This window comes from Macaca mulatta, chromosome 8 (assembly GCF_049350105.2).
Source record: "Macaca mulatta isolate MMU2019108-1 chromosome 8, T2T-MMU8v2.0, whole genome shotgun sequence".
In the NCBI taxonomy this organism is placed as follows: Eukaryota; Metazoa; Chordata; class Mammalia; order Primates; family Cercopithecidae; genus Macaca; species Macaca mulatta.
The window spans coordinates 38,185,318-38,473,675 of NC_133413.1; the positions used below are offsets into that span (position 1 = coordinate 38,185,318).

Here is a 288,358-nt window from a genome sequence, read left to right on the forward strand (position 1 = left end):
TTGGTATGGTAAGCATTTGGAGTTTTCTTATTGATTTTTGCCTTGGGTGAAGAGGTTAATTAAATGTGAATTTTAAGCCTACAACATGATTAGGAGAGTGAAACAACCAGAATTCATGAATACTTCCAAGGCCATTAAAACTATTTTAAATGAACAATGACTGAAGGTAGGGAAAAGGAGGTGAGGTAGGGGAGATAGACTAGCCCACTGTTATTTGTGACTGGATTAATGAAATTCTGAAGAATAACAGAATCTTTCTAAAACATTCAAGTCCAGCTGGGCTTTTATTTTGCATTTATATTGACATTACCATGGAATATAATACATTCCTAATAAACCATTCTTCCATATTCTTTTTGTTTCTTCTATTTCAAAATGAAGCAGAGCCCTGAGCTTATCCAAATCAACAAACCAGACTAGAGGATGAAGGGATTCATATGCTATCGACCCTTAAAAAGTCAGCAGGACAACTTTCTTAAACTTGAGAAGGATTTACAGACTCAGCATTTTCATGCTCCCTATGTTTTAGGAAGATCTTTTGGAGGTCATACTTGAAAACACAAATCAGGGTGGCTTTTACCTCAAAAGGTGCTGAAAAATCATTACATGCAAATGATTTATGGTACTTTTGTTCTATTGCAAAAATATATCCCAAACACAAGGAACACAGTAATAATAATTATTGCATTTTAATTTATAATGGGCATAGTCCTATTCACCATGTAATGAGGTGAATAGATTGATAAGTATAATGCAGGCTGTAGAAATGACACAACATGCTAAATGGAGCAGTAACACTTCAGAATCAATCTTAGAACACTAAAGAAATCTATTACCATTATGATTCCATCCAGGCAAATATCTATTGTGCAGAGATAACAGAAAATATATAGACATATCAACTGACTTAGAATCAAGGACTCAGCAAAATGGAAGTTAAAAATCGGTCTAGAATCAGATATTTCAGATGAAAAGGATTAAAAACCCTGACAAATGCTAAACCGATAGTGAGATAAGGCTGAGGAAAGGAAGACTGAAAGATTTTCCTGTTAAGAGACTGTGAAACCATCCACCAAAGCAAGAGGACAATTCCTGCATTTCACACATTCAGGACAATGACAGCACCTAGGCTCTGGGCAATGTGGCACTGACTTTTGTCTTAAAAGCTTCAGCAGATCAAGGCCAAAGGCAGTAACATCCAAGTCAAGACTGGATTGCTTGGAGTAAAATAGGATTCATTTGGGAATAGTTCTACCATCTGTAGAAGCTAACTGGTGGAACCTGAAGTTTCCTAGTGTCACCAGAATGATGATAGAACCTCAATTTCCTTTTCAAGTTTTCCTCTTCACTCCAGGCGACTCCACTGTGTCCATAGTGAGTCACACATGTGTTTCTGATACGATCCTGGTCACTGCCTCTGCCACTCACTTAACTTGGCTACAGATGACCAGTCTTGCCTGCACACATTAACTTCAGTCTGCACTGGTCTGCGGCAGCAAGTACTACCTTAGAGTGGATCTGTCAGTCTTGGCACTAACGACATTTTGGGCCAGACAACTCTTTGATTTAGAGGGCTGTCCCGTGCACTGCAGGGTGTTTAGCATAATCCCATGGCCTCTACTCATCAGATCTCAGAGGCATCCTCATTTTTATGACAATAAAAAATATCCTTACACATTGTCAAGTGTCCCCTGGAGAGGCAAAACTGTACGTGTTTGAGAACCATTGCTTTAGAAGTTGCTATCTTTAATATAATGGCTTTAGGGCCAAGGTCAGTTTAGCTAAACACAGATTGTATATTTATCAAGAGAGTAAGATCAATTTATCAAGTAAGAGATTGTATATTTATCAAGAACATTTGAAGATTAAAGAAGAATCTAATGCAGAAGAAACTTACAACTCACTACTAGACAACGTTGTTCTCAGGACCTGGAAGCCTATCCCCATTGAATGTCAAATAGGGATCTCCCTAGATGTCTACAAAGCAACCTCCTTGACTCACTAGAGGAATGTTCTGTTGTAGAGCTTCCCACCACCCAGAGCTACACTTAAGTGTCCGTATTGCGAGCACACTAAGCTCAATGGAGTCAGGGTTAGAGAAAATGGTTTCCTCCTCATCTACTCTGTCATAAATCTTTTTCCAGGTTCTGAATCATTTCAGACAAGTTCACAGATTGAATATCCACTCCCTTTCAGGGAAACGCTACCTTCTACTCATGTGTGTGCCCTTGCTATGTGTTCTTAACAGAAAATTACTTTAGAACTTAGTAGCACAAGAAGTACACATAGAGCAGCAACTGGGTAACTTTTTCATATTTCCTTCTTTGGAATTACATAAATAAATGATAACTTTTTTATTTGTAATATTTATCAACATTTTATTTCTGTAATCTTAAACATCAGTATAAGTAGAATTTCAGCAGTTGTGTTTAGCATTTTTTTGCCCAGTTCCCAGAATAGTGTGTGCCACATAAAATATACTAAATAAATAATTGAATTATTGAATACATGAAAGCAGTGTAATTTCCTTTTATGCTCTTTCTTACTGAATAGAGGTAAGATCTTAATGCTATATATGTTCTTTTTTAAGAATTCAGCTTCAAGTCTCCCATTCAAAAACAAACAAAATTGTGTAGTTACTGGACCCAAGTTATTATTCCCATTTTACAGATGAGGAAACTAAGACATGGTAATACTAAACAACATGTCAATTAATAAGTTAGTAAGTGTCAGACCTGACACTTCAAATCCAGGTCTGCCAGATTCCGAAGTCCATGTTCTGATGACCACAGCAAAACACACATCTAAATTTCTCCTCCCCATCTAGAGCCTGTTACCTCCTCTCCAGGCAAGTTCACATCACATCCCAGAGGTTGGTGCCCTGCGCAACTTTGTACAAGAGATGAATTTTACCTTCTATTGTTTCACCAACTGCAGAATTCTTCTTGGGGGTCCTTTCAGAGGTCGCCCGCTCTCTGACTTAAAAAGGCACATTTAGAGGGGAGCCTTTTAAATCTTGCTTTCTGGACATTAAGTTAGAGGGACTACTTGCAAGTTTAATGAAGGTGTAAGCCAAAGAAGAAGCACCAAGATGGTGAAGATGATAGATGCAGGAGGCAGGTAACGGGGAGGGTCCCTGGAGAATCTCCGACATACCTGTGCGTTGAGAGGGTGGGGTGGAGCCACAGGAAGTTCATGTCATTTTCAGTGCAGAGGAGCTTGATCTCTTCAGTTCCTGAGTATGTGGCCTGGAATCAATCTGGGAGGTGGGGTGCCTGTTAGCAGGACTCCGTCTCACTTTGCTGAGGGATTTTTTTTTTCTTTTTTTTCCTTTTCATCCAATAAAATCCTGGTCTATTCACCCTTCAATCTGTCTGTATGCCTAAATTTTCCTGGTCATGTGACCAGAACCTGGTTTTAGCCAAACTAAGGAGCAAAATTCTACAACAAAGAAACTTGAAATAATCAGGATGTATGGACTGGGTGCGGTAGCTCATGCCTGTAATCCCAGCACTTTGTGAGGCTGAGGCGGATGGATCACCTGAGGTCAGGAATTCAAGACCAGCCTGGCCAACATGGTGAAATCCCACCTCTACGAAAAATACGAAAATTAGCCAGGCCTGGTGGCGAGTGCCTGTAATCCCAGCTACTCGGGAGGCTGAGGCAGGAGAATCGCTTGAACCTGTGAGGCAGAGGTTACAGTGAGCCGAGATTGTGTCACTTCACTACAGCCTGGGGGAAAGAGCAAAAACTCCATCCAAAAAAAAGAGGCTGTGCGCGGTGGCTCACGCCTGTAATCCCAGCACTTTGGGAGGCCGAGGCGGGCGGGAGATCGAGACCATCCTGGCTAACACAGTGAAACCCCGTCTCTACTAAAAATACAAAAGACTGGCCGGGCGTGGTAGCGGGCGCCTGTAGTCCCAGCTACTTGGGAGGCTGAGGCAGGAGAATGGCGTGAACCCGGGAGGCGGAGCTTGCAGTTAGCTGAGAGAGCGCCACTGTACTCCAGCCTGGGCGGCAGAGAGAGACTCCGTCTCAAAAAAAAAAAAAAAAAAAAAAAAAAAAAAAAAAATGGCGGGTGCGGTTGCTCACGCCTGTAATCCCAGCTCTTTGGGAGGCCAAGGTGGGTGGATCACGAGGTCAAGAGATGGAGACCATCCTGGCCAACATGGTGAACCCTCGTCTCTGCTAAAAATACAAAAATTAGCTGGGAGTGGTGGCATGTGCCTGTACTCCGGGCTACTTGGGAGGTTGAGGCAGGAGAATCACTTGAACCCGGGAGGCAGAGGCTCATGTGAGCCAAGCTCGCCCCACTGCACTCCAGCCTGGGTGACAAGAATGAAACTCCATCTCGGAAAAATGAAAAAGAAAAAGAAAAAAAGAATCAGGATGTATGAGGAACGGACTTGGAGGAGTGAATTGAGCGTTAAGGTGTGTGTGCTCAAAGATTGCCTTCTGTAGGGGAGTTAAACTATGCAACAACAAGGCATAACACAGGACCAAAGGATGGAACTTACAGGAGACAGATTTCAGGTCAGTAGAAGGAAAGATTCTAATATCTGGAGCAACATTCAATAATGGGAGGCAGTGAGTTTCAAATCCCTTTGGATACTTTAACCAGAAGCTGGAATATATCATAAAGGAAAACCCATGCATCAGATCAGTGGTTGTTCAAGATGATCCTTTGATTGGATAACTCTGAACACTTGGAAAGATGCTAGAAAATAAGAACATCATACAATCCCATGAACCAAAAATTCAAGAAGATCTTGCCATTGGGAAAATGGCTTACTTTTTTGATTTCTCTGAACAGGACGTGCTACTTGAACAATATTCAGTTTCATTAACAAAAATCAGAAGAACAATTCCTTTGCCTTACAATGGGGTGTGTGTGTGTGTGTGTGTGTGTGTGTGTGTGTGTCTGCACACATATGAATTCAGTTCATAAGGCACAGTTAACAACTTTGAAATGATGATTACTTTTAAACTAAATTTATTTTTAATTATTATGAGTATGTAATAGTTGTATATATTTCTGGGGTACATGTAATGTTTTGACACAGGCATACAACATATAATGACCAAAGCAGGGTAATTGGGGTATCCATCACCTTAAGCATTTATGTTTCCTTGAGTTAGGAACATTGCACTTAAAACTTTTACTGTAATAATCATAGTGAGATTGTAAAAATAATAAAATTACTACAAATCCATGGCTATATAAAAATCAGAATGTGTCTTCGTTTGCAGTCTAATGAGGTGCAGAGTTCTCATAGTTTCTCCTCTAGCCTGGGAATGGCCTCCCTTGCCAGTGAGGCCTAGGATAGTAGCAGCTCCTCCCTCTGCCAACAGAATGTCCAGAGAGCAGAGGGGCAGCCTAGGCAGCCTGCTCAGTGTCCACACCTGAAGTTTCTAGGTCCATAAAGAGGCTGTGAGCATGAAGGATTTGGCTAAAGGAGAAAAGAGAAAGGGAGGAAGTATGTTAGAAGCTTAATTATGAAGGAGGAATAATTACAGAAGGTATGAAAAGACACAGAGGAGGTATTTAATTCATATTTGGCTTCGTTCTTGTCTGAGTTCATGACGAGAGATATGGAAATATCTAATACATTTTTTTTCCAACTATTCCTCTCAGCCCACCACTGGTTACCTTTTCTTCAACTGTAATTCGAACAATCTACTTGGCTTTCTTGAATTGTATCTGCCAATCTTCACAACAAATGCATCATGGAAATCAGCAATAAATGTTCCTTTCTCTCACCCTGGGCACAGTGTGTGTGGATGTCTTCACAGCACAGAGAGCAGGCCTGAGTCATTTGTGTCCTTTAATACGCTATTGATACTTCTTTCCTGGTGACTAGAGGGGAAAAACAAGTTTTTGGTTTTGTTTATTTCCCGTCCCCTAGAATAGTTATTTATCTATTAAAAGGTTAGATTTAGAAAGAAGGAGCCTCCCAGAACACCTGCTCATAAGATAACCAGAAATAAACACAGATAGAAACTTCCCACAACAGATTAATAATCAGAAATTCTAAAGCTTTGAGAGGGAAAAATGCCGTAACAAAATTGCTTTTTGTGTTCTTCTTTTTATCTATACTACACCTAGGAACACTTTTCAATTTGTCCCTGATTTACAGTGGTAAACAAAGAGAAAATCGTGTGTTTAGTCATAATTCATGATAGCTCAATTGAACAGCTCAGGCCAAAATATCCACTTCAGTGCCTGAATTATTGAATTATTTACAGGGGATTTCTGCATCAGACAGCAAGTCAGATAATTACTAAATGTCCCTATTTTCTTTGTCCGTAAGCATAGATGCTTTTGTTGATAGAGTTACTAAAATGAGAAGAAATATTTAACAAACCATTGAAAGGCACAGTAGACGATAGAAATGGCTGATTTTGAAAGATTTCTGAACTAAAGAAGTTTTCCTCATTCTGTGCTCATTAAAAAAGTGAGTAAAGTGCTGAAGGAAGATAATTTTGCTTGATGGAAATAATAAAATCTTATTTGTTTAGCTTCCCATGACTGGAGGATTTGGGTGACCTTTCAAGGTAAGGATTATGTGTTAGTCCATTTTGTGTTGCTACAAAGGAATACCTGAGGCTGGGTATTTTATAAAGAAAAAAGGTTTATTTGCCTCATGACTCTAAAGACTCCAAGATGCACGGTGCCAGCATCTGATTCTGGTGAGGGACTCAGAAAGTTTCCACTCATGGCCGAAAGCAAAGAGGAGCCAAAGAGTGCAGAGATCATAGGGTGAGAAGAAGTGAGAGAGAGGGAGGTTAAGGGAGGTCTCAGATTCTCTCTAACAACCAGATCTCATGCCAACTAATATAGTGAGGGCTCACTCATTACCACAGGGAGGAAATAAAATCATTTATGAAAGATCCAACCCCATGACCCAAACACCTCCCTCAAAACCTCATCTCCAACATTGATAATCAGATTATAACATGAGATTTGACGGGAACAAATATACAGACTATCCAAACTATATCAGACTATATTACATGTGAGATGTGACTGCAAAATGTGACTGACAAAGGCAAGTTGTCCCCTTTAGAGGGATCACCCAGGAAGTGTGGTCATTCATTTAAAATGGGTTTTTATTGACATTCATAAATTTCAACTTCTTTTTTTCAAGTTGTCCTCAGAGCTTGTAACTGAGTTTTGATTATTCTCAATTATGATAGCTGTGAACAATTTTGCTTATTTCTAAAAAATGAAATGTATTCTTTAAATATAGAATCTAAATTTGTTAACTAAGGTGGAAGTCCAATCCACCTTTGGCCAGATTCACCTTAAAATAATAAGACCCATTATTTTAGCCAGGATATAGATAAAATTTAAGATGATGCCCTTATCATAAAATAATAAGATGTTACTGTAGAATTTATCCTTTCACTTTTCAACTCGTAGACAATGTTTGTTCACTGTTGGATTGAAAGAAAAGATAAACTTTTCTCGAACTCCCCTGTTTATAGATTGGTAACTATTCATCCAGATTCAATGATATGGTTTGGCTGTGTTTCAACCCAAATCTCGGCCGGGCGCGGTGGCTCAAGCCTGTAATCCCAGCACTTTGGGAGGCCAAGACGGGTGGATCACGAGGTCAGGAGATCGAGACCATCCTGGCTAACACGGTGAAACCCCGTCTCTACTAAAAAAATACAAAAAAACTAGCCGGGCGAGGTGGTGGGCGCCTGTAGTCCCAGCTACTCGGGAGGCTGAGGCAGGAGAATGGCGTGAACCCGGGAGGCGGAGCTTGCAGTGAGCAGAGATCCATCCAGCCACTGCACTCCAGCCTGGGCGACAGAGCCAGACTCCACCTCAAAAAAAAAAAAAACGAAAAAAAACCAAAAACAAATCTCATGTTGAATTGTAGTTCCCATAATCCTCACATATTGTGGGAGGGACCCAGTCGGAGGTAATTGAATCATGAGAGCAGTTATCCTCATGTTGTTCTCATGATAGTGAGTGAGTTATCATAAGGCCTGATGATTTTATAAGGGGCTTTTCTCCCTTTGCTCAGCACTTCTCCTTCCTGCCACCATGTGAAGAAAGACATGGTTGCTCCTGCTTCCACCATGATTACAAGTTTCCTAAGGCTTTCCCAGCGCTGTGGAACTGAGTCTGTTAAGCTCTTTCCTTTATAAATTTCCCAGTCTGGGGTAGTTTTTTATAGCAGCATGAGAACAGACTAACACAGTAAACTGGCACCACAGAGAGTGGGGTGCTGCTATAAAGATACTCCAAAATGTGGAAGCAACTATGGAATTGGTTAACAGGCAAAGGTTGGAATAGTTTGGAGGGCTCGGAAGAAAACAGAAAGATGTGGGAAAGTCTGGAACTTCCTAGAGACTTGTTGAATGTCTTTGGCCAAAATGCTGATAGTGATATGGATAACAAAGTACAGGTTGAGGTGGTCTCAGATGAAGAAGAGGACCTTTTGGGGACTGGAGCAAAGATGACTCTTGCTATGCTTTAGCAAAGAGACTGATGGCATTTTGCCCCTGCCCTAGAGACCTGTGGAACTTTGAACTTGAGAGAGATGATTTAGGGTATCTGGCAGAAGAAATTCCTAAGTGGCAAAGCATTCAAGAGAAAGCAGAGCATAAAAGTTTGGAAAATTTGCAGCCTGTTAATGCAATAGAAAAGAAAAACCCATTTTCTGAGGAGAAATTCAAGCCCACTTCAGAAATTTGCGTAAGTAACCAGGGGTCAAATATTAATCACCAAATCAATAGGGTAAATGTCTGCAGGGCATGTCAAAGACTTTATGACAGTGCCTCCTGTTACAGATCTAGAGGCCTAAGAGGGAAAAATGGTTTCCTGGGCTAGGCCAAGGGCCCTCCTGCTCTGTGCAGCCTTGGGACATGGTACCCTATGTCCCAGCTGCCTCATCTCCATCTGTGTCTAATAGGGGCCAAGGTACAGCTTAAGCCATTGTTTCAGAGGGTGCAAGCCCCAAGCTTTGGAGGCTTCCATGTGGTGTTCAATCTGTGGGTGCAGAGAAGTCAAGAATTGAGGTTTAGGAGCCTCCACCTAGATTTCAGAGGATGTATGGAAATACCTGGATGTCCAGGCAGAAGTTTGCTTCAGAGGCAGAGTCCTCATGAAGAACCTCTGCTAGGGCAGTGGGGAAGGAAAATGTGGGGTTGGAACCCCCACAGCATCCCCACTGGGACACTGCCTAGTGGAGCTGTGAGAAGAGAGCCACCATCCTCCAGACCCCAGAATGGTATATCTACCAACAGCTTGCACCATGCACCTGGAAAAGCCACTGACACTCAATGCCAGCCCATGAAAACAGCCAGAGTGGGGCTGTACCCTGCAAAGCAATGGGGTTGGAGCTACCCAAGACCATGGGAGCCCACCTTTTGCATCAACATGACCTGGATATTTTAGTTTTAAAACAAAACTAAAATTATTCAGTAGGCCAAATGTAATTACAGAATAGCTGTTGATGTACAATATGCAGAAAATTGCCCCTCTCAGGACGTGTGAGCTGCAAGCTGTCTTGCACTGAAGTATTTGTGAAAATATCCCATTCTCCCAAATATATTTCAAATGACTAGAGAGAAGTAATTGCATCACTATATTTATTTATATATGTTTATTTCCCTCCCAACTTAGTGACTGTGACTTAAAAGGTACTTGCATTAGTCTGTTCTCATACTGCCATAAAGAAATACCCAATACTGGGTAATTTATGTAGAATCAAGGTTTAATTGGCTCACAGTCCTGCAGGCTCTACAGGAGGCATGGCAGTATCTGTTTCTCAGAAGACCTCAGAGAGCTTTTACTCATGACAGAAGGCAAATCATTAGCAAGTGTCTTACATGGTTGGATCAGGAACAGGAGAGAAAGGTGGGAGGTGCTACACACTTTTAAAACAAGATCTCATGATATCAGATCTCATGATAACTCACTCACTATCACAAGAACAGCACTGAGGGGATGGTGCTAAACCATTCATGAGAATTCCGCTCCCATGGTCCAGTTACCTCCCACTAGGCCCTACCTCAGGCATTGGGGATTACATTTCAACAGGAGATTTAGGTGGGGACACAGATCCAAACCATATCAGTGCTCAACTAATATGTCATGAATATTGTTTCATGTATGACATACACTGGTTCTCAAGGTATTTCTTTTTTTAATTTTTATTTTTTTAAACTTTTATTTTAGATTCAGGGGTACATGTGCAGGTTTGTTAATAGGTAAATTGTGTGTCATGGAGGTTTGGTATAGAGATTATTTTGTCACTTAGGTAATAAGCATATACCCAATAAGCAGTTTTTTGATCCTCAACCTCCTCCCACTTTTCACCCTCAAGTGGGCCCTGGTGTCTATTGTTCCCTTCTTTGTGTCCATGTGTATTTAATGTTTGGCTCCTACTTCTAGGCAAGAACTTGTGGTATTGGGTTTTCTCTTTCTGTGTTAGTTTGCTTAGGATAATGGCCTTCAGCTGAATCCATGTTGTCGCATTCTTTTTAATGGTTGCATAATGTTCCATGATATATGTGTACCACATTTTCTTTATACAGTCTACCATTGATGGGCATTCATGTTAATTCCACATCTTTGCAATTGTAAATAATGCTGCTATGAACATATGTGTGCATGTGTCTTTATGGTAGAACAATTTATATTCCTTTGGGTATATACCCAATCATGGGATTGCTGGGTCAAATGGTAGTTCTGTTTTAAGTTCTTTGAGAAACTACCAAACTGCTTTCCACAATGGCTGATCTAACTCATTCCCACCAGCAGTGCGTGAGCGTTCCTTTTTCTCCACAACCTCACCAGCATCAACAATAACCAAAACAGCATGGTACTGGTACAAAAGCAGATAGACCAATGGAACAGAATATAGAGTCCAGAAATAATCCCACACAACTGAAAGTATCTGATCTTTGACAAAAATCAACAAAAACAAGCAATGGAGAAAGGACTCCCAATTCAATAAATGGTGCTGGGATAACTGGCCAGCCATATGCAGAAGATTGAAACTAAACCCCTTCCTTATACCATATTAAAAAATTAACTCAAGATAGATTAAAGACCTAAATCTTAAACCAAAAATTATAAAAACCCTGGAATATAACCTAGGAGATGCCATTCTGGACATAGGACCTGGCAAAGACTTCATGACACAGACACCAAAAGCAATTGCAACAAAACCAAAAATTGACAAATGGGCCTAATTAAACTAAAGAGCTTCTGCACAGCAAAAGAAACTATCAACAGAGTAAACACACAACCTCCAGAATGGAAGAAAATATTTGCAAACCATGCATTTGACAAAGTTCTAATATTCAGAATTCATAAGGAACTTAAACAAATTTCTTAAGATATTTCAAATAAGAATTCTAAAATTATTTTTAAGATTTCTAAGGATTGGAGCATTACTAGAATAAGCTTATGACTTTCCAAATTTGCTTCGGTATAACATTTATATACATTATCCGTACATGTAAATTGAACTATGTAATTTCACTTGTCAGCTAAGCCAGTCTTAATTTTTGGTCAGATTTCCTATAATTTTTTTTTTGTTGTTTTTTTTGTTTTTTTGTTTTTTTTGAGATGGAATTTCACTCTTGTTGCCCAGGCTAGAGTGCAATGACACAATCTCAGCTCATTGCAACCTCCACCTCCCAGGCTCAAATGATTCTCCTGCCTCAGCCTCCTGAGTAGCTTACAGGCATTCACCACCAAGTCCAGCTAATTTTGTATGTTTAGTAGAGATGGGGTTTCACCATGTTGGTCAGGCTGGTCTCAAACTCCTGACCTCACGTGATCAATGTATTTTAATAATAGAAATAAATGAGCTCTTGGGCACATTTACTCTATACCGCAGGAACCAGCAGCCCAAAGGGCACTGAGTTGAAATTTGAGCTCTATCATTTACTAGTTAAATACACTTGGACGTTTTACTTATCCTCCCCAAACTTTACTTTTCTCATCTGTAAGGAGATACTAAATACCTTTTAGAATTTAAATGAAGTGAGATAACATAGGCAAATTATCTTACACAGGTCTCGGCATTTCAGCATTTAGTAATAACCTGATAAATGTTAGCACGTTATTTTACTGAAGATCAAAAGGCATTTTTAAAAACATGCCATTGTATTTCTATGAAAATCTAAGGTTATTGGAACAAATTTATTTTTTCTGTTCATTAGAGCAGAGCCAGTTGTCTGTCTAGCTAAAAACACTCTATTTCAAAGTTACTATGTGCAGCTGAAAGTAATAAAACTGTATTTGCTTTTTAAACATCCATAATTTTGGCTTACTTTTTGTTTGCATTTTATTTTGACCTCTACATGTCTAATATTTTCTATGTAATTTCATGTGGTTTGTTGCTGCTGTATTTTACTGTGTACTTTCCCGAGTATTTATTGTTCAGAATTGACGAAGTTTTCTGGAATTAGAATGGAATCTCTCTGAGGTCTTCTGTTCACTTGGTTGGTATCTTATTCATGAGTCACTGGATGAATCGAGGCAGGGTAATAATTCTGGCAGTGGCTGTCAATGTTGAAATAGAATGCTGAGCTGAACTTTACGGTTTAAAACATGTATCCTGAGTTGTCAAGGTTGCTAGATTTAAAGTGTTTGACTTTGGAAAGAATTTGGACAGAATTTGATAGACAACTACTAACCCAGGCTTGGAACCCAATTCACCTCTGAAATGAGACAGGACCCATCTCTCTTTTTTTTTTCCCCCTACTCTATTCCCTTTTTGTCAACCTTATTTCTCCACACAGTCCAAGGACCAATCACCAAGTAGACAGATCCTGCATTAAGAATGTACACAGTGTGAGCTGAGTCAGGAGAAACGGCCCCCTCTCCAGTAGAGGGGCAGTTTCCATTCCATTTTAAGCTGGACTTGAAATCAATATGTCATTATAAACACATATGGTGCAGGCAGAGACAGGAAGTGGATACGTACACAGGATAAAGTAATTTGGAAGCATTAGTTACTTTGAAATGTGCTGCACACCAAGGAGACATGAGCATTTCACAGTGGATTTCTTTGCCTCAATCAATGTCCTTTTTTTGCTCATTTGAAGTAGTTTTATAGACCAGCAGGGTCACATGCTTGGGAAATTTCAAATTTCAGGAACATTTTCTTACTGCTTGTTCAGCTCCCAAACTCTAAATTGTTTACTGTTAACTGCAACCCACATCATTTGCCTTAGGGAGAAAATCTCTGACAAGTTATCTATCTATCTATCTATCTATCTATCTATCTATCTATCTATCTATCTATCTACCTATCTATCTATCATCTGTCATCTATTCATCCATCTATCTATTGGGATATGTGCATTAATTCATCCTACAAGTAATGGTGTTTTGTGCTCAATTGTTCTTTAGTAGCATAATTATCTTGAGAGTAAACTCATTGATAATGATCCCATTCCTATTACTCCCTCAAAAAATGCAGTAAGCTAGTATGACAAGCATGCGGTGATATATACAATTGAGAAAGGGGCCAGAGTGTCAGAAGTGTTCGAACCAGAGCTACTCCATTTTGAATAGGAGGTGAGTAAAATGAGGCGGAGACCTGCTTGACTGCATTTCAAGGAGGTTAGGCACTCTTAGTCATAGGATGAGACAGGAGGTCAGCAAGACTGGTATCAGGTCACAAAGACCCCACTGGTAAGATAGGATGCCATAAAGAAGCCAGCCAAAAACCACCAAAACCAAGATGACAGAAAGTGACCTCTGGTCATCTTCACTGCTCATTATATGCTAATTATAATGTGTTAACATGTTAAAAGACACTCCCCGCCATGTCATGACAGTTTACGAATGCCATGGCAACGTCCAGAAGTTGCCTTATATGGTCTAAAAATGGAAGGAACTCTCAGGTCCAGGAACTCCCTACCTCTTTCCTGAAAAACTCATGAATAATCCACCCCTTGTTTAGCATATAACTGAAAATAACCTTAAGTACACTCAGTCAAGTAGCACGTGCCACTGCTCTACGGAGTAGTCATTCTTTTATTCCTACACTTCTTAATAAACTTGTTTTCACTGTGTTCTGAGGACTCACCCTGAACTCTTTCTTGCACAAGATCCAAGAACGCTTTCTTGGATTCTGGATCAGGATCCTTTTCTGGTAACAAGAGTAGGATTTACAAAATTCTTCCCTAGATTTTCATGACATTCAGGCTTCCATCAATCTCTTTAAGAATATTTTTCTATTTCTCCTAAATGACTTTAAACCATCTTACCCCCAAGTCTTCAACTTCCAAACTTCCGTTTGGGACCACAGCAATCTTGCTCCCTGCTCACTGGAGAAGAGTCCTTTTTTTCTCCAGATTTCTTGACTCCTCTATCTTCAAACCCGTCCCCAATTTAATGAGCTGCATCTTTTACAAGTTGATGGCTATTCTGACCTTCTTTACGTAAGGGAAGTATTTTGCTTTATTTTCCAAAATGGCGATACATTTATGCCAATCCAGCTTCATTCTCTCATTTGATCAGGGACGGAAGTTTAGGCTTTGGAAATTGAATGGAGTCCAGCTAACTGGTCAATGTGGGGATTGAATGTATAACCCTGACCTCATTAAAAATCCTGTTCCAACTAATTGATTGGCCCGATCCTTATCTAGACTGACTCCATTCTACTCTCTACTCCCAGTCTCACTTCTAATATATTTTTTAAGGGCTAGGTGGGTGAAAAGTTTAGGTCTTTTATGGCTAAATATTTTAAGGAGGAAAGGCAACTAATTGTTGACAGTGCTTTTAAAAGATTTGCATTAAAAATGCTTGTTGGAACACTGCTAAAATAAGATTGTTAATTTGTTTGGTCTGCATATACAAATCAGCATTTAAAACATAAATTTGTATAGTGAAGATTAGCTTGACCACAAACAAATGTTCTAGTCCTCTATCCTTGTTAGTGGGAACAGTCACTTGCTATATCAATTCAGTCCAAATGAGGAGAAGACTTTGGCTATTGAAATGGATCTAATATTAACTGTAAAATTTAAGACATACCATGTTCCTTTGTTTGCCTAATTTAGCCAATTTATAAGTCCACATATTTTAAATAAATTGCTTAGCAAATCCCCACAGATTGGTTTTTAATCTTGCATTTTAATCTCTTGTATCTTTCTTCTCACCTATTCATCCATGCATTCATGCATTCATTTGGTTTTTATTGAGTAATTGCTATGTGGATGGCACTAGGCTAAAAACTATGTGAAGATCCAGGAGAAGAAATAAGATACATACAAACAGCTATAACATAAGGGGGAATATGATACATCTCGCCAGAAAGGTACAAAGGGCTGTGAACATTTACAGATGAGGAAAGTAAATTATAGATGGGGAAGACTAAGAATGACTCCACAGAGTGCAATTCCTTGCCCACAAAATGAAGAAAAGAACAGTTAGATACACTCCAAAGAGAGGAAAAGGAGTGAGAACTGTGTGAATAAGTTAGAGAAAAAGACTCTGGTAAGAATGGAACTGATGGATTTGGTTGGGGGTAGGCTACATACAGAAGTAACTGGAGATACAATTGAAAATGAATGACAGATTAGTGAATGTTGATAATCAGTTTAAGATTTTTGGATGGTAATAGGGAACAACTTAAAGAAATTTTTAAAAATGTCTTTCATTTGATTTTTAGCAAGAAAATTACCTATAAAGGAATTCAAAAATAAAAAATAATCAAGACATTGTTAGCTTCAAAAAGGCTGTTAAATCAATCCAGGTGAAAAGTAATAAGGTTTAGCACAGTACAAACAAAAAGGGAAAAACAATTGAGACATGGTATAATTGAAACTGTGAAGCAACATAGATCAGCTTTTAGAGGGATGATGGTCAAAAATGAGACAAGGGCTACACTGCCTATAGAGTATCACAAAGGAAAAGCATAAAAATGGAGAAGATAACTAAAACGCTCTTTCATTCACATAATTCTCCAACAGAGGTTATGCAATCTCGACTTAGATTATTCAAGTGTATCAAATTGCTTTCAAGCAAAAGGGCATTGATGTTGAAGTCTGATGGCTTCAGTGTAAAAATGGACCACCCTTTGGAGCAAAGGAGATCTACCTGGTTCCCATGGCAAGCTTTGATACATGTCAGTCAAAGGTACTCATATTGTCATTTTCATGACAATGATCAGGTCTTGGCTTTCAGGCTGTACAGAGCTGGATATTTTATAAATCTTACTTATCAAAGAAATCTCTGCACAAATGCTGTACTAGATGCTAGTCTCTGCCTCCAGGAAACTCACTGACCAGTGGGGAAGGAGAGCATGTTTCCTCCGCTCTGTGTCACTTCCTCACTACCTACTCAGTCCCTAACGCTTTGTAATCTGATTTCCCCCAACTTCTCAGCAGAAACACCTACTTCAAGTTAAGTCAATCTAGACACCATATTGAATAGCTTCTACTTGGTTCTCATTTACTTTGCTCTATTCTGCAATATTTGAAATTATTGGACATCTTTTTGGTCATATATCTATTTTCTTTCTTAATCACTACCCTTTCCTCAGCACTTTCAGTGCAGGCTGACACAAGACACACATACACACACAAACATACACACAAACTCACTCACATACATCTTTTTATTTTTCTCTTCCATTGATTGCTGTAACACTTTTCTCTATTAGTTTTTTTGACAAGTTTCTTTTACTTTCCCACTCTTTATCTGGCTTTCTTCCTTTCTTTAATCCTTAGTATGGTTATGCAATGCATAACAATGTTTCAATCAGTGACTGAGTAACCACATATACAAGGGCAGTCCCATAAGATTATAATACTATGTTTTTACTGCACCTTTTCTATGTTTAGATATATTTACATACACAAATACTTACCATTGTGTTACTGTTGCCTACAGTATTCAGTAGAGTAACATGCTGTAAAGGTTTGTGGCCCAGGAATAATAGGCTATACCATATAGCATAGGTGTGTAGTAGGCTACACCATCTAGCTTTGTGTAAGTTCATGCCATGATGTTCACATAACGACAAAATTGTTTAATGAAACATTTCTCACAACATAGCCTGTTCTTAAGTGATGCATGATGGCATAGATTTCTGCTAAGGTTCTTCCTAGGATCTTTTGTCTCCTATTTAAATGCTCATTTTGTTGTTGACCTCATTGACTCTCATAGATAGAACCTTACACATCTTATGGAAACAAAAGAGCACATGCAGTCTCTGGTAATAGTAAGTAGTTTGTGAAAGCCACAGCTTAGACCTGGAAAGCCTGAGAGTGCTGGAGGGAAGACTGCTGAGACAGGCAAGACCAGGTCCTGGGGAACTTCCGGGTCAGAATAAAGTCAGACCGAATCCTGTAGGCAAAAGAGAACAACTGAAGCATTGTCAGCCGTGGCATCACGATCACAATGTATTGTTTGTTTTAGAAGGACCACAGTGCAGCGGAGTAGAGGATATTCAAAGCAAGAATGACAATTAGTTTCAACTAGTGTTCAAACTACATGAACTGGCACTGTGTTAAAGAGGATTCTGAGGCTATGTTCAGGCTAATGTAGAAAAAAAAAACCTTAATTATGTATCCAGGTATGACTGTTATCCTAGGAAGAACTTCCAAAAACCTGTGTGCTGTCATTGTATCACTTCCAAAAAGAATGCATTTGACTTCACCGTGCAGTGTCTAGAAAATGTGAGGTGTATTGAGGAATTGATGGAAATACAAGTCAAGGAAAGATTCAGCTTCTAAGAGAAATAAGATTTTTCCCTATTGTTAAGAATAACTGGTTTTCAAGGGTACAGTAGTAGAGACATGCAGATCATGTGACAGGTATTTGCCATCAAAGGGCTGGTAAGTGAAGCAAGACCAGGAGAACGATGGGAGGAGCAGTTAGGAAGCTGTTGATGAATCCAAAATAGAAATGATGAAGTTCTAAATTAAGTTAATATCCATGGTACTGGAGAGAAGAGGATGGATTTGAATGATATTAAAGATGTAATTGAAATCATTGACAGAACCATGGGATCATGATAATTTAATTGGAAGGTTGAAGATGAAGTGCTTATAAAGAAAACAGAATAAATGGCTAGAGACATGGAGAAAACCCAGAGACAGTGGTGTCACAAAAAGCCAATTCTAGTTAAGGAAGAATGAAGAGTGTTGCAGAGAGGTGAAGTAGGAGGTGACTGAAAGGTGTCTATTGAATTTCTGCTGCTAGGATAATTGACCCCAGCCAGAACAATTTCAGTGCACTAGTGGGAAGGGAAGCTAAGTTAACTAGCTTCATTTTCTCACCTCTCATTCACCCCTTTCAAGAAAGCTAGGCTATAAAAACAAGGAAGGTGAAGCTATGACAAACTTAAGGTCATTTCACTTTTTGCTGTTGTTTTTCAGATGGTGAATGTATAAGCATGTTTACAGGTAAAAGAGCTCTACTTGGGAGGGGGAATACAGAAAATACAGGAGAGAGGTCCCTGCATTCTGCTGCTGGTAGCAAAAATGGGACAATTAGACTAGGAACAAGAAAGAAGGAAACAGGAAAGTGGGTGTGGATGCCAATCAATTTGTAAGTGTGGGAAAGGAAGCGGAGGGAAATGAAATATGATAGACTTGTTTTGTTTAGTCAACCAGGCCTATTTCCTGAGAGAGGTGGGATAGAAGACTTCAGAATAATCATGACATTCATACCATTATTATGGGAAAAATTATGTTTTGGTATAATTTACAAAGACATTCATTATTATTCATAATGAATAAAGGTGAATAGCAACAAGTAAAGGATTATTTTGAGCAGCTCTGAAGACCTACCTATGGTTTTCAAATGGAGTCAGTAGTTCTTATCCTTGCTAGTTCTCTCACTGTGATAAAATCTGCGCTTGGCTATTTGGGAAAATACTAGAATGAGAGGCCTGCTTCTCCCCGTTTCTTGGGTTTGGTGCCCCTGAGTGAGTGGGTGGAGGAAACACGCAGATCATCGAAGGAAGCTAATTATTTCTCAGTGAGTTCCTGAAGGAAGCCTTGGGAACTTTATCCACAAGGATGCCTCTTCTAACTTCATGTTCTTTTCATACAATTATCCTATCAGATCCCTGTAGAGACTACTTATGAGGTGCTATCCACTGGCTGCCTAGCACCAAAACTGTATAATCAGCATCGGTCTTCCACCCCATGCTATGAAGCTATGTTTTCTTTAGATGCCTCTAGAGTAAAAGCTTCAGTCTTTGGTTTGGTCCTGTTCTAATTGACGATCCATATCTTTCCCCAGTAAAAATCCATGAGTTTCCTCCTCATCTGATTAATACCAGTGAGCAACTCCACCAGAGGACAGAAAGTCAATAGGCTGTTTCCAATAACTGACTCAGCGTGCTCTATTTTGGATGTGATATGACTGGCTTCTAGAGCCATGAGCTGTTGAACCACAACTGTGGTTTATAGATACTAAATAATGGGTTATTACTGATGACTGTAAATTTTCTATTTGACAGCCTTAAGGGGTACAGACCATGATGATTATTTATTTTTATGGATTGTGGCTGCTTAATTTTCTGAAGGCATAGGTCCCAATGGGTTGGCATTTTAATTATACACATACATGCATGTGTGTGTATGATATATGTATGTATGTGTGTATGAACACACACACACACACATACACAAAATTCAGCCATTAGAAAACTTGTTAGCTCCTGTATAAGAATGGCAGTGGGTTCATGTACCCTTCGATCAGAATGATGAGCAGCATGCCAGAACTGCCCACTCGGCCCTGCTTTTGTGACATAGATTTTGATACTGAAACAGAACAAGTTAAAGGCTTGTTCTAAATGGACAAAGCTCTCACAGAATCGGATGCAGGCTCCTAAAACAGACTAATCCTTGCCTTTTTAGTGCAGTTGGAGAAGAAGCTAAATTTGAAAGATGTGTGTTATGCAGTGTTGAAGACAAGGCGAAATAGGCCAAAGATTTCTTCTTCCTTCAAGATGAATTCTGTTCTCGATGGAGTATAGTGTTCAGCAAAAGGACCTCCACCAAGTCTAGAAACTAATTTATGTCTGTTTCTGTAGAGTTTACATTATTTCTATTGCTTACACGTTAGAATGTTTATTTTTTGGGGACTAAGGGATTAAAAGAGTGTAAACTAAAATGGTTAAAAAAAAAAAAGAATTGTTCCTACAGATGAGGAATCGAGACAGTGATGAAAAGGTGGTAAGATTCCCTCTGTCTCATCACTGTCAGCCCTGTAGGGGCTGCTGCAGTGAATGGAGTCTTGCTGTACCTTCTGATTTGGATTAATGATGGTTTGACTTAGTTTATAGGTCCACATGCCTTCATCCACAATAACAAAATCCTAAAAGCTCTGTGAGCAACAGTGGTTTTACAAACCTATGAAAAAATATATTTGGTGTCAAAATCTGATATCAGTTGAGGTGAGATGATCTACAGTTTCAATTATCTCACTTAGTGTGAATTATTTCCTCCAGAAATATTAGTGCTTGATGGTTACAGAGTGCTCCATCTCCACAATTTGGTTTGTTCTGGTCTATGTAATGTCTAAAATATGAAAAGAATCTGAATATATTACAGAATAACATCCTTTGCTTGTAAGTAGCTAAAACACTAATTGGGGAAATTTCTAAAAAATGTGATGCTTTCACAACAACGGTTTAATTTGGAGGAGAAAAATCAATTGTTACATAATTAAAAATCGGTTGTTGAAAGATTATTTTGGAGGCTGCAAGTTAACTAAATTTAACCTTTACACTACTTTCCCAAAATGGTGACATTGTGACTGTAGTTACAAAAAAAGCCACATAATAAAACATATCCATCCCCAAAGATTTCAAAATAAAAAATGGGAAACTGTACTTGTATCCATCCTGTCAAAATATGAATGTTGTTCTCAACATTGAATGACATTTGGATGATCGTTTAACCTTTATTTTTCTATAATACTGTAGCTCCTAAACTTTACTGCACATCAGAATCACTTGAGCATCTTTATTTTTTTATTTTTTAAAAAATTATATGGGCCGGGCGTGGTGGCTCACGCTTGTAATTCCAGCACTTTGGGAGGCCGAGGTGGGCGGATCACGAGGTCAGGAGATGGAGACCACAGTGAAACCCCGTCTCTACTGAAAAAAAATAAATAAATAAATTAGCCGGGCGTGGCGGGAGCCTGTAGTCCCAGCTACTCGGAGAGGCTGAGGCAGGAGAATGGCGTGAACCCGGGAGGCGGAGCTTGCAGTGAGCTGAGATGGCGCCACTGCACTGCAGCCTGGGGGACAGAGGGAGACTCGGTCTCAAAATAAATAAATAAATAAATAAATAAATAAATAAAAATAAAAATAAATTATGTGGAAGGCTTGCATGTCATCCTTGAGCAGCGGTCATGCTAATCTTCTCTGTATTGTTCCAGTTTTAGTGTATGCTCTGCCGAAGCCAGCACATCTTTAAAAATAATACTCTGCCTCGGCCTCCCAAAATGCTGGGATTACAGGCGTGAGCCTTCAAGACCAGCCTGGCCAACATGGCGAAATCCATCTCTACTAAAAATACAAAATTAGCTGGGCGTGGTGGCTCGCGCCTGTAATCCCAGCTACTCCGGAGGCTGAGGCAGGAGAATCGCTTGAACCCCGGAGATGGAGGTTGTAGTGAGCCAAGATCAAGACTGCACCACTGCACTTCAGCCTAGGCAACAGGAGTGAAACTCCGTCTCAATTAAAAAACAAAACAAAACAAAGCAAAAACTAAAGTCTGGGGTACCTTCCCCAAACATTGTGATTTAATTAAGATGGGATGTGACTGGGCATCAGGGTTAAAACGTCTTCAGGGGATTCAGTGTATAGCAAAGTTTGGGGATTCCTGTTTTAACCTGTAGCAGAGTTACTTCTGGTGACATGTACCTCAAAAGAGCAAGTCTAGACACTCTGAGGAATGTTTTCTGACACTTGAATTAAATTATATTGCACAGATACCATGCTTGTGTGAGAGCACCACAAGCTGCTGTGCTTTGTAATGGGTTTTCCATTTGTTGCTTGTTTTTCACATGGGGCTTTCTTTGTAACTACAGTCATGGTGTCACCATTTTATATCATGACAGCATAAAGACCTTTAATTTTCCACCCTAATTATACACTTGATATTTGTGTAATTTGGGGAAAGTAGTGTAATGCTTAAATGTAGTTACTTATAGCCTCCAAAATAATCTTTCAACAACCAACTGATATTTATTTATATAACAACTAATTTTTCTCCTTTAAATTAAATGATTGTTTTGAAAGCATCACACTTCTTTAAGAAATTTGCCCAAATAGTGTTTTAGCTATTTACAAACAAAGGATGTTATTTTGTAATATATTCTCAGCTGAACTGTCTCCAGTTTAGGTTGTGAGCACTTACAAATAAGAAAAGGAAAATGAATAAATAAAAGCAAAAGTTTCCAGGAAGACTGGAGGTAAGTTTGATTTCTATTTGGTTTCAGATTCTATATCCTATTTATTCACTTGTACAAACTTAATAATTTCAGAATTAGTGCCTTCCCAGATGCATGTAATTTATGCCAACTTTATGAAGACACAGGAGAGGTTTGATTAAGTGTCTAGAACATGCTGGATTTCAACAATGAGATAAATAGCTTTTTCAGGGTTAAAAATGGGAATATAAAAGCACATAGATTCTTAATGTTGCAAAGAAATTGAGAAAAATTTAAATATTTTTCAACTGATGCAGAAGGAAACGTCTCCTAGTTGGTGATTGAGTTATAATGTAGCAAATTCACTTCAGTTTATGGAAAATGTTTTTTTATTGTTAAAGAAGGCGAATGAATTAGTGATAAGCTTTGTCAGCAGGGAGCCTGCGGCAGTCATTTTCCCAAGGGAAAAATGACTAAAAAGTATGCATTTAGTATTTGTCACAACTTAAAAGAAAATAACTTGCATTCACCACTGTCTATGTGGCTAGTTCTGTTACTGGAGCTTCAAAATGAGAATTTGTTTTCATAAACAGATGCTGTTTTTCTCAGCACCTTGCATTGCTAGCATCCAAACAATTAAGGTACAGCCAGCTCCAGAATTTGTGAAGCAATATAGTGAGAAGCACACCTTTATTAAGCATTATTTAAAAGATGGTTTTGTTTGTTTGTTTGTTTGTTTTACCTGTTTTGCTCATCTAGAAACTGGAATCTCGACTGCAGTTGTCTGTCAATAGGAGGCTACTGAGAAGAGAGAGAAAATTCTGATAATTGGGGCATATCTTTTATTTGAGAGATCATAATAAGCAAATAAGGATTATCTGAGATGACCAGGTCCATACTGTGGAGTGAACTATTAAGTTAACTCTACGTATGCTAAAGAATAAATATATATTTAGAATTGCAAGTGGTATGCTTGTGGTACCATTTAGCATCAGTGTTAGCGTCACGTCTTGACTCACTAGGGAGCTGTTAAACCACCACTGGAGTATGAGAGAGAAATATTATTTATGCTCTAAACCAATGGAAATCTTCTTTTGTTGTAATGGTCTTAGTATGGGACTCTTTGTCTTGGACTCTGCTGATCCTTCTCTGTGCCCTAAGCTTGCCTTCCCTGGAATAATTGCTTCCTTGTATTTGGGCTTATGAACCATTTGCAGAGAATTCTGTCTCTGTCTGCAGTTGCTCATAATTCACACTTCATCAGCTTTTTGAATCTACAGCTGCTGCTATTTCTAATGGGTATTACACAGATCCAGGCAAAGCAGAGAGTTAAAGTTTGAAATTTTTCTCTATGTCACAGTCTGCTATGCCGGGAAGAATTTCTTTCTATCCATAGTGTGCTCTTGTTCTCAGGGCTTGGTCTATCACTCTCCCTACCCCATCCCACCCTGAGCTGTACTTACGGCGTAAGAGCCCTTTGCCTTCAGCTTCAGGAGAAATGTGTAGGCAGTCATGGTGGAATGGAAAACTGCCAGTCTTCGTAGATTTTTTTTTTCTAGAAATACTCCCCTACAGGGCATAGTAACTCTAGAGCAGTCTCAAATATACCATGCACACCTCCTGCTCAACCCATGACAAACAAACAGAATCAATTCAAGATTTGTGGTTTGTTAATTGATCAATTTCACTCTGACTTCTGAGTGAGAAAGAGTAGTAGAGATGATAAGATTCTGAGGGTGAAGAACTCAATATCCAAATGAGTTCAATGTTTATCTTTACTTTGATTTATTGTATTTTATTTTTTTTTATCTACCTCAAGTCCAGTCACTAGCAATCTTGTTATTTTATTCATTCAGGACACATCGATGAGGTTTCATATGGGGCAGACATCATGTCAGTTGCTGGGAATAAAACATGACCAGGATGCTCTTCTGCCCCCAGGTGTCTTCACTCATGGTCTACATGCATCTTTTTATTGCAGCTCAGTTTCTAGCTGTGCGCCTTCGGGTGTAGTCGCACAAGGCCATCTTCTTTGGAGAACATCCTAGTCAAGGGCATCTATCACTTGGTCCTGGTCAGCTCCCCAAACCCCAAAGATCCCTTATATTAAGAGTGGTTCTCAGTTCCAAATGTCTATGCCCTGTATCTCCCCAAAGAAGACATCAGTACATTCATAAAAGACAATTTTGGTTTCTTCCATTACTTTTAAAGTTTTTTTTTTGTTTTTTTTTTTTAATATGCAAGAGATCCAATGGGGAGATAATCTGGCAGTACTTTTTTCTTGAAAGCAAGCAAAGAAAAAACAGTGGAAAAAAGAAAAGAAAAACAGAAACATTGTGTAAACATCAATGCAGCATTGGATGCATGGGGGTGGGGCCCCTTAATAGATATTGAGTTAAATTGGGCTGAATTAAAACCTGAGTAGAGCTGTGTGTATTGTGAAGTCTCCCTGCCTTGTGAGTAGAGCTATTTAATTGAGAATAGCTATTTCTTTCTAGATGTCCTGGAACATATTGTGTTGTTTACTCACACACCTTTTAACACTTCCACCTTTCCAGATTATGTAGTTATAAAACTAGATCCGCAAGTAGTCAGTGTCTGCATTAGTTTGTTCTCACACTGCTTTAAATAACTACCTGAGACTGGGTACTTTATAAAGAAAAGAGGTTTAATTGACTCGCAGTTCCACAGGCTGAACAGGAGGCATGGCTGGGAGGCTTCCAGAAACTTACAATCATGGCGGACGTGAAGGGGAAGCAGGCGCATCTTACCGTGGCGGAGCAAGAGAAGGAGTGAGTGAAAAAGCAAGTGCTACACAGTAGAACTCCATCACAAGAGCAGCAAGGGAGAAGTCCACTCTCGTGATTCAATCACCTCCCACCAGGCCCTCCTGCAACACGTGGGGATTTCAATGCAACATGATATTTGGGTGGGGACACAGAGCCAAACCATATCAGTATCATTACTCTGTGTTTATACCAATATTTGACTCCATACCTTACCAGAATGAAAATGTGGATGGGAGGACAGGAAGGCATCCAAGGTAGATCTTGGCAGTAGGACTCAACACCCCAGTAATGGCAGATGGGAATGCTAGTGTCCGGGCTCTCCTTCTAACCCTGAGATCACACCAGGCGTGCTTCAGAGCTGAGGGAAGTGTGATGGGTCTGACAGAACTTCACAATAATGTCTCCTTCATTCGAATTCTCCTCAGCTGCTTAATAATGCTCCCGTATCTAAACATTACGCTACCTAAAATGCATGACAAAAATTGACATTAGAGGTTGTTATTTTATCTTGAATTTTTGTGGAATTTTTTGCTTAACATAGCAATGGTAGCTATAACCCAAGCATTTCTTTGGGACTTAATGACTAGATGGGGTAATTGAGAATGAGTAGTTGAACAAGTGACATATCATAAGCCACCATCATGATGGCTTAAATGGCTTTTTTTGGAGGGGTCAGGGTCTCACTCTCTTACCCACGCTGGAGTGCAGTGATGCCCTCATGGCTCACTGCACCCTCAACTTCCCCAGGCTCAGATGATTATCTCGCCTCAGTTTTCATATTTTTAGTAGAGATGGGGTTTCACCATGTTGTCCAAGCTGGTCTCAAAGTCCTAGCCTCAAGAAATCCTCCTGCTTCCGCCTCCCAAAGTGCTGGGATTACAGGCATGAGCCACCATGCCCAGCCTCATGACCTCATTTTAACTTGCATACCTCTGTAACAACACTGTTTCTAAATAGGGTCATATTCTGGGATGCCAGATTTAAGATTTCAACATATCTTTTTTTGGGTAGGGGGATACAATTCAGCCCGCAACATCACATCTCCACCATTCTAGGTCCCCATCCTCAGTGTGATCTACCCGATTAGGTCATAGGCACAATCTTAAAGTGCAAGACGAGGTTATTCAGTTCTGTGGGTCTCTGTGGAAAGGGACATTAGCAAGTCAGTGGGCCGGCAATGCGTTCTCCTTCCCTCTCATCTGGTAAGGCCCTCCCTAGAAGATGGAGCACCCAGGACAAAGCAGTATTTGATCTTATTCCTAGATCATGTTTATCCATGTGAACACGTGCAACTCCCTCTACAGACACACACACACACACACACACACACACGTTTGAGAAAACTGTGTTAAAATAAGTATCCAGGGAAGTCCCTGAAAAGAAATAGCAAGAAATAATACCAGTGTGCATGCTCTATATGAATAAGAAGTGCCTTTTCAGGAGCGCCTAGTAGTTATACAAGTTCTGTAGTTGAAAACTGTGTCTTTTTGTACACAAGCTGGCAGATTCTCCTCTTCCTCTTTCACTGACTACACAGCTCTCTAATGACCTAGGCCTCACTCCATGTTGGGAAGCCTCTCAGTTAGTTGGGCTCACAGAGGAGCTATTGGTGATAATAACAGCCCTTCTTAAGGATGACAGTTTAAAACATTTTTCTGAGTACATAGTAGGTGTGCATATTTATCAGGTACATGAGATATTTTGATATGGACATAAAATGCATAATAATCACATCAGGGGAAATGAAGTACAGGGATGACAGTTTTGGCAAGGCTAATATAAGCTTACAACTCTGAGTGCAGCAACTGGAAAGCTGGAAAGAACAACAGAGTAAATCCTGGGCTATTATTGCTGATTTGGTTTTCTTTCAAATGCAAAAGTTCCAATAAATGGGTAATGAAGAATACCAAAATCGGCTAATAAGCCACCTATATACCAAAGGTAATACATGTAATATGCATAGAAATCAAGGTTTTCCCTCAGGTAGAAATTAAATTTTAAAAGAAGAGCTGGAAATTTTTGATAAATAATGATCCATGAACATACCTTTCAAAAGGTATGTTCTTTTAAATATTTGTGTGCCCACGTTGCACGCAGGGAAGGTAATGTTTGAAGTTGTAACTCTGTCTGCCTTACTCTGGTATGTAACAGACCCAGCAGTCCTTTACAGGAGGTGGGTTTCCTCTGTTTTGTGCTTGTTAGACCTAGCCACAAGCTGATCTTTTACAGGGATGCAGAAAATGGCTGAACCTGAGGAGACACCTGGTGGAGAATGGAAGCATTCTTCTCTCTGGGTAAGGTACACTTACTTCTTTGTATCCGTAATATTTCAGATGACAAGAGATCAAGACAATGTCACAGGATCTTTGTATTTGCTTCTGAGCAGTCTAGAGATGTGAAGCAATTATACAAGAAGTAAAAAAGATGTTGTACTAATTTAGCCTTCCTACTAGTGCAGCTCATACTCAATGAGTTTAATTATTTCCAACATTTATTTATTTATTCACTCATCTGTGCATATAGATGCACCAAGGGAAGAGAGGTCTTGGTTCCTGTGTGCAGTTCATGCTGAGCTATGGAGGCAAGTGTGGGATACAGTCCTCAAGAGTGGGGATTAAGGGTGTAATTGAGTGGGATTAGACCACATCAGAATGCTAAGTTCCAGGTAAGCAGAGAATTGATGAATTAGGGGAGCTCTCAAAATCGGGGATTAGAAGAGGGTGCTCAATCAGTAGAAGATTCGGTTGAGCTGAGAGGGAGAAACAGGCACTACATCAGAGTACATGGAGAAAGAAAATCAAGTGTAGGAACGGTTGGTAGACAGACGCTGGACTATGTTTGGGAATCATGAGAGATATATTGGACTAGATAAGGTACGGCTTACTAAAAGAAAGTTTCTTGGCTGAGTGCAGTGGCTCACTCCTATAATCCCACCGCTTTGGGAGGCCAAGGCAGGTGGATCATTTGAGGTCAGGAGTTTGAGACCAGTCTGGCCAACATGGTGAAATCCTGTCTCTACTAAAAATACAAAAAATTAGCCTGCAGTGGTGGTGCGCACATATAATCCCAGCTACTCAGGGGGGTGACGCAGGAGAATTGCTTGAACCCAGGAGGCAAAGGTTGCAGTGAGCCGAGATCACGCCACTGCACTCCAGCTTGTGCAACATAGCGAGAGTCCATCTCAAAAAAAAAAAAAAAAAAAAGAAAGTTTAAAAGCTGTCTACCCATAAATATGTTTAGGAGGAGATCTGGCTGGCATTATAGAATGTCAACGATTTTTAAGGCAAGAGGAATGACTGCTTCTCTGTCTCAGTTCCTAACTATCTGTGTAGTTTTTGGCAATGTGTTAGTTAGTCCTGCAAAACTAAGCCAAAACTCAGTGGCTGCAATGACCAACCAATTCTTACTCCTCACAGGTCTGGTCAGCTGATTGCAGTTGGGTTTAGCCAGGGTGGTTGTGCTCCATGTCCTTCTCATCCTTCTCCTGGGACCCATGGATCAGCTTGGGCATGTCCTCATGGTGGGAGTGGAGGGTCAAGAGCGTAAACGGAAACATGCAAGTTGCTTTGAGGCTGGAACTCAGAATCATTGCTTCCCTCTTGTTCTGATGGCCAATGCAAATGATAAATCCAGCGTCCCAGTCAAGGAGTCGGGCAATATTCCCCACTCCTTATGTGACAAATGACAGTCCCATGGTAAAGAGGATGGATAGAAAAGAGTGAGAAACTTAGCCAGGCATGCCATCTACCACAGGCAATTCTCTTATATTCCCAGACATATTTTCCTCATTTCTAAAACAGGATAATAATCCATTTTTCAAAAGAAGACATGCAAATAGCCAACAGGCATGTAAAAAAATTTTCAACACCACTAGTCATCAGCAAAATACAAATTAAAACCACAATGAGATATCTCACACCAGTCAGAGTGGTTATTATTAAGGTAAAAATATAACAGATGTTGGCAAGGATGTGGAGAAAAGGGAATGTTTATAAACTGTTGGTGGGAATAAAAATTAGTACCACCTCTATGGAAAACAGTATGAAGACTTCTCAAAGTACTGAAAATAGAACCACCATTTGATCCAGCAATCCCACTTTTGGGCATCTACCCAAAAGAAAAATAATTATATAAAAAGATACCTACATTCTTATGTTTCTCTCAGCACTGTTCACGACAGCAAAAACATGGAATCAACCTAAGTGCTCATCAACAAAGGATAGAATAAAGAAAATGTGGCATGTATACACCATGATATGCTACTCAGCCATGAAAAATGAAATTATGTTTTTTTACAGCAACCCGCAAGAAACTGCAGGCCATTATCTTGAGTGAAATAACTCAGAAACAGAAAGTCATATATCACATGTAGATGACTCACTTATAAGTGGGAGCTAAGTAATGTGTTCACATGGACATAGAGAATAGAATAATAGGCACTGGAGAACTGAAAAGGTAGGAGGGTCGGAGAGGAGGTGAATGATAAGAAATTACTTAACGGGAGGGGGGCGGAGCAAGATGGCCGAATAGGAACAGCTCCAGTCTCCAACTCCCAGCGCCAGCGACACAGAAGACAGGTGATTTCTGCATTTTCAACTGAGGTACTGGGTTCATCTCACTGGGGAGTGCCAGACGATCGGTGCTGGTCAGCTGCTGCAGCCCGACCAGCGAGAGCTGAAGCAGGGCGAGGCATTGCCTCACCTGGGAAGCGCAAGGGGGAAGGGAATCCCTTTTCCTAGCCAGGGGAACTGAGACATACAACACCTGGAAAATCGGGTAACTCCCACCCCAATACTGCGCTTTAAGCAAACAGGCACACCAGGAGATCATATCCCACACCTGGCCGGGAGGGTCCCATACCCACGGAGCCTCCCTCATTGCTAGCACAGCAGTCTGTGATCTACCGGCAAGGCAGCAGCGAGGCTGGGGGAGGGGCGCCCGCCATTGCTAAGGCTTAAGTAGGTAAACAAAGCTGCTGGGAAGCTCGAACTGGGTGGAGCTCACAGCAGCTCAAGGAAACCTGCCTGTCTCTGTAGACTCCACCTCTGGGGACAGGGCAATAACAAACGCAGCCGAAACCTCTGAAGACGCAAACGACTCTGTCTGACAGCTTTGAAGAGAGCAGTGGATCTCCCAACACGGAGGTTGAGATCTGGGAAGGGACAGACTCCCTGCTCAAGTGGGTCCCTGACCCCTGAGTAGCCTAACTGGGAGACATCCCCCACTAGGGGCAGTCTGACACCCCACACCTCACAGGGTGGAGTACACCCCTGAGAGGAAGCTTCCAAAGCAAGAATCAGACAGGTACACTCGCTGTTCAGAAATATTCTATCTTCTGCAGCCTCTGCTGCTGATACCCAGGCAAACAGGGTCTGGAGTGGACCCCAAGCAATCTCCAACAGACCTACAGCTGAGGGTCCTGACTGTTAGAAGGAAAACTATCAAACAGGAAGGACACCTACACCAAAACCCCATCAGTACATCACCATCATCAAGACCAGAGGCAGATAAAACCACAAAGATGGGGAAAAAGCAGGGCAGAAAAGCTGGAAATTCAAAACATAAGAGCGCATCTCCCCCGGCAAAGGAGCGCAGCTCATCGCCAGCAACGGATCAAAGCTGGACAGAGAATGACTTTGACGAGATGAGAGAAGAAGGCTTCAGTCCATCAAATTTCTCAGAGCTAAAGGAGGAATTACGTACCCAGCGCAAAGAAACTAAAAATCTTGAAAAAAAAGTGGAAGAATTGATGGCTAGAGTAATTAATGCAGAGAAGGTCATAAACGAAATGAAAGAGATGAAAACCATGACACGAGAAATACTTGACAAATGCACAAGCTTCAGTAACTGACTCGATCAACTGGAAGAAAGAGTATCTGCGATTGAGGATCAAATGAATGAAATGAAGCGAGAAGAGAAACCAAAAGAACAAAGAAGAAAAAGAAATGAACAAAGCCTGCAAGAAGTATGGGATTATGTAAAAAGACCAAATCTACGTCTGATTGGGGTGCCTGAAAGTGAGGGGGAAAATGGAACCAAGTTGGAAAACACTCTTCAGGATATCATCCAGGAGAACTTCCCCAACCTAGTAGGGCAGGCCAACATTCAAATCCAGGAAATACAGAGAACGCCACAAAGATACTCCTCGAGAAGAGCAACTCCAAGACACATAATTGCCAGATTCACCAAAGTTGAAATGAAGGAAAAAATCTTAAGGGCAGCCAGAGAGAAAGGTCGGGTTACCCACAAAGGGAAGCCCATCAGACTAACAGCAGATCTCTCGGCAGAAACTCTACAAGCCAGAAGAGAGTGGGGGCCAATATTCAACATTCTTAAAGAAAAGAATTTTCAACCCAGAATTTCATATCCAGCCAAACTAAGTTTCATAAGTGAAGGAGAAATAAAATCCTTTACAGATAAGCAAATGCTTAGAGATTTTGTCACCACTAGGCCTGCCTTACAAGAGACCCTGAAGGAAGCACTAAACATGGAAAGGAACAACCGGTACCAGCCATTGCAAAAACATGCCAAAATGTAAAGACCATCGAGGCTAGGAAGAAACTGCATCAACTAACGAGCAAAATAACCAGTTAATATCATAATGGCAGGATCAAGTTCACACATAACAATCTTAACCTTAAATGTAAATGGACTAAATGATCCAATTAAAAGACACAGACTGGCAAACTGGATAAAGAGTCAAGACCCATCAGTCTGCTGTATTCAGGAGACCCATCTCACACGCAGAGACATACATAGGCTCAAAATAAAGGGATGGAGGAAGATTTACCAAGCAAATGGAGAACAAAACAAAGCGGGGGTTGCAATACTAGTCTCTGATAAAACAGACTTTAAACCATCAAAGATCAAAAGAGACAAAGAAGGCCATTACATAATGGTAAAGGAATCAATTCATCAGGAAGAGCTAACTATCCTAAATATATATGCACCCAATACAGGAGCACCCAGATTCATAAAGCAAGTCCTTAGAGACTTACAAAGAGACTTAGACTCCCATACAATAATAATGGGAGACTTCAACACTCCACTGTCAACATTAGACAGATCAACGAGACAGAAAGTTAACAAGGATATCCAGGAATTGAACTCATCTCTGCAGCAAGCAGACCTAATAGACATCTATAGAACTCTCCACCCCAAATCAACAGAATATACATTCTTCTCAGCACCACATCGTACTTACTCCAAAATCGACCACGTAATTGGAAGTAAAGCACTCCTCAGCAAATGTACAAGAACAGAAATTATAACAAACTGTCTCTCAGACCACAGTGCAATCAAACTAGAACTCAGGACTAAGAAACTCAATCAAAACCGCTCAACTACATGGAAACTGAACAACCTGCTCCTGAATGACTACTGGGTACATAATGAAATGAAGGCAGAAATAAAGATGTTCTTTGAAACCAATGAGAACAAAGATACAACACACCAGAATCTCTGGGACACATTTAAAGCAGTGTGTAGAGGGAAATTTATAGCACTAAATGCCCACAAGAGAAAGCAGGAAAGATCTAAGATTGACACTCTAACATCGCAATTAAAAGAACTAGAGAAGCAAGAGCAAACACATTCGAAAGCTAGCAGAAGGCAAGAAATAACTAAGATCAGAGCAGAACTGAAGGAGATAGAGACACAAAAAACCCTCCAAAAAATCAATGAATCCAGGAGTTGGTTTTTTGAAAAGATCAACAAAATTGACAGACCACTAGCAAGACTAATAAAGAAGAAAAGAGAGAAGAATCAAATTGACGCAATAAAAAATGATAAAGGGGATATCACCACCGACCCCACAGAAATACAAACTACCATCAGAGAATACTATAAACACCTCTACGCAAATAAACTGGAAAACCTAGAAGAAATGGATAATTTCCTGGACACTTACACTCTTCCAAGACTAAACCAGGAAGAAGTTGAATCCCTGAATAGACCAATAGTAGGCTCTGAAATTGAGGCAATAATTAATAGCCTACCAACCAAAAAAAGTCCAGGACCAGATGGATTCACAGCTGAATTCTACCAGAGGTACAACGAGGAGTTGGTACCATTCCTTCTGAAACTATTCCAATCAATAGAAAAAGAGGGAATCCTCCCTAACTCATTTTATGAGGCCAACATCATCCTGATACCAAAGCCTGGCAGAGACACAACAAAAAAAGAGAATTTTAGACCAATATCCCTGATGAACATCGATGCAAAAATCCTCAATAAAATACTGGCAAACCGGATTCAGCAGCACATCAAAAAGCTTATCCACCATGATCAAGTGGGCTTCATCCCTGGGATGCAAGGCTGGTTCAACATTCGCAAATCAATAAACATAATCCAGCATATAAACAGAACCAAAGACAAGAACCACATGATTATCTCAATAGATGCAGAAAAGGCTTTTGACAAAATTCAACAGCCCTTCATGCTAAAAACGCTCAATAAATTCGGTATTGATGGAACGTACATCAAAATAATAAGAGCTATTTATGACAAACCCACAGCCAATATCATACTGAATGGGCAAAAACTGGAAAAATTCCCTTTGAAAACTGGTACAAGACAGGGATGCCCTCTCTCACCACTCCTATTCAACATAGTGCTGGAAGTTCTGGCTAGGGTAATTAGGCAAGAGAAAGAAATCAAGGGTATTCAGTTAGGAAAAGAAGGAGTCAAACTGTCCCTGTTTGCAGATGACATGATTGTATATGTAGAAAACCCCATTGTCTCAGCCCAAAATCTCCTTAAGCTGATAAGCAACTTCAGCAAAGTCTCAGGATACAAAATTAATGTGCAAAAATCACAAGCATTCTTATACACCAGTAACAGACAAACAGAGAGCCAAATCAGGAATGAACTTCCATTCACAATTGCTTCAAAGAGAATAAAATACCTAGGAATCCAACTTACAAGGGATGTAAAGGACCTCGTCAAGGAGAACTACAAACCACTGCTCAGTGAAATAAAAGAGGACACAAACAAATGGAAGAACATACCATGCTCATGGATAGGAAGAATCAATATCGTGAAAATGGCCATACTGCCCAAGGTAATTTATAGATTCAATGCCATCCCCATCAAGCTACCAATGAGTTTCTTCACAGAATTGGAAAAAACTGCTTTAAAGTTCATATGGAACCAAAAAAGAGCCCGCATCTCCAAGACAATCCTAAGTCAAAAGAACAAAGCTGGAGGCATCACGCTACCTGACTTCAAACTATACTACAAGGCTACAGTAACCAAAACAGCATGGTACTGGTACCAAAACAGAGATATAGACCAATGGAACAGAACAGAGTCCTCAGAAATAATACCACACATCTACAGCCATCTGATCTTTGACAAACCTGAGAGAAACAAGAAATGGGGAAAGGATTCCCTATTTAATAAATGGTGCTGGGAAAATTGGCTAGCCATAAGTAGAAAGCTGAAACTGGATCCTTTCCTTACGCCTTATACGAAAATTAATTCAAGATGGATTAGAGACTTAAATGTTAGACCTAATACCATAAAAATCCTAGAGGAAAACCTAGGTAGTACCATTCAGGACATAGGCATGGGCAAAGACTTCATGTCTAAAACACCAAAAGCAACGGCAGCAAAAGCCAAAATTGACAAATGGGATCTCATTAAACTAAAGAGCTTCTGCACAGCAAAAGAAACTACCATCAGAGTGAACAGGCAACCTACAGAATGGGAGAAAGTTTTTGCAATCTACTCATCTGACAAAGGGCTAATATCCAGAACCTACAAAGCACTCAAACAAATTTACAAGAAAAAAACAAACAACCCCATCAAAAACTGGGCAAAGGATATGAACAGACATTTCTCAAAAGAAGACATTCATACAGCCAACAGACACATGAAAAAATGCTCATCATCACTGGCCATCAGAGAAATGCAAATCAAAACCACAATGAGATACCATCTCACACCAGTTAGAATGGCGATCATTAAAAAGTCAGGAAACAACAGGTGCTGGAGAGGATGTGGAGAAATAGGAACACTTTTACACTGTTGGTGGGATTGTAAACTAGTTCAACCATTATGGAAAACAGTATGGCGATTCCTCAAGGATCTAGAACTAGATGTACCATATGACCCAGCCATCCCATTACTGGGTATATACCCAAAGGATTATAAATTATGCTGCTATAAAGACACATGCACACGTATGTTTATTGCAGCACTATTCACAATAGCAAAGACTTGGAATCAACCCAAATATCCATCAGTGACAGATTGGATTAAGAAAATGTGGCACATATACACCATGGAATACTATGCAGCCATCAAAAAGGATGAGTTTGTGTCCTTTGTAGGGACATGGATGCAGCTGGAAACCATCATTCTTAGCAAACTATCACAAGAACAGAAAACCAAACACCGCATGTTCTCACTTATAGGTGGGAACTGAACAATGAGATCACTTGGACTCAGGAAGGGGAACATCACACACAGGGGCCTATCATGGGGAGGGGGGAGGGGGGAGGGATTGCATTGGGAGTTATACCTGATGTAAATGACGAGTTGATGGGTGCAGCACACCAACATGGCACAAGTATACATATGTAACAAACCTGCACGTTATGCACATGTACCCTACAACTTAAAGTATAATAATAATAAATAAATTAAAAAAAAAAAAAAAAAAAAGAAATTACTTAACGGGTACCAAGGGCACTGTTTGGATGATGGTTACACTACAATCCCAGACTTCTCCACTACACAATATATCCATGTAACAAAACTGCACTTATAACCCCTAAATCTATCAAAATAAAAAATATGTAAAAATAAATAAAATAAAAGACATTCATAGTATCTGTCCCTTCACCTCAGTCATAATGAAGGTAAATATAATACTTAGTGTATGTGGATGTTTTTGCTCAGTAGTAAAGCATAAGGCAACGTAAGGAGTAATTTTTTTTGCATGTGCTTATATTCTCTCCCGATAGCAGAAATGAAATTCCTGTAATGGCCTCCTTTCCCTAAGCCTCCAATGCCATCCCCTAACCTCTCGCATGAGATTCTGCATAGATTGTCCTCCCTGATAAATGCTTCCTGAAGAAGTGTAGGATGGAAGTTTCTCCAGTGACCTTGAATGGATCCAGATAAACAATTTAGAAAAATAAAACCCTTGCATGTTGCTGATGTGTTCTGATAAGGGTGAAGACAATGGGGGAGAGGCCCCATTGATCAGCGAAGTATTCTGCGAGCTCCTCTTTCCCCACAGCGTGTTTCTGCTCTGCTCATTTCACACACTCCTGTCACTTGTAAGCCCAAAGCATCAGTGGCTAAGAGAGTTAGCCTGGGTTCCAGAAGTGGACAAATGAAAGGATGCTACCTAAAACTGATGTAGAATCTTTATCTTTTTAGCATTAGACTTCAGCTAAAAGTGAGTTAATCTGCCATAAGTGTTCAGAATATTGTTCTGAGTTGAGAATATTGTTCTAAACATGTTCACATACTTGTTCAGAGTTACCAGTTTGTTAAACAAACAAACAAACAAACAAACTATTGACTCCCTGGGGTAAATAATATAGAACTCAGCAGTCAATGGGATATATTGGCGATTCCAATGGGGACAGTGGTGGAAGAGACAGAGTTTTGCCTATCCGTACTATGATTTTTAAAAACACTTTAAATCTTTAATATATTAAGTAGCAAGGAAAAATATTTTATTTATGATAACTAAATAATATTAACAACAACTTTATGGGGACATATATCTACATTTGTATATCAAAGTATTTTTAAAAAAGAAAATCATTTGTATCATTAAAATAATGTATAGAAACATAATCAAAGACCAAATACATCTTGGGCCATAATTTTACCACTTCTAAATTCTTATTTTCAAAAAAACATTAAGGGTAATTTAACTCACTACTGCTTTCCAAAATGTTATAATCAATTTGTCACATAGTAAAACTAAGTTGCCACCATACTAATTTAGGCTTAGAGATTTGTAAGGGTAACAAATATTTTAGAAACTTAAAACATAACCTTTTTGTTGAAATTTTATTTTTGCTTAGAACACAAAAGAAGAAAACAAGGAGTTTCATTTTTTTTTTTTTTTTTTTTTTGCCTGCTAAAAGTATTTGGGTAAATACTTTTTAGGTTTAAGATGGATCTTCTTTTAAAGATTTTAAATACATTTCTGAAAAGGCACTGATATGAGTTCCAGTTCTGAATGCCATGGTTATTTTCCCAGATTGTAGTGTTTTTTGCTGTTGTTGATTTTGTTTTGTTTTTTTCTTGAGACAGGGTTTCCTTCTGCCACTCTGCAGTCCAGGCTAAAGTGCAGTGGTGAGATCATAGCTCACTGCAGCCTTAGCCTCCTGGGTAGCTGGGACTACCAGTGAGCACCACCATGCCCGACTAATTCTTTAAAAAAAAAAAAAATTGTACAGATGAGGTCTCAGTATGTTATTCAGGCTGGTCTTGAACTTCTGGCCTCAAAGAATTCTCCTCCCTTGGTCTCTCATAGCACTACATTACTGGTATGAGCCATCATGCCTGGCCTCCCTAGATTGTTTTTAGGCAGATATGCAAAGCAGGAGATCAGTGGATATGAATATACTCTGAAATTTGAAAGATGAAAGAAGTGACCAAGCTGATTCAGAATTAAAGTCTGTATGAAGACCAAGCCATGCAGAGTAAAAGAGGTAAAAGTGGTAAAAGAGGAAACAGTCAGGAGAAAGAGGCACATCATGATCCTTTCCCACTGTTAGCGACTGAATCTAAAGGCATGCTAATGTTAAGCTTCAAAATGATGTGCTTCTGCTGTGAAATTGCAGCTAAGTCTTTTCAAGGTAGCAATACCATTCAGGTTGCTCAAATGTTTTGATTGGATTAAAATAAAAACTTTTGGAAACAAATCTATTTACAAAGTCCATGCAATCCTTCAGATATGTGTGTTTTTTCTCTCCCTAGCTTTCTTTTTCTTTGAAAAGCAGTGCCTTGCAGCTCCTTTTTCTGAGACAGAAAAAAAAAAAATCAATGATCAACAACAGTCTAGTACTCAAGAACAACCTAGAAATAACAAATCAGTCTGTGTGTGTGACAGAAAAGGCGAGTGTTTGTGGTAAGGAAAGTTGCTACCGTTTCAGACTTCCACAGGGCAATTATAACAAACAGTGGGCAGCCGGGCAGAGGCCCTCCTCAGTTCCCAGATGGTGCGGGGACCAGGCCGAGACGCTCCTCAGGTCTCAATCTCTTGACCTCGTGATCCACCTGCCTCGGCCTCCCAAAGTGCTGGGATTACAGGTGTGAGCCACCGTGCCCGCCCTGCCATGTCTTCTTTCTCCTCCCAAGCGGCTGTTTTCGTCTCCTGGATTTTGATGTTCTACTTAATACCCCCATGTTCTTAACTATGTTGCCCTGCTGGAGCCGTCGTTCCCTTTGGGAAGCCTGACGCAGCTCCAACATTGCCTCAGGAGATAGGCAGGGAAGCTTAGCAGGTGGGGACAGGCCGTCTCTATCCCACCTCAATTGCAGGGGAGGGGTCGGTGGCAGCGGCAGCGGTGGCCCTGACAGTTTTCTTTTGCGGGACCTGTGGCTGACAGCTCTGGGTGGAGAAGAGCCACTTGATGCAAGAGCTGCAGGATCCTTGCGCTGTAACTCCTTCCCCACCATCAGCAAGCCTGGAGAGCTGGGCAGGTGGTCTTTACCCAGCACCTTCAAGGCCGCCTTCTCTGGACACAGGAAGCAGCGCGGAACTGGGGCAGGGAGCACTGTTGGAACTGGGTCCGGCTTCCCAAAGGCAAGGACGCCTCCAGCAGGGCTGTGTGAGCTGAAGACTCCACGCCCTTGGAGTAGAAACTCACTGCATGCACCTGGACCTTGTCAGTCTGGTTCTTTTCTGTCAAGCCCTTGAGATGGACATTTCCCTCCAAGGGCCTGGGACTGCACCAGAAGGAAGTGAGGTTTCCTTGAGTCTCTAGGGGCCTGAAGGTGGAGGCTGCATCCCCATTGCTACAGGGGTGCCTTTTATTGTCCTCCTGCCCCTGGGTCTCTACCTGATCCACCTCCAGGGGTTCTTGGGGCTCTTCTTCTGCCCTCACCTCTGTCTTTGGAAGCGTGGCTGGGATCCGGGTCAGATTCCAAGACCTGATCATCTGCTCATCTAGCGAAGGCAGTCGGAGGTTAAGCTTGCGTCTGAGACTAGGGATCCTCACGCGGCTGAGGTGTCCGAACATCATGGAGTTGCGAGCAGACAGCATGGGTTTCTTCCTTGAGGGGAGCTTCCAGACCATAGAAGGCAGGACCTCCAGTGCCCGTGTTCCGAAGGAGAAGACACAGCCTTGTAGGGGCGCCGTCGCACCTGGCTGGAAAAGAAGGCCCAGGACCTCTCAGAGGGTAGAAGAGGAATTGGGAAGAGTACAGGGCTCCCGGGACAGGCACAGGCGCAGGAGCGGAGCGGGGAGCCCCGCCAGCTGGGAAGGCCTCACCGACAAGACAAGCAGATTGCCAATGGCGTTGCCGGGACCTGTGGAGGAACCAGGAACAAAATATGCTTAGACAAGCACGTTGCCTATGGCGTGGCCGAGACCTGCGGTGGAACCTTGGGAGGTCGAGGCGGGTGGATCACGAGGTCAGGAGATCAAGACCATCCTGGCTAACATGGTGAAACCCCGTCTCTACTAAAAAAAAAAAAAAAAAAAAAAATTAGCCGGGCGTGGTGGCAGGCGCCTGTAGTCCCAGCTACTCAGGAGGCTGAGGAAGGAGAATGCCATTAACCCAGTAGGCGGAGCTTGCAGTGAGCAGAAAGCATGCCAGTGCCCTCCAGCCTGGGCGACAGAGCGAGATTCCGTGTCAAAAAAAAAAAAAAAAAAAAAAGAAAGAAAAAAAGAAAAAAAAAAAGGTTCGAAGAGCAAGTTGCCTATGACGTGGCCGGGACCTGCAGTGGAACGAGGAACAAAATATGCTTAGTGAATTGCCCATTTTGAGCGAATTGTGCGCAGACGAAAGTGAGGGTCAGAAGCGGAGAGGATACTCCTTAGTCACCCACTTCTCTGTGGCCTGCGCGCACTGGGCACCTGGGACATCACAACTGGGCTGGTGGTAGAGCCAGGGTGTGGAGGAGTGCGCAGGTGAGGGCGCCTACGAGAGGAGTCAAAGGGCAAAGGGCTAGGCCCCTCCACTGGGCCAGCTGGACTCTAGCCTCAGGGACGTCCTGCTCCTGGGGTTAGGTGTGTGGCCCTGGATGGGCCCCGCTGTGGGGCTATGGGGGGTGCAGGGCTGATCCACCAGAGCCCTTCCTGCCTGGCGCCTGGCCTAGGAGCTGGCTAGCACGCAGTGGACCTGTCTTGGCCAGCCCTTTCCCCTGGGTTACAGGGTCAGAACCTGCTGGAAGCACAGCACAGGACCAGCCAGATCCCACCAGGCTCCCCCGGCGCCTCTCCAGTGCCTCTGTGCCACCTGGAGCCAGGTCTGCCTTCTCCATGGCCGCTCTGGCCTCGGGAGCTGCCACCCTCACTGTGCAGTTTTCCAAGTAGAGGACGTGGTGCCCTGACCTGACTGGATGCTGTCCTTTACCACATCCCTTCCTGGCAGGCAGGGTCTCCACTTCTTTTTACAAATTTGCCTGAGACCGTTCCTCAGGTCATTCAGGTGGTCATGGCCCAGCCATTCTGTGATTCCACAGCTGGCACTCTGTCCTGTGTGCTTCCTGATCATGGATACAGGATGTATTCTTATTTTTTCCTGCAGTCCTGGGGTACTTAGCACTGTGGCATATCTGTAATAAGCACATGCACACCTAGAAGGAGGTCTTCAACATGTAAGTTGACCGTGGTCCACTCTGGGCTCCAGTCCTCTACAAAGATGTAGGGCAGGGACTACCAGTTGTCAGCACGGCACCATCCCACACTGCTCTTCCAATGGAGCCTTTCAGCCCGGATATTCTTCTTTGTCTGGTGGGAAGGATCCAAGTATGTAAAGATTATGTTCTAAATCAGCTTTGGTCTATCCTAAAAGAAATTCACCAGTGGATTATTCCATATAGATAAAATTCAGTTTCTCTGGTCTTCCTAGAATGTGTCTAGAAAGCAAGTATATTATTTATTTACAAGTTAATAGTGGGTTAATGTTTTGGACTAAAATATGACCAACATAATTTGGTCATTGTGAGCATGCCAGCTCGGTCCACTCTTCACCACACATTATGATACCCTAAATATAACTCTAGATTTTCTTATCCCCAAGAGAAGGACATACTCTTGGGTGTCTGGACTAGTGAAACATGTATGAAAAAATATTCGGCCACTTTACATCTTTTTATTGGAGAATTGGAACCATCTATATTCAAAGATATTATTGAAAGGCAAGAAGTTAAAAAAAAAAGAGAAAGAAACAGTGCAGAAAACATGATTGGGGAAAGGTGAGGGAAAGCACCAATTCCACCTAAAATTATGAAAACCCTAGAGTTTGTATTTAGCTGGCTTCCTCCCAGCTTCTTTGTGTGGCCAGCTCTGCTGTCTTCCTCACCTTGCTGACACTGAGCAGATCTGTGTGTCTCTTTGCTGCTGCAGAGGGACACAGGATCAGTCAGTAACAAGATCAGAGGCAGCAACAGTGGATGCCTAACTTGGGGTTCGTTGAGTATGAGTGACTAAAAGCTAGAGCTTTACAGCAAGCAGCAAAACAACTCAAACTTCTCGCAGGTAACAAAAGATGATAGATTTGGAAGTCAAATAGCTGTGATTTCTAATCCAGACTTCCTAGCATGGCCTTAGAGAAGTGTCTAACTCTTCGTATCCATTTTTCTCATCTAGGGGAGCACAAGAAATGAACACTTAGCACAAACATATTATTGTGACAATTACATCAGGTAAGCCATAGAAATGACCTAACACGATGGCTTAAACATGGTAGGCACTTATACACCTGATCTAAGAGGTATTAGGAAAACGGGGTGCTCTTTGCTCTACTAATTATTCATATGAGGATTTAGAGCCTGCTAAAAGCAATGGTAGCATGTGGATTTGTGTGTAACTCTGAGTGATTGACAACATCTGCTTGGAGAAATGGGATGAGAATGATTTTGAGAAAGGCTCAGCAAGAAATAATGTGGTGTTTTGAGTGAGAAAAGAGAGAATGGGGCCAAATATGCCAAATACGCTATTTCACAGTTAGCACCAATAGACAAATACAAATAAATAAAACTAATACACAATAATATACATATCTGATTTTCAAGCACCACATGACCTAGCAGGCAATAAACACCAATAAACTGTCTGGGTGCAGTGGACAGGAGCTCAAGAGTAGCCAGGGCAACATAGTGAGACTCCATCTCCACAAAACAATGTGTGTGTGTGTGTGTGTGTGTGTGTGTGTGTGTGTTAGCTAGGCATGGTGGTGCACACCTGTAGTCCCAGCTACTTGGGAGGCAGAGGTGGGAGATCACTTGAGCCTGGGGAGTGGTCCAGGCTCCAGTGAGCTATGATCATACCACTACACTCCAACCTGGGTGACTAAGCAAGACGTTATTTCCAGACAAATGAACAAACAGCCAACTAAGTATTATAAAAGCTATCATACTTTCTAGTACCTGAATAATCTGGGCAAATACTGTTGGCATGCTAATCACACAAGGGAGTGTCACTGAAAGCTTCCTAAAGGGACAATGACAAATAGCCATGTGGAAGGCAGAGGGAAAGTAGCAGGTACTCCTCTAAGACAGAACAACACCGCCAAAGGCAGAGTCAGGTAAAACTTCACTATGGAGGTCAAGAGCATGTAAATTTGGATAAGAATATTTTTATAGGGAATTGGCTGGAGAGGAAATGGTTGAGGTAGGGAGGTCTGTGTACCACATTAAGCTCTACTAAGGTACTTCATTGACTTGACTTGGGCTACACGGGAAGGAGCGATCCAGTTCATAGCTCCCAGAAATCCCCATTCACGTGTGTTGAAAACAATTTGCTTGACAAGTTGAAACTTACAAACTGATGAGATGCCATTCATTTTTATATGCAGCTTCATTCTACTGACATGATCTGTGCCACTTCAGTAATGAAGTAGAACCTAAAGATGGATTAAAATTGTGTGTACCTATAGTTTATTTTTCTGATTGATTACCATTGTTTCATCATAAATATAGGCAAAAACAATAATGGAAAGCATGGATTTCTAGTGGACAGCTTTTATTCATTTGGTTTGCTAGGACTGTTGTGTCCTTTCTTCATTACTAATTATTTTCTCATGCCCCTGGGAAGCCTGTAAAAATTTCCCCTGAAATAATTAACCATCCTGCCTCTGTGTATCCAGAGCACATTGCTTATATCTTTGTCATGGTCTTTGTTCTATTAAGCCAGAATCTTGTTAGTGTTTTCATTTGTAAGCTGATGGAAGATGTCAGCTCCGTTCTGTAAACTTCTGAAAGACAAGGACCAGAGCTTATTTGTCATTGTACCTCTCACAATACTCAGTCCTGTGCTTTGCAAACAGCAGATGCCCAATAAGTGTGTGCCTGCATGAACTGACTGATGAATATTATTTGATGTTTGAATTTTAGTCATCATTATAATGGCATTGGTCATCTATCAAGTTTATACTATAGTTCATAAAGCTGTGTTTCTAAATACTTGCCATGTTATCAAGTTATTTTTATTCCAAAAATAGATTAATGGATGAAGGCTGCAATGAGCTTAAATCAAATATTTGTGGCTTATGAAAATAAAGCACAAAGCAACTACAACTATGACTTTGGTTATAACTGTAGGATAGTAATACATTAAACCAACTGAACCCTCAGTAGACACATTAAGGTTTTCAGTTTTTAGGGTAAAATTCCACTGGTTTTATAACACACAAGTATCTTCTGAATTTACATCAAAGAATTACAATGTCTTATTTTAAGCACACAGTAGTGTGTAGTTAAATGTGGGGCATGTTCTAGGTCTAGCGGAGATTAGAGGACTAACTGAGGAAATGATGACTAATGAAAATTATTTGTTAAGCCCAGAAAGAACTGCAGGAGGAGTGAACTATGATAATTATGGGCAGAAGAGAGGAGAGGTGACGTTTCAAAAAGAGAAGCAACTATAACTTTTTCTGTTTCTTTAATAAAGGGCTATGAGGAAGGCATGGAAGACAAGGATAACTCAGGGAACAGAGAATATGGCAGCACAGATAGTGTCACTTGGGGTTTTGGGAAGGGATGTAGATATTGGCTGTCACTCAGATCATGTGGGATAATGACCCCAGAACAGGTTTCCACCTTCATTAATACGCAGGAGGTACCATTCAAATATTTGATTTCAATCAGTGACACATTTTGGCATTCTATGAAATGCAATGTGATTTTAATTACATGTTATTTCATCATGTTACAAGTGTATACTGAAATAACAATACATTTGGATTTTCTGCGATGGAGTTTAGATAGTTTCAGGAATGTTGCTGAGTGGGTTGCTTAGGCAAAGGAGATAAGCAAGCAAGGTGACATTCACGGAAAATAATTCTCATGGAACTGATTTTCACAGGCATTGACTCGAATGTGCCAGCTCCATAAGATGCCATGGATACATAGAGGAAACCATCTCAGTTTTAAAGAGGACTGACTTTGTTTCAATGCTCCTTAATTTCCAAACTTGTTTTAACTCTTCTACCAGAGACTGACTCTTTTAGATCTCAGTCCAATAGTCCCAGTGATTGCTGTGCTCACACCTTTACATCATCAACAATTCCATATCACTGTGGACATACCTTCCATTAACTATTGAAGTATTTCCTAAGTAGAGTAGTAAGACAAAGCCCAGGGTCATGAATTGCTGAAACTCTAAAGCCATTGCAGTTTATCCTGGATACCTTTTGTTCTAGTTCATTCTTTCTTGGCTTTTAGGTATAACTTTTTTCTTCCATAAAATTTTACACTCAGGGTAGAAAGCCATTGCAGTTTATCCTGGATACTTTTTGCTCTAGTTCATTCTTTCTTGGCTTTTAGGTGTAACTTTTTTCTCCCATGAAATTTTACACTCAGGGTAGAATCTAGAATTAGTTAATTAGACTTTGATATGAGTTAGACACCATGTTCACAGATATCATTGACTTTTAGATATGAAAATGATTGTAAATATATCCTAGTCCAATCTCCATATGTTGTATGTAAGAAAACTGTGTCTCAGAGATAAGCTTTGGATTCCACAGCATGTTAGTGGCAGATCAGGGAGCCTGGAGCTTAGGTTAGAGAGTACGATAATTGCTTTTGATTGCCAACAATGCAAGGCCCAATATAAATAGCCTTAAGAAAAAGGCAGGTTTGGAAGATAAGAAATATGCTGGCTCATGTAATTGGCCATTCTAGGGGATGATCTAAACATGGCATGCTTTTCCTTCTGCCAGTTTTCAAATGTTCTCCTCTGGAGTCACTTTCATTGCCACTCTGCTGCTCTTTGGTGCTTCTATGATGTCTACCAGCAGCTCTAGGTTGGATACCTCATTTACATTCTGGAGAAAAAGAAAGCCTTTTTATCTCAGCATTCTCAGCAAAATTCCAAGGTTCACACTAACTTGTCCAGCTGAGATTCCATGACTTCTGCTGAACCAACTGTGTGGACACTGAGAAGAAGATTTCTGACATTCTGCAGTTTCGGTTCCCCAGAACAGTGTATCAAAACTAAACAAGTAAAGAAACTGCTTCTTTCACCAATATAGTCCTGGGTATCCTGTGAAGCTGGCCTCCACTGGTTACAGAGGAGTGTTGGGCAGGTGGCTGGATGCTCATTGCAACTAGGATGAGCAGGAATTGACACTCAAATCATACCTTTTGTTCAGCCCTGTCGCCCACTCTGTCAGTAACCATGACTGCCAAGGACTTGAAGCCTGCATGCTTCTCTGGGTTGCATGGTGCACTCAATATTTTTTTCTCCCACTGCCCCCTCTCTATGATGTTTTATATGTTATGAGTCATGGAACTGTGTTATATATCTCAGGTTGGCCCACAGGTAATGTTTCTACAGTGGTATCCCATTCTCTTTCCAAATACCTGCTGCTGTCCAGTCTGTAGACAAAGGCCGGGGAGTAACATCAAAAGTAGTAAAGTTCTTCCTTTGAATTGCCTCTGAGTCTCTGGCTTTTCCTGGATTTTTCACAACTGCTTGGACCCTGCCTTCGTGTTTCCTTAGGATTTTGCTCACAGAGTTACTGTGCACTTGGACCTCACAAATTAGAGCTCGTGGGGTTTGATACCACATCCAATAGGATAGATAGTCAAAGTCCTTACTCCTTCTGTCCCTTCCAAAAGCTGCTTGATTTCTGCTCACCTCCATCTCAAATTTTCTTACAGTTTTCCCTACTACTTCACCATCTATAGCTCCAAACCTCCTCCAGGGAGTTCATATGAGGATGATGATGTCCAGGAAGGTCAAGTGACTTTTCTAAGGCCACAGTATTAGTAAATAGCAGAGTATGACTAAGTCTCTTAATGATAATTGTCAACTTAATAGAAAAAAGCGGAGACAATTATCAAATTACTGAAATCACTTTCATTCCAGCACATGCTGAATACTTTGGCTATAGCAATGCTCAAAATAACTTCCAAATTTACAATTTAGGGCAACGGGTGTGAGAAGGTAGACATTAGTCACAATGAGACAAAACAAGAGAGAACTGATCGTCTATTACCTTAAGCATTCACCTTTCTAGGAAACTATCAGGAAGTCAGAAAATTGCATAAATATAATGATAGTATGACTCAAAGTATTTTTCCTTAAACTTAATAGTAAAAATATATAATCTCTAAATTATTACTTGTTTTCTTGCTTCAAGGTCAAAGTGAATAGCACATCTTTGGAATGCTCTCCATTAGGAGTGATTGACAAGAATTTCTTGTAAATTAACTACTCCCAATGTAAACATATTCTTGAATAAAGGAATGAATGTATGTCCGTTAAAAGCACGTTACCATTTAATAAATCAAGGAAACCATTGCCTATTAACTAGATGACACACTTGAAAAAATACATATTTTTTTCTGACTCTGAATTCAGTATTTGGAAGTTCAAACTCTTCTAGTTTTGATTTCAAGGCAGATAGTCTCATGTAGACCTGTAAAATATCTTATTGAAGAAATCAGAAAGTGACCTCTTCAAACTGAATTAATTTTATTCAAGTTCAATAGCAGAAAAAAATGGTTTAGATTAAAAAATAGCTCTAGTTAATTATGACATTCCATTCTACTCTGATTCTATCAAATTTTCAGATAAGGACTGATCTTTGGGAGCTTATCAGAGCTGCTAGAATATTTCTTCTCTTCATTTGGGCTTTAAATCTTTCTTAGCAAATTGCACAATGCTGCTGATTAGCTGATATCTAGTGATTCTTAAAGTTTTGACTTGAAAGATGGTAATTGCTAACATAGTACTGCCATGAGTTTAACAGAAGAAAAATAAAGTCAAAAACGCTTTACTTTGACTTTTTCTAGAATACTATTATTTTTTCTCTTTGGCAATGCTTTCCAAATCCTTTGCTTCAAGCTGATCTTGGTAATTAAAAGAATGATTTTTAAAACTCTCCAAAAGGATTCTGCATATTAAAATGCATTAAAATGCAATGTTCATAACACAGGATATTTTACTGTAACTACCTATGGAGGGTAAAATGGGAAGGAAATTAGGTGCTTCCTCTATATTCATTGCTCTTGCGTGTTTATTAAAATTTAGTTATATAAATGAGAACTTGACACATTAACAAGCAGTTACATGACTGTTAACTCAATTTCTTTTTAAAGACTTGAGAAAATAAGGGAAAAATGAAAGTTAAAAAGAAGACCCTGTTTGTTGAACTGTAGCCATTTCATTCTCATGAAAATGGCATGTTCATGGCCAGTGCAGTTAATTTACTGGTGAACAAAACTAGTCCAAACTAGTTCATTGAAATAATATAGTGCAAACTCATTGACCGCAGAAATAACCTCAGAAACTTATATCTAAGCTCAAAAGGGGTCATTGTCCGGGTGCGGTGGCTCATGCCTGTAAGCCCAGCACTTTGGGAGGCCGAGGCGGGTGGATCGCCTGAGGTCAGGAGTTCGAGACCAGCCTGGTCAACATAGTGAAACCCTGTCTCTACTAAAAATACAAAGAAATTTGCTGGGCATAGTGGTGGGCACCTATAACCCCGGCTACTCGGGAGGCTGAGGCAGGAGAATCGCCGGGAGGTGGAGATTGCAGTGAGCCAAGATTGTACCATTCCACTCCAGCCTGGGCAACAAGAGTGAAACTCCATCTCAAAAAAAAAAAAAAAAAAAAAAAAAAATGGCTGGGGGGCATTGTACCCAAACAGGTAGGGGGATCATTCACATAAGTTACTGGACATTATGGAAACATAGCAACTAGATAGAGCATGTAATTTCCCCTAGACTGAAGTGTTATCGTGGAGACACAACCAAAGTGAGCCATGTAGTAGAAGCCTGGTGGGGAACATCCATGCCAAAGTGTTAGTGACACCTGGCTGTAGCCAGCCCTGGAGATGGACTGACAAGTAAGAAGTCCTCACCTGGACTTCTTATACTCATAAATACTCTGGATAGCAATCATTGTGAGTGAAAGGAAGATTTAGGAAGAGTTGTTACAGGCATTCCAAGAGGTCTGACTTTTTAAAAATGCTACAAAATACATGGTGAGTTGCCCAGTAACATAAGCCCAAATCATAGATAGATTGATCAACCAAATCCCATCAAATCAGCAAATATTTACTTAAAGGCTGTGTAGAAGGAGTAATAGAAAGAATAGGGGTAAAGGAAGAATCATACATACCATTTATCCTCTAGATGATATTAGTCAACTTAGAAAGAATAAAATTTTCCCTCTTGAAAACTCTGGTTTGAGCCAGCACAACTGTTCTCAATCTACATGAAATGCTGCTCTTGACAATAGAGTAACATTTAAAAGCAGATTTTAAAATGTGCCATGCTTAAAAAAATAATTAACCACTTGTCTCAAGGCATGTGACAAAAATCCATCCTCTATAAATGTCATTGATAAGAAATTTTCATATAAAATTTTTCCACATTAGAATGTGTGTGTGTGTGTGTGTGTGTGTGTGTGTGTGTATGCGTAGGGAGCTTCTGAAGATATGAACAAATTATTGAGTTAGATCATTGTGACATCTGATGAAGGCATCAAATAAACACAAAAATAAACATTCGCTGTATTTGCCTTTTATTTTTGATAAATGCCTACACATTTCACTTAAAGTGTACAAAGAACTGGATCAGGGGACATACACATTTTGGCAGAGCTGAGGAGGTAAGGAAAGATCTATACCACAGTTAGCAGTGTGGTATTCTCACTTTGAGCAGATGGCATAAAAGGCCAGATTCTGGCGAGAGCTTGGTGCTACATTGGGAGAAGCACACCAACGTTAAAATGCTCAAAGCACAACTTTTGTAAACTTCACAATTTAGTTCAGAGGCTTTCATGAGTAGTGAGTTAGAATTTTTGCTGCCTATTCCAATAATTAGATCTTCTCAAAATGACTCTTCTTCCCTTTACCATGGTAAGCCCTTTTAGAATGGCTCATGAACTAGGTTAGAGTCATTGAAGTCAATTTCAAGATCTGGAAATACCAGAAATAAAATTAGAAAACAAGAAAAATATTTACCTTTGAATCTTCATAGACCGAGAACCTAATAGACATTTACCAAATAATAACCAAGAAATTATTTAGGAAATACTGAAGGAATAACAAGTGTCTACTATTTTAGGAAACCTTGAACGGAAACATAAATGGAGGAAAGATTTACAGGTAATTTTATTTTTCTTCTTTGTGGCTTTTTATCCTTTATCACAGTATACAATGATCATTCTTATTATAACTTATAAAATTTTACATTTTTATAATTGTTTGAAATATGCTGTTCTGTCAGACTGAAAGTTTCATTAACAGATGGTTCTGACTATTGTGTTTATTACAATATCCACAGTCCCTAGGATAAGATCTAGCAAATGCGTGGTAAATATTTCTTATTCGATTAATTGATAAATGATGACTGAATGAAGAGTAAATGAATAAAAAATAAACCATAACCTCTGTTTCCATTCCCACATGTAGGGAGGTTGACAGCCACCAATCTGTCCGAACAGGTAAAAAGTTAAACAAATTGAAAAATCAACCACTCTCCTTAGATTAATAAGGACAGACCCAGGTCAAACTTGTGTGTCTTACCTCCAGAACTTTGACCAGGTTCTCACAGTAAATATAGAAGAAAAATCTCCCCTAGCTTCTAGCAGGGGAAGAGAAAAGGAGATCACTTAGAAATATGCCAGAACACTTTGTTCTTCTTAACAAGGTCTATTCTCAGCAGAAACTAGTTAACCAGAGCCTAACTTATGGGGATTTTATTAGAGCTGATCTAACCTGCGGTAGGGAAATACCCAACTCCAGTCCACTCTAGCCTTCCATGTGCGGAGAAAAAATGACCAAATCCCGGCCCACTGTAGCCATGCTGTTCTACCTAAGAGACAGGGGAGAAAAAACACTGAGAAACAGTTATGAAACTCACAGTTCAGAGGCATAGGCTCAATAAAAGACTGAGACTTAATCATAGCACTATAGAATGCTCTGACCACCTCATTACTAACAGACTATTTACAGCAATATCTCCTAATTAGTACGTCCTGTTCAGTTAACAAGAAAAATTTACAACACATAGTAAAAGGAAAACATACAGTTTGAAGAGACAGAGCATACATCAGGATGAGGCATGTCGGGGTGTTGGAAATATCATACAAGAAATTTAAAACAACTATGATTAGTATGCTAGGGCCTCTAAAGTGGAAAGTAGACAATATGCAAGAACAAATGGGCAATGTATGCAGAGACATGGAAATCCTAAGAAAGAACCAAAGGGAAGTGCTAGAGACCAAAAATACCATAAAAGAAATGAAGAATGCTTTCATAGGGCTTATTAGGAGAGTGGACTTGGCTGAAGAAAAAGCCTCTGAACTTGAGGATATATCAATAGAAATCTCCAACATTGGAAAACAAAGGGAAGAAATAGTTCAGAAAAGAACAGAATATTCAAGAACTGTGGGAAAACTACCAAAGTTAGAGAGATGTGTAGTGGGAATATTAGAAGAAGAAACAAAGGAAGAGAAGCAATATTTAAAATATAAAGACTAAGAGTTCTCTCAAATTATTGTCAGACTCCAAATCACAGATCCAGAAAGCGCAGAGAACACAAGCAGAATAAGTGCTAAAAGCATTACAACTAGGTGCATATCATTTTCAACCTACAGAAAATCAAAGGAAAAAAATTCTGAAAGAAACCAGAGGGGAAAACACAGCTTACCTATAGAGGAGGAAAGATGAGAATTAAATATGACTTCTTGGAAACCATGCAAAGAAGAAGAGAGTGGAGTGAAATATTTAAAGTGTTGAGAGATTTTTAAAAAGCACACCAATCTCACCAATCTAGAAGTCTGTATTCTACAAAGTTATTTTTGATAACTGAAGAAAAAATAAAGGTTTTCTCAGACAAATAGAAACTTGAGGGAATTTGTTGCCAGTAGACCTGTCTTGTTAGAAATGTTTAAAAACATTCTTTAAAGAGAAAAAAACAATACAGGTCAGAAACTTGCAACTACATACAGAAAGGAAGGGCATAGAAAAGAAGTAAGTGAAGGTAAAATAAAAGCTTACTTTCTTATTCTTCCCCCGCCCCCGCAAGACCTGTCTCTCTCTGTTGCCCAGGATGGAGTGGAATAATGCCATCACAGCCCGCTGCAGTCTACATCTCCTAGACTCAAGTGATCCTCCCACCTCAGCCTCCCTAGTAGCTGGGACTACGTGCATGCACCATCATGCCCAGCTAATCTTTTTGTAGAGATGAGGTTTCACCATATTGCCTAGGCTGGCCTCAAACTCTTGGGCTCAAGCAATCTCCCTGCTTCGGCCTCCCAAATTGCTGGATTTACGGTAGTGAGTCACCATGCCTAGCCTATTTTTTAACTCTTGTTTGATCTAACAGATACAAGTTTGTTTGCAATAATAATGGCAGCAATATATTTAATTAGTTATTAAATTTTTATTTAATAACTCAAATTGCTGGATTTACAGTAGTGAGTCACCATGCTTAGCCTATTTTTTAACTCTTATTTGATCTAACAGATATAAGTTTCTTTGCAACAATAATGGCAGCAATATATTTAATTAGTTATGCTTATATATACATTTTATGTATGTATATGCTCATGTATAAGTGAAATGAATGCAACAATGATACAAAAGATGGGAGAGAAGAATTCGAATTATTTTGTTATTATAAGGTACTTACAGTACCTGTGAGCAGTATCATGTTATTTGAAAGTTACCTTGAATGGCAGGTGGAGGGGCCCATCCTGAGTGCATGTTGCATCATTGCTGTCTTTTAAAAAAAGTAAGTAAGTAATCCTGAATTAGTTATAAATATTTATTGCAAACTCTAGTTTTAAAAAAAGTATAACTGATATGCTAAGAATGGAGGAAACAAGGCAGTCTTACAAAATGCTCAATTAAAACAACAGTAGGCAGAAAAAGAGTGGAAGCCAAAAACAGAAACAAAAAAGAAGGGTAACAAGTGGAAAACAATAGCAAATGTGGTAGATATTAATCTAACATATCAATAATTACTTTGAGCATCAATAATTAAATGCATCAATTAAAAGATAGAGATTGGTGGCATGGATCAAAACACAAGGCCTGACATACGTTATCTATAAGAAATCCACTTTAAATATAAAGATATGTATAGCTTACAAGTAAAGGAATGGAGACAGTTATACCATGCTAACACTGATAAAAGAAATGTGAGAGTATCTATATAATTTTAGATAAAGGAGACTTCAAAGCAAGAAATTTATCAGGAATAAACAGGGGCATTAAATACTGATAAAGGGGTCAATTGTCCAAGAAAACATAACAATTCTTAACATGTATGTCCTTAACAGCAGAGCATCAAAATACTGGAGATAAAACTGATATAACTGCAAAAAGAAATAGATATAACTGATATAACTGCAAGGAGAAACTATTATAGTTTGCAGACTTCAACAAGTCTCTATCAAAAATAGACAGATACAGCATGTAGATAATCAGCAAGGACATAGGTGAGCTCAACAACAGCACCAATTAACTGAATATAATTGACATCTTTAGACTATTTTATCCAACAACAGTAGAGCACATTCTTCTCAAGTTCACACGAAACATTCACAAAGACTGCCTATGTAGTAAATCCAAACCAATTAACAAGCAAACTCTTGGAACCTGTAAGAGATGATAGCAAAAATGCAAGATGCAAGGTTAATATATAAAAGTCAATTACTTTCCTACATATCATCAATAAAAAAATGAAATTTGACTTTTAAAACAAAATATCATTTACATTAGCACCACCCAAAATGAAATATGTGGCACAAATTTAACAAAATATGTAAAAGATGGAGATGAGAAAAACGATAAAACTCATCAAAAAGGAATTAATGAAGAGATTGCATGGTTATTGATAGGAAGACTTAAATTATCAAGATGTCAATTCTTCTCACCTTGATCTAGGAAACTCAATGCAATCCCAGTGAAAATCTCAGCAAGTTATTTTGTGGATATCAACAAACAAATTCTAAAGTATACATGCAGAGGCAAAATATCCAGAACAGTCAACACAATATTGAAGAGGAACAAAATTGGAGGGCTAAAGTATTTAAATTTAAAAAAAAATAACAAAAGTACAGTAATCAAGACAACGTAGTTTGGCAAAAGAATAAATGAATAGATTAATGAAAAGTAGTAAAGAACCCAGATATAGACCCACATACATATAGTCAAGTGATCTTCGACAAAGAAGCAGAGACAATACAATGGAGAAAAGATAGTCTTTTTAACAAATTATTCTGGAACAACTGGACATCCACATTTAAAAAAAGAATCTAAACACAGATTTATACTCTTTACAAAAATAAGGTCAAAACTGATCACAGGCCTAATGTAATATGAATTTTATAAAACTGTAGAATATAACAGGAGAAAATCTAAATGGCCTTGGGTATGATAATGGCTTTTTTATATTTAGTTTTAGAAGCAGGGTCTGTCTCTCTGTGTCACCCAGGGTGGAGTGCAGTGGCATGATCATAGCTGACTGGAGGTTCGAACTCCTGAGCTCAAGTGATCCTCCTGCCTCATCCTCCTGAGTAGCTAGGACAACAGGTGCATGCCACCATGCCCAGCTTATTTTTTTAATGTTTTGTAGAGATGTAGTCTTGTTATGTTGCCCAGGCTGGTCTTGAACTCTTGGGCTCAAGCAATCCTCCTACCTCAACCTCTCAAAATGCTGGGTATGAGTCACTATGCTCAGCCAATTATGACTTTTTAGATACAACACCAATGGCATGATTTATAAAAGAATTGATAAGCATGACTTCATTAAAATTAAAAATTTATGTGCTGTGAAGGACACTATCAAGAGAATGAAAAGCAAAGCCACAGTCTGGAAGAAAATATTTTCGAAAAACACATCTAATAAAGGACTTTTTTCCAAAATATGCAAACGCCTATTAAAAATTAACACTAAGAGAACAAACAACCTGATTATGAAAATGAGTCAAAGACTTTAACAGTCATTTCATCAAACAGAATATATACCAAATTAACATATGAAAAATGATCCACATCATGTGTCATTAGGCAAATGCAAATCAAACAATAAGATACCACCACACATCTGTTAGAATGGCCAAAATCCAGAACACTGACAGCACCAAATGTTAGTTAGGATGTGGAGAAACAGGAACTTTCATTCATTGCTGCCAGAAATGCAGCAATGAATTTCCCTCTGCGTATATACATTAGAATTTGTTTGCCAGAAATGCAAAGTGTTATAGCTGCATTGGAAGACAGTTTGGTTCTTTCTTACCACACTGAACTACTCTTACCATACAATGTAGCATCGAAGCTTCTCAGTATTTAGGCAATGGAGTTGAAACATACCCATACAAAAACCTGCACATTGATCTTTACAACAGCTTTGATTATAATTGCCAAAACTTGGATGCAACTAAAATGTCCTTCGGTAAGTCAATGAATCAATAAACTGTGGTACATTCAGGCAGTGGAATATTATGCAGTGCTAAGAAGGAATAAGTCATAAAGCAATGAAAAGATGTGGAGGAAATTTAAGTTTACATTAGTAAGTGAAGGAAGCCAATCTGAAAAGGCTCATTGCATTGACCTTCTAAAAAAGGCAAAACTATGGAGACAGTAAAATATCAGTAATTGCTAGTGGTTGGGGGGACAGAGGGATGAATAGAACACATAGGATGTTTAGGGCAGTGAAAATACTTGGTGTGATATGATAATGGTGGATACATATTATATATACATAATATATACATATTATACTTTTGTTCAAACCTATAGAATGTGTAACACCAAGGGCAAACTCTAATTTAAACTATGAACTTTGGGTGATAATGATGTGCTAATGTCAATGCAGATTCATCAGTGGTAGTAAATGTACCACTCTGATCAGGGATGTTGATAGTGGGAGATGCTATGCATGTGTGCAGGCAGAATATATTTGGGATACATCCATACTTTTCTCTTAGTTTTTCTGTTAATGTAGAGCTGCTCTAAAAACAGGAAGCCTTTTAAAAATAAAAATAATAATTAAAAAATCATAAAGGAGCCAAAATTTGAATTAAAATTTATCACTAGGAGTATGGCCCAAGAAAGTATTATACAGGAAGGAGTGACCAAGCAAATAAAGAGCTAGAACACACTAAAAAATTAAAAATAAATAATTATCACTCATTTTTTTCATAGTCTAGTTCTAAACTTCTTGATCATTTTTCACTCTAAATCTTATTTTGCTTCATATCCTCTGAGCTTCTGACATCATTATTTGGTTTCCTGTATATGACTTCCAAGTAACCCAGATCAATCTTATTATGCACCATCTGGAATTTCTCACTGCCTTGGCATGCCCTCCATATTGCAATCCCTGGGACCCAAATTTGAATGAATCATATACGAGGTTAGTATGATCTTTGACACAGTGCTGTGTGGGCTGCTGAATTTACTGCTTTTGCCTGACTGGGGCTCTGTGGCTAGATGTCCCAACTACATACAAGGTTTCAGCATACGCTGGGGGCCTACGATCCCTGTGTTGGCCATACTCCACTTAGCTCAGTCCTGACCATTTTCTGTGGTGACACAGGTTAAAGGTAGGTTTTCAAATGAAATTCAGAAAATCACTCACCTTTTGAAGAAATGTGTCTCAAGGCAGAAAGAAAAGGTTGACATCAGCAAAAATGGCGAATTAGAGAATTCCAAAAGTTTATTCTTACACAAAAGCAACAAATAAACTGGCAAACTGTCAGAATTGACTTTCACAGAACTCTGGAAACTAACCAAATATAACCAAATGCTTGCAAAAAACAGAGAAATGCTTAATAAAGAAAAACCAACCGAACGTCAATAAGAGAGCTTTGTGGCATTTTAACTTACCCTAATCCCACCCCCCAAAATTCTACCTATATCTGGTAAAACTATCCTTCAAAACTGAATAAAAATTAAAACATTTCCATTCAAACAAAAATTGGGAGTTTGTTACTAATAGATCTGCCCTACAATAAATGTTAACAATAATTGTTCAGGCTGAAATGAATATACTTTTGGTTTTTAACTCTTTTTCTTATATAATGAAGAAAACTGCATAATTCAATAATTATAAATTGATGGTGATGGTAGCACAGTATAAAAAGACACAATCTGTGACAATAATAACATAAACAGAAGACAGCAATATCATGTATATACTAACAAAAACAAATTGGTATTAATCTGAACTAAATCATCATAAATTAAGATGTAAATTGTAATCAGCAGAACAACCACTAAGAAACCACTAAGAAAATTACTAAAACATATTTAGTAAGAGAAAAAAAGGAAATTGTGATTCACTAGAAAATATTTAACACAAAAGAAGACAGTAATGTAGAAATTGAAGAACAAAAAAGATATAACAAATCAATGAAAAATGGCAGAAATAAATACTTTTTTATCAGTAATTACATTAAATGTAAATTTAATAAACTTTCTAATTAAATGGTAGAGACTTGCAGATTGGATCAAAAATGATCCAAGTACAGACTTTCTACCAAACACTCATTTTAGATGTCAAGACACACATAAGTTGAAGGTAAAAGTATGGAAAAAGATATTTCAGGCAAATAGTAATCAAAAGAGAGCTGGAGTAGCTATACTAATACCAAACAAAATAGACTCAGATACAAAAATTTTTTTAAAGAGACAAGGATATTATATAATGATAAAAGTGTCAGTCACCTAAAATGTTGTAACAATTAGTTGATTTATGCCCCCTAATAACAGAGCATCAAAATATATGAATTGAATAACAAAAGAATTGATGGGAGAAATAGGTAGAGACTTTAATACTCCTGTTTCAATAATGAAAAGAACAACCAAATATATGATCATCAAGAAAAAAGAAGATTAGAGTAACACATAAATTAGCTAGACCTGACAAACATGCACAGAACAATCCACTCAACAATAGAATACACATTCTTCTCAAGTGAAAATGAAACATTACTCAGCATGGACCATGTATGTGGCCACTAAACCAACCTCAATAAATCAAAAAAGATGGAAATCATACAAGGTATCATCCCTGATCATAGTGGAATAAAATTAGAAGTCAGTAGTAAAAGAAAATCTGGAAAATGTACAAATATGTGAAAACTAATCAACTCAAATAAACAATCTATCAAAGAAGAAATCACATAAAAATTAGAAAATTCTTTGAGATAAATAAAAATGAAAACATAACATACCAAAATGTATGGGATGCAGAAAAATCAGTGCTCAGAGGGAATTTATGGCTATGAATGTCTACATTAAAAAGAAATATAGATTACAAACATATAGTTCAATTTCTACTGTAAGAAATTAGAAAAAGAAGAACTAAACTCAATGTAAAAGAAAGAGAGGAAATAATAAAGATTTAGAATGGAAATAATAAAAAAAAGAATAGAAAAATCAGGTGACTCAACAAAACCAAAATTGGTTCTTTGAGATAATCAATAAAACTGACACATTTTAAGCTAGAATGACCAAAAGAAAAGGAAGACCATTGAATTAATGACACATTTGAAGTTGGAGTGGTAGTACCAACAATTACTCAAACTACTAAAATAAGGATGAAAAGTAGAACTATTGCTATTAACCCTTAAAAAAATGATTTAAAAAAAATTATGATAACTTGTGTTCCAACAAATTAGACAACCTAGATATAGCAGGCTATATCAAAATTGCAAAAAGTGGTGGCTCAATCCATTCTTCTGGGCCTTTATGATCTAGACTCAAATTATTTTGGAAGTATCTGTAACTCGTACTTATGGCAATTAAAGTTTAGACAAAAGCCCACGAGTGCTGTCCAACAGTGACCACTGGGATTTTGGAGTAATATTTTCACACACGGTGGTATGGTACATATCATCTGAAAAATAATTATTGGCTTATTATTGGGCCTTAATTTAAACTTCCCATATGACTGAAGGCCATATAATATTCTTGAAACCTAAAATACTCATAATGTCAGAGAAACACTCTAACAAGGAGAACAGTGCCAAGAAGAGTTCCATAATAAAATGAAAATGGTTTATACAGGAAGACGGTACTGGAAGAATGCAAGATAATATTCATAGTATACATGATGAATACCTTTTCCTTTTGGACTGACTTTGTAACCACTTGAGGAGCTTCCAGATTTTATGATCACATGGGCAGTATCCTATTAATAACTCTTCATTGACCAACAAGAAGTTGTTTGGTTTATGAATTGCATTTCCAAGGTGGATGGACAGCATCCTGTTTGGAAGACCATCACATTACAACTAACTGATGGAAAACTCTGATTGAAGAAGGTAAGAACAAGCCATCTCTGGCTAAATTGCATGCTGTTTTCCTTGCAGTGATGGCGGAATTTAACAACACTGAAAGTTCTAACGTTTGGGTGTATATTGATTCATGAGTGATGGCCAATGACCTGGCCATATGGGCAGGCAAAAGCAAAATGGAAAACTGAGTTATTAAAGGGACACCTGAATAGAGCACGGTCCTGATATAAATCACTCTATGGGAATTTAAGGGATACATTAAAGTAGAACATATAGATACTCATCAAAATAATCTTTCCTTAAGTCTGTCTCTACTCCAAACTTACTCCTTCAAATGTTAGACATATTCATGCTGATGCAATTGCTAATCAGGCATATAAATGCTCTATCAAATGCTCTATCAAAATAATCTTCTTAATTGAAAAGGCACTAGAACCAGTTAGAACCAGGATATCCTGGTGCATTCCCTTTAGGTGGCCACCTAGATCCGGAAATGAGTGTACATGAGGTTTCTGCAGTAATGCTGAGATGAGTGATTATCGATATATTCCTCTCATGTCTTCTAAAAGCAAAGTACCATCCTAAGAGATAGAAATTGTAGATGGCTATGAGACAGACCTCCAGGGGAAAGGCCCTGCATATATTCAGCACATAGAAATCACTGGATCACTACCAGTAACCCTGGGAAACTATAGATGGGTCCTGACAGTGGATAGACATTTGATCTCGACTGGGCTTTGCATACTTAGTAATAGATGCGAATTGTATTAGTCTGTTTGGGCGACCATATCAACATACACAGACTGGATGGCTAAAACTACAGATGTTTATTTTATCACAGTCTGGAGGCTGAAACTCCAAGATCAAGGTGCTAGCAGTATTGGTTTCCGGTAAGGCCTTTCTCCTTGGCTTGCAGATGATCATTTTCTCACCATAGTCTCAAAGGGTCTTTTCTCTATGTGAGTGTAGAGAAAAAAGAGAGAGAGAGAGAGAGAGAGGGAGAGAGAGAGAGAGAGAGAGAGAGAGAGACTGATACTAATAAGGAAGACCCAACTTTTTTTGGTCCAGAACATGTATTCTAACTGTATTGAGACCACTAGTACACAATGTCAACAACATTCATAATGGATTAATTAACAGAAAAGGGGCTTTAGGAGAGCTAAGTGGCAGACTAAGCATCATGGGATAAGCTGAATTTGCTTTTTTTTTTTTTTTTTTGAGACAGTCTCACTCTGTTGCCCAGGCTGGAGTGCAGTGGTGCGATCTCGGCTCACTGCTGCAACCTCTGGCTCCTAGGTTCAAACAATTCTCATGCCTCAGCCCCCCGAGTAGCTGGGACTACAGGCATGTGCCACCATGCCTGGCTAATTTTTTGGTATTTTTAGCAGAGCTGGGGTTTCACCATGTTGGTCAGGCCGGTCTTGAACTCCTGACCTCAAGTAATCTGCCTGCCTCGGCCTCCCAAAGTGCTGCGATTACAGGCATGAGCCACTGCACCCCACCAAGCTGAATTTGCTTTTAATGAGGAGTGGCATTTAGAGGAAGAGTTCTTAACTAGATTAGGCTGATTAAAAGCAAAGGATTGGAATAAGCAAAGGATTGGGATAAGCATGAAAAGAAGATGGGGATTTAGTGAAGTGGGTCATGCAGGCTCCACAGATAATGGTGGATAAAGTTAGGACCCAGTGTTGGGAAAGGGATAGTACGCTGACCCAGCAGGACCTCTTGACTATGTTAATAAAGGTGGAAGACAAAATAGTCATAGTGCAACGGCTCCCCTTTCTGGCTACAAAGGGCACATCTATGGGAATCTCATGGACCTCTGTATTCATGGGAAACCTCTAAGGGCACTTGCAATTTGCACTGATGCACTCTGATTGTACTCACTCCAATAATACATCAGAATAAAATATATTCTGTAGTACAGTTACCAAGAAAAATAACAATTCTTAATAACACTATTTTCCTCCTCATAGGAGGCAAGTGGGCCCCATTACACAATAGCGTACAATTGATACCAGTCGTGGCACAACTCTGTTAACTGAGACAAAGTGATTGGCTTTATCCCTAACTGTCTTGGAACCCAGAAATAATTGAATTGTGGGCTAATTGCAGTAACAATTATCCATCATGATATCTGGCATATGACCAAGGTCTGATTCTGTTAAGGGAAATATCTCTGTAATTTTTACTGACTTATTCTGTGTTAAAACTGTACTGATCTGTTCTGTATTAAAACTGAATTGTGCTGTAACTATATTGTGATATCGTGCAACACTGGCATTTTGGGTTAGATTCACCTACCATGTGTACATAAGTCATACGATAATACCAGATAATCAAATACGTGGAGAGACTGAAGTAAAGCCTCCTCAGGATGTAATACAATGGAAAGTGAATGACCCAAGAAAGAATGGGATTTAACTACCATCAACTAATTTGTATTCTATTACAAATAGAAGTTGGTGCAAAAGTAATTTATTTAATAAATCGTTCTGCACAAGCTTATCACAGGGCACAATAATGGTATATCAAGAGAACAGTGCATAATCAAATTAGTATGAAAATAAGAAAACGTATGTAATCCTTTAGAGAACGGATTTTTCCTTAAGTCTGTCTCTACTCCAAACTGACTCCTTCAAATGTTAGGCATATTCATGCTGATGCAATTGCTATATCAGGCATACAAATGCTCTATCAAATGCAGATGCTCCCCAAATCTGATCATTTTACTGTAAGAGAACCCATGCCAAGAGCCAGAGTGAGAGGGACTGTGTGGGAAATGATAAACTTAGCCAAATACTGCACATTCCCAAGAAGAAGCTGTCTTCAGGACTGGCCCTTGGCTAACAAATGTGCTTCATATTGAACACCTGTTTCTGTATGTCTGTGGCCTTGGGCCATGCAGTACCAGTTTGATGAGATAGTTTATGTTAACAAATGTGATTTACGGCAAATTTCTCTTCTTCTTTGAGGGGCTGGAACTTGAGTAGCTGAGATTTTGTTGTGCAGTTGCTACATGCCAACAAGAGTGACACTTCATTAGAAATCTTAGGCAGCAAGGCTTGGTTGAGCTTCCCTTGTTGGTGACACTCTGCACATGCTGGCATAAATTATTGCTGGGAGAATTAAACATGTTCATATGATACTACTAGGAAAAGACAACTGGAAGCTTGCATCTGGTTTCTTCTGGACGTTTCCCATGCATTTTTTCTTTAATTAGTTTTAATCTGCATCCTTTGGCTTTAATAAATCATAGCTCTGAATGTAACAGCTTATGAGTCTTTGAGTCCTTCTCACTGAGCCTGCCAGTGGTCTTGGCAATCCCCGACACAGAAAATTTCCCAGTACAATAAAGGGCATCTGTAAAAAATCCAGAGATTTAAAATCATACTTAATGGTGAAAGACTGAAAACATTCTTCCTGGATCAGAAATAAAACAAGGATGCTCACTCTTGCCATCACCTATCTACATTGTACTAGAAGTTCTAGCCGGGATAATTAGACAAGAAGAAATAAATGTATGCAGATTTGAAAGGAAGAAGTAAATGACTTATATTTGTAGATGGCATCATCTTATATGTAGAAAATCTTAAGGAAACCCTTCCACTCACAAAATTATTAGAGCTAATAAATGGGTTTAGCAGAGTTGTAGGATACAAGATTAATATGCCAAAATAAGCTGTATTTCTATCCAATAGGAATGACCCATCTGGAAGAAAATTAAGAAAAAAATTCCATTTACCAAAATAAAGCAAAAATTCCACTCCACAAAAAATAAAGCACTTAGGAATAAATGTATCCAAAGAAGGGTAAGACTTGTGTACCACAAGTCATTTTTGAAACACACAAAACACTGTTGAAAGAAATTAAAGAACTAAGTAAATGGAAAGAGATCCTGTATTCAAGGGTAGGAAAACAATACTGATAAGATAGCAATACTCCCTCAAATTAATCTACAGATTCAATGTAATCTCTATCAAAATTTCAACAGATCTTTTTTTGCATAAATTAGGACAATGATCCTAAAATTCATATGGAATTTCAAGGGACCCGAAATAGTCAAAACATTCTTAAAAAATAAGAAAGTTGGAGAACTCATATTTCCTGATTACAAAACTTACTGAAAGCTACAATTATCAAAACATTGTAGTTCTAGCATAAGGAGACACATTTTGATCAGTGAATAATAATTGAGAGTCCAGAAATAAACAAATATGGCTATAGTAAATTAATTTTTGCTAAAGATGTCATGACCATTAGATGTGGTAAGAATGATGTCTTCAACAAGTGTTTCTGAGGCAACTGGATATTCACAGGCAAACAATGAAATTGAACTCTATCTTACAACATATACAAAATTGAACTAAAAATGATTCAAACTCCTAGATGTAAGAGCCATGTATTAGTCCATTCTTATGCTGCTATCAAGAAATACCTGAGCCTGGGTAATTTATAAAGAAAAAAGGTTTAATTGACTCACAGTTCTCCAGAGCTGGGGAGACCTCAGGAAACTTACAATCATGGCAGAAGGGGAAGCAGACACGTTCTCCTTCACATGGCGGCATGAAGGAGAAGTGCCAAGCAAAGTGTGAGAAGCCCCTTATAAAACCATTAGATCTCATGAGAACTAACTCACTATCATGAGAACAGCATGGAGGTAATTGCTCCCAATGGGGGTAATCACTCCCATGATTCAATTACCTCTCATGGGGTCTCTCCCATGACATGTGGGGATTATGGGATTACAATTCAAGGTAAGATTTGGGTGGGGAAACAGAGCCAAACCATATCAAGCCAAAACTATACAACTCTTAGGAGGAAATGGATAAATTCTCATGATCTTAGATTAAGCAATATGACAACAAAAACACATGATAAAAAAAAAAAGTGGGCTTCATTAAAATGAAAACATTTTGTGCATTAAAAGGCATTATCAAGAAAATGAAATAACAACCCATAGAAATGGAAAATAGATTTGCAAATCATACATTTAATAAGGGTTTATTATGCAGAATATTAAGGAATTTTTAAAACTCTTACAACAAAAAGACAACCCAGTTAAAAAATACACAAAGAACTTGAATAGACATCTCTCTAAAGAAGATGTACAAATGGTCAATAAACACATGAAAGGATATTCAGCATCACTAATCATTAGGAAAATTCAAACCATAATGAAATACAAGTTCACATCCATTAGAATAGCAATAATAATGTTAATAATAATACATGTTGGAAATATTGTGACAAAATTAGAATCTCTGCACATTGCTGGTAGGAATGTAAAATGGTACAGCTGTAGAAAGCAGTTTGTTGGTCTCCCAAAATGTTAAACATAGAATTATCATATGATCCAGCAATTCCACTCTCAGGTATATATCCAAAAGAATTTAAAACAGGGATTCAGACAGATACTGTATATTAATATTCATAACAGCAATATTCAGAATAGTCCCCAAAATAGAAGTGACCCATGTCCATGAAGAGAATGAATAAACAATATGTAATATGTACCTATATTGACCTATAATGAACTATTAAGATAATGAAGTACTGATATATGCTCCAACATGCATGAACCTTGAAACATTGAGAGAAACCAGACATAAAATGTCACATACTATATAATCCCATTCATATAAAACATTCAGAATAGGAAAATCAATAGACACAGAAAGTAGATATATGGTTGCCAGGGCTTGGAGGGAGAGATAATGGGGAGTGCCCATTAATAGGTAGAGTTTCTTTTGGGAGGTGATTGGAATGTTCTGGAATGAGGTAGTCATGATGGCTTCACAATCCTGTGAATGTACTAAAAGCCACTGAATTATCGTGATGGTTAATTTTAGAAGTCAACTTGACTGGATTAAGGGTTACCTGGAGAGCTCTGGAGAGCTGGTGAGGCATTACTTCTACATGTGTCTGTGAGGGTGTTTCCAGAGGAGATTGGTGTGAGAGTCTGTGGACTGAGTGAAGATCCACCCTCACTGTGGGCAGGCACTGTCCAATTGAGTAGGGGCCTGAACAGAACAAAACGGCAGAAGAAACATGAATTCACTCTCCTGTAGTTGGAACATCTTTCTTCTCCTGCCCCTGGATGTTAGAACTCCAGGTTCTCTGGCCTTCAGACTCCAGAATGCATCAGTGGCTCCCTGAATTCTCAGGCCATCTGCATTGGATTGAGAGTTATTAATACATCATCAGCTTCCTTGATCCTAAGACTTTCAGACTTGGACAGAGTGAGCATTCCTGGGTTTCCAGCTTGCAGACTGTCTGTCATGGGACCGCTCTGTTTCCGTAATCACCTGAGGCAATTCCCCTCATAAATCCCCTCTCATCTCTCTCTCTCTCTCTCTCTCTCTCTCTCTCTCTCTCTATCTATCTACCTATCTATCTTATTGGGTCTGTCGTTCTGGAGAAACCCAACTAATACAATTATATACTTTAAAATGGCTAAAGTGGTATGTTTTATATTATGGAAATGTTATTTCTATTAAAAAAAAGCAGAAGAAAAAACAAAACTCTGGCCTCCTCTGAGTGTTTTGGTTAAGGAGAAATAAGAATCTTGGAGGGTCATGTAGTGTTTTCGATGCTGTTACAAAGACTAAAATTAAGTTACTTGGAAGATAATTGCTGAAGTTTTAGGGCACCATCTTTTAGCGCATGCCTGCCTCCACACACGTGGTTTTACTTTTTCTCAGATTTTATTTTTTCTACCACATAGATATTTGCCCTAAGACTTAGCTCAAAATTCTCCTCTGTGAAGCCTTAGAAACTCAAATCAAGTCAGTCAAATAGAGAGCCAGACACGTGTGCTCTTATCCTAGCTTGGATACTAACTGTGTCCAAGGCAGGCCACCTAATCTCATGCCATCTGAGCTTCTCAATAAAATGATTGTTCAGATCAATCTGAGGACAGTCACAGTGGGTAGAAACTAAGATGACCAAGAGCTCAGAAAGACCTCAGAGGCTACAATTTATTGATGATAGATTGTAGGTCTGTATTAGTCTGTTTGTATTACTATAAAGAAATATCAGAGACCGGTTAATGTATAAAGAAAAGAGATTTCATTGGCTCGTGGAAGTGTAGTGCAAGAATCTGCTTTTGTTGTGGGCCTTAGGAAGCTCACAATTATGGTGGAAGGTGAAGCAGGAGTAGACACATCACACAGTGAAAGTGGGAGGAAGAGGGTGAGGGAATGAGGTTCTAGACTTTTAAACAACCAGATCCCAGGTGAACTAACTGAAAACTCACTTATCACCAAGGGGATCGTGCTAAACCATTCATGAGGGATCCAACCCCATAATCTGATCACCTCCCACCAGGTCCCACCTCCAACACTGGGAACCACATTTCAACATAAAATTTGAAGGAGACAAACATCCAAACCATATCAAGGTTTTACTGAAGATCTTTCATCTTTGCACTTAGAACCATTGACTAGCATATGCATTTGTAGACATTGAGATGCATTTCATTTCTTGAGCCATGGGGAATTAGTCCCATAGTATCCTCCCCTCTGGAAAATGAACATTCACAAAGCTAGGATGAGCATAGCAGCTCAGAAACTGGAAAATAAACTTATTGTTTTATGTTCCTGGCCAGGGAGAATAGGAATCTGGCGAGAAGAGAATGGAAAGATGACAGATTTGGAAGCTGTGTGCAGGAGCGTTAAGTGCCTATGGAGAATACACCGGAGCATATTGCCTGTGTACACTTTCTGGAGCAGTTGCTGCCAGCACAGACAGACAAAGCCTATTTATCGAAGAGCACTGTTTCAGCTTCCCCGCAGCTGCGTCAGAGAGTACAGCGAGGCTTCTGAGTCCATACAAAGCTGCCGGCTCAGGGAGAATGGTCGACAACCTTCAACATACACTCTTTTCAGAATGTGGGAAGACAAAACACAAAAGAGCCTTGCAGAATAACCTCTGGTAAAATGTGTCTGAATTCTTTATTAAGTAATTGAATGTAGCCTTTCTTGCTGCAAGTTGGATAGGCGCTGGGTATCTGTGAAGGGAGGGTGTGGAGAAGAAATGAGAGGTAAATTTTTTTGTGATTAGGCAAACCTTTACATTCAGTTTTGCAGTGAGTATTACTCAAATGGTTTGTGAATTCTACAAAGCATGCTGGAATATTTTTCATTAACATTCCTTGAGCTTTAATGGTAGGTAGTATCTGCTGACAGATAACAGCCATTGCAGTTACCTGATGATACAGTTTATTCCATGGAAGGCAGCGTAGATGTGAGAATCCACTCCACTAAAAGTGGATACCCAAGGAGTATCAATTAGGTGGGGAAAACATGAGCTCTAGGAGTGGGGTAATTCAGTGCTCCTTTATGTTTTGTTTTCAAGACCTTTGGTTTTATTTTTTATTTCTTCTTCTTCTTCTTATTTTTTGAGATGGAGTTTTGCTCTTGTCTCCCAGGCTGGAGTGCAATGGCTTCATCCTGGCTCACTGCAACCTCCGCCTCCCTGGTTCAAGCGATTCTCCTGCCTCAGCCTCCCAAGTAGATGAGATTACAGGCACCCATCACCACTCCTGGCTACTTCTTGTATTTTTAGTAGAGATAGGGTTTCACCACGTTGGCCAAGCTGGTCTTGAACTTCTCACCTCAAGTGATCTGCCGCCTTGGCCTCCCAAAGTGCTGGGATTACAGGCATGAACAACTGTGCCTGGCCAAGACCTTTGGTTTTAATAATTAGATGAAACCTGTTTCTGGGCCCGAGGTCCCTTCAGTAGTTGTGACATTCATGTGATCTGTATGGGGGAAAAGTGAAGCAGAGACTCTCTGTCTTTCAGCATCTTCTAAAGCTTATGGCATTGTGATGTATCCTGGCACCTTGAGAGTAGGAAAGCTGATTGCTCAAGTCCATGTCCCATGAATATGTTCACAAAAATTAGTATAACCCATAACCCCTTCCATCTTACAACATCATGGCTCTCCCAGGTCACGTCCCTTTTCTGTCACCATAATAACCAATAGTCACTGGAATGTAAGAACCAAGAGAGCAGAAAACTTGACTGCCTTGTTTTCTCTTTACCAAGTGGCTCCCAGAGTCTCTGGCACGTTAGAGGCATCAGTAAATACAGCTGGATAGAATAATACCCCATCACGACAACGCAGCACTGAGAAATAGACAAGGGAAAGCAAGTCTGTAAAGATGAGCTCTCCCCCAATTTGAAGGTGCGCATTTGACTTCATCACCCCATCCAGGGATGAAGTCTTTCTTCCTTCTGGACTCTAGGTTGTTAGGTCCATATTTTCAGTGGAGATAATGTTCAAATTCTATGTGTCCTCCACAGCATCTCGATTTAATATATCATATTAAATAAACTTAAATGAATAAACTTGACCATAAACTTGAAAATTTCTGTATTCATTAATTAGGTTTTATTTCCATTTGGGAAGAAGGTTTTCAGATGTCTACTTAAGAAACGTGTGCTCTTGACCTAGTTTTTCAGCACTCCGTTCCTTTATATATTATTTGAATACAACAGCTTTTAACTCTGAGAAAAATAAACAGATAAACAATAAAAATAAAAGAAAGAAAAACACCACCACCAGTAAAACTCCTTTAAATTTAACATTAAAAATGAGAAAGAATGTAATAACGTCTTTTGCACATTATTACATTCTTTGGATGTAATAATATCTGAAGAACTGGAGGCCATTATTCAAAGGGAAGTAACTCAGGAATGAAAAACAAACTACTGCATGTTCTCACTTACAAGTGGGAACTAAGCTGTGGGTACACAGAGCCATAGGGACTGGCATAATGGACCCTGGAGATTCAGAAGTGGGGAGGGGTAATGTACAGTATTTGGGTGACAGGTACACTAAAAGCCTGGACTTCACTATGCAATTCATCTGTGTAACCAAAAGTCACTTGTACTCCTACAGCTATTTAAGCTATTGAAATAAAAGTGAATAAATAATAAAAAAGAGAAGGTTTATTTTACAAAAAAAAAAAACACCATAATTTAAATAAAAATGTGTATCAGGCAAGAAGAAGTTATTGGAATAATGAAATATTTAGAAATCAAGTAAAATTTGGACATTCCAAAAGACTTAGTAGGCAGATATTGGTTAGTTTGGGTGGGAATAGGTAGGTTGTCAATCTTTAAAACCATTGCAGCATTCTGAGCTTCAGCAATCAGATCATGAATTAGTTCCAAACCTTATGTGTGATCAGAGCAAGAACAATTGACACATTGTCAGTTCAGCCTCCAGGTTCCAGGCCAACGGTCTTTGCTCCTTTACATCTTTGTAGGAGCCTGGACTAATTACCATCTACTACTGCTAGCCTGGATCTCCTAGTGAGAGATATCACTTTGCACATCCTTAAGCCATACTGGTTTCATTGTGAACATTTTACAACAGACTGAGTGTACTACAGCCCTGAGACAAATGAAGAAAAATCATGTCTCTCTACCTGGTAGATGACATTAACAACAGACTGCAAAATAACTCAATTTGTAGCTCTCCTCAGCCTCCTCATAATTTGTCATAATGGTGTGTGCATTTTGGGGCAGCTCTTCAAATCCAAAAAAAGGTGGGGGCGGGGGAGGAAATAATCTACTGAGTATGCCTTTTTTTTCTTTCATTCTGTCCTTTTGTAGCTAAGCTTACTTTTGTTTTTATTAATGATAATATTGGAAAAGGACAAAATAACATCTTGGACTTTTAAAAAAAAAAAGTGAAGAATAAACTGCAGCCCCAAACTTTGTGATTTCTCACTTTATTAGCCAGATTTCTAGAAAATGATCCTGGTGAGGGCTGGGCACAGTGACTCATCCCTGTAATCCCAGCACTTTGGGAGGCTGAGGTGGGTGGATCACTTGAGGTCAGGAGTTCACCAACATGGTGAAACCCTGTCTCTACTGAAAATACAAAAATTAGCTGGGTGTGGGGGTGCACGCCTGTAGTCCCAGCCACTCCAGAGGCTGAGGCAGGAGAATCGCTTGAACCCGGGAGGCAGAGGTTGCAGTGACCTGAGATCATGCCACTACACTACAGCCTGAGTAACAGAGTGGAAAAAAAAAAAAAATCCTGGCGAGATACTTTGAGGGACAAGGAGGCTGCTAGTGACAAAAAATACTAAAGCTTCCATAACACTGTAACACAGACCATCTAGTGCTCTGTAAACCTTGCTGTGCAAAATATTACCTGGGGCCTTGTTACAATACAGAGTCTGATTCGGCAGCTTAGGCTAAGGGCCCAAGAGTCTGCATTTCTTCCAGTTCCCAGCTGATAATGATGCTGCTGGTTTACAGACATCCTTTAGTTAGCAAGTTCTAGAGATGTACCTCCATGATATACTAATTTGTAACTGAAGCAAATCACTTACCCTGTTGGAACAGCAGATTTAATTATTAATTGGGATTAGTAATATAATATATATTAATAATATAAGTGCCTATCTCACAAAGATGTTGTGAGACATAGGTGAATAATTATGTTTATTTTACATATTGATGTCCATGTTTACAGCATGTGCTGGAAGGCTTCATGAAAATATTATTGATGAGGCCGGGTATGGTGGCTCATGCCTGTAATCCCAGCACTTTGGGAGGCCGAGGTTGGTGGATCACCAGAGATCAGGAGTTCGAGACCAGCCTGACCAATATGGTGAAACCCCATCACTACTAAAAATACAAAAAAATTAGCTGAGGGTGGTGGGGCATACCTGTAATCCCAGCTACTGGGGAGGCTGAGGCAGGAGAATTGCTTGAACCCAGGAGGTGGAGGTTGCAGTGAGCCAAGATCATGCCATTGCACTCCAGCCTGAGTGACAGAGTGAGACACTGCCTCAAAAAAAAAAAAAAAGAAAGAAAAAGAAAAGAAAATATTATTGATTAATCATTAGCTCACATCTACTGTTTTATTGTTGCCATTGTTACGACAAAGGGCATATCGAAACCTGTTAAAAGTCACCATTGGCCTTTGATTTCTCTTTCAAAAACCATCTTCTGTTCACATTAACAGGACTTCGACTGACTAAAAATCTAGTAGGTGGGCTGGTGGACACACAAGGACTTGTCCTAGCCACAAAGGCCATTGCCCTTCGCAAGGAAAACTGTCCAATGCAAGATGCTTGGGAAATCTTAACCTTGGTGCCATGCGGATTGCCATTTGATTATTACTATGAAAGAATGACTAGATAAGAAAGGCTGCAGATTTAAAACCAGGTTGGAAGCAAATAAGTGTAAAACAAAGCTGCATTCCCTTGGGAAAGGATGTAATGAACTGAACAAGAACTGCTGGTTTGTTCAACTGAGCTCTGTGCTTCCATTTAGGGCCTCTCTCTCTTTCTTCCTTGCTCCCTCTCTTTCTCTTTCTCTCTCTCACATGCAGAGCCAGGAAGATAAAAATTAAACTTCAGAAAGGAGCTGTTTCTGGACTGCCAACTTTAAGCCAAAATTGATAGCAAGACACTGCTATCAGACCATCGCTATCTGAAATGGTCTCATCACAGACTTGGCTTATCAGATCAGTGGAGGAGGTAGTTGTCTCTTAGCTCCGAAGCGAGCCAGATTCGGTATACAATTTTAGAGAAAATATTTTTTCTGTAAGAATGTCCTTTGCTATACAGCTTGTTTTGGGAGCTGACTGTGACCGACAGGATATGTGTTTTCTAGTACAATTAGGCAGAACAGGGCATGGGCTAGCCTGGCCGTCATTAAGAAGTCAACCTCAACTGGCTGCACCAAAACACAGCTTTGTAACACACAGCCTCTTGAAAGCAACGAAAGATGGGATGGTACCTTACTTGCGGGCAATAGAGACAGGCTCTGGCTAAGATAAACAAACAAACAAACAAACAAAAAAGGGAATCTATAGGAAAGACATGGGAAATTCATGAGGTTGAAAGGGGGTGGCAGAATCAAGCCTGAGTCACAGAAACAAGGCAACTCTAGATGGTGCTCGTAGCAGGAACGGCTCCATAATTTCCCCTACTAGCTGAAACAAGCTCTGCAGCTTGTGTCTTGCTGCTGAGAAATCACAGTCCCAAATAAAAGTCCAGTGAGCCATGTCTTAGGTAAGGGGGCATTGAGAGAGAGCATCTGGCTATCGAACCTGCAATTACTGCCTTAGCTTCTATAGTGAAAGGGCAGGTGCCAGAACTTAGCACCCCAGGAAATGATAGGAGGTGCTGAGTGAGTCTGCCTAAAAAATGTTCACTGAAGGAGAAAGGTTTAGGTGAGAAACTTAAAACTCAGATTGTAATCTCTTCTCTTCAGACTTCCATGTTAACTAGGTCTACGTAGACCTACTTGGTGGATTTTGGATTTCTCGCCATGAAGCTGGGTAATTTAAGCCTGTAAGGGTGGAAGCTGAAACACTCGGGCATGATGTAGACACAGGCAATCTTCTTTCCATCATTATGGGACACAGATCTTTGGGACAGTTGCTAGAAGTGATTTCTGTACATGTACCAGGTCATTGCTATTGTTGGCATTGTGAAATCTGAAAGAAAAGAAGGAAGGCAGGAAGGCAGAAAGGCAGGAAGGCAGTTAGGAAGAGAAAGAAAGAAGGAGAAGGATAAAGGAAAGGAAAGGAAGGGAAGGGAAGGGAAGGGGAAGAAAAGAGAGAGAGAAAGAGAGAAAAAAGGGAAGGAGGAAGGGAAGGAAGGAAGAAAGAAAAGAAAAAAAGAAAAAAGAAAGAAAGAAGAAGGAAGGAAGGAGACAAAGGAAGCAAGCAAGGAAGGAAGGAAGAAAGCAAGCAAGCAAGGAAGAACAAAGAAAGAAAGAAAGAGAGAAAGAAAGAGAAAGGAGAGGAAAGGAAAGGAAAGGGAGAGGAGGGGAGGGGGAAGGAGAAAAGAGAGAGAGAAAGAAGGGAAGGAGGGAGGGAAGGGAGGGAGGGAGGAAAGAAGGAAGGAAGGAAGGAAGGAAGGAAGGAAGGAAGGAAGGAAGGAAGGAAGGAAGGAAGGAAGGAAGGAATAGGGGTCACAAACCTAAACAGATTCATCAAAGATTAGAATCAAGATAGGAAGCTGAATGAGTTGGAGAATAAGGTTCAAATAGATTGGGGGAATGGAAAGCAGCAGGGTAGCTCTCCGGTCAGCTTCTCATTCCGTTCAGATGGAATGATTTGACTTCAAACATTAAGACAGTCTCAGGTCAATGCACAGGTAGGACGTGGGGACATGGCAGTCTTCCTCACAGCTTGGGGAAGGTCATTATAGCCCTGCCCCAATTATTATGGACCCAGGCCCAAGAGCCACCGTAGGACTTCACTGTAGGCTGATGAAGTAAAGAAAATAATTTAGGATCTATGGCAGCATGTAAAGAACAACAACAAAAATCAGTGGTCTCCAGCAGCATGGGTTAAAGACAGAGTACCATCCATTTCTAATGACGGGACAGGTTAATCATGGCAAACTCAGGCCTGATTTTGACTGTTACTGATATCAAGAAGTCTAATTTTATGGCCAGAAGTTTCTGGGGAGTGGCAGCATAATCATTCTGGTCTGGTTAAGGGTTTTGTTTCTAAATGGACTCGATAATGTATAAAGTTCAATCCCTGCATTGCAGAGATGAGTCAGTTCTTACAGGGGGCAAGACAAAGTCACATGAAACATCTGGCCTCCATGAGCAGTAACAAGTTTCAAAACATGCTCAACTGCTCATGTAGCTGATTTGTTCTCCCATTTTTAAAACTGGGTACCTATTGGAGAGGTTGCATAAAGGAAGCAGCCTGATAGGAATGACTTTGCCAGCTTTTACTTCCCCGTTCTCCCTCAAATCCAGGGTGCTTAGTATCCAACTACAAATCTTTCATGGAAGAAAGCAGGGTGCAGCGTTAAAATAAATCCTGAGTTCTTATTTCCAGTTCCTAAGAAACAAAGTATTTTTACTTCAATTGTCAACTCTTAAGAGAACTTCAGATCTGTTGAAGGCTGAACAAGAGCAAAAAGTAAAATAACTTAAGTATACGCCTGAATGTGACCAGACAAGAGTAGGGGCTGACAATGTTTCCAAAGTAATGGCAAGTTTTAAACATTTTCATTAAGGAGAATATATTTGGAGATGAACAAGTTTGAACTCTCAAGAGTGGAGGAACAGGAATGACCTTATCCTGTGTCTATGTCTTGCTTTATGGTAAAACCTTTGAGAATGGAGACCCCTCTGAATCCACATAACTACAAAACTAAACAGAAACCATCAGTGTCAAACTGATTTCACTCTTGTCCAGAAAGATCAGGCTGTAAACCAACAAACAATTTCATTGTTTGCTTCATGAAGTTTTTGCAAATTAATATATGGGAACAGTTTCCTCAATCTAGGTAAATAGCTCTCCTATCTGGAGAAATAAATTGTTCCCCTGGGCAAACAACTCATTTATCAAACAAAAAATTTCCATATCAAGATTGGCTTTAAGACTATCCCCTCACCCATCTTTAAGTATTACATAAAAATAATTCATCCAAATCTACTCAGCTCCTAGCCTTGAAATACCTGCCTTATACTCCTTGAGTCCAGTCTTCAAAATCCTCTAAATATCTTCCCCTGACATCCTCCTTCTGAGCTACTACTAAGGCCCTGCCAGCATTGTATCTTTCTCTACTGTGATGTGCCCAGCAAACCTAGACTTGCTTCATCAGAGTGATTTCTGGTGTCCTTTGGGGAGCCCAGAGTTGACTCTTTCCTGATCATCCTCTTCACTTCCATATGCTGCTTACTGACACTGTTTAGGGAGACTTTGCTCTGCGGAGAATCTTCAAGACAGGCAGGAGAAATGAAAGACCAAAGAAAATGAACTGATGTCAGCATGAGAGGTGGTATGGTCAAATCTCTTTCATCTCTTTTTATGAGGAACAAAGTCTGTCTCAACCCAGAGAGCGTGATAATCCCTCCAGTTTATTTTCATGACAGCTCAGTGAAGTACTAATTTAAATAATGTAAAGTTATTTTTTAAATAGACATTTTTATCTCAACTTTTCTATAACAGGCAGGAGAAAAAAGTCCAATTCCCTAGTCATGCTTAGTTATGCTTACTGGGAATTCAGAGAGGCCAAGTAAGTGCATCCCTCCCAATGAGCTGGCATCAGTGAAGGCTGCCAGTGGCCCCCTGGGCCAGAGAGCGCTGTGCTATGTGAGCCCGACATGGAGCCTGGAGGAACAGGCATTCATATCAGGTATAAAGCAGTGAAAGTCAAGCTGCAGAATAACTAAATCAGCTCATTCTGACATTATTGTTTTCAAGAGCTGTGACCATCATTGACATTTCCATGGCATTTTAAGGCATTCCATAAATATCTCATAAACATTGCCTAATCCAAAGCCTGACCTTCCACTTAAAATACAGCTACTTATGAGATTTATTTTTTTCTGCTCCACATTTTCTCTTTCTTTTGTGCTGTCCACGTATGCTTATTTATTTATACCACATCTACTTCCATCGAAGTGATTTGAGGCAGCTTACAATAGAAGTGAAAATAAAATGAGGCCAAAATGTGCCTTCCAGTAGGAGTAAAACACAGGCTGCCTACACTTTTCATAAAAATTTCAGCAATATTACTGCTCCTTATTCCTCCAGTCCAATGTCCTTAGCATCCAACTGCAACTCTTTCTTCATATACATCCTGCAGAGTTGAAGGAAATCCTGAATCCAAATTCCCAAATCCAGAAAACCAAAGCATTTTTCCTTCATTTGTCAAGTTGACAAATGAAGGACAGAACTGGCCAGGCGTGGTGGCTGAAGCTTGTAATCCCAGCACTTTGGGAGGCTGAGGCAGGCGGATCACGAGGTCAAGAGTTCCAGACCAGCCTGGCCAACACAGTGGAACCCTGTCTCTACTAAAAATACAAAAATTAGCTGGGTATGGTGGCGGGTGCCTGTAATCCCAGCTGCTCAGGAGACTGAGACAGGAGAATCGCTTGAACCCAGGAGGCGGAGGTTGTAGTGAGCCGAGATTGCGCCACTGCACTCCAGCCTGGGAGACAGAGCGAGACTCCATCTCAAAAAAAAAAAAAAAAAAAAAAAAAAAAGAACTGAGAGTTCCACTGAAAGTGGTGATTTTGATTCAAAATATGCATCACACCTACCCACACAGAGGCGCAATAAATTAATCCATCAAATTTACTTCCTCCTTATATCCATGTGGAGTCAATAATCTAATTCAAGGTGTGGCAAACGTTTCTGCAAAGGAGCAGATACTTTGGGCTTTGTAGGTCATACCCTGTTTTTGTTGCAACTACTGAACTCTGCTGTGGAAGCACAAAAATAGCCATAAAAATATGTAAATATGTAAAGAATGAGCATGGCTGTGTCCCAATAAAACTTTATTTATAAATAGAGGTGGGAAGCTGGGTTTTGGCCACAGGCCATAGTTGGCTGACTCCTCACTGAATGTTCTTCCTTCCTCCAATCTAGGCTCAGAGTTGTATTCAAAGGGAACAGAAAATTGGCCATATTGCTCTTATTACCCCCTTTTTCTGTTGGGTTTTTAGTTTGTTTTGGTTATTGTTATTATTTTGATAGGTTGTGTTTCTGTTATTCCTGTTATTGTGGGACAAAGATATATCCATGTACTAGTCCCTAGGACCTGTAAATAATATTTTATTTGGAAAAGGGTCTTTGAAGATGTGATTAAGTAAAGGATCTTAGAGATAAGGATGAGGATCTTGAGACCCTGAATAATTTGGATAGACCCTAAATTCCCCCACAAGCCTGCTTGTGAATTAGACAGACACACACAGAAGAGAAAGTGATGTGACAATGGAGTCAGAAATTGGAAAGATGCTGCTGCAAACCAAGGGATGCTGGCTGGCAGTCACCAGAGCCTGAAGAGGCCGGCAGTCACCAGAGCCGGAAGAGACAAGGAGCAGATTCTCCCCTGGAGCCAGCAGAGGAAGTGTGGTCTGTGAAACTGACTCAGCCCAGGGAAGCATGCAGAGCATCTGTCTCCAGGACTGTTAGAGAATACATTTCTGTTGTTTTCAGCCATCCAGTTTGTAGTAGTTGCAGCATCCATGGAAAAGTAATACCACCTCATTTCTCACTTATAAGTGGGAGCTGAGCAATATGAACACATGGACACAGGGAGGGGAACAACACACACTGAGGCCTGTCCAGGGGGTAAGGTGGGGGAGGGAGAGCATTAGGAAAAATAGCTAAGGCATGCGGGGATTAATACCTAGGTGATGGGTTGATAGGTGCAGCAAACCACCATGGCACATGTTTATCTATGTAACAAACCTGCACATCCTGCACATGTACCCTGGAACATTAAATTAAAATTAAAATTTAAAAAAGTGAAATAAAGAAAAGTAATAAACCTGTATTTCCTTCCTCTGCATTGGAAATAATTTCCTTTCTGTTCTTTTACCTTTAACATGTATATTTGACTTAGCAGTATGTAAATCCAATCAACATCTCTATATTTTTACCAGAACCACTGAGGAAAATCAGAAAAAAATTTTAACCCTGCCATGTCAAATTACATGCCATTATTATTCAGCATTTTGAATTTCCTTATAGTTAACTTTCCACATTCATTGTTAAAATTTAAATATTATTTTATCTTTTCTTTACAATTAACAATTGTTTACCTATATCCTTACATTTACCAGTTTTACCAGTTTATTTACTTATTATTGCTTTTATCTAATTTTCTTACTGAAGTACATTCTTTTTTTTTTTTTTTTGAGATGGAGTCTCACTCTGTGGCCCAGGCTGGAGTGCAGTGGCACGATCTCAGTTCACTGAAAGCTCCGCCTCCCGGGTTCATGCCATTCTCCTGCCTCAGCCTCCTGAGTAGCTGGGACTACAGGCTCCTACCACGCCTGGTTAATTTTTTTTGTACTTTTAGTAGAGACGAAGTCTCACCATGTTAGCCAGGATGGCCTCGATCTCCTGACCTTGTGATCCACCCGCAGGAGATCATTCAGAGAGAATCTACAGAGAACAATTCTCTTACGCCTTCTTTTATTGGGAAAAAAAAAGTTTCGAATTTTGCCTTTAAATGATACTTGAGCTAGATGAAAAAGTCTAGGTGGACAATTATTTCTTTTTTTTTTTTTTTTTTTTTTTTTGAGACGGAGTCTCGCTCTGTCGCCCAGGCTGGAGTGCAGTGGCGCGATCTCGGCTCACTGCAAGCTCCGCCTCCCGGGTTCACGCCATTCTCCTGCCTCAGCCTCCCGAGTAGCTGGGACTACAGGCGCCCACAACCGCGCCCGGCTAATTTTTTGTATTTTTAGTAGAGACGGGGTTTCACTGTGGTCTCGATCTCCTGACCTTGTGATCCGCCCGCCTCGGCCTCCCAAAGTGCTGGGATTACAGGCGTGAGCCACCGCGCCCGGCCCAATTATTTCATTCGACATAGTGAAGTGATTGTTTTGTTATCTTCTCCTCTCTATTGTGCTGCAGAGAGGTCTTCTTACAGTCTAACTTGTGTTTATTTTGTGATAATCAGCCCTTCCCTTATGGATGCTTGTATGACTTTGTCTTTTTCTTTGTTGTTCTACAGCGTTTTTGTCTAGGAGCTCAGAGCTTGGTGGGCTTCATCAATCTGAGAATCCATGCATCTTCCATTCTGGAAAAATAATTCAGCTTTTATCTCTTTAAATATTGCACTTCTCTCATTTCCATTTTTCTTTATTTCTAAACTTAATAAGGCATATGTTCAACCTTCTCATACTACCTTTTAGGTCTCTTAACCTCATTTTTATAGTGTTCACTTATTTTTGCCTCTGGGCTGAACACTCAGTAATTTCAACCTTTTTTCTTCTAAGTTTTTGTCTTTCTAAGTCTTTGTTAAATCTTTTTAACCAATTAATTGAGTTATTACTATTATCATTATTTTTGTCATTAGTTTGATTTGTTTCTTTTAAATGTCTTCCTATTTTTCATGGTATCTTTTTTATTGTGATTTTATTTATTTATTTATTTGTTTGTTTGTTTATTGAGACGGAGTCTCGCTCTTGTCGCCAGGCTGGAGTGCAATGGTGCGATCTCGGCTCACTATAACCTCCGCCGCCCGGGTTCAAGCGATTCTGCTGCCTCAGCCTCCCGAGTAACTGGGACCACAGGCACACACCACCATGCCACATTATTTTTGTAGAGGTAGGGTTTCGCTATGTTGCCCAGGCTGGTCTTGAAGTCCAAGTCATATACAAGGGAAAGTGCTTATAAATTTAAAAGCCTAAACATCTTACAATGAGCTCATATTCAGTGGAATATGATTTTTCTGTGGGAGATCTGTGGACCTTGGGTTTTGGAAATTTCCAAATTGAATGTTATGGCATCAACTGCTACTGCGGATCATTGGAGAAATTGCTACTCAGTTCCTATGTTCATTCACCGTAAGTCTCACATTAGTCTTGAGATTTGGAATGTCTTATTATGAGCTCATCTTCAGTACAAGCTCTTTTGTTGGTCTGTTTCTTTGCGCATGTATGTGCACACACAGGGGATACTTGTGCCCTGTGGATTTTGAGAGTTTCAAAATAGAGTGTCAAGGCATGCATGAGTTTCTACTTAGGGTCCTGGGAGATTACTACCCTGAGTTCAGTTTATATGCCAATTTACCGTCTTGGGATACTTATAGCACACGTGAGCTGAATTCAAGAATCACAGCTGTTCATGGTGAAGTTGTGAGATTTGCAAAGCCTTATCATGAGCTTATCTCATAATGAGTCGGAGTTTGTGGATGTGAGTGTGTGTATGTGTGGTGGAGATTGGGGGAGATTTGTGCAAGATGTCCTCTGGAAATTTACAAATAGAGCAGTACAGCATGTGCTTCTAATGAGGGCCTTGGATAATTTACTGTTTAAAATTCAGTTTATATGCTAATTTATCAAATTGGGATACCTAGAGCATGTGTTGATATGAATAAAGGTTTCACATCTGTCTAGGATAAAGTTTTGGGATTTGATTTGAATAAAATATTTTTCTCTGTGAAAGATCCTGGAAGATGTTATATTTTCTTGTTGCTGTTCATGGCAGTGAGTGGAGATTTCAAACTCATTTTTTTTTTCCTGAAAAAGAGAGTCCTTCAGAGACTTTACTTGGTGCATAGCTCTTAGTTGCGGCTTTCCATATCATACGGTCTTCAAGGATACAGCTACAGTTCCTGGATGGATGTTAAATCACAACCTCTCAAAGGGCTCAGGCCTACATGCTGCTTTTGCCCTCTGGACTGCTACTGAGTCAGCTTTTACGATAACTGCCTTGTTTATGAATTTTCTCTTTTTTTGTGTAAAAGAAAGTTAGATTACCATCTTTCAAACTTGACTGTATATATTTCTGATGCTTTTCAAAAAAAAAATCCAGGATTACTATGTGTTTCAAGATAAAAGAGTGTCCGTGTTCGTTTTACTATTTTTTATTTAGTTTATTTAGTCCATGTTAGTTTTATTATTCAGCCATGCTGCTGAAGATATTTCTTAGCAACTCTAAATTGAAAAGCCAAGAGCGAGGCCAAGGCATGGTGGCTTACTCCTGTAACCCCAGCATGTTGGGAGGCCAAGGCTGGAGGATTGCTTGAAGCTGTGAGTTTGAGACCAGCCTCGGCAAGCTAGTGAGATCACATCTCTACAAAAAAAAAAAAAAAAAAAGAAAGAAATAAAAAAATCAGCCAGGGATCATGGTGGACACCTGGAGTCCCAGCTGGTCTGGAAGCTAAGGTGGGAAGAGTTGGAGGCTGCAGTGAGCTGTGATTGCACTACTGCACTCCAGCCTGGATGACAGTGAGACGTGAAGATATGAAAAAAAAAAAAACAAAAAAACGCCAAAAGCTAAAGAAGATCTATCAGTTAATGTTTCCAATGGCACTGTGAGTCCCAGACAAAGAAAGCACTGATGTCAAGGCAGGGTAAGGAATGAGAAAGTGGGCAGTGGGGTCAAGAGGCAGGAAGCACCAAAACAAGACTGGTCAAAAAGAGAGGGCGATGGTGAGGAGGAGAAGGGAAGAGACTGCGGCCAAGACCACTGCCATCGAGGAAAGGAACTCTCTCGTGTGCTTGCTGCTGAGCCGGAGCCAATCCAAACACTGAGTCCAGCAGAATCCATAGATTGGAGCAGCAGAGGCACATCTAAACAACTGCATCTCCTCAGCGGGTGGTCTACACAGCAACAGCATCCTCTCAGTGTGAATTAGGAATGTAGAATCTCTGGCCTCAGCTTAGAGCTACCAAAATCAGAATCTGCATTTTAACAAGATCCCCAGTCATTTGCTACATTCACATTAAGTTGCAAAAAGCCCTTGTGGAGCATTCTGATTAAAGTACAGCCTTGGGATCAGAGAGAACTGAGTTTGAATACCCAATCCGCCACTTATTAGCTATGTAAATTTAGGGAAGTTGCTAACATTCTTGAAAGTCTCGATTTCTTCATTTGTAAAATGGGACTAATAATATCCGTCTCACAGGATTTTTGTGAAAATTAAGTGAAACCATGTAAATAGTGTAAAACATTTAGCCCAGAGTCTGGTATGTAGTGATAGTTACTTTGAAAATAAAAAAGTTACTTTTTTCTTTTTTAAAGATTAACCTGTTTAAAATTAATTTTTCATAGGCCCCAAAAATTAATAAGGCCTTGTTCTTTAAAAAAGCAAAGAAGGAGGAGATATAATGAAATAATTATGTTTATTCACAGCCCTTATTTTCATGGTTCAATAACTCATTATCATTCAACAAACATGTAGTAATCACCTATAGGAGGCCAGATATTATATTATATATTAGGAAAGTCAAATGTGAATAGAATGCCATCTTTGCCCTTGAGAAGCTTGCTGTTTCAGGGAAGAAGACATTTAACCAGAAATGTGGGATGCTTGAGTTGAATCAGAAAGTATTCATAAGACTTTACCAAGAAGAAAAGGGGGCATCCATTCCAGGAAGAGGGAAATCTATGTTATTCTCAGATTTAGAAAGTGAATCTAAGAACCTGTTAGGATTCTCAGAACAACATAGAATATGAATGTAGTCAACTTACCCAATGCCACTACTAGGTAGGAATACAAATAGCAGATATTTATAGAGTAGCAATTATTCTGATTTTCTGAAACTTTGATGAGATACACGTGCCAGCAATTGTAAGTCTCTATATAGGGATTTACATGCACGTTTCATCCTTACAATCATCGCATGGAGGTGATACTTTCAAGGTTTCTTACAGATGAGGATACTGATTTATGGCAAGACCAAGTGACAAGCAGAGCTAGGCTTTGACCCTATGCCACCTGGCTATGGAATGCACTGTTAACCACATGCTACATTCTCATTAGATAATATGGCTCTTAAAAACAGAATATGAAATCTTTAATTGATATGTGTAGGCATTCTTAATGAGGATGTTCATCAGAAAAGTGGAACATCTGAGGGGCTCCATCTTCCTTCCTTAGCTGTTCCACTGGGCTCGCCTGTGCAGCAGAAGCACATCTGCAAGTAGCAGTACCAAATGTTAGATTCCACTAAAATTCCTGTGGTCACAGCATCGATAGCAGTGACAGTCTTATGATAAAACTGTTGGTAAACACCATACAGGGATCCCTGCCTTTAGTCATCATCTGGGGATTAAGTTAAGACGGGAATTTTAAACAATGTCTAATTGGAAAAAAGAAGGAAGAAGCTGGAGATGTGAGGAGTATGATCACTATTCTTAGAAACCAAATGCTGTCCTAGTGAAGAAGAAATTGATATTTTTGATGATGCTCATTAATTAGATCCAGGAACAATGAGTATAAATCCATTCTTTCCTTTAATAAAAACTTCCTGCCAGCATTTATGGGGTGAACAATGGATATAAAGTTCCAATAAGACTTTCAAATACCTCTTATAGATCATTTTTAAGATCAATTTTTATCATTTTGAACTGTAATGTATTGTACTATATATAATAAAACATTGATTTAATATAATAGAAGTTTATTTCTCTTTCATTTAAACAAGTCTTATAGATAAGTATCCAGCTTGGGTGTGTATGGCAGCTTTAGTCATTAGAAACCAACACTCCTTCTCTCTTTCTAATCCACAATCTTCAAGTTACCTCATAGCCCATTATGATTGCTGGAGCTCCTGCCCTTGCATGGCAAAAAGGAGAAAGGAGAAAAGACCAAAAAAAAAAAAAAAAAAGTGTACTCCTGTAAGAATCAGTGCTCTTTAAGGATCCTTTTTGGAAGTCATAATCAACATTTCTGTCATTTGCTGTCATTTGTTATTACCCTAGGTGCAAAGATCTCAGAAGTAGACTCATTAATAGCTCAAAATGAATAGATATTGAGTAAGCAACTAGCAGCCTCTATCACACCTCCAATCTGAGATTATCTTATTCAGCTTTCTTTCTTTCCCCCTTCTTTTTTCTGTACTTTCTTCCATTAACTCAAAAAATATTAAGCATTGTCCAGGCATAGTGGCTCACACCTGTAATCCCAGTACTTTGGGAGGCTGAGGTGGGCAGATCAAGAGGTCAGGAGATCGAGACCATCCTGGCCAACATGGTAAAATGCCACCTCTATTAAAAATGCAAAAATTAGCTAGGCATGGCGACGCAAGCCTGTAATCCCAGCTACTCTGGAGGTTGAGGTAGGAGATTTGCTTGAACCTAGGAGGAGGAGGTTGCAGTGAGCCGAGATCGCATCACTGTACTCCAGTCTGGCGGCAGAGCTAGACTTCATCTCCAAAAAAAAAAAAAAAAAAAAAAAAACCATTTCTTTTCCTACACACAGAGAAAGGGGTGGAAACACACACACACACACACACACACACACACATACACACACACACATACAGATACAAGTCAGTGGGGAACTCATGAGGAAGACTATTTCCTCTCCTGGATTTTTGAGTAATTTCACATATTCTCTAAAATATTAACTACTACAAATGTATTAGGAGTTTCACAAAAATATTTAAGGCCACCTATTAGCACCTAGGGCTGGGGCATGAGGGAAAGCCAGGGATTCTCAGAACCTTCCAGCACTGGGGGAGAAGCCTTGCAGAGCTAGACCTCAGGTTTTTTGAAGAGGAGACACTGCTGACTTATCACAATGCCTCAGCATCCCAGAGCGGGTCTAGCAGAGCTAGGATTCTGTGAGGAGGCAGGAAGTGCTGTCTAAGTGGTGTTCTTATCTTTCAGGAGGTAAAAATGAGGCTGCTTCTGGATGCACCTTAAAACAAAACAAAGCAAAATAAAAAACACTAGGCTGGGTATGGTGGCTCACACCTGTAATCCCAGTACTTTGGAAGGCCCAGGTGCAAGAATTGCTTGAGCCCAGGAGTTTGAGACCAGCCCGGGCACCATGATGAGACTCTTATCTCTACAAAATTTTTTAAAAATTAGCCAGGTGTAGTTACGCACCTGTGGTTCCAGCTACTTGGGAGACTGAGGCGGGAAGATTGCTTGAGCCTAGGAAGTTGAGGCTGCAGTGAGCCATGTTAACGCCACTGCACTCCAGTTTGGGTGACAGAGCATGACCCTATCTCAAAAACAAACAAACACACACACAAAAACTGGAGATTGGAGCCAATGCTACTGCCAGGAAAAGAGCTAATTGCTGAAGTTTCTCTTACAGGAACGACAAGCAATTCAGGAAGGGACAGGGCTCTTATCCCTCTCTACCTGCCATTTATTTCACTCTGGTCCTGCTTAAAGGGAGGCAACTGACAAAGCAGAAAAACTGACACAGCAGAAAGATTGCTTGCAGAGTTCCAGCCCCAGCTCCATGAAGCAGAGCAGAGGAGGATGTCTTTAGAGCCCAGAGACAGTGGCTTCTACCAGTATAGTCTGCTTGATTGGCCACTCAGCATTTACACATACTTCTCTACACATACTTGAACTTCCAGATGATAGCAATCATACATTTTCACTTTTTCCTAATAGGTTGTAGCTACCCTTTGTAAAACGAAGACTTGCTTACTCTCTTTCCAAAAATGGGAAACAAAATCTGTTCATGAACTAATTAAAGTCATTTTAATTTCCTCTTAACCTTTTACCCTTCTGTCCCAATTAATCCCTAAATCTCACTTTTTAGTACCATTTCCCCTCCACTCTGTCTCGACCATGATTGCCTTTTGGGTTTGTACCAGCTTTTACATGGGCTATCGCAAGGGTTTTCAAACGCTCCTCCTGCCTTTTTTCTTCTTTCTTTTGTAGGATCTCTATACTATGTGCAGAATAATCCACGTACACCATGTATATTTTTTCTCTGCCACCCTACATCCTTCAAAATAAAAGTGAGAGCCTTAGCTTGGCCTTCAAGATCTTCAATCAGAGGGCCTGGAAGAGGCTTTTCATCTCCATTGCAATGACTTCAAGCCTTCGACTTGAGATATGAGTCTTTGAAAACTTTCAATATTCTTACCCTCCATCATATGTCACCTCTATGTCTGTGCTTATGTCCTCTGCATAGAGTGGCCTTTCTACCTTTCCTCACCTGGCTTTCAAGACTCAGCTCAGACAGCATCCCCTTCAAGAGCCCTCCCGCCCCCCACCGCCCAAATCCTAAGCCATCATGTGCACTTCTTTTATGCTCTGCTCGCATCTCTAGGTCTTATTTTCCTTATTATACAGCGATATAGTTTTAGGTGTCTTTTATTCCCATTAGACTATAAGTCCTTCAAAGCAGAGTTGGTATTTTTTTTTCCCTTTATATCTCTGCAGGTAGCACAGGAGCTGGCACCAAACATCTGCTTGAAACAAGTTTGTCTCTGTGTGTGAAATTCAGTTCAACAGATCCCAAATTCAGGCGACCGTCTCCCTTAAGGGAACCTTACATTGTTCTCTCATTAACTCATTTTCAAAAGTCTAATGGTTTGTTCCCTTTTCACCTATGAATCAGAGGGCACACCTTTTCTTTCCCTGAAGTACAGCACCTTGGGGTTTGACGTAGAAGTGATATATGAAGTTCAAACATTTAACCTTTAATTTGTGCAGGAAGCAGCATGTTAATTTGTAAAGACGCCCCCCTGGGGCTCTGGCTGAATGTTCTTTAGAGAATGCTGGAGGTGCCCTCTGGAATCGATTCTAACGGAGTCAAAACCACTCACTGTTTCTCTGTTTTTGCTTCTCAGCCACAGTTTGGTCCACTGTGCCTTTTTCAGCTATGGAATTTAAAGGAAGGGCATTTTACAGACAAAACAGGAGGACACATTTCACAATGTATCATACAGTGGAGTAATGGGCTCTGGGAGGACCTCTGGACTGGGCACCAATTCACATGGATTTTTTTTTTTTCCAGGTCTGATCTAAAACTAGCATTGACCAATTGCTGTACCTCTCCAGACCCACCTTTCCCCGCTTTTTGGTAAGAGAAATGGGTAGTCTCTTAGGTTGATCCCTGAGCTTACATTCTTTGCTGAATGTGTGTAGTTTCTAACACGTACTTAATGTAAAGGTCCAGAAAGCCAAAAACTGCAAAAGTAAATTCCAGTGACTGAGTTTTCATGTTAAACAAAGAGCGATTGGGAATAAAAGTCATTGAATTGGAATTCAGGGTTTATGAGATTGCACCATATAGCATTGTGTTTTGTCCAACAATGAAATTCCTGCTGGGCTTGATGATAACATCCTGATAATTCTCTACAGTTGTAGCTTACAATTCTCTTTCTCCCCTGCCTCTGAAGTAATGAGAACCTGACACTGTTAACTAACCTGTCATAAACTTTATTGAAGAATAAACTATATTCTCAAATTTGCAATTTTACTCATTTGCAGATCTATTTACAGATATGCTCAAAGACAATTATTTGTCACATGCTAAGAGTTCTTAAAAGCAGAAGCCTGCCTCCACTCCTGAACTTTCTTCTAAATAGTAGTTTGTGGGCTCCTTAAAGGTGTGCTGGTTTGCTTTGGTTAGTTAGCCACAAATCTTGAGATTCACAGAGAGATTAGTCACAGTTTTATGTCTCTTTACAAATCTACAAAAGACTTAATACAACAAAACCCCAGCCTAGATTAATATTCATGAAACTCTACAGATCATAGGGGAAAAAATAGCTCTATTTAATTAGTGTAAGGGAAAAAAAGCAGACAAATTTTCAAGAAAATTCCACAGGCATGATAAATACTATCATATTAGGAATGTGAATCAAGGTTACTTCTATCACCTTTGAAAGGAAATAAGGAAAGGGAATAAGCTGAACTGAAGCATGGAAGAAAACTGAGGATCAAATGCTAAGCTGTACTGGGGTGGAGGGGCCAGCAGCATTGGCTGGGGTGGTATTTGATAGTTTCAAGGTAGAGATACTAACCAATGGAACCATTGGTTCAGTATATAGATACTTATATAGAGAGATATTTCATAGCTTATATTCATTTTGGAATGAAAAGGAATAGGAGTAATTTACAAATTATTCATGTGTATAAATATGCTTAATATTGGTAAGATATTCCATATCTTAATATATAATACTGAGAACAGTGTATACTCATTAGGGAAAATCTCATGTGTCCCTCTATTGGTCAGGGTTCTCCAGAGAAACAGAACCAAGAGGAAAGATAAGGTTACAGATACAGATACAGATATAGATACAGATACAGATACATAGATAGATATAGAGAGACATCATCATATGTATCTATACATCTTATATATCATATATAAATGTTACATATAGATCTTATGTATAGATGTCTTATAGTTTTATATATATAATAGATAATCATATACATAGATCTCTGTATATATAATATACATATACACACATACATACATACACACACACACACACACGCACAAAGGAATTTGTTATAAGGAATTGGTTCACACAATAAGAGAGACCAAGAAGTCGAAGTTGTCTGAAGCCCTGAGAACTAGGAGAGCTGACAATGTAAGTTACAGTGCAAGTCTAAAGGCAGAAGAAGACCAATGGCCTCACTTAAAGACAGCCAGGCAGAGAGAGTGAGTTATTTCTTGCTTAGCCTTTTCTTCTATTCAGACCTTCAACATATGAGGTTCAACATACGAGGTCCCACCATACTGGGGAGGGCCATCTGCTTTACTCAGTCTAACAACTGAAATGCTAATCTCACCCAGAAACTCCTTCACATACATACCCAGAATAATGTTTAACCAAATATCTGGACACCCTGTGGCCCAGTCAAGTTGACATATAAAATTAATGGCTAGGATTCCTTTCCTAAGGAAAAGTGCCATAGTTATAACTGATTATAACAGAGTGATATTCAGGCAACACAGATGTTTGATGTTTGGGAGGAACCTGGAAGTAGTAGATAAGAGCGCAGCCTCCTAAGCTAAACTGCCTGAGTTCAAAGCCTGTCCCCACTGTTACTATCAATGGGCCCTTGAGCTGACTTACTTCAATTCTCCATTACTTTATCTGTAAAGTTGGTATAATAATAATGACAAATTCATAGAGTTATTGTGAGGATTAAATTAGTTAATCCATATTAAGTTCTTTAATCAATGCCTGACATGTTCTAAATGTTTGATAAATCTTAATTACTTTAAATATTTATCCAAATTTCAAAAAATTAGGAAATACATTTTTTCCCTAGCCAGACACACTAATGGTAACATCTAGAAGCATATTTTGGAAGAATAGGGCTAAAAAATAAGGGTTGGCAATAAGTGGTGTCATTATTTACTTCCATGAGATGTAAACATGTGTAGATGAGAGAGAGAAAGTAAAAAGAGAAGAAGAAAATGGAATTTTTAAAAGTAAATATATTAAGAACCTAGAGGATATTAAAAACCATTTGTAATAATCTGTGTCTCTATCCCATTCCTTTAAAGAGTCTTTTAAAAAATATTCACGATTTTAGAGGCCTCTTGCTCCACTGCCCAGACTAGAGTGCAGTGGTACAATCGTAGCTCACTGCAGTCTCGAACTCAGGCTGAAGCATTCCTCCCACTCCAACCTCCCAAAGTGCTCTGATTACAGGCATGAGCCACCATGCCCAGCTTCCTTTAAAGGGTCTTAGAAAAATCAGCACCGCGTATTGCAATTTTCAGCAAATCACTTATTTAACTTCGGACTGTGTCATAGAGTGTTTATGTGTACTGCAAGATGGTATAAAACCAGATTTACTCTAAAAGCCAATTTGAACTAACACGGCAGTTTGATTTAAATTAGTGAAAAATCTAAACTATAGAATACCTTTTAGCAACACTCATTTACATTAGATTTATTTAACTTACTTCACATACTTGAAAGTGATGAAGTTGTAGCTTGATAAATAGCCATTGGGGACCAGTTTTAAAGACTAGATAAGAACATTTTATTTTTACATGTCATTTGATGTATATTTTAAGTGCAATTAATGTACACATGGAAATAGTGTTTGATTTGTTAACTACATTAAAAATTCTCTCTAAAATTTTCCCCACATTGTTAATCTTTGAAGTAGGTTTAGCTGAGCAAAGGTAAGTAACAGAGGGCTTATCTTTATCCAGTTTTCACAAATACTGAATCAAGCTTGCATTAATGAGATAAAATCTACTGTGCAATTATTTTTCTTAGGCTCCACTAGGTCCTGAACATTTGAAACCTGAGATGAAATGTAGGGTCTATATAGCTGCTTAAATTCAAAGAGTTTCTGGGTTACTATGTCTACTAAATATTTTGGTGGAAAATTTTCTAGAATTTGTATAGAAGAGATAATTCATTCTCATTATCACAGGAATGTCAAGAAGGAGAGACCTGCTAACTGAGAGTGTGGAAAGGAGTTTCCAGTTTTTATACCTTCGGAAATTCCCAGAGTAATGCCAATTAATGGCTAGGAAAGGAACTTACTTTAGTTCACTAAGCATTGTGTACCAGAGAGCATACTATGTTTCACATATGTCATTTTATAATTATCACAACATCCCTCTGATACTGTCATTATTACCAGCTCCATTTCATTGTGTAAGAAATTGAGGCCCTGAGTTGGTTATACTAAAAGCTGTTAAGTCTTGAATGTAGAATTTGAATTCAGATCTGCATGACACCAGAGCTCTTTCAACAGCATTATGACATTTTCATACTACATCAGTTTCTATCAATTGCTGCATCCTCCACAACCTTATCTTGCAAGCCTTGTCTCATAACCCCCAACCCCATTGATATGGCTGAATGTTTGTGTCTCTCTGCCCTCCTCAAATCCATATGCTGACTCCCTAATCCCCGATGTGGTGGCATTTGGAGCTGGGGCCTTTGGGAGGGAATTAGATAAGGTAATGAGGATGAAGCCCTCATGGTGAGATCTGTGTCCTTCTAAGAAGAGGAAGAGAGATCAGAGCTCACTCTCTCTTGGCCATGTGAAGACACAGTGAGAAAGCAGTTGTCTACAAGTCAGGAGAGGGCCCTCACCAGGAACCAAATCTGCTAACATCTTGACCTTGGACTTTCCAGGCTCCAAAACTGTGCAAAATAAATGTGTGTTATTTAAGCCTCCCAGTCTACGGTACTTCGTATAACAGCCCAAGCTGACTGATGTGCCCATTCTCCCAGAAATTGTTCCTATTGCTGTCATATAATTAGTTTTAAAAATATTTAAAACATGACTCTCATATGAATAAAGACTAAACATGTATAAAATATTTTATTCAGTTTCTTCATTAACATGTACGCTGATAGATTGGTAAAGCTAGTTCAAAGAACATTTTGAGGAATAGGGTATTTATAGTCCACCAGGTTAGGTGTTTTAAAATAAGTTTGCTGAGCTAGAGACAAAACTGGTTAAAGTTCTACAGGGTAATGACACTGTAAACTTTAGGGTTAACTTCTCTTCCAGACAGAAATCTACAAGTTAACATGTAAATTTATGGAGTCTGAGCCCTCAGTAGTAAACAGCAAAGTCAAACACTGGTACCGTTCCATAAATAATTACATAATCCTTGTTGAACTGACATGTTACCCCTTACTTTGTCTCAGTGTCAAGTTTTTAATAATTTTTCTTAACATTGTATTGCTCTTTGCTTTCCTAGCACTTGCTTGACTTAACTTAAAATTCATGACAGTTTGTATTCCTAATTTTGTCATCTTACCCTCTTTTAATTTCAAGCTATTTTAAGGCAGAAACAATATCTATCTCCTCTTCCCAGTAGGTTAAGCTCCTAGCTAGCACAGTGCCTAACATATAAAGAATGCTTGATATTTGCAATTGAATAAATAAATGCATTTGAATTATATTTAATGCATTCATCAGTGGGTTGCTCAAAGCTTTCTCTAATGGGTAGAAATTCCAGTAATAGTAGAAACCTCAGCTTTTTCTGTCAGCAGCAGTGACAGATCCCCACAAGGCAATGACACCCAACATTGCTAAACTTTCATAGGTAGTTCTCATGGGGTCACCTAATTTCTCAGATATCAGTCTCCTTACGTATAAGAAAAAATCACCAGGCCCTTCAGCAGCAAAGCAGCCTGATTTGATTATCTCGTTATCATTTCCTTAAAACTTTTCACAGTAGAACTCCTTAGACCGTAGAATGCTACCTAGCTTTCTCAGGAAATACATTCAATAACTTTTAGGAGAGAAAGAAAATAACAAGTCTTAATGTATAAAATTCTAGTTTCCTCCTGATATTTCCTTTTCCTGTCACCCAAGAGTCTGACCAATGGTGAGATATCCTACTTGTTAGGTTACAAATGCTCAACTTTTCTTGCCCTATCCATCATGAAAAATATAGGCCAGGCGCAGTGGCTCCTGCCTGTAATCCCAGCACTTTGGGAGGCCGAGGCAAGCAAATCACGAGGTCAGGAGACCAAGACCATCCTGGCTAACACAATGAAACCCTGTCTCTAATAAAAATACAAAAAAAAAAAAAAAAGAAAAAAAGAAAAAAACATTAGCAGGGCATGGTGGCAGGCGCCTGTAATCCCAGCTACTCAGGAGGCTGAGGCAGGAGAATGGCATGAACCTGGGAGGCGGAGCTTGCAGTGAGCCGAGATCGCACCACTGCACTCCAGCCTGGGTGACAGAGCGAGACTCTGTCTAAAAAAAAAAAAAAAAAAAAATATATATATATATATATATATATATATATGATTGGCTATTGCTTGCTCCTGCCCTGATCCTCATAGGGCATATGAACATCAAGATGTTCACGTCAGAATCACGAGGGGGGATCAATGACACTTGCAACTTTCTAGGCAAGTGCACAGCTTCTTGCAGTGCAGAACTGACGACCCTGCTGTGCTCTAGCAACTTGGGTATCTTGCAACAACCCCATGTTACTTTTGCTGTAAACTCCAAAGGCCTCAGAATTGCTTATACAGAGAAAATCTCAGGAAGATTTTGGGGCATCCCTGAATACTCTCTTTTAAAACTCTGCTCCATTTTGCATTTGTTTCTTTGATGCACATTATTTTAGTTATTTTTCTGGATCTGCCTCCTATAAGCTGTATAACCTCAGAGCCTTAATTTTCTAACCCATAGATGAAACTTATGCCTTTGTTACAAGATTGTGATGAATGTCAAATGAAATGTGAATAAATCTACTTTGTGCAGTACCAAGAACATAGTACAAATAACGTAAGTTAAATTACCTAGCATAGTACCAAGCATATAGTGTGATATTATAAGCCTCCCTACTCATCTCCTTTACTTTTTCTATGATAAAATTCATATTTATATTTTTCCTTCGCAGTTGTGCATTCCTGAACTCCAGGTCTGTTCAAACAGACATTATGTCCCTTATATATGACATATCTCCTTCTCTGGAGATGAGCTTGGCCAGCCCCGCCTGGAGAGCTCACTTGCAATCTAGAACACAGAGGAAGGTCTGCCACAGTGGAAGAAAAAACTGTTACCATTGGCAGCAGCAACCAGTGGACATCCATGAAGGGACAGCTGAGGACTAGTCACAGACAAAACTGTGAATTACTCATTATGGCACATCAAGTGCTTGTCACATGACATATGCTATGCTAAGTACTTACTTAATATTTTGTTTATTTTTACAATGATCTTGAGAGGAAAATATTAATGCACTCATGTTAGGGTCAGAACGTTGAGGTTAAAGGAGTTTTAATTAAATGAGTGGGTATAAAAAGTAGGATGTGAGCCCAGGCTAACTGCCTTTAAAACCTATAGTCTTAATGGTGAAGCTATACTCAGCATTGTCTGCCACTCTTAGATTCCCTTTCTCCAGGTTAAGTGCTAACCTGAACTTCTTAGTGTCTTTATAACATCCATTTCTATCCAGAAACACACATGTTTAAAGCACTGTCTGTATCCACTCTTTCTGGCTGGTTCTTCTGCCACTAGATTTTCTCTTCCTCCTGCTCCCATCAGAGTGGCTTCTGCCATGGCTTCCATTGTTCTTTGGGGCTTAATATGACCATGTGTGGAAATTCCAAAATAACATATTTGTATTGCATTTATTTATTTTTTGAAATAGAGTCTTGCTCTGTTGCCCAGGCCAGAGCGTAGTGGCACTATTTTGGCTCACTGCAACCTCTGCCTGCCGGGTTCAAGCAATTCTCCTCCCAAGTAGCTGGGACCACAGGTGTGTGCCATGATGCCTGGCTAATTTTTTTTTAGTAGAAAGGGGGTTTTGCCATGTTGGCCAGGCTGGTCTCAAACTCCCGACCTCAAGTGATCCACCTGCCTCAGCCTCCCAAAATACTGGAATTACAGGCATGAGCCACAATGCTCGGCCCCCAACACAATTGTATTTTAATAAGAGTTACTATTTATCTGCTAAAGCTTAGCCCAAGTGATCACTTAAGTGGTGTGAATTTTAGGAACAGAGCCATCTCATGGTGTTAGAACCTTATTCTCATCCACAGACTTGTACTCTTCCTATAAGTAGTTTCACTTTTCTGCAAAAACCATGTTTATGTTTTAATACTCAGCACTACTCCGGGTTTAATGCTTTCAATGTCATTTAAAAAATTGCTATATTTGGGACAAACTCTGCTATGCTATCACTCTTTTTCTTTTTTTTAAGTTTTGTTGTAGGAGTGGGATCTGACTTATCCTGCCCAGGCTAACCTCAAGCTCCCGACCTCAAACCAATCCTCCCACCTTGGCCAACCAAAGTGCTGGGATTATAGGTGTGAACCACCTGGCCTTTAGGCCATCACTCTTCTAGAGAAGATGATTCCTTAGAAGTGAATGTGGTAAACAACCCATTCTTTCCTTATTTGCAAAGCAGTATTTTGGATAATATATTTTTTTGAGGGCTAAGCTTGGTACATTGTTTTGGACATAGTTTTGAGGATTTCATGCCCTTTTTGGTTTCTTGAAAAATATACCAATGGTCTTTGTTGCCTCCTTTGCAATCTATCAGGTATTTTCTAGGTTCCTCCCACGTTTCACCTTAGCAGTTGAAAATTTTGAAAACTGGTTGTTGTTTAGGTAGGCCTGGTCTATTGCAAAATTACAGTAAATATCCTTTGTAATGCAACACTCATTGAATGGTCTAAAATATACTGTTATCTTCAGCATCAGTATTTTTCCATTACTTCTTCATGAATTAATTTTCCATGAACAACTAAATGGATCAACATTCTATAAGGCACAAGACATGATACAATATTAATACGAATTGCTCAAGGTATTTTTATGCCTTTGAGAAATAGATCTTTTTTAAAAGATAAGAAAGAAAGTAGCCTGTTTGTTGTTAAATATTAAAGAATTTTGAAATGTTTGTTATACCTGTGTCTGTGACTGTGTTGGTAATCTTTATTTTGATTTGTAAAGTACAGATCATGTTGAAGCTAAGTTTCATCTTGTGCTCATTAACATTAACTTCCTCAGAAGAACTGCAAAAGGAAAAACTGGATCCTGGCCTTGGAGTCAAACAGAAAACTGTTTATTTACATGAAATAAAAGTCTCTGTAGTTAGTGCCTTGGCCAGATACACCTGAATCATTTCACTTGCTCTGAGGACCCAATCTCCCGGGTTCTGTCCATGGTGCTGATAGCTGGTTCCACTGAGAAGCAGGACACAGTGCATGAATGCACCCAGGGAAGAAACTGTGAGGGTATGTTCCTTCCCTTCTTCCAGTAGAAAGATGGAAAACACCTTTCTATGGAACATAGGAGACCCAGCCCTCACAAACAAACAAAATATAGATGTATTAATGGCCCTCATAGTTTTGGAACAAAGAAAGGCACATATTTAGAGTAAACAGAAGAAAGACATGAACAAGCCATTTTATTTTATTTTATTTTATTTTATTTTATTTTATTTTATTTTATTTATTTTTTGATGCAGAACCTCGCTCTGTCCCCCAAGCCGGAGTACAGTGGCTCAATCTTGGCTCACTGCAACCTCCGCCTCCAGGGTTCAAGCAATTCTCCAGCCTCAGCCTCCCAAGTAGCTGAGATTACAGGCATGCACCAACATGCCCAGCTAATTTTTGTATTTTTAGTAGAGATGGGGTTTCATCATGTTGGCTAGGCTGCTCTTGAACTCCTGACCTCAGGTGATCCGCCTGCCTCAGCCTCCCAAAGTTCTGGGATTATAGGCGTGAGCCACCGTACCCAGCCAAACAAACCATTTTCAATACATCAAGTGGCTAAGATTTAATAATAAAAAGAGCTCTTTATAAATTTATCAGAGAAAGGCAAGCAACCACAGAAAAGTAGAAGAAGCACAAAAGTAAGCAATTCAAGAAACCAAATGGTGAATAAATGTGTGAAAATACATTCAGCCTCACTGATAGGGAAAGAAATGCACAATAAAGAACCCAATGAAATCTCACATTGTTTCAATCACCATATTTGCAACTGTTAAGCCGAGATCTAATATCTAACTCTCACAAGGACGCAGGGTAAAGCGCTTTGAGAATGGATATTGGAATCATTCTAAATTTTATTAAATAAATCCTACAATAGCTATTTAAATGAAATGATAAAAGCAAGGTGCTTCACTAAACATGAATAGCTATTCAACTTCTTTGTAACTAGACAAGGCAAATGAATATAATTAGTATAATTTTATGTCCAGCAAACAGAAATAAAATAAGTATGACAATAACAAAATTTGACAAGAATGAGAAAACTGATGCTCTGCTATTTAGAAAAAAAAAGAAACTGTTTATAAGGTTATTTTTGTGTCATCTAGTAAAATAATAGGTATCTATATCTTATGCCCCAGTGATTTTACCTCTAGAAACATATTCTATAAAATATTTGCATATATACACAGAAAGGCAGGTACAAAAATGTACATTGCTGCTTTGTGGATAGTAGTGAAATCCTCTGCCAAACTAAACTTCCATCAATAAATGAATGAATACATTTTGGCACATTCGTATAACCTATGAATGCTACCTAGAGCTATTCAAGTAAGTTAAAGTAAGTGTGTATGTGGATAGATCTCAAAAATAAAATGTTGAGTAAAAATACAATTTAGTACATAATGTGTTTAGGAAAAGCACAAAACAATCCAAAACATTTTTACAAATCTATCTATCTATGATATGTGTATATGTGTGTTTAAATTAGGTCTTCACATGGATGTATAAGTTTTAGAACTTAATCAGGAAACATTCATGCCAGGTCTGTGACAGCAGCTGTCTAGGTAATAGAACTGGGTTAGATACCAACTGTATCTTTAACATGGTTTCTTTAAAACATGAGAAAATATGGCAAACTCTTAAAGTTTTTAAATCACTGAAGGTGCTGCTTACTTGATGTTTATTTTACTACTCTGGACTCCTGAATGCTTGAAATTTTTCATAATTAAAAATAAAACAAATTGCATAATCATGTGCATAGTAGAAACCCATTTTGGGAAGAACAAACATCCTTATGCAAATGCTATGTGCATGTCAGCACGGAGGAGGCTGTAGAAGGGAGAACATCAGATCACTAATCCCCTGGGTTGGGAAAGGAGTGTGCAGATGAGAGGAGAACATTTTTTATAACTTATATATATTTGCATATACATTGTTTCATTAGTGGCAAGGAGGGCAGCTAGGTTTAGTAATTAAAAAATTTAATAAAGAAAATTTGATAAAAAAATGAGCAAATAGCATGAAGAAATAATTCACAGTAGAATAAATATAGATGACTTATAAATATTTGAAAAGAATGTTAATCCTCATAGTTATAAAAATTCAAATTGAAACAGGAATGAACTGCCTTTCTTCCACCTGTAACTGATTGGAGAAATCAAAAAAGGTATGGAGAAAAAGGCGCTATAGATAAGTATGTAAATTGGTCTAACCTTTCCAGAGGGCAATCTGGCAATATATAAAAAGATTTTTAGGGAGAGTATTTGGAAAGCCCTGAAAAATTATTTATGAGTATATTCATCATCACATGTTGATGATAAAGAAAAAATGATAACAGTCTTCATACCTATTAATAGGAAATGAAAAATAAATTATGGTGTATCTAAGCAAAGATAGGATATATAGCTATTAAAAATTGCAATGTAAATAACAATGTGTTTATGAGAATGAATGACAATATTACATTGTTAAGTGAAAAAAAGGTTAAAAAGACTAGTTTGCATGATTCTGTTTTGTAAAAAAATTAGTAAATAAAATGCATGAGTGCTTAAAGTAATACAAATTGTTATCAAAATGTTAACTCTAGAATGTGAGTTACAGATTATTGGCTCCAGAATGTGATTATAGATTTAATACATCCAGTTTTTAGTATGTTCTCTGATTTCTTCACAATGGAAACATATTTCTTTAAATATCAAAAGAATTTAATATAGGTACAAAAGTCCAATGAGAAATACAAACATCAGTCCATGAAAAATGGGTATAATTAAATATCAAGGTAATAATATGAAAGATGAATTCAGGGAAATCTTTTGAAGTTAAGGAAAAAAATAGAAAATATGAGAGAAGTGTAAACAAAATATGCAAGATACTGTGTAACTAGGATGCTAAACATTCATAGAATGAGGTAACTACAGGAGAGGGGAGACACAATGGGAATGGAAATAAGACAAAACAAAACCAAAAAATCAAAGCAATGAAAATGCAAGTCATTTTATTTCAAGCTGATGAATAAAAAGAAAGTCCAGGCCAGAAGCAGTGACTCACGCTGTAATACCAACACTTTGGAAGGCTGAGGTGGGAAGGTCACCTGAGGTCAAGAGTTCTAGACCAGCCTGCCCAACATGTTGAAACACAGTCTCTGCTTTAAAAAAATACAAAATGAGCCTGGTGTAGTGGTGCAGGCCTGTAATCCCGGCTACTCGGGAGGCCGTGGCATGGTGATCGCTTGAACTCGGGAGCGGAGGTTGTAGTAAACCAAGATGGAGCCCCTGTACTCCAACCTGGGCCACAGAGTGAGACTTCATCTCAAAAAAAAAAAAAAAAAAAAAATTAGCCGGCGATGGGGCACGCACCTGTAATCACAGCTACTCAGGAGGCTGAGGTGAGAGGATCACGTGAGCCTGGAAGGTGGAGGTTGAAGGGAGCTGAGACCGTGCCACTGCACTCCAGCCTGGGTGACCAGAGTGAAATCCTGTCTCAACACACAGACACACACACCCCAAAAGTCCCTTCCTGTCCACCCATCCCCACCAAGTGTAGTGGAACTTACTTATGCATAGACACATATATACTGGTAAAATGTTATAAAAATCTCAGGAGTAAAATTACAAGGTGTCATGGGTTCTGTCTTTAAGTTAAAAACTGAAAACATGTTATCTCTACTTCCTCCTGGAACCCTCTAGCATAACAATAAATGGTTAAAGAACTCAACACAATGCTGAATAAAAAACAGGACAAGCAGAGGATGAGTGTAACTGACACAGAAGGCAGGATGGAGCTGAGACTTTGTCTGGCAGTGGGGGGGCTGAGCAGGATAAAACGGTGTTACTATTAGTGCTATCAGTAGAAGCAATAGCAATCAATATAGGTACTAACCATTAATATTTTGTGAAAAATTTGAAAAGAAAACGCATTCATGAAACAAAAATAGCACATGTCAAAGAGGACATAAGGACAAAACTTCTTGAAATTAGAAGTTTAGTAGCAGAAATGAAAAGTGCAATAGGAACACTGAAAACTAAAGCCATTGAAATCTCCCAAACATACAAAATAAAACACACAAAGAAAATTAGAGTTTCAATCCAGGAAGTCCACAGTCAAATGGTAAGCGTTCCAGATAGAAAGAAGAGAAAAAAGAGAGGAAATTATTAAAGAAAAAATTCCAACAGTATATCTCAAAATGAAAAGACACACAAAATGGAAACTTCCAAACACACCGGCGCGCGCACACACACACATTTACACACACACACACTCAGAATAAACAGCTCTATTTTTTTTGAAGTCAGAATCCAAATGGTATTAAACTTCTCCCCAGCAATATTAGAAGCGGAAAGACAGTAAAGAATTATGTTCAGGGCTGGGCGCGGTGGCTCACACCTGTAATCTCAGCACTTTGGGAGGCCGAGGTGGGCGGATCACAAGGTCAGAGATCGAGATCATCCTGGCTAACACTGTGAAACCCTGTCTCTACTAAAAATCCAACAAAACAAAACAAAACAAAACAAAACAAAACAAAACTAGCTGGGCGTGGTGGCGGCGCCTGTAGTCCCAGCTACTCAGGAGGCTGAGGCAGGAGAATGGCGCGAACCCGGGAGGCGGAGCTTGCAGTGAGCGGAGATCGCGCCACTGCACTCCAGCCTGGGCAACAGAGCGAGAATCCGTTTCAAAAAAAAAAAAAAATTATGTTCACAATTCTGAGGGAAATGATACCCAGTAAGTGAAAGCGAAAATAAATATTTTAAGCCTTTAAAAAATCTACCTCTCTTGTTCCCTTTCTTAGGAATGACTAGATACTGTCCTGCACTAAAACACAAAAGCAAACCAAGAAACAAAGACATGGAATCTAGGAAACAGAAATGCTAGTAAAGGACAGAGAGAAGATTTTCTAGAAAAAGGGTAAGAGGAGATCTTGGGAGGACAGGTCTGCAGTCACCTGTATGCATATCTTCGTTTGACCAGGCAGTCCGGGATAAACCTATGGGAGGTGAGGGAGTGAATGGGTAGAGGATATAACAAAGTTTCTGGATATTATGATGTGTTTCCTTAAATTGCCAGAAGATTTACAATTCCTCCAAGGGGTTTGAGCCTGAATTGGTGGTAGGTATGTACATAAGCCAAAAGATGAGGGAAGAATGAGAGGAGGGAAGGGAGTTAAACAATAAAGGAAATATAATCATAGAACATGGCACAGCTTAGCTGTTGATATTAAATTGTTTGTATAAATAAAAATACTAAATTTAGAGTTAGTAATTGGTGATGTCTCTACATAGGAAGCATGAAAGCATTCTGTCTATATATTTGTACTGTGTGGGGAAATCGTAAGAGCAACATTCTGTATTTTTCATACGAGGAACTCTGGATAATATATAGACTCAAACACCACTATTAAATGACTGCATAAACAAAATACTTAGGAATACGGACACTAAATGTAAAAAAAATTCAAGAAAGAAGATGACATAGGACGCAAGAAGCTGTGATAAATGACAAGAAGCTGTGATAATCAGAAGCAGTGATTAATCATGACAGCAAACATCTAATTTAAAAATAAATCAACAAGATAGGTACCGATATTTTCCCTATGTAAGGTGCAGAAAGCTTACAAGTCCCCACCACATTCTCTGAGCTGCTGTTGGAGCCAGGGTCTGGCCAGCTCCAGAGCTGTACACTCTTAACCACTCTGCAGCCCTGCCTCTTCCAGTATAAATGAATGAACTTCAGCAGAAATTCAAAGAGGATCCATTTGGTCTTTAACCCTTAAAAGATTTTCTTCTTAATGAATGGTAAAATTTAATGGCCCAGGATTACATGTAATTTTCTATTAGTTCAATCACACCACTTGATTAATAGTATATGTTTATGCATACAGGTATTATACTTACTGAATAGATTGCACATTTTAAAAGCAAATAACCATACAACTAATGAAATTTATAGATCAGATAGTACTAAAAATAGTTAAAAGAGAAATTATTGGCATTCATAGCTTTGAGGGAGTGGAATTGTGTTTTAAAAAGTCTAACTGTGTGTATGTGTATCTGAGTGTATGTCTGCTATTAAGGGCTATGATGCTCATTAACTCTGTAATGTTGGGAGGAAAGTGGAGTGAAGTTAATCAGCATGGGAGAGTGAAGAAGCAGGCAGACAATAGGATTTTTAAAGTTCACTATCTCACTCCACTTTTCACTCTGGCTTTTTATACAGTAAGAAATTATTGCTCCCAACAGAACGATAGATTCATACTTTTCCCCCAATGCTTCACCAAATACTTAATCTTTACTTCAGCTCTGCTCGGCTAGCTTTGATCTTTGGGGAAATAGAAAAGCCCATAATGTACATAAATTAGTTCTAGACTTCCCTCCCAGGGAATTTTGGAGCCCAGTTAAGAAGGAAATTCCTTAAAATTATAGAGTCGAATCAGCTGGTCAGGTTGTTATGTTTGTTTCCATGGGAACTAGTGCGCCCCTCCTCAGGCCACTTTTCCTCCATCCTTCTCCCCAGACACACAGGCTACTAATGAATGTCACCCTGGGTACTTTTCCTGAACAAGGTAATATATCTCCACAGAAAGAACTACTGGAGCTTCCCTACTTTTCTCGAATGCAGGGATATTACCGAGTCACAGATCACCTGAGCCAATTAAACTGGGGAATATAGCTACAATTTCCTCTAGCATTTTGATGCATTCGTTTGTTAATGAGGAGAGCTTGGGCGAGAGCTGGCAGTTGCTACACACACAACAGCTCAACCCTCCCTAAACAGCTCAGGAAGGAGCCCAGTCTGCACATCCTTAGTCAAGGCTGACGACACTCAAGACAGTCAGAATTCATGGTAGTTAGTAATTAGAGATTTTCTATGGCCAAAGCAAAGGCTATTAATGCTACTAAAAATGCACGTTCTCAAGGCTCAGGCAGAATTCAGTAGGTACAGGTCCACCCCTAGGAGGAGGAGAGGCGTGAGCAGTGGTGCAGCTGGAGTTGATTGGACATGCTCTGTGAGTCAGAAACTCTTCTGAGAGGAGACACACATGTAAATCTCACCCCAGCCTCTGAGGTAGGAGCCATGATGATTCCCTTTTGTAGATGAGAACACTTAGGGATCGAATTTCTTTTTCTAAATCCATTCTTCTCTTCTTCTGCAATGATAATTTCAGTCTCTTCATTTTTATGACACTATTCCCTGAACCTTGAGTCAGAGCTACCGGCTCTCAATCCTAACACATCTGTGTGGCTGTTGAGTTTTTATTTGGTATAATTATACAGAAGAAGTTGAAAGGATCGGTTTTAAAGCTGTTATCAATACTGAATTTAGATTTGCAAACCTTACATGGATTCATGTATAGTATGATTTCCAGAAAACTGAAATTCATGCAATATATGTGTGTGTGCACGTGTTATACACATAAACATACTCACACATACATAGTTCGCTAAAATGCAAAATTCATCAGCAGCACATTGCACCTCATCTCTTTACTATTTTCTCTGTTAATATAACTAACCCTCCCTCCACCTCACTTCACTTCTTTTATTGTTTGTTTGTTTTCTGAGACAGAGTCTCACTCTGTCACCCAGGCTGGAGTGCAGTGGCACAATCTCGGCTCACCACAACCTCTGTCTCCTGGGTTCAAGTGATTCTTCTGCCTCGGTCTCTCAAGTAGCTAGGATTACAGGCACCCACCACTGTGCCAGCTAATTTTTGTATTTTTAGCAGAGACAAGGTTTCACCATGTTGGTCAGGCTAGTCTCGAACTGCTGACCTCAGGTGATCCACCCACCTCGGCCTCCCAAAGTGCTAAGAGGTAGGGTTTTGCTCTGTTGCCCAATCTAGAGAGTAGATGTGTGATCATAGCTCACTGCAGCCTCAAATTCCTGGACTCAAATGATCCTTCTGTCTCAGCCTCCCTAGTAGCTAGCACTACAGGTGTACACAATCATGCCTGGCTAATTAAAAAAAAAAAAAATAGGGATGGTGTCTCACTATAATGCCCAGGCTGGTTCAAGTTCCTGAGCTCAAGTGAGACTCCCACCTCGATCTCTCAAAGCATTGAGATCACATGCATGAGGCACTGTGCCTAGCCTCACCTCACTTCTGACTTGATTTTAGATCTAGACTTTACTTCTCTCACTTTAATGTCTTAGCCACGACTTTGATAATAGGAGAGGGGTGCTGCCCAGAGAATTTCAAGGAGGTGGTAAAATCTATTAAGAGGGCAACTTTAGCAAAGATTTGACCACTTAAGCAAAACTCTTGAATTCCTGTATTGTGGGACATAAAGGGAGGATGGAACATTGCCATGGAGGTGTCATTGAAAGAGAAGCTTTGTTGTAAATGTTTCAGGAAAAGATTTGCTATGTTTTTCTATCATTGCAGGAGGGTGATGATAAGGATGGCTGCCTGGAATGTCAGTCCAGGAAAACTGGTGCATTCATTCATTCATTATATTATTCATCAACACTCCAAACATGTGTGAAACTTCTATATGTCTAGATGTCCAGGGCACATAAAGCTGAATGCACAACCCAGAACCCATGTAAAGATTTAAAGTCTATTTATACTTTGCAAGGTAAAGAATTCTTAGTATATCTTAGAATAGAGTGGATAAACTTTTTCTCTAAAGTGTCAGATAATAAATATTAGTAAATATTTTAGGATGTGTGGGCTACATATTCTATGACTTTTCTTCCTTTCTTCTCCTTCTTCTTCCCATTTGCCCCTCCTCCTCTTCCTCCTCCTCTTCCCCCTCCCACTTGCCCCTCCTCCTCTTCCTCTTCCCCCTCCTCTTCCTCTTCCCCTTCCTCCTCCTGCTTTCTCTTCTCCTCCTTCTCCTTCTGCTTCTCCTCCCCCTTCCTCCTCCTGCTTTCTCTTCTCCTCCTTCTCCTTCTTCTCCTTCTGCTTCTCCTCCCCGTCCTCTGCCTCTATCCTCCTTCCTCCTCCCTCCCCCCTTCCTCCTCCCTCCTCCTCCTCTTCCTCTTCCTCCTCTCCCCCCTCCTCCTCCTCCTCCTCCTTCTTCTTCTTCTTCCTTCTTCCTTCTTCTTCCTTCTTTCTGAATATAAAAACTATTCTTACTTAAATCACTGGTCATACAAAAACAGGCTGTAGACTGAATTTGGTGCATAGGCTACACGGTTTTCCACTTCCTGTCCCGGAGCCTTGCTACTCAGTGTGGTCCATGAATCAGCAGCATCAGTAACATCTTGGGTCTTGTTTGAAATGTAGGATATCAAACCCTAATCTAGACCTACTATATCAGTAAAGTATCACTGTGCAGTAAAGTACCACAAAACACAGTGGCTCAAAACAACAGTCATTTATAATTGTTCATGAGCATATGGATGGGCTGGGAGGTTCTTCTCGTCCTGGCTTGGTTCCCTCATGCATCTACTACAATAACCTGCAGGTGAGCCAGATGACTGTACTTCTAGATTTTTGACTATCATCTGGGGTAGCTGGGTTCTCCTTCATGTGGCCTCTCATTCTCCAGCAGGTTAGTTTGGGCTTATTCTATAGTAGTTGTAACATTCTAAGAAAGGAAATGGCCTAGAGGTAGCATAATGTAACTTTTGTCATATTCTGTTGGTTAAAGCAAGCCACAGGCCAAAGTAGATTCAGATAGAAGGCAAAGAGCTTCTATCCCTTGTTGGGAGGGGCTGCAGAGTCATGTTGTGAAGGACATGGGCATAAGGAGAGACGGAGAACTATGGCCATGTTTATAATCGGCCACACCTACTAAATCAGAATCTCTGCATAGTAGCAAGATTCCCATGTTGTTCATAGGCACATTGAAGGAGATTTGTTCTAAGTATTTTCACAGTTATCTGCAGATGCCAGTTTTCCATTCTTTCCTCCCGAAACAGTTCCGTATTCATGTTCAATATCCAACGTATTTATGTTAGAATATTTATTATTCTCAAAGATAACCAGAAGTCAGACAGGGCTCAGAATAGGTACTCAGATACCTAGCATCAACCAGGAAAGAGAGTGAATTAAAACTATTGCAGCTCCAACTGTAAGAGAGTGTATTCTGTCAAGAGGCATAGCACTACGCAGCTTAATTTCCTCTGCACTCACCACCTGAATTCCTCAGTGCTTCAGACAGCCTTGTTTCCGAACCCAAGGTGTATTTTTCTGTGACCTTCAGCTTGTGAAGGAGGTGTTTCTATTGACAAATTGACGTTTACCTTGTAGTTACATAAGGCCAAATTCTATGTATGAGCCATTCGTGTGTCATAAACATGAACTGGGAAGCCCTCTGAAGCAATAGAGGAATAACGATGAAGACTTTTCTCTGAATGCTGTGAAGACTCTTCCTTCCTACAAAACTTGAATGGATCCATAGCACAAATAGAAGAGTGCTTATGTAGGATATGTTGCCTGATATCTAACAGCACAGGCTTCAAATCCAGACTGCCTGGGTTCACATCCTAGCTCTGCTGCTGACTCTGTGTGACCTTGGGCAAATTACTGAATTTCTACGTGTTTTAGTATTTTAAGCTGCGAAATGAGAGTAGTAGTAGTCACTCATGCATATAGGTCTTAGGGGATTAAATTACTTGCTATTTGCAAATAATCAGAAGAGTATTGCATTACTATTATTATTAATATAATTATCATGACTATTTCTTATTATCAGAGAAGTAATTCAGTCTGTACACAACCTCCTTGAGATTGTAACTGAATAATGAAACATTTTTAACTAAAAATTTATTTTCATTATTTTGAGATGGAGTCTTGCTCTGTTGCCCAGGCTGGAGTGCAGCGGCACGATCTTGGCTCATTGTAACCTTTGCCTCCCGGGTTCCAGCGATTCTCCTGCCTCAGCCTCCCTAGTAGCTGGGATTACAGGTGCATGCCACCGTGCCTGGCTAATTTTTGTATTTTTAGTAGAGAAGGGGTTTCTCCATGTTGGCCAGGCTGGTCTTGAACTCCTGACCTCAGGTGATCCACTCTCCTTGTCCTCCTACAGTGCTGGGATTACAGGCATGAGTCATGGTGCCCAGTCTGAAAACTTCAATCTACTTTTCTTGGCAGCATCCTTAAACTTTGTGTATTAGTCAGATTTCTGTGACACCATAATATTTTGGATGTATATGGATGTATATACATCCTGAGTTTAAAGAAATGGCCAATTTTCCATAGTTGGTAATACTTCTAAATCTTAACCTACGTAATTATGCTGTTTGCAAATGTGACAGCTCTGGATACTAGCACAACTGCATTACCATGCTGTTACCTTAAAATCATAATGATCATAATTATTCTAATTAGTACTCTTATGTGTGGTTTGTTTCCAGCAGAAAAGTTCCCTGGGGGTAACATTAGTTACCACCCTTGACTCTTGTTCATGTTGACCAAGGGGTTGATTCATCACAGACTTGTCATCTATGAGTAATATGCAGAGCTTGGGGCGGGGGCGTGGAAATAATAGAATACAGAGGAGAAAAGTTGGAAGGAAGAGAGAAGTGAGAAGGAATAACGAAGGCTAATGCTGATCATCTATAGCAGTTTTTAAAATAAATTATTTATACGCTCAGAAACAGTCACACAGTAAAATATTTAATATCAACCACGAGTGGCCCAACATAATTCTCTCTAAGTGTCATTAGCATGAGAATAAGACATCTCTAATTCTCTAGCAAGAGAGTCCTGCACATAAAAGGGAAGGAGTATTAGGTGCTATTGATATGAGCAAACTGTACCAACTACACCATGAGTGTAGATTCCTCACCAAATACATTAGAGTCATAAATAGTTTTTATGAAGGTACAAAAGTTCCTTGGGTAAGCCCCTGAAGTTGGACAAAAATAGTGACTGCCAGAAAACTATATGGTCTTTCTTATATTTTGGTGCCATATATTTTGTTAAAATTCTTCAGTTACAAAAAGAAAAGGCAGCATCAACAATATGTAATTTTCACCTTGAAAAATAAATTGGTCTCAGTAGCTTCTGACCATCTGTCCACCATATGTGAAGACTTTCTAACAAAAGAAAGCCTCTCCTTTAACAATTATTTTTTGTTAATTTATTTTCTTTTATGTAAAAATAAGTTTTGCATAAATATAGATTTTATGGGTATAGAATTAATGCATGTCTGAGGTAGGGAATTTAGAAATTATAAAAAATTAGAAAGATGAAAATAAAAACTAGCCACAATCCAACTACTCAGAAAACCACTTTAAATATTTGTATGTAACTTATCTTAGTATTAAAAAATTAGGAAATATTAATCATATATTCCCTCTTGATTAATGATAAATGATAATTAAATCATTCCTGACTAAATCATGTCTAAAATGGTAAAAATGAACTCTTATTCACTCTCTGAATCTCAATAGATCAACATAGTACTTACCCATTTAAAATATTTTTTAGAAAATATTTAGAAAAATGCACAAATCATAGGTGTATAGTTTAATGCATTTCAATGAAATGAACATACTAGTATATCCAGCATGCAGATTAAGAAGTAAAACATCACCATCATCACACATGCCCCCTCTTTTGTCCTCTTCCAGTCATTACACCCTCCCCACTATCCTGACTTCTAACACTACATATTACTTTTGCCTGTTTTAGAACATTATATCCATGGAATCATATGACTTGTCTTTTTTGGACTCTGGCTTTATTCCATCAACATTACAGTTATGAGATGTCTATTCTTTTGTAGTATGTATTTTTCTGTATATAAAAATATTATATGTGACAATTCCAATATGATTAATGTTTAAAACTCAAGGTTTTTAAAAATATATTGCAACAAGACCAGGTGCAGTGGCTCATGCCCATAATCCTAGCACTTTGGGAGGCTAAGGCAGGTGGATTTCCTGAGTTCAGGAGTTTGAGACAAGTCTGGGCAACATGGTGAAACCCCATCTTTACTAAAATACAAAAAATTAGCCGGGCATGGCAGCGTGTGCCTGTAATCCCAGCCACTGGGGAGGCTGAAACAGGAGAATGGTTTGAACCCAGGAGACAGAGATTGCAGTGAGCTGAGATTGCGCCATTGCACTCCAGCCTGGGTGGCAGAGAGAGACTCCATCTCTCTATACTATACTATATATACTATACTATATTATTTATTATACATACTATATTATAATAATATACATACTACACTATAATATATGTATAATAATATACATATTTTACTATATATATCCATACTATATATTACTATATATGTATTGCAATTACTTGAACTGATACGCAAGAAATAGTAAGCTGCTAATTCGGGGTTTTATGATCAATTATCTAGATTAGGGGTGTCCAAACTTTTGACTTCCCTGGGCCACATTGGAAAAAGAAGAATTGTTTTGGGCCATACATAAAATACACTAACACTAATGATAACTGATGAACTAAAAAAAAAAATAAAAAATTACACAAAAAATCCCATAATGTTTAAGAAAGTTTACGAATTTGTGTTGGCCACATTCAAAGCTGTCCTGGGCCACATGTAGCCCACAGGTTGTGGGTTGAACAAGCTTGTTCTATATCTTCAAGAATGCACTTCCCTGATAAAGGCTAATATAATAAACTGAAATGCATGCTTTTTGATCTTCTTATGCTTTGTTTTTTATCATCAGACTTTGCTTTCCTCTTTAAATGGCAGCGGAGAGAAGCATTACTTTGAACATTAATTCTTTGTTGAGAGTCTAGTGAAAACATGAGAGCTAGAAAGAAGCACATCCTACATCATAATATTTCAGAGCTAGAAGAGACATTAGGTATTAAGTCTAAGCCCCCTTGACTTGGGGCCAAGACAAGGTAAGTTTACTGATGTCACACAGTTGTTAGAGGCAAGCCCTGCCTGACATTCTCTCTCACGTGCCTTGATATCTCACAATTTTAGTTTGGATTGATTGGGAAACATTTGCTGAGAAAAATATAATAATCTTACATTTGGCAGCTTCTCTACACCTCTTGTTTAGTTTAATGGTCGGCTTTATTCCTCTATGTTTTAAAGAATAGTACTGGAAAGAATTAAATTGTGTAAAATCATGTCATGTTTCACTGTAAGTTCACAGGTTTTATCTAACTCAACACTTATTTTACAGATGACAAAACTGAGACCATAGAGATTAAATTTTGGTCGAGTCATCTTGACAGTATAAATTTGGTATCTTTTTTGTTTTCTCAGAATTTTTCTTTTTGTGCCAGTTGTTATTACTCTACTAGAGTTGGAAGCAAATTTCGGGTTTCCATTTCCTCCTTGCTACTACTCCCACCACCTGGTGAGATATCTCCAGGAAGAAGATGGTGCTCTTTTTCTTACCAGGGCATCAGAACTCCAACCTTGAGTGCAAGCTGTATTTACTACCACTTTTGAGGCAAGACCAAACATGCTTGATGAGCTCAGGTGGCAAACTTACCAAAAGCCTGCTTGTGGGGTTGGGGAAATTTGGGAAGATTAGAAGAATGCACACATATCTAAGAGGGAAGACTATTTAGAGAACTGCATAAGTTATGTCTAAGACTTTTGTTTTTCCTTAAGTAATTAGGCTCCAAAAACTTAGTCTGCAACTTCTGGAGAGAAGGTTTTCCAGCAGAAGCTCCAGGAACTCTTCTAAAGAACTCTATGAGCTGAGTGATCCCAAGCCACACACATTCACATCCATCCATCTTGCTTCCTAGGCTCCTACCATAGAGTTTGAAAATAACAAGTAATTCTGGTTATTAATCTTGTTGGGTGAATAGTTTTCAAGTATTTTCTCCCACTCCGTTGTTTGTCTCTTCACTTTGTGGATTGTTTGCTGTGTAGAAGCATTTTAACTTGATGTAATCCCATTTGTCAATTTTTGCTTTGATTACTGGGAAGCATAGTGGGAAGGGGTGGATGAATAGGAGTTGGTTAATGGGCACAAATACATTGTTAGGTAGAAGAAATAAGATCTAGTGTTTGATAGCACCACAGGGTGACTACAGTTAACACTGATTTATTGTGTACTCGAAATAGCTAGAAGAGAAGATTTGGAATGTTCTCAACACAAAGAAATGATAAATGTTTGAGGTGATGGATATTTCAATTACCCAGATTTTATCATTATATGTTGTGTTCTTGTATCAAAATATCACGTGTACCTCATACATGTGTACAACTATTATGCGTCTATTAAATGAAAAATTTTAAAAAGTTAAAAAGGAGGCTAGAGGAAAGTTTGTTGCATTAAGACAATCAGAATGTATATTGGCCAATGGAAGTGAAAATATGTTATTTGTCAATATGATACTAACAATGTTTTTTTAAAGAGAGAAATGTCTTCTAAGAGTAGCTAGCCCTGTACTTCTTCCTTGCTTCCTGAGATGTGTTAGAATATAATTAAAAAATAAAAAGGTAAAATCATGACTGTCATACAATATAAAAACACAAATGTCATTAATTAATAAGGAAACAAATACAATGTTACAATTGATTCAATGGAAAACTTAAAAAGTACACTTCAGAAATGTTAAAATAAATTTACAAATTGTTGCAAAATCATTATATATAAAAGTTGATAAGTGCATTCTACTGGACACAATTCATTTGCATTTCTGTGGACAAAAATCATGTGTAATATTTTCAGTGTTTTATAATTTACAAAATTATGAAGTAGCTGAAAGACAATGAAAGCTAAAAGGGTACAGTAGATAGGAAATGCAGTATTCTTTTTTGATCATTTCAAAGTTTATAATTATTCTTGATAGAGGTTGTCATGTGATAATGTGAAATGCTCTGCTCCTGCAGTTATTATGTGACCAAAACAGGTGACATTGCCTACTGGCTAAAGAAAAAAGAAAGGATGGGATGAGCCAGGCTTCCTGCTAAGGAAGGTATTCAATGTCTGCATTATTTATTATTAGGCAATTTTTCTTCTACTTCAGTTGATGAAGTGTACTATTTATTTATTTATTTATTTAAGACAGAGTCTCGCTCTGTCTCCAGGCTGGAGTGCAGTGGTATGATCTCAGCTCACTGCAACCTCTGCCTCCCCGGTTCAAGTGATTCTCCTGCTCCAGCCTCCCGAGTAGCTGGGATTATAGGCACCCACCACCGCATACAGCTAATTTATGTATTTTTAGTAGAAATGGGGTTTCACCATCTTGGCCAGGCTGTCTTGAACTTCGACCTCGTGATCCACCTGCCTCTGTCTCCCAACGTGCTGGGATTACAGGCGTGAGCCACCGCGCCCGGCCCAGTAGTGTTTTATTTTTAGTGATACATATAAACAGAGAGTGAAGAGGAGATGCTCCACACCTCTTGGGGAATACGGGATTGCTTCAGTGGAGGCCTGAAGGTGGTACTTCAATAGATTTTGGATTTGTGAGCTTGAGAAACAGCACCTTTAGGGCTAATATAGCTCAGTCCTGATGGACAACGAATAAGCAGGAATGGGAGGCACCTTTAAGAGGCTTCAGAGGAGGAGATATCAACAAGGGATCACAGAGCAGAGCAAAATCCACACTGCATGTTTTTAGAATGGACTATGTAAGAATACAAGTGATCTATTCTGAAGAACTTCCAGGAATAACAATGAAATTTAGAAGAGGGCTGGATGTCCTGCTCTGGCAGGCAAAGCCTAGAGCTATCAAAATATAAGACCTAAGAAAATCCAGGGTGTACAATTATTTTCAATCAAGATTTATTTCTTATATCATTAACCAAAGTTAAGATAATCACCTGCTGGATTTTTTTTTCTTTTTTGACATTTGAAGTTTTTAAATAAATGCTTTTCATAATATTTATATTTAAAATTCCCATTTTAGAAATGACAAAAGCGAAGCTTAGAAAATAGGATTGGTCAGTCTCTAAATTTCTTCTAGATATGACATTCTCCATTTATAAAGTTCTACCCAGGTATAAATGCATTATCCTCATATCTGCACTACCCATGGGAGAACTGAGACATCACAAACTGCAAGAGAAGACTTGACAGTTTAGCTTAGATTCGTCTTGGCAAATCAAGCCCACATTTGAACACACTTTAGAATTGAATTGAGACTTTCTTTTCCCCAAATACTCATTGAAATATCTAATCAGCAAAATAAACGGGTTTTACCAAATGTTCAGAGATTACAAATTGTATTTAGCACTCATCAACAAATTCAAACATTTCTCTGGGATCTCTCTCTCAGCACCTTACCAAAGATATATTCTTGCACTGAGATTCGTCTGATACTTTGCATTCATTATGTGCTTTTTCAACTTAGAAGTTAATTTCAGGGGGTTGATGTTGAGGTCATTATTTATAATATGGTGACTCACATTCCCATGGAGGCAGCTGTAAGAAATTTGTCTAAAGGTAGACTAGCCCAGGTCAAAACTGTTAAAATCCAATTTTTTTCATCTGAAATTTAAAAAGCAATGGCCCACCCATACCTAATCTAGTTGTCAAATATGCAGACATATATGGAGATATACAGGTAAGACATAGCATACAATCCAGTCCAATTCATAAATGTATTCAGAGATTTCTAAATAAGAAAGATGCTATCTTAATGTCTGTCGGGACTGCTGAGGCTGAGGTAGACATTCTTTAGGCTCCTAAGAATTATACAATGTGAAGGTGGTATGTGTGTGACAGAGGTGTAGAAAATATAGTTATACAAAATTATGTTATTAGATAGAGATGAATAAATGTCATCAAAGAAACAGGCTCTCTTGAAATGGATAAACCAGAAAATATATAAACAGTTGAGGAAATCCAAAAGACTTCATGGAGTATTTATTATTGTGATGAAGTTCTAAATCATTTGTAATATTTGAATCATCAGAAATTTTGGAAAAACACAGGACTGTAATTCTTAATAGTATTAGCTAAGGCATAAATACAAGAATGTGTGGACAAGTTCAGGGGAAGCATTTAGATCAATTTGAATGTCACCTGGAAAATAAGTTGGGACCATAATGTTGATTATTATGGTGAGTGACATGAGATAAATTCAGACTACACATGGGAACCAATGGAGAGCTTTGGAACAATATGATCTGCACCTGAGAAAGATGATTCTGGCTATGGTGTAATTCTGTTAGATGAGATAAAGACAAGGAGATTAAATGAGAAATGTTTTTACACATATTATTTCATTGACACTAGAATTTATCACAGTCAATGTTTTTCTTGTTCCCACATGGTTCGACAACTTCCTAGATTGCTCATAATAAGGAAAATAAATTAATATAAAGTATTGAGCATTTAATAATAAGAAATTAAAATAAATCTGACTATAGCCATTTCTATGACTTGGTGAATTCTTAAGTAGTCATAAAATGTAGTGTTTTATGTTTCTAATCTGATAGTACCATTAACATTCAGAAAACACAGTAGTAAAATTTTTGAAATAGATTTGGTAGCTCATGAACTAGAAGAGACAAATTTATAATTAGGATTTTATAGATACTGATCAATAGCCTTGAAATCTTTTCATCATTTGTCACCAAATACTCTTAAAATACTCTTAGATATAATTAGGATTTCAAATGGATCAGGAAAAACATAAAACAGTTGTCCCTCTTGTCAAATATTTCAAATTATGGTAAAAATGTTAAGGGAATACATAATCATGCTCAGAAATAGAAGGGAAAATTTCAGGGCAAAAGAAACTGTGAGATAGCCCTGGGTGATTAAAGAGGACTGGATTGAAGAAGAATTGGCAATTCATAAGCATGCAGGTGTCTTTCAGGAGTTTCATTTTTAAAAGCTGACAGTAGTGTAATTTAATAAAAAGAAATATTATTCAAAGTGGATAGAGAGATATATGGAAAGTGGTAGTAAGAATACAGATTAGTAAATTTTACAGACTTAATAAAGCATTACTTGTTTAGAGAAAGGATTTCTTCTTGCCATCTAAGACAAAAAAATATTATTGCATGAACATGTGAGAGGAGGTGGAGACTCAGGGTAGAAGTATAGCGATATTGATTAAAACGAATTTTATTGGAAAATATTAACTTCACTACAAGTGCAACGTTAAAATACTTGCAAGAATAGAAATCAAACAATGTTTAAACCAATATAGAAGAATGGAATAAAAGAAATTTAATACATCCAAGCAAAGGCAGAAAAATGGACAAAGATAGAGAAGGCATGATAAATGAAAAGACTAAGAAAAAAAGAATGAGTCCAAAAATGTTGGTAATTATAATAACTGTGACTAGGCTAAATGAATCTACTAAAATTTTCAGAGTAATAAAAACAAAGCGAATCAAATCTTGCCACTTTTTGTTTACAAAAGACATTGTTCAAATAATAATAATAAAAAAATCATGTAACTACTCATATAGTTCTTACCACAGGCCAGGTACAATTCCAGGAAGTAGACATTATTGTTTATGTTATAGACAAAGTAACTGGAGCACAGAGAGGTTAGTCACCTTGCTCTATCTCACACAGGTAGTAAGTAGCAGAGCCAGGATTAGAACGAAGGTAGTTTGGCTTTAGAATCTTGTGTTTAATTTATTTACAACATAAATTGGTAAAAATAGTAAAAAATAAGCTTGTGCAGTAATATTATCACAGAAGATAAGATTTAAGGCAAAAACCTCAATAAAGGACAAAGGAACATATTTTGTCAGTTATAAACATAATTCACCAGTAAGATATAAATCATGAAGCAAGTATGCATATGGCAATATTGCTTTAAAATGTACAGAGACAAACTAACACAACCTCAAAAGGAAGAGTCAGTCCCACAATCAAACTGTAAGAATTTAATACATTTCTTTAAAAAACTGAGATATCAGATAGAAATAGAAAATGAGGTATTCTGAACTGGATATGGACTAGGCTATATTGCATATGTTAGAGTTCATTACTCTCAAAATATCTGCTGCCTTCCTTACCAGTTCTTTCCTACTAGGCTCATCCTAATAGAACTATAATCCTTCTATCCCACTGACACCAAGCTTGGCTATGTGCATGCTCTTTGGCCAAAGCAATAGAGTGGATGTGGCACGTGCTGCTGTTTCTGGGCGCAAGTTTTAAGAGTCATTTGTGCATACCACCAGCTCTGTTTTTCCCTATGCCATGGGATCAGCAATGTCTCAGAGGGACTACTCCTTCATCCTGGGTCCAAGATGAAAATGCAAAGCCAAATCCATAGGCTAACCCACATGAGTAATAGGTGAGCCTTTGCTGCTAAAGACCACCACAATTTTGGGGCTACTTGTTGTAACAGCACACATTGGCCCAAGGCAATTGATGATACATTGCACTAGCAAATAATCCCCGAATTTCAGAGCTTAAAAAATGAATTTTTTCTCATTCATGCTATGTGTTCCAATGTCTCAGCAGGGTGCTCTGCTCTGCACAGTTAATACTTGGGGAATCAGGCTGAGAGAGGCTCCACCATTTTGTTGTTGTGGTGGTTGTTATTTTAAGAGATAGTGTCTCACTTTGTGTCCCAGGCTGGAGGGCAGTGGTGTGATCATAGCTCATTGCTATTGTGAACTCCTGAGCTCAAGCGATCCTCCTGCTTTGGTTTCCTGAATTGCTGGGATTACAGGCATGATCACCACACCTTGCCCTCCACCATCTTTGGATGCTGCAGTCTCAAAGTGGAGCCCCAGGGACCACAGAAACAGTGGAAGACAGCACAGAGAATTGGACACTAGCTATTTTGTTACCATGAAGAGGAACACATGTCACTTCCACTCACATTTTAGTCTCACAAGCAAGTAACTGGGTCATGGCTGAGTTTAAGGGGGTAGGGAAATAAAATCTTCCAGTGTGTCAAGGAGTGAAGACTTGGAAATATTGATGAGAATATCGATACCAATGCATTGCTCACCAAACTCAACAAGTGCAGAATACGTATTTTCAAATACACATGAAAATTTGAGAAATTTGAGCACATAGCATGAAGAAAAAGAATCTCAACAAATTCCAAAATATTGATATCATATAAACCAAACATCAGAGATGTCTGATGAGATATAATTAGAAATCACCCCACGAAAGATAGCTTTAAAATACCGTATTTTAAAACTCTGTTTTGTATAGTTAAAAAATTGAAGAGCAAAGTGAAGATGAAAGTTAAATACTTAGAAAAGTGAACAAGGGATGTAATACACATAAAAATATTTTATATGTGTATGTGTAGAATAGAAACAAAGATGAAAATTAACAAATACCTAGAAAAGTAAACAAGGGATGTAATGTACATTAAATTTTTAGAATATAAACAATGCAATGCTCAGGAAAAACTATGTCATATTAAATCATTTTTTAACTAATGGGAAAATAAATGATAATCCTTTAATTAAAAAATATATTAAAATAAACTAAAAGACAAAAATTATAAAGAAAAATTAAAAATTAAGCAAATGGACATAAAATACGAGTATATAAACAGAATCAACTTTATAAAAGATTAATAAATTCTTGAGAAGTATGCTGAAGGAAAATAAAAATAATAACACATGTAAACAGTAGCAAAAATGGAAATGTGATTTAAGAAGAGACAACGGGCAGGGCACAGTGACTCATGCCTGTAATCCCACCACTTTGGGAGGCTGAGGCAGGAGGATCACTTAAGGCCAGGATTTTGAGAACAGCCTGGGCAACATAGCAAGACTCTATCCCTATTTATTTTTAATGGTACAAGCAATCTTTCTATTCTCCTTGGATCATTTCTTTAAGATGAATGTATGTGATACTCAAAGATTTACCACTCAAAACACACCACTCATCATTTATAGATGAATTCTGTATAATGACATCAAAAAAAGAAGGAATAGATAATTCATTTTTTTACAGTTGTTCTAGAAAATTTAAAAAGATGTATATAAAGATAAATTGCTACCCAACTCACTTTGCAAGCTAGCATAACCTTGATATGGAAACAAAAATTAAAATTAAAATGTAGGACAGAATAACTTAAAATTTATTGCAGACAACATAATCATCTGCCTTGAAACTTCAACAGAATCAATTGAAAAAAAAAAAAACTATATTGGAAGTAAGACATGGCCAGATGCATAATCAGTACATACAAGCCATTACCTTTGCATACTCCTGAAAGAACAAATTCAAAATTGTAGCAAGGAAAAAAAAATATTCTATTTACTGAAGCTACAAAAATGTCAAAATATCTTGAAATTAACTTAACAAAAATGTATTAAGCCTTTATTCCATATGGAGACAATATTAAATTGATTGAAGGAATTAAGAGATCTTAATAAAAGGAAAAAAGTCAGAGTTCAATATTCAATATTATGATAGAAGGAGCACTTCAAATCAGTGGGGAAACAAATTATTCGATAAGTGTTTCTAGGAAAATGTAAAATGTTATAAAAAGTAGATCCTCACATCACACCCTTCAAAACAACGAATTCCACAGGGAATAAAGACACAAATGCATATACAAAACAAATCTTTTAAACCTTCTGAAAGAAAATATTAAAAACAAGTCATAGAAAGCAAGAACCATAAAGAATACAAAATGGAAATATTTTTATTCAGAGGAGGATTTACTTTAATGCTGATGATGTTTAAAATTTAACAACGCCCTTCGGGGGCCACTAGGGACCTTAAATGTTCCCCAGGAGTCAGATATTTATGTGAGATGGTTACAATCAGCACTGGGCAAATCCAGCCCACTGTTTCTCTAAATAAAGTTTTATTAGAACACAACACACTTACTCATTTTCATATTATCTGTGATGTTTTGGTGCTACAATGACAGAGTTGAATAGCTCTTACAAAGGACTTAGGTTCCCCGAATTTAAAATACTTACTCTCTGGCCCTTTATAGAAAAAGTTTGCCAACCCCTCATTTACATCCCTCTCTCCTTCCACTCAAACTTTCCTTTTGTCACATTTGCTGCCATATCAGGAGGCACTGAATTTGTCAGGAACACTTTCTGGGGTTTGGCTAAAGTAGTGTTGAAAGGAGGATGTTGTTAGGAGTTAGGCTAGAGTTAATTGGCATTTATTTAGAGGATTTGCAATAACTCGTGTGCATGGAAACAAAGCATTTTGGAAATTACAGAGCCAGAGCTAGCTTATGGAAAATTCTCGCGGGTATCAGAGACATTACAGAGGATTTGGTTTTCATCAATGCCTAGTCAAAATAGAAGTTCTCTCCTGTTGGAAATGTACTTATTAATGCAGCATATATAATTATAAACTTGCCGTGCTTATTTTACCTTCTTAGGAATTGGATTAAATAAAATTTATCAGGATTCCTGTGCTTATAGAGCCCAAGTTCATAACAGTTCTCTAGACAGTGAGTTTATTTGTGATTAAAATCTCTGGTTTTATGAATCTCAACTTTCAGTAATACAATACAAATTTTAACTAATAAAGCTATAGAAAAGATTAAATTATCTTTCTATCTTCTTGCTATAAAATGTTATAAAATATTTGATATATGAAAATATCAATAAGATTTTGTGATATTTTTATTTAAAATCTATTTAATATTTTTAGTTTTTTCCTCATTAAAAATGTTACATTTTACCTAAAATTCCTTTTATAGTTATGTATTTTTTCCTAAAGACAGCCCTGGAGATTGCATAACATTTGTGTCCTTACAAATCCTGGTTCTAACCTTCTATGTGGCAAAAAAAATTATTCTATAAACTAGGATAAAAGGCAAATGGTAAACTTTGAAAACCTATTTGCACATGCACAGCAGGTTTAGTATCAAAGTATCCAGACTAATTTATAAAAACAAAACAAACATTTTTTAAAACCCTTCCAAATAATTAGCTTTAAAAATTATTTCATAACTTTCATCATCATAGGCAGGAAAAAAAAACAAAAAACAAAACCGGGAAACCTTACCCAGACTGGCTTAAACAATAAGAAGTTCAACGTACACTGAACTTCCAATATACTTTTATTATACTTTGAGTAGTATTATTCTCTTTTCCTGTAATTTCCAACACTGAAGTTTGTTTTCTTCATAGGCTCAAACGATTGCCAAGATTACCTGGAGTTACACGAATCCTTATTAACATCTCACCACATAAATATTCTGAACTTTGTACTAACTGGGACACCCATGAATCAATTATTCCTGTGCACAGGAAACTAACAGGTAGTCATTGGTTTGAATCTGTGTTACTTGGACCAATTACTGTAGGAAGGAGGATGGGATTACCCTAATTGGTTTATGATAATCACCTTGAATAGGTGCTTTACTGGGTATTGTGGAGACCATAAAAACAAATGAGATAATTGACAAAGGATATAGACAGATAATTCTCCAGAAAGAAATACATTCTGTAAACTTCAACACAAAGCTTGGAGACAGGCACATAGTGGTTTATAATACTATTCTGTTCACTTTTGGAAATATTAAAAAATTTCCAAAATGAAACATGATTTTAAAATTTCCAGGGACGGGCGCGGTGGCTCAAGCCTGTAATTCCAGCACTTTGGGAGGCCGAGATGGGCGGATCACAAGGTCAGGAGATCGAGACCATCCTGGCTAACACGGTGAAACCCCGTCTCTACTAAAAAATACAAAAAATTAGCCGGGCGAGGTGGCGGGCGCCTGTAGTCCCAGCTACTTGGGAGGCTGAGGCAGGAGAATGGCGTGAACCCGGGAGGCGGAGCTTGCAGTGAGCTGAGATCCGGCCACTGCACTCCAGCCTGGGCGACAGAGCGAGACTCCGTCTCAAAAAAAAAAATAAAAAAAAAAAAAATAAAATAAAATAAAATAAAATTTCCCACCATGCTTGTGAATTTGTATACTTTTTTTTTTAACAATTTTTGTTTTATGTATTTTGAAGATATGGTATTAAATACATACAAATTTAGATCTGTAATGTCCTTATGATGAATTGAGTCTTTTATTATATTATGACTTGCTTTTCTCCAGTAATAGTTTTGGGCTTGAAGTCTATTTTATCAAACATTAATGTAATTTCACAACACATTTTTTTTGCCGGAATTTTTCTGGTATTTCTTTTCCATCATATGACTTAATTCTTCTGTATGTTTTAATTCTCATGTAAACAACACAGAATTGTATTACTTTCAGCTAGTTAAATAATCTTCATCTTTATCTTTCAAGTTTAGTCCGTTTACAGTTATTGTTGAAACAGAGAAAAGCAGTCCCTCATACCCATGAAGTGACCTGGCAATAAGAGCTAAGCCTGAATGTTTCTAGGAGCTGTCTAGGCACTAAAAACTGGGTTGTGGTGTTATTCTGTTGAACATGAACAATTTCACAGAGTATTAACATCAGACAAGGCCTCTCTGTGAGCATGACACAAACTAGAATTTTCCTTAAGTGTGTCTCAGCAGGAACAAAAACATTGTCCAAACAAAAAAATGGTCAAAAAGTCCTCTTGTCTGATTAAACTAGTAAATGTTGCTTCTGTACTAATTATGGATTTAGCTCTGTTTTATTTCTCCTACCTCTTAAATAAAATTCATTAAAATACTAATTTATAAAATTTCTCCTGTGTGCTAACCATGTGCCATCAGTATTTAAGTCTTGTTTAAATAGTATTTAAATCAGTATTTAAGCAAATCAGTATTTAAGTCTTCTCTCACATCTCAACATGACTAAGTCTTATATTAATATAAGTCCCTTCTAAGATCTCCTTTCGAGATGTCCTATGGCTTCCTGGTATACTGTCTTCCTTGTGACAATGAGCCAATAAACCCAATGTTCTTTGACTATTGGTGTGTCCCTGGTGATCTTTGACAGATGGGCATCAACACCATAATTGCTGATATATTTCAACTAATCTTATTAAGCAGCTTCTGTTTTTCCTGTTTTCTATATTTCTTTCCCTCTTTTATTGTCTTTTGGATTTCTTTTCTCCTTCTCATTCAATTTTCTCTTCATTTCTAGTCATTCTACATCAATTATTTAATGTTTTCCCTATTTTAATGTTCATATTTAACATACAGGTTGTTTTTATATTTATAGCCTCTTTTTCTCCCACGAAATACACATTGCTGTTATTATGCAATCCATATTTGTTAAGTTGTGTCTAAATATTTGTCATTACCTTTGCCCATCATTCAGTTATTCAGTATGACCTTCCCTCTGGGTTCATCTGTTTAAGGTATACCCTTTAAATTGTTTATACAAAATGTTTTTGGTAACAATATTTTCATATTTTTAAATCTATTATTTCATACTTACTCTTGAAAGATGTTTTACTTGGTAAAAAATTCAAGATTAACTTGCATCTCTCAACACATTGAAGATACTCTTCGACTGTTTTCCAGCATCCTTTCTTGTTAATAAAAATTCAGGCTAAGAATGAATTGCCAGTTATTTGTAGATGACTGGCTTTTCCTCTCTGGCTGTTTTTTAAGGCTATCTGTTTTTCTTTGGTGTTCTACAGTTTCACTTTGATGTGTTAAGGTAAGAATTTCTTTTTATTCATCTTGTTTGGAATATACAGGGCTTCCTAGATCTAAGTGCTGGTGTCTTTCAACATATCTGGAAAATGTCAGTCCTTTTGTCTTTGAATATTTCTTCTTCTCCATTCTATTTTCCTCCTGTAAACTATGATGAAGTGTATTTTAGATGTTCTAATGCTTTCTCTTAGTCTCTCACCCTCCTTCTATATTTGCAATCTATTGATTGTTGTCTGAATAACCACCTCAGATGTTTTTTATAGGACATTTTGTCTTCAGCTGCATCAAATCGGCTGTTTAAACTATCCACTTAGGTTTAAAATACAATTACATTTTCCAATTATAGCAGTTTTATTTTTTCACATCTGCTTGTTCTCAAATTTCAAGCTCCTTTGCTATTCAAGCTCCTTTTAAAGATATTAAATATAGTTATTTTGAATTTTGTGTCTAAAGCTAACATCTGAACTATTTGTCATACTGTCTCTACTCTCCCTTATTTCTGTTGGTTCCCATCATGCTGTCTTTTGCCCTGAGATGTTTTATGATTTTTGACTGCAAAATGTCCTTTTACTTGGAACTTTATCTGTGGAATTCTTTGAAGCCTGAATTAAACTTGAATTCCTTCAGAGAGGATTTGCATTTGCTTCTACCAAACATATAGTTACTACCAACCTGAGACCACTTTAAACTAAATTCTTCATTTTAAGTTTTTCAAACCACAATGGTAACATAAATTTAACTATAATCCTTCATGAGACCCAGCATATAAATATGAATTCTCAGGGCTTTTTATTTCTCCCGACATATATCCAGCATCAGAGTCCAAATAGCCAGTTGACCTTGCTGTGGGGAAAAGAAAGAGTGATCAGCCTGTTACTGTGTCTATATAGAAAGAAGTAGACATAAGAGACTCCATTTTGTTCTGTATTTGAGATGCTGTTAATCTGTGACCCTACCCCCAACCTTGTCCTTGTAAGAGACATGTGCTACGGTGACTCAAGGTTTAAAGGATTTTGGACTGTGCAGGATGTGTCTTTGTTAAACAAGTGCCTGAAGGCAGCTTGCTGGTTAAAAGTCATCACCATTCTCTTAATTTCAACTACCCAGGGACAGGTACACGGCCAAAGGTCACAGGGACCTCTGCCTAGGAAAGCTAGGTATTGTCCAAGGTTTCTCCCCATGTGATAGGCTGAAGTAATGCTAAGAGGTTTATGGAGATGTTTGCATATGCATCTCAAGGCACAGCATTTTCCTTTAAACTTATTCATGTCACAGAGGTTTTTGTTCATATGTCTTACTGCCGATTTCCTCCCTACAATGATCCTATTGTCCTGCCACTCCCTTATCTTTAAGATGGTAAAGATAATTATCAATAAATACTAAGGGAACTCAGAGACCGGGGCCGGCGTGGGTCCTCTGTAAGCTGAGCGCCGGTCCCCTGGGCCCCCGCTTTTCTTTCTCTATACTTTGTCTCTGTGTCTCATTTCTTTTCTCAAGTCTCTCGTTCCACCTAACGAGAAACACCCACAGGTGTGGAGGGGCAGGCCACCCCTTCACCTTGCTATAGCCTTCTGCATGGGAGGTTTATTTTTCTTTTATGCTTAATTTGACAGTAGAGCTCTTGGCTTTTCTAGTTTTATTCATGGATTTCCTATTGACTTCCTAACCCTCATTGAGACCAATGAAGTCATCAAAGGAAGCTTTACAATCTCTAGGGTTTTGATAGAAGCATTCGTATCAAAAGCCCACACTGTTACTGGTTTACCTCGTATAGAGGTATTCATAGAACCCATAAGGATTCTATGGATTTCTTATTTTGTCCCAACTCAACAATATGTTGTAAATTTCATTCATCTGTAAGTTTCATTTTTTTTAAGGAGGCATTTTTCTCAGAAAATGTAATCTGTCATACTAAATGTTGCTAGATTTTGTCATTAGTTTAAGTCTCTAAACTTAAATTTCCTCATTTAGTCCTTAAGGGGATATGATATCATTTGATTGATATTACATCATAACATGCGTAAAATACTGCTACTCAGCATTAAGCTATAGTGAGGACTTGAGGGTAAGGAACAGGGGAAGCTTTACTGATGGGTACAGCATGGCATCTCCCAAACTACATTCTTTGGACGTTAGTGACTTTCACAATATTAATTGGTATTCTGCCAACAAATAAAAAATAAAAAATAAATAACGTGTCCTATTGACAAAACGTTGGGAAAATTCTGCATGTACTTTTACCCTCTTGGGGAAACATATGAATATTAACATAGGGAACACTCTGAGAAGCCTTATAATAAGAGCACCTGATGAAAAAATTGTTAACCAAATATTTTTAACCACACCCTATCAAAGAACCTATTTTTTTAAAGAACACTGATGTCCAGAGATCACAGTTTGGGAAACAATGGTGTCAGGGAATATAGTTAATCCCTCTCCTCTTTGAGGATTCAAAATACAACTTTTCCACACAAAGAGGCATCTCGTGTGGAAAAGTAAAGGTAATAGGGGAAGGAGTGCTAGGGTATGTAGGGAAGTTCTGTGGAGCAAGGGAGGCATTACTGTGGTGTACTATCAAGAGTTTAGGCCAGGTGTGGTGGCTCACATCTTTAATCTCAGCACTTTGGGAGGCCAAGGGAGGAGAACCACTTGGGATCAGGAGTTTGAAACCAGCCTGGACAACATAGCAAGACCCTGTCTCTTCAAAAATTAGAAAAATTAGCCAGGAATAGTAATAATCACAATGCATGACTGCAGGTCTGCTAAGGTCTTCAATTTGGATTAATCCATATAAAGCCAATTTATCAGAAAATACTTGTGTTGTGTTATGTAAGACTATAAAAGCATGAGTTGAGGGAGGGCAGAAGGAATATAGCTGACAAGTGTCAACATCGCCTTCCATGCCATTACTTCTAGAAAGCGTTAAGTAAATCTTGAGAGTTTCTTTGAGTGTACATTGGATAGGAATCACTGAGAGGTAAAAGGATTAAGGAGAAGATGGAGAAATTAGAGGAAACAAAAAAGCCAGCCATGAAGAAATGCTCAGGGTTTGAGGCAGATCCCAAAAGTAGAAAGGTCATTACTGCTCATCCTCACAGCACTAAAAGGCTCTTCACAGTGGAATGGTTCATAGATCACAGAGGAAGAAAGACTGACACAGTAGCTATTATGCCAAATATCTGTAAGCAACTACTGGGTTAGAGACTGCACATATTCACGGTGACTGTTGTGGAACAAAAGCCAGGGAAGCCCAAAATAAGACCCTGTGTTCTAGAGTCTTTGAGAGTCAAGAAAGTTTCAACCATGGAAATTGAGAATAGCGAATTTCTGGCTACATGAAAAAAAATTTTTTTTAATATTACTGCAGCTTTTTATAGCCTCACATGTTATTGTGGAGTATAATTTATCCACCCGAAAGCAGTTGTAAACAAATTTTGATCCAATCTGACAACAATTAGACAGGAGCCAGGAGACAATGCAATTATATCTTCAAGAGGCTAAGAACCCTATCAAATTGCATTTCTCCCTGCCCATGTTCTTTCTCCTTTCTTTTTTTGTGTTATCTGGAGCACATGTGACCTTCTAACATTTTGTACATTAACAATGTTTATCATTTGTCTTCTTCAACTAGAAGGTAACCTACAGTAGGGCAGGGATTTTTGTCTATTTTATCCATAAATTTATCCCCAAGGCCCAGAAGATTGGTCAATATATAGTAGGTGCTCAGTAAATACTGGATTAATAAATAAATCATTTCACAGCAACATAGGGAGCATTTAGCTTCATTTTAGTTTTAAGCAAAAGCCACAATATTTGCCCCATAAATCGACATAAATTTTATACCCTCAAGGGTATAAAAACTCAGACAAAACCGTCTTCTCATTTTTCTCCTTCACACTGTTAACACAGTGAATTTTCTGTAGTTGAGATTTTATGCAAAAGCAAAAAAGAAATGGCAAAAATCCCAACTCAAACAAGCAAATATAAGCAAATGAGCAAACTTTTATTTGCATCTACTGTGTGTCAAGCTAAATTGGACTCTGTGTATTATTTTAATTGAAAATAATCCCCTTGAGTACAAATGAGAAAGAAAAAATTGTAATCATTGGCCAACCTGTAAATTACTTTAAATAGTGTTTCTGGAGCCTTAATGCAGATGGCATATTCTGGTTGTTAATAGTCCCTTATTTCAGAGAAAATTACTCTTTGCCATTTGCTTAATTTGCCACACAGAAATATGGGCTTATTTGGATCTAATGCTCTTGAATAGAATGTGAACTTTGAACTTCTTCCAGTTATATCATCAATATTCCTTATGTGGCAAAGTGTCTTCTTAAGAAAGTACAGTTATTTTTCCCAAACATTTTTTGCTCTGAAACATACAGTATATGCTCACACACACATCAATTTGGATAAAGTCTGTTTTCTACCTAATTTTATATTCCCAGGTAATTAAAATCCTACATGATTTCAGTTCACTATTGTTCTAAGACATCTGCTAAAAACAGCTATTTACAAAAAAAAAGTATTGAAATTCTGTTAATCGGTCCTACTTTTATAAAAAAATTTTAAGTACATGATTTTGAGTCATAGCATCTCTAAAACTCAAATATTTAAATGTTCTACATTATACGCTTTACTGAGTACTGGAGTAGGAATAGGAGGCAATAATTGTTCATGAAAAAATATATATAAATTAAGAAAGATTGACAATAAAATGATTACAAAATAACTTCCAAATGTCTGACAAGCTATAGCAGCCTTACAAAATTAAACAATTTTAAAGGTTTGTCTGCCAAGTTTGGTGGGTCTTGTCTATAATCCCAGCACTTAGGGATTGCTTGAGCCCAGGAGTTCAAGACCAGCCTGGGCAACATGATGAGACCCTGCCTCAGCAAAAAAAAAAAAAAAAAAAAAAAAAAAAAAAAAAATCTAAAATAAGATAAATATATATATTTTTAAAAACAAAACTTTCTTACCATCTGAGATTATTGTGTTCACCATATGATATGGTTTGATGGTGTTGCCACACAAATCTCATCTTGAATTGTAGCTTCCATAATTCCCACTTGTTGTAGGAGAGACCTGGTGGGAGATAATTGAATCATGGGGGTGGTTTCCCTCATACTGTTCTCATGGTAGTGAATAAGTTTCAAGAGATCTGATGGTTTTTTATAAGGGGTTTCCTTTTTGGCTTGGCTCTCATTATCTCTTGCCTGTTGTCATGTAAGACGTGCCTTTGCTTCTCCTTTCCCTTCCACCAAGACTGTGAGGCCTCCCCAGCCATATGGAACTGTGAGTCCATTAAACCTCTTTCCTTTATCAATTACCCAGTCTCAGGCATGTCTTTATTAGCAGTGTGAAAACAGATTGATACACCAGAGCTCTATAAAATAATATTGATGTCATGGAATAGCCAAATCCATATTTGCTATTTAATCTTTGGCTGCAAGGTCATAGTTAATTTATCAATAGATAGGAGTGATCTTAGAAGACAGAAAACAGGCCTCATTGAAAAGACCAAGGTGAGAGAACGCAACATGTTTATTATGGCCTTATATACACACATTGTTTCTGAGGTTAGCTTTTTTCAGCTTGTGATCATTATTTCTCATTTTTGTCTTGATTCAAAGTTGAATGCCTTGTATTTATAACTCTGAAAAATCTCTTTGTACTCAATTCAATGAAGAAAAAGAGAATATGGAGGAGTGCTCCTCCTGTAGATGTAGACTGAGGAACTCAGTGTTTTGCTCAAGTGTTGCTTGAAGAAATTAATTCCAACTTACAGCTAACAAAATCAGCCACACTTAATATGAGAAATATGTATAAACACGCTTGACTGAGAGATTACCAAGTTCTGAGAGCTTAAATTTGATAGATTTCTTTGGAACAGAGAAATAATAATAAAATCAGTTTATCCTGAATAAAATAGATGAGAGTGATGGTGAACTGGAAGTATTAATTAAGGAGCTCTTATTGTGCAGTTTCCTTCTTTAAGAGTTAGGAAATTTACTAGATTCAATCATTTTTGAAATCCAGGTTCTGTTTTGTAATCAAATAAGGCACACTGTGTTGTTTTGTTAAAAGCAGTAGTGTTGGAATTGAGATAATCCATTTCAATATTTTGCCTGGTTCTCGCTGTAGCTAACATAGCATTTATGTAAGCAGATGTGTAGACAGAAAACAAATGGAAATCTTCAGAAAAAGAGCTTAAAACTCGATTTCTATTTTCTATCTTTTTACCTCTCACCAATGATCTTGACTCCAACCCTCTCTCAGAAGCACCACTGACTAATAACTAGACCCCTCCACAATTTTAGTTTCAATCATTTATTCTCTGACTGCTACCTCCTGTCTTTCCAGCTTACTGCCTTTCTTAACTCAACTCACAGTGGTTTCTAACATTCTAACTGTTCTGCTCCATTGCTACCTTTTAGACACCATCTCCCTCTGCTGGGTTCCCACAGAAGTCACTCTGTTTCAACTCTGAAAGATGTCCTGAGTTCCTCAAACACCCCCATGCTCCCTCCATGAGACGTTTGTACTTGGAATTTTTCTTCCTGAATTACTCTTACTCAGGATATCCTCATGGCTCAGGAATTAGTGATCTATTACCCCAAATTAGCAGCTTAATACAACTCATATTTATTATCTGAGTTTCTGAAGGTCAAGAATCTGGGAGTAGCACAGACTCTAGGAAGCATGGATCAGTCTCAGGGTCTCTTGTGAGGTTGCCGGGAAGATATTGGCCAGAGTTGCAGTCTCAATACATGTGCCTCTGCTGCCAGATGTAGGCAGGAGGCTTCAGGAGCTCCCCAAATGACATGCTGCATTCTGTGAACAACTGAGTCCAGTCTGTGCTCAAGAGAGAGAAATTAAGCTCCACTTCTTTAAGGAAGGAGTATCAAGACATTTGTTGGCTTTTTAAACATTATTTATTGCTTCGTTTATTTATTTACATACAGGGCCTTGCTCTGTCACCCAGGCTAGAGTGCAGTGGCCCAATCTAGCTCCAATCTAGCTTACTGTAGTCTTGAACTCCTTAGCTCAAGTGATCCATCTCAGCTATCGGAGTACCTGGGACTACAGGCACAAACCACCATGCCAGGTCTTCTAAAGCTTTGGGATTACACGCATGAGCCATTTTTCCCTGCCCTGCTGGCATGCTTTAAAAGTCATCTGAGCTCATCTCTCATGAACTCTGGGTCTCCACTCCAATGCCACCTTATCAGCGAAACTTTTTCTATTTGCTTTATATGAAATAAGAAGCCTTCCCTCTAAGCATTTTCTGGCTCCATTCACTTCAGTAATGCCTATCACCATCTAAAATACTATATGCTCTTTTCTTTCTTTATTATATATCTCCCCACCCAACCCCTGGAATAAAAGCTCTAACAGGAGAGGAAATGTATGTATGTTGTTTACTGCTATATCCTCAGCACTTGGAACAGTGCCTGGCATATAACAGGGAAAATCAATAAATAACTGCTGAATGATTAAATGAATGAATAAATAATATAAGAATAAATGCTTATTTTAGTTATCCTGAAGGCAATGTAGACATCGAAAGATCCTGACCGGCTTATGGTTAAAGCTTCTCTTTGTGCTCATTCTTTGGTGCAGGAAACCCCTACAAGGACATGAAATTTGCCGTTGTGTTATACAGGAGTATATACCCTTATCAGATCAAGTCTTTCCTTTGGACCACAAATAGAGACTTTCAAGTCCTTCATACAAATAAGCCTCAAAGGGGAGTGAACAGCTCCTGCCCAAGGATTCGGGGTCCCTTGGTGACCTGACTTTTGGGCTTTCCATCAGCACGCTGACTAGACAATTGAAATCTGCTGACTTTTTTTCTTTTCATTTATTCTTTTGTTTCAAAGTGTTCCCTTAAATGAACCAATTTCTTGCCTGTTTATCCCTCATCAAACCCCTGACCTCATCTATCCCCCCGACTCAGTATCTCACCCGAGTAGCCTGCCATAGTGGTCTAATTCTTATCATCACTAACTCCCTGTGTGGTGCATGGCATCTGAGAGACTTCTGAGCCTGACTTCTCCTACTCAGCCCTTCTTTGCTCTTTCCATGTCATGGCATGACACACAAATTCAATGCACAATAAGAATCCTGCATGTAAAATGCTTACAGGTTAACTATATCAATGTGAAATTATTATTTCAAAAAAAGGTCAGCAATGTAGAATAGCAAGTATTAAAAACACATGTGCTACGCTGAAATCTCAGCTGTCTCTCTAGCAAGTTGCTCAAATACTCTTAGATTAAGTCCTCCTCATGATTAGGGATTTGCACTGTCATGAATGTTCAAAACCATCGGGATGCTAATTGGCCAAAAAGTATCTCCAGTATACCTGAATATGTATGGGAAACAGTGATTGAGAGACTAGCCTAACCACAGGAACTGAGAATCAAAAGTGACAGGGTTTTCATTTTGCTGAATGAGCAGACTTGACATTTGCTTAACATCAAGGTGCTCAACAGGTCCAATTTTAATTTCAGTATCCATATACCAAAAGGGAAAAATACACAAAATTTCAGGAATTCAAAGTTACTAATTGAAATTTTTATTTGTTTTTCCTTTTCTTCCTTATTACATTTGAGGAACTAACAATGAAAAAGAATTTTTTCATTGTTTTCATTTTTTACAAGGAGTCTGTCAGTGCAAAGGGTGAAAGTCTCCAAATTTAAGAAGTCAATTTCTTAAAAACAAAACAAAACAAAACTAAACAACAAAAAAAACTACTTTCTGCTGATTTTCTATCCACTTTTTCTTGTGATAAATAAAACAATACAAATAATAGCTATATATCTAAATATGAATCTCCAGTTAATGTCCCTGAGCTTGGATTTTACAGAAGCCTCATTTAGCCACCTTCTTTTCCTCTTTTTTCCACTCCTCCCAGGGAGTTGGACATATGGTAAGTTGGAGAGAATGCAGCACAAATTAAGACAGAAGCAGAGTATATGTGAGCTATGGTGGGACTGCAAGGTCTTTACGCCACAAATTTCCCCTCCACTCATCTGTGAACTCATCTGTTCTCCAAAACAGCTAACACAGGTCCTGAATACATGAAAAAATTAATGTGCAGTATACAACATGTAGAACTGACTTGCTTAGAGGGAACTGATCCTAACAACCAACATCTCTAATAAAGTGCTAGTAAGACTATTTCCAGACCTCCATGGGTACGATAGTAGAACAAAGCAGTCAAAAGGGAATATTCTAGTTATTGGCCAACCTTGAATTTTCGCTTATGATTGCAAATAACAAAAAGGAAATAAGGGTAGTAAATACCATGAAGATCTATCTTAAGTGTAACTATACTGGTGAAACCAACAGTAGTATCACTACATTTAATTTCTTATACGTTTACATTGACCATTTCAGAATATTATATACTTTATTATTATCTGTACCACATAATTCAGCAGAACCTTATTATATCTCTCTCCTACATGAAGGCTTTAGAAATATTGTTTCTCTTCATATCCCAAATATGTTTTCCTTCAGTTTTTCCTACTCTTCTTCATATGGCTTGGTTTTAGCCTCATGCATGACATCTGAATAAATGCCAGTTGAACATGCCTGAATTAGTTTCCTATTGCTGCTCTATAAATTACCACAAACTTAGTGGTGTAAAACAACAGCAGTTTACTGTCTTAAATTTCCATAGTCCAGAAATCTGAAATGGGTCTCAGTGGGCTATCAAGATGCAGCGGGCATAAGTTCTTTTTGGAGGCTTTAAGGGAGAAGATATTTCCTTACCTTGCCAACTGCTAGAGGCCACTACATTCCTTCAATCAGGGCATTCTTCTTCCATTTTCAAAGCCAGCAATAGGTGTTTAAATTTTTCTGGAAAGAAAAAAAAAAGTTATCAGTTAGTTTGAAATCCACCCTTCCTATCCTGGAGACTCCTGAGGAAAGTGAAAACAAGAAACAGAGGGGAATAACTTGGTCAAATTTTATTAACATGTTAATTTGACTTGTTGCTAGTATCTACTTAAGAAATACCTTTATCCGTGGCATGTCTTTAACAGGATATACCTGGTCTACTAGGATTGTTTATGGTAAATAAGCCTGTAATCTATGAATGTATGGGGAATGACACTCTAGAAAACATCAATTCTATAGTTTTCTGAGACCAAAGTGGAAAGCTTGCGTGTCTGAAACAGCTACCTTTGTGTAAGTGGTGTTCCACACACATCACTAGGGGCCTCATGTGTTTTATCTGGATGAGGAATTTTTTGGATCTTGCCAAAAATAAGGTGCATCCAAATGCGGCATAGGAAGACCAGTGAGCTGGTGTGGGAGTCACAGACATGTCTTTGCTTTGCCTGTATCTCTTGATTACCTGTACCCTGGGAATTAGTAAAGTTTGATATTGGGTAAAAATCTACGATTCTTTTCAGTCTGACTATAGGACCATTGTGTTACCTCAAATATTTGGGCCAAAAGACGAATGTCCAAAAATGAAATTTCAGATATTGTTAATTCCTTCTCAGGACCAGGGAAACTGTGTTCTGTAATTAACTCATTTTTTCCTATGTACATAAAACTTGGTTTTAGTCAATAACAAGACTAACAAATGGTTGTGGGAATTACTGAACATTACTAGCTGTTCCACCATGAGAAGTAAATAAAAGAAAATAAAAGGGGGAAAAAGGTAAAGGAAACAATTAGAATAATAAAAGGAAAAAGGAAAAGAATAAAAAGATAGGGGAAGAAAAGAATACAAAGAGTTGCCTATTCTGGGAAATTGTAGAGCTTTCTCAGGAATTGCCTCATATTCTGCTGGACTCTGGCTCATGTGTAGCACACAGCTGAGTTAGAGCAGAGGTGCCCAATGACAACTCGCCTAGTTTCCCCTGGGCCCTCAAGTTGAAGAAAGTTTAACTTAAGGAAAATAGGTTGCTTAAGGAGAGCATGTGAAACTATTCCGAATGTAGGAAAATTAACTGCCTTGAACTAATGTGAATCATAGCAATTAACAGAGATGAAGATATATAATGTACTTAGTACTGGTCATCAAATTTATAGAGGGTTAAAATTTATAGAGGTTTATACCTCTAAAGATGGACCTGAGAAAAATGACCAGAAAGATTCAATTCTATATCAAATCAAGACATGATGAATTATTTTAGAGATAAATCAGAGGCAAAATATACAAATGGCTTTCATTCAGAAGAAACCTTGTCCTGTGAATACAATTATAACATAATGGCAAAAAATGCAGGACCACAGATTCTCTTTTCAAATGGGGGAAAAATATTTAGACATATATGTGTGTGTGTATATATATATATATATATATATATACACATATATATATATTTTAACTTACAAGATTTGGATGGGATATCTTGGAGGGGTGATTTCTTTGGCATTTGATGACTCTGAGGAGGAATGTAGATTAGGTAACAGAAGAGTGTTTGAAAATAACACACATTGTTTACTTCTAATTAGAATATCTATTATTGAATTGCACAATAATGGGTAATACTGTATGGTTTCTGATGACTCTCATTTAACTCAGCATAATAACATCTGACCCTCTTACCACAGTCGACATCGCTCTCCAAGGTCTGGCTCTTCACTATATTTTAACATCATTATCTGCCACACAATCTCGCTTTCTTTGTTCTAGTCACATAGAAATTTTTGTAGTTTCTTGAATATGTCTGTTTTTTCACTTTCTGTTCTATTTTCCTATGGTTTCCCTTCAGCTATCTATATCCATATAGATCACTTCCTCCCTTCGGTGATGTCTCTGCTCAAATGTCCCTTCACCAGAACGACTTCTATGATCATGGTGTCTAAAATATTGCTCCCTCATTCTCGTTTTTATTCTTCTTTACACATTTTTATGAAAGCTAATGTTGCTAATTGAATTTTTTCTTGTTTTTCTCTTTTCTTACTATATTTGAGGAATTAACAATAAAATAGGAATAATTTTACTTTTGCAAAGAGGCTGTCAACACAAAGGGTGAAAGCGTCTCCAAATGTAAGAAGTGCATTTCTTAGAAACAAAGAAAATCAATTTTCCCTGATTTTTAACCTACTTTGCTTGTGTTATATGCAATAATACAACTAATTATTTACATTATATTTATTTACTTATTGTCTATCTCCCCCAACTAGAATGTAAGCTGCATAACAGCAGTGACGAGGATTTCATTACTACTAAATCTCCAGAGCTTCGAATAACCTGATACATACTACCAGATCAATAAACCTACCCAATCATGTTTGGTACTTTCAAAAAGACATCTAAGAATAGTTTGGTAATTCTAATATTTTTTGACATTAAAGAGTAAGTACATGTATGTGTTTTTGTGTGTGTGTGTGTGTGTGTATGTGTATGTGTGTATGTGCATTGCAAATTTACATGTTTAAAGCTCCAGCATCCTGTTCACATTTGGCTAATTTGACCACCAGGGTCACACATATAGGACATGGCTAGGGACAGAGGGAACTGAACACAGTAGCACAGACATCATTGTTTCCCTTCTGAAACTCATATTCTGGGATATCTCAATGATTAGGCTGGAACTAAACACATTTGAAAGACCCATTATATACAACATTGAAAATCTCCGCTCACAGGGCAGCCATCTTGTCTCTAGTATGTCCTTTCACTACTTAGAAAATAATGAGATGACCTGCCACTACAAGTTTCCATTTTATATACAGGGAAATATAGGTTAAGTGGATTGCTCAGCTTCAAACAGCAGGGTAAACCACAGCTTGGTCACCACACTCCATTCCCCACCGCCACCTCTTTTTTTTTTTTTTTTTTTTTTTTGTCAATTTTTCATGTACACGTCTGCACTCAAAATTCAGGAAATCGAATATAGTTTAGAACATTTCCATATGAATGCCTCCCTTTCCATTGCTTGTATTCTCAAACCGGATGCTTCATAATCCACAAGCCTTGGAAATCATAAGCTTCAGAACAAGCTGTTATCACTCTGATAGCAGCTGGTGAGTCAGTGTGCCAGTCCCCTCTGAGGAGAAGTGCTTGTCAAGACAGTTCAGAGAACACAAAGGCTGTAGGAGCTCACTCCAGAAATAGAGGAGGAGTTCCCAGGACTCTGTCAAAGGACAACTCACTTTCAAGAAATACAACTGAAAATCAAGACAGTGGAATCACAAATTGAATACAGTATATTAAAGCTGAAAGTGGCTTAGAGTCTATGTGGTCTCATCTATTCATTTCACAGATGAAGAATGGATGCCCCAGAGTAAAAATAATTTGCCCAAATTAAGAGGCAGATTTGTCTCTTAGATACAGTCCTCAACACCTATTTTCCCACTTTGATCACAATTAAAAGTCACCAGAAAAATGCAAAGAGGAAATAAAACTGTCTTTGTTTACAGATGACATGATTGTCTATGTAGAAAATCCAAAAGAACAGACAAGAAACTCCTACAATTAATAAGCAGTTATAGAAAGAGTATAGAATACAAGGTTAATATACAAACGTCAGTTGCATTTCCCTATACCAGTAATGAACAAAAGAATTTTGAAATTAAAACATGGTATTTTTATATAAGCACACCCCAAAATGAAATACTTCAACACTGTTTTATTCCATTTTTTGTTGCTTAAACAGAATACCTGAAACTGGGAAATTTATAAAGTGAAATTTAATTTTCACAGTTCTGGAGACTGGGAAATCCATTGTCAAGGGGGCACATCTGGTGAGGGCCTTTTTGCTGGTGGGGACTCTCTGCAGAGTACTGAGGTGGGCATTCCACAGTGAGGAGAATGAGTGTGCTAGCTGAGGTCTCTCTTCTTATGCAGCCACCAGTCGCTCTCCCGTGACAGCTTATGATTCCATTAACTCACTAATCCACTTATGAGGGCAGAGACCTCATCACTCAATCATCTCTTAAAGTCACCACCTTTCAATACTGCAACATTGGAGATTAAGTTTCAACATGAATTTCATAAGAGACAAACACTCAAAGGGTATAAATCTAACAAAATATGTACAACATCTTGTTGTGAGTGAAACTACGAAGCTGTGGTGAAAGAAACTGAAGAATTAAATAGATATTTCATGTTCATTGATAGGAAGACTCAATATTGTTAAGACGTCAAGTCTTCCCAATTTGCTCTAGAGAGTCAACACAGTCCTAATTAAAGTCCCAGCAAATTATTTTGTAATTATTTACATACTGATTACGAAGTTTGTATGGAGATGCAAAAGATCCAGAATAGCCAACACAATATTGAAGGAGAAGAACAAAGTTAGAAGACTAACACTATTCAAGCTTAAGAATTATTATAAAAACATAGTAATCGGCCGGGCGCGGTGGCTCAAGCCTGTAATTCCAGCACTTTGGGAGGCCGAGACGGGCGGATCACGAGGTCAGGAGATAGAGACCATCCTGGCTAACATGGTGAAACCCCGTCTCTACTAAAAAATACAAAAAACTAGCTGGGCGATGTGGTGGGCGCCTGTAGTCCCAGCTACTCGGGAGGCTGAGGCAGGAGAATGGCGTGAACCCGGGAGGTGGAGTTTGCAGTGAGCTGAGATCCAGCCACTGCACTCCAGCCTGGGCGACAGAGCGAGACTCCGCCTCAAAAAAAAAAAAAAAAAAACAAAAACAAAACAAACAAACAAAAAAAAGACATAGTAATCAAGACAGCATGCTATTGGCAAGAGAACAGACAAAAAGATCAATAGAAGAGAATACAGATCCCAACACAGACTCACATAAATAGAGTCAAGTAATCTTTGAGAAAGGAACAAAGGCAATACAATGGAGAAAAGATAGTCACTTCAGCAAATGGTGCTAGAACAACTAGACATCTACATGCAAAAAATAAAAATAGAATCTAGACACAGACTTTACACTCTTCACAAATAACTCAAATGGCATCATAGGTCTAAATGTGAAACAAACTATAAACTTCTGGAAGATAACAAAAGACAAAACCTAATTGACTTGGGTATGATGATGACTTTTTAGATACAACGCCAAAGGTATAATTCATTTTTAAAAAAGGATTGAAAAGCTAGACTTTATTGAAAATAAAACCTTCTGTTCTATGAAAGATACTGTTAAAAGATTAGAAGAGAAGCCAAAAGACTAGAAGAAAATATTCACAAAAGATATATGTGATAAAAGACTGTTATTCAAAATACTCCAAAACCTATTAAAATTCAACAAGAAGAAAAGAAGAACTCAATTTAAGAATCTGCAAAAGCTATTCATTATGGGAAAGGCATGGAATCAACCTAGGTGCTCATCAGTGTAGAATGGATAAAGAAAATGTGGTACATATACACTGTGGAATACCATGCAGCAATGTGAAAGAATGAAATCATGTCCTTTGCAGCAACATGGAGGCAGCTGGAGGCCATTATCCTAAGTGAATTAACACAGAAACAGAACACAAAATACTGCATGTTCTCATGTACAAGTGGGAGCTAAACATTGGATACACGTGAATGTAAAGATGGGAACGATAGACACCGGAGACTATAAGAGCAGGGAAGGGGGAGTGCGAGAAGGCTTGAAAAATGACCTGTTGGATACTGTGTTCACTGTTTAGGTGATAGGATAAACAGAAGCTCAGCATCATGCAATATATCTATGTAACAAACCTGCACATGTACCCCGAATCTGAATAGACACCTCACCAAAGAAGATGTACAAAGGGAAAAGAAGCATATGAAAAGATGTTCAGCATCATGTCACTAGAAAATTCCAAATTAAAACTGCACACCTATTAGAATGGCTAAAATCAAAAACACTGATGACTCCAAATGCTGACAAGGATGTGGAGCAACAGGAACTCTCATTCATTGCTGGTGGAAGTGCAAAATGTTGCAGTCAGTTTGGAAGATAGTTTGGTACTTTCTTACATAAGTAAACATACTCTTATGCTTCTTCTTTCATTGTCTCAGGTGTGGAGTGCTTCTCTCAATTACATGTGCCAGCCTTGGTATGTTCTCATTGCTGTACCACACTGCCTGAGACATCCAAGACCACGTCTTCCTTTGGGGGCACATTGGACCTTTGTCATTGGCACTGGCAGTGAAGCTTTTACTGCACCAGGTCTAAGGCAATTCTTCCAAAAAAGTCACAAATAGTGAAATAATTGATTTATTCTTCTAGAGTTTAAGCAAATGTAAAAAAAAAAAAAAGTTAAATCAGTTATGTATTTTCAGATTTTGGATCAGTGAGACTTCATTAAAACACTTTGAGGCTATAAAGCAAGTAATTTTTGTTTCCAGAAAAGTTAGTTTCCTTTGGCTGAGTAAGAGTAATCGTATGAGGATAAAATGGGATAAGTATATAAATCATATGGCAGAGTTAACAACTGTATTTGACTAAAAGTGATACATTTATTCTCTTTTGAAAATTATTATTTAAACCTTTTTCTAAATGTACAAGCAGTCTAGAGGTAAGTAATTTTTTGTCTGTAGAAGAAATTCAGCATTGCCAGAACCATCTACCTTCACTTAGTCAGCTATCCTTAGGTTTTACTTGTTGCTACATCATCGTGAGATCGCTAATCCACTTTTAAAATCCTATTCACCCTTCCTAGAGAAATGGAGAGGGAGGGAGGAGGGCGAGAAGGAGGAAGGAGGGAAGGGAGGCAGGGAGGGAAGGAAGGAAGGAAGGAAGGATGGAGGGAGTGAGAGAGGGAGGGAAGAAGGGAGAGAAGGAAGAAAAGCAGCAAAGAAGGATGGGAAAGAAAGAAGGAAGGCAGGCAAAGAGACAGGGAGAGTGAAAAGGGAGTTCATGCCAACTGAGTTAGTACCCTGTAAAGAGTTTCAGTAGCAGTACCTCTCAATGACTTCCATGTACATCTCACAGGTCATGATCTGGTCACCTGAGCACTTCTTGTTTCAAGGGAGACTAGCTTTTTGTTTATATGCATGCTGACTTTTTCATTGTTTGTAAGCTGACACATTGCCATCGTAAATAAGAGGTGGGCAGATCCCGAGGTCAGGAGATCGAGATCATCCTGGCTAACATGGTAAAACCCCATCTCTACTAAAAATACAAAATATTAGCCAGGCGTGGTGGCGGCCGCCTGTAGTCCCAGCTACTTAGGAGGCTGAGGCAGGAAAATGGTGTGAACGCGGAAACCGGAGCTTGCAGCGAGCCGAGATCGCGCCACTGCAGCCTGGGCAACAGAGTAAGGCTCTGTCTCAAAAAAAAAAAAAAAAAAAAAAAAAAAAAATATATATATATATATATATATATATATATATATATATATATTAGTAGGGAACAAGAGGAAAACAGATATCAGTAGTACTGCTAGCATTAGTTGTTTCTGCCACAGGAACAAGGTATCCCAAATTCTCAAAAGAAAAAGTCTGGTTTCTATGGTATAGTAGAAAAAAAGAAAATGCAAAGGAGGGGGAGGTTTCTCCTCTTTTTTTTTTTTTTTTTAAGATAAATATTCCAGGCATTATGTGTATTTGTGAATCACTCTAATTTCAGCTTTAGTATTCAGTTGAGTGGCAGGACAATCTATGTTTCTCTTGATTCTCTTCCCCAATAAAACATCTGGCTACATACTAGAATTTTCATTAAAGGATCACAGGGAGCTTCAACATAATTCATTTCTAAATCTTTTTCTGGCAAGTCCTTGTATAAAACAATCTTCCCTTTAATATGAATCTGATAATCTTTTCCTGGCATGAGAATTACTTTCAACTGTTATAATGAAGATTTGTTTTTGAATAAAGGGACCTTTTGCCAACAAGATGAGAGAGAATATGGGGGAGGATGGATGTTATATTGTTATAGGATGACATATTATTATTTTCAAAGCTCTGAGGAAAGAGACTCAACCTTGTCAGCCTTGATTTATGTTTGTTCATTCTGTGATTCAATAGGAAGGGCAGGTGAGCTTTACTAAAATGTTTTGTTATATATTTTTCTACTGAGTGCATTGAAAGGCCTCTCACACACCTTGTCTCACTTTCCCTCATTAGTGCTGTGAAGAGTTGAGCTTTCAGTGAGTGGAGGTTGTATATCATTATGACCAGAAAGCCATTCACACACCTATGTGTATGTACCTGAACTCAAAATGACTTCAAATAAGCACAGGGGTCCTTGTGATCAGATTACTAATGGAAAGATTAGGATATATACTTAGAAAAGTTTTAAAACTCATTTATAGGGGACCAGGCATGGTGGCTTATGCTTGTAATCCCAGCATTTTGGGAGGCCAAGGCAGGTGGATCACTTGGGGTCAGCACTTGGAGACCAGCCTGGCCAACACGGGGAAACCCCATCTCTACTAAAAATACAAAAATTAGCTGGGTGTGGTGGCGCAAACCTGTAATCCCAGCTACTAGAGAGGCTGAGGCTGAAGAATCGCTTGAACCTGGGAGGCTGAGGTTGCAGTGAGCCGAGATCATGCCACGGCACTCCAGCCTGGGTGGCAGAGTGAGACTCCGTCTCAAAAACAAACAAACAAAGAAAAAAATACAAAAACTCATTTACAGGGCAGCTACATTTTGAGCAAAATTTCAAAATATTTTACTACTTATAAAGATTTTCCTAAAAATACATAAATAATAAAATCTCCTACTTAAAAGCAAATACAGAGACATATCCATATCCTACCTGAGAATACAAAAGTAACACCTGAAGTATACCTAGATTACTTCAGTGCAAAGTTGTTTTCTTTTTAATCTGCTTCATGATTTATAGTTATATGGTAACTCATTATGTCATCAGATTTATTAATTTCACCCTGTATGATGCTTAGGTTGCATGTCCTGATTATGAATATCCTACTTCCTTGAACATTGTCAAGCACATGACCCATGTTTATGAAACTAACTTTTATATAATGAATAACTTACATATCTAGCTTTATTTTATCTTATTGCTAAACTACTGTTTCAATGCTATTTTTAAACAATTTTATCCTGTTTTCCTATATTTTATAATATAATTGTTATCATACATTATCTTCCTATATGGATTGGAGGCCATTTATGGACTTCTGATAATTAAATGTCTTTTCCTTTCTGCTTCATAATTTTTACGTCATGTTTACATTGAGGGTGTGGCACTTTTTTTTTTTTTTTTTTGAGATGGAGTCTCACTTTGTCACCTAGGCTAGAGTGCAGTGGCACAATCTCAGCTCACTGCAACTTCCACCTCCTGGGTTCAAGCAATTCTCCTCCCTCAGCCTCCCAAGTAGCTGGGATTACAGGCATCCACCACCATGCCGGGCTAATTGTTTTTGTATTTTTGTTAGAGACAGGATTTCAGTATGCTGGCCAGGCTGTTTTCCAACTCCCGACCTCAAATGATCCGCCCATCTCAGCCTCCCAAAGTGCTGCAATTACAGGCATGAGCCACTGCACCTGGCCACACATTTTTATTATATTCATCTCTAAGTAGTTTTAAAAGATATACTATTTCAAGCATTTTCAAGAATTCAGGAGTGGAGCTGTTTAGGCCTGAAGTTTTCCATGTGGGAGACTGCAGTGTTTTTCATAGAATTCAGATATTTTTGATGTTCTTTGTTATTTTATAGCATTTGTTAAATTTTCATTTTGTAGGGATTTTTCCAATGTATCTAAATTTTCAAATTAATCTTGGTATTCGTAACATTACTTCCATTGGTGGCATAATGGCTGTATTGTTTAAGCTCATTCTGTATTTTCTATATATTTTTTCTACTTGCTTCAGTCTGGTTATTTTATATTGGCCTACGTTTCACTCTACTTTTTTTTCCAATATGCATTTTTAAAATTTCAACTATCACATGTCAGTTTTAAAAAACTCCAGTTTGAGGCCAGGCGTGGTGGCTCATGCCTATAATCCCAACACTTTGGGAAGCCGAGGCAGGTGGATCGTTTGAGCTCAGGCGTTTGAGACCGGTCTGGGCAACATGGCAAAACCCCATCTCTACCCAAAATACAAAAATTAGCCGGGTGTGGTGGTGCATGCTTGTGGTCCCAGCTACTCAGGAGGCTGAGGTGGGAGAATCGATTGAGCCTAGGAGGTCAAGGCTACAGTGAGCTGTCATCACACCACGGCACTCCAGCCTGGGTGGCAGAGTGAGACCCTGTCTCAAAAAATAAAATAAAATAAAATAAAAATAGAATACTCCTGTTTTTTGTGAAAGCACTGTCATGTAAATTATTTTATTAAATATATATATGAGTTGTTTTAAAATCCATGTTTGATAAATACAATATAGAAATCACTTGTGGGTTTGCTCCTATTGTCTATTTTTTCAGTTGTGGCATGTTATTTACATATTATATATATGTAATGTTATTTAGATTTTTTGTAATATGTCAATGTTTTCTCTAAGTTTTACAAAATGTTTGTGTTTTTACATCATAGCTTACCTTCAAACAATATCACGCTTCTTCATATAAAATGTTAAATAATATACGTCTACTATCCTCTGTACTATTGTCAAAAATTTTACATCTATATATGTTAAATATCCTATAATACTTTACTAATATTTTTTATTTTAGACAGCTAATTACCTTTTAGTGAAATTTTTAAATGAAAGCAAAAATTATATTGCATATTCTCTCTCAAAATTACCACTTTTGGCCTTCATTAATATGGGTAAATCAGTGGTTAACATGGTGAGGCAAGGGATTTTGACTCCCAGGTGATTTAGGAATATCTGTAGATGCTTTTAGTAGTTGCAGCTAGGCTAGGGTGGGGGAGCGACTGCCACTGGCATCTAGTGGGTAGAGGCCAGAAATGGTGATAGCACCCCGTAGTGAACGTGACAGCCTCCTCCACAAAGAATTATTTGTTTCTCTCCACTCTCTATGCTCTGGTATTTGTGCCAACAGTCCCGAGTTTGAGAAACTCCGGTATAAATTCAAGTTTCTACACTATATATAGAAGGTCTATAGTGTAGGCCAACTGGCATGGAATAACTTCAGCTCTCATTGTCTATAAAACCATCATTCTCAGCAAACTATCGCAAGAACAGAAAACCAAATACCGCATGTTCTCACTCATAGGTGGAAATTGAACAATGAGATAACTTGGACACAGGAAGGGGATCATCACACACCGGGTCCTGTTGTGGGGAGGGAGGGGGGAGGGATAGCATTAGGAGATATACCTTATGTAAACGACAAGTTAATGGGTGCAGCACACCAACATGGCACATGTATATATATGTAACAAACCTACACGTTGTGCACATGTACCCTAGAACTTAAAGTATAATAATAATAAGAGGAAAAACATGTATTTCTAGTCCCATAATGTGCCAGAAACAAACAAACAAAAAAAGTCTTCATTTCACCTTCATTTTTAAAATACACTTTCACTAGGTATAGAGTTCTGTATTGAGAGTATTTAATTTCAGCACTTTAAAGAAATCATCCATTGTTTTCTGGTTTGCATAGCTTCTGTCGACTCATCCGTCATTATTCCACTGTGGGTAACATAGGCTTTTTCTCTGGCTGATTTTAACATTTTCTGCTTATCTCTTAGTTTCAGTAATTTGATTATGGTTTCTTTTGAAGTGATTGTGTTCATCCTGGTTGGAATATACTGGAATTTTTGAATCTGTATAGATATTAACAACTTAAAAAAATCTTAACCATTATTTCTTCCAATTTTTTTTCTGTTCCCTTCACTTCTGGGACTCCAACTCCCCATGTGTTTGACTGCATTCTGTGCTCCTAGTGTTCACTGAGACTCTGCTCATTTATCTATTTTGCCTTTGTGCTTCATATTGGATAGCTATTGCCATACCTTCAATTTCACTGATATTTTTTCGGCAGTGTCTAATATCCTTTAATTATGTTCATTATGTTAGTTTTTTCCCTATATTGAATTTTATTCTCTAGGAGTTCCATTTGTGCCTTATTGCATCTTCCATATCTCCTCTAATTATTTTTGTTTTATTTTAAACCCTTGAGTATATTTATAATGACTGTTTTAAAGTTCTTGTCTGCTCTTGCGGCCATGAGACTGCCTCAGAAACCTACATGGAGGATCATAGACTGAGGACTCAAGCTGCTGCATTTTGAAATCTATCACTGTATTTGCACCAAAGCCATATCTCCCATAGGCTTCTTTCTGTCAATTGCTGAGTATGATGGAACTGCTAAGGCTGGTCCACTTCAGAGAGACAAAGGACTCCTTAGTCGGGAGACTTTGGTTCAAGGACAGAACAATGATTTTGTCAAACCTTACTTACCCTGCATGGAGTGTAGGATTTTATCACCAAACCTTCTCTACCTTTTCTCTTCACTTGGGTCAGAGTTTAATTCTGGTTTGGTTGCCTTATCAGCCTTCCTCAGATCACTCTCTATTTCCTTTCACCAGCCTTAACCCTGTTGAAATCCTTTTTACCTTTAATTCTATTGTCACATCTGCTTCTTGGAGGACCCAATAACGTGTTAAATTTGTCTTCTGTTTGACTTCTGTTCTCTTCTATTGACCAATTTTTATCCTAATCCTGAATCAAATTTATCTGTTACTTCACATGTCTATTAACTTTTTTATGGCTGCAGGGCAGTGGTATAATCATAGCCCACCGTTGCCTTGACCTCCTGGGCTCAGGTGATCCTCCCACCTCAGCCTCCTGGATAGCTGGGACTGCAGGTGCTTGCCAACACACCTGGCTAATATTTTATTTTTATTTTTTGCAGAGATGGGTTTTGCCATGTTACCCGGGCTGGTCTTGAACTCCTGGGCTCAAGTGATCTACCCACCTCAACCTCCCAAAGCATGGGGATTACAGGAATGAGCCACAGCACCCAGCCAAATTTTGCATTGTTGACTACTGAACTTTGTATTCCTAAAGAGTACTGACCTTCAATCAGTAAGCAATGAAATTACTTACAAATAAACTTGATCCTTTAAGACTTGGTTTTAATTATTTTAGGGCAGTTTTAAGGAAATCTTGCCTCTAGATTTGGCTTAGTCTAGTGACCTATGTTTCAGTGTTCTAAAGTCCTTGCTGAATACCTCATATATCCAACAGAGTGTTTTTTTGTTTTTGTTTTTGTTTTTGTTTTTTTACTGTGACTGCAAGTCATTCAGGAGATCCTCATGTTTGCATGAGCTTTGGAAGCTGTTAAGTTTATAGTGTCCAGTATCTTCTTTCCCTGTTGTTTTTATTAGCGAGCATCATGGAGTTTTCACTTCCAAAAGTAAAGACTGACATTCAACAAGACTCAAGTGGCCTCTTTTACAGATTTCAGCAGCTCTTTCTCACCTTAGCTTTTTCCTCTCTGGCACACTGAACTGCAGTTCTAGCCCCTTTCACCTCTTGAAATTCAATGTCTGTTTTATCTACTCAAAGAGGCCACCGAGCTCTGAGTTTTTCTGTCTTCACCACAGACAAGAGATTGCTATCAGTCAGAAAATGGGGCAATCAAAAGGCTTATTGTTTGTTTTCATTGTTTTTCAACTCTGGCTTGTATTGCTTTTATCTAGTCTCTGAAAAGTTTTCCCTTTTGTTTTCCAACTTTCAAGTGATTTAAGACAAGAGAGACTATCCTGTGGGAATTACCCCTTCATAAGCAGGAAGAGTAATCTATTGTCTGTATTTTTGCCTTTATTTTCAGGCATTTAGTCTTGTCTCCTTCCATGCTTGTTATCTTTTTATTTGTATGATCTATTAAAAAAATGCTGAGGTTCTGGGTGATGTTTTCTTTCTCCAGAGGGAATTTGACTTCTGGTTATTAGAGGCAAATTACAGCCTAAATTTCCACTAATAGATTCATGTAAAACCAATGGTATCATATCTATAATTAGAATCAATATTATACAATAGATCTATTATGAGCTGATCTGTATAGATAGATATGATATATTGCATTAGTTTGACAGGCCTGCCATAACAAAGTACTACAGACTGGGAGGGAACTAAACAAGATAAATTTATTTTATCCAAGTTCTGGAGACTAGCTGTCTAAGATCAAAGTGTCAGCAGGGTTACTTGCTTCTAACAGCCCCTCTCTTAGGCTTTTATTAATGGCTTCCTTCTTCTAGTGTCTCACGTGGTCTTCTGTCTGTGCCAGCCTGTGTTCTAATCTCCTCTTCTTACAACGAGGTCATGTAATAGCCCAACAGGTTCTTCCTGTCTGCTGCACAGACAAAAACCATTCACTGAGACTGTGGTATTGCAGTAACGAAGGAGTTTAATTGACACAAGGCTGGCCATGTGGGAGAACTGAAGTTATCACTTAAAACAGTCTTCCTGAGAACTCAGAGGTTAGAATTTTTGTGAATAATTTGATGGGCAGGGGGCTAGGGAATGGGTACTGCTGATTGATTGGAGATGAAATCATAGGGGTATGGGTCTGGGCATGGTGGCTCATGCCTGTAATCTCAGCATTTTGGGAGGCTAAGGTGGGCAGATCATTTGAGGCCAAGAGTTTGAGACCAGCTTGACCAACATGATGAAATTCCATCTCTACTAAAAATACAAAAATTAGCCAGGTGTGGTGGTATACACCTGTAATTCCAGCTACTCAGGAGGCTGAGGCAAGAGAACAGCTTGAATCTGGGAGGTGGAGGTGAGCCTAGATTGTGGCACTGCACTCCAGCCTTGGCCACAGAGTGAGACTCAGTCTCAAAAAAAAAAAAAAAAAAAAAAAAAAAAAAATCACAGGAGTGTGGAAAACAGTCCTTGTGGAAAACAGTCCTTGTGCATGGAGTCCGCCTCTGGCTGGGACCATGGGACTGGCAGAGTCATGAGTCACGGGTCCAGGTGCAGTCAGTTGGTTATCAGAATGCAAAAATCTGCAAAACATCTCAACAGACCAATTTTAGGTTCTACAATAGTGATGTTATCTATAGAAGCAATTGAGGAAGTCACAAATCTTGTGACCTCTGGCCACATAACTCCTGAGCAGTAAGAGGTTATAGAAACTATGCTTACCTTCTAGCAGAATTCAGAGCCCTCCCATAATCCTAATCTTGTGGCTTTTCATTCTAATCTTGTGGCCTTTCATTGGTTTTTGGTTCCTCAGCAAGGAGGGGGTTTGTTTTAGGGAAGGACTACTATCATCCTTGCTTTCAAGTTAATCAACCAACTAAATTTCCCTTGTGGTTAGCTTGGCCTATGCTCAGTACTTGGTGAAGACAGCCAGCCTGTGAGGCTGACGCAAGATGACCGAGCAAGATGCAGTCAGCCCTGTTAGGTTTCTCTCACTGTTATAATCTTTGCAAAGGTGCTCATATCTCGATAGGGCTCACCACGTGACATCATTTTACCTTGATTACCTCTTTAAAGGCCCTATCTCTAAATATAGTCACATACTGGGGTACTGAGTGCTGGGATTTTGACATATGAATTTTTTGAGGGGAAACACAATTCAGCCCATAATATATACTTTAATGTAAATAAGATAATATGGCTCGGGCACAGTGGCTCATGCCTGTAATCCCAGCACTTAGGGTGGCCTAGGTGGGCAGATCACTTGAGGCCAAGAGTTTGAATCCAGTCTGGCCAACATGGTGAAACCCATCTCTCCATAAAAATACAAAAATTAGCTGAGCATGGTGGCATACGTCTGTAATCCCAGTTACTCAGGAGGCTGAGGCAGGAGAATTACTTGATCCCAGAAGGCGAGGATGCAGTGAGCAAAGATGGTGCCAATAAACAAACAAACAAACAAACAATATATTAATAGTACATATAATAAGATTTTACTTGCCTCTAAAGCATTTATAGATATGTATTTACATACATTTTTATTAGACTTCAAAGAAAGTATTAATAACATTTTTTTTCCCTGAAAAATTGGACTGAGAGTTTATGGAGACAGAGGAGAGAAAGGGAATAAATGCACTTTTAAAGTCTTTTTTTTACAGTTTGAGTCCTTTATCACACTTCTGTATTACTTTTATAATGAAGAGAGATATAACTTTATCAACTTTCACATTTCAGTGATGAATAAATCAAGGCTCAAATTTACCTGGAGTCACTCAATTATTTCCTGATAAAGCCAGGACTGCAATACAAGGTTTATGAGTCATACCAGTTATCTTTTATGCCTTCCAAATAGTCATTCGACCCTTACATAGTGATTGTATATGCAGATCTTAACTTTCCATTTCATTACTTGCTTAGGTAATTTGAATCACATGATAATCTCTTAGTGTAAGCAAGTTTTTCCAAGCACTTAGTGGAAGCCATTACGTTTAGATTCTCATTCTTCATCACCTTGGTTATTTCATGTTGCCTGGTCTATATTTAATATGACTTTACCTTAAGATATTACTGTGTAATAGGTCATTCTGCCCTAAATTTTTAGCTCCTGTCTTTAAATATTCCATTACCATCTTTGTTATAGTAGAAAGTCTGGCAACTCCAGGCCTCCTTGATCTTTGGCTTTCTCTGTAAAGCCCGATGTTCATCCAACTTCCAACCCAACAGTAGGTTCAATTCTTACCACATTTCCTTTATTACCTGGTACTATTGTAATGGTTGCCCCTAATTGTCTTCAGTGATCAGACCTGGATTGACATCCTGGGATAGACTAAACTTAACTCTGTGCCACCCTGTGATTCCCAGAAATATACATAAGGCTGCCAGACCCCTCATGCGGTGTCCTGTCACTTGAACAGAGTTGAGAAAAAGCAATTGTGAATGCTCCCCTCATGTGAAAGACTACAGAATTCACTGTGAACAGTCAAATGTCACTTCATTACAGGGATCTTCACTTTAAACACAGGAGTTCTTCGGCTGAAATTAGAAAGAACCTGATGTGGCAGAAACAGCAGCAGGATTTCAAAGAATTCCACTTTTAGGTGGCTTGGACAATTTGTTCTGAAACCGCACACGGTTTTGAATTTATTCCCTTTTAAGTGACTCTCTCATCTGGTTCTGTGAAGATGGAAGACTCAATTAAGGAACCACTGTGTGACAGTCACAACTGGGTCCTTTATCTTGCTCAGTATGGAGGGGGAAAAAAAGACTCTGGAACAAAATGTGCCGTAGCAGTTTCACTTGACCTTTCTTTACTGACTAGGCTCATCCAAAGTTGTATTTTTTTTTTTAAAGAAGAAGCATAAAAGACATCAAATGGCTTAGCTGTTTCCTTTAAGCACTGTGGCTGTAGCGGGAAGAGGTCCTTATGCCATAGGTGTGCAGAAAATGGTTCATCCTGTCTTTTACTCCCTTAGGGGATTGCTGAAACTACTCCTCCTTCACTATAGCATCCCATACACTCTCATCCAAATTCATTATTCTTATCCACTTTTACCCACAGAGTTCAAAATAGGGAATTCAGGTGGACCTGGGTGATGTCAAGAGAAGAAAGAGAGAAGAATGTCACAGTTGATTCTAGGAACCCCATGAGACTTCATGGACAGAATAAAGTGAATTGGGATCAGCCCTGAGAAAATACGTATTTGTTAAACAAGTAAAATGAATCTTCAGTTTTGTAAGGGATTCACACAGAGGCATTTTAGCTAATAAGTATCCTTATGGAATTTTAATTGATCCTATTGACAAAAACAGAATTAGCTCAACTTTTCACAAACAAGTCTTGTAGAAAGAGATAATTATGTGCTCTGTTAAATAAGGACTTCTAAAGCAGGGTATAGGAATGCTAGGTGCATAAGATGATCATTTGGAGTACTGAAAGAAAACTTAATAGAATTAAAATTTCTATTTATACATCTATTTTACCTAAAAATAAGAAAAAAATTACTCTCCAGAATGTGTATGAGTTGAAAGCCACACCCTTCAGTCATATCTAAAATAAAGAGGGCCAGGTGTCCTGAGGGATTAGTGAGAGAGGGCAAAACGATCAAAAGTGGCAATTTAACTAGTCCTTTTGTTTTTATCTGTTGTTGTTATCATAGTTTATACACAGGTGAGTAAGTTGATCTATTGATTGCATCATCTAGACTTAACTAAACCAAATAATCTCAACTTGTTTAGTAAAATTCCTGCAAATTATACGCAGAAAACATAAACCACAAATGAAACACAAAAGTATCAAAATAGAAGAATTGAGAGACTGTGAGGGGGCGGAGCAAGATGGCCGAATAGGAACAGCTCCAGTCTCCAACTCCCAGCGCCAGCGACACAGAAGACCGGTGATTTCTGCATTTTCAACTGAGGTACTGGGTTCATCTCACTAGGGAGTGCCGGACAATCGGTGCTGGTCAGCTGCTGCAGCCCGACCAGCGAGAGCTGAAGCAGGGCGAGGCATCGCCTCACCTGGGAAGCACAAGGGGGAAGGGAATCCCTTTTCCTAGCCAGGGGAACTGAGACACACAACACCTGGAAAATCGGGTAACTCCCACCCCAATACTGTGCTTTAAGCTAACGGGCACACCAGGAGATTATATCCCACACCTGGCCGGGAGGGTCCCAAGCCCACAGAACCTCCCTCATTGCTAGCACAGCAGTCTGTGATCTACCTGCAAGGCAGCAGCAAGGCTGGGGGAGGGGCGCCCACCATTGCTGAGGCTTAAGTAGGTAAACAAAGCCGCTGGGAAGCTCGAACTGGGTGGAGCTCACAGCAGCTCAAGGAAACCTGCCTGTCTCTGTAGACTCCACCTCTGGGGACAGGGCACAGTAAACAATAACAAACGCAGCAGAAACCTCTGCAGACGCAAACGACTCTGTCTGACAGCTTTGAAGAGAGCAGTGGATCTCCCAACACGGAGGTTGAGAGCTGAGAAGGGACAGACTGCCTGCTCAAGTGGGTCCCTGACCCCTGAGTAGCCTAACTGGGAGACATCCCCCACTAGGGGCAGTCTGACACCCCACACCTCACAGGGTGGAGTACCCCCCTGAGAGGAAGCTTCCAAAGCAAGAATCAGACAGGTATACTCGCTGTTCAGCAATATTCTATCTTCTGCAGCCTCTGCTGCTGATACCCAGGCAAACAGGGTCTGGAGTGGACCTCAAGCAATCTCCAACAGACCCACAGCTGAGGGTCCTGACTGTTAGAAGGAAAACTATCAAACAGGAAGGACACCTACACCAAATCCCCATCAGTATGTCACCATCATCAAAGACCAGAGGCAGATAAAACCACAAAGATGGGGAAAAAGCAGGGCAGAAAAGCTGGAAATTCAAAAAATAAGAGCACATCTCCCCCAGCAAAGGAGCACAGCTCATCGCCAGCAACGGATCAAAGCTGGACGAAGAATGACTTTGACGAGATGAGAGAAGAAGGCTTCAGTCCATCAAACTTCTCAGAGCTAAAGGAGGAATTACGTACCCAGTGCAAAGAAACTAAAAATCTTGAAAAAAAAGTGGAAGAATTGATGGCTAGAGTAATTAATGCAGAGAAGGTCCTAAACGAAATGAAAGAGATGAAAACCATGACACGAGAAATACGTGACAAATGCACAAGCTTCAGTAACCGACTCGATCAACTAGAAGACAGAGTATCAGCGATTGAGGATCAAATGAATGAAATAAAGTGAGAAGAGAAACCAAAAGAAAAAAGAAGAAAAAGAAATGAACAAAGCCTGCAAGAAGTATGGGATTATGAAAAAAAGACCAAATCTATGTCTGATTGGGGTGCCTGAAAGTGAGGGGGAAAATGGAACCAAGTTGGAAAACACTCTTCAGGATATCATCCAGGAGAACTTCCCCAACCTAGTAGGGCAGGCCAACATTCAAATCCAGGAAATACAGAGAATGCCACAAAGATACTCCTCGAGAAGAGCAACTCCAAGACACATAATTGCCAGATTCACCAAAGTTGAAATGAAGGAAAAAATCTTAAGGGCAGCCAGAGAGAAAGGTCGGGTTACCCACAAAGGGAAGCCCATCAGACTAACAGCAGATCTCTCGGCAGAAACTCTACAAGCCAGAAGAGAGTGGGGGCCAATATTCAACATTCTTAAAGAAAAGAATTTTCAACCCAGAATTTCATATCCAGCCAAACTACATTTCATAAGTGAAGGAGAAATAAAATCCTTTACAGATAAACAAATGCTTAGAGATTTTGTCACCACTAGGCCTGCCTTACAAGAGACCCTGAAGGAAGCACTAAACATGGAAAGGAACCACCGGTACCAGCCATTGCAAAAACATGCCAAAATGTAAAGACCATCGAGGCTAGGAAGAAACTGCATCAACTAACGAGCAAAATAACCAGTTAATATCATAATGGCAGGATCAAGTTCACACATAACAATATTAACCTTAAATGTAAATGCACTAAATGCTCCAATTAAAAGACACAGACTGGCAAACTGGATAAAGAGTCAAGACCCATCAGTCTGCTGTATTCAGGAGACCCATCTCACATGCAGAAACATACATAGGCTCAAAATAAAGGGATGGAGGAAGATTTACCAAGCAAATGGAGAACAAAAAAAAGCAGGGGTTGCAATCCTAGTCTCTGATAAAACAGACTTTAAACCATCAAAGATCAAAAGAGACAAAGAAGGCCATTACATAATGGTAAAGGGATCAATTCAACAGGAAGAGCTAACTATCCTAAATATATATGCACCCAATACAGGAGCACCCAGATTCATAAAGCAAGTCCTTAGAGACTTACAAAGAGACTTAGACTCCCATACAATAATAATGGGAGACTTCAACACCCCACTGTCAACATTAGACAGATCAATGAGACAGAAAGTTAACAAGGATATCCAGGAATTGAACTCAGCTCTGCACCAAGCAGACCTAATAGACATCTATAGAACTCTCCACCCCAAATCAACAGAATATACATTCTTCTCAGCACCACATTGCACTTACTCCAAAATTGACCACATAATTGGAAGTAAAGCACTCCTCAGCAAATGTACAAGAACAGAAATTGTAACAAACTGTCTCTCAGACCACAGTGCAATCAAACTAGAACTCAGGACTAAGAAACTCAATCAAATCCGCTCAACTACATGGAAACTGAACAACCTGCTCCTGAATGACTACTGGGTAGATAACGAAATGAAGGCAGAAATAAAGAAGTTCTTTGAAACCAATGAGAACATAGATACAACATACCAGAATCTCTGGGACACATTTAAAGCAGTGTGTAGAGGGAAATTTATAGCACTAAATGCCCACAAGAGAAAGCAGGAAAGATCTAAGATTGACACTCTAACATCGCAATTAAAAGAACTAGAGAAGCAAGAGCAAACACATTCGAAAGCTAGCAGAAGGCAAGAAATAACTAAGATCAGAGCAGAACTGAAGGAGATAGAGACACAAAAAACCCTCCAAAAAATCAATGAATCCAGGAGTTGGTTTTTTGAAAAGATCAACAAAATTGACAGACCACTAGCAAGACTAATAAAGAAGAAAAGAGAGAAGAATCAAATTGACGCAATAAAAAATGATAAAGGGGTATCACCACCGACCCCACAGAAATACAAACTACCATCAGAGAATACTATAAACACCTCTATGCAAATAAACTGGAAAATCTAGAAGAAATGGATAATTTCCTGGACGCTTACACTCTTCCAAGACTAAACCAGGAAGAAGTTGAATCCCTGAATAGACCAATAGCAGGCTCTGAAATTGAGGCAATAATTAATAGCCTACCAACCAAAAAAAGTCCAGGACCAGATGGATTCACAGCTGAATTCTACCAGAGGTACAAGGAGGAGCTGGTACCATTCCTTCTGAGACTATTCCAATCAATAGAAAAAGAGGGAATCTTCCCTAACTCATTTTATGAGGCCAACATCATCCTGATACCAAAGCCTGGCAGAGACACAACAAAAAAAGAGAATTTTAGACCAATATCCCTGATGAACATCGATGCAAAAATCCTCAATAAAATACTGGCAAACTGGATTCAGCAACACATCAAAAAGCTTATCCACCATGATCAAGTGGGCTTCATCCCTGGGATGCAAGGCTGGTTCAACATTCGCAAATCAATAAACATAATCCAGCATATAAACAGAACCAAAGACAAGAACCACATGATTCTCTCAATAGATGCAGAAAAGGCTTTTGACAAAATTCAACAGCCCTTCATGCTAAAAACGCTCAATAAATTTGGTATTGATGGAACGTACCTCAAAATAATAAGAGCTATTTATGACAAACCCACAGCCAATATCATACTGAATGGGCAAAAACTGGAAAAATTCCCTTTGAAAACTGGCACAAGACAGGGATGCCCTCTCTCACACTCCTATTCAACATAGTGTTGGAAGTTCTGGCTAGGGCAATCAGGCAAGAGAAAGAAATCAAGGGTATTCAGTTAGGAAAAGAAGAAGTCAAATTGTCCCTCTTTGCAGATGACATGATTGTATATTTAGAAAACCCCATTGTCTCGGCCCAAAATCTCCTTAAGCTGATAAGCAACTTCAGCAAAGTCTCAGGATACAAAATTAACGTGCAAAAATCACAAGCATTCTTATACACCAGTAACAGACAAACAGAGAGCCAAATCATGAATGAACTTCCATTCACAATTGCTTCAAAGAGAATAAAATACCTAGGAATCCAACTTACAAGGGATGTAAAGGACCTCTTCAAGGAGAACTACAAACCACTGCTCAGTGAAATAAAAGAGGACACAAACAAATGGAAGAACATACCATGCTCATGGATAGGAAGAATCAATATTGTGAAAATGGCCATACTGCCCAAGGTTATTTATAGATTCAATGCCATCCCCATCAAGCTACCAATTAGTTTCTTCACAGAATTAGAAAAAACTGCTTTAAAGTTCATATGGAACCAAAAAAGAGCCCGCATCTCCAAGACAATCCTAAGTCAAAAGAGCAAAGCTGGAGGCATCACGTTACCTGACTTCAAACTATACTACAAGGCTACAGTAACCAAAACAGCATGGTACTGGTACCAAAACAGAGATATAGACCAATGGAACAGAACAGAGTCCTCAGGAATAATACCACACATCTACAGCCATCTGATCTTTGACAAACCTGTGAGAAACAAGAAATGGGGAAAGGATTCCCTATTTAATAAATGGTGCTGGGAAAATTGGCTAGCCATAAGTAGAAAGCTGAAACTGGATCCTTTCCTTACTCCTTATACGAAAATTAATTCAAGATGGATTAGAGACTTAAATGTTAGACCTAATACCATAAAAATCCTAGAGGAAAACCTAGGTAGTACCATTCAGGACATAGGCATGGGCAAAGACTTCATGTCTAAAACACCAAAAGCAACGGCAACAAAAGCCAAAATTGACAAATGGGATCTCATTAAACTAAAGAGCTTCTGCACAGCAGAAGAAACTACCATCAGAGTGAACAGGCAACCTACAGAATGGGAGAAAATTTTTGCAATCTACTCATCTGACAAAGGGCTAATATCCAGAACCTACAAAGAACTCAAACAAATTTACAAGAAAAAAACAAACAACCCCATCAAAAAGTGGGCAAAGGATATGAACAGACATTTTTCAAAAGAAGACATTCATACAGCCAACAGACACATGAAAAAATGCTCATTATCACTGGCCATCAGAGAAATGCAAATCAAAACCACAATGAGATACCATCTCACACCAGTTAGAATGGCGATCATTAAAAAGTCAGGAAACAACAGGTGCTGGAGAGGATGTGGAGAAATAGGAACACTTTTACACTTGGTGGGATTGTAAACTAGTTCAACCATTATGGAAAACAGTATGGCGATTCCTCAAGGATCTAGAACTAGATGTACCATATGACCCAGCCATCCCATTACTGGGTATATACCCAAAGGATTATAAATCATGCTGCTATAAAGACACATGCACATGTATGTTTATTGCGGCACTATTCACAATAGCAAAAACTTGGAATCAACCCAAATGTCCATCAGTGACAGACTGGATTAAGAAAATGTGGCACATATACACCATGGAATACTATGCAGCCATAAAAAAGGATGAGTTTGTGTCCTTTGTAGGGACATGGATGCAGCTGGAAACCATCATTCTTAGCAAACTATCACAAGAACAGAAAACCAAACACCGCATGTTCTCACTCATAGATGGGAACCGAGCAATGAGATCACTTGGACTCGGGAAGGGGAACATCACACACTGGGGCCTATCATGGGGAGAGGGGAGGGGGGAGGGATTGCATTGGGAGTTATACCTGATGTAAATGACGAGTTGATGGGTGCTGACGAGTTGATGGGTGCAGCACACCAACATGGCACAAGTATACATATGTAACAAACCTGTACGTTATGCACATGTACCCTAGAACTCAAAGTATAATAATAAAATAAAAAAAAATAGAAGAATTAGCACTTTTACCCTTAAAATGAGCTTCTCATCATTCATCTTAAAAATTAGACAAAAATGGCTTAAAAACACCTACTATATTTCATCAGACTTCTCCAAGTCTAAAATAAATCGTTGATAATAAATTCATGAAAACATTGTGGATTTTGTTTTACAGGTTAAACGGGACAAAATTTTGTTTAAATACTTGTCTTTCATTTTTTACTGCATCTTCTTGATGTTACATTTGTAGTAGACTTTCTGAGGTTCAGTAGTAAATATATATAATTTATAATAATATAATAATACAACAATTAGGGATATATGATTCAAATATTTTATCGATAGAGCGTATCATCCAAAGAATTTAGAGACCACTGGTGAGATTTTCACTTCCCTCTGACCAGAGGGAAAAATCACTGTGCTTTGAACCAAAGAAAGTCCTTGTTAGTCATCACTGGAGCAAACCATGCGCCTTTTCCAGAAACAAACATCAAAATAGAGGAGTTGGGAAACAATGGTGCCATATTTTGTGGGTCATGCACATTTGGATAAACAAAGGGAGTGACATGAGCTCAGGGAAAGGTGAAGACCTTTCAGGAGTTGTTTTCAGGTGATACTTGGGCATTCACATTCTTAAAAGATTAGCACATTTCAGATGGAGCAAGAAACGCTATATTAAATTACAAATTCCCCAGAAAAAGTTTAAAAATTATATTATTCTCTTTAGCTCTATCCCCTTTTCCAGCCTGGCTCCAGCAAAAAGTCAGCATAAAATTCCACATGCGGTGGGGCACGGTGGCTTTTAATCCCAGGACTTTGGGAGGCCGAGGCCGGCAGATCATGAGGTCAGGAGCTCGAGCCTGACCAACATGGTGAAACCTTGTCTCTACTGAAAATACAAAAATTAGCCCAGTGTGGTGGCGCACACCAGTAATCCCAGCTACTCAGGGGACTGAGGCAGGAGAGTCGCTGGAACCCGGGAGGCAGAGGTTACAGAGAGCCAAGATCGTGCCATTGCACTCCAGCCTGGGCAACAGAGTGAGACTCCATCTCAAGAAAAAAAAAAAAAAATTCCACATGCATTATTAACCATTTGCTAGTGCATCAGACAAAAGCTATATCTATTCAAGGAGGTAGAATACTACTCACAGAATCTCTTGTTCAGAGATAAGGAAACTCCCAAGAAGAATGAGCTGCTTTGCTTTTTGATAAATCATGCATCCCATAGCTCACGTATAACTTTTTAATGATATTGATTTCTACTAATAGCCATTGAGGAAGGCCAGGTCTTCTGGAAAAGGCTAGCAAACCTGAATATCAGCAAATAAGTCTCATTAGCAAATAATTCTTATGGAGACTCCAGACAAGATAGAAGAAGATGAAGCCATCCTTTCTGTTCTACTGCCCACAGATTTGGGTCAGTGCACTGATTGCCCTTTCCTGAGGTTTCCATAATGTCAGGCTTCCATAATCCTGCTCTTGAACAGCCTTAGTTTTGCTTAGTAACTTTATTATGAACTACTTAAAGACTTTAGCACTTGTATGCTCATGAATAAAATCTACTACACTGCAGGATTGTGGTTTTATAGCGTCTGCCTGGACTGCACTTATTTAGGTGGAATGCAATCAAGCACGACTGTAAGAAAAAAAGAGATAAAATCCAGTATGACTTTTTTTTTAATGCATTAAAGCTACACTATTCACATTCTGCTAAGAAAGAGAAAGTGAACATATGTGTACCTAGACGATAGAGTTTTCTCAAAAGCAAACATGCTTTCATAAGATCTAGTTTAAGCTTCTTTTGATTTTCACAACTGGAATGAACATTTTCCTGAGTCGGAAGCAAGATATGGGATTGGTACATCTACATTTTGTCTGGAATATGGGATCAAGAAAGCTATGAGCAATCTATTTGCAAAACTGGATACAAAACCTAACCTTTGGGAGAACTTTACGTCCTTGAGCTGTTATTTCCTGCAAGCAGGTTGAGTGAAATTCACTCAGATTTACTGTTATTAAAATTCTTCCTCATCACTCTAAGCCTCATTATCACCCCCAGGTGTACATAGCACTTTTCTTTCCAGATGCTTAAGTTGTTTTACTTCTATTACTGTAGTCATTTTTAAATATGCCTAAAATATCAGCTCACACACTTATCCCTACAATATCTCCCTGTGGAGAAAAAGGAAAAGTAAAATGATTTAAATTGACATTTTTTCCCTCAGTCTCTGGCTAGAGAATCCAATGGCCATTCCAAAGCCATATCACTTTACTTCATTTATTCTTATAGTAGTATTCCAGTGAGATAAGAAGTGGAAGGCATTTCCACCACATAATAACAAATGGAATAGAGGTACAGAATATTTTTAAAAAGACTTGTCCGAGGACACATTCTGAATTAGCAATATGCCAATAAGTTAGCCAAAGCCTTATGATCTTTGCACCAATCTTCTTCCTCCTCAGATATGCAAATTCAATGATATAGACTATTTGAGATCTACTCTGTGCAAGCCATGTGCTTTGAACTCCTGCACACATAGAAACTATGAACCTCAGGGATGGTAAGTAGGGCAGGCATAAGCACGTACAATCAGAGAGTCACAGCAGCTTTATGGAAAGAACATAGATTTTAGATTGAGGTCAAAGCAGATTTGAAGCAACTATCTTGATGTGGCTTTTGGTACTGCTATTACCTCGGGTAAGTTTTTAAAGCAGAGATTTCTCACCAAGAATAATTTTAAGGATTAAAATTATTACAGAGTCATTTTAAGGATTAAAGAAGATTGGTACATGTGGAGAACATCATGTTTTATATTTGTTGTTTTTGTTATCATTATGGTTATTATTGCTATTATTGTTTTAATGACATTGTGTCCTTTAGCTTTAGAGTGCAAAGACTCTTGACTACCATTTATGATTAGGAGGCTTTCGTGAGTATAATATATGACTTGTTTGCTTTCTGGTTCCATGAACCCTCCCTCCACTGCTTTCACTCAATACCCAAATTTGGGTTCAGCTCTGCTCCAAACCCAGACTTCCCATGGCCAGCGGGACTTTAATGAATGTTCATAAGTCAAGTGAGAAACACCACCTCTTCCTGTCTGGGGATACTTTTGTAGTAAGCTCTTTTTTTGTAACTGGTCTCCTGCCTTGTGATCATATCCTCATCTTGAAGTATACTTGGTGTATTAGTCCATTTTCACACTGCTCTAAAGAAATATCCGAGACTGGGTAATTTATAAAGGAAAGAGGTTTAATTATTTCACAGTTCTCCGTGGCTGGGGAGGCCTCAGCAAACTTACAATCATGGCAGAAGGCAAAGGAGAAGCAGGCATCTTCTCCACAAGGTGACGGGAGAGAGAGAGTGTGAAGGAGGAACTGGCAAACACTTACAAAACCATCAGATCTCGGGAGAACTCACTCAGTATCATAAGAACAGCATGGGGGAAGCCGCCCCCATGATCCAGTCAACTCCCTCCCTGTACACATGGGTATTAAAGGTCCTGCCCTAGACACATGGGGGTTACAATTTGAGATGGGATTTGGGTGGAGACACAGAGCCAAACCATATCCCTTGGCATCTACTTTTGCCTTTTTTACCTGTACAGCAACTTGGATCCCTCAAACTCAGGACGTGGAGACTTGCTTTGGTCAGTTTTCATGATTCTGAAACATATCTCCTTCTTTGTCCCATGAGTGGCCCCTGAACTCAGCTGTTGGTGCTATTAATTTTTTCCAGGTTCACAGCATATCCTTTGCCCCAAACTGCTTATTTATGAAAAAACTGCTTCCTAAGTAAGGGACAGCTCATTTTCTGGATTGCTACTGTCCTCCCAGCATCTGGGCTTCCTAATTGTCACCAGAGCCTCTGGATAGAGTGATTGTCTGACTACATGGACTTCCTCCCAGTGCATCAAACTTTGAACCATTCATGTCTGCTCCATGCTGGTTGGCACGTTCAGATATCTGACCCTCACCCCTTCTGCTCACCTCTGACTTAACTTTTGTTGACACTTCCTTCTCTCAGTTCCAACAGGAAGAGGAGTACCTTAGAGGTTTCCAATCCAAACAAGATTTGCAGCCAATATTGATATCCAAGGAAATTCAGATTATACTGAATATCAACAGAAGACTGACATTGTAAAAAAAGTCATCAGATGGAAGTCTGAGGGACATTTTGAAGCAGCTAAGACTGACATGGGGTGGCTAGGTGGAGGCCAGCGGTAAGCATAAACCTTCAGGTCACTCTATATCAGTTGGCAGAGACACCCCCTTCTTTTTCCTTCCTTCTCATTTGCTGCCAGTACAACAGTGTTTCCCCAGTCACAGTTTTGTGGCCCCAATAACCTCACCAGTTACCTGATGATCAAAATTTTTCATAAATTAGAACACTCCGTGAGATTTTACAGTACTATAAGGCTTTATCTAGAAGGAATCAGGTAGACTTTTCAGTATAAACTATATTCCCAATTTTTCCTGGGTCTAAAACAAACTTTATGTGTTGCATTTGATTCTTCATTTTGCTATTATTTTGCCTGTAGGCCAAGAGTGTGACGGTTAATTTTGTGCCAACTTGACTGACTCAGCACGTACCCAGATATTTAGATCAACATTATTTCTGGGTGTATACATGAGGGTGCTTCCAGAGGAGATGAGCATTTGAATTGGTGGAGTGAGTGAAGCAGACGGCCCTCCTTGATGTGAGTGGACATCACTCAATCTGTTGAGGGCCTGAACACACCAAAAAGTCACAGGAAGAGAGAACTTACTCTCTCTGTCAGATTGTCTTTGACCTGAGACATCAATATTCTCCTGCCTTCAAAATGAGACTTATGCCATCAGCACTCCTGGTTCTCATACCTTCAGACTTGCACTGGAGTTTTCCGTATCAGGTCTCCTGGCTCTCAGACCTTCAGACTCAAACTGGAACTATAAGAGCAAGCTTTCCTGGGTCTTCAGCTTGCAGACAAAAGAACATGGGACTTATCAGCTTCCATAATTATTGCATAAGCCAATTACTTATAATAAGACTCTCTCTCTCTCCTTTCTCTCTCTCTCTCACCCCTTTCTCTCTCTCTCTCTCCCCTTCTCTCTCTCTCTCTCTCTCTCTCTATCCCTCACCCCACCTCTCCTAGTAACTCTGTTTCTATGGAGAACTATGATTAATACAGGCTAATTTTAGAAGGTTAAAAATGAAATTAGAAACAAAAATTTTAAAAAACAGTTGAAGGAGTACCAGTGCCAAGGCTTATAATAGTAATAAGAACTTCCCTCGTCTGCCACAGTAGCACTGTGAGGAGTGAAGAGTGCACTCTGGGTACTGCTGGAAAGTCCTATATCTTCTCTTCCCTACCCCACAACACCTTGACTCTCACTAACACTGCTTACCTCAATGCCATTAGGATAATCATCATTATGAATTTTATCCCTTTTAACATCATCTCTTATCTCTTGATGTTAATACCCATATAGATCCATGGGAAGGAAGGAGTGCCCCTACTCTCTGACCACACCCAGACTGTGGACAACTATCCAGCTCTCATTTTCTCAGTAATTCGTGTTATCACTTTTCATGTTTTTTTTTTTTTTTTTTTTTTTTTTTTTCTCTTCCCTTACTAGAATGTAAGTTTCATGGGGGCAGACATTATGTATTAGACTGGTGCAAAAGTAATTGTGATTTTTGCCATTAAAAGTAATTGCAGTTTTGCCATGTTGGTGTTTTTGTATATTTCATTTACTGAAGTATTCTCAGCATTTAAAACAGTGCTGACATGGAGTGGCATACTTGTTCAAAAATTCAACCATAATTGTAATGATGATGATAATATTCTATTTATTATGCACTTTTAATAAGTCAAGTATTATGCTAGGTTCTTTGAGTATGTTATTTCAGTTTATCTTTGCACAACTCTATGAAATAGGCTCTTTCACTAGCCCTATAGCATAGAGAAGTTGAATAATTTGTTTAAAGCTATTCAGTTGATAAGTGACAGAGTTCACAAGAAGTCCCCATTCAGGCAGCTCTTAGAATGACTTGACTTCCTGGACTCTGGACACCATCTGCAGATGCTCTAGTCAAGATACCATGCTTTTTAGGAGAAATACTGGCAATCTGTTGTATCAGATCACAGTTCTGCTGAACTTCATAGTATATTGTGCCTCTGACTAGATTTTTGGGTTCTCCATCTTTAGGTAGGCTTAAGTTTTCCTTTCACTGACTTAATATAGAAAGCTGGCTGCTTCTTGTCTTTACTCCTAGTCTACCCAAGCTAAGTGTCACTGAAGACCCCACACTCTCCCTGGCCTCTATTTTTTAGACTGTGCCCTGCTTTAGGTTTGTAATTCTCTTGTTAAGGTTATTAGAGTGACTCTATCTTGTTCCATGGCATGGGTGAAGATAATATCTACTCCATTCGACTTTTATTACCTATTGTGGACAGGACACAGCTACAGGACCTGCTACATAGCTTCTGACCAAAACCTTGGTTCTTTTTGATGAATCTTGTTCCTTTGACCCTACATCTCACCATGATATTAAAACTTCTAAAGTGGAAGAGAAGAAAAAGAAACTGCTTAGCTTAGCTAGAATACAAAAGCTCTATCTTTGGTCCTATGATTATTATCTACATGGTCCCAATGCATGCAGTATTTATACTAGAGAGAAATATAGGACAGGATAGCCATACCCTGAATGTTCTATCTTTAAACAATTGTATTGTATCCATTGCATTTTTTTTCATCAGTATATACTTTTCTCCTCCCTCTCAGATAACAACTTAATTTTGGTCTGAGGAAATAAATTTATTTGAAAACAAATATGATGCAGTGCAGAAAGCCAATTAAAAATCTTGCCTTAGATCCTAAGTAGGACCACCCATTTGAAATTATCAATGTATATTTCAAGTTTCAATGTATATATCTATATTTCTGACTCATTCTCTGGCTTTGACCTATCTCTAGGCATTAAATAACAACCGTAAACTACCAATCTTTCTTATGCATAACTCTGTTTTTCATGCTTTTAACAATGGCACAAACTATTATATTTCCCTTTCACCTCAGAGTCTTAAAATTCACTCTTGTCTAATCAATTCTGGGCACAGATTACCAAAGCTTCAAGTTTCTTTGCAAATGCAGTTTTCTTAATATACATAACCTTGATTTAGAGTTACAACTTTCCTTCACCTTTTTCATACTTTTAAAACCTTTTCTTCCTTTCTTCCTTCCCTTCTTCCCCAATTCATCTTTCTTTTATTTTTTCTGTCTGTCTTTTTGAAAATGTTTCTTAGCATTTAATACAAGAAATTCACTGTATCAAACATGAGAAACAAGGATCCATAAAGCATAGTCCCTTTGCTAAAAGGACTATGGGGCAGAGACTTACACAATGGGCAGAGACTTTATAGGGCAGAGACTTACACAATGGAAAAAAATATGTGTTTGTTATCCCAACAAGATGGCACTAAGGCTTTTCCCTTAGCTCTCATTGAAATGAGTAATACAGGCATTATCAGAATTAGTTATGGAAACTAGTAAAGAATCTATCCACTAACTTGAAACATTGCAAAGTCTCAAATATAGCTGAGACATCATACAGAAGGATGGAATAGCAGGCCAATTTGAAGTTCCTCCTATCTTATCTCTCCTCTAATTATAAAACAACATATATGCTCCTAACTTATGAGGAAAGAATGGAGTTGAGAGAAAGTCATAGATTTGCTTGGAAAACTATGTTGGACTCTTTTTTGCCAGTCTTTTTTGGCCACAATCTAGCAGAAGAGAGGGTACCATTCCTATTTCCCTGAGGGGGAGCAGGGAATTATTCTCAAGTACTTAAAGATACTTTCCTTAGCTTTTAATACGTATGTTTCTATTTGACTTGATAGATCAAAATTAGATAGACTTCTGGCCAAAACCTTAGTTCTTTTTGATGAATCTTGTTCTGTTGTCCCTACATCTCACCATGGTATTCAAAAAAGCTAAAATTAACTAAAAAAAACAATAATAATAAGAGAAAGTAGAGTTAAGGAAATAACACAAGATGATGAAAGTATGAATTAACATGTAAAAATAACAAGTATATTTTACAGCATGTTTTTCAAAACTTAACAAGATAGAAAAACTACCAGCTAACTTAATTAAGAAATAAGGAAGAAAGCACAAATGTGCCAGATAAACAAAAAAAGTGATAGAAAAATCTTATATTTCAATGAATTCAGTACTGCATTAAAACATAAGAAATATTATTAAAATATGAGACTAATTTGAAAAATATTATACACATAAATTTGGAAACTTAGATAAAACAAAAAATCCTCAGGAAATTTTTACTTACCCAATTGTACTTGATACAGAAAATTTAAAATCTTAATTTCTTTACAAGAAATTGAGAATTTACCAAAGAGATATGCCCCCCATTGGCAGAAAGAAAGAAAAAAAACAAAAGAAAACAAACAAACAAAAACCTCAAAAAACAAAAAAAAAAAACAAAAAAAAACCCCACACACATAAAACACTAGGTCCAGAAGTTTTCACGGCAAAATTTCACAATAGCTTCAAAGACTAAATGATTTCGATGCTACCTTAACTATTAGAAAGAGTATATTCAAATTTTTATTAGGAAGCCAGTAAAACACTTCTATTTAAATTCAGTAAAGCTTGCACAATTTAAAAAAAAAAAAAAAAAACAAACCTAAAGTAATTTTCTATCATGGTTATAGGCACAAAATTTGGAAATAAAATACAGTATACATATTTTTAAAAACCTCCATGACTATAGTGATATAATATCTCTGAGAAAAATTATATAATTGTCTATTAAGCTATTGAAAAAGTCTTTGAAAAATTCAACACTTATTTCTGATTAAAACAAATAAACATTATAAAAGTGTCCATAACTCACATTAAAATCCAGAATTTTACCTAATGGAAAAAAACTGTAGGCTTTTCTAAGGAAATGTTGCTCACAATATTTACTACTATTTAACTATAAACTAAAGATATTATGAAATAGATTCAGTCTTTTAAAACAGTATTAGAATCATGAGACTTAAAAGGAGAAAAGGATAAAGTTATCTGTAATTACAGATGTGCCTGTAATTATATGCCTGGAAACCCCAAGATAATTAATAATAAATGTAATACAAACAAAAGAAAAAAATCAGAAATAAAGGATACAAAATTAACATAGAAGGCTGGGTACCATGGCCTATGCCTGTAATCCCAGCACTTATTTGAGCCCAGGAGTTCGAGACCAGCCTGGCCAACATGGCGAAATTTCGGTACTACTAAAAATTTCAAAATATAGCCGGGCATGGTGGCAGGTGCCTGTAGTCCCAGCTACTCAGGATGCTGAGGCACGAGAATTGCTTAAATGTAGGAGATGGAGGTTGCAGTGAGCCAAGACGCCATTGCACTCCAGCCTGGGTGACAGAGGAAGACTCTGTCTCAAAAAAAAGAGAAAACAAAAAAAGAAGTTAACATACAAAAGCCAAGAGCCTTCATATATACAAAGAATATTTTGTGAGAAGACATAATGGAAGAGAAAATCTGATTTGTAATATCAGAAAAATAAAATTAACTACTAAGTAATAAACTTCATAAACTTAACCGGAAGTATGCAAAACTCATACAATGAAAACCTTGATACAATTCATAGTCAAAAAAAGTGAACTTCAGTAAATGAGAAGACACTTTACGTTATTAGAAATAGAATCTCTCAACATCATACAAATTATTCTTGCATTAATATATAAATTTAACATTATTGCAATAAATATACCAAGATTATTTTTCCTCCAGAGATAGGCAAATTCATCATAAATTTTATATAGAAAATGAATAAGAATAGCAACAAACAAACTAATTAACCAATAAAAAGAGTAAAATGTATTAAAGTATCCAGCCCTATTATTATATCCAGCCTTATATTAAAATATACTAAGAAGTATCTATAATTAACATAGCATATTATTGGCTCTTGAATAGAGAGTAAGTTAGTAGAAAAGAATATGAAGCCCAGAAACTGATGCAAGGATATAAGCAAACTTGGTATATGCTAACAATGGCATGTTAAATAAATAGGTGGTATTAGAACAACTCAATAATCACTGGGAAAGATAAATCAGTGTGGCAATTCCTCAAGGATTTAGAACCAGAAGTACCATTTGACCCAGCAATCCCATGAATCAGTATATACCCAAAGGATTATAAGTTATTCTACTATAAAGATATATGCACATGTGTGCTTATTGCAGCACTGTTCACAAGAGCAAAGACTTGGAACCAATCCAAATGCCCATCAATGATAGACTGGATAAAGAAAATGTGGTACATATATATCATGGAATCCTATGCAACCATAAAAAAGGATGAATTTATGTCCTTTGCAGGGACATGGATGAAGCTGGAAACCATCATTCTCCGCAAACTAACACAGGAACAGAAAACCAAACACTAAATGTTCTCATTCATAAGTGGGAGTTGAACAATAAGAAAATGTGGACACAGGGAGGGGAACATCACACACTGGGGCCTGTCGGTGGGTAGGGGGAGCTAGGGGAGGGACAGCACTAGGAGAAATACCTAATGCAGATGACGGGCTGATGGGTGAAGCAAACCACCATGGCGTGTGTATACCTATGTAACAAACCTGCACGTTCTGCATATGTATCCTAGAACTTAAAGTGTATTAAAAAAAGATAAATCACAGTGCATGCCTTCCAATATACATTATAATAAATTTTAAATGGATCTAATACTTAAGAAAAAGATTGAGTTCATATAACTATTAGAGGAAAACTTGGGTCAATTTCTTTAAAACTTCAGAGTGGCAAAAGTTTGTTTTCGCCATGACTCAAAATCCAGAAACAATGAAGTATTGATATATTTTATTGCTTAATAATTACACAGAAACCAGAAACTTCTTCACAGCCAAAAAACTAATAATAATAAAGAGAATGAGAAAGACATATCAGAAGAAAATATTTGAAATGCATGTCACATTAACACCAGGTTCAAGTGATTCTCCTGCCTCAGCCTCCTGAGTAGCAGGGATTACAGGCCCACACCACCACACCTGGCTGATTTCTGTAATTTTTAGTAGAGACAGAGTTTCTCCACATTGGCCAGGCTGGCCTCAAACTCCTGATCTCAGGTGATCCACCCTCCTCGGCCTCCCAAAGTGCGAGGATTCAATAATCTTAATATTTAAGGAACTTACAAAAATCAAGAGCAAAGAGCAAATCCACTTCCAGAATAGTAGAAAGAGGAGCACAAGAAAACAACTCTACAGAAAATTATTTTTAAACCTTAATTGTTTAAATTGTGTTTTAAATTAAATTTTAATTAAATTGTTAATTTGGAAATTGTCCTAAGAGCATACAACAAATGGAGACATATTTAATATTAAGGAAATTCTACTAAATTTCAACAAGAATAGCAAGAGGGTAGCATGAGAGCCACTATCCATTCCTCCCAGCCACTTCAAGGTGCATCTGACAGAAATGACTCCAGATGCTCTATTCTGAGCAGATGTGGCCAAGAAGATGAGTGTTTTTTCCCCCCCAGCTCCTAGTCTAGACCTACAATTTCATCCGAGGAGAAGTAATGTTGTTTTTCCTCTGCCCCACTCTCATGTTAGAGAGCTTCTCTGGCTAGCGTGCGTGGCCAAAATAATCAGTGTTCTCTTCACTTCAACCTCTGCTAATAGGATGAAAGCTCTAATCCTAGGTACAGACAACTGAGCATACTGGACCCTTTTCATGCCCTCCCCAGCTTCTTCATAAGACTGTTTATGGTAGGGGCAAGCCAAGATTACCAGGGGCTACCATACTCTCATCTCTACTTTACAGAACAAGTGTCATTCTGGAAAAAGCAGGACACTGCCCTCACCCACAGATCCAGTCCACTGACGGAAAGTCTTGTAAGGAAGGAGAGGCAGGCGTTAAAGAGAAGAGTTCTTCAGCTCTACCTGAAGGAACTAAATTTATTTGGAATAGGGCTTAGAGAATCCATGCCTAAAGGCATTGTCAAAAACAATGGTGTTCTTGGCTGGAAAAAATTAAGAAGCTCTCATAATTCTACAATACTGGTGGCAGCAAGCAAAAAATGGAATAGCAACCAGTTTAACAGAGAGAGCCTGGCTAAAAATACAGCTAAGAAGAGTCCCCATGGGATCACAGTCAACCCTGGAGGATGAGAAGGCTGTATGCTTCTGCTAGGCTGTCTCCACTCAGAAACAATTACAACAGTATGTGAAGCAGTATTGAAAACTTCCCAAGCTGCACACAAATTCATCGAAAAGGGCAGAAGCCTCATTAATACCAGAGTGTGAAGCGTAACCTATGACAGAACACTGGCTGAACAATAAGCTACTCTGACCAAGTGACAAATCCTATGAAGCTAGACATAAAAAGAAAATCACACATTCCTGCTGGTATGGAATAATGTGTGCATGACCAAGGCTTCACACCCTGATAATCAAAGACAGAAAATGCAAGCTACTAGTCCCTGGTAGAACTAGTGGACAAAACACATAAACTCCTTGAACTGTGATAGCAGCCTTGGAAGTATATACATATTCAATAATAAGTGATAAGTATCTGTCTGGCCATGCTGGTTTAAGTACTCTTTGACCATTTATTAATGGCTTATGCTGATCCAGAGGTTACTGCTAGGTCATCATTCTAAAAGATACAAACAAGAAAAAAATGGTGCAGGGACACAGAGACTGTACACAATGAGGGAAACAGACTTCAGAGAGTAAGTTCAGCCAGGTAACTGATAAATAAATGAAAAAGCAAACAACAAAAATACCAGCACCCCAAGGGAATCAGTATCCAGAGTAGCTACAATATATTATTACAAATGTCCAATCGTCAGTCAAAAAAAATTATAAGACATGAAAAGGAACAGATAAGTATGATCTGTGCCCAGGGAACAAACACAGGACCTGTAAAATGATTTTGAAGGGTTTTCAATGTTGGACTTAGCAGACAAACACATCAAAGAAGCTATTATAAATATGTTCGAAGAACTAAGTAAATCACATCTCAAAAAGTAAATGTATAATGACAATATCTAAACAAAGAATATTGATAATAAGATAGAAATATAAAAATGGAAATAAGAATTCTGAAAAGTATGAGCCATATGAAAAATTATCTAATGAAGCTCAAAATAGACGTGAGCTGGCAGAAGAAATAATCAGTGAATTAAAGATGGATGGAGATTATGCAATTAGAAGAACAGAGGGAAAAATACAATGAAGAAAAATGCATCGACCCTCAAATAAATGTGAGATGCCATTAAGTACACCAACACCTACACTAGAAGGAGGAGAGAGAAAAAGACAGAAAAAAATTGAAGATACAATGCTTGAAAATTTCCCAAATTTGAAGAAAACCTTATTCGATACATCCAAGAAGCTCAAGGAACTCCAAATATGACAAACACAAAAGATCCACATCTAGACACATTGTAGCCAAAATGTTAAAAGCCAAAGATAAAGAGAAAATCTTGAAAACAATAAGAAGGAAAATGACTCATCATACACAAAGGAAACCAAATAACATTAACAGCTAAGTTCTCATCCAATATAATGGAAGGTAGAAGGCAGTGGGATGACATATTCAAAGCACTAAAAGAAAAAGAAAACATCAACTAAGAATGTTATAACTAGGAAAAATACCTATCAAAAATAAAGGTAAAATAAAAACATTCCAAGATTAAAACAATACTGAGGGCTGGGAGCCATGGCTCACACCTGTAATCCCAGCATTTTGGGAGGCCAGGGCAAGCAGATCATGAGGTAAGGAGTTTGAGACCAGCCTGACCAACATGGTGAAACCCTGTCTCTACTAAAAAGACAAAAATTAGCTGGGTGTGGTGGCAAGTGCCTGTAATCCCAGCTACTCAGGAGGCTGAGGCAGGAGAATTGCTTGAACCTGGGAGGTGGAGGTTGCAGTGAGCCGAGATCGTGCCATTGCACTCCAGCCTGGGCAAGAAAGCAAGACTCCATCTCAAAAAAAAAAAAAAAAAATACTGAGACAACTTGTTGCTAGCAGAAATGCAATACATTTGACAATAACAGGATAAAAGAGTTGACTGGAAACTGTATTGGAAGTGGGTGGAAAGCTGTGTTGAAGTAAGACACGACACTAGATAGTAAATAGAATTCACAAGAAAGAATGAAGGGAATCAGAAATAGTAAATAAAAAAGTAGCTATATAAGTCAGGGTTCTCTAGAGGGACAGAACCTAATTGGATATATATCTAATAGGATATATATATAAACCTCATATATATATGTATATATACATATATGTATGTATATGTGTATATGTATATATACATATATATGTATATGTGTATATGTATGTATATATACATATATTTGTATATGTGTGTGTGTGTGTGTATATATATGAGGGGACCACATATATATAGAGGAATCGACTAAGTATTAACTTACACAATCACAAGATCCCACAATAGGCTGCAAGATTGAGGAGCAAGAAGAGTCAGTCCGAGTCTCAAAACTGAAGAACTTGGAGTCTGATATTTGAGGGCAGGAAACATCCAGCATGGGAGAAAAATGTAGGCTGGGAGGCTAGACTGGTCTTGCTTTTTAACGTTTTTCTGCTGGCTTTATATTCTCTGGAAGCTGATTAGTTGGTGCCCACCAGATTAACGGCAGGTCTGTCTTCCCCGTGCACTGACTCAAATGTGAATCTCCTTTGACAACACTCTCACAGACACACCCAGGATCAACACTTTGCATCCTTCAATCTACTCAAGTTGATATTCAGTATTAACCATCACAAGCCCACCCGGTGTCAACTTGAACACATACACATCTCCTGATATCATAATAATCTTCAAATAAAGACAATAATAAGGTCATAATTACACCTAACATAATGCAACCATCCTCTGTACAAGTGGAAATGCACCAATTCCCTACCAAAATACTATTACATAAAGTTAACAATACTTAAATGCTGATATGAAGTCAACACATCTTATGTCACATGATAATGGAAAATAAAATAAAATGAACATACTTTCTTATTACAAAGGTATACATGCACAAGCATGTTTTCAACAAAAGAAAGAGGAAATACTTATGACAATTACAGTCCTAATTTCTGCAGCTGGTCACACAGTGGTAGCTGGTATTGATGACTACCTTCTTCTACTATCCGTTCTGTATTCCCATTGCCTTCAGTAAGCATCTCAGCAAGTTGTGGATTTTTTCCCGGTAGAGTGACCAAACCTTTCATTCCTAAGCGGTCTGGACCATTTGTAGTCCTGCCTGGATTGGGCTGTCATAGTTTCCCATTGACCTTAATCACAGGGCATGGTAATACTAAGAGACACCCTAATGGATCTCCTGTATTTCATGCACACTCTTCTTTACTTCTGTTATGGAGTAGTAGACTGATTTCATCTCGATAGTCCGGTTCAATCACCATAGCCAACATTGCAGTTCCCTTCTTAGCCTGTTGACTTAAAGGTAGGAGGAGCTCAAAGTGTCCAGGTGGCAATCTTAACTTCCAGTTTAATGGAATTGTTGTTGTGTCTCTTGGTAGCAGCATTCCTCCTTCTGTAATTAAGGCCTCTAGGACAGCAGAATGTAATGTCATGGGAAGAGGAAGCAATATTTTGCTAGTGGCTCACTAGGGGTGATGATGAGTGGTGCCACTTCCACTTCCACCCCTTGATTCCTGGACCCGCGAATCCTGGCTATGGGAGAAACAGTGCCATATATTGGATGCTGATTCAGAGCATACTCGGCCTTCCACAGAACTCTGGCCCAGCTTGCAAAGTATTGTCACCTAGCTGGCATTGTAATTGTGACTTCAAAAGGCCATTCCTTCGTTCTATCAATCCAGCTGCTTCAGGATAATGGGGAACATGGTAATACCAGTGAATTCCATGAGAATCTGCCCATGGATGCACTTTTTTAGCCATAGATTGAGTGCCTTGGTCAGAGGCAATGCTGTATGGAATACCATGACAGTGGATAAGGCATTCTGTGAGTCCACAGATGGTAGTCTTGGCAGAAGCATTGCCTGCAGAATAGGAAAACCCAGGATATGAAAACTGTCTATTCCAGTGAGGACAGACCTCTGCCCTTTCCATGATGGAAGAGGTCCAGTATAATCAACCTGCTACCAGGTAGCTGGCTGATCACCCCAAGGAATGGTGCCATATTGAGGGCTCAGTGTTGGTCTCTGCTGCTGGCAAATTGGGCACTCAGTAGAGGCCATAGTCAGGTCAGCTTTGGTGAGTAGAAGTCCATGTTGCTGAGCCCATGCTTAACCTCCATCACTGCCACTATGGCCACTTTTTTCATGGGCCCATTGGACGATGACAGGAATGGCTGGGGAAAGAGGCTGAATGGTGTCCACAGAATGAGTCATCCTATCCACTTGATTATTAAAATCCTCCTCTGCTGAGGTCACCCATTGGTGAGCACTCACATGGGATACAAGTATCTTCACAGTCTTGACCACTCAGAGAGGTCCATCCACATACCTCTTCTCCAAATTTCTTTGTCACCAATTTTCCAATCATGCTTCTTCCAAGTCCCTGACCATCCAGCCAAACCATTGGCTATAGTCAATGAATCAGTATGTAATTGCACATCTGGCTATTTCTTCTTCCATATAAAGTGCACAACCAGGTGCACTGCCCACTGGGAAGATTCCCCTTTACCTCTGTCCTTCAGGGATGTCCTAGAAAGGGGCTGTAGTGCTGCAGCTTTCCACTTTCGGGTGGTGCCTGCATATCAGCAGAACCCTCTATGAACCTAGCCTTCTCTTCCTCTGTCAACTGATCATAGGGAACTCCCCATGAGGCCATTGATGCCTGATGGGGGAGAGAAGGCAGGGTGGCAGGTGTGGAGACTATGGGCATTTGAGCCACTTCCTCATGGAACTTACTTGTGCCTTCAGGACCTGCTGGTGTATATCATATATACCACTATCATTTGATGATGGAATGCTGCTGTGCATGACCCACTTTTGGCTAGAAGGGTCATAAAGGACCCAGTTCATAATAGGCAGTTCAAGTTGTATGGTGACTTGATGACCCATAGTCAAATGTTCAGTTTCCACCAAAGCCCAGTAACAGGCCAAGGGCTCTCTCTCCAAAGTAGTTATCTGCAGAAGATGTCAGGGACTTGCTCCAAAATCCTAGAGGCCTTCCCTGTGATTCACCTATGGGGGCCTGCCAAAGGCTCCAAACAGCATCCTTATCTACCACTGACATCTCAAGCACAATTGGATCTACTAGGTCATATGGCCCAAGTGGCAGAGCATTTTGCACAGCAGCCCAGACCTGTTGCAGAGCCTTCTCCTGTTCTGAGCCCCACTCAAAACTGGCAGCCTTTTGGATCACTCAATAAACGGACTGGAGTAACACACCCAAATGAGGAATGTGTTACCTCCAAAATCCAAATAGGCCTACTAGGCATTGTGGGTCTTTCTTGGTTGTAGGAGAGGCCAAATGAAGCAACTTATCCGTCACCTTAGAAGGAGTATCTCTACAGGCCCTACATCACCGGACCCCTAGAAATTTTACTGAGGTAGAAGATCCCTGAATCTTAGTTGAATTTATTTCCCATCCTCTGGCATGCATATGTCTCACCAATAAGTCCAGTGTATTTGTTACTTCCTGCTCACTGGATCCAATCAGCACAATGTCATCAATGTAAGGAACCAGCGTGATATCTTGTGGAAGCAAGAAGCAATCAGGGTCTCTCCAAATAAGATGATGACACAAAGCTGGAGTTGATATACCCCTAATGTAGGACAGTAAAGGCATATTGCTGGCCTGGCCAGCTGAAGGCAAATTGCTTCTGGTGGGCCTTATGGACAAGAATGGAGAAAAAGGGATGTGCCAAGTCAGTGGTTGCATACCAGGTACCAGGAGATGGTTAATTTGCTCAAGCAATGAAACCACATCTGGTACAGCAGCTGCAGTTGGAGTCACCACTTGGTTACGCTTACAATAATCCACTGTCATTCTCCAAGATCACCTGTCTTCTGCACAGGCCAAATGGGAGAGTTGAACAGGGATGTGGTGGGGATCACCACACTTGTATCTTTCAAGTCAATGTCATAGGTTTAAAAAAAAATGGGAGGGCCATTATAGAATAAAAGTAACCAAAGAGATATAGAAACAAAATGCAATGTGTAGACCTTAACGGGATCTCATTCAAATAAAAGTAGCTTTAGAAAACATGTTTGGAAATATTAGGGGAAACTAAATAACGGCTATAAAACTATATATTAGTTGGCTGGGTGCGGTGGCTCATGCCTGTAATCCCAGCAATTTGGAAGGCAGAGGCAGGTGGATCACGAGGTCAAGAGATCAAGACTATGCTGGCCAATGTGGTGAAACCCCGTCTCTACTAACAAACAAACAAAAACAAATTAGCTGGGCATGGTGACACATACCTGTAGTCCCAGCCGCTCAGGAGGCTGAGGCAGGAGAATTGCTTCAACCTGTGAGGCTGAGGTTGCAGTCAGCTGAGATTGCACCACTGCACTCCAGCCTGGTGACAGAGCAAGATTCCGTCTCAAAACAACAACAACAACAACCCCCACCACCACCACCCTATATATTAGTTGATATCAGGGATTGTTTGCTTTCCTTCGTGTGATAATAAAATAGTTATTATATGTACCAATGTACTTATTTCTAGAAATATGTGCTACAATATTTAGAAGTGTCATATCCAAAAATTTCTTTAAAATGTTCTGCAGCCGGCTCTGGTGGTGCTTGCCTGTAATCCCAGCTACTCAGGAAGTTGAGGTTGGGGCATCATTTGAACCCAGGAGTTTGAGGTTGCAGTGTGGGTATAACACTGCACTCCAGCTCGAGTGACAGAGGGAGACCCGAGACCCCCCCGCCGTCCCTCAAAAAAGGAAAAAACAATATTCAGCAAATACACGAACACAAAGAGAACTAAAGCAACTATAAAATATTAATTCTTGAATATACTTGATGGGTATGTTGGTGTTCATTAAACTATTCTTTTGACTTTTATGTTTACCTTTTTATAATAAAAATTAGAAAATATCTTTTTCATGCCTCAGTTTTTATGATAATAGTTTATCAACAGGTATAAAACTTAATCTTATTAAGATACATGATATTAAACTCTGCTTAATTTTTTAAAAATATTTTTGTTTAGAGAGACTATTGATTAATCAATATTTATATTTTGAGATAAATTTTAGCTAAATATTGTTCCTGTTAAAAACTGCTGAACAGCAAATACCTGTAGGTGGTGGGATTCTGTGTTATTTATTTTCTGAATTCTCTGGTTATCTAATAATAATTATTATTAACCTTTATTAGATATTTGCTCTGTTTTAAGCACCATGCTACATTTTTTACACATAATTTCTTCTTTATTTCTCACAAAAGCATTTGAACGATTAGAGGGATAGGATTGATGGGAGATGAGACAAACCAGGTGAAATTTTAAAAGGTTTGCATAAGCACTATGAGAAATGAGAGAGGGATATATTCAGGGATGCACAATGGGATTTCCAAGTATGGTTGAGAGCCTAGCTTAGGGAGGATACATGAGGTGATATCATAAAATATAGGTCGTCTACCGTGTGCAACAGTGGTATTTCTTCTTGTTTCAAAGCCCATATGGAAGAACAGAGAAGGTAGATAGATGGATGGGTCCAAGAGTGGGATTGGCAGGGAAAATGCAATAAAAGGATAAGAACACGTGAATTGATCAGGCTGACAAAAAGAGTGATTGAAGGTAATGTACCACGTGATTGAAGGTAATGTACCACATGATTCAGAGAAGCAGTGAAGCCTTGGCTGGAAGGTGGTAGGTCATGGATAAGGGTTATGAGTATGTGGGAGTCATGCACAACAAAGCAACCTTTTTTTTATAGACAAGGACATTAACTGAAGTCAGAATCCACCCATTAGGACATTCTCAAATATACAAACTACCCACTGCAGACAGGCAGAATTTTAAAGTGATAAGACATCCACACTTTCAGTCTTATTTACTAGGAAAAGAGAGCCTTCATGTAGGAAGGTAGTTGAAACTTAAAGAATTGAAGCTGTTTGAGACAGAATTTGGGAGAGAAAGATGTGACAAGCTTCTCCCTTAGAAGTATAGAAATGCATCTGCCTTCCAGATGCCCTTTAAGCAGAGAAATCAGGAACAATAGATCATGGATGAAGGATCTAAGAAATCTGTGAAATGTATGAAATAGCTAAGAAATATAAGAAATCTGTGAAATATATACCATATATATGGTATAGATGGTGTGTTTATTACTGTTTTCTTTGTTTGCCCCTAAAGACTAGAGATAAAATTTTCAATAAAAAGATAATACATGATATATTTAGGAGGCAGCAAAAAAGTAGATAGTTTTTTTTTTTCAAATTTAGTTTTGTAGAGAGAAGAATCTTGAGAAACAGAGTAGGCAGTGGCTTATTTGGAAAGGGAAAGGAGACAAGCTCACTTCTGTGTCTTATGAAAACTACGAGAAATCAAGCCTGAGAAGTTGAGGTTTGACATTTGGGGATTAATAGGCAATAAACACTATCCATGTTGGCCACACATGATGTTAGTACACCTGCCACTATTTATGGTTTCTTTGAAAACGGAATTTCTACTTTTATCTGTCTTTGTTCTTCTAATTGAAGATTATGTTAAGTGTATTTAACTAATGACAGCATGAATGAAAATCCATGCCTAGCACTAGATCAGTTACAATAAGGAATGCCAAAGAGGCACAAGATACGGTGCCTTCTCAAAAGAAATCTACAAATTAAATGTAGAGAGAAGACTTGAACTCAGGAACCAAATGAAGAGATGGTGCGAACAGATGTTTGAGTTTGCTTAGAACCAATCAGTAATGGAGGAAACAACTCTTGTAACTGAAAAAGTTTTATAGAGACGAGCTTTCAAGTGCATTTTGAATGAAGTGCAAAATTTATTGGCGGGTGTTGGCGGCAAACACTGGTTCAGAAAACAGCAATATGGTGAAAATGGGCATGATTTCTATGTGTGTATGTGTGGGGTGGGGTCAAGAGAGAGGGAGAATATTTATAAATTGAACAGCCAAATCTAAGTAAAGAGTCCATTGAGGTTTAAAAATATTTACTAAATGCCTAAATAAAAGACACTTAATTATATGTCAAAACAGAGGAGAATTATTCCAAGTAGAAGATATTTGTTAAGAGCACGGTTAGAAAGCTGGTTAATCAAGGCTAGATGTGGCCATGGCAATCACTAATCAGTATAAAGAAATATTCAAAATTCCAGATGCCCTGTAAGACACATGGAAATGTCTAGAGTTTTCCAAAGTGAAGAATTAAAACATTGTGAAATTGTGCCCTAGTCATAATTTTATTGGTATTCTTTAGCTATCTCTACACCTTGTAGTCTTCATTTTCTTTACTTTGACATGGGCCAAAAGACTGGGTGGCCTTTGGTATCTGAACACACAGGTCTGCTTGCCTTGTCCTTCTTCACCTTCAACTGGACTGTGGCGTGCTGATCTCAAAGGCTTCATCAAATCGTTTTACATCTGTGGGCTTCACGTAGTGGATATGACATAAATAATCAGTTAACAACTTTTCTCACACTAAGGTGCCTCTTTCAAGTTTTATTCAAGCAGGAGATTGCTCCCTTTCTGCCAAATGGCAGGGGGCATGAAAATACTTCCACCACTCAAGAGGGACACAGGCAAAGTCAGAGTATAAACATCAGAGGGAAAGAGAGGAGGATTCACTCTCAGGGCATAGCTAAACAACCATTATTTAGAGAACAGGCTATGAAGGAAAGTCAGTTTTCAAACTTTTGATGATTTACTTTATTTACTTTGAACAACTGAATTTAAAGGATCCAAGATATTTTGTGAATTGCATGAACAGGGAAGCACTCATTCTCATACAGTCTGCATCAAATAGAAACAGGAACAGATGAGAGGATTCAGAATATGATGTAAAACTAGAACAAGAACAGAGACTCCAGACAACTAGAATGGAGCAGTCAGGAAAGGCTCTTCCCTTCATCATACATGAATTATCAGCAAACAGAGAAGAAATTGGAAGTTAATACAAAATCATACCTTATAACTTCTTACACTTAATTTTGTAAATATCTGTGCCATGTCAACTGCTTAATACAATGTGTGTTCTTTGTACTGGAGGACAGCTTCAGTTATTAGTAACTAAACTTCTAATTTATACTGAGGTTTTGAGGTAAAAGACTCTTCTCAGTTTATTTACAAATAGATTTCCTTAACCAATAACTTCAGTCAAAAGATTGTTTTTTAGACCTGAGCAAATACAAGGCATTCCTTAGAGAAAGTGCCTGGACCATGGGTTAAAGCTATCGAAGTTTATCTGTTTGTTCAACAAGTATTTCTTCAGCCAATTTATTGAGATATATGAGCCACAGTGTGCTGGGAGTTAGAGCATGAAATTATACCTGGATATTTCCTTTATCAGTTATCTATTGTTGCAGAGCAAATTGCTCTAAAACTGAGCAATTTAAAGCAAATATTTATTCTATCACAGTTTTTCTGGGTAAGAATCCAGGAGCTGTTTGGTCGAATGGTTCCAATTTAGAGTCTTTCATGAGGCTGCAGTCAGGTTGTTGAGCAGGTCTGAGATCAGTTGGAGGAGCTAGAGAATTGGCTCCCAAGCACACCCAGAGGGCCCGTGGCAAGAGACTTTGGTTTTTTGCCACTTGGGTCCCTCCCTTGGGCTACGCAGGCTATGGCAGCTGGTGTCCCCTAGTGCAAGTGATGAAAGAGGGAGAGAGGGAGAGGGTGTCCGGAGAAGAGGGGAGGGAAAGCCCAAGTCAGAAGTCCTAGTCTTTAGTAACCTAATCTTGGAAGTGATGTATCATCACTACGGCTGTATAGGATTGGCCACACAGACCAGCCCTGGTACAACATGCAAGGAGACCACACAGGGTATGACTACCAGGATGGGGAATGACTGAGGGCCAGCTAGCAGGTTTTTACCTTCTTACCTTTTAATAGTTATATTTTAACTTTAGATATAGACCATAGGAAGGTAAAACAATTACAATCAATAGTTACAGAAGAGGCAACCATGACTTAAGCTGAAGCCTGAAGGATGAGAAGGAACCACTCCTATATAGGGCAGACCCAGACAGCTGCTTTTATATTTTATATTACCCTCATGATAATAGAAATGAAATTAAGGGTGAGTGCATGGTTCGTCTAACCTTGGGATTTTGCTCCTGCATAAATACTTAAAGGCATGTTGACACAGGGCAGGCAAACCCTAAAATTGGGGCTTAGTTCAGGAGGGTTTTTGGCTTCACCCAGCATAGAATTCAAAGGTGAGTGGTGGTGTAAGACAGCAACTTTTATTGAGGTGACAGTGCACAGCAACACAGGTACTGCTCCTTGTGGAGTAGGGCTACGCCATAGGCAGTGTGCCCAGGCTAGCAGCTCAGAGTCAGTTCTGCAGTCATATTTATACCCACTTTTAATTACATGCAAATTAAGGGGTAGGTTATTCAGACATTTCTTAAAAAGGGGGGATGGGGTAGGTGGTAACTTCCAAATGTTGCCATAGCAATGGTAAACTGGCATGACACTGGTGGGCATGTCTTATGGAGAGGTACTTCCACCTCTTCCCTGTTTGAGGTAATCAGAGTTCAAGTCCCTGCCTCCAGAGTCAAGTCCTGCCTCCTACCTCAATGTAACCATCAGGTCTGGCTAATTCCACCTGTCTTTCTTGCTGTCCTGGGCCTTCAAGAAAGACTTTTTGAACTCAATTGAACTCTTAAAAACAAGGCAGTTGGACTTCAGATTCTCCTGCTATTTGTAATTGTGTCATTGTGTTTCTGTGGTCCAAGGATGAACTCTAAGAATGAGCCTACAGAAGGGGAAAAAACATCCAGAGAAGAGAATGAAAAAGCCTTATCATGACTCTTGCACATTTAGAAGTAAAAGTCTGGACAGATGTAACTTTATGGTCCTATACAAGCCTTCTCCATTCCAATCAGGGAGGCATCTATAATCCATTCATCCACAAGAAAAATGTTGCTTCTCTTTGTTTAAAAATATTTTTAATTTAATCATCACTGTTGCTGGCTCTGCTTCAGGCCTCATAATAAACAACATTCTTCCTCCATTGAATTAAATTCACCACCAGGGTTTGCCAGATCCGTGAACTGCACTCTCGACAGAAGCAAACGCTATCTGGAGCGCTCAGAGAAACATCAGTCAGCCTGTCATTGGCATGTTGTTTCTCATAGGTAGGAAATGGAAATTGAAAAGGCTGGTCATGTTCAGAAATACTAATGTGGCCCACGTAGCCATCTTCGGGGTTTTTAGTTAGAAGATGTTCTGTGCCCCGACCCCTGCCCAGCTCTCATGGCAGATCTTTAAAGACTGGCATTAATCATCTGAGTATCATTTGCTTTGTCCACAGACAAGAGCACTGACTATCCAATGAATAAATAATTCCAGAATTAACTGTGCAATGTAAATACAATGCCCAATGGAATGTAAAAACCTTTTAAGCTATAGCCAAATCAACAATGTACTATGCCTTTTGGATAGAGGAAGGGAAAACTTGGTTTCAGCTAACCCTGACCTTTCAAACGAAGCAGAAACCCAGGGATTAACAATGTGCAAGTATATCATGTGCTATGGGTCCTTGCTGCAACAGTTATGGCCCAAACTGGCCCATCCAGAGTTTGATTTAATTGCAACCATTGGCTGGTTTTGCAACATGCAAAAAATAGTATCAGAAGGCGAGGTTGCCTTTCATTGCAGATGACGCCCATGTTTAAGGTCCCTAAGCATGTTGACATGGTACCAGAAGACGGCGTTGAAAGTACCCATGATATGCTTACTAATTCTTTTAATTAATCAGGTTTTAGTCTCAAGAGACTGCTACTTAATTCAGGCTCATCCTAGGTCTTTAGCTATCCTGAGGAACTTTATATTAGGAGGATGCCATATGTTCATACAATTTAGTTATAGATTTAACAATCAAAACAAAGTACCCAGTTATTCAATATTTAAACATCGTGTTTTTTTTCGTGTTTTCTATTGGCAAGGTTTTCTTTCCTCTCAGGGCCATAGTCAATGTATTTGAAGTTTCTTTTCAATGGAAAGTTGTATACATTTTCACTCCACAAAGTCAAAGCTGGGTTGTTCTTGTGTCATGAAACTTACTGAAGCAGCTGAGTTATTATATTGGTGAAATTAATTATTAAAATGAAGACATGCTTTGTTCTGCTTTGAAAGAAAGATAAAAGCCTGAACAATTAAAAATGGTTTTCTATTACAGCTAATGTGCAGTATGGATTCCAACATAATTAGTTGAGTTTGCAAAATTATTTTTATATCATCTAAGGTTTCATTTAACACATTTATAGATTCATTCATTTATTAACTCAAAAATATTAATTGCCCTCTGAGCACCAAATCTTGTGAAGGAAAATGGAAATGTAAAAGTAAATACAACTTAGGTCCTGTTGTTTGTAAGCTCTTTACTGAATAGATCTATGAATTCCCTTGACCCAGGAAGTCAACAAGGTGTTAAATGGACCGTCTGTGGTGCTCTTTCCAAAAACCTGACGTTTCTCTGAGAAATATGTTGTAGCAATACGTTCTCTATTTTGTTCTGGACACAGTCCAAATTTGCCTTATAAAATTTAATTTTACTTAATTGAAATGTGCCTTCTGGTATTTGCAGCGCTCTAATGAGCATAAATCGATTTATTTAAACCAGAGTCATCTTAAGTACTTGTGGGGATTTTTTATTTGCTTAATGGCTATATTTTGTTTTTATCAACATTGGTAGATACTAGTTCTTTTTAAAAATGAATCATAATCACATTCTCTTGTAATTATGTTTTAGAAAACAGAGAAAACTGATGTTGCGTAGTACATTTTTTATACCCAATAAGTATCACTTGATTGGACAATTTCTTCCATTTTCTAGAAATTGACTTCAGCTTGGAACTTTTCCTAATGACAATAGTTTCCAGTATCATCTTCATATATCAACAGAAAAACCACTGATAATTTTCATGAGAAGTTAAATAATTTCTCACTTTGTTTCAAGATGGCATTTCCAATATAGTAATTGCTCAGAAACGAACAGGATAGAAAACCAGCTGCTGAAAAGGTGAAATGTAAGGAAAACACACAATGACATGAAGCTGATATGTGTATGTTTCTTCAGGAGATTCTGGTGCCCTTCCAATTGCCTAAGCTGAGGGCTCACCCATCATTTCACCAGGATTCTGCATTGCTTCCCTCTATCTTTTCTTACCATTGCCTTCTTAGAATTTACGTTAATAGAAACTTAACAGGCCAAGGGCTCTGGTGCTTTGTGAAAAAGTTAACACAGAATGTATCTGCAGGTATAATTCCTTATTTTTTTTTCACAGCCACACTTGGAATCCATAGACAAAACCAAGTCTGTCTGGTCCCATAAAGCTACAAAAATATTTGCAATACCCCCTTGTTTGCCTCCTTAATTTTTACTGATTTATACTTTCTTCTTCCTCCCTCTCACTTTATCAAATTTCTCCAAAAGGCCTTACATAAAAAATCTTTGTGAAAAAAATGTGATTTGAATAGCACTTTCCATCCTCAAAGAATGTCTTAGCTTATTTAATGATAAGATGAATGAGGTTGTCAATTGTTTAACAATTCACTCATTCATTGACTCAGTTGATCAGTCAGGTTTCAGACTAGAACCAAGGTGAAAGTAGAAGAGTTAAAAATAATTAAGTGACTCCCACAGGAACAGTGAGTACCTCTAACTGGCCAGATCTCTGTTTCAAGATACTAATTTTATCTATAATCGTCTAGGCTTCCCGGAGAAATAAGTGATTCCAGGTAAAATTTCCAAACAAGCTTTGGACAGCTTATTGTGCTGGAAAGCAAAGATCTATTTAAAGCATAATTAAGTTGTGTCAATAGAAGTTAGGATCTGACCAGAAAGGCCTCACACTGGTTATATAGGGGATAACTTGAGGCAAAAAAAAAAAAAAAAGACAAACACCAACAGCAATTGTAGCACACTTAACAACAATAATAATAATAATTTAAAAATACTCAGAACCATAAAATGCTTGAAAAATGGCAAGCAAATTCTCTCCTTTTCAGAAAAATGTGATATCATAAATCACTATTTTTTTTTTTTTTTTGAGACAGAGTTTTGCTCTTATTGCCCAGGCTAGAGTGCAATGGCTCAATCTCGGGTCACTGCAACATCCGCCTCCCGGGTTCAAGTGATTCTTCTACCTCAGTCTCCTGAGTAGCTGGGATTACAGGAGTGGGCCACCATGCCCAGCTAATTTTGTATTTTCAGTAGAGAGGGGGTTTCTCCACGTTGGTCAGGCTGGTCTTGATCTCCTGACCTCAAATGATCTGCCTGCCTCAGCCTCCCAAAGTGGTGGGATTACAGGCGTGAGCCACTGTGCCCAGCTGGAAGTCACTAATTTTTAATGTCTAACATAATACAATGATGCATAAAAGACTCATAAATAGAAGTTAAAACCATTGTGTAAAATATCGTGGGGAAACCAGATATTTACAAAATCTCAAAGCGTCACACTCCCAATTATTCACTACTCCAAGGGAAACAGCACCTTTGCAATGGAGTGATGACAGTCCACTGGAACTAAATAATACAATTTAGCTTTACCAAGAGTGGTGATGCAATACAGTAAATTGCACATAATATCATAAATGATGTGCCTTTGCCGAAAATGTTGAACCCTGAATCTAATAATGAGAAAAAATCACGTATAGGCAAAATATGGGCTACTTTACAAGATAACTGGTCTGGTTTCTTCATATAACTCACTGTCATAAAATAAAGGTGTGTTTGTTGACAGTGGGATGAGGAGATTTCTGTAGATTAAAAGAAAAGAAAGAGACATCACAAAAAGATATAATATGTAAACTTTGATTAAAAATTGGATTGAGGTTTGTCAAAGATCAGATGGCTGTAGATGTGTGGCATTATTTCTGAGGGCTCTGTTCTGTTCCATTGGTCTATATCTGTTTTGGTACCAGTACCATGCTGTTTTGGTTACTGTAGCCTTGTAGTATAGTTTGAAGTCAGGTAACGTGATGCCTCCAGCTTTGTTCTTTTGACTTAGGATTGTCTTGGCAATGTGGGCTCTTTTTTGGTTCCATATGAACTTTAAAGCAGTTTTTTCCAACTCTGTGAAGAAAGTCATTGGTAGCTTAATGGGGATGGCATTGAATCTATAAATTACCTTGGGCATTATGGCCATTTTCACAATATTGATTCTTCCTATCCATGAGCATGGTATGTTCTTCCATTTGTTTGTGTCCTCTTTTATTTCACTGAGCAGTGGTTTGTAGTACTCCTTGAAGAGGTCCTTTACATCCCTTGTAAGTTGGATTCCTAGGTATTTTATTCTCTTTGAAGCAATTGTGAATGGGAGTTCATTCATTATTTGGCTCTCTGTCTGTCACTGGTGTATAAAAATCCTTGTGATTTTTGCACATTGATTTTGTATCCTGAGACTTTGCTGAAGTTGCTTATCAGCTTAAGGAGATTTTGGGCTGAGACAATAGGGTTTTCTAAATATACAAGCATGTCATCTGCAAACAGGGCCAATTTGACTTCTTCTTTTCCTAACTGAATACCCTTGATTTCTTTCTCTTGCCTGATTGCCCTAGCCAGAACTTCCAACACTATGTTGAATAGGAGTGGTGAGAGAGGGCATCCCTGTCTTGTGCCAGTTTTCAAAGGGAATGCTTCCAGTTTTTGCCCATTCAGTATGATATTGGCTGTAGGTTTGTCATAAATAGCTCCTATTATTTTGAGATAAGGTTAATATCCAGAACCTATAAAGAATTCAATCAACTTTACAAGAAAAAAACAAACAACTCCATCAAAAAGTGGGCAAGGGATATGAACAGACACTTCTCAAAAGAAGACATTCATACAGCCAACAGACACATGAAAAAATGCTCATCATCACTGGCCATCAGAGAAATGCAAATCAAAACCACAATGAGATACCATCTCACACCAGTGAGAATGGCAATCATTAAAAAATCAGGAAACAACAGGTGCTGGAGAGGATGTGGAGAAATAGGGACATTTTTACACTGTTGGTGTGACTGTAAACTAGTTCAACCACTGTGGAACACAGTGTGGTGATTCCTCAAGAATCTAGAACTAGAAATACCATTTGACCCGGCCATCCCATTACTGGGGATATACTCAAAGGATTATAAGTCATGCTGTTATAAAGACACATGCACATGTATGTTTATTGTGGCACTATTCACAATAGCAAAGACTTGGAATCAACCCAAATGTCCATCAGTGACAGACTGGATTAAGAAAATGTGGCACATATACACCATGGAATACTATGCAGCCATAAAAAAGGATGAGTTCATGTCCTTTGTAGGGACATGGATGCAGCTGGAAACCATCATTCTCAGCAAACTATCACAAGAACAGAAATCCAAATACCGCATGTTCTCACTCATAGGTGGGAATTGAACAATGAGATCACTTGGACGCAGGAAGGGGAGCATCACACACTGGGTCCTATTGTGGGGAGGGGGTAGGGGGAGGGATAGCATTATCCCTAATGTTATATATTATATAATGTTATATATTATATAATAGTATATAATGATATACCTAATGTAAATGACGAGTTAATGGGTGCAGCACACCAGCATGGCACATGTATACATATGTAACAAACCTGCACATTGTGCACATGTACCCTAGAACTTAAAGTATGGTTAAAAAAAAAAATTGGATTGAGGGACAAAGTCTATGGTGGTAAGCAGAATAATGACCTCTCAAAGATGTCCATATCCTAATTCCTAGAACATGCGAATATTATTACAAAGAAGCAAGAATTAAAATTGGTAATAACTGAACTTAAAATAAAGAGATTGTACTGGATTATCCAGATGAACCCAGTATACCACAAATAACTTTTAAGTGGAAGAGAGGAAGAGGAAGGCAAAAAAGGGCAGGTCAATGTGATATGCTATGAGAATGACTTGACTGGCTATTATAGGCTTTGATGATGGACGGTCATGAGCTAAGAAATGTGGGTAGTCTCTAGGAAGTGGAAAAGTTAAGAAAACAATTTATCTCCTATACCTTCCAGAAAGAAACACAGCTTTTTAGGTTCCTTGATTTCAAACCAGTGACAACAATTTCACACTTCGGAATTCAGAACCATAAGATAATAAATATGTGATGTTTTAAGACACTAAATTTGTGGTAATTTGTTTCAGTAATAGGGAACTAATAAAAATTTTGGAACCAGAAGTGGGGTGTTACTTTAACAATTCCTTAAAAAATGTAGAAATGGCTTTGGAATTGGGCAATGGGCAGAGGCTGAAAAAATTGTGTGGGACATGATAGAAAAACCCTAAAGTACTCTGAGACAATTATTAGTGGAAATATGGGTATTAAATGCTTTGTTACTGAGAGTTCAGAAGAAAATAAGGATTTTCTTACTGGCAACTGGAGAAAAGAGGATCTTTGCTTAGAAGGATTGTGTTCTGCAGTTATGTATAAATCAGACATTTTAAATATGTCAGTGAATATTTAGCTGAGGAGCTTTTCAAGCAAAATATTGAAGGCACAACCAGACTTCTTCTTAATGTTCATACTAAAATGTGAGAGAAAAGAGGTAGATTGTAAGAAGAATTAAGGGAAAAGAAAGCAAGAATTCCTGATTTGATAAATTCTCTGTCTATCCAGATTACAAAGAATGCTAAAATTAGAAGATTCGCTGTCAGGAAAGCATGCTCTGGAGAGAAGGTCAAGGGCGTGGCCACATAAACTTTGATTCTTGGAAAGAATTGAAAGGTCAGAGTATTCTCTCATATACAGCTAATTGAAGAGATCAGGTATGCTATTAATGGATCCTCTCAGACAGCCCTGCAGAATCCAGAACAGACGGGGAGAGCTTTTTCTCTAATTGAGTAAATCTCTGTGACATACATCAGAGACACACAGGTTCCTGAGAACTTTATACCAGCAGAAATGTTGCCAAGTTGGATTGAAAGAGAAGAGGGAGCATAAAGTAAAAGAAGGCTGTCATATCCCCAAAAATATATGGCAAAAAGAGGCTGATAAAATTACTGAATAGGAAACATGTGTAACCTTTCATTAAAAAAAAAAAGGAAAAATGGCTCAGAAGACAGAGCCTAAATCCCAAAGGACAGTCATAAGCCCAGAGAATTAATTCTATCCTTTAATTGATATTGAAATTAGTTAAAACTATTTTTTTCCTTCCATTATATCACTTTTTGAAGGGGAACATCTCTATGCCTATTCCAACTGTATTTTGGGGAAAGGTAACTTGTTTCTTGAGTTTCACAGGTCTCTAGATGGAAAGGAATTCTTCTCCAGGTTGTATCATAGCCAGAGCCTCATGCTTACCTGATTTAGATGGTGCGATTTGGACCATTAAACTGATGAGATTTTGGACTTTGAGCTTATGTTTAATCAGTTGAGATTTGGGGGGATATTGGGATTGGGTGGAATTACTTTTCATGTGGAACAGATGTAAATCTTTTGGGGTCAGAGGGAAGAAATATCATGCCCTATACCTAAGATGTCCCTTTAATCCCAGGTCCTTTACATGTGGAAGAGGAAAGCAAAGGAGTCAAAGTGATATACTGTGAGAAAGGTTCATGTGAGCATAGCTGGCTTTGAAGATATAAGAGAGTCATGAGTTAAGGAATGCAGGTGGTCTCTAAAAGCCCAAAAAGGCAAGACAGTGGATTCTCCCCTAGAAGATCTAGAAAGTAATACAGTCCTTCTTATACCTCGATTTTATCCTAGTGAGATCCAATACAAACTTCTGACCTCCAGATGATAGTGTAATAAATCTGTGTTGGTTTTAGGGCACTAAATTTGGAGTGATTTGTTATAGTTACAATAGGAAACTAATATACCTATAAAGATCATTTTAGGGACAATTGGTAAATTTGAATATGGACTGTACATTTAATGACATTATGAAATTATTGTTCATTTTATGAGGTGTGTTAATATTATTGTGGTTATATTGGAACATATCCTCATTCTAGGATATATGCTCTGGAGTATTTAAGGTGAAGTATCATCAGGTTTGTAGACTTTTAGTTCTGCAAAAAATACACAGATATGCACACACAGAGGTAGAAACGGTGAGAGTGAGAGAGAGAGAAAGAGAGAAAGGAAATATGGCAAATATTAAAAATTGGTGACTCCAGATGAAGTATATATATATTTTAGTATAAATCTTTGAATTATTCACTAAGGCTTAAAATTTTTCAACATAAAATGTTGGAAGAAAAATCATTTGAGTTATCTGGGAAAATGCATAAGATGAAAGATTTTCTTCTTTCTTTATTCTTATTAATTAACAATGCAAAGTAGTAAATGATGAAGTGTCAAAATGAATGGTACTGAGAGGTTATAAAGATTCATAGATAGAAGAGCACAGTGTGGCCCTGAGTGCTGATGAAGGCCTTTTGGAGGAGGTAAAACATGAGTTGAATCTTGAAGAGTAAGTAGAGGAATGGGGATGTGCTTTCCATGAAAAGGATGCAGCAGGAGCATGTGAGCTACGTGAGGGGCTGGGGGAATGGAAGAATGAGCCAAGCCAGGGGTATGGAGATCTCAATGTGCCACCCTGGAATATCAAGGAAAGACCCACAGAGTATGGGTCATTCTCCACACCAGGTCAGCTTCAAGAGGGAAAGGAGGTAACAGGTAGGGCACTTTGATGCCAACCAATCTGCATGACAATCCTATTTGAAGGAGATGGACTTCTAAAGATGAGCATTTTCAATGAATGAATACATGATATTTAGAAAAGGAATCAACCAGAAGAAAAACAGAGCTGTAAGATTTAGGAAGATCAGTTTGGTAGCTTGTGATGCATAAAAGAGACTTGGAGGAGTCTTGGATCAGATACTCGGAAAGTAGTTAGGATATTGTTTCTGTAATCTGGTGTGAGGGGACCAATGTCTTGCCCCAGCAGAAAAGCCAAACATAGATTTTTCTTTTTCTTCATTTCTTTTTTTTTTGGAAGGAAGGGTTTGAGGAGAGGTTTTTATTTGGTCTGTTTTATTTAAATATGCTTTCAACTTGCCATCCTCCCAAAAAGCTTCCTTGTATCTATCCAGAAAATAGATAGAATATTTACCTAGTTGGGGGAAGGAGCGCTTGGCTCTTGCTCCTCAGATGGTCTCACCACTATCTTGTGCAAGTCCTGTGTTCTTTCCTTTTCTTCAAGGGGGCTGCCCTTTCGAATCTCAAAAGAAAGTGATTCCTTTCTTCCTATGCATACTGTCTGTCACCCCATCTTTGAAATATTGAATGAAGGCTACCCTAGCTGAATGAATGTGGGAAGAGCCAAGGGATATAATAAACAAACAAGGGTAAAAACAACATAAATAGCATTCCAAAATATCAGTCCACCAAAATTAGAATAATATGTAAGAAATGTTTTACCATATGTAGGTATGAAATGCTATGAGAAAACAGAGAAATCTCCCAGGGCAGTGGGCAAAAGAAGGTGTTAAGAAGAGAGTCTCACAAATGAGAGTCAAATAAACAGAGTGACTATTTTATTTCACCCTTAAAGAATAAACAGGCGTTTATCAGGAGAGCAAGTCAGGCAAGAGGAGGAAAAACGAGAAGTACAACAGCAGCAGAGAAAGAGCAGAGCAGCAAGTAAGATGTCAAGCTCTGAAATCAGACAAGACAAACCTAGGTTCCAATTGCGATTTACCAGCTCTAAGCTGGGTAATCCTGGACAGTTAGTTAAGCTCTCTTAGCCTCAGTTTGCTCATTTGCAAAATGGGGTATGATAATACAGATTTTATAGCTTGTGTGTGAAGAAAAAAATAGATAATGCACATAAAATGCTAAGCACTAAACTAGCATTAACAGAATTAAGGTAATGACAGTAGGGGAGATAAGATTTGAGCTTTATTTTGGGCTGATGAAAGATTTGGTGCCTGACAAGATATGGGAAGAGTGGGGAACAGTGGAGATAGGAAGTGCATTAAAGATGGATTCCAGTCTGGGTAATGGCAGTGACCAATTTAGGCAAGGAGGGCCAGGTTTCTGAGAAGCAGTGAAATCATTCTGGTTTACAGATGGTGAGACTGAGATTTTGTAGCACAGCCATGTGAAAGCACTCTTAGCTGCTGGAAATATGTATAATAGGACTGGGTGCCCTCTCCCTTTTCCAATACAAACTAATAATGCTGAATTGATCTTCCTAATGCAAAGCTCACACAATGAAAAGTCACTGATCACTGCCAAGCCTAAATAGCTCCAAAAATGTCAGAACGTAGAGTTAATTAAAACAGTGAATCATTATTAAACATATTTATCTGCATCGGAAACTATGCTAGGAAGTTATAGGTTACAGTGCCAACAACTGTCCATTATTTCATTATTTAATCCTCCCCATGGTGGACAGAGGGCATTTTAACATAAAAATGCATTGAAGTAATACTGGGAGAAGGAAAAAATAGTATTAAATGGGAAATGTATTTGTCTTGTTGCTGCACTTTGAAGAACTAAGATCCACTGTTTGCCTCCAGAATAGAATTGTTAGTGTGTCTTTCTTTGGCTGACTGCAGGATGCTGACCAGATAGAGTTATGAGCCAGAAAAAGGCAAAAAGAAGGAAAATGAAGAAATGCAGCAGATCCAGTGAGTAAGTACCCAGTTGAGGAGGTTTCTGTATAACATGGAAGGCCACATCATGGGCACAGAACATAATTCTTTTGTACCTTCTTTTTAACTTTCAGAATTTTTGTAAGCAATTACCAGGAAGAAGGAATTCTTCTGGTAATAGATTGTCCCTGTGTGCCATCCTGATATAGTAGAAGAGGAGAGTGATACAGGGGTCTGGCACTCAGGAGTGAAGTTAGGAGTTGAATGCAGTTTTTGGGGATCGTTGAAGTCAGAGATTTGGCAAAATCACCAGGAAAGAGCATAGATTGAGAAAAGAGATCTTGAAGGATATACCTGAAGACAAAATTAAGTTTTAATGTGGACGTGGATAAAAGAGTCACTAAATAAGACTGAGCAGAGTGCCTATAGAGGCAGGGAAGAATCTCAGAAAAAGTGGTGTGAATGAGAAGAAAGAGAAAGGAAAACTTCCACTGGATTGTGTCATTGTTCTACTTGCAGTCATCAGCAGACCAAGTTTAGCCTCCTGGAGATGGCAGAAATCAGATTTTAGTAGGCTGAAGTAATAAGGAATTAGTAAAGGCAGCAAGCTCAGAACATTCTTTTTAGAAATGTGGCTGTGAATGTATGAAGTATTAATGGGATTATACTTAGAAGAAAACACTGATAAGAGGGCAGCAAATTGCTGACATAGAAGAGGGTGAAGCATGTTTACACGTAGAGGTGTCTATTTGCAGCTAAGGATGTCAGTGGATGTTTCTAATGTTGTTTGCATGTTTGCTGTGTCTTTAAGTAAAATAATAGCTTGAACTCTAAATTAGGCAGGCACTGGTTTGAAAAGATGCTGGTGTCAAAGCCCCAGATGTCACCTGACAGGTCTTGTGGAAAAGTAAACAAAACAAACAAACAAAAAAGGCGGAAACACATGTAGCATTGGAACTTAGCAACTGTCAAATAGGAAACTGTAGTTTTCAGTAGTCTTTATTCAACTCAGACACCTGTTTCCAGTGACAATTCTAAGGCCCCACATCCGCTTTGCTAGAACCGCACTGCCCTGATTTGCCTTTCCCTCTGCTGGGAAACCTGTTGTGATAAAGACATTTATGTTAACTCTCTTTCCTTCCTTTCTATAAATACATACCTATCCTTCTCTTTACTATATCCCTTCTTACCTTTGTGAGTGACAGTGTAACTTAGCTAACTCACTTATATGGCACATCTATTACATGCCAGTTCCATAAAACAGCTAGGAGATCAAGGGAAAATAGCTCTGGTTATGTTCTCAGTTACCAAATTTAAGTAGAGTGAAGTACATCAGAATCACCTAAGGAGATATTTCAAAATATACCTGCTTCTCAGAAATTCTGATAGGCTGCCAGATATTATAGCTCCTTCGTCCTCCCTCTCTACCTTCCAAGAATCACAACACCAGAAACCACTGGTAGTGTTAGAAATGTTCCATGCCTATCAAGGGTGTTGTGTGCCACTGATTTCAAAAGAGTGGGATACATATAAACACACTATTACAACACAGTAGCCTAATTTAATCTCACATTATTCGCTAATTCTTCAAGTGGACTTCTCTTGGGAAGGCATCAGATAAGCCACAAGGAGAGCTTTCTAAACAACTCCAAAGGTCCTTAGAACAATCAGGAATGAAACGTCACAGGAAACGGCTGGTAAGCGGGGCCTTGGTGTTGTTTTAATTCACATATTCAAGGATATGCTACCTGGATATCTGGATTCTGAGTGATTCAACTTTTCTGAAGTAAGCAGTATGTGCTAGACCAGCTGAAATTCATTAATAAAACGAATTCTCTGTCAACAATAGTAATTGCTCTCTAAGGGGGGACCAAGGACACTAAACAGTGTGATAATCATGTTCTGCTGGGAGTAAGCCTGTGGGCTAGAGGGAGGGGCACACAGAGGCACATGGAATGACTCTAAAAAGAGTTAGGGAAACCTTCCTGTAGGCGGTTTTCTGTGACAATGAGTTTTTACAGTTCAGCAGAGGCATTAAACGCTTTAACAGAAAAGAATGGCCAAAAATTGAAACTCTGGATCATGGAAAAGTTGGTAGGTGTCTTAGTCTTTGATATGTTGCTGTAACAGAATATCACAAACTGAGTAACTTTAAGTGAATAGAAATTTATTTGACTTATGATTCTAGAGCCTGAGAAACCCAAAGTCAAGGGGGCCTCCTCTGAGGAGGGACTTCTTACTGCATGATTCCATGATTGAAGCAGGAAGGGCAAGAAAGCACATAAGAGATGAACAGAGACAGACGGACAAAGAGGAAGTGAGAGCGCGCCAAACTCTCACTTATAACAACCCACTCCTGCAATAAAGACGTTAATCCATTCACAAGGGCAGAGCCTCATGGCCTAATCACCTCTTAACAGTCCTAGTTAATACTCCCACAATGGTCATTAAATTCCAACATGGGTTTTGGAGGGGACATTCAAACCAAAGCAGTAGGTGTTTTTTTTTTACAGGTCTCTGGGCCCCAGTTACACTAAGCACGTCACACAGGCCGTGTCTACATTCTGCTTGATTGCAGGGACAGATCACATCAATCAGAAAATTCCCTTAGAGAAACTGATTCTCCCTAGAGTTAGAAACATGCTTGGATGAATTTTACGATGAGGGATTTTCAGATTCTGTACTCCCCCTTTCCTATTGGATTTACTCCAAAGGGAATGTAGAACAAAAACTAAGAATAAATCAGCCATTTTTTCTTATTGCAGCTGTGGCGACTACTAAAAAGCAAAAGTCTACAAGAAATAACCTTGATTCATAATGCTATGCATACTGGGTGAATGGCTCAATAAAACACAATATTTCAGATGGATTGCTAGGCTAGGGTGACATCACAGGCAGGGATGAACAGAGAGTGCTCTATACATAACAATGCGGAGCACATCTTAGAATGATGAGGACTGTTACCAATACGTTCATTGTGTCTTAATTGATGTAAATGGCCTTTGAGACATGTGCAATAGGAACACATTCATGAAGGAACACAAATAAAAAGCTCTGCTTTTCCCACCAGTAATGTTATTTTATCAAAAAAGAAGTAAGCCCAACTGAAGCTGAGAGTAAATAGATTTTTTGGAGGCATGTAGCAAACAACACAAAAATCTCAAAACAGAAGGAACAAAATAATTAACACTTCAGAATTACTTTTGATAGGGAGCAGCAAACATCTCAATTGAATCTGCCTCACTGTTTCCCAGAACTCTACAAATAACAAAAATCAGAAATCTGTAAACATAACTAAAGTCTGTCTTTAGACATTTCTACTTTTGCTAACATAGATCCACTATTTTCCTCTTAAATGCTAAATTGGTCTTTTTGATTCATAAGTCATACATTGAAATGGCAGTGGTCATTGCCAAAATCAAATAGTTCCAAATAATGTCAAAATGCAGACTACATAATAGCTAACTATCTATTAAACATTTTTTACTGAGCAAAGAACTGTGCTAAGGGACAATATATTATAGTGCCAGCCACTATATATTATTTCATTATTTAATCCTTATAAAAACCTCAGATGGCATTTATTATCCCACTTTTACAGATTAGACAAAAGCAATATTGATTATTAAGCAATTGCTCAGGGTTACATAAATAGAATGAAATAAAAACCAGAACATACACTCAAATGAAAATAAAACCAGAACATACTCTCAAACAGGGCTGCTGCCAATGTCCATGCTGGATGCCTGAACGGAATCTGACCAGAGAAGAACATTTCAATTATTCATTAAGTCAATTGCCGAGTCTCCAGTTCTATGTTCTACTCTGAGTTTGGGGATGGGCAGGCTGTGTGTATAGGGCCCAGGGGTTCAGAACACATGGATATGGTTTTTTTTGTTTGTTTTGTTTTTTAAGTTTTAGTCCCATGTTGGATTCAAGGAATAAATGTGTTAGGCAATTAGTGAATAAGGAGTGTTTTCAAAATTGAAACAAAAATACAAAAGTATTGTACAATCAACAATGAGGAGTTCATCACCTTCCTCTTTCTGCACCCTTACTACCACCACAAGTCACAGAATAATTGAAGTTATTCCCCTTCCTCCCATGCGTAGAGCTCCATTCAGACTCTTTCAACCCCACATCTTTTTGATGAGACTAAATAACAAGAAGCCAAACCTCATTTAAGCTTGGAACACTGCTTAGATTCTGTGCCTTGACTTGAGTGACCATACCTGAGCCAGCACCTGGGCCAGTCAGCTTAGTTTGCCTGATCAGACTTCTAGAGCAGGACACCATAACAACCAGCATGACTCCCCTTTTTGGCAAGATTGTGTTGCTTCTCTCTCTTAGTAAACCTTAGTGCTGGGTTTGACCTCCTTATGAAAATCTGGAAAAGGAAGAAAAATATCAAGTTGCATGTCCTAGAGCCAGGAGGACTCAGAAAATGACGTGAAACTCAAGGCAGTAACTTGAGGAGAAGATTGAGGGGTGTAGACATATGGATATGATGAAGGAGTTTCAAAGAAGAAAATGATTGTCAGAAGGAACGTAAAATGTTTATTTATTTGTTGATTTAACGAATGTGTCTACTTTGAATAAGGAAGTTGTGTCAGTCAGGAAGAAATGAACTAGTCATGGATTCTTTCCTCCAAGAGCTGCTAATCTCTTCAGAGATATCATGTATGGGGCATAGAAAACAACAACAAAAAAATAAGGCAATCAGCTAAGACTGTCTGTTCTAGTGGTGTTGGTAAAATGTTATGGACAATCCAGATCCAGTTCAAATGCAACAATTCTATGACCTGGAGGGCATCTCTCTAATATCTGAAAGATGGGTAGAAATTGGGTGTATGGAATTGTGATAGAATGGAAAAGAAGTTCTAGTTGGAAGAATTAACAAGAGCAAAGATGACATAATTTGGCATGTAAAGGGAAAAGCAGGTGGTTCAATTTGGTTGGTACAGAAGGCATGAGAGTGGGAATATTTGGAAGAAAGCCTGCCTCTGTTGTGCCATATATCAGCACCCAATACAAATGCCCTCCGTCCCTGCCACCCTCACCTCATGGTCAGCGTATACGCTGACTTGCTATCCTTGACTTCTCTCACTCTCAGCTTCCCAGACTGGACTTTGTTCCTGTTTATAAGTGTTTGGTAAGCCTTCAGACCTATCAATTCCATCTGTTTAGGGTAGTGTCTGCTCCAAAGTACCATGAGAAGGTCAGTGACGACCTGGATGGTGGAACAGGGAGAGATGATAGAAGGACCTGTGTAGATCCTGGAGCAGTGGCAGTCTCCTAGATGGGAGGTCACCTGATAGATGAGGTCTTCATCCAACACCCAGTTATTCACTTAGCCCAGGATGGCACAATTCTGACGGACACATCTGATGGGCTTTCACAGCTCAAAGGCTTGTCAGTTTATAATGAGCATGATAGAATCACACCACAGTGGTATTTCATGCCAATGGTTGGACCCATGTGACTTGGGATCAATGACCCCATTATTTTTAAGAGCATTGTGCTCTATCTGCGCTTTTGTCCTCTCTCTTACATTGTTGTTACTGTATGCCCCACTCCTCAGCCTCCTTTCCTGCTTCCCCAAAAGACAAGAACACAGATTATTGTGATTTAAGGAACTAAATGCCACTAAGTATCATGAAGGAACATATTTTCAACTATCAGATATTGTGAAATTTTCAGAAATATATAAAGTCCTGTAAGTCATGACCTCTAGTTTTGTGTTCCTTGGTAAGAATGTAAATTAGGTATACCAGATGCCTACTGTCACATCGTATTTGAAGGGATGTTATCCAAGATTCCTAACCCTCACCCCAAACCAAAGTTACTGGATATACTGACCTTCTCAAAGATCCCATTCCTGGGCAGAAATACAAAATGTCTTATAATTGATTCAAAGTTGGGGACATGCCCTCAGCTGGGCCAGTGAAAATAATTCTCAACACTTTTCTGGAGCTTTTGGGAAAATTTCCCACTGGCATTGCAAAATCAGTGAGATGCAAGCCTGGAGCTGTCTGTGTTCATCTTTGCCACCAATTTAAGAAGAATCTGTTTACTTGTTTACTAAGTTAAGAAAGAAGTACAGCTAAGAACTGGGATCAGAGAAGGAAAATGAGAAAGGGAGAAAATACAGCTTGGTGTAATTTTAGTCCTTGAAAACAGCCATATGTGAAAACAGCTAATTTCTGAGCTTTATCTCATGGACTCTGTAGTTAAAGTAGTCAACTTAGTTTCTTTTGTTATTATTTACATTCACATTCATATTTATAGTTATTTTATTTTATTAAATTAAATTAATTTGATTTGGGTTACTTATAAATGAAACAACTTTAATGCAAATAGCTAGTGGATAATTTGCGTTTCTGAGAGTCTCCAGATAAGATGACTTGCATCAGAGAGACTGCACGTTATGGAAAAACATGACCACCTTGGGACATTTCTTTACCCATACCTTGCACCTCAAACCTCTGTGACCCTGACTCCTTGAATAATAGTCTTGTACATAGTAGACTCTCATTGTTTGCTTTGTCATAGGATAATAAAGGGTTGGGCATTAGAGGTCAGTGAAATAGCACAGCTTTTTAGGTTTGGATGAACACCATGACTTATATTATTATTTATTTAATTATTGTTTTAGGGAAAGGGGTCTTGCTCTGCCCCCTAGGCTGGAGTGCAATGGTATGATCACAGCTCACTGCAGCCTTAGACTTCTGGGATTAAGTGGTTCTCCCCTGCCAGCCTCCCAACAATGGCTTATATTCATAAGATAGAAACAAATCTGTGTGCATTGAAAGACTCATACTATGGAATGATGTAAAATAAGTAAACAATATAAAACTTTACCAATTCCTCTCAGTGGGAGCCATTGATTCCTGTCACCTGCAGGCTCAGCAACATTCCATTTCCCAGCTGAGCCTGACTGGGGCTGAGTGTGAAGCCTCAGCTCAACTAGCTGTCAACACTGGGAATTAGCCTTGCTTCCATCAAACCAGGTATCTGGGTAATTGGAGTAATTACGGGGCACGGGCTTGCCTACCAGATACTTGTTTAAAAAAATTTTCCTTACCTCTCTTCTACAAATTTAGGTTTAGCTCCAGGATTCCAGATTCTCACTGGGCTTTTCATGAACTTAAGGATGCCTAGCTGCTTAGCCATGGCTGGCTTCATCTATGGAATCAGATTCACATGCAAGCTTTACACAGGTAGGATCTTCCCTTATGCCTATGCTAGAGGCCTTGTGAATTCAGTAATTTGGATCATTTCAGGAGAAAGGGCAGGTAATACTTGGACTTTCTCTTTAATAGCCTGCATAATATTTTTTCTGGATTTTCTCAGATATTAACTACTGCCCACACCAGACACTAGTCACCATGCTCCTTTGAGGACTAAGCTGTTGCACCCTTTGGCTGTCTTCAGTCAGGCTCTGACTCGAGTGCTATGGTTTGGATGTGGTTGGTCCCCATCAAAACTGATATGGAAATTTGATCCCAGATTGGCAATGTTGGGAGGTGGGGCCTAGTGAAAGGTGTCTGGGTCGTGAGGGTGAATTATTCGTGAATGGCTTTCCCTGTATCAAGAATAGATTATTTTGACTAAAAGCAGTTAGTTAAAAAGAGTCTGGCTTCCTTGGTTTCTCTCTATTGCTTCTCCTTTTGCCAACTGATTTCTTTCCTTATACCACTTCTCTTCTGCTTTCCACCATGAGTTGAAGGAGCCTGAGGCCATCATCAGTTGAAGCTGCCCAATCTTGAACCTTCCAGCCACTAGAATCATGAGCCAAATAAACCTCTTTCCTTTTGAAATTACCCAGCCTCAGGTATGCTGTGATAGCAACACTAAATGATCTAATACACCCGGCCTGTACCATGACCAGCCCACCTTTCCCTTCTCCCCATCATTTTGGTTTCTAAGCCACAAATGTCAGGTATCTCTGCCTGATTTATCATGTTCAGGAGGCAAAGGAGCTTATTTTTTCATATAAAATCATAGCAATAGAATGGGGACAACTTCAGAAGTTATGACGCAATGTTTAGTTTTTATTTTAGTGAGAAATGGCGAGCTATCACATGTTTTTGAAGCATGTAGTAAAGATAAAAGTGATGAGTTTTCCCTTAATGCAGAAGTGATAATTAATGCATTCTTTTTCACTTCCTTTCTTAGAGACTTGTTCCTTCACCACAAAATCAGCAAGATATTTTCTTTAAGTAACACAACATCACATACACTTCACCTTAGGTGATTTGACCAGGGTAGAAACCTGACCAGAGCTGAATCTATCTGAAGAAGGAAAGCACAGAGACTGCATTAGTTAGACGAATGGTCAAGAAATTTTTTCTATATAAGGCCAGATGGTAAAAATTCTGTTTTTGTGAGCCAGTCACGCTGTCACAGTTACTGAACTCCGTCACTGTAGCATACAAGAAGCTGCAAATAATACACAAGTGAATGGGAATGACTGTGTTTTAATAAATATGTATTTAGATAACAGGTGCCAGTCACACTTTGACCTGTGGACTGTAATTTACTGAGCCCTGAGTCACATCCTGGTGATTGTTTGAACTGAAAGATCAAATTGGGTAAGGATGCAGCCATTTGTGGTCATGCACATTCTGATGATTAATCAAAGAAAGCCAATAGTGAGACGGAAACATGATAGAGGAGTAGACTGGTAGAGAGAGCAGAGAAGAAGGTGCATCAAAACTCTGAGAGATGGTGGGGAGAGCCTTGGGTCCCTGCTTTCCTGGCCAAATCCCGTGTGGTTCAGCTGTTCTTTATTTCCTAATCCTAGATATCTATGAGGATGTCTTATGGATACAGATATAGAACAGGGTTGATCAATATAACCCTTCTTAAGTTAGTTTTAATAGTTTCCTACCTCTAATCACTCCCACAAACCTCTGATAAGACAGGAATCATGCCAGTTGGGATTCTTGGTTGCAAACAACATCAAACCTGGTGTTTTAAGGGTACCTGAAACTTATTTTAATCAGGTGTGGTAAGACATGCAGGCATGGAAAAGTGTCTATAAAACCAGAAGTAGGCCATGTCATAAAGTGAGGCCACATAAGGAAACACCAGCATCAGTCAAGGTAGAAGGAGTGAGGGGAAAATACGGAAAAGAGCCTTTATTATAATTTCCACAGGAAGGAATGGAAGAGGCAGGGTAAGCCCTTTTAGTATTGGCTGGTTTGAACAATTTCAGTGTGCTCTGGGGCATAAGGGTTGTGCCTAGTCACTTGCTACTTAACTCAGGTAATCGGGGCAGTATTTATAAAGAACACGGCTGGGGACATGGGCTCAGGATTGATTGGTTTGCAGATGTGCTTGCAGCTGAGTCTTCAGGAATTGGCTAACCTTGGGAAGTGCAGTCCATCCAGGGTCAGCGAGGCCCCAGATATCAGAGCATCAAAAGAAGAAACAAGAAAACATGGTTATTACACTTGGATAACTTAAACAAATAAAATAATTCACTGAAAAGATATTGGGCAACTTACAGAATTGATGAAAAAAATGTAAAATTTGATAGAAAAATGAGCAGGATTTCAGAGGGTCTAGGCAATGGAAGACTCAGCTAAGATCTCACCCCTGGATATCCTGGGTGGCACATCACTGTTGGGCCCAGCAGTGAGTCTGCTTCACTTTATCTGGCCCTCCGCCAGTGACCGCTCATGGCCATGCTGCTGAACTCTGCCATGGCTGCTGCAAACTGTCCTTCACCACCCCTGTGTCCTTTTGCTGCTTTATCAGATTCAAATTCATGGGTGGGGCCATACATTTACCCCGATTCTGTCACATGTGTATTCCCTAGCTTCTAAGGGGCCAAAAAGGAGATATGGATACTCATGTCCTTTCAATATCTACAGTGAAAGGCAAGACTGTTTCTCCCATTATTTTGGGATTTTCTACAAACAAGATTTTCTTATTCTAGGGGTGGGGAAAGAAAGCCAAATGTGTATGACAGCTGGGCAGTGTGTATCGAACTATGAAGTGAATAGAGTTTGAACAAATAGCTGGATTGAAGGGCAGAGAATATGTGTGTGTGTGTGTGTGTGTGTGTGTGTGTGTGTGTGTGTCTGTATTTGGCCAAGCAAGAGGTGTTAAGGATATCTAGGAAGGAAAGGAGGGATTCTAGGCATTTTACAGAGCATGATGAAGACATAAGTGAAGCAAGAATCAAAGATTTATCTGAGATTTTGAGCTGGAAAAAACGCTGTCATTAAAAGAAGTGTCCTGAATGTTATTGCTCTCAGGATGTCTAAATGCCTATACCTAGGGAAGAGCTGGAAATGTGGCAATGGACCCCAGGCAGTCAGACAGCATAGAGAAGGGGATGGTTAAATGGTCCAAATTGTGATAATCGAGTCACAAGGGAGGGGAATTCTCTGTGGTAATGCATATACAATTTAGAGGTGTTAAGAAAATGAGATCATTGCAGAAAGGGCCTTTGTAAAAACCTAGTTAGTGCATGAAAAGAGAAAGAGGAACTTGCAGTGTTCAGTTAGAAATAGTAAGAGCATCTGGAAAGGAAGGAAGAGTAAAGTGACAAAAATGGGAAATCGAGGGGAATGACTGTGGCATACAATGGGGAAAAGTTTTACGATTCAGTTAGATAGAAAGAGCGCAGCAACAAGGCAGCAATACAGATGAAAGCCAATTATGTCCAGGGTAAACAAAGGCAAGAGTGTGTAGCACTCAGGTAAGTTTGGCAGAGGAGAGAATAACATTTTCTGGAACTTTCTCTAATCCCACCTCTCACATATTTCTATCTCTTTTGGCCTCACCTCAACCTTGTCTGATAGTTAATATAAACTGGCAAAGCCTCCAAATGGCTGAGAGGAAGTTGGTTCACTGGCATCCCTATTCTCCCCACCCTCCCTCTTTGAGGAGCTTCTTTGTTGCAGAGACCCAGAAAAAGTCAGGGAGAAGAAAAGCTCACACTTCAGCTAGAAAACTGGAGTAAGGTGAAAGGAAAGGTATAAGGTCATCAGTCTCAGCTGTCCTAAGGAAGAGAAGCCAGGACAGAGGGACATCACAAGGCAGCTTTGAAAAGTAAATGCGCTTTATAGGAAGCAGCTATATTTATTTACTTATTTTTCATTATATATTATTTATTAATATCCTTATTTATTGCATTTTGAATCAGGTGCGATTTCATGTGTTCTTAGGCTTGGTACTCATTTTTTTTGGTAGTGCAGAAAAAAATGAAGAATGCACTCTAAGTTGATACAGGAGAAAAAGCATTAGATATACACCTTCTTTAAAAAAAAAACAACAACAAACTATTAAGATCCTGATTTATTGCAAACATTGAAGTATGCCCAGGGCTTAGAGATACTCTCTCTCTCCATCCTCCAGTTCTAGTTCTAATCAAACATGGAAGAAAATCAATAATGAACAAGTCTTATCCTTTGAGCTGGGGAACCTGCTGAGGTTTGTGTATCTATCAGCACAAATTATACTCTCTCTCTCTCTCTACCTCTCTTTCTTACAGTCAGACACCCCTGCAACTATCTCTAGCCAATTCCCATTCTGAAATATTTAGTTCCTCTGAGTCTTAACTGCTGCTGACCTACTTCTTCTTCTTCCTTCCCCTCTCTTAACCCTGGGTCCCAGATCCCATTCATCTTCACAGCCCCCACAGGGTCTGATTAAACACTACTGCAGCCCCACTTCCCTTTTGGCTGAACCATTCGCAGTCAAGAGAGGTAGAGGGAATGCAAAAAACAGAAGAACATGGAGGAGGCTGTCCAAGCACTGAATGTGGTGAGATGGGTCCTGACAAGATTTATGGGCCCTATATCACAGCTGAAAGGTTGGAGGTGGTAAAACAGGAATGCTGGCAGTAATTTATAGTAGCTTGTTATGACAGACTTCTCGATTGAGGATGAAAAAGATGCCATTAAAACAAAACCAAGCTATCCGGGATGCTGTTGTAAACAACAGGTCTCTCCACACAGCCCCAGCACCAGGCAGATTCATAATTCTCAGGAAGTTGAGGGGATACAGGCTCCAGTGGAAGGATTCTGTCTCAAAGGCTCCGTGGAAAGATGGGAACAAGGCAAGGATGGGGTGAGGACCTGGTGATGAGGACTTGCCAGATTTCCTCTCCTCTTTCACTCCTCAATTGTAGACAGGGCATCCTGCCCTTCAAGAGCGGCTCTCTACTGTCTATCAGCCATGACCGGTTGGCTGCGGATGATGGCTGGAAGGCTGCATGCCCGGGGGAGACTGGACCTGTTCTGGGCTGCTGCATGGATAAAACAGTCTGTAGCTCATGCACAAGACCTGGCTAGGGTAAATTCCACCTTCCTCTCCCATTCCAGTGTAGCCCACATAAATTCAGGGTAGCTTCCTGTTGCTTTAAAGCAGCTTCTGTCCAGGGTTGGATCCCAACACTTTGGAGTTGGAGAAATCAATTGAAAAGCAAATTAAATCTATAATGAAGTCTTTCTCAAAATTCTATAGGAAGGTCTCATTCATAACCCACTCATACTTAAAATACTCTTTCCTCACAAGGCCACTCTGTGTTTTTTATTCTCTCACTCTAGCCACAACAACCTGTTCTACTCCCAAAACACACAAAAAAACTATTTCTACTTAGAGCTAAAATTTCTACCAAAAATCCTAGACCATTCAACTTCATTATCATTCTTCATTTCTTCTGGCTTATCCACATTTATTTCCATTTTTTTTCCTTATGAAAGCATTTGTTTCACCTGTAGCTCTGTGCTCTTTCCAAGGTGAATCCAAGGAATCACTCCACATTTCTGCTATTGTCCTTTCCCTAAATTTTATGCTTAACTTCCATTTTGAAGCAAAGTAATAGGTAATAGAACAAGGAAGAATTTTTCTTATGGAGTATCAAGGGAGGTCAACCCATCAACAACATCCTTTGGGTTGGAGTGGGGTCTAGAGATTGGGCTCAGGTATAAGATGGGGATGCATGGGGGAGGTACCGAACACCCATAAAGTAATATTTTTACCTGTTTGGGAGGAACACATATAAGTGATTGACACTGTAATGGAGATTCCTTGAATCTACTCTAATTCATTCATATGTTTAAAGTAAATAATTCGCAAAGAGTAGTACTTCATCAGTTACAAGAGCTTGCTTGCTATTCTATACCACAGCTCCGGCACGGAGCCCGTAGTGATGGAAAGCATGCTGCCAGGGCCTCGCCTGCCAGAATGCGCCCGACACGACACTGGATTTCCATGTCCCCAGCCTGCTTTCCTGCTGTAGGGCTTCATTTCCTTTCCCCTGAGTGCTGGCTTTGATCTCTGCTTTCCTCTGTCAGAAAGCTCTGGGCTCTGGCGGGAGAACAGATGCAGGGAAAAGCCCTTGCTGTGACGCAAAGGTAAGAAGAATATTTCTTAATAAGCAACATCTGAAATTAAAGAGATGCATTCAGCTTCATTTGGCTTAAAACTGCCTCAATGTAAAGCACTTGATGGTATTAATGTCCCTTCCCCCCTGTACAGGCTTGCTCCTTGCAGTTCTGTAGCACAGGGATATCCTGTAGCCACTTCATGCCTTCTCTTTGTCCCCACCTTGAGCCTCCACTCTCTGATTTCTTCCCTTAGCACAGGTAGCTTCCAGGCAATCTTCTACTCCTGTGCATTCTACAAACTGGAGATTAAACCAAAACTGGTAGTGGATTGAATGAATTCCAGCCCCCGAATTCCATAATGGAAACCTCCAGGGCACAACTGCCCCTCAGTTTCCAATGACAGCCACTGACCAGTGCATGCAGCTTACCTGTGACAAATTATATGGTGAATCTACATCACACTGTGTCTGTATCTGGACTTTCTGGCAGGAGAGATCTGAGTCTCAGTCCACAAACTTAGGTATTCCAGAATTTTATGTGTGTGTGTGTGTGTGTGTGTGTGTATACACAACATGCCATTGTATCCCACAATGTGCCATTAGATGGTGCCTTTGGGAGGTAATTAGGTTAAGACGAGGTTATGAGAGTGGAACCACCGTGATAGAATTAGTGCCCTTGTAAGAAGAGAGACACCAGCACGCTCGCTCTCGCTCTCTCTAGCTCTCTCTCTCTCTCTCTCTCCCTGCTATGTGAGGACCCAGCAACAAGAAGATTGATGTCAACACACTAGGAAGAGAGACTTCACCAGGTATTGAATCAGGAGAACCTTGATTTTGGACTTCGCAGCATCCAAAATTGTGAAAAATAACAGTATGTTGTTTAAGCCACCCAGTTTATGGCATTTTATTACAAAATGAGGCTTAGTCTGTTTTCTTCTGCTATAACAGAAGGGTCTTGTGAAGTACCAAGACACTGGAATAGAGAGACAGCTGGTGGTTGGGCTCGAGTCTAAGAAATAAAACTGTAGAAAACTAAAGTCAGTGAGGCAATTAACTTTTTTTCTGTGCTCCACCCTGATAAATACCTCCTTAAAAATTAGAAGAGAAGAGATTGTAGATTGACAGAATATGGAGAAAAGGGAGGGGACAAGGGGAAAAAGGGAAATTAATACCTCAAAGTATTGGACAAAAGAGCACATTTCCATACCAGGATGTTCTATGAAAATTCTGGCACTGGACCCCAGGCCAAATTGATCAGAATATTTTGGAGCAGGGCTAAGGATTCTACGTCTTAAACAATGTCTTCTCATGATACATATATGCACCAAAGTTTGTGGTCAAATTTCTGCTCTGAAAGTTTACATATGCTAGAATATATTTCTATCATTTCCTAAGAGAAGATTAAGAGAGAGAGAAGAAGGAAATTGCCAACAAGAAGACCATCCCTGATGACTTGAATGCAGGCAAAATCTTGGAGGACTCTACAAAGCTGGAGCTGGGAGAACGGGTACCACAAATGCCAAAGCAAGTGAGTCAGTGGAGCCACTAGTGAAGTTCGAAGCAGGATGGGCATTGGAGCATTTAGGCTTTTGTGCACTAATGACAGAAACTGAGAACTCTTGAAGACTCCCATGAGAGGGGAAGAACTGAGGTCTGACATTTGGCAGGTGGACCATAGTGATATACTCAACTTATGGCTTCTCTAGGAGCCATAAGTGGGTGGTGCTCAGTTGACACAGATGTTATACTCTCTATAATTAAAATATGATATTCAGTAATATCACCAATTAAAGAAGACTTTAAGGGAAAAATCATTCCAGATGAGTTGCATATCACTTATTCTGACATTTCTAGCCCCTGCTCCTCTTTCCTGTCATCTCAATGAGGGTCATCTTCTGACTGATAACGTTTAAATATAGTTAGTTTCTTGGAACAAATTCTACGGGTTGAAAAACAGTATCAGACAATCCTGGCCTGAGTTTACATTCATGCGTCATCCTCTTGCCATTTTGTTTTAGGAGAAACCATCAAACCAACACAGAATGGGAGCAGTAGGGGCCACAGAATTTACTCAAAAATACTTAAACCTCTATTGTAATGTGATTTGTTTGTTGTGGGAACTGAAAGATAAATGATTGCTATTATCTCACAGTTTTTCTTATGCTATCACTGAGCTTTGGTTCATAGTCCTGAGAATTCTACTTCCTCCATTTATTTCAGGTCTGTTTAATAACAAGCTTATATGGTGGTGGAAAGTTAAGCTAGAATTCTATTCTTGAAGGATGGGGGTATTCAGAGTTAGGCCTTAGATGGCAATTCTACAGTGTAAATACGTAGGCTTTAATCTCTGCTTTCTGTATTTTCTCAAGGTCCCTCATGGGCTTTGACTCCACCCTACAATTAATGCATACCTTCCAAAAAGATGTTGATACATCATTTGTTTCTTAGTGTGAATTTAAGCTATTGTGGCATCTTCCCCATGATTTTTCAGCCAAAACCCCTAAATTAAGAAGAAATGGCTAAGATTCCAGTTAAGGAAACTTCAAACATAATAGAGTTGAAATATCTAATAAAAGGCCCTGAATAAGATGCAAATTCATTTATTCATCCACTCATTAGAAGTTTAGACATTGAATACTCAGACAAACATAGAGCAAGCTGTATTATTTCAAGCCTGAGGTTATATGACCAGAGATTGGTCCAGGGAAATGTTCTGTTTCTGAGACACTGAATGTCTCAAACCTTGCCTTATCAGTTTGATCTGCTCCCCAAGAAATATTCTATCTGCATTTTGGTATTTCGGGCCATTTTATACGCTCTCTTCTTATGATTAGGACATTATTAGAATTGGAATTTGTATGTCATCCATACTTGCTTTATATGATCAATGCAATTTCAATGTTTACCTTATCTTTAGTGAAATTACGACGCAGACTTTAGTAAAAATAGGTAGATTCTTGGTGCTACTTTCAGCTTCTGTGTTCTATGGAGGCTGGAGTTTGAAAATTGTAATGGGGATTTTCAAAATATAGACTGGTTTGTGCTTTATGCCTCATAGCGGAACAAGTGCTCAAAAAGAAGACAACATTAGTGAATGAGCACCCTTAAGATACATTAACACATATTGGCATTCTAAATTAATGCCCCCCGACTGCTTATTCTAGGATGGTTATTCCAGGTTGCTCTTTTAATAGGTGAGCAATGAGTTTGGAATGAAATTGAGGGATGGAGCTATTTAAGATCGTGAGGAAGGGCTCTATACAAAGATGTATTCTCACAGCACATATCTATCATTCTTGCATGCATCTTGAGTCAATGAGGTCACATTGAGTGCTGCAAGCCAAACTGCCCTCTGTCCTTACATTACCCCGGTGTAGTGCATTGAACAATGTCCACCCAAAGTTCAGGTCCACTTTGAACCTTGGAATGTGACCTTATTTGGGAGTAGGGTCCATGCTTATGTAATTAGTTAAGAATTTTTAAATTACATCATAATGGATTTAAAGTGGATCCTAAATTTAATGACTGGTGTCCTTAAAAGAAGAGGAGAGGACACAGAAACAGAGAGAGAAGATGGCTACGTGACAACGGAGGTAGAGGCTGAAGTGATGTTGGCCCTAAACTGAGGAAAGCCAAGAGCAATCAGAAGCTGAAAGAAGAAAGACAAAAGATTCTTCCCTAAAGATTTTGGAAGTTGTGCAGCCCTGCCAATGCCTCGATTTTGGACTTCTAGCCTCCCGAACTGTGAGAGAGTAAATTTCTATTATTTTAAGCCATACAGTTTGTGGCACTTTATTATAGCAGCTCTAGCAAACCAATATACCCAGTATCACTAGAGGACTCTCCTGTGCCAGGTCTTCAGCAGAAAACCACACTTCAGCGGAAAACCTAAATATTTTCTAGGATTGTTGGGACAGGCAGAGATTGTTAATCACAATGATGCATAGGAGAGCTTATAGATGTAGAAGGCAGCATCAGAATATATCAGCTTAGACCTTCTCATCCTCGCCTGTCTCCAGGAACTTTGACACTTGTCCTCTTCCAGATACCACTGCAGGGAAGAGCCAGCTGCATATGGGAAGAGCCAGGGGCAACTGGAAAGGGCTTCCCCTCATGCTGTTGCTCCTTTTACACTTTCTGTCCTGAGGCTGCATCATTGCTAAGGCTTGAAATGCCACATGGCTAGGTGTCTACACATACACTACCTGGACGTACAAGTTTAATATACCGTTGTGACTCAGAAAACAATGCTCCAAAATGACGCCATCAGAAGCAGCCTTGGAAGTGCATTTTCCACTGATCTTCTCCTGCCCTCCTGCCTCTCAGTCCCATTCTCTCCACAAAGCTAGCTATAGAAACTGGAATCCCTTTTCTCCAAGGTGGGTCACAGAAATCAGAGCCCTCTTCCCCCCAAACTAGTCATGAGATCTAAAACTATTACTGTAGTTTTCCTTCTGCATTTCTGTGTAAAATCTGGCCATAAAGAAATGATCTGTTTGACCTTGTTTGACTGTAGATCATAAGACCCCCCAACTTTCCAACGAGGGTCCTGTCCATACTCAGAAGGAAGAAGTGCTGCTCAGAGACGCCAAAAAGAGTCTAGACAGACAGGGCTTGCTCAGTTTCCCCATTCAGTCTATTAGTATTAAGTCATTCCTGTTTTGTCAAATCATATTTCTACACAGCTGTCCATACTTTTATGTCCATAAGCATAAAAATGGACAATTTCCCCTATATCTTTGGGTCTTCATTCTGAAGACTCCCGCGTATGTGTTAAATGGGTTTGGATGCCTTTTATCCTATTAATCAATCTGCCTTATGTCACTGATTTTCAGGGAACATTTAAGGTTCCAAGGGCCTTAGCCCCTACAACAGCATACAGCAAACCTTTACTTTACAGGATGAATGAAAACAGATAAATGCTTCTGATGTCCTCCCACAAAGCAGATTCCTAAGACACATGAGTTCACATCACCTCTCAGCTGAAGATCCTACAAGCTTTTGCAAGCAATCAATTGAGCTTGACACCAAGCCATGGTCAGTTACGTAACACACCTTAATATTACTGATTCTCTTTCCCTACCTCCCTTTCCTTTTTTCTCATTCCTCCTGCCTCAGATTTTGCTTCCTAATAAAGTAGTAGCACATAAGCATTTGCCTCTGGCTTTGCTTTCTGGGGAACCCAAGTAAAACACAGCTTTTCAGTGAGCCAATTGACCTAAATCTCAGTGAATGTCTTAATCAAAATGCTCTCGGTTACAAGTGGGAAAAAAGTGCCCAACTGAAAATATCTTAGGACATTTATAAATGTATGCAATAAGAAGGGCTGACTTTAGCGTGGCTGGTTCAGGTATACAAATATTGTAGGTTCTATTTATTCTTATCTGTCAGTTTGTTTTTACAAATAGGTCCAGAGTCACCTCCCTCCAGCTTACTATTCCCATTAGAAAAGAAATTTTTCTCTTGCAGAGTGATATATATTCATCCAGAGAGATGTGCATATTCATCCCTGGGACATGCAGTCTTCCCAAAGTAGGACACGGTGGTGATGGGGATTCGTTTGGGGCAGGGAGGCCAACCTCATAACTGTCATTCACTCTAGGAATGCACAACATAGAGGAGAAGTTTCTTTAAGAAATGTAGATTCAGAGCAGGCGAAAGCCAGAGATTACATGGTAAAAACAATCTACATAATGATGGGGCTCAGGTTCTACAAGCAAACCATGAGCTACAGGCTCAGTTTCTAGGATGAGCTAATACTCAGATTCCAGCTAAAATTAATCAGTTATTCCCAAGGGAAACATTTTTATTTGTAAACACCATCTTTTCTATTGCTTTTATTTACATTGTAGCCTATAATCTTATCAAAGTGTGGTCCACGGACCAGCAGCATAAGCATTACCTGGGAGCTTGTCAGCAATGCAAAACCTCAGACCTCAGGTCAGACCTGCTTAATCAGAATCTGCATTTTAACAAGATCCCCGCTGATTTGTATGCACACTAAAATTTGAAAAGCACTTTTCAAATGTCCTGTGTGAAGACAAGCTGAACCTCTGGAATATATGATGGGAAAGGATCCATTTGGCCTAACAAGGTTTAAGGGGGGAACAATAATTTTGTCATTGGAATAAGATGCTGTCATATTTTAAAAATAAAATTAAAATTGATGCTCAAATACAGTTATCCATTTCTTAGAGAAGAAGCCAGTATTTCCCCAAAAGGGAATTTATTTACACAACCAAGAAGATTATGGATTCAACACCTTCACTCATTCACAGAGATTATACCAAAGTGTGATTTTTTTTTTTGAAGGAGCAAAGTGTAAAAACATATCTTGCAAAGTAAAATGGTGGTCATGTAATGAGTTGGCTAGCAGGCATTCAAGAGAATTTAAATATTCTCTTAAATGCAAACTAGCCAAAAGACTTATTTATAGCATCGGAAATAATATTTCCATACACTTTAGAGGTTATAAGATGTAGTGAAGCATCACCTAGAAGCTTAGTAATGCATTATTTGTGGAAGTACTATTCTCTCCAAACTGTGCTTTCATTAACAAAAATCAAAGTCCGCAGAATAACAGCTACCACTTTTGAAAAGAAAATATTATCTCTGCCTTTAATGTCAGAAGAAAATGCACACAGACAGGAATATGTTGTATGACTAGAGAAATAGAAAATGCTGAAACTTCTTCAACATTACAATCCAGAAGGAAAAAATGGTATGCAGTTGTCATATTATCAGTTGTTCTAATATTTTCTTTCACAGCCATTTACTATGATTGAATCCAAATCACAGCAACACATTGTGAGACAGAAATGTACTTTCTTTTAAAAAAATTATTCCTTTAACAGTTTTGTGCCTGAAGTTTAATAGCACGAGGTAAGAACATGGGAAAAAACAATTGTGGCTCATAAGAAATCAGAGCCTATCATGTATTCGTTGTAGTAAGTTGAATGATGCTTCCTATCCCCCACTTCCCTGACCACCAAAAAAAAAGAAAAAAAAAAAGTCTATTTGGAAGCTATGAATATGACTTTATTTGGAAAAGAGGACTTTGCAGATGTAATTAAGAATCTTAAGATGGCATTATCTTGGTGTATTAGTCAGTTTACACGCTGCTGAGAAAGACATACCCAAGATTGGGTAATTTGTAATGAAAAAGAGGTTTAATGGACTCAGAGTTCCACATGGCTGGGGAGGCCTCACAATTATGGTGGAAGGCAAAAGGCACATATTACATGGTAGCAGGCAGGAGAGAAATAAGAGCCCAGCGAAAGCGGCTTAAAAAACCATCAGATCTTGCGAGGCTTATTCACTGCTACAAGAACAGTATGGGAGAAACCGCCCCCATGGTTCAATTTTCTCTCTCCAAGTCCTTCCCACAACATGTGGGAATTATGGAAGCCACAATTCAAGATGAGATTTGAGTGGGGACATGGCCAAACCATATCACTTGGATTAAAGTAGCCCCTAAATGTAATGGCTGGGGTCCTTAGAAGAGGAAGAAGACACAAACACTGAGAAAAAAGCCCTATGAGGATGGAGACAGAGAGTAGAGTTAGTCTGCTACAAGCCAAGGACAACCTGCAGCTGCCCATAGTTGGAGGAGGCAAGAAAGGATGCATTCCTAGAGGCTCCAGAGGGAGCACGGCCCCACCAACACCTTGAATTTAGACTCTTATCCTCCAAAAATATGAGAGGAGAAATTTTCATTATTTTAAAGCTACTCAGTTTGTGGTAATTTGTTATGGCAGCCCTAGAAAACGAGTATGCTCATTTGGGGTACTTTGTCTTTCTTCCAATTTTTTGGTGGGTTTTCTTGCAATAAGCATTCATAGGTGGGCTTTGAATGTATCGCTCCCAGCAACCCAATGTTTTCTTTGCCTTGTGATATAGAGGGGGAGGCTTGCTGTTGGCAAAAGATGCTGGTGACTGGCTATGTGTATTGGATGATGCTTGAGTTATCTTTCCAGTATACATGATAATCCATCCATATACACCCTACAAGTTCTTGTGTGATTAAGGCATGAGAAATAGAAGAAACAGAAGTTGGGCATGAAAGTTGGTGTATATATAGCTACCCCACTCTGCACTTTATTTTCACTCTTTTCCATTTCAGAGAAAACCAACCTTAGCTCATACTCTTGTTTTAGTCATTCCATTCCAAATCCTTGTCAGGTGTATTCCCAGAAATATATCAGGACACTAATAATTCATTCTACGGTTTGGAGAAAAGGCAAGGGTTCCACAGTACGAATAGGAAGCTATTATGAATTAAATGATAAAGCTATATCATTACCCCTGGGGTAAAGGACTCACAGCCTCAAACCAAGTCCAATGCCAAAAGGAACTCAGCAGACTCAGCTAGTTCTGGACTTGATGTCCAGGTATGGTTACAGTAGATGCTGAGATTATTAGAGCATGTAAACACACAGGTCATTGTTCTGATAGTTTGTTCCAGCCTTCATAATGGAAAAGAGGTGCAAGTATTGCCCTTCCCTGTTCTTTTTAGACCTACTGGCAGTCATTCCCTTCCCTTGCTTGCCCCTGAGAAATGGAGACCTGAAGGTGAAAGTTGGAATCAGATTCCAGAGAGTTTACCTGACTACAAAAGCCTCTAGACCCCAAAGAGTCAGAGAAGCCCTCAACAGCCAAGTACAGAAGGGAATTAGCCCTTGGAGATCACCAAGAGGGAAAGTAATCCATTATTACACATCAAATTGTATGCTACCTCCTTTTTTTTTTTTTTTTTTTTTTTTTTTTTTTTTTTTTGAGACAGAGTCTCTCTCTGTTGCCCAGGCTGGAGTGCAGTAGCATAATCTCGGCTCACTGCAACCTCTGCCCCCCAGGTTGAAGAGATTCTCCTGCCTCAGCCTCCCGAGTAGCTGGGAATACAGGCGCCCACCACCACAACTGGCTAATTTTTGTATATTTAGTAGACACAGGATTTCACCATGTTGTCCAGGCTGGTCTCAAACTCCTGTGCTTAGGTGATCTGCCCTCCTTGGCCTCCCAAAATGCTGGGATTATAGGCGTGGGCCACTGTGTCTGGCTGCTACCTCCATTCTGAAATATGGGCTAGCATTGTGGGAGTCAAGGGAAAACTTCCCCTTCACCCTCTAAAGCTTCACTGAAAAATCAACTCTCAAAAGGCAGATTAATTAGAGAAAAGGCATATACATTTATTTAACAAGTGTACACAGGAGTCTTCAGAACAAAGACCCAAAGATGCCGGGGAAATTGTCCATTTTTATGTCTAGGTTTAACGAAGTATGCACAGCTGTGTAGAAATATGATTGGGCAAAAAGGGAATGATCCAATGCTGATGGACTGAGTGAGGACACCCAGCAAGGCCTGTCTGTCTAGCGTCTTCTTGGCCACTCTGAGAACTTATTCCTTCCTTCTGCGTGTGAGACAGGACCCTCTCTGGACAGGGAGTCTCATGACCTACAGTCCAACAAGGTAGGTGAGAGAATTTTTTTGTGGCCAGTTTTCACACAGAAAGGCAGAAGGAAAATTAGAGCAATAGTTCTAGGTGTTATGGCCGGCTTTGGCGAAAAGGGTTTCTGGTTTCTATGACCCATCTTGAAGAAGAGGGATTCCAGTTTCTCTGGCTGACCTCAGGGGAGAATGGGACTGAGAGACAGGAAGGAGGGAGGAGATCAGAGAAGAACTTTTGCTTCTGAGATCTTCATTTTAGGGTATTGTGTTGTGACTTTCAACAGCATCAAAGAATCCCCTCTGCTCATATTCTGAATAAAGGCTGCTGGTATACTGACTAATTGTTGAATGTTCAAAAGGAGACAGTGGAGTCAAGGAAACCCCTGCATGCTCACTTTAGAGAACAGATGAGAGGGAACCTGGGCGAGAGTGAAAAACAGTGATCTCAGACTCAGCTTGAACAAAGGGAACCTCCTAACAGAGAGCATCATACGCCTGTTGGGGGTGTTCTCCAGAGGTTCAGGAAGTACCAGTACCCCCTGCCCTGAAAAGGAAAAATCCCACTTGATTTTATAGCCATGAACAGTTAGAATGGGAACTGTGGTGAACTGAACAATGGTCCTTCAAAAGATATCCAGGTCAAACCCCTGAAACTTGTAAGTGCTACCTTATATGACAAAAGATGTGACAAAGTTACAGATCTTGAGAGGAGAAGCTATCCTGGATTAAGCAGGTGGACCCTAAATGCAATCATCTGTGTCCTTACAAGAGTGAGGTAGAAGGAGTTTTGAGAGAGACAGAGGAGAAGGCAATGTGAAGACAGCAGAGAAGATGTGGCCACAAGCCAAGGAATGCTAACAAGCTACCAGAAACTGGAAGGGGCAAGGAAGGAATCCCCCCTGGAGCCTTTGCAGAAAGTACAGCCTTGCCGACACCTTGATTTCATACTTCTGCCATCCAGGACTGTGAGAGAATAAATTTCTGCTGTTTTAATTCACCCAGTTTGTGACCATTTGTTATGGTAGTCCTAGGAAACTAAAACAAGAACTAAGCCAGGTGTGGTGGCACACCCCTGTAGTCCCAGCTACTCAGGAGACTGAGGTGGGAGGATCACTTGAGCCCAGAAGGTTGAGGCTGCAGTGAGCTGTGACTGTGCCACTGCACTTCAGCCTGAATGACAGAGTGAGACCCCATCTCAAATAAACAAATAAGTAAATAAAACAAGAATGAAAATCCCACAAGCCTTAAGGACCTCTTTAGTGCCCTTTCACTCACACCCCAAGGAACAAATATTTTTCTTCAGCATTTTAGATTAAGTAATAATAAATGTCCTAAGCTTTGGAGAATCATATATCAAAAGCTAATATATTTTTAGGTTTCAACAACATAATTTTTCCCTCAAGAAACGTAAGCATAGATTTCTATTAGAAAGAAAAATGTGTTGAGGGTAAGGGATTTTGGGTCTTGACTTAAACGTGGTGTTTATGCATCTGTTAAATTCTGTATTATTTACAGTCATTTCAAACATGGAGAAAAATATGTCAGAAGAGAGAGACCAGTATGAAATCCTTAAGGAAAATAAAGTGACTGAGAAGGAGAGAAAGAGAGAGGTACCCGTGTATCAAGAAATAGAGTTTAGATCGATTGAAGGCACCTTACGGAGATTATGAACTGTAAATAACAGCTTCATCATTCCCATCCAGGAAATACAGTTCTCTCGGGAAAAGTACTGAGGGGCAGTGATAGCCATTAGTGTGCCATCAGACATGATTTACCTTGGGTATTAACAATATGGCAATATGCACTAAGCCAGGGGTTTCCTTTCCAAAAGTACGATCAGAGGTCAAAACTTGAGTTTTCTAAAATCAAAGTTGCAGGAGGAAAAATTCCCATAAAAGTGTAAAGTCCTTCCGACTTCTACAGATTTCAAGGTTTAAACCTAACTGCATCCTGCAATGGTACCAGCTTGAAAATCACATCACCATCCGGCACCTCAGATTGATGTGTATGTAAACTATTCCTCTGTCCCAAGGTAGCTTCCTCAAGCTGTCCACCAGGACAGGAGGCTGGAAGCCAGAATGGGCTGTGTTACAATATAGTGGGAATTTTCATGATCCACTGTCAATAATAAGACAGCCGTAAACATATGCACTGGCTCATGTGCCAAATGTTTATAAGCAATTGTTGTGAAACCATGTTCCTAGTTAAAAATCAAAAGCAGATTGAAAGCAATACAGCATTCCTGGGCTTTCTTTTAAGGCAACCATTTATTCAGTTTTTCTGGGAACCTGTAATTCTTGGGTTAACAATAAGCATGCCGGTTATAAGTAAAAATGCATTCTGATAGCCTACTGATTATAATAAATATTACCTCTAATAAGTAAGGTGTGGGACTAATGTATACTTAGTTCTTACTCTGTCTATAATGTTGAATTTCTATTGATTCACAATCTGGAAAAATTGAGCTTTAATTCAATTTGAAGATAGTACCTACTATAAGTTGGACACTTGGCTATGTTTCTTTGAATATATATATATTTTTTATTTATTATTATTATACTTTAAGTTGTAGGGTACATGTGCATAACGTGCAGGTTTGTTATATATGTATACTTGTGCTATGTTGGTGTGCTGCACCCATCAACTCGTCATTTACATCAGGTATAACTGTCAAGACAGCCTAATGGATCAACTATCAGTAGCCCTGGTTTAGAGGTGGGTATGCTTTAAAAAAAAAATATTTTATATAATCTTGCTCCTTCAAGATGATTAACACAATTAATTACAGAGTAATCTAAACTCCAACATGTGATTTCGGGATTTTAAGTGACAGAGCCAGGATTCACAATCTAGTAATTCGTGGCTATCAAGTGATCCCTACAGTTCATTCTAACTTTGAAAAGGTATTTCTATGACTGAATGTTAGCAAATATCAACACGTTCCTCTAATCAAAGTACTCACAACAGCAAAAAAATAAAATACGAGTGAACAAATGGAGGATACCTAAAATAAGGTACTGCTCACCCATTTTAATATGCTTTAAAAATCTTTTAGAAAAACAAGCTACAAGAGACAGAAAAGAAAATGAGCTAAAGACAAATATAAATGAAACCCTAATATTAACTTTGTTTGGTTGTAATATTTTTTCCAATTATTTACTCCCTTTCCTATAAGAGGATAATAAATCTCCTTCTGTTGTCGTATATCTTATAGCATCTTCCTGCATTAGTAATTTAATTCCCTGCTGTATGGTTAGGCTTGGCCACAGACATTCTTTGGCCAAGGACATTTGAGCAGAAGCATTAAGGGTCATGGCCCTAATACTCTTTTCCTTGCTATAAGAATGGCAAGGCTCAGACAGCGTCTGCTACTTCATCCTAGATATTGAAGTGAGAAGGCAGATGGAGTTTAATTATAGCTGACTCACAGTTGACCACATGCAAAGTAACTGAGAAAAAAGCTATCACGACTGTATGCGGCTGCAAATTTGTGGGTTGTTGCTGTAGCACAGCTTATCACAGGCTATTACATCTGGATATTGCTCTGCTTTCTTTCTTAATTTTCACACCATCAGATGATTCTCAACCTAAAACGGTATACTCAGCCAAGCTAGAAACTAAATGTGAGGGTAGAATAAAACCATTTTTAGGCACGCATTGCCCCCAGGGTTTTCCTCCAATGCCCTCTTTCTTAAGAAGCTACTGGAAAATATATTCCAACAAATTAACCAAAGAAGCCAAAATGGAAAAACAAATGCAATCCAGGAAAATAGGAAATCTAATCCTAAGAGAAGCAAAGGAAATTACCAGGATGATGATGAAGAGAGACATCAAAATGACAGCTGTGTACAATCACAGAAGAGCAAGTAAGGCTTTACTAACATGAAACTGACAGATTATTTACCGTGTTAAACATGATTTTGTGTAGAAATTTTTACCACTGGATGAGAAGCTCAAGTTCAATTATTAATATTTTAAAAATACAGAAAACTAAATGAAAGAAAAAAGCAAAAGAATCAAAACAACTACTAATTCCAAGAAATGAAACCACGTTGTGGAGGTAAATAAAGTTAACTGTGGTTGAACTGTAAAGCACTTTTACCCAGTCATAATGTAAACACTAAATACTGATCTAACCAAAATTATAACACAAGTGTATTGAAAGAATGTGTGATAAGGAAGCTTATAGCATGTGTAGGCAGTAGGGGTGAAGAGGTAGTAAAAAAAGAGCTAATCTTTCATATAATGAGTTAATTGATAATACCTAAAACTGAAAAATCAAACGGTAGAAGTATATGCATGTTCTTTACAGATATGTAGGCAAATTCAAAGTATAGCTGGTAGACCAGTTCAGATTCTTGACTTTGCTGAATGAACGAATTTGAGAGTGAGTACATGGTAAAAATAGGCAAGAGAATGTGTGTGTGTGTGTGTGTGTGTGTGTGTGTGTTTCAACTTTTATTGTAGGTTCAGGGGTATATGTACAGGCTTGTTACATAGGTAAACTTGTGTCATGGGGGTTTGTTGTACAGATAATCTCATCACCTAGGTATTAAACCTAGTACCCATTAGTTATTTTTCCCAATCCTCACCCTCCTCCCACCTTGCACCCTCTGATACTATGCAGGTAAGAGAATTTATTGCAAAGCGAAAGTACACTCTGACAGCTGATAAGAACTGGCTGCTCAAAGGTGAGACAGCACAGACTGACATGGGGAAACTCCCTTTATGGGAGTCTTGTATGATTATTCATAAAGAGGTTGGAAGGAATGCTGCCATTAAGCATGTTATAGGTGGTTTTCTGGCGTGCATGTGCTGTGGTTGTAGCCGCTAGTGCACATACATGTGCTGTGGCTGTACACGCTAGTACATTTAAGACACATGTCTCATTAGCATCTTAAATCTCCACCCAGGGGTGTGCTTTTTACTATTATAATAAGCATAAGTCAGGCCAAGAACACTAATCATGGGTTTCTGTGATTGCACACATTTGGGCATTTTCCCTTTTGCTCTTCTGCCTCTTTGCTGGAGGATGTTCTAAGCACCAGCCCAGGATGTGATTGGTACACTGTCAGGGGGTTTGTTCTCCACATCTATTTAGCAAGTTTGTTCTCCTTTCAGGGAGGCTGTGACCACCCTACCTAACCTACCTCAAAAGAACATCAGCTACAAGCGTTGAAATTTGCTGCCTTTGGGAATGAGAAAAGAGAACACCAGAATCACCAGAATCCCCCCACCCACTTTTTTTTTAGATGGAGTCTTGCTCTGTCACCCAGGCTAGAGTGCAGTGGCACGATCTCAGCTCACTGCAACCTCCACCTCCCAGATTCAAGCTATTTTCCTGCCTCAGTCTCCTGAGTAGCTGGGATTACAGGTGCCTGCCACCGTGCCCAACCAATTTTTGTATTTTTAGTAGAGATGGGGTTTCACCATCTTGACCCGTCTGATCTCGAACTCCTGACCTTGTGATCCACCCACCTCGGCCTCCCAAAGTGCTGGGATTACAGTCATGAGCCACTGTGCCCAGCCCAGAATGTTGTTTTTTGTAACAAGCTTCATAGAAAGAACTACATCAATTTTTGAATGACACGCATGTATAATTTTGATATGAGGAAGAATTGATTTAAATAAACATCCATGTTCAAAAGCAAATATCAGCATTTGGAAGGTGATATGAGGTAGTTAAGAAGAAAATAGACAAAAACATTTTCTCTTCCAAAGTGTTCCCCTACTTTGTATTTTTCTAAGTCAAAACTACATTTTCAAACCTGTGGCTTGTCTGCTAAATTTCTGCCCTTTCACTCGATCTCAAGTCTTAATGTTAAGCTCCTAAAAGTTTTCCACCTTAATTATCTCAGACGAGAGAAAACATGTGTATAATGAAAAACCACAACCCCAAACAAAAAGCAAAGGCAAACAAACAGAAAAATTCACAATTCAGACTGAAAATGCAGCATCTATTAGTCTCCAGAGACTCTATCAAAACAAGGGATCTTGGAACCTGAGCAGATATGGAAATCCAGACACCTGCTGCTCCCATCTTTCTTTTGGATGTATTTTTCTTTTTGCTGCCAGTGTTGTTAACCAGCAGTGACCAGCAAGGTGGTGCATCTTTCCTGACCAGATATTCACTCCATAGCTGGGTTGCATACTGAGCGCTAAATTAAAAATCAGTATTCCTGAAATTAATTCTAACTATTGGGAGGAGGGTGCCCTCCAGAGCCTGCACATGAGCATGTGTGTGGATGTGTGTGTGAGCTTACTTGAAGGCAACTGACAGGGTTTGCATCAAACCTTTGTGTGTCTGTGCCTGTATCAACCCTTTTATAAAACAGCTACCTGGAAAGAAAGATGATCACTCAGATAAGCTATATTTTAAATAAGTCCATCCACAAATGGACTGAATGCACATATGAACATGCACACACACAACACACCCCCAGAGCAACAAATTCAGAGAATTAAAAAAACCCTCATGTCTTCTTTCAGTAAGCCACAACCTCAAAAATTGACTTATAATAGGGTTCTATGGATGTGATTTGCACACTGTTAGGTGGTATAATCATTTTCTTGCAGAAGACCTTACTTCCCTTCAAAAAGACGTAATTAAAAAGACTGGAAGCGAGATCCTTTCTCAACTACTCTTATGAAAGTCTGTGGACTAGAATGCAAATCTCAATTATGATCTCTCTTATGAAAGTGACTCTATCTGAAAAATGTGTCCTATTACCACTCTTTAATTTCTGGCACTCAGAGACATTCTCTGAGAAAACATCTAACATGGAACTCCGCAATTAGAATCACAGAAACATGGGTTTATGATTTTAAAGTTTGTAGAAAGCTTTGGGATAATTAAAAACCCAGAGGATCATATTGAAGAGATGGTGGAGGCTCACGAAGGCAGGTTCCCACAGGCAGTTAGTAACACAGTAGAAGCAGCCTGTTGGTCCACTCACACAGCTGATCCTGGAACAAACTGTTCAGAACCAGAGGCCATTGACTGAAAGTGGGAGGCAATGCCAGAAAGTAAAATGACCTCCTGTTTTCAGACAGCAAACTTTGTTTCTACTTGGAGTATAGAATATTGCCTTCTGTATCAACGTAAAATTCTATAAGCGAAGAGGGCATTAGGTATAGAAAGCAATCTGCCAACTTTGCCCAATCCAAGATTATGCTCATATATGCACTATTTTGAAAAATATTAATTGCAACATGTTTATTGAGTATTCCATGATGTTAGAGAGGAGAAAGATGAGGGGGAAATTTAAACGCACATCTGAGTTGAATCAGGGATCCCCTAACACCCTTCTGTCCAAGAACCTCTTCAGGTGGGCTCTGTGCTTTTCTTAGGTAAGTTTCCACAAGCATACACTGAAGAAATGAGAAGGAGGCTTATCCCCAGAGAGCATTTCTCTAGCTTTTAAGTCATTTCTGTCAATAGTTTCACCTTTTTCTCTCACTCATCTTATCTAATGCAATATAACGTAGATTTGGGAATTTGAATGCACAAATATCTTTACAACTGAGCAAAATAATCTTGGAACACAGACTATGTCCTGGGTAGGGAGGATGCAGGTGCACATTTTAACATTAATCCTTTAAACCCATGTGAATGTAATCAACCAAACAATCTCTTTCAATTCTTTCCCATTTGACTCCACTTTAGAATCTCAATTTTTATCTCATAATCCTTTATTTGCAAATACTATGTCCACTTCTGAGTAACCTAAATAATTACAGCACATATATTCCCAGAAAGCATAGACTGTGGCTGAACTGAGGAAAATCAGGTGGATGCAGGGAGAGGCTATCTTCACTGATTTTCTGGGGGCTGAAACTAGTTTCATGTGCCAGTATCCAGTGCTATTTAAAAGAACATAATGGAGAGAGGATCATCTCAAACCCACACACCCAGAAACCAAATTCCAGAAAACCAGGCTGCAATGAGATGAGAAAACAACAACAACAACAACAACAACAACAAACAACAACAAACACCCTGACAGATTTGCTTCTCTTTCATGCTGGTTAATTTCCCTGGGAAACCACTGGCCAGCAGCATAGACTCCAGGTATATTCCCTATGCTTCTCTCACCTTGTCATTCAAAGGGAAGCCTAGGCACCACTGCCAGTGCTTGTCACTTCACTTATCGAGGTACATGCTATGGGCAAAGAGGTTATTCAGTATAGAAAGCAATCTTCAAACTTTGCCCCTAAAGAGAACCAAGATAATGCCCACCTCTTTTTCCACTGGAAACTCTCACTCTCTCTTTCAATCTGGTTCTAGCCTGTGGTCTGATGTTACTCTTCCACTTTATGCAAAAGACATGCTTTCTGCCAGGCACTAAGCCCAGTGACTTTTGAACTTTGCACATCATGATCATCTGAATTAGGCTTACCTGTCCTGGACACAGGTATTTTTCTCTCCCTTGCTTGAGCTTCCAATCAAGGATAGCCATTCTGCAAAGAGATTAGACACACACATGCACATGTACAGCTCCTAGAAGGGGACTCTGCACCCTTCATCTTTAACAGATGAAATCTATTTATTACCTTTCCCCTCAGGAAAGGCATTCTGTCTTCTGGCTTCCCATCATTGACCACAGCTTCCACCAGTCACTATGGAATTGCAGTTACATGTCCTCCACACCAGTTAATTATTTCTCTAAAAATAGTATAATCATTAACATCTTTCCAATCTAATTACAGTTCAATTCCTAGGTAATCTATCACACTGGACATACACTCAAATTCAACATGATTTCAAAGGTAGATTCCTGTCACAGTTCCCATCTCAGCATTCTTTTCATCTAATATTCTTCAACATGACAAGTGACATTTTTCATTCATATGTATTTCAGATATCTTAGCAATGCTATGGAAATAGATAAGCAGAGAAACAAAAGCCTGTGCTTCCTTCCCTGCTGAATGACTACCCTTAGGATACATATTCTTAACCTATGTTTTGACCACTAACCTCTCTGCTTCCTTGAATGGTTAATAACAGAGGAGGGTAGGCATGGAGCTTCTAATAAATCAGAAATGGGTTTTATTTAAAACTCCAATCCATGCCTTTGCATTTTGGGGTCTGCTGAATAAAAATAGGAAGCCTAATTTGCACATTCTTTCAATGGTTTCCCTCTGCTATCTCCACTCTTCCTTGGCATTCTGCTGAATATGCACCTCAGAAAGAATTCAAGGCTTCCTTGGCATGATTTTGATGAATAGGAACCTATGAGGCTTAATAAGAGGCACCAAAATGGACAGACACCTAAGGGAAAAAACAGGTCTGTGTTGATGGATGTGTTTCCCTGGCGAGTTGGGGCACTGCTGAGATGCAGTTTTTCCAGCAAGTGGTAAAACGGAAAGATAATTCAAGGCAACACATGCAACACAGGGTGCGCAATGTATTTTCTTGGCAGCAACGAATGTGCAGAAAAAATCAGATAAGTTGCTGCTTCACAGGTTGCCAGAGGGATACACAGCAGAGAAAGAAATGTGCCCAGAAAAGATGGCATGGAATAAAGATGTGAATATTACGCTGGTTCAGCCAAGTGGCGGCCCACGGTAGCCTTTATCTACTCATTCATTATTGACCTGAACTCCTACCAGAATATTCACTTTTGGTGTTCCCATTTAAAATTAAGAACAAATAAACAACAGCAACAACCAAACACCCCCTCCCCACCCAGACTCCAAGGGTTTCTAAGCTTCATGTTCTGAGGAAACAAAAGCGGCAAGATATTATAACAGTAATTTGCTAGTAAAATTGTATGAGATCACTCAGGAAAAACACCTTCACTTACACAGGATCAGCTTGGTTAACAGGGTGGGGGTGTTGCTGCTGTTTCTTGCAGACATATCCACTCAGCTTTTCCCCACATGGACCTGTTTTCCTAACACTTTTTTCAAGATAGAAACTCTTAAAACTTGTTTAGAAGGGATGTTTAGCTTATCTTCTAGCCCATCATACCTCATTCTGCTAATTTCCTTTATCTTTTTTTCTCTCTGATGACTACTGGAAAATTGCTAAGGGAATCTGTGGTTGAGCTGAATGGGTTATGTATGAAGCATGTCTTTTCATTCTGATGCTTTGACTCTGGAATGTTCCTGGCCCTAGAGAGACTGCCTTTCCCAGAGTCAGCCAATTCCTATAGATGGTAAATGACTCACCTGCCTTTCATATGAAAACCAACAAATCCAAAGTCCATACCTTCAACTACCTCCTCTACCAAGCTCTTATACTCAGGGCCATTACTTCCCTTCCCTAATTACCCAAGGGCCATGTGTCAGAAAAAAAGGGACAGCCATATGCCCTAGAGCTCACTAAAATTATCAAGCTAACCAATCCCAAACCTGCTTACTCCACCATAAACATTTATTTCCAAGGAAACCATAAATATACCCAAAGGATTATACCCCCAAAATTATAAATCATTCTGCTATAAAGACACACACACACATATGTTTATTGCAGCACTATTTACAATTGCAAAGACTTGGAACCGAAATACCCATCAGTGATAGACTGGGTAAAGAATATGTGGCACCTACACACTATGGAATATTACACAGTCATAAAAAGAATGGGTTCACATCCTTTGCAGGGACATGGATGAAGCTGGAAGCCATCATTCTCAGCAAACTAACACAAGAACAGAAAACCAAACACTGCCTGTTCTCACTCACAAGTGGGAGTTGGACAATGAGAACACATGGACACAGGGAGGGGAACATCACACACTGGGGCCTGTCAGAGGTGGGGGGCAAGGGGAGGGAGAGCATTAGGACAAATACCTAATGCATGTGGGGCTTAAAACCTAGAATACAGCTTGATAGGTGCAGCAAACCACCATGGCACATATATACCTATGCAACAAACCTGCACATTCTGCCCATGTATCCTAGAACTTAAAGTAAAAATTAAAAAAAAAAAAATGCCTCCACTGCACTCCACTGTAAAAAAATAAAAGAAGGAAGGAAGGAAGGAAAGAAGGAAGGAAGGAAGGAAGGGAGGGAAAGAAAGAAAGAAAAAGAAAAAAAGAAAGAAAGAAAGAAAGGAAGGGAGAGAAAGAGAGAGAGAAAGAAAGAAAGAGAGAGAGAGAGAGAGAGAAAGAAAGAAAGAAAGAAAGAAAGAAAGAAAGAAAGAAAGAAAGAAAGAAAGAAAGAAAGAAAGAAAGACTCTTGTCCATGTTCTCCTATCATATTCCTTCTGCCTCCTGACCGAAACTGGTGCTTCTCCATGCGACCCTGTATATGTGGCTTACCCACTCCTGTTGAGAACTGTGAGTAATAAACTATGTCTTCAATGGCAATTGTCTCCTGATCTTTAGGCCTTAACATTTCTGAATAAGAATAAACACTTTGAAACAGGTTATTGTAAAGTTTCTTTAATTTCATGTTTGGCATAAGTGGTAGTGGAAATCAGAAGGATTTTTGTTAGTTATAGATAGCCTTCCCCACCTCCCTACCTATAAAATGACCTCTTCTAATAAAACTCCCTTATCAAAACTTTGACTGCTGCAAGAACAAAATTACATCTTTGTAGAATCCTCTGAAGAAATAACACACCAGTGACCTCCAAATTTTCTTCCTCTTAGTCTGCAATCCTATCAATACGAAAGAAAAAATAATAATCAGAGGATGGGGGGAGGATATATACAAGAGGAAATGTCACTTTGGAAGGCTGACTTGGACTATGTTAGAGGCAATAGTATCATACATGAAAGTCACTGTAAGTACCCCTGTAACCACATTATCCTATGGAGGAAAATTCTTCATAATCACCATGTGTTATTCATGATAAACAAAGAATATGCTACCTACAGTTTTATTTTTATTTACCTCCCCACTCAACTCCCTGAGAACAGAATCTACATTCTTAAATTGGAAGTTGTTCCATTACTATAGAAACCAGAGGTTTGGTAGGTGTGCATACATGGGTGGTAAATTTCAATCTCTGTAACAGAAGGTAATATATATTGATAGAGTCATTATCTCTAAAGGAGAGTGCTACTTTATGTTATAAACAACGCTAAAATGGAATCTTGAATATATTTTTAATCTACTACTGTTACTTATTGAGTACTTATTTAAGCAAGACATTCTGGTTTCTGTGGATTCAAACTGAAAGCAAATACAGTCCCTATGCCCAAGGAATTCCCAGTTCCTGAAGTCCATGCACATACACTGTCACCTCACTGTTATGGGTATAGTCACCCTCTGAGGGAAAATGTTCTGTGAGCCTACAGAGAACGACAGATCAGTGCTAAGGGTCTGCAGGAAATGATTCAGAAAATATTTCAAAGGGATGGAATCTTAAACAATTCTAAAAGAGTAGCTCTTGTAGACTAAATATTGTCCCCCAAAAATTCATACATGGAAGCCCTAATCCACAATGTGACTATGTTTGGAGATAGGGCCTTTAAGAAGGTAATTAAGGTTAAACGAGGTCATGAGGATGGGGTTCTAATTCAACAGGACTGATGTTCTAACAAAAAGAGGACGAGACATCAGGAGTACATGCATACAGAGAAAAGACCATGTGGGGACACAATGAGAAGGCAGCCATCTGCAAACCAAGAAGAGACCTCACGAGATACCAGTGTTGTCAGCACCTTGATATTGGACTTCCCAGACTCCAGAACTGTGAGAAAAACATGTCTGTTATTTAAGCCACACAATCTGTGGCATTTTGTTATGGCAGTGCAAGTAGTCTAATAGGGAAACTGATAGGCAAAGATAGAAATGCATGATTAGAGAACTTGAAGGGAAGATCTTGGAGAAAGGACAGCATTTTAAAAGCTGGTCATTAACATCAAAGTGCCTGTTAATTCAGGGTCTGTTGAAAAGTCAGTGTGAGGTAGGAGCCTTGGGAAACTGGAGAAAACTTGGAAAGGAAAAAAAGTACTGAAATGTTTTGGAAAGAGCATTGAATGCTAAAGTTAGCAGTATCTAACTAATTGTGTTTGCAGTAAGAAACGAGCAGAAATATTAAATAGAAGAGTGGCATGATTACATTTTAATAGGTTCTTTTACAGAGTGTGGAAAGGATATCACATGCAGCAAAGTGGAATGAAATATTAAGGGGAATAAGAGGTTGGAGATATGTACAACAAATAAGGTAAGAATTGATGAAGGGGCAAATGAAGCTGTAGGAATGAGGGGGAGAGTCAAAGTTGCACTTACTTCTAGACTTTGAATTTGGGCATGTTTTCACTGAGAATCATATGTCACTCTAATTCTTCCTTTGGAGGTCACTTATCTTTTTCTTCTGATTGCTTTTAAGATTATATCTTTGACTTAGTGTATAGGCTATCATGATATCTAGGTATAGGTTTCTTATTTCTACTTTTTATGATTTTTTTAAGCTCTCAATCTAAGATTAAATTTTTTAATTAATTCTTAAATATTAAATATTTTTAATAGTGGGAGAGTTGTTAAATAAATCTACTATGCTATCAGGTATACAACTGAATAAAACACAGTACATAAGCATTTTATGAGGTTAAATTTATAGCCTTTAGTGTCAAAATTAATGCAGGGTTTGAAAGAAAGAAAAGCATTGGAATGACTCCCAAGTTTTTGGTTTGATATATGAGGTAGCTGCCATGAATTAATATGTTTTAAAACTAGTCTGGGGGTTAAAGATTCCAGCTTTGGATTTACAAATGTTCAAATGAAAGTATAAATAGGGTTTTCTTTCAGTATGGAGGTTAGAGATTTAACTGCAAATTTGGTAGTAAAGCAAGATATAGTCAACGGTTGGGCCCATCTAAGTTACTAGTATCAGCCATTGGACCATGTAAAACAAATGGAGACAAGATTAAATGACAAAGAAGCAAGAACCAGAAGGATAAGTTAAGAAACTGTGAGAGTCAGAAATGTAGGATATCCAGGAGCTAGTAACAGTCCAGAAATCAATGGAAGACCAATCTTAAATGCAAAAAACATTTAAAAAATCAGGAACTATAAAAAAGCTTGAGTAGGATTACATATCATAGATAATTATCACTGAATTTCGGCAACAGGTTTGGTTTCCTGAATTCAAGAAGTCTGATAATCAAAAGCCAAAGAATACAAAGTGACAGTTAAGATTTTCATAGTTCTTGATTTTATTATTTGCTTCTTGGGAGATTGATCAGATTCATAAGAAGAAGGAATTGGACCAGTAAGGAAGGAGCTATGAAGGTGCATGGGAAAAGGGATGACTGGTACAGCAAAATCTGGGAGGCTTGGTGGAAAGAATAAACTCCAAGATACAATAAAGAGTCATTAGACTTGTAGAAGAAGAGGGATATTTCTTTCTGTGAAAATTATGGGAAAGGAGGTGACCTTTAAAGAGGATTTAACTGTGGTTTGTCAGGAAAGCTGAAAGTGTTCCTAATAATTTTTTTCCCTTCTGCATAGTAAGTTATTCACTTAGAGCAAGAACGGTGAAGATAGGAAACTTAAAAAAAAGAAAGGCTTTTAATATCCACGTGACCAAGGACAGAGAAACTGACCAAAATGAAGGAAAATGATTACTGAGCTGTGCCACTTGGTTCTTAAATTTTAGTATGCATCAGAATCACCTGAAAAACTTGTCAAAATAGCTTACCGGATGCCACCCCCAGAGATTCTAGTACAGTGTATCTGAAGTGGGATCTGAAAATATACATTTCTAACATCTTTCCAGTTGGTACAGACACTGCTGGTATAGGAACCACGTTTTGAGAAATATTGCTACTAGGTGGTATAAAGCAAATAGAAAGCATTTTCAACCAAGATAATTTCTCTGTAGTGTAAAGTATGCAATTTTATCAGATTGATCTTTGTAGCAAAAGTTCATGAAATTTATGAGATTTATTTTATGCATTTTCAAGATTTCCTGACTTTGTTCAGGCTCTTTTCCTGGCCTGGAATGACATTTCCTTTCTAGATCAATGATGCTTCTACACATCCTTCTTAGACCCTGCTCAAGTGCCACCTTTCTGGGAATTCACATCACTACATCTCCCTTCAGAATTATCTGAGCTCTGTTTTTCGCATCCACTTAATTTACTGGCACCTAAATCCCATTCTGTCTAGTATCATTGTTAACATCCAGATGCCTGTGTCACTATACCTCTAAACTGTAAGCTACTTGAGGACAGATAGTGTCCCATTATCATATCCCATTCCTTATAATATTTAGCACAATGTCTGGCACAGAGAGCAGTCTCATATTTTCTCTGGGATTGGAAAATAAGCATGCTATGTTTCTAATAATAACTGACTGTATAAGAGACTAAAATATCCAGTAAAACAGGCAGGGGGACATTAAATCAGAGAACATCAGAATAAAATTTTGCTTAATATGATTTGCCTTTTCCCCCTTGACAGAAGTTCTTATTAAAATAACACTAGCTAAAAATATTTCTGTGCCAAAAGTAATTATGATAATGTTTCTCTGCATTTATATGCTTCTTTTTAATCTAAAGGTTCATAGTACACTGGCCTCAGCTTAGGAGGAAAGAAAAGCATTGAACTGGACTTAAACTTCTCCTTCTCTTCACTAGGCAGCCTTTTTTTGTCTCCTAACATATCTGTAGGCCCATTACTGTTGCTGATGTCTGAGTCAAGTTTTCCATGTTTGACGTCCTCATTGATTCTACTTGGGCATGGATTCAAAAGAGAAATTCCAACTAGTTTCCTCAGAGGATTAAGTGCTGTTTAATTACTCAGAGAATTAAATTCTATGTCCCTCTAGAGAACCCTGACTGTACAGATTTTGGTACCAGGAGTGGTTCTAGAGAAACAGAATATTAAGAATGAAGTTCTGTTATTGGTTTTGGGGGTTTCTGGAGTTGACTGCTTAATATGATTAGACCCCAAAATGCTCAGGACACTACTTCTAGTACTATGGAGAACACTGATAGTCCTTGGTGTGAACTGTTTACAGAGTTATGCAAAACAAATGCATTTGACACTCCTGATTCACTGCTCCTGAGAGGGAAGGAGTTCAGTGACTCTATACATAATACTTGTGACCATATGTGGAGTACCAATTGAACATAATGAAGCTGGTTGGTTGCTCCTACGTTCAGTAGATAAAGTGATGAAAGAAAATGATAAACTTAGGGATTCTACCTCCCAGCTTCAGAAGCAGATACTGAGCCTCAAATCTGCTAAGATTGCCCTGGGTGAGAGTCTTATCTCCTGTAGAGAAAGAGCTGAAATTGTGGAAAAACAGACACAGCTCTTATTGTGCGAGTGGCTGACCTGCAACGAAAGGTGCATGCACAGCCTCACCAGGTGTCTACTGTTAAAGTGAGGGCATCGATCGGAAAAGAATGGAACCCTGCAACTCAGAATGGGGATGTGTGGGAGGACCCTGATGAAGCTAGGGACGCTGAGTTTGTAAACTCTGATGAACCTTTCTTGCCAGAAGAAACAACTTCCCTATCCCCAGTAGTGGCAACATGTCCTCCCTGACCCATGCTGCCATCAGCCTTTCCACCTTTGTCTGAGGAGATAAGCCACTGCTGCCTGAGGCAACAGTGATGACCTCCCCTGAGGCAGTTGCCATGCAAGATAACGTTGAGTCTTCTCAGGAGCCACCCCCAACACTACTGTTTTCTTCTAGAACTATAACTAGACTAAAGTCCTGGTGGGTTCCTAGAGGTGAGATTGAGAGTGTGACCCATATGGAGGTGTGCTACACTCAAAAATAACTCCTTGAGTTTTCTAATTTATATAAACAGAAATATGGACAGCAGGCATGGGAATGGATATTAAGGGTGTGTGATAATGCTGGAAGGAACATAGAGTTGGATCAGCCTGAATTTATTAATTGAATCAGGCTGAATTTATTGATTCAGGCCCACTAAGTAGGGACTCTGCATTTAATGTTACAGCTTGGGGAGTTAAAAAAAGGCTCTAATAGTTTATTTGCTTGGTTAGCTGAAATATGGATTAAAAGATGGCCCACGGTGAGTGAGATGGAAATGCCTGGTCTCCCTTGTTTTAACGTAAAGGAAGGGATTCAAAGGCTTAGGGAGATTGGGATGGTGGAGTGGATTAGCCACTTTAGACCTACTCATCACGGCTGGGAGGGTCCAAAAGATATACCCTTGACAAATGCCTTGTGAAATAGATTTGTGAGGGCAGCACCAACATCTTTGAAGAGCCCTGTAATTGCTCTTCTCTATACGTCAGGTCTAACAGAGGGAATCACAGTCACTCAACTACAAAATTTAAATACAATGGGAATAATTGGATCTCAAGGTAGCAGGGGCCAAGTGGCAGCATTCAACCATCAAAGGCAAGGTGGGCATAGCTACCATAATGAACAGCGGAGGCAAAGCGCCAATCAGAATAGTCTGACTTGCGAAGAGCTCTGGCATTGACTAATTAATCACGGTGTTCCTCAAAGTTAAATTGATAGGAAGCCTACTGCATTCCTACTTAATTTATATAAACATAACACTTCTAGGTTGAATGGACAAAAGGTTAATTTGAATTACAAAAACAGAGAATCAGGGCCCTTCAATCAAGTTCCAGACTTTAGCCAGTTTACAGACCCAGAACCCCTTGAATGAAGGGGAAGTTGAGTCCCCTTGAGGAAGAACTCCACTATGTTTCTTACAGCTTGTGCAGTGAGTCTTTCTCCCATCCTTCCCCAAGGAGACCTCCAGCCTTTTACCAGGGTAACTGTGCACTGGAAAAAGGGAAATTATCAGACATTTTGGGGACTACTGGACTCTGGTTCTGAGCTGATGTTGATTCCAGGAGACCCAAAACATCATTGTGGTCCCCCAGTTAAAGTAAGGGTTATGGAAGTCAGGTAGTTAATGGAGTTTTAGCTCAAATCCTACTTAGAGTGGCTCCAGTGGGTCCCCAGACTCATTTTGTGGTCATTTCCCCAGTGCCAGAATACATAATTGGCATAGACATACTTAGCAGCCTAGAGAACCCCCACATTGGCTCCTCGACTGGTAGGGTGAAGGATATTATGGTGGGAAAGGTCAAATAGAAGCCATTAGAGCTGCCTCTAATAGAAAAATAGTAAATCAAAAATAATATTGCATCCCTGGAGAGACTACAGAGATTAGTGCCACCATCAAGGACTTGAAAGACACAGGGGTGGTGATTCCCACCACATCCCTATTCAACTCTCCCATTTGGCCTGTGCAAAAGACAGGTGGATTTTGGAGAATGGCAGTGGATTATCATAAGTTTAACCAAGTGGTGACTCCAATTGCAGCTTCTGTACCAGATGTGGTTTCATTGCTTGAGCAAATTAACCATCTCCTGGTAACTGATATGCAGCCATTGACTTGGCAAAATTTGGCCTGTGCAGAAGACAGATGGATCTTGGAGAATGACAGTGGACTATTGTAAGCTTAACTAAGTGGTGACTCGAATTGCAACTGCTCTACCAGATGTGGTTGCATTGTTTGAGCAAATTAACAATCTCCTGGTAACTGTTATGCAGCCATTGACTTCACAAATGCCTTTTTCTCCATTCCTGTCCTTAAGAAGAAGCAATTTGTCTTCAGCTGGCAAAGCCAACAATATACCTTTCCTGTCCTAACTCAGGGGTATATCCACTCTCCAGGTTTGTGTCATAATCTTATTCAGAGAGACCTTGATTGCTTTTGGCTTCCACATGATATCATTCTGGTGCCTTACATTGATGACATTATGCTGATTCAATCCAGTGAGCAAGAAGCAGCAAACACACTGAACTTATTGGTGAGACATTTGCATGCCAGAGGATGGGAAATAAATCCAACTAAGATTCAAGGACCTTCTACTTCAGTAAAATTTCTAGGGGTCCAGTAAAATTTCTAGGGGGCCTTTCAAGATATTCCTTCTAAGGTGATGAATACGTTGCTGCATTTGACCCCTACTACAACTAAGAAAGGGCTGCAATGCCTAATGGGCCTATATGGATTTTGGAGGCAACACATTTTGCATTTGGGTGTGTTACTCTGGCCCATTTATCGACTGAACCAAAAGGCTGTCAGTTTTGATTGGGGTTCAGAACAGGAGAAGGCTCTGCAACAGGTCCAGGCTGTTGTGCAAGCTTGTCTGCCACTTGGATGTTTGAGGTGTCAGAGGCAGATGGGGATGCTGTTTAAAGCCTTTGGCAGGCCTCCATAGGTGAATCAGTATCTTTATTTTATTTCCTTTCTCCTTTTTCATGTGACATAAGATTTATCAACTTCATGTTAGCATTTAAGCATTGTTCACTTTATGTAATAGAATTTGGGTTGGGGACTGGTGCATTTCCAGTTGTATGAAGGACAGTTGTATTATGTTAGGCATAATTATGACCTTACTATTGTCTTTATTTGAAGATTATGTATGATTTCCTAAGATGTGTGTGGGTTCAAGTTGACAAAGGGTGGACTTGTGATAGTTAATATTGAGTGTAGCCTCCCAGCCTACATCTTTCTCCCATGCTGTGTGGGACCTTGTGATCATGTGAGTTAATACTTAAACTCACATATAGATATAGATATAGATATAGATATAGATATATAGATAGATATAGATAGTTCTGTCTCTCTAGAGAATCCTAATACAACTGTGATACAATAAACTCTGTATTTCGTCTTTGTCCTCCTGTTATTGGCATAAGTTTCAAAAACGCTTGAAATTTCCAGAGTGATAGGAATGTCTTTTACACAATAATTAAGTGACTCATGGCAGCTCCTAGATACCTTCATGATGGGGTTGGGGACTGGTAACCAGAAAGAGCAGATACATGATTAGAGGGTTGGAACTTTCAGCCACCCTACCTCTGGGGAGGGGAGGGGGCTTGGAAATTAAGTTCAGTCACACAAGCAATAATTTAATCAATCATGTCTACATAGTGAAACCCCAATAAAATCTCCGGACACCAAAGCTCAGCAGTTTTCTGTTTGGTGTCACATGGATGTGGGAAAGGAATGACATGCCTGGATTCCACCAGGGGCGGAAAGGGAAGCTTTGCACTTCCTCTCTGATCTTGCCCTGTAAGTGTCCTATTACTACAATACTGTAATAGTAAGTGTAGCACTCTCAGTGAGTTTTGTGAGTCATTCTAACAAATTATCAAATCTGAGGTGCTTGTAGGAACTCCCAAACTTATACCCAGTCATTCAGAAGGGTGGGTGGCCTGGGTACCCCACTTGTGGCTGGCATCTGAAGTGAGTGCAGTATTGTGGAGAACTGAATCCTTAACTCATGGAGTCTGCCCTAAGTCCAGTGGTTTGCATCAGAATTGAATTGCAGTATGCTCCAGTTAAGGTTTGTGTAGGGAGAACTCTCTCTAATCATGTTTTTCCTCTATTCTCACGCCAAAACAATCATTAAACCACACGAAGACTTCTGTGACCAAATGTATAGGGATTTTTTCCTCCACACACCAAGCAGTGGACACCAGCTGGGTGTTCTCTAATGTAGTTCTGACACTATCTGCAGATAGCATCAGGTCCAACTGATTGAAGGCTCAGTCCCCAAAACTGCCCCTTCCCACATACCGAAAGCAAGTCTGGGCCTCAGGAACTTCTGGCCGACTACTGGCTTCCAGTTGGGATTTCCATGACCCCTTGTTTGGGTTCAATTAATTTGCTGGAGAGGCTCACAGAACTCAGGGAAACACTTACATTTGCTGGTTTACAATAAAAGATACTACAGGGCCGGGCGCGGTGGCTCAAGCCTGTAATCCCAGCACTTTGGGAGGCCGAGACGGGCGGATCACGAGGTCAGGAGATCGAGACCATCCTGGCTAATACGGTGAAACCCTGTCTCTACTAAAAAAATACAAAAAACTAGCCGGGCGAGGTGGCGGGCGCCTGTAGTCCCAGCTACTGGGGAGGCTGAGGCAGGAGAATGGCGTGAACCCGGGAGGCGGAGCTTGCAGTGAGCTGAGATCCGGCCACTGCACTCCAGCCTGGGCGACAGAGCGAGACTCCGTCTCAAAAAAAAAAAAAAAAAAAAAAAAAAGACACTACAAAGGATACCGACGAAGAGATGAACAAGTCCAGTGATGAGAAAAGGGGCGTGGAGCTTCAAAGACCTCCCAGGGTGCCATCCTTCAGGAAGCTCCATGTGTTCAGCTATCTGGAAGCTACTGGAATCCAGTATGGAAGCTCCTGGAATCCCAGTATGGAAGATTCATGATGTCAGCATTCCTTCCTCCAGGAACTTCCTTCCTCCAGGGAATCCTCAGCATTCCTTCCTCCAGGGTGTAGGGTGGCATTCTCTCATCAAAGGGTCTTAAGACTTACAATAAGAAAGATGGGAAACATTAGAGTCCTTTTTGCGTGGCAGGAGAAAGGAGGGAAGAAGGTCAGAGACCTGCTCTTGAGGCCTAACATATCCAATATGATAGCAAAAGACTGTAGCAAGGGCTATGGGAGTTATGAGCCAGGAACTGTAGATAAAAAACAATATATATCATTACACCACAGGATTTTAACAGAACAATAATACAGTCAGTAAGATCTGACTAGCTTCTCTCTCAAGTTCCCTCTCATTTCTGCACCAAGGACAGAGCTATTGCCAGGGCACTCCTAAGACAGTCATGTCTAGAAGGTCATGTCCATTTGTTCTGTGCTGCATAGCCCAGAACTGAATGAGATCAGAATGAACTCTGCTTGCTATTACATTGCCCATAAATTATTAACTAGCTCTTTGAAAGCCTCTAAAGAAAAAAAAAGAAATCCAGCAGGGTCTCAAAGTCTGCTGAGTAGACCCCCTGCATGAGAATCACCCAGGGCACTTGTTGAAAAGACAGATTCCAGAGACTCAATCATGAACTGCTGAATCTTAATTTGGGATGGAGAGATAAATCAAAATTAAAATCTTAAAAAAGCTCCAGCACTGATTCTTATATACAATTATGATTTGAATAAAGCTTTCAGTATACCTGATTGTCTCAATAAGACCGAAAAATAACAGTCTCCTTGCTTCTTGGAGATATTGAGCCCCTGAGGCATGCGATACCTTTTTTCTTCTCTTTGGTCTGGATTTTGGTTTTTAAATTTAAAAACAAACAAACAAAAAAAATAGCAAGAAGGATATGTGCTATCAGTTGTCCAAAATAACAAAACTGATTATATGATAGTTTGCCATTGGACAGTTGCCTACGCTTAGTAAAATCTGAAATATCAGTTGAGTCTACCACGGATGTTACAGGTTGTCAGGCCCTAGCATGTGGTCCTGGGCTTGGACTTGAGCTGAGCAGCCAAATAGGTAATAACTTAGAATGCAAACTAAAGGGACCAAAAGATTATATACTTCAAGAACCTTAAGTCACAAGACAGCATACACACATATCTGCATAGCTTTAGTTTAAAGCTTTTATCTTCTGTGGATTTCAAATGCCAGGAAAGGGTGGTGTGGAAGTGGAATAATTGGTCTTTTATGAAAAATATCTTAAGGCTGCAAAATTTGATAGAGTGAAGGGAGGGAAATATTTCAATCCAAGGGCATTAAGAAAGGATAATCAAGAAAGGGAAGTGACAGGAAGTAAGAAGCTGGAGGAACAGAATAAATATAAAGGAAAATAAATTCAAGCTTTGTCACGTTCACAATTATGTCCCAGGCTAGCTTGTGTATGGCTCATGGATTGAGATGACTTGGTAAAATTAGATGAAAAGAAAGGGGTGTAAGAGAGAAAACTGAGGCAAGCACTATGAAAGCAATCACACAGATATCTAGGCCTTCCAGTACTTCTCAAGGAGATAGGGGTCAATAATTCAGCTAAATGGGCATGGGAGCTGGTAGGTCCATTCAAAGACTCAGGTCCACAAGATGCTTAAGGATGCACAGGAGAGAAATATTTGGTCAAAGAAAAAAGAAATATCTCTGTATTTGATTTCAAAAAGCTCCGATGTTTATCAAGGTCATCTTTTAGTTTAGTGTAGGTAGGGATGGGATCTAATACAAAGCTCATTTAAAGTTTTCAATTTAAAAAAATATGTAATTGAGTAAGAAAATTATGATACAAAGTAGCACAACAGAATATATGTGCAATGTGTGCCCCACAACCTGATTTGCATTATTGTCCCTCTGACTATGTGGGGTGTATATATATATATATATATATATATACACACACACACACACACACACACACATATATATATATGTGTGTGTGTGTGTGTGTGTGTGTGTCTTTTTTTGGTCTGAATTTTGGTTTTTAAATTTAAAAAAATAGTAAAATGAGTCTTGCTATTAGAATACATACATACATATATATATATATATATGAATGGTGGTGCTTTATGTAGAAATACTAAGCAGGTGATGCAATGCAAAACCTTAATATGAAACATGCTTTCTTCTCAAAGTTTCTGGTATAGCTCCAGGTGGCTCTGATGCATTCCACATCAGACAAGTTTAAAACACTGTAACAATTAAAAAGAGTGAATGATGTCATTGGTTTGGGTTTGGATGAAGTAAAGAAATAAAGCTGTCTCCCGAAGATTTGAAAGATGATGCTAAACATAATCTACATTTTTATGGAGCAGGAATTCTGAAGCAAAATCAAATGTTTAGAGAAGAAAAAAACTAGAATCTAACACACATGTTCTTTTTTTCCATTAACACCTCTATCTGTTTTCTCATTCTTAATTATCAGTGCTGTTGTGATTGACATATTCATGTTTACCTCAACTCTATCCAGAGTTTCTATTGCTCATATCCTCAAGCCACATTAACATACTAACATCAATGTGGTGGAAAAAGCATGAGCTTGGAATTTATCAACTCATAAGCCTCAATTCATAATAGAACATTTGCTGTAGTCTTGAAATCTTCAATACAGGGGATATAAAAATATGAAAAAGGAAAAGTACAGGCCACTCTCATTGCATGAACAGATATATGAACATTGTAAAGGAGTTATTGGCAAATTGTACATATCCCAAGGATGCAAAGTCATTTAACACAAATTACAATTAATGGACTCACCAAAGTATCAGTTTGGAGCGAAAAATCAAATGACCATTAACAGATGCACTGTATTAGGCAAATTCAACATCTATTTGTAACAAAACAACAAAATACAAATGTCCCTGGAAGTATAGCATCTGCTCTTGGTGCCCACGTGTTCTGGTTCTCATTTGAGCACACTCAGGTCAGATTTCCACCTGCTGGCATCTGCCCATGAGCTTTCTCTTGCTTTGTAGCTCAAAGGTGCTAGAAAATGAGCACGTCCCCAATCCCCACAGCCCTGCCCTCGGCAGCCCTCAATCCAAGGCTCCTTGCTCCCTCATCTCTTAGTTTGAATAACTCTAAGGAGTGGGTTGTACACTGGCTCCCCAAGTTTCCCCAGCTGGATTAAGGACCGGTTGCCCACAGTAGTAGCTGGCTTTATCAGACACTTTTTATTGGTTTTCTTCTCTTCTCTAATTTACTTACCATTCTCTTTGTGGTTTTTCCCAGGATCTTCTCTCCAAATAAACTATTGCATTGATATCGTCGTTTCAGGGCCTATTTCTAGAGCAAACAAACTAAGGCAGCAAGCTAAGGCTAGAAGGAAACTTCTTTAATTTCATAAATAATATTAAAGAAAAAAACAGCAAAATCATACTTAACGATGAAATATTGAACTTATTCTTTGTACCAGCCAAAATAAGTCGAGTGTGTCCACTATCACAAGTTCAGCTCAGCCTCGTGCCAAAGGTCCTAGTTAAGTGCAGCAAGGCAAAATAAATAAGTAAAAGGTTAAAAGAACTGTAATAATTTGAAAGGAAGAAAACCTGTCATTATTTGTAGATAACATAATTGCAGAAAAAATATACAACAAATTATTTGAATTGTTATAATATTTTAGCAAGGTAGTTGAATACAAAATCAATATACAGATGGCCCCTAACTTACAATGGTCCTTTTTGACTTTATACAATGAGTTTCGTGGGAGGTCACCCCATTGTAAGTTGAGCAGCCTCTGGACCTAACAATGGTTCAACTTATGATTTTTCAACTTTATTATGGGTTTGTACAGGTATTATGTGCATTTTCAACTCACAATGTTTTTGACTTACAATGGGTTTACTGATGTAACTCCAGCCATTAAGTTGAGGAGTATCTGTATAAAAATCAACTGCAAAGGCAGTGCTCAGGGCCAAAAATAAAAATAAAAATAAAAACTCCACAATTAATTACAAGGCATGTCAAAGGGACACAGGGCCTAAGTGAAAGAGCTCCCAGTGGCCCAAAATGGGATGATTTTAGCAACAATATAAATAAAAGGTATATGATTACAAACCAAAGTGTAAATTTAATATTCATGAGATTACAGTAATATGAATAAATGATTAAATAAACACAAATTAATAAAATGAAGGAGAAGAGAGAAGCTTCCTCCTCAGAAGAAGAATTCCAAATGATTTATGTAGCTATTCTGCCTCCAATAAGGTGGAATGTAACTCCCCACTCTTTAGATCTAGGCTGTGCATGGTGACTTCTTTCTAAAGACTACAGAATGGGAAGGGGGTGGGGGCAGTCACTTTACAGTGGAGAAACCTGACAAACAGCATCTCGGATGGGTGATCAAGGTCAACATCCACAATAGGTACCCTTGATAAAATGTGATAAAAATGGCACTTTACCTCTGTGACCTTTCTTCCCAAACCCATAATCATGAGAAAAATATCTTACAAACTCCACAGAGGATTCTACCAAGTACCTAACCAGTACTCTTCAAAATTGTCAAGTCAACAAACAATAAAACTCTCAGAAACTCTGAAGACTAACTGAAGGCTAAGGAGGCAGGTAGGGAAAGTGTAATGTGATAGTCTGATGAGACTCTAAAACAGACAAAAGACATTAGGTAAAAAGTAAGGACAATTGAATAATAACATATCAGTAATAATGTATTGATGTATTAATTACAATAAATGCATTCTACTAATATAGGAAGTTAATAATAGGGGAACTTGGTACAAGACTTATAGGAATACAATACTATCTTCACAGTATTTTTCTGTCAATCTAATACTGTTCTAATAAATAAAGCTTATTGAAAAAGAATAAAAACATCAATTGCAACTAGATACACGCTCAAAAGAAATTTATAAAAGTAATTATTAAAACATAGCTTTTACTTTGGCTTCAAATAAAAAGAAAGTAAAGTACCAAGGAATTAATCAAGCAATATATGTGAAAATTTGTATGGGGAAAATTATATTAAAGACTTTTTTTCAAAGACTTAAGTAAATAGAAAATCATACCACATGCATGGTCTGCAAATTAATAACAAAAAGCAGTGTCTTAAGGATATAAATTCATGCCAAATGGCTCTAGTGATGTGATTTAATTCTAGTCAAAACACCAACAGATTTTAGAGGAATTTAAAGAGCCAATTTTAAAATTTATGAGGAAAATCAAAGGTACAAGGAGAGTAAGACATTGCTTATAAAGAGCAAAGTAAGGAAATTTGGCCTAGCAGATATCAAGTATTAGTAGAAACTGTAAAAGTTAAGGTAGCATAGAACTGTCACAGAACGAACTAAAAACACAGAATAGGAAGCCCGGAAACACATCCAAACATATATGGACACTAGATTTAGACAGACTAGCGCTGTGGAGCCTTGAGAAGAAATAGATGGAGAATAAATAGGACTGGGATGACTGGTTATCTACACAGAATAACGTAAGTTAATTGGACTTCTGCATCACAGTATGAGCAAAAAATTACCTCTAGCTGGATTAAATACATAAATGCAAAATGCAAAACTATAAAACTTTGAGCAAAATAATTTTATGGCTTTGAATTAAGGAAGATTGCCTCTGTGTGCAAAGCATAAAGGGAATGATTGATAAATATGAATTTATTAAGATCCAAAATTTGTGTTCTTCAAAAGTCCACATAAATAAATGACCTCAAAATCCATAAGCAGGCAGAATTTATTTGCAATAGACAAAATGACAATATTTAACATCCAGAATGTGTAAAAAACGAAGCCTACAAGTAGATAACAAAAAGGCAAATTAGCTAATAGAAAAAGAGGGCAAAAATAGGCAATGAACAGGCATTCACAGAGAAGCAATGCCAGTAAACATACACTAAATGATGTTCAATCATCAATAATCAGGAAAATCCAATTTAATTAATTTACTGGAAAGTCAATTAAATTAAAACTTCAAGATACCGTTTCAAACCAATCATATTAGTAGAAACTAAAAATGGGTAACAACGTCAAATACTGACAAGGACATAGGAGAAGGGGAATAATTGTGCAATGTTATTCAGTATAAGTTCTGGTATAAATTGCACCATTGGCTTGGGAAAACAATAAGGGATTATCTAACAAACCAAAAATGTATAAACCTTGTGACCTTATGACACTCTCAGATATACTCTGGGGGATATGTAAGCGTTCTTGTCAGCGCCTTTTAAAAAAATTTTTTTAATAATTTCAACTTTTATTTTCAGTTCACGGGGTACATGTGCAGGTTTCTTACATGGGGATATTGTGTGATGCTGAGATTTGGGGTACGAATTATCCCATCACTCAGGTAGTGAGCATAGTACCTGAGCATTCTTTTTAATAACAAAAAAAGGAAAAAACAAATATTCATCAAAAGTAGAGTGAATAAATTAGGGCAGATTTTTTTAATGGAATGTTATACAACAGTAAAAAGAAATTAAATACAGCTTCATTTAATGCCGTGGTGAATCTCAGGTACAAGATAAAAACACAGTTTGATTCAATTTATTTAAAGTTGAAAAGGATGTGTATCTAAACAATGCTTTATTCATGAATATAAACAAATATAAAACTATGAAGAAATTGTCCAAAATAGAAGGGAAGGGGATGAGATGTGAAAGAACACTCAAGGGAACATAAAATCTAAAGTAGAGAGGAAGCCAGCAACATGGTGGAAGAGGAGGTCCTAGGCTCTACACTCCCAATGGGAAGATCAACCAGCAACTAGCCACAGACAAAAACATCTATGAAAGTCCCAAACTGTGGGAATGAGTACGAGTCATCTGCATGTTCCATGAAACTGAATGAAAATCCTCATTGAGAGAACAAGAGAAATGGTGGTCTGTTTGACTGTACCTCTCCCCCTTTCCCAGGTTGCACAGTGCCATAGAGAGGGTTCCCCAGAACCCACAGTTTTTACAGCAGGAAAAGATATCCAAGGAGGCAGACATCTAGCTTCCGTGGCATTCTGAGATGCTTCCCAGGAGTCTACTCTGTTCTCACCTCATAGTGGATGGGGAACATAGGAGGAAATGGCATGGCCACCTGGTATCAGGTAGAAACAAAGCAATGAGTGGCAGTGTGCAGATTTTGGTGAAAGCTCAGTGTACCTGTTAGCGTGGTGCTCAATCATAGGCACCAGGTCACAGCATCGCTCACCCTGGAAGCCAAGCTGGCTGCTCCGGGAAGAGATGGATATTGCTATCTGGCTTGAATCACTACTCAGCCAGCCCCCAGGCCCAGCTTAGGCTCTTCCCTGAGACTTCACCCAGGGAGGGTGAAGCAAATCTCAGCCAAAAACAGGCACTGGTTTTGTCAAACTTTGAAGTTTAATCAGTGCTTCCATGCCAGCCCCATCAAGGGAGGGAGGGAACACTCAGGCATACATTGCTACTGAGCATAGTAGTGGGTCTATCCATCCCAATGCATTTAACCTCAGAGTCCCTCCTGAAACCCTGACCAACTGCTGAACTCAAAGAGCAGTACATTTTGGCCAGGGAATACACTCTACGGCCCACCAAACCAGAGGCAATTGCAGTGCCCCTAGAGCAGCTCAGCTCAGCAAGGGGTCTTGCTGGATAGCAGAGTCCAGCTGGCTGGCTACCTCACCCAAATTTAGAGTGAAGAGAGCAGCCCAGTCATCTAGAAAACCTGAAAGCAATTTCTGCTTGCCCAGGGCCATTAGCAGGTGGCCCACCCAGAATCACAGGTTAGACTAACTAGCATATGTTTATCCCTGCCAAAGTACTATAAAAGGCTCCAAAAAGTGGCTGTCTTTACAAATGTGTAAACACCAATTCAAAGAGAAGAGGATTACGAAGATTCAGAAAGTCATGATACCTCCAGAAGAAACTAACAAAGTTCCAACAATAAACCCTTAAGAGAGGTGGATCTATGAAATGGCATTTTTCATAGATAAAGAAAAAATAATTCTAGAATTTATATGAGACCACAAAAACTCCAGATACTCAAGGCAATCATAAACAAAAAGAACAAAGCTGGAGGCATCACATTACTTGATTTCAAAATATACTACAAAGTGATAGTAATTAAAACAGTACGGTACACGCATAAACACATTAACAAACAGAACAGAATGGAGAGCATAGAACTGAATCCATGAATCTGTGGCCAATTGATTTTCAAAAAAGGTGTCAAGAATATACAATGGGACAGAAAGAATCTCTTCAATCAGTGGCATTGGGAAAATTGGATATCTATATGCAAAATAATGGAATTGGACCTTTGTCTCATACCATATACAAAAATCAACTCAAAATGGATTAAGAAGACTTAAACATAAAACCTGTAACTGTAATACTACCAGAAAAAAACATAGAAGAAAAGTTACGCAACACTGGTCTAGGCCAAGATTTTTTAGATTTGATCCCAAAAGCACAGATAGTAAAAGCAAAAATAGGCAAATTAGATTACATCAAAACAAAAAACTGCACAACAGAAGAAAGAAGAGAGAAGAGTTTAGCTACAAACTGAGAGAAAATCTGTTTAAGCCATGTATCTGATAAGAGATTAATATCTAAAAAATATAAACAATCCAAACAACTATAGAATAAAACAATCAAATTCAGAAATGTGCAAAGGGGCTGGGCATGGTGGTTCACACCTGTAATCCAAGCATTCTGGAAGACCAAGGTGGCGGGAATCACTTGAGGCCAGGAGTTCGAGACCAGTCTGACCAACATAGCGAAAACCCACCTCTGCTAAAAATACAAAACTTAGCCAGGCGTGGTGGCACATGCCTATAATCCCAGCTACTCAGGAGGCTAAGGCAGGAGAATTGAACCAGAGATTGCAGTGAGCTGAGATCCTGTCACTGCATTCCAGCCTGGGTGACAGAGTGAGACTCAGACTCAAAAGGAAAAAAAAAAGGCAAAGGACTTGAACAGACATTTCTCAAAAGAAGACATCTGGCTAACAGATACATGGAAAAATGCTCAACCTTACTAATCATTAGAGAGATACAAATGAAAATCACAATGACATATCAACTTGGACCTCTTATAATGGATGGCTATTATCTAAAAGATTGAAAATAACCTGGCAGGGGTGTGGAGAAAGGGGACCCCTTGTACACTGTTGGTGGGAATGCAAATTAGTACCACCATTATGGAAAATTGGATAAAGGCCCTAAAAATAAAATTACCATATGATCCAGCAATCCCACCTCAGGGTATTTATCTGAACTACTTAAAATCGGCACAGGAGATACTGCATGCCCATGTTCATAGCAGCATAATCCACAATAGCCAAGTTATGGAACAAACCTAAGTGTCCATCAATGGAAAAATGGATAATGAAAACGTGGAATGTCTATATAATGGAATACTATTCAGCCTTAAAACGAGAAGAAATTCTGTCTTTTGTGTCATGATGGGATTGGAAAACATGGTGCTAAGTGAAATAAGCCAAACACAAAAAGACAAATACCCCATGTCATCACTTATATGTGTAATCTAAAACAATTGAACTCGAGAAGCAGAGAGTGGAATTGTGGTTACCTCAAGCTGGGGGACTGGATAGAATGGGGAGATGACAGTCAAAGGGTACAAAGCCTCCCTTAGATAGGAGGAGTAGGTTTTATTGATTTTATTTCATTTTTTGAGATCTATTGCATGGCATGTATTAATAGCTAATAATTGAGTATTGTACATTTTAATATCACTAAAAGAATAACTCTTAGTATTCTCATCACAAAAATGTCAAATACTTGAGATTATGGATAGATAATTTACCTTGATTTAATCATTCTACATTGTATTAAAAAATCATAACATCACTTTGCATGCCTTAAATATATACAACTATAATTTGTCACTATAGAGTGAAAAAAATAAAAAATTGGAAAATAAGGATTAAGGCAATATTTCATTTATCATACTGAAGCATAAATATTTGGGTGATTTTTATATAGCTGTTCTTTGTTTCTGGCAGATTTTTCCAAAATACTCTTTTGTATCTAAACACTTTCTTAAATTAAAAAGAGAAATTGAAACATATGGGTGGAACAGCTTGAACTTTGGAGTCAAAGTTCCTTGAGCTCTATTTTCAACTGTCTCATTCAGTAGTGGAAACTGAGCAATTCACTTAACCTATGATTCCTCTTTCTTAACATAGTAATAATACAAATAGGCGCCTAATTGCAGGTCTTGTGTGGAAAGGACGTAAAAGCAGAATATGAGATCACTTTACACAGTGCCTATTGCTGACTCAACATTCAGTAGATGTCAGATTGCTTCACTTGCTCACCCATTCACTCATTCCTTCATTAATTTTTCATTCTTCAATTATTAAAGAATAAAAATCAAGTTAATCAACTAATGAAGATAATCAAAGTTAGAAAGACAGACTGTCATCCATGTCTCCTCATGTAATTTGTACATTTTCATTTAGGTTTTCTAGAGACAATACTTCTATCTCATTAACAACTTTAGTAGGAAAGCGTCTCTGAAGAATGACAAGGTTTATAAACTTGGAAAGAGCTTTGTTTTCATGAAGGATTGCAGTCTCCAGGATGGCCATTCTCACAGGTTGGGAAGCACAGCCTCTGGTCAGAAGTCAGAAACAGACACTTCAAGGGAAGGGCAAAAGGAACAGGAATTTATGCTGAACAGAGTGGCCACATATACATATGCAATAAGCTATGGGAGAGGTCATGAATATTTATGAGAGGAGAACCACATACATGCGTGTGCAACTGAGCTTCATTCCCTTTCATCTGACGCATACCCATGATCTGAGCTGAGTGTAGAGTGTTCAGCCCTCTGATGTCAAAAGGTGGAGCAGAGAACACAAAAACCCTTATTGCTCATTCTCTGTAGACTGACTAGAACCTCTCTGAGGTCAGTGGTTTACCTACCACACAAAAACCGAGGGACAGCATCAGGTGGTTGGTTGATACTAGGGGTGGAGTCTTTTGAAAGGTCTGGGCAGGGCATGGTGGTTCACTTCTGTAATCCCAGCTCTTTGGGAGGCCTAAGTGGGAGAATCTCTTGAGCTCAGGAGTTCAAAAACAGCCTTGGCAATATAAGGAGACCCCCTCTCTACAAAAAATTTAAAACATTAAATAAAATTTGCCAGTTGTGGTGGTACGTGCCTGTAGTTCCAGCTACTCAGGAGGCTGAGGCAGGAGGATCACTTGAGCCTGGGAGGTTGGGGCTACAGTGAGCTGAGATAACACCACTGCACTCCAGCCTAGGTGACAGAGAGAGACCCTGTATCAAATGAAATAGAATAAAATAAAAACAAGGATAAAAAGAAAGGGTTGGTTTCTGTTGAGTTCTTAGGGAAGTAAGCCTAATCATGGTTAGTGAGAAAGGGGGTATAACAAAGCCTGTCCCACTTCCTGTCCTGTCATGGCTGAGATCTCAGTTTTCAAGGTTCCTCTGGTATCCCCTTGACCAAGAGGAGGTCCATTCAGTTGGTCAGGGGGCTTAGGATGTTATTATTATTTCTTAAAAGTAAAGTCAGGGACTAGGAAGACAGATTTTTGTCCCTGGTCATTTTTGGTAAAACTGAAGCTACACTTTGCAAACAACTTGTGAAAACTAGTAGAGTGGCATGGAAAAATAGATGCACGCTTGACCTTATTCTGCAGCTCAGCCTTTGGCTTAAGCAAGTTTTTAAAAATCTCCATGCTTCATTTCTTGATGTACAAAGTGGGGATAATATTTCTTTCACTGCAAGTTTGTGATGAGGAATGGAGATAATATATGCACAACGCCCGGTAGAGTGTCTGACACATACTGGGAGCTCAGCAAGGGGTGAAGGGTAGTAGTTGTTCTATCTAAACAGTGATGCAGCTTATAAGCATTTTGTTATTTCATAGCATAGAAATCTTGTATTTATTTTTAAATTATGCTGTAAAAGCATAGTAGATTGAAGTGGAGTGATTAAGAACTCAGATACTAGTCAGATCTGACTTAGAGTCAGATGGCCTCTATTTAAATCCTGACTCCACTAATTACTAGCTATGTGACTTTGGGGAGGAGTCTTAAACTTTCTGTGTTTCCTCATTGGTAAAGTAAAAACAAATAATGAGATAATAGATGCAAAGTGAATACAGCATATATAGACCATACACACACACACACACACACACACACACACATATGTATGTGTCAATAAATTTTAGCAATAAATGTTAGTTGACTGTTATTGATAATATTTCAATTACTGGCTGGGTGCAGTGGCTCATGCTTATAATTCTAGCATTTTGGGAGGCTAAGATGGTAGGACTACTTAAGACCCAGAGTTTGAGGACAGCCTATGCAACATATCAGGTCATCTTAAATAATCCACTTGGAAAATAACCTCAGGATAGGACTGTGCTTTTGAACAAACTCTGAGGGAATGCAACATCACTTCAATGTAAATTGGGTTCTAAGATAACCATATTTATTTCCTTGAAACTCTTCTCTGAAGTACAACTATGCATTTATCTTTAAAAGTTGTCTTTTAAACAAAAATAAGAAACACAAACCAGAGTTCCCTTAAGCCAAGTGTAACGAGCAATTCAGGATTGTAAAGTTGCCAAGCAGACACTCCTACCTCTGACAGAGGTGACAGAGGACTCAAGGGGGACCCATTTCTACACCCCATGAGCACAACGGGATGTTCTGTTGCCATGACTATGAAGGTCAGAACTCAGCCTGCTGCCCGTGGTACCAAAGATCATGATTCTCTCTTCGTGCGTGGCTGTTCCCAATAGCCTGCTCAAAGACAGTGTCTGCAGTTGCCACTTCTATCCATCTGTCTACTTTTAGCAGGTACTTTAACAAATACTTTGTTTTTCTCTCCCCTTCATTTATTTTTTCTTTTTTATTTTCTTTTCAGTGTTGGAGAGTTAGAGTTATTATTTTTTCTCTTTTTCTCACACAATTCCTTCTCTGTAGATAACAAAGTCCAAATCCCTAGCCGTTGTAATTATTAGCATATTCCTGGAGAAAATTGCAACAGTCTACATTAAAGGACTCCCTGCAGAAATCTACACAGTAGGTATCCAATTTCTCTTTAAATAAAAGGCACTCGGAACAGTGAGGGGTTTAAAACAAGAGAAGAAACGGGGAACAAACAGAGCTTTGAGGAACAGCAGGGAGATTTGCAGTGGTCAACAGCAGATAGTCAGGTTGAATTATTTGGATAATTAGTCTTTGTTAGCAAATTGGAGAAAATTACAATGCCACTATAAGATGTTATAACATGCCCACAGCCTGGCAGTATTAAGAATCAGGTCTGACCCAATTCCAAAAGGTTTGGATCTCATTTTGAATATTCTATAGTAAAAAATAAATTCTAAGCCTGTTAGCGCTCTTCAAAATGTTTCCAAAACTTAATCACATTTGCACTTAGTAGAGGTGATCCTGATGTCACTGTGGATCCTTCAGCACAAGGTATATCTTTAAGGACCTCTCTATCAAGAAATTTTCAAGATCAAAGCAAAGAGACACAATGGCAAATGGCACAGTCAATTTCAATATTGTCTTCCTCAAGATGATGGAAAATATGAAAGCTAGGTTTACTATTTTTATGTTTCAGAAACCCAAGTAGAGAATGTAACCAGTATCAATAAAAGGAACTTAAAATTTATCTTAAAAAGAAAAATGCAAATCTTAAAAACAGCCCCTTCCCTTGATATGCATCCGGGAAAATCCATTTCTTATTTTCTAGATTTTTGAGCACCTGTGTACAAGTCTCTTGTGAAGGACAATGAAATGAATTCCACGAATTAGTACCAAGGAAAAATTCGGATCTGATTAGAATGTTTGCTACTTCTCCAGGATAGGAAATGTAGAGTGGGCTGAGATGAAGAGGATAGCAGAAACAGAAAATTAACAAGACTGGTTCTAAGGACATGGGTAGTTTGTTTCCTGAGAAGCCAATTTATTTTTCCAAGGAGATTTAAAAGTTTGCCACATTGCCTACGCAACACCAGACTATGTTTCATGCATACATTTGTGCAATATACACACATACGCAGGAATGACATTAGAAAAGAGACAAATGAACTCGTTTCTATTGCCTGGAAGTTATCCTCAGAGCTATCTCAGAGCATGCTGCTTTGAAATTGTCACTACCACTGAACTATAATATGAAAAATGATTTAAAATACAAGAATTAGGTAAAAGGATTTGCAGCATCTTCTTTCAATCTTACACTGAGGCACTGTTTAACAGTATCAACCAAAGATCATTTATAGTAGGGGAATACTGTTGGTTTGACTCACTGTTTTCTGCTGAGTAAAAATACAATATATGTTAATACAATAAATGTTAACTTACAGATTTTGGTCCAGTAGAAATGTGAATAGTTTCCATTAGGGAGAAAGGATGACCCCAGGCAGGGTTGCCTGTGGAACCCTAGTTGGGCTTGCTTTATCCTATCTTTCTTGTTCTAATGTTGTTTCAAAATGCCCATAAAAACCCAAATTCTCAAAATGCCCTTTGAACCAGACTTACCATCTTAGTGGTTTTTCTCATGTTAAGTTTAGCCTAAAGCTGCCTCCTTACATATTTTAAGTTAAGCCTAGGTTTTTCTGTACATTGTAAACTGTAACAAGCAGAGGCATAAACAGGCCATCGCCTACTCTTGTGCCAATCATCAAGTTTTGGCTGATCGAATGTGGCCAAATGTTCAAACCATGTTCAAATAAGGCAAATCCCAAGCTATAACCAATCCAGCTGTACCTCACATTTGTTTTGTCACTTTCCCTTTTTTCTGTCCGTAAATCTTTTCCCCCTACATGGCTGCTAGAGTCACTGAGCCCACTCTGGCTCAGGAGACTGCCTGGTTCGCAAATCAGTTCTTTGCTCAATTCAACTCTTTTACATTTAATTTGGCCGAAGTTTTTCTTTTAACTATATCAACTAATGAATTACATACAATCTTTGAAATATGCTCATATAATATGCATATGAGTCATACTTTTAGGTTTTTGGGAAGTATTACACTTTGTCTTTAAAAAGCCACTGATTAGCCCCACACCACTCATAGGAAGATTCGGACAAACCAGGTGAGTAAATGTACAAGTCCTGTGGTTAAAAATACCTTGCAGTGATCTTGCTGGATGGAATTCTTTTCTCATCTCCCTTTTAAAAAATTACACTTTAATGAATCATTTTTCTGTCTTATACATAAAAGGAAATGTCATGTCCCTGACCCAGTTACTTGCCTCACCCAAAGATACCCAACACAACTGAAGTAATGAACATCTGGCATCATTAAAGGGAGAAATAGAGGGCTTGATCTTGGATAAGCAATCTAAAAATGTCAAACTCCCTGAATCTTAGAACACAGCCAAATTCTAAAAATATAAAATAATAACCATAGCAATCAAAAGTCAATTGGAAAAAACAAAGTACATTGGTCGGTCATTCTAATTGGAAATGCTATTTTTTATCCCCTGCTCCCCTTCCCCCACCCACATTTCTTCTGCATACCTCAAAGGGCATTAGAAGTCAAATGCACATATCAGGATATTGTCAAAGACAGCATAAGATGATGAGCTATTCTTAGAGTCCCTTTTCTGAGGGCAGATAATTTTAATGTCTTAGAACATTAAGGTAAATGTAATCGTTGTTGAGAGAAAGAATATTCAAGCATGGTTGGCATGCGACTTTTGTGGCTGCTGCCAAAATCTGACAGTATTATGAAGCACTTTCCTCTCCAACAACCTAAGCATCTAAACTATTAATAACTAATGAAATTTTTTGCTCTGGGGGATTTACCAAAACATCTTTATTTTTGACCAAAAACAAGTTCTATAAGATAACAGTTCACTATCAGTAGAAAGCAGAAAAAAGTAGTTGTGTAAATTTGAGCTACTTGTTGCATATGGAATGAAGAGAACCACTTTTAGTTTTAGGGAGTTCAATGGCTCTTGCTTCTGAAGCCCCATCATAATTATTTATGGAATTAAAAAATAAAAACTCTCATTATTGAGCCTCACCTTATACTTACAGCATCAGAGTTTTCATGGATAAAGTCTGGGCTTTGTTATTTTTTAAATTCCTTGGGCAATTCATACACTTGGCTAGGATTAAAGCATCTGGAAATAAAATAAGCTATTAAACGGTCATTTGAGTTTATATTTGGTGCAATTTTTAAATTTTTTTTAAATTTTATTATTATTAATAGTCCTACTGCAGAAAGAAATATTTTTTTAGAAATTAAGATATAGTTTACACACTTAAAAAATAAATGTATTTCATCATTTATCAACATGCTTTTTACCATATAACCTCTCTTCTAATAGGGAAATACACAAATAACATGTCTAAAGCAGAGAAATGCCTATGTGACATATACAGAGATAAGAAATTCTCTTTAACTTTTCCAAAGATAATGGGTCAAGAACCCATAACAGGTTTAGTCTAGTTGGTAAGGCAACTGGACTGAACACCATGTAACTGACCTCTGGAGTCCTATGTAATCATTTAGGAAGAGAGCTTGAGATCTCCATTAAAGCAGTATTTTCCACAAGGGAATGTTCAATTCTGCCTCCTCAGTGTCTAGACAGTGCCTGGCACATAAAAGATGGCTAATTAATACTAGTTAAATAAACAAACAAGTGAATAAATAAGTGATGTATTCAATGAGCTATGTATCTTCTGCTAATTTGAATGCATTGTTATTCTGTTCCTTTCACTTCACTGAACTTTCTTTTCTCCAAGCTTAGGCTATGATTTCTCTAAAAATGAGATATTATATTCTCAAATTTATTTTTCAATGTGTCCCATAGCCCAAAATACATTTACCCATTTTCACCTATGTGGATATTGCTGTTGTTACTGTTGTTCCTAAGCTTCTATTGATCCTGCAGAGGCAAGCAAATGAAATCTGGGAGGAAATTAAGAGTTGATTCCAAATAACAATAATAATAAAAAAGGTAAGTTTCTACAGTGGTGCACCTTATAAAGTCCAAGTGAGCAAGAAAAACACAGGGCTCATAATTAACGACTAGAAAAGCTCTAGTAAAATCAGCGGAGACTTTGAGATTCTAGACTTCATTAGCAGTTAAAGGAGAAAAAAAATCCCCATGGCCGGCAGGTTAGAAGTTAATTAGAAGAAGTGCTAAGGGATTTGCTGTCTGACAGAGAGGCTTATGAGGTAGTTTTAGGCTCTTTATTGCCACTATAAAAGTCTCAAACTAGTGAGATCCCAGGAAACAGAGAGCAAATTCCCAAGGTTGTTTGGAACAGGCGCAGGTCTTGTGCCTCCAACACTCAGGGGTCCCCTACACTGCCTAGTAATGGGTACTTTGGGACTTTCTGTCCATTTGTTCTCAAACTAAACTTTATCTTGAATTAAATAGATACAGTTGGCTGGAGCAACAACAACAGTTAAGAATTCAATTTAGATGCATAGGCAGATAACAGTGAACAAAGGAGAGAAGGACTGGAGGCGTGCACAAGTAAGCATTGCATTTGGTCAAGAAATGGCCTTCAAAGGATTAAGGGACTTCTATCCTTGGGTGACGTGATGAGTCCGCAGACTGAAACCTACCATCACCAGTGGCTTCCTTCTCTAGAATCTTTCTCTTATGTTCTTCAACAGACTATGAAAATGGGTGTTTCATTTTTGACCCTTAGGTGAAAAGGTCAGGTATCATAGTGAGTTGCAAGACAGACCCCACTGTAGAACTGGAAAATTGCAGGTAGCAGAGAATACTTCAATGATTCTGAAATCTATTACCAACATGCAGGTGTACAAAGGGTCTACACCCTACATCAAAAGAAGGAAATGGGGAAGAGAGTATTTGGAGGTAGCTGGGGGTTTATTGTTGTCTACTTACCCCACATGAGGAGGGGAAAAAAGTTCTTTCTCTCACTCAAGTTAGCACATAAGGCCTTCAACTCAGACTTCTCAGAGAACTTAGTAGTTCATGGTGCCCAGTGTCTGCCTGGAAAATCTAAAACTCAAGTCTTGGCTCCTCCCACCCCCTTATCTCCTATTTTAGCACTAGTGGAACATAGCAGCTAGTGAGTGTGATAGAATGTGAGACAGACAGAAGATTCTGTCCTTATCTTCCTTCCCTGGCTACAGGCTTTCTGCCTGATACAGGCCTTAAAGTGAGAAGAAGGGAAAAATCCTACCTTCGAATGGATTGAATTGTTAATTATCCTATGAGAGTAGACAGCCTAATTTGTAAAACAACCAAAATCTAAGTCTTAAGACTGAGTGACTGTGATTTGAAAATATAGATGTCAGAATCTGTATTTTCTGAGCAAACCCAGAAAAATCATAAAATTACACATATTTTCATTAAGAGTTGCCCTCTTGACTAAATTTAAATGGACGCTGAAGGGCAAATTAAATTTACTTTGTAATTCCATCCTATGAGTAAGGCTTATTTGATGCATATTTCTAAACCCTTGTTATGCCTAAGATGTGAGTTGTCTGTGTTAGGGGGTTGGCAGAAAGTGGGGAAGTGAAACAAAACAGAGAAATTCAAAATAGTTTAAGGTCTAATATAGTAAAATTCATACAAGTTAGGGCTGTGCCCTAGATTTGTAGACAGTTCTGTTATTAAAGTAACCTGAAGTTCCCCAGAATTATTACAGTAAAAACTCAAACTTCACTGGATCTAGTTCTTACCACCCATATAATGTCATACCTCTGACTCCCACAAAGTCTCTCATATGGAGAGTTTCTGAGAACTCCTTTTTTTATGCTCTGCCCTTCTGGGTTGACTTTGGTTGCCAGGGAAGTCATTTAAGATCTGCTTCTTACAGATAACATTGCCACTGTCCAAAATGATTTGAGACCCTGTACCTTGGAACCTCTAAGTATTTCAGTGCGGCTGGAGAATAAGTGTGTTTGTAGAAGGACAGGGAGCTGAGGCGGAAAAGTAGGTAGAAACTAACATAAAAGACCTTAAGACCTTAAGGTTGTTCAACTCTCGTCTTGAAAGGATGGAAACGATGTGCTTATCAAAACAGAAATGTGTACTGGAACAGAGGGAGGAAATTTCAGGTATGGCTGAGAATAGATCTTCTTGTGTTTAAGTCCTCCAAAATAAAGAATTGTTTCTCCAAAGCAAAAAGCAACAAATCTAGAATTCCCTGTAAGTCCTCCTTCTGGAGTAGAAGTGACCTTTGAGGTTGTTTAGTCTGATCCCTTCTTTTCACTCATTAGAACATTGAAATCCAATGAAATGAAATGATAATTCAATGTCCCCTACTTCATTAGTGGCAGGAGAAGAATAGAATTCTTGTCTCTTCAAAGCCAGACTGGTGGTGTCCTTTCCATAACATATTTCTTCTCAAATTTAGAAACCACCTAAAGATAATTTTTGGCCAAAACATAAGGGAAAAAAATAAAAGGCATACAAATTGGAAAAGAAGAAGTCAAATTATCTCTGTTCACTGATGAGGTGATCTTATATCTATCCAGAAAACATCAAAGACTCTACCAAAAAACACTTAGATTTGAAAAATGAATTTAGTAAAGTTTCACGATATGAATTCAACATACAAAAATTAGTAGTGTTTTATATACCAATAATTATCAAGCAAAGAACTAAATCAATAAAGCATTCCCACTTACAATAACAACAAAAATAAAATAAAATAAAATACCAAGGAAGAAATGTAATCAAAGAAGTGAAAAATCTCTACAAGAAAAAATACAAAACATCAATGAAAGCAATTGTAGAGGATACAAACAAATGGAAAAACATCCCGTGCTCATGAATCAGAATTAACATAGTCAAAATGACCATACTGCCCAAAGCAATCTACAGATTCAGTGCAATCTCTATCAAAATACCAATGTCATGTTTCACAGAATTAGAAGAAAAAATCCTAAAAGTCATATGAAACCATAAGAGAGAGCAAACAGCCAAAGAAATCCTACGTGAAAAAGAACAAAGCTGGAAGTATCACATTTCCTGATTTAAAATTATACTACAAGACCATAGTAACCAAAACATCATGGTACTGGTACAAAAACAGACACATAGACTAATAGAACAGAATAAAGAACTCAGAAATAAAGCCATAAATCTAAAGCCAAATGATTTTTGGAAAGTCAATAAAAATACACACTGGGGAAGGACATTCTTTTCAGTAAGTGGTGCTGAAAAAATTGGATATCTACATGCAGAAGAATGAAACTGGACACTTATCTCTCACCATGTAAAAAATAAACTCAAGATGGATTAAAGACTTGAATGTAAGACCTTAAACTATAAAAACACTAGAAGAAAACTCTTCTGGACATGGGTCTAGGCAAAGAATTCATGACTATGCATCCAACAGGGGACTGATATCCACAATTTACATGGAACTCAAACAACTCAACCATAAAAAATCCATTAAAAAGTGGCAAAAGACATGAGCAGGCACTTTTCAAAAGAAGACAGACAATCACCAAAAAATATATCAAAAAAGTTCAACATCACTAATAATCAGAGAAATGCAAATTAAAACCACTGTGAGATATCATCTTATACTAGTCAGAATGGCCATTATTAAAAAGTCAAAACAAACAAACAAACAAGCAGATACTGGCAAGGATATAGAGAAAAGGGAAACATATATATTGTTGGTAATAATGTAGGTTAGTATAACTGCTATGGAAAACAGAATGGAGGTTTCTCAAATAACTAAAAACAGTACTAGCATTTTATTCAAGAATTCCACTCCTGTGTATCTACCTCCCAAAAATTATATAAAAATAATGCCTGCACTTGTATGTTTTTCACAGCACTGTTCACAATAGCAAAGATACAGAATCAAGCTAAGTGGCTATCAAAGGATGATTTGATAAAGGAAATGTGGCACATTTACACAATGGAAAACTATTCAGCCATAAAATGAATGAAATCGTGTCTTTTGCAACAACATGAATGGAACTGGAGGCCATCATCCTGAGTGAAACGATGCAGAAACCAACAGTCAAATACCACATGTTCTCACTTATGAGAGCTAAAGCATGCATACACGTGGACATAAAGTATAGAATGACAAACATCAGAGACTCAAAGTGGAGAATAAGGAACACTAAATTATTTAATGGATACAATGTGCATTATTTGGGTGATGGATTCACTAAAAGTCCAGACTTCACCACTACACAATATATCCAGGTAACAAAACTGCACTTGCACCCCTTAAATTTATACGTTAAAAAATATGGCTAAAGCATTGGTTTCGTATGCAGCATACCAGAATTTTTTAAAATGCCAGGGAAAATAAACAGGCTCTTTCAAAGTTAAGAAATGCAGAACATGTACATTAGATTGAAAGGTAAATAAATTTAGATGTATAAATTTTCTTAGACAAGACAGTTATAAGTAGGGTATTTACTACGGAGACCTAGACTACCCAGGGAGTGGCTTTTTAAAAGGGAAGATTAATACAGAAACAGAAATATGACAATTATATGAAAAGTCAAAATGAACTCACTGTACTCTAAAATTTTCTTCTATAATAATGTTCTAAGAGCTACAGCTCTTTTGTGGTTGATTGGCTTATAGAGCTGTAAAATGTCTTGAAACCCCACACCCTTCTAGAAAAGCATATCAAACCATAGTAGGATTAGTAGGAACCTGTGGTAGACAGAACATATACACTCTTCCCCCTATGCGCCATGTCCACATCCTAATGCCAGGAGGGTGTGAATATGTTACCTTACATATAGAAAGGAACTTTGCAGATGTAATTAAGGTTAAAGATTTGAGATGAGGAGATTATCTTGATTATCCAGGTGTGCCGCCCAATTTAATTATGAATCTTTAAAAGAGGAGAACCTTTCCCAACTGAGATCAGAGTCAGAGGAAGGAGTGACCATGAAAGTGCTTCCAGGGTGCCATGTTGCTGGCTTTGAAATGGAGAAAGGGAGCCACACGCATCTAGAAGCTGAAAAAGGCAAGGAAACTGGTTCTCCACTAAGGCTTTCTGAAAGGGACACAGCCCTGCCGACACCTTCATTTTAGCCTACGTAGACATTGATCAAATTTCTGACCTCCAGAACTGTAAGATAATAAAATTGCATAAACTTGCATAGTTTTAATGCACTAAATTCATGGTAATGTGTTACAGTAGCAACAGAAACGCAGTATAGAAGGTAAGAGGTAGTTTGTCAACTCATTCTACAAATCAGAGTGACTTTAAACCAGAGTGGAAGCTAATTCCAACGCAAGGGGTACCTATGGGGTGTAAATTCCATACAGAGGATTTATAATCTCAAATTTAAATGGCAGGCTGGAGACAGAAGACAGAGCCTTGGGTGTTTGCTAGAATGAGGTCTAGAACTGAGACCCCTGAACAAAGCTGAAATTCTCACCCTCAGAGAAAAGGTAAGCTTGAAAAACTTATTTTACCAGTAAAAGAAAAGGAAGCAATCAATTGAATATCTGCCTTAGCCTTGACTCATGTGGAAAATAACTATAAACACAGACACCATCTTAACCATAAGCAAATATTAGTTTCAGAGATGCCTGAGAATAGAAAACAAATTGCAATGACTTGTAGAGTGAGGGAAGAACATGCAAGCCAGTTAGCACCTTCTATACAGCAATCCTACTCACCTCCTATCCTTCCATTTCCTTTTTTTTTTTTTCATTTGAGACAGGTCTTGCTCTGTTACCCATGCTGGAGTGCAGTGATACAACCACAGCTCACTGCAGCCTTGACCTCCTGAGCTCAAGAGATCCTCCAGCATCAGCCTCCTGAGTAGCTGGGACTACAAGTGTGTGCCACCACACCTGACTAATTGTTTTTATGTTTTGTAGAGATGGGGCCTCACTATGTTGCCCACACTGGTCTCAAAATACTAGGCTCAAGTGATCCTCCTGACATGGCCTCCCAAAGTGCTGGGATTACAGATGTGAGGCACTGTGCCTGGCCTCCATTTCCTCTTTGCTCTCCAACACATATGGACTCCCACTGTCATCCAAGGTGTTTCACTTAAAACTTACTGGGTGATAGATCGGAATATTCTCTAAGCTCTGAAATCTCTTTTCCTGTAATTTCTACCTATCGGAGGGCCTTAATTTTACTTTATGGAACCAAGGTCAAAGAGTACAAATCCTCCTCCACAATCAACTCTAGATATTTGGAGGCCATAATTACCTCATCTTTAATATCCGATTTCTTGGCTATATCCTCCTGCTTATGGAAAAAGGAAATGCAAATAGGCCTTGGCTGGAAACTTATAAATGGCCTTTACAAAGCAAACAACAGGGAGAAAGGGAGTTTATATATTAATCTTATATAATAACCCTTACATCCTTATTTCTTTGACCAAATAATGGAAAATGTCACTTTTTATGCAATAATGGGCCGTATTTCTGAGAGATTTAAAAATCTTGGAAAGTAAAATCTGGATCCTGCTTTTCTCTCTCTCTCCAGGACATCCAGCAGGAGCTAGTTCATCTGGAAGAATCAAGCGATTTAGGGAAACAAGCAGACTTACTGCAATTCAGGAACTGGGGGCATTTTCCATTTTTGTTTTCTCTGTTATTTATTTTCTTCACCTCAGGTTTCTGAAAACCAGAAACAGATGGACTAATCCAACCTCCTCAGAACAGACGGCTTATCAAACTCCCCGCCTTGAGGACCCGGGGCCCCCTGCAGAGTACAGGGTCCACAAAATAATTCACTCCAACTCCTCCACATCAGGAAGAACACTCACAGAACTTTCAACAATTAGCCTTTCCTTGGTCCCATTATCAACAACTGTGGGAAAGATATGTCCTTATCTGACCCTGGAGGATGCAAGCCACCCAACTGCCAGACACCAGATATTGTTGTAGGCAGCAACACCCACAAACATATGCAAAGATGAACAGAGGATGTGGAAATGGTGGCCTTGATCAATGCATGCTTTGGCATCTGGAGTTTGGTGAAAAATGAGAAACAAAGACACACGTTGGATGGAACTACAGCACAGAGTAGAATAAAATTGCCACCTCCTGCTTTACATCAATGATGCCGGTCGGTCCCTGTTCTTTCCCTCGTTTACCATCAAAACACAACTCCAGCAAAGCTGTTTTTACACAAAGGAATAATGCCCAATAAATAAAATCCTATTACTTTTCCTTACTTGATGGCATCTTGTTGTTTTTTTCTGTTTGTTTGTCTCTTGAGACAGGGTCTTGTTCTGTCCCTCAGGCTGGAGTGCAGTGGCACAATCATAGCTCACTGTCACCTTAAACTCCTGGACTCAAGTAAACCTCCTGTCTCAGCCTCCCAAGTAGCTAGGACTATAGGACTAAAAATTAGCCAGCTACATGCCACCATGCTTAGTGAATTTTTAATTTTTTTGTAGAGACGGGAGTCTCACTATGTTGTTCCAGGCTGGTCTGGAATTCCTGGTCTCAAGCTATTCTCCCACCATGCCAGGCCCCATGATAGCATTTTAATAGAATACTTTGATGAAGCATAGAAATCAGTTTGCTGATGGGTGTTGGGGTGTGTGTACCCAAGGAGTTTAAAGATTCTACTATCACACCACATAGGTAGCAATCTTTTTTTTTTTTTTTTTTTTTTTTGAATTTAACAGAGCAGATGTCACTGTCTACTCATCTTTGTAACATAAAGTGAAACATGGAGAAGTCAATGGCATATCTAAAAAATGGACAGAAATAAAGCAAGAATATATAGTTGTTTAGACTCTGGGTTCCCAGGTCAAAATTTGGACAAATGTTTTCTCGCCTTACCATGGGATTTATGTTCCATTGTGAGTAACAAAATTAAAACACACAGATACACACACACGTGATATAAACAAACTGGGGTTTTACTTTTTCCACAAAACCAGTTAGGTGTTTGTTAGCAAGCACCAGATCAGCAAATCGTCTCTTACGTCTGAAGTCTCTGAGGTTCTGCGGATGTCTCAGGTTCTGGGAGAGGAGGATGTTGTCGTAGTAACTTGAGAGTGATTTATCGGCCGGGCGCGGTGGCTCACGCCTGTAATCCCAGCACTTTGGGAGGCCGAGACGGGCGGATCACGAGGTCAGGAGATCGAGACCATCCTGGCTCACACTGTGAAACCCCGTCGCTACTAAAAATACAAAAAATTAGTCGGGCGCGGTGGCGGGTGCCTGTAGTCCCAGCTACTCGGGAGGCTGAGGCAGGAGAATGGCATAAACCCGGGAGGCGGAGCTTGCAGTGAGTGGAGACCGCGCCACTGCACTCCAGCCTGGGAGACAGAGCGAGACTCCGTCTCAAAAGAAAGAAAATGATTTATCACAATGCATTCCTAAGAAAAAACGGGTAGGTGAATGGGAAAGGGAGGCCCAGAAGAGGAAGAGGCAAAGCAAATGAGACGCATCAGATGAAGTCCCACATAGCATAACTCGATCCTGCAAATGAGCTCTGGAGATAAGAAAGTCACACCTCAGACCTTTCCCTTGTGGTCCTTATGGCTGAAAATGGCTACTCCAGACCTGTGTCCATATTCCAGGCATGAAGAAAGGAAGGATCAAGATCAAAGGGACACCACCAGCTGAGCCCACCCCTTCCAAGCTTTCTTGGGAGTTACTTCTAATGATTTTCACTTACATCCCTTGAGCCAGAACTGTGTCCCTTGGCCATGTGTAGTTTCTACAAAGGCTGAGAAATTAATATTTTAAAACTAGGCTCATTACTGGCTACCCCCCAGTTGTAGGTGTGGTATTAATGATGAAGGGGAGACAGATATTAGCAGCTAGCAGTCCCTTTCTTACTGGCATTAAGAACAGATGATGCATTCTAATTAGGAAATTACAGTAAAACCTTAATTAATGGGATTATCTTAATGGGAGCTATTTGTGAACAACATTAGGAGCTGGTAGGGGGTTTTGATAATATAATAAATTATTTTCAAGGACGAGATTAAACAAGCAAACTTTATAACTTTCAGATTAAACCTTAGGGTCAATACTGCTTCAACCCAATCTCACACCAGCTAAATTACAACACTGCCCTGAGAATCCATGTTTAGACTGATCCTTACTTTACCATCTTCCTTGAAGTACTGAAAATATTAAACGCTTCTCAAGATTCTGTACTACTTAATGTGTGTTTATGTCATAGTTTCAATATGCCATTAAACAATTTATACAGTAAGGTATTTAATGTTTTTGATATAATGTCATGAAAAGGACTTTTTTCTTAACCATGAAGCAACTCACATATCTACAAGTCACGGTCATAATGGAATATGTTGTCTGAGTTTCCTTCTTACACTCAGGATAAGTGGAGTTGATTCTACATTTGCCCCAGTCTTCTATTAGAGGGGAGATTTGGCAAAAGAAAGAATTTAAAAGGAGCTGGTACCATTGGTGAAATAGAACCATTCACAGTGAAAGTGGTGATTCATATAATATGAGCCAAGCTTTGGTGAGAGTTATATAATTCTTAATTCTATAATGCCATGTTTTTGATTTCTTTTTTCTTTCCAGGAGCAAGATTAAACATGTGTTTTAAACAAGGACTATTTTCTCATATAAAACTAGACTGTGCTTCTTCCATTAAAACAAAATTAAAAAGTAGAAGAAAAGGTTTGCTGAGCTGAGATGTAATTTTCAGGGGGCTGTTGGGGTAACTTAGTCATCTACCGAAACTCCAGCGGGTGAAAAAAATGGATTGGACTTGCAAGAACCTACCTCCCTATACCTAGGTCCAAATTCATTCTTCATTATCTGAAATTGGCAAAACCTGGGCCCAAACTTCAGCAGCCCTTTCTTCAGTAGACAACTGAAGCCTGAAGTGTCTGACTTCGTGGTTTTTGAAGAGGTCAGAAAAACTGAACCTCTTCTTCCTATAGTGAGAAACGGACCTTGAACCATAGAACCTGATGGATTAAACTTTGGAAGGAGGCGCTGTGAATACCAAGTTGAAGCTGGGAGAGGAGGATGTAGTCATAGTAACTTGAAAGTGATTTATCACGAGGTATTCTTAAGAAAAAATGGGTGAGAGGGGGAAGGAAGGCCCCAGAACAGGAAGAAGCAAAGCAAGTGAGAGGCATCAGATGAAGTCCCACACAGCATAACTCGATCCTTCAAATGAGCTCTGGAGATAAGAAAGGCACACCTCAGAATTATCCTGATCAGGCATGGAGGACTTGGCATCTCTGGTGGACTGCCCTGTGGAGAACATAAATTCCTAAACACTTTAGCTCCCTAGATGTGCAAATAAAGTGGGTTTTGATAGTCAAGGGCAGCTCTCCAACAAAAAATTGCAGGTCCCTTCTGTCTTCTGGGAATAATTACACATTGACAATCCAGCCGGGCATGGTGGCTCATGCCTATAATCCTACTATTTTGGGAAGCTGAGGCAGGCGGATTGCCTGAGCTCAGGAGTTCCAGACAACCCTGGACAGCACGATGAAACCACACCTCTACTTAAAAAAAAAAAAAAAAAAAAAAGAGTGCTGGACATGGTGCCACACACCTGTAGTCCGAGCTACTCAGGAGGCTGAGGCAGGAGAATCGCTTGAACTTGGGACACAGAGGCTACAGTGAGCCGAGATCGCGCCACTGCCCTCTAGCCTGGGTGACAGAGGGAGACTGTCTAAAATAAACAATGAAAACAACCCCCACCCCCGCCAGACACACACACACACATTGACAATCCACTTGGATAAAAGTGGAAAAGGGATCTGAGAAGGTCAGAGTGTAATTGTACTGACGGCTTCTGTTGCAGAGGTCCACATGGGACAATCTTTTCCTCAAAGTCTGAGCAGGTAAAAGCCTCCTTCCCTTTTTGTTTATTGGGTAAAGTGTTAAAGAGCATTTTTCACCCAGCTGCTTTCTACATGGTGTAGCTCTGTGAAAAATGATTCATCTCCTAAGTTAAAGAATGAGGTATATTTTAATTTCTTCAGAAAATCTTGGTGGGGATAGGAAAGATATTAAAGAGGTCAGGACTGGCTTGAAGGACCTGAAGAGCTCCGCCCAGGAAAATGGCCATGGATTCCTAAGCAGAGTCATCATTGTTTCTGTAACTACAGAGTGACAGCTGTTAAGAGGAAGCTCTGGCATCCCAGGCAGCAGGTCTCAGTTTTGTGAATTCTGTGCCCACTCTGTCAGTTAGCAAGGGACATAATCTACCAGGACAAAAAAAGTTGACACATCTGGTTGTCATTGAATGCATTGCTGACACAAGATTGATGTTTATTTCAGGCAAGTTTTTTTTTTTTTTTTTTGACCCCTTCCATACTCTTCACTCCTTCAGTGTATCTTCTGATCACCCAAAACATAGGTGGTGACACCTTCCCAAGCAGCCATTTCTTTAATCAGATTAGAGGGACTGAAGCAAGGGTCCATTAAGAGTAGCACTAAAATTGAGTTGGGGAATCTATTGTTGAAACAGTTCCGTAAATGTATCCATATTACTCTTGAAAGCAGCCTGTCAGCCTGTGCCACCTGCACGCAAAGGTTGGAAGTTCGGCAGCTCAGCAGGCACCGAACAGATGGAGAAACACAGTTAGAGCTGCCACGTCTGTACTGCTAGCTCATCCTAGGGATCATGTGCCCATGGCCCTGTCCTGAAGCCACATGAGTCGCTGATCTACTCTGAGTATCAAGAGTATCTTTAATACATGGTTTTGCAGAATTTATCATTTTTTAAAAATTTTCCTTCCATGAGATTCAATTTGTGACCTTGTTAGGATCCAGAAAACAATATCCCAAAATGAAGACCTCAGAAGCAGCCTCAGAAGTAAAATTTTCTCTCTGACTTTCCCCTGCTCTCTTGTCTCTCAGTTCCATTCTCCCCCAAGACTAGCAATAGGACCTGGAATCCCTCTTCCCCAAAGTTGGTTATAGAAACCAGGACTTCTTTTCTCCAAAGCCAGTCATAAAACCTAAAACTGACTCTACCTTTCCCTACACATTTCTTTGTAAAAACTGACCATGAAGAAATTATCTGACCTCCCTGAATGGACTGTAGGTCATAGGACCCCCATTCCAAGAGAGTCCCGTCCCACACCTAGGAGGAAGGAGTGCTGCTCAGACAGACCAAGAAGAATCTAGACAGACAGAACTTGCTGTTTGTCCTCACTCCATCTATCAGTGTTAGCTCATACCCTTTTTGTCCAATCATATTTCTCCATGGCTGTCCATATTTTGCTCAGCTTAAGCATAAAAATGGAGTTTCCCCTGCATCTTTGGGTCTTCATTCTGAAGGTTTCCTTGTATACATGTTAAATATATTTATATGCCTTTTTTCCAACTAATCTGTCTTTTGCAAACTGATTTTTCAGCAAATCTTCAGAGAGACAATGAGACCTTTCCTCTTGGCTCCTACAACCTGAAATTTGTAGCAGAGCCCTTTAGGCAACTGTGGTAGAAAAACCAGGAACCACCTATTGATACTAAGACCAAAGAGTTGTGATTAACTTATCATAGTAACCAGCAATATTAAAATGAGGGAGAGCAGAACCACCTATTGGAATAGAACACATAACTACTTTATGCTTTACACAGTGATTATCCTGGTGGGAAGAACGTATCATGAAAAACAATGATCCAGCCCCTCCAACCCATCCAGAAAAGTATGTGTTAAAATAGTTACCCATTGATAAGGGCATTTCAAACCTATGAATAAAACTTCTTAGAATTCAATCTGTTGAAATTCTTGTGCCCATCTTTGCCCGTGAAGCCAAGTAGGTTTTTATCCATCATGTAAGGTAAACAGTGGTTGAAACTTATTCATATTAACATTTTACCTGTACATAATTCATCTAGGTAAGATTGAGCTGCTCTTTTTGATTAGATAGCTCTTTCCATATTTTGATCTTGATAAATAGGACAGCTTTCAATATAGTGTTGAGTTAATTAAAAATAGAGTGAAGACAAACAGGCAGAGCACAGAGGACTTTGAGAGCAGGGAAACTACTTTATAAGATGCCATAATGGCGATGCATATCATTATACGCTTATCCAAACCACAGAACGTGCAACACCAAGGGTGAACCCTAATGCCAACGACGGACTTTGAATGATAATTATATATCAAAGTACATTCATAATTGTAAAAATGCACCATTGTTGTGAGGGATGTTGATAATGGGGGAGGCTGTGCAAGTGTTTGGGCAGGGGATATATGGGAAATCTGTGTACTTTTCACTCAATTTTTCTGTGAACTTAAAACTACTCAAAAAATAAAGCTTAATTAAAAATTTATAAATATATAGTGAATACACAGGATCCTAGTTATTTTTAGCATCTGTTTGTTTTATGGGTTGAGAGAGTATATCCTGGGGTCACCCAGAGGCCCTTGAGGAAGTGATCCTTCAGTTGTAGAAGGTAGCTTAATGTTTTTGTTATCGTAAATTTGGGACCTAAATTTGGAAAAAGAAGTATAAAAATGATAGGCCTTTATTCAGAATTTGAATATATATGTAATTGAATATATATATGTAAATGAGTTGTCAGAAGACAACCATCGTTATGTTGAGAAATGGTCATAAGTTATAGATACCTGAAGATAAGAAATGATTATTGTTTTGATTAATTTATTTAATCAGAAAGGAAAGATTTTCATATAAACCTAGGATAAGTTACTCTATTAATTATAAGAAACTTCAGTTGTTTTGGAAATGAGGAACTTTTATTTTTAAAAATGATCATTTTGGTAATGAGTTTAGCAGTTTTCCATAAATTTAATCATATACTTAGGATGCAGTATACCATTCCTAGAAAAATAAAAAATACATGCCCACCAAAAGACTTGCATGTAAATATCCATAGCAGCTTCAATCAAAATAGCCCCAAAATGTAATGCAAATGAATCTCAAAACCATTATGCCATGCAAGAGAAGCCAGGCACAAAAGGCTACATATGATACAAACCCAAGTATATAAAATTTTTAAAAAGACTAATCAAACCTACAGTGGCAACAACTGATCAGTGGTTATCTAGTACCAGGGTGGTAAGGAGAATTACTGCAAAGGGGCATAAGGAACCATCTGGAAATCATCAACATTTTCATCTTGATTGTGGTAATGATTACACAGTTGTATATATTTGTCAAAATTTATCAAACTATACATTTCAAAATGTTCCATATTTTGTGTATGTAAATTATACCTTAGTAAAAAATTCTGAGTTTGATAAAGATCATCAAAAAGACACACAGGCCAGGCGTGGTGTCTTATGCTTATAATCTCAGCATTTTGGTAGGCCAAGAGAAGAGGGTTGCTTGAGGCCAGGAGTTCAAGACCAGCTTTAGCAATATCATGAGACATCATCTCTACAAAAAAATTAAAAATTAGCTGGGTATGGTGGTGAACCTGTAACCCCAGCTACTCAGGAGGCTGAAGTGGGAAGATCACTTGAGCTCAGAGTTTTAGACTGCAGTGAGCTATGATCAAGCCACTGCACCTTAGCCTGGGCAACACACGGAAATCCTGCCTCTAAAAATAAAAATAAAATAAATTTAAAAAGACACACAAGTATTAAAAGGCTTTTGAATGTGAGTATATCAGGGGAAGAGTAGATTCCATGATATGTAATTGATGATTTTTACTAGCTATGTTAATATCTGACTGAATACTACAAGATGAATTTTCAATTGGTTACAAGCTTTCTTTGTTTAATAATTTCAATATTCCTTTACACAAATATATATTTATATGAAAAATTTAAGACCTTTAATTTTAGCTTCAATATATATTAACCTAATCAGAGAATGGCTTTACCACATTGAACGTACCATCTTAATTGGTGCTTTATAAAGCACAAAATTGTTGTATATAGACAAGAACATTTCATCAGAGAGGTGACATTTAAATTTTACTCAGACAGTGCAAGTGGAAAAAAAAAATCCCAGATGATTTGCAGAATTGTCTAAAGTCCACAAAAACCAATCTTTAAGAAGACAGTAATTATAATTCAAGTAGTTACATATGTGTACATTCTCATAACCTTGAATACTGTATGGAAATAATGATAATTTATCTGACTTCAAAACAGACTTGGAAATTTAGGAAGTGAAAGATAAAGTTACTTTCTATAAAAAATACCCAATCTTATATAAAGTGCTAAATTTATATTTTATTCCTCATTGTGATAAAATTAGAAGACACCTTGCTAAATTTTAAGACAAAGTTATCAAACCCACCTAATATATCAAGGGATTTACTTCAATTCAGAGGTGTATTACATATACTAGGACTTTATAATAATTTTGCATTTATTTGTTTTATGTGTATTAGAAGCTTTCATTAGTGCGTTTTTATGGCCAGTTGTTGCTGGCTGATACCATTTGCATTTCTTTGTTTCTTATCTAGTAATTTTTCATTGTCAACACAGCTTGACTTTTCCTGAGCTGGTAGGGAGATTTTTCTTAAAAGGCCAGTGTACTTAAAGCATTAACAATTCAATTTCTTCCTTCTCTTCTTTAAATTTAAGATGCTGTATTCTAATTTGTTAATATCCTTCAGAGTTAGACAAAGGTATACTAGAGCTATGCTCAGAAAATATTTTAAATTATAGCATCAGACTAATCTTATCAAAATCTTGGACAAGTGGGAAATATTTGGGGTTTGAACCTCACATAGGGATCTTTGTCTGGGTGCCACGCTACTAAGGTAGAGATTTCTAGTTTATTCTCAGAGGGGGTAACTCTCAATATCTTTCAAGAGAAAATCAAGAAAAGGCCAGGTTATATAGATGCCATTTAATTTTTTAGGAAGGTGATCATTGATAAGAGGTCTTCAGACTTCAGATAAACCCTGTGATTCCATCTGCATTCACATTCCATCATCCTTCAAGTTTATCCACAACCTGATAGACAAGCCAAGCCAAGCCCTGTGCTCTGCAAACCATGTCAAACCATTTCAGTTTGTAAAAAATATTTGCCTACGCTTTCTCCCCTTTAATGGAAGATGTGTGTGTTTGTCTTGGGGTGTGGAAATATGACAGATTCTTATGATCAGCAAATGTCTAAACATGTCCCTTAAAAAAATCTAGTTACAAATGGAGAGGGGTTTTAATTAGAAACAGACCATTCATTGTAATTCTTTTCCCTCTGTAAAGAGTGAAGAGGCTTTTCTTACAGACACACACAGGACAGCATCAGAAAAATCCGCTTTTACAAAAGCCAGTATACAAGGGAATGGTATGCAAGTGCTGGGGATTTGTTGAAAACTCAGCTCACAATAAGCAGATTAATTGGAGAAAAGGCATACAAATGTATTTAATGAGAATATCCGGGAGCCTTAAGAATGAAGACTCAAAAATGCAAGGGAAATTGTTCGTTTATGGGCTTAGGTTTAACAACATTTGGACAGCCATGTAGAAATATGATTGGGAAAAAAGGGTATAATCTAATGCTGATAGTCTGCGGGGGGAAACACAGCAAGGCCTGTCTGTCTAGATTCCTGGCCTCTCTGAACAGCACTCCTTCTTTCTGGATGTGGAGCAGGACCCTCTCTGGAATGGGTTTTTTTCACAACTTTTATTTTAAGTTCAGGGGTACATGTGTAGGATACGCAGGTTTGTTACATAGGTAAACTTGTGCCTTGGTGATTTACTACACAGATCGTCCCATCAGCCAGGTATTAAGTCCAGCATTCATTAGCTATTCTTCCGGATGATCTCCCTCTCCCTACCCCACCATAGGTGCCCAGTGTGTTTTGGTACCCCCTCCCCACACGTGTCCATGTGATCACATCAGCCAGCTTCCACTTATAAGTGAAAACATACTTACAGAGTTTGGTTTCCTGTTCCTGTGTTAGCCTCTCGGGAATAATGGCTTCCAACTCCATCCATATTCCTACAAAGGATATGATCTGATTCCTTTTTATGACTGCATAGTATTCCATGGTGTATACGTACCACATTTTCCTTATTCAGTCTATCATTGATGGGCATTTAGGTTGATTATATGACTTCTGTTATTGTAAATAATGCTGCAATGAACATATGTGTGCATGTATCTTTGTAACAACCATTTATGTACAATGGGATTCTTATGCCTACTGTCAAACAAGGTAGGTCAGATAATTTCTTTATAGCCAATTTTTACACAGAAAGGTGAGGGAAAAGAAATGATTTTAGGTTTTATGACTGGCTTTGGAATAAAGGAGTTCTGGTTTCTATGACTCACTCACCTTGGGGAAGAGGGATTCCAGGTTCTATGGGTAGCCTTGGGGGAAAATAGGACTTGAGAGACAAGAGTGTATAACAAAGTGAGAGAAAAACTTTTGCCTCTGAGGCCTTCACTTTGAGGTATTCTTTTCTGCATCCTAACACAAGCAACCCCCCACAGACGAGATAATTTGAGACAAGCCATTTGAAGGTGCTTTCTGTATTCCCCCATTCTCCCTTCCCACCAAGAAAAAGATCAATGATGTATGATGTGACTTGGAGAGATTTTCTCCACCAAATGTTTAGACTGGGTTGTGGTCTCATAAAATAACGGCTCCCTTGAAACAGTTGTAAAAGCAGAGGAAGGCCAGAGTTGATGGAAATTTTGTAAAATCCTGCAGACATACAACATGGAATCAACCTCTTAGCACTTAACACTGGTGGAGAGAAAACAGATGGCCACTAATTAATGACAGAACTAATTCAGATCAGTCATGAACCAGAGATAAACCAGTCAACCACACAGTTGTGAACCAGAAATAATCCAGGAATGAACTCAGCGAGATTCTGACATTACTGTCCGTGACAGCTCATTCAGACAACCAATTAGAGTGGTCCCACGAAGATACCAGCACCACACCTGGGTGACTTGGACAGCTGAATACTCATGGACAGAAAACTGTTAACACAAATCAAAATCCAAACCAAAACCTTATGACAATTTTGGTCACAGAGTAAGGTCCTCCCCTACTCCCACCCTATAATAAAAACAATGCATGGCACTGCTTTAGTTTTTCGCAGCAATGATACTCCAAGAATGAAGGTAGAAAGCTGCATCTATAGTTGAAATTATCTTAATAAATAAAAAATAGGGTCTTCCTGCTGTTCATGGTGCATTCAGGAAACAGGGCTTTAGGAGGTGCTTTTATTCTGGCTCCTGGTACAACCAACCGGGATGCCTTGCTTATTTGTAACTACTATTCTCCTGCAGGCTCCTGTGATTATCAACCCTTCTCAGAATGCAAGATGTTCAGAAACAGAAATCTCTTCCAGCCAAGCTGTGGAACAGGCTCTTTGTAAACAGGCTCTTTGTCAACAGGGTGAAGCTGCTAAGGACAACATGTCAGTTTCACTCTTTCTTGATGGCTTTATTTTAGTATTTTAGTTACACTGCTATCAGTACATGTGACATGTATTTAATAAAATGCTCCTAAAACGTATTTAATAAAATGCTCCTAAAACTAGTAATAAAATGATTATGTCTATAAATTTTCCCACAAATCAAGAAAAGTATTCACTTTTTTTTTTCAAAAAGAAAAAAGCACATCTCTCTTTCTCCTTCTGTCTTCTCTATTTGCATTTCACCTTCCAAGGTGCTCTTGAAAGGAAGGGCCAGCCAAGGAGAGGGACAGGTGGGCATGTTCTCCTACAGCTAGTGATGATTATCCTGAGTCATATGGGACATTTATTTCGCGTTTTCTTTGGGTATAAAACTGCCTGCTTCCTGCTGATCCTGTGCTGAAAGGGTTAATGTGCAGCGAAGGCAAAGTTAACAAGGGACATGCCATAAATGGCTCCAGCTGTGTATAATTAACTGTAATACTGCAGAGTAAATGACTTTTATTGGCAACCATGTCATAACTTCATTAAAAGTCATATTTACAGCCCTCTCATATGAAATGAGTCCTCCTGTATTCTGGAATGTAATGAGCATTCATTTTCACCTTGTTCAATTATCTTCAAATCTCCCCGCTCCCCGGAAACCCTCTTCCTCTCCCTAGTGTGGGAAGCATGAAGCCAAAATACAATAGGAATGCAATTAGCACCTGGCAGAGGGCGCCTCTTCTAGGGAGCATTTCCCAAACCACAATAAAACTGTTTCTCCTTGTTTTCAATTATAAATAGGTAACTTCCTTACACAAAAACATTAAGTAACAATCATAAAAACGTCACATTGATTTGACGGAAAGCTTTAGAAGGTTAGGCTTCTGAAAAGAGGTCATGTCTAAACTAATCACGAACTAAGTCCAAATCTGTAAAGTGTAAATGCACTGTGAATAATGACCTCAGAGAAGAGGACAGAAAATGAAGCGAACAACAGATTTTTAATCAAATCTTTTCCATTGCAGCCCCTGTAATCTGAGAGTACATATCTTACATTTTTTTCTCCTCGAGTGGTGTATCTAATTAAATGTCTCTCTCTCCAGTTCTACTTCCTTTCACTCCCCTCTTTTCATCTCTTCGCTCACGTTTCAAGGGAAATATCTTGTCTGACCCATGAAGTGATCTAGGAACTCAGTCTCATGATCTCCAACTCCGCTTTCATTCAATCTCAGATGCCTTCTTAGGGTTTTTGGACATACAGGGAAATTTTGAGTGTGGAAGTACAGGATCAAGAGTTGCTTGTCTTTACTTTTTTCTTTGTTTTAGAAGGAGGGTCTCACTCTGTCATGCAGGCTGTAGCGCATTTGCACGATCATGGCTCACTGCAGCCTCAGACTCCTAAGTTCAAGTGATCCTCCTGCCTTGGCCTCCCAAAGTGCTGGAATTACAGGCATGAGACACTGTGTTGGCTAAGAGTAGTTTTTTCTTTGTGAAAGTTCCAGTTGATGTACTCTGGTTCAAAGCGAAACTATACTGTCTATATGCATATTAGGAAGAGCATGCTCAGGGGACCCAGGCAGGATTGTATTTTCATCCCCACCACCCACTAGCTGCAGAACTTTGGAATATTTAGCTCAACCTTCCTGAAGATCATTTTCATATAAATAGGATTAATTACCATTTTTATGGGTTTATTAGTCTTAAATTAAATAATGTGTCTGCCATTGTGTTCCAAAGAGAAGACATTGAATCAATGCTTTTTCCACCATCAAAATAGAATGTTTGACATTAATGTGTTGGGCTCCAGATGAACTGAGAACTACTCTTGACAAAGGAAGCATGGTGATTGACAAGCCAGAATCTGTAAAACAGATCTGTCCACCATAAAAGGATGCCATGAAAGGTAATGATGCCTAACTCAGTCTGGAAGGCAGTGAGAAAAATGATAGTCATGGCCAGCCTTGGACATGAGGCCATCTCACCTCCCAGACACCCAGTAGTCTAAGGGTCTGAGCAGGGAGTATGGGGAGGGGATCAGTGCTGGAAAACCATTTAAGCAGAGCCAGCACTTACATTTGAGAATGTAAAATGCCCTTGGAAGGTGGCATCATTTTAAACATAATGCCACACGCCAGGGAATACTTTCTGCTGCCAAGCTTGCCGTCTTCAGCATATTCTTCCACAGGCTGTTCTCAGCCCTGCTGCTTTATCTGATTTTAGGCTGACCCTTTATAATGAGCACTTTGGGCTGGAGGTATTGTTTAGGAACACTGTTTCCATCATTCATTTGGGGTTTTAATGAAACTTAGAAATGCCATGAGTAGGAGCAGCCTCTAATGGAATTTTCTTTTCTTTCTGTTTTTCTTAAATGGAAGATCAAGTTTGCTTATAGAGGTTTAACTGGGTTGCAACCAGCATTTAAACATTAAGAACAAAGAATAAAGCGGGTAGAATGGAAAATAAATAAAGTACAATCATATGGAAAAGCATAGACTCATAAAATGTTAAATGCACTCTGTGTGTGTGTGTGTGTGTGTGTGTGTGTGTGTGTGTGTGTATAATGCTGCAAAATATGGCCCCAGAATTTGAAAATCACCAATATAATGGTTAGCACTCAATTATCACTAGTCTTGGGGTAAGTTGCCCTGCACTACTGTTATTGTCTTATTGCAGTTTGCTCCTCAAAGTACTATTTATCTTCTACTTCCTCAATTGGGACAAGGGGGTCTATTTTAAATTAAGCAAGAAGATAGTTGTCTCCTTGTGGATCATTTGAGCTGCTACAGCTAATCAGTCCCAACCCCTTTCAGCATAAAGAAGCAATCATTTGATCAAATTTAATAAAAATTTCAAATACAAAAATTTGCATTTAGATGCAATGTGCTATATACAGTGTGTTCCTAACAAGATAATTAATCAGGAGCATGCAGGGTGATATTTGATCGCTCTTTCACCAAGTGTTCCAGGACAGCGTATTTCAAATGTTTTGAAATGGGGGGCCTCAGGAGAGTTCCACGGTGAATGTCACAGATATATTCTGACTCAATCTTTAGTGTAAGTAAGGGGACTAGAGAGAAGCAATGCTGAGGATAAGGGAAGATTTTAGGGGGAGATGCCTCCTGGAAGGGGTTATTGCATTGTTGACTCCTGGCCCAGACTTATACCTCGTTAAAATAATATTTTTTCTAGTATCTCTGATCTAGCATCTTTCTTGCTCTGTGGTTTCCACTGCCCCTTTTCCCAGAGGCTGAATTGTAGGAGTGAGGCAATTATATATAATGTGTGAATTCTGTTTAAAATTAGACTCCAGGAAGAGCAAAGGGAACAAACAAGAGAGCTATGGATGATGGCAGATCCCTACTGGACACTAGATTTTAAGATCCCCCGTCTGGCACACTGTTGAAGCAGGCAAATAGACCTTACGTGGAAACTGTAAGATGCCCTTGCACATATCCAAACAGATAGCTGGCCAGCAGAGGCATCTGCTCTGACTTCAGGCAGGGAAGGGGAGGCCAGGGAGAATGTCCTCTGGAATCCTGGACAGTTTTTGAAGACCTTCGTGACTTTCCACTGCGGAGAGGTCACCTCCCTCACTTGTCTCCTCTTTCCTTCTTGACTTCTTGATTTTAAAGAATCAATTTGTTGGAAAAGAAAGGGAGGCAAACATATACACAGAGTTTTTTTTTTCCCAGAATTTTTTTTAAGGAAAGATAAAGGGAAATGGGTTAAAAAAAAAATGGGCAAGATAGAGAAATCAAAAGGGGAGGAGGAAGGGAACAAAAAGGAGAAAAAGACAAAGTTCAAAAATTAAAACCCAGTTTTACATTGTGTCTCACTACTTTCTTCTTCATGCTCTCTCTCTCTCTCTCTCTCTCTCTCTCTCTATATATATATATATATATATATATATATATATAAAATTACAGCTATACAGATAGGTATAGATATAGACATATATTTGCAACTTATTGAAAATGTAGGAGAATGGCCAATTATTTGGATGTGAGAAGTACTGTAATTAAACAATGAATGCTCACTGCTACAGCCTTTTCTCTTTTCTTCAAAGAATATAAAGAAATAATAAAATGAGAAGATCCTGCCCTGTTCCACCTGTGGGTTCCACATATTAGGGTATTTAGGGCCAATTTCCTCCCCTGGATTTCCTCCATCAAGACAATCTATGGTCAGGCTTGTTCTTTGATGACATTTCCAGAGGCTCTAACTAAAGTTGACAGATGTCTGTTTTCATAACCAAGACAATTGCCTTCAACATGTTCATTACATTTTAACAAATTATTGGAAGTGCACTGTCCCTGTTGATCGAGAGAAGGTGAGTCAGTCCCCCAAAGGAAGTATTTGCTTCAATATGTCCAATGCTTTGTATAGTTGCTGCAAAGTCTGTGGACAAAATGCCTGTTTGAATCCCAACCCTGCTGAGTAAGCTGTGCAATTTTGTGCAAGTTATTTCCCATTTGCTTCATTTTCTGGCCAAAAGAGAAGAGATAATCATTATACTTATCTCATAGGGCTGTTGTGAGGATTAAATGAGTTAATTCATGTAGCACAGCTAGAAGGGTACAGATTTTTAATAGTTAGCTTTTATATGATGAGGCGGAGGAAGAAGAGACAAAGCTTTACCCCAAAAAGACAGAGACAGTATAAAACAATATAAAATATGGAGCAAACAGAGGTCTTGGACTCTTAGATCCAGAAGCCCATTCATTTGCAATCTGAATTTCCTTTGGAAAAGGAAGGATGATTCAGAGGTTGGAATCAGAAAAAACAATGTGATGGTTAAGTTTATATATCAACTGGTTAGACCATGGTATCTAGTTTTTTTTTGTTGTTGTTGTTCTTGTTGTTTTTTTGTCAAATACCAGCCTAGAAGAAGCTGCGAAGCCTAGAAGCCTTGAGTAAGGCATAGTGCCTTCCAGAGTGTGGGTGGGCTTTTTCCAATCAATTGGAGTCCTTAAGAAAAAAAAAAATTGAGGTCCCCCACAAAAAGAAGGCATTCCATAGACTCAAGACCACAATATCAATTCTTCCCAGGACCTTTTCTTCAATGGTGAAGGCTTGGGGTCTAGGGGTGCCTTAGGCCGCATGGCCTATATCTTGCATTAGGACAACAGGTCCCAAGACCTCTTGCAATTCTGCTGTTAAGGGGCTTGTATTCAGTGTACTTCGCTGCTGTAAGTAAGCACCCCACTTTGCTAAGGTGAGTATCTGTGCTCTCCCAGTCCAGGGAATTGTTACTCATGAACGCACCCATCCTGCTATTAAGTTATCCACACGACTGCAGTCTGTCCTGTCACACTCTCACAAGCCTGAAGGGTGGCATATATAGCTGCTAGCTGTTTCTCTATCAAGGAATACTGGAGCTCAGATCCCTTCTATAGTTGGGACCCAAAGCCCACTGGCATTCTCAAGCACTCCATGTGCTGCCACAGACCCCAATTGAAACCATCTATGGTCACACGCACATCCAGCTCAAACAGGCACCCCTGGTTAACTACTCATAGGAGCTGTGCCTATGAGTTTATGAGGAGCTGTGCCTACTTCAGACCCCATTTGGCTGCCGGGAAGGTGGTATCAGCTGCAGTATCTTAATTCTAGGCAAGAGAAGCATTGCCACTTCTAAATCTTCGAGAGAATCAAAGGTTAACATAATATCATCAACAAGACCATGATATATGGTGAGGCTATGCACACAGCCCTGCGGCAACACTGTAAAAGTCCATTGTCGCCCATCCCACATGGAGGCGAACTGTTCTTGGCTCTCTGGAGCTATGTCTATGGAGAAAAATGCATTGGCCAAGTCCGCTGCATAATGGTACTGTTCCAGTTCCACCATCAAACGGTCTGTCAAATCCATGATTGACGGTACAGCTGCATGCAAAGGGGGTGTTACTTTATTCAGTTCCCAACAGCCCACTGTCATCTGCCAAATTCCATCAGGCTTTCTAACAGGCCACACTGGAAAACTGTGGGGGCTGTGGGTGCCATGAACTATCTGCACCTTCTCCAGCTCTATCAGACTGAGTGGGGGCCTCTGTTTGAGATGATGGACCCAGGCCTGCATTCACAGCAGCCTCTAATTCCTTTTCCAAACTCTGTAGCTGGCCCTGCAGGTGTCCTGCCTGTGCCTGGAGGTTCCCATTCATGGCAGCTTCTAACTGTTTTTCTGAGTTGTGTAGCTGGGCCTCCAGGTGCCCCACCAGCATCTGGAGGGCCCTTACCCATGCTGCATCCCTCAGGGACTGGGTGTGTACTTCTTGTGGCACAGTCAAAAATGCCCATCCAACTCTGTCAGCAAAAGCTCACTCCTTCTCGGTGCTCTGTGCTTCCAGCTGCTTCAGCGCCTTCTCCATGCTTGTGGGGACCCATCTACCACCCCCTAGGTTTCTGCTAGAGCCCATCTGAGCATCACAGCTCAGGATCCTGTTTGTGATGACAATTGTCAGGTTCTAACTGAGGTCTGAGGGGAGTCAGTGGGCAAGTGGTAGGTAGCTGGTAAAACACTCGAGGAATTGTAGACAGTTTCAACATGGCTTTACTCTTTCTGTAGGTGCAACCAAACCTGGGCGCAAGCAAGCCCAGGCAGGAGCTGAGCCATATGTACAGCATTAGCAGGGTAATTATACCTTTCACAGACAATAGTGGCTCTGAGCCAAGAATGAGCTGATATGGGTGATCACCTTATGCGTCTCACATGGTGTGGTTACATAATGTGCAGAGTTGTGCACCTGCGCTCCAAACTCACTGAATCATACCTGATCGGATGTCTGTCTCAGTCTATTGACCACAGCACATTCATTTTCCTTACAGTTTCACAATCACATATGCCAATTATTTAAAGTAAATCTCTACATATACACACATCCTATTGGTTCTGTTTCTCTCGATAACCTTGAGTAATATACCAACTCCCAAGGAATAGGACAGAGCCCAAATCAGGGAATCAGCAACACACGCACAACTCAGTTTCAGAATTGTTATGGTATAGTGACTACCGTGTGACCTCCATTTTCCTGTTTGGAATGAGAGTATCTGTAGGTTTCTCATGCCTGCCCACTATTGTTTGCTTGATGGGTGTGTCAGATATAACTTGTCTCTTTAGTTCACAGGTCTTCAGATGGAGAGGAACCACACTTAAAGACTCACACCTGAAGAGCTTCATCTGCACTTGGACCTGATTTAGATGACCAGACCCTAGGCTTTGGGTTGGTGCTACACTTTAATGAGACTTTGGGATCTCAGAACTGGGAATGAGTGCATTGTTTTTTGTGTCAGAATATAAATAATTCATAGCCAATGTGCTAGTTTTGGGTATTTTTTTCCCAAAAGATCACACTTTCTTATTTGAAAGGTGGGCATCTTGTTCTCCTCATCCAGAGTCTAGTGAAGGCTTGTGACTGCTCAGGTCACTAGGATAGGGTGGGCATAGTGCTTTATGCTTTCCAAGACTGGGTAACAATAGGAAATTAAATTTCTGTTTAGTTTACTTGGAAAACTCACACTTGAAGGCTTGAACTACTCTGTAGCAAATCTGACCATCCTGAAACCACCATGCTCCATAGAGAGACCACATTCTAATTTGCAGTCCTAGCACTGATGCTATCCTGGCCAGAGCACCAAATGTGTGAATAAAGCAGGCTTCATATGATTTCAGCTTTTAGCCTCAGTCGTCTTCAGCCGTCATATACTCCCAGGTAAGTTCCCAGATGTAATGGGGCGGAAATAAACCATTGACAGTGTTTAGAAAACAGTGATAGTCAAGAAATCTTCCCATCCTTTGTGTGACAGGAAGCAACTTAGCACAAAGAACCATCCTCCCCTCATATATTCCAAGATAAAACCCTCTCGATCCCACACCATGACTCCCATAAAACTCGTGGATAACTTCTGTGTTTACCTACTTCTATAAATCCCCAGGCCTCCCTTCTCTTCTCTATGATGGTTCTCATTATTAATATTCCCCCATCCTCATTTTTTGCATTACTCTGAATATGCAAAATTGCATCTTTAATTGCCAGGTGCATTTTGTCTCTTACACTACCCTCACTGAGCTCTTTTCAAACTCGGGCCCACAAAATATATAAGCAAAATAAAATGGTTATTGTTTTAATTTTTTTAGTTAGTTAGTTAGTTAGTTTATTTATTTATTTATTTATTTATTTATTGAGACAAAGTGTCATTCTGTTGCCCAGGCTGCCGTGCAGTGGCAGGATCATGACTCACTGCATCCTCAACCTCCCTCCTCCCCAGGCTCAAGTGATTCTCCCACCTCAAGCTCCCAAATAGCTGGGACTACAGGTGTGCACCACCACATGCTGATACTTTTTATTCAATTTTTAGTAGAGATGGGGTTTCCCCATGTTGCCCAGGTAACATAGGTCTTAAACTCCTGGACTCAAGGGGTCCTCCTGCTCTGGCCTCCCAAAGTGATGGGATTATAGGCATGATTCACTGTACCTAGCCTGTTTTAAGTTTTGAAGTATTCTTTTCTGCAACAAAAATAGGACAGAACTCATAGTCATCTCTCTTTCTCCTTCAAAGTAGAAACTTTCACTATGTTAACTGTGGAAGCCAGTAGTCTATTTCTCTTACCACATGTACTTCTTGGTGTCTCTAACCTGCAGAAGTATGACTTGACTCAATCTCATTCAACACATTCAATGGAAATATTTTGTTTATCACATTTTAAATAACCCTGTTTGATTTGTTCTCTTCAGCAGACACATCAATTATCTATATGTTAGACCATTATTCTTTCTCTTCAATGTATATCATCAGGATTTCATTTTTTTTTTTTTTTTTTTTTTGAGACGGAGTCTCGCTCTGTCGCCCAGGCTGGAGTGCAGTGGCGCGATCTCGGCTCACTGCAAGCTCCGCTTCTCGGGTTCACGCCATTCTCCTGCCTCAGCCTCCTGAGTAGCTGGGACTACAGGCATCCGCCACGGTGCCCAGCTAATTTTTTGTATTTTTAGTAGAGACAGGGTTTCACCGTGGTCTCGATCTCCTGACCTTGTGATCCGCCCGCCTCGGCCTCCCAAAGTGCTGGGATTACAGGCGTGAGCCACCGCACCCGGCCAGGATTTCATTTTTATCTCTTTTCTCAATTCTGAAATATTTTTGAGTTTGACCTCCATAACACTGATTTAATTTCTGATACATCCAAATATGATCATTAGTACTTTAGTGATTAAATCTGTGATTATAGCCTTAGTCCTTCTAAAATTCTCCTTTTATGGAACACTTGTACATTGCTGGTGGGAATGTAAAGTAGTTAAGCCATTGTGGAAAGCAATTTGTAGATTTCTCAAAGAACATAACACAGAATTACCATCTGACCCATGACTCCTATTACTGGGTATATACCCAAAGGAATGTAAATGTTTCTACCGTAAAAATGCAAGCCCATGTACATTCATCACAGCACTATTTGCAATAGCAAAGACATGGAATCAACCTAGGTGCCCATCAACAGTAAACTGGATAAAGAAAATATGGTACATATACACCATGGAATACTATGCAGCCATAAAAAAGAATGAGAACATGTCCTTTGTAGTAACACAGATGCAGCTGGAGGCCCTTTTCTAAGCGAACTAATACAGGAACAGAAAACTGAATATCATGTTCTCATTTATAAGTGGAAGCTAAAAATTAAGTACACATGGACTCAAAGAAGGGAACAGTAGACACCAGGGGCTACTTGAGGGTAAAGGGTGGGAAGAGGGTGAGGATTGAAAAACTACCTATCAGGTACTATGCTTATTAGCTGGATGACAAAATATTCTGTACACCAAATTGCAATACACAATTTACCTATATAACAAACTTGCACATGTAGCCCTGAACATAAAATTAAAGTTTAAAATAAAATAGATACATTTGCCTTTTACTATTCAAAAATTGTGTGCTTCTCAGCAAGCTTCCATCACATATCAAATATTAATTTTCAGTTTTACTATTTTATCTCTAATCCCTAATTATACAAAGCCTATATTCCTTTGAAAATTTGCAGAGTACAAAGTAATATATTCTTAAATTTGTTTTCTGCAGTGTCTTTTTAAAAAAAGAACATTTTTTTCTATAGTTTGTTTTGCTTTTCATTCATGTTAAAGGTGTTTTACTTATTCCCTGTTTTGTTTGGTTTCTTTCCAGTTTCTTATCACTAGACAAAAAATATATCCAGTCCTGGAATAGTTTACACATTGCCTGTCTGGTTGCTGTTAGAATTTTTTCTTCAAATCTAAGTCTTTGAATTTCAAAGACACCTGAATGCCCTAACCAAGCTTCTCATGTTTTGTCATCTTTTATTTAGTGTAAATATACAGCCATGAGGCTGAATCATCTCATCTTGATACATTACATTTTATTATGTGGATTGAAGTTTGTTTCTGAATAATCCTGAGATCAATCTTCTTTTTCTTCAAATTATTTGTTTTTGCTTTTTTTTTCTATTATCAACAGAATAGCTAACTCTAACACCAGCACGTATACACCTTTCTGAGACTTTTCCTACTTATCTCCTCTTCACTGTCAATTCAGCAAGTGCAAGCCCTGTCTAACTCCACTCCCCGGTGCTGGATGCTTGAGAGTTTTTCATACTGTAATCACTTTAGGAAAGAATCTCTAAACTTGACTTGTGAAGTCCAGACCTTTATCATTCTTTCATAGCTTGGCTATTGGCCCTACCAGGTAAACTGGTCATTTTGCACATTTATTTTTATGTTCACAACATAAATGTAGGGCATGCCTACAGCTTGATAATACTGAAGTATTGCTCTTCTATTTTATTATTTAGTACTGTAGAAGTTCCTGGCATAAAACATGCAAAGTGGTTTGAGAGCCTGTAAAGAGGGATACACTGAAAATTGCTGATTATTGGCCGGGCGCCGTGGCTCAAGCTTGTAATCCCAGCACTTTGGGAGGTCAAGAGATCGAGACCATCCTGGCTAACACGGTGAAACCCCGTCTCTACTAAAAAATACAAAAAACTAGCTGGGTGTGGTGGCGGGCGCCTGTAGTTCCAGCTAGTTGGAAGGCTGAGGCAGGAGAATGGTGTAAACCCGGGAGGAGGAGCTTGCAGTGAGCTGATATCCGGCCACTGCACTCCAGCCTGGGTGACAGAGTGAGACTCCATCTCAAAAAAAAAAAAAAAAGAAAATTGCTGATTATTAATTATTGTCTTTGAAGGGAAGCCATTTAGGCTTACTCGCCTGCAGCCTTCTGATTAATGCCCATCTCAGCAGCATCTCTCTGGTGACTTTTTAAAGGTTAAAGTTAAAGTCACATCCCCAAACATCAAACCTTCAGTCAGTGTAGCCCAAAAGCAAAAAGAAAGAAAAAATTCTTGGCCGGGCATGGTGGCTCACACATGTAATCCCAGCACTTTCGGAGGCCGAGGAGGGAGGATCGCTTAAGCTCAGGAGTTGAGACCAGCCTGAGCAAGACGGTGAAGCCCTGTCTCTACAAAAAGTACAAAACATTAGCTCTGCGTGGTGGTGGTGTCTATGGTCCTAGCTACTCAGGTAACTGTGGCAGGAGAATCACTTAAGCCCAGAAGGTTGAGGCTGCAGTGAGTGGTGTTTCTACAACTGCACTCAAGCCTAGGCAACAAAGTTGAGAGCCCTGTCTTAAAAAAAAAAAAAAAAACTACTGCATCACCTGAAGGATAATGTTTACTGGATCCCAAGAAGTTCACTTTTATTACCATTCTCCCATAACCAAAATTGTTTGCAATTTGAGTGTTCTTAAACTGATATTTATGCTACCTACCTAGATGGCAATGAGGGAGGAAAAATAAGCAAAGAAACTAAACTCTACAGTTTTTATTTTAGATCTCGAATATGTGTCATGTCATCTTGTGCCTTGCTTTTCAAGATGTGGACTATGGGCCAGCAGCATCAGCATTACCTTAAAGCTTGTTAGGAATGCATAATTCTGGCCTCATTCCAGATCTTCTGAATCAGAATCTGCGTTTTTTGAGTGGGGGCTGACAAATACTTTTTCGTGGATTTAAAATTTTTTATTACAAATATGCCAGAGAATCTTTCGCTGCGGCCACGGGTCTGCACAGTATTTTGCAACTGGTCCTGTAATGACAGAACTTTTCATCTGACCTTTATTGTCCACTCTGACCCCTGCATTATCTTCAAAATAAAATAACATGCCATCTTTTCTCCAGTATGCCTTTTGTTGCTAAATGACCACCACTGGATCTACCTTCTTTCTGAGTTCTGGTGTGCCTTTCTTGACTGTGGCCATCACCATGTCACCTATACCCGCAGCAGGAAGTCTGTTCAGCTCACCCTTGATCCCCTTCACGGAGATGACATACAGATTTTTGGCTTCTGTGTTACCAGCACAGTTGATCACAGTTCCTATTGGAAGACCCAGGGAAATCCAGAATTTCACACCAAGAGGACCCACCACATCCTCACTTTGATGTCTTCAATGCCGGAAAGGAGCAAAAAGCAGAATCTGCATTTTTAACGTGATCCTCAGGTGACTCCTGTACACCTTAAAAATCACAGAGAAACTGCTCTTTTTAATGCCCTTCTGATGAGTTCTAGACAATCCTGAGTTGTCTGAATTGTTTGGGCTGCTCTGTCCACATATGACCACGAGGTGGTCAAGTAGGTGTGCATGCTCTTGACATCTTTTTATTCTTGCTTTTACTAGGGCTCTGGTTAATTATCTGCTATTGCCAGAAAAACACTGATTAGCTCCTGGGTCTTGTTGCCCAGGCTTGCGTGAATGGCAAAAATTTACATTTTGGAGAGAAGACCTATGGGGCCAATAAGAACTTTAACATCCTCTAGGTGCTTTTACTACCAAGTAGATGGGAGGTTTTTGTTTGTTTGTTTTTAAATCAACCCAGTAAATGGAGTAGCAGTAAATGGAGCTTTCTGCTAAGTTCTTTTAAAGTAAAATGGCGTTTCTAACCAGGTTCCCTTGCTGAAGAAATATAATATGGAACTTCAGGTTACGTGAGCAGACAAGGACGTTTCCCCAAATTTTAACCAGGTTAAAGCAAGGAAAGTGAATATTTTCTGCATGCTTGTCTCAAGGAGAGAGTTGTCAGAGGGGTTTTACTGCATAGGTGCAGGATGAAGTACATGAAACTCCTCCTTGGGGTCTAATTCCTGATTGGAGATCAGGGCACATACTGGGCTGTTTTAATAAATGCATAAAAGAAATCACAAATTTGCAAAACAGATTCATCAGAGGCTACTTTTTACTTATTAAAGAATAACAGCTCTTGGTATGTTTTCCTAACTGCATTTAATAAAAAATTGATTTATATATTAAAAATCTATTCACCTTCCATTCTAAGAACGCACCTATTATGTTAGCTGACACAACTACAAATCTTCATGCATTCATTAAAGCATCCATTATTGTCCCCTATAAGAGTAAGACTCTTTTAGAAGCTGTTTTCTTTTTCTCTTTCTCTGACTCTCTGTTCTGTTTTTTGTTCTCCATTTCCATTCACTCAAGGTCACCGGGTGAAAGTCTGTCCTTCCAGATAGATTCCACTCTATTGCTTCTTTATTCTATTGCTTGCTCAGAATTGTCTGCTTGCCACAGAATTGCAAAAGTCAGTGGAAGAAAAAGGTTTCCACATTTTGGCCGACTTTTCACACAGTCATTTGAAAGGAAAAGCTCCATGCTTTCTGTCTGTGGAAGTCCCAGCTTTGTTTTCTGCCCCTGGCTAAACTCCACACTGAGTGATTTCAACTGCTAGAGGTTAATTTTCCTGTAATAGCCTCATTGGGATGGAGGGTTTTGGAAATTAGGAAAATTAGATGCACTACTAATTGGCCTGTCTTGTTTTGGAGCTGCTCCCTGGGTTATAACACAGTCAGAGGAGACTGTAGTAAGTCCAGATCTGATTCCCAAACCAATACTTAGCAAGACAGATGCAAGAAAACAAAATTGGCCTGAAAAGAATCACATACAGTGTGTGAATTTCTTTCATTTAATTGGCTGGGAAAAGGTACTAGAGAGATACCTTCCCTTTCTTTGGAACCCAAAGCAGCATTTCAACAATTATTCCTGGGCACCTACTGTGTTCAGTTGTGGACTGAACCAGCAGTAAATGTAAAAAAAAAAAAAAAAAAAAAAAAAAAAATGCTGCTTCCTAATCTCAAAGTGTTTAGCTTGGTGAGAAGAAAACATTAAATCATGTAGTCACATAGGGTGGTTCCAAATTTGCTGAAAGAAAAACTTGGATGTACAAAGAAAATTATCTCGATGTGATTTTCTGTAACACATGTGATTTCTGTGACAGATATTACTCCATTGGTAGTAATGGCTCTTCAACCTGTCAGATAATAATGCCATCTTTTCTTTTGCGTGTGTATATGTGAGTGTGTCTCAAAGACTTTTTAAAAAAATTTTTACTTTTTTATAATTTTAACTTCTGTTTTGGATTCACAGGTGCATGAGCAGGTTGGTTCCCTAGGCATATTGTATGATGCTATAGTTTGGGTTGTAATTGATCTTATCACCCACGTACTGAGCATTGTACCCAATGGTTAGTGTTTCGACCTTTGCCTTTTTTTTTGACCTTTTCGACCCCCACCCTCTCTCCACTCTAGTACTCCCTAGTGTCTATTATTCCCATAGTTATGTCCACAAGTTCTCATTGCTAAGTTATCACTTATAAATGAGAAGATGTAGTATTTGGTTTTCTGTTCCTGCGTTAATTTCCTTAGGGTAATGGCCTCTAGCTGCATTCATGTTGTTGCAAAACACATGATTTCATTTTTATGGTTGTGTAGTATTCCATGGTGTATATGTACCGCATTTTCTTTATTCAGTCAACCACTGACAGGCACATAGGTTGATTCCATTTCTTTGCTACTGTGAATAGGGCTGCAATGAACATGGGACTGCATGTGTCTTTTTGGTAGAATGACTTATTTTTCTCTAGGTATGCACTCAATAATGTAATTATTGGGTCAAATGGTGGTTCTGCTTAAAGTTTTTTGAGAAATATCCAAACTGCTTTCCACAGTGGCTAAACTAATTCACACTCCCACCAGTGTACAAGTATTCCCTTTTTTCCTCAGCCTGGCCAGTATCTGCTGTTTTTTGATTTTTGTTTTATATGACCTCATGATGCAATAGTAGAATTTAAGTAATAGCCATTCTGACAGGGGTAAGATGGTATCTCATGGTGGTTTTGATTTGCATTTCTCTAATGATTGGTGATATTGAGCATTTTTTCATTTTTGTTAGCGCTTGTATGTCTTCTTTTGAGAAGTGTCCATTACTATCTTTTGCCTATTTAAAATGAGGTTATTTGATTTTTGGTTGTTCAGTTGTTTAAATTCCTTATAGATTCTGGATATTAGACCTTTGTCAGATGCATGGTTTGCAAATATTTTCTCCCATTCTGTAAGTTGTCTGTTTTCTCTTTTGATAGTTTGTGTTGCTGTGCAGAAGCTCTTTAATTAGGCTCCACTTGTCAATTTTTGTTTTTGTTGGAATTGCTTTTGAGAACTCTGTCACAAATTCTTTCCTAATGCTAATGTCCAGAATGCTGTTTCCTAGGTGTTTCTTCTAGGATTCTTAGAGTTTGAGGTCTTACATTTAAATCTTTAATCTATCTTGAGTTAATTTTTGTATATATTGAAAGGTAGGGGTCCAGTTTCATTCTTCTGCATATGACTAGCCAGCTATCTCAGTACCAATGAAATCTTTTCTGAAAGGTCTAGGTTTCTATATAAAGTTTTCCTCACAAGCATAAGAATATAGTAATAGTTTAATAGTAACTTTGAATGATTTAGTTTCTTCAAGTAATAGTTCAGTCTTCTAGATTTCATTATTCCCTTTACTTTGACTGAATGGTATCTGGATGTCAGAAGGGGGCTCTGCATTTTTATGGAAGTTGAGGAGAATAATAATTGATCTGGGATATACCTGGATTTCTCTAGGTCATCCCTAGATCCCTATGAGGAATTACCAATTGTTTTGCTTTCTGGTCTAGTCCCAATGAGGGGTGAATCGTTGTATCTGCCCTTTGAAGTAAGTTGGTGTTATTAACATCGGCCTCATTTTTGAGGTCTCAGCAAAGAGCTGTCTCTTTTCCTAAACAAGGCCTTCTCCAATTTGCCATTTCTCTCAACCTCTTTTCTTCTCCTCTAGAACATGTAGGGCTTTATGCATCACAAGTCTGCCACGCCCAGTCTGCAGGGAGCCTAGGACATGATTTCAATCCCAGCTAGTTATCCCAGCTTCACTACTCACCCTCCCATACCATCATTCTCATATTATAGGAAATACAGCCCTAAAGTAAAAGCTTTTATTTTACTAAGGCCATAGAAAACCCCAAGATATGGCCAGGGAAATGAGTCATGAGCTTTGATTTTCCTATACTTTATAGATATTGTTAAAGTTGCCATCTTTGACTTTAGACAAGAACAATATCATTAGTGTCTGATTTCTCACTCTTACTTTTTTTGTCTCTCGTCTTCATTCCTCTGGTTGAAAGGGAAGGACTCAGAATTTGAACCTTCTCTAAATCAGATAATTCCTCTATCTTGGGTCTGTTTGCTCAAACCATTGTTGGCAAAAGGACTCTCTTCTCTGTTCAATGTAAAACACCTGTAATTGGATCCTTTAGGTTTGATTTGTGGTCTGCTAAGTGGGAATTTATCTATTAACATGAACTGAAATTTTTACTTTTACCTTGTTGCAAAATCCAACTTGGATATCAGAAGCTTAATGTAAACTCCACCTCTGTATGTAGGAGCAGTTTAAGAGCATAAGCTCTGAAACAAGACCACCAAATTTGGATCTCCACTCTCACTTACCAGATCTGTAATTGTGGGTAAGTTCTCTATGCCTCAGTTTTCTTTATCTATAAAATAGTAATAATGCCATCTGCATGAAAGGGTTCTTGTACAGATTTTATGACTGTTCATATGTAAAGTGCTCAGAACAGTGACTGGAACATAATAAGCACTATAAAGATGGTGGCTATTCTGTGAATTTCTTCTTGAACAATACTAATGGATACTTCTGGAAAGAAAGAAGAAAGTGGTGGCCAGGCGTCATGGTTCATGCCTATAGTCTCAGCATTTTGGGAGGCTGAGGCAGGAGAATACCTTGAGGCCAGAAGTTCAAGAGCAGAATAGGCAGCAAAAGGAGATCCCTATTTTACCCTCCCAACACCAAAAAATAGCCTGACATGGTGTTGCATGTCTATAGTCCCAGCTACTCTGGAGGCTGAGGAAGGAGGATCACTTAAGCCTGGGAAATTGAGGCTGCAATGAGCCATGATGGCATTAGTGCACTCCAGCCTGGGCAACAGGGCAAGACACCATCTCAAAAAAAGAAAAAAAGAGATGGTGGGGGAAGAGGGGAAGAGGCAGGGAAAGAGAGAGCGAGGGGAGAGAGAGAGAGAGAGAGAGAGAGAGAGAGAAGGGAGTGGAGTATGTTAAGGCAGGGAGTTGGTGAGGCAGCTGATATCAGGAAGTATAAGAGAAAATTGCATAAATGTATTTTTAAATATCACTTCCCTATACTTACATGAAATAGTTAAAGAATAATGAAAGGGTACATGTAATTAAGCACTAACTTTTATTCTTTCTATTGCATATACTGCCAGCATTCAGATAAAGGAGAGGAGAGCAATTTTAGTGGCAGTGTTCAGGGGAAATTTTATAGAGGAAATGAAAGAATGGATAGGGTTTGGATGAATAGAGAACAAGTGCAGAGCCTGAAAGATATAAATGAAAAGATTTTTATCTTTATAGGCAATATGTAAAACTGAGTGGACTTTGTTATTGTCTTTGCTGACTTCTTCATTTTATTCCTTGAAGATAGTTCAAGGAATGAAAGGGAATGGATTAATAGTTTTCTCCTTGAGTGGAGGTGAGACTGCATTAAGTCAGTGTATTCCTGGCTACATGGCAAGTGGTAGGCTAACTAAAGTGGTGGGTTGCATGTTCTCTGGTGATCTGATTCTGTGAAGAGGTGGGTTATCAGAGGATGTTTCTTCTTCACTTTTTAAAGGAAATTGTAGGAGGGGACTGGTGTGCTCCAAACCACTTCAAAGCCATTCAGTCCATGAAGGTGAAGGCTTTCCTTTCTCTTGCCCTGCAGCCTTATATTTTTCCCTTCTCCCACACCAGATGCTGACCCCAAAAAGTGTTTATTTCACCACTGAGTTTCCCTCAGGTTTCTTTTTGTCTTGCAGCAGACTCAAGTCCAGAATGAATGTTAAGTAATTTGCTGGGAAGAAACAAGTTACACTAAGAATATTATTTAACCCCTTTCTGACTTTAAACCCTTGTAAACCATCAAGACCAGAACTATGATCCAGTCTAGGACTGAAAATTACTCCTGGAAAATAACAGCATGAGTAAAAGTGCTCTCTTAAATTAATTCAAAGCCTTTAGACAATTTTTGCAGTTTCTTTTACTTTTTTTTGGAAAATGTAAAAAAAAACAAAAATGGGGACTGGATTGCAATTTAATCACCTAGAAGGCCGGGCGCGGTGGCTCACGCCTGTAATCCCAGCACTTTGGGAGGCCGAGGCGGGCGGATCACAAGGTCAGGAGATCGAGACCACGGTGAAACCCTGTCTCTACTAAAAATACAAAAAATTAGCCGGGCGCGGTTGTGGGCGCCTGTAGTCCCAGCTACTCGGGAGGCTGAGGCAGGAGAATGGCGTGAACCCGGGAGGCGGAGCTTGCAGTGAGCCGAGATCGCGCCACTGCACTCCAGCCTGGGCGACAGAGCGAGACTCCGTCTCAAAAAAAAAAAAAAATCACCTAGAATACAATTGTTTCTTTTCATTATAGCCATGCTAAAATTCCAAGTTAGCCAGCCCTTCAGTGACTCTCCTATTACTACTGTACCCAGAGAAAACCAAGAGCATAACATTCTACCTAGAGTTCCAAGAAGTCCTTGGGCTCTAGTGCATTAGCCTTAATATTCTGTGTTTGGGTGCAAGTGAGTGTTACTATTTATACACTTGTCTCAGTAAGAGTCTCATGATTATTTCTAAGGGGAGGAAAAATCCATGGAGTAGCAAAATCTATCAGCAGGAATTCTAATCT

At 38.8% G+C, this 288,358-nt stretch overlaps 1 protein-coding gene, 1 non-coding gene and 1 pseudogene across 10 annotated transcripts; all 3 read right to left on the reverse strand.

The window, feature by feature from the left end:
• Positions 1-21,311: 21,311 nt before the first annotated feature.
• LOC114680454 (U6 spliceosomal RNA) lies at positions 21,312-21,416 on the reverse strand. The gene has a single exon (XR_003732679.2). It is a non-coding gene; the product is annotated as a U6 spliceosomal RNA (small nuclear RNA).
• Positions 21,417-37,428: 16,012 nt separating this feature from the next.
• LOC114680135 (putative UPF0607 protein ENSP00000382826 pseudogene) lies at positions 37,429-40,636 on the reverse strand (annotated as a pseudogene).
• A 20,960-nt stretch (positions 40,637-61,596) lies between these two features.
• On the reverse strand, positions 61,597-221,594 carry LOC144330602 (uncharacterized). 9 transcript variants are annotated; one of them, XM_077942811.1, is made up of 6 exons: positions 221,504-221,594; positions 221,350-221,410; positions 131,061-131,147; positions 126,257-126,362; positions 64,971-65,113; positions 61,597-62,453 (listed from the first exon to the last, which is right to left on the reverse strand). In XM_077942811.1, exons 4-6 carry the CDS (start codon positions 126,316-126,318, stop codon positions 62,344-62,346), a joined length of 315 nt encoding a protein of 104 aa, XP_077798937.1. In that variant the 5' UTR covers positions 126,319-126,362; positions 131,061-131,147; positions 221,350-221,410; positions 221,504-221,594; the 3' UTR covers positions 61,597-62,343. The 9 variants fall into 9 exon arrangements, 4 of the variants coding, with proteins under 4 accessions (XP_077798937.1, XP_077798939.1, XP_077798940.1 ...); XM_077942813.1 differs by lacking the exons at positions 221,350-221,410; positions 221,504-221,594 and adding exons at positions 173,905-174,002; positions 221,190-221,299; XR_013396880.1 differs by lacking the exon at positions 126,257-126,362.
• Positions 221,595-288,358: the final 66,764 nt, after the last annotated feature.

Bases quoted from the DNA above. Each gene is read 5' to 3' on its own strand.
- LOC144330602 (XM_077942811.1), bottom strand. From the start codon at position 126,318: ATGAGATTTGTGTGGCAACACCATCAAACCATATCATATGGTGAACAC. The intron at 65,114-126,256 runs GTAAGAAAGTTT...TGTTCTGTTCAG, and splicing joins GAACACAATAATCTCAGATG to GCCCCTACTCAATTGGACAG. The intron at 62,454-64,970 runs GTAACCCTTAAT...GATTTTTTACAG, and splicing joins AGCTCTCCAGAGCTCTCCAG to ATGCCCTTTATTGTACTGGG.